This window comes from Cygnus atratus, chromosome 3 (assembly GCF_013377495.2).
Source record: "Cygnus atratus isolate AKBS03 ecotype Queensland, Australia chromosome 3, CAtr_DNAZoo_HiC_assembly, whole genome shotgun sequence".
NCBI classification, from domain to species: Eukaryota; Metazoa; Chordata; class Aves; order Anseriformes; family Anatidae; genus Cygnus; species Cygnus atratus.
In genome coordinates this window covers 109,742,382-110,028,782 of record NC_066364.1, presented here as the reverse complement: position 1 = coordinate 110,028,782, position 286,401 = coordinate 109,742,382, and the positions used below count along the sequence as shown (strand labels likewise).

The 286,401-nt window shown below is 45.3% G+C and overlaps 5 protein-coding genes and 1 long non-coding RNA gene across 16 annotated transcripts; 3 read left to right on the top strand and 3 right to left on the bottom strand.

Moving 5' to 3' along the window:
- Positions 1-850: 850 nt before the first annotated feature.
- On the bottom strand, positions 851-27,468 carry SLC1A4 (solute carrier family 1 member 4). Its single transcript, XM_035552905.2, has 8 exons — positions 26,881-27,468; positions 18,178-18,220; positions 17,366-17,428; positions 11,503-11,669; positions 7,974-8,207; positions 6,720-6,914; positions 4,988-5,122; positions 851-2,506 (listed from the first exon to the last, which is right to left on the bottom strand). The coding sequence occupies exons 1-8, from the start codon at positions 27,408-27,410 to the stop codon at positions 2,272-2,274; spliced, it is 1,602 nt and encodes a 533-aa protein (XP_035408798.1). The 5' UTR covers positions 27,411-27,468; the 3' UTR covers positions 851-2,271.
- Positions 27,035-33,235, top strand: LOC118251114 (uncharacterized). Of its 2 annotated transcripts, none has more exons than XR_004779664.2 (3): positions 27,035-27,179; positions 28,653-28,788; positions 31,348-33,235. It is a non-coding gene; the product is annotated as an uncharacterized LOC118251114 (long non-coding RNA). The 2 variants fall into 2 exon arrangements; XR_004779663.2 differs by having other exon boundaries at positions 28,653-28,795.
- A 38,548-nt stretch (positions 33,236-71,783) lies between these two features.
- SERTAD2 (SERTA domain containing 2) lies at positions 71,784-152,947 on the top strand. 5 transcript variants are annotated; one of them, XR_004779695.2, is made up of 2 exons: positions 71,784-72,111; positions 75,567-75,645. XR_004779695.2 is itself a non-coding variant. In XM_035553080.2 (2 exons), exon 2 carries the CDS (start codon positions 147,602-147,604, stop codon positions 148,550-148,552), a length of 951 nt encoding a protein of 316 aa, XP_035408973.1. In that variant the 5' UTR covers positions 71,944-72,111; positions 147,598-147,601; the 3' UTR covers positions 148,553-152,947. The 5 variants fall into 5 exon arrangements, 4 of the variants coding, with proteins under 4 accessions (XP_035408973.1, XP_050565322.1, XP_035408974.1 ...); XM_035553080.2 differs by lacking the exon at positions 75,567-75,645 and adding an exon at positions 147,598-152,947 and having other exon boundaries at positions 71,944-72,111; XM_050709365.1 differs by lacking the exons at positions 71,784-72,111; positions 75,567-75,645 and adding exons at positions 119,061-119,079; positions 147,598-152,947.
- A 5,847-nt stretch (positions 152,948-158,794) lies between these two features.
- AFTPH (aftiphilin) lies at positions 158,795-217,807 on the bottom strand. Of its 3 annotated transcripts, none has more exons than XR_007707936.1 (11): positions 217,640-217,783; positions 204,194-206,003; positions 193,469-193,620; positions 192,835-192,961; positions 192,453-192,509; positions 190,027-190,149; positions 183,392-183,452; positions 177,508-177,631; positions 171,953-172,088; positions 170,569-170,825; positions 158,795-160,185 (listed from the first exon to the last, which is right to left on the bottom strand). XR_007707936.1 is itself a non-coding variant. In XM_035553082.2 (11 exons), exons 2-11 carry the CDS (start codon positions 205,970-205,972, stop codon positions 170,817-170,819), a joined length of 2,652 nt encoding a protein of 883 aa, XP_035408975.2. In that variant the 5' UTR covers positions 205,973-206,003; positions 217,640-217,807; the 3' UTR covers positions 170,454-170,816. The 3 variants fall into 3 exon arrangements, 1 of the variants encoding a protein (XP_035408975.2); XM_035553082.2 differs by lacking the exon at positions 158,795-160,185 and adding an exon at positions 181,587-181,670 and having other exon boundaries at positions 170,454-170,825; positions 217,640-217,807; XR_004779696.2 differs by lacking the exons at positions 158,795-160,185; positions 170,569-170,825; positions 183,392-183,452 and having other exon boundaries at positions 171,948-172,088.
- A 29-nt stretch (positions 217,808-217,836) lies between these two features.
- Positions 217,837-285,764, top strand: LOC118251193 (uncharacterized). Of its 4 annotated transcripts, none has more exons than XM_050709362.1 (14): positions 217,837-218,059; positions 220,018-220,094; positions 271,240-271,422; positions 273,490-273,559; positions 274,290-274,324; positions 275,583-275,672; positions 275,931-276,051; positions 277,826-277,937; positions 278,595-278,739; positions 279,761-279,874; positions 280,459-280,603; positions 281,889-282,037; positions 282,619-282,758; positions 284,252-285,764. In XM_050709362.1, exons 8-14 carry the CDS (start codon positions 277,832-277,834, stop codon positions 284,371-284,373), a joined length of 921 nt encoding a protein of 306 aa, XP_050565319.1. In that variant the 5' UTR covers positions 217,837-218,059; positions 220,018-220,094; positions 271,240-271,422; positions 273,490-273,559; positions 274,290-274,324; positions 275,583-275,672; positions 275,931-276,051; positions 277,826-277,831; the 3' UTR covers positions 284,374-285,764. The 4 variants fall into 4 exon arrangements, 3 of the variants coding, with proteins under 3 accessions (XP_050565319.1, XP_035408977.1, XP_050565320.1); XM_035553084.2 differs by lacking the exon at positions 274,290-274,324 and adding an exon at positions 270,530-270,759 and having other exon boundaries at positions 284,252-285,632; XM_050709363.1 differs by lacking the exons at positions 220,018-220,094; positions 274,290-274,324 and adding an exon at positions 270,530-270,759 and having other exon boundaries at positions 284,252-285,632.
- Positions 240,281-246,679, bottom strand: LGALSL (galectin like). Its single transcript, XM_035553086.2, has 5 exons — positions 246,486-246,679; positions 246,216-246,287; positions 245,992-246,080; positions 245,398-245,575; positions 240,281-242,661 (listed from the first exon to the last, which is right to left on the bottom strand). Exons 1-5 carry the CDS (start codon positions 246,516-246,518, stop codon positions 242,518-242,520), a joined length of 516 nt encoding a protein of 171 aa, XP_035408979.1. The 5' UTR covers positions 246,519-246,679; the 3' UTR covers positions 240,281-242,517.
- Positions 285,765-286,401: the final 637 nt, after the last annotated feature.

Below are 286,401 nucleotides of genomic sequence, written 5' to 3'. Positions count from 1 at the left end.
TGACTTTCATTGTCAGCTACAAAGCACAGTTTTAGTTTCCTGAGTTGAAAGGAATTGGGATGATTCTAACGGGAGGAAATGCAAAGTTTCAGCAGGTCTTGATCTGCCAAAAATGAAATAATAAATATTGGCCAAAGGATGTCCCTAGAGAATTGTGTTTGTCTTCTTCCATTTTTAAACTGAGCCAACGATTGATCCAATTTTGTGGACATGGCTATAAATAAGCCGCTTAAAAAGAAACTTCACCTGTAGTTTCACAGTGGGCTGACTAATCCTTTCTTACTTTGTTTGCATAGTGCTGCAGCACACAATTAAACAGCCAGTCATGACGCACTCACTGTGTTCTCCCTCAGAGGTGGCCACATCTCATTCTGAGCGTCTTTTTGCAAAATTCATTGTGTCCCTTTACCAGGAAAGATGCTTTGCAAATGAAGGCTGCTGCTGCTATAAAATTGGAGCTGCCTCTTCCTAGTGCCGTGAACATAAACATCAGCAACTGGATATCTTTCCAAGATAGCTTCCTCTGAAGCAAGAGAGGAGAAAGAAAAGGGGAGACTTATCATTATTGTACATCAAAGCTAAGTGTAAATATATATTACTGAGTTAACAGTGTGGAGGACTGACCGCATGCACTCATCTCGCTAAAGCAGCCAAATGAAAGTGTCACAAGTCCAGGCAAATCTTGGCGTATGCACAGCTATCATTTTGTAACTACGTGCTGTCCAAAATGCCAAGAGAAATCAACAGGACTTTTGCAATGTTTGCCGGACTTTGATCAGGTTTGGGGTGCAAAATCAGGAAGTTTGTGGTAAAGGAAAAAAGGTGGAGTCAGAATCCAGAAGCATCTGGATCAGCTTCAAGCAAAGTTTACCATCTGCCATTAAGCATTACCCCAGCCCAGCACCACCCAGAAGTAAATGTAAGCTGCTGCTGCAAGTACATTTGTAGCAGGACCAAACTCCTAGCAGGATCACGTATACAACTGTTCTAACGCTCAGAGATCACTGAACGTTTGTAACAGGACCAAATTCCCAACAGGAAAAGGGATACAACTGTCCCAACATTCAGAGATTACTGAACATTTGTAACAGGACCAAATTCCTAGCAGGAACAGGTATGCAACTGTTCCAGAGATCACTGAGGTTAGAAACTCACCTCCTTTCTTCCCCTTTCAAGCCAACAATCACACCTGCCTGTCGTCAGTTCCCACATGTGTTCAGATTTTTTTCTCCCCTGTTCAATTTTGCCGGAAAAGGGATATGGCTTAATTTGTTTGGACTGACCCATTAAACAAACATGAGCAGGACATGGAGTGCTAGCAAAGGTGCATGTGTGTTTTCATGAAGGGAACTGACTTCTTGCTTTCTTGATGTCACAGGCAAGCCTCTTTTATACATATTTATGCTGGAACAGAATCCACATTTTTTAAGCCCCAGAGGGATTACTTTAACAAAATTTGTGCTTCCTCTGGACTTTTTTCTCAACAACTTGCTAAGAGGGGAGGAGAAAACCAGTTCCTGACCTGCTCTAAGATATCCTTCGTTTGGTTCCAAAGTTTGGGAATTACTCACCAAAAGGCAAGAAAGCTGCTATGAGCTGCAATGCAGTGGGGGAATGGAACAAGGTTTGGACCCCTGTGATTAATTCAGATATGACACTTTAAAAAAAAAAACAAAAACCTACTTTCCAGGTTCTATTTGATGTTTTCAAGTGACTGGAGAACAGGAGAGGAAGCGGAGTGGGAGAAAAATGTTGCTTCATATTGTGTGTATAATTGACAGTAACTGTTTCCAGGCAAGAAACTAAATTAAAGCAACATTCTCACCCACTCTGGAGTTTCTAAACTGTATCTCCATTTGAACAGCAGCACAATAAGCTTACTAATTTCTCCCTACAATAAGCATTTACTGGGATTTGTCTACTTCCCCACCTCCAACTCATAAGGGCCTTTACTAACAGATTTCTTGTAAAAACAGAAGTCTCAAATGGCATTGCTTTCCCCTACATGTATATGTGTGTGTACATGCAACACATATATACATGTATACATGGGAATTATCAAAACACTATTATAAAGCCAGCGTTCTTTCTCGCTGCCCCTTCTCTCCCCAACCCACCTCCCTCCCCTTCCCGTGGTCAGAAAATTTCAAAACAGACTGGAACTTAAAACTTTCAAGAGCCATCCAGCCCTTGTTAGCACTGCAAACGTCTAGGTGCGTTAACAAGTCCCCGGTCCACTTCTAGGACGCGTGTTGACAAACGGCCTCTAGTTCACAATACTGATTCCTTGGATTCAGGGTCTGCTGTACTGGTTGCGTTGGAGACTTGGTTTTTGTGGGTTACCAAAGGCGACGTCTCCTCTTCAGACTTGCTGTTAGCAACTGCTTCTACGCTGACTTCTTTTAGCTCCTGCTCTTTATCTTTCTTGTCTTTTTCATTCAGGTAATTGAGGATACCTGCTCCTAGGGCGTCCCCTTCCACATTGACAACTGTGGTGGTTCGGTCCCTGGTTAAGATTAAAAACAAGAAAACAAAGCAGTGGCCTTTTAGTTTAAGAGAGTTACAACACCGTAAGGAGAGCCAAATTCATCTCCCCAGATCCACTAACATTAATGGAGCTACAGATGGAAGATGTTGTTACCGAAGGTATTTTCCACAGAAATATTATCACCATTTCAGAACTAAAAATGTGCACCAGAGAGAGTTCAAGGCAGGCCCAACTGTTACTATCAATTAGTTCTGGTCCTTCAGCAGGTCGCAGCAATGCTACTGCTGTTTCTCAGAGGTCCTTCTTTTTCCAGACCACCCCCCTCCCCTTCCCTGGGCCAGCATATTTCCAATGCAAGTTCAGAGCAGGAACTTGATTTAGGCTTACTCAGAAAGTGATTCAGAGCACCCAATTCTCTGTTTTTAACTGTAGAAAAACTAGTATCTTAGCCCAAACATGTACATAAGGCGTCCTTCCAAAAGCAAGCAGAATGACTGGGTTCTCTAGACTTCTTGTTAGCAGCACCCGTCCTAATCATCAGTCCTACAGCACAAAACCACTGTGTCTCAGGGTCAAACAGAAGATGTTTATGGCTCAAAGAAAACAATTTCTCCAGTGCCTTTTGAGATTTCCGTTAGTGATTCTGCAGCATTACTTCAGCATGTGCTTAACTTGTAACTGTGGTCTTCTTTGGCAATTAAACAGCTGGCATTAAAATGAGATACAGGGCTCTTCTGTCCCTCCTCCCTGCTTTTGTTACCACAAGGCTGAATTCCTCAACTGGAACAACAGTGTTGACCACAGAGGGATACTACATATTTTGAAACAAAAGCAGCCTGTGTGACACAGGCTAAGGGTAGCCCAGTGAGAAAGGAACAGCAAGTTTTACACTCGTGCCTCCAGGCACTTCCGAGTACAGCTTGTGGAAAGCACAGCTACCACTGTAATCCCTCAGGAGATGAGACACAAAGGGCTAGCCAGTGCTTTGCCTCCCTCTCCTGTCCTTTGGAGGTGGCTGATCCCCAGGTGGTGACAGCAAGAAAGAGTTCAGTAGCCCTAACAAAAATGTAGGAGCAAGATCAAGCTCCATAGATGTGTGTTGGTGTGTGAAAGGAAGGAGGCAATACAGCTGCCTTCTTCCCCAGCCTTGGCAACTCAAGACTGTCTTAAGACATCCTAATTTCCACATCTTCTGTGGAAGTAGGACATCTGTATAGAGAGGCTGGTGTTTCCAAACAGCAATGTGGAAAGACTATGTTCATCTAAACCAGGAACTGCCCCCAAACCTGTTAAGTGGAAAAAATCCTAGCAGGATCCAGATTGCTTTACCTTTACTGGCCAGTGGTTCAGCACTACCCAACTTCAACCAGCTGGCTTGAGAGCAGTTTGTGCTTTTAAATTATCACATTGGGCTTATTGCACTAGTATTTAAAGTGCAGGCATGCTGTAAATCCTAAGTGCTCAGAGATGCCCTTGCAGTTTGATTTTTTCTAGTATTCTAAGAACTCTTGATTTTCTAGTACTTCTAAGGACTGCGGACAGACGAGCTTGTTTGAGAAGAAAAGCTGGGAGACCCTTTTCCAAGAGCTCATTTAAGCAATAAGAAAACATCTGCATGTGGCATTTACTCTTATCATGTGGCTTGTGGATGGGTCCCCAATACTTAAAGCAAATTTTCTAGGCTTTCCTTAATCTAATTTAGGTGGGACAAAAGATAAATGAAGGCTTTAATGAGGACATAACTACATGAGTGGTGAGATAAGCTCTTCCCAACAGAGCTGGGCAAGGAGATAATCTCTCATGTTTCAAGGAGGGAAACCGCTCTTGGAAAGGAGAGAAGGAGCTGAGCAAAGGTCTGACCCCTTAGGTCTTTCCCAGAAGATGGAAGGGAAAGGTGATAATACTGTGTACTAAACTTGTGATTCCCAGCAGCATGTTCCAGCTGTGACACTGCCCACATTTGTGATGAATGTTGCAAGGCCTCTGTGTGCCTGCCCTGCCAATGGACAGCAGCTCTCTGTGATGCCTGTGTTGGTGCTTTGATCAGTCTTGCTTTTATAGTTCAAACAATAGCTGGCAACAGCTTCTGATGAAGACTGCTGCACGCATATGGCTGGGAAAGCTTTCCACCACTGTTCAGATTCAATTTCCTTTTTCCTCCTTCCCTTCCAGTGTCCAACTAATTTCCAGCAGTGTCAATACCTTCTCAAACAAACTTTTAACAATTCTTCTGGAGGGAACTGAAACCAGGAAGAAATATGTTTCATTAAAGGCTCAGTAAAAAAACAGAAGAGGGATTGTAACATTCTAACTGCTTTAACTGAGCAGGGACTGCCTTTTCCATCATTCTCCATCACCTGTCAGGAATTCCCTGTCCTGTAGACAGCTACATCTTGTCAAGTTTTATTTTATACTACTCTACTTTGACTACCCTGAGCCATATTTCCAGCTGAAAACACTGTCATGCAACAGCACGTACACGTGGCCTAAAGTACTTACACAATCCAGTCCACTGCTAGTATCAAGGAGAGATCGTTGGTCGGAAGTCCAATGGCCTCCAAGATAATAGCGATGGTGAGGACTCCCCCGGCTGGGACCCCGGCTGCACCCACGCTGGACGCAGTTGCTGTCACACTGCAAACCAATTTGTGTTTCTCGTTAGCATTACAGCACACATTTCCCCGCTACGGCAATTGTAAACAAAGTCTACAGCAAGGACACGCAGATCATTTGCTTCCCAGGCAAATCCCTTCCTGCTTGTTGATGCGTAGTAATGGGAATAGAGTACAGTTGCTCAGCAGGCATCTGCAGCAGCTACCAAGGTAATGGCTCTGTTTTTAATACTATCATTGCCTTTTTTTGGGGAAAAAAACAAAACCTGAACTATTTCCCACTACCTTACTACTATGTCCATTTCCAAGTCACGTATTGGTCCAAAGATGCTGAATACATTTTATCTTCTGGCCCCAAATGCAAGAAGGTAAACTGTGCCGTGCACTGAAAAGGGTACAGAGGAAGCCAGCTCCACAACAGGGAGCAGCACTGTCGAGCCAGGGCTATGCCGAAGCTAATTAGCTCTGACCAAGACTTCAAAACCCAGCCTGAGTGCTGTGCAGGACTAATGTGCTTTAAGACCTCGTCTCAAAAGTCCAAGTATGCTGTTCATAGACACATGCTAATGACACTATCCCTTCTCTGTGTTTCGCTTGCATCCAAACAGACCTGAAAGCAGTGCATGTGCTAATGGACATGGATCATGCACCTTTTTGTTTGCAGACGTCTATAACTGTATTTTCCTTGGGCTGTTATTGGGTAGTCCTCAGGCCTGTGTTAATGCCTGATTCACTGTGAGTACCTGAAAGGCTAATTTCACCATCTGCAAAGAAAATAATGCCCCAGCCCTGTTTTAAATAGACAAACAATATACTGAGAAATGCAATAAGGAAGGAAATAAAACCTGGCCAGGAAGGGTAAAAAATGCAAGGTCCTAAGAGGCATCTGGTGGATACAGCTTATGGATTCTTGGCACAGTGAGGGGGGGCTAGAAATCCTAGGATACTCACTTCAGGGATTTTGGGGAGCGAATTAAAGAGATTGACACTTCATGGGATATGGGACCTGGGAGGATGTTCCAGGCATGGAGAGGATAGAGTCCCAGAGAAGGAGGCAGGACTGAGGTGGTGGAGGAGATAATGGGGAAAAGCATAACAATCAGGAGGGGGATGATCATTGTCTGACCTGGGAAACCAGTGATGCGGTGTTTGGAAGGGCAGAGGTAAACAAGAACAGAGTCTTCAGTATGACATTGATACATAAGGAACTGAGAAGCTGGCAGGAGGATTTTCTAGGACATTCAGAGGGTAAATATGGGGTAGCTTTCTGCTTAGAGCAGCATGCCACAGTTATTCAGCTTAACGGCAAGTGGAGTTAGGGGAGATCCTTAAAGAAGGAGACGAATTTGATACAAGGAACAGCTTTAAACAGCTCAAAGTCTGTTTCATAATTCAGTTACTCCTCCCAGGTCCCACCTTTTATTAAATAGAGATTCTAGCCTGTCTTCTAAAGCTTGAAAGACTCTGTTCTTTAATGACCCTGTAATTATGTTTCATAGCAGTTTGCTAGCTTGAAGTCAGAGATGTGGAATGCAAACTGCTAGCTATTAACAGGGAGACCACAGGCTTTAATGTGTCTGGGGGCCAGAAGGATGTGGTTACAATAGCAAGCAACTTACAGAATAGTGAAGATTTGCCCAGCGTTGAGGTCAACATTGTTCAGCTGAGCAATGAACACGGCTGCCATGCACTGAAAAATAGCAGCTCCATCCATGTTCACAGTTGCACCGATAGGAAGGATAAACCTGCTGATCCTGTGGTCGACTCCATTGTTTTCCTCAATACACTTAATCATTGATGGAAGAGTGGCTGAACTAGAAACACAGAATAGGAAAAAAAAATCAAACACAAAGCATCAGGGTGCACTGAATGGAAAGCCGCTGCCTCACGACTGTCATGTTTCTAACATGCTGCAGAACAGACTGTCAAGAAGATGATGCCATTTTGTAGTCCCTCTCTGTCATGACAGCAGCATCCCTCCTTGTTGGTCTTCAGTCACAGTATTTCATAATTTGCTTCCATCCAGAAATAGCTGGTAAGGACTCAAACCTCCAAGACGCAAGAACTCACAACCTAACTCAGTATGAGGCATAATAGTGCTGTGGAATGATAAGGTCTCAAAACCTGCTGTACTATTACTTTCTCAAAAGAACAGGCAAATCAAAAAACACTGCTGGACTTACTTCTTGCATTATAAATTGTAAGGTTTCATTCATAAACTCTCTCCTACTTCGTGTTTAACTGGGATCCTGTGACAGTCATGCATCTACTCCTTTTGGAGATAACCTGAAATGATTTTCTTTAGTTATGATCTTTGATCAGGAGCTCGCCCCTTGGGAAAAGTGTAAATGACATGCTCAATAATTTGGCAGTCTTTGGTTATGACAAATAAAAGCTGTTCATGCCAGAGCTTTGACATCAAGAATGCTAAGTCACTTTACACTAGCTAATAAATCTGCTTTACCCCTGCAAAATCAGTCTACAGTTGTTCTAGATCCTGCTGAACTTGGATAACTAAACATCACGGGACAAAGTCCCTCACTACTGATGCTCACTTTACTTAAAATTGAAAGGACAGCTGGCAAGATCTTTTTAAGGCAAATACTTTCACCTTTTCCCCCCAGAATTTCCAACTCAGCATAATGCTACATTCCCAGTATCCTGAGGAATTGTTTTCAACAGCTAATTATCAGTATTTTCTGTGTGATGGGCTGCTGACAACAGTGTGACTCCCTGTGCTCAGTAGCCTCTTTTTGCAATCTCAGGAATAGTATTTTCACCTAAAACTCAACACAATTTGGTGTTAGGATATAACCAGCTTGCAGTCACTAATACAACTGGTCTATAGTCCCAGAAGAAGCACGGAAACCCACCTAGAGCAAGTGGCAAAGGCAGTGGCAAACGGTGTGATGAGTCCTAAGAGAAAACGGTACGGATTTTGACGTGTGGATGCAAAATAAATGAGCGGCAGAATGATTCCTCCATGGATGAAGTGGCCCAGAATAGAGGCGAAGATGTATTTTCCCAGGCTGGTCACCAGAAGTACAATATCTTCCATTTCCACAATCTTGCTCCCAACAAGGAACATAATGCCAATAGGTACATACCTGTGTGAAGAAATATGGCCTGTCATTAAGTACAATAAAATAAAACACCTTGAAAAACATGCTTTTTTCCCCTCTAGAGATAACATTCTTCTAAGAATATGGTGCTCCTACTGAAGAGAAGCACCATACCCCACCACACGCTCAGGTTACTCAAATTTGGTAGGCCTCTTTTACACACTTGCTTGGTGGAAGGCAAACAGTCAAACTGGAAAAGCTCTGTTCACCTAGACACTCAGAGAAATATCCAGGAAAATGCAGAAAGGAAGCCTAGCAAGAAGTAGAAACACTGGCTGAAGCTGAAGACACTGGTGTGATGTTTTAGCGCATCAGGGAGGAAGGCAGGCAAAGACCCTAAGCTAAGGTCACTACTGAAGGGAAGTTAGATGTTCAAAAAGGAGCAGTATCATGTCAATGGAGTGGAGAAAAAATTGGAAGAGTGAGGTGAATTTAGGTCATTAGAATGGTGGACACACTGGGTGCCAACACGTTTAGTGTGGGAAAGAAGCAGCTATGCCCATACCAGTGACCCATACTGCAGAGCTCAGCTAAAAGCTGCTGATGCACTTGCCAAAGAAAGCAATTAACTCTGCTATTTGCCTACCAAAGAAAGACTAAGTCAAACGACCAGGCTTCCAGAGCCTCCCTCTAGTCAGCAGCCACGTATGTACATTCCCACCTCTCCTATCTAGAAATGTCTTCGGACGTCAGCGTTTGTTTGAAGTTTCCTTTGTCAGAAAGGCTTGGAACTGTTCCAGGGGAAGGGCCACATGTGGGACACAGCCACACCTCTGCCCATAATAGTGCAGCTGAGAACAGCCCTGAAAAGACAGAACTGCTCTTACATCTGCAGCACAACAGCTACTAAGCGGACTTTTGGAATCACTTCAGACCCAGCCTCATTTCCTCCGAAGCTGTATTTGGCAAGCCTGTGTCTGAGTACCTCTACCTATTACTGTATCTGAGATTAAAAAAAGACTAAAAGGTCACACGGCTCCCTGAAACGCTGCCCCAGACACACATGACTGCAAAAGATATGCATGCACATCTCAGGAATAAAGGAAGTTTTTATCCCACTCTTGCCTGCAATCCAGTGCTTGTGTTCAGCAACGCTGATCAGTGGAGTCAGCACAGACTTCAAAAGGTTTGGAAACATGTGCAAGCCTTAAGGCTGCCGAGATCAGCTGCTTCTTCCTCATCTGCTGAGGGAGACCTCAGCAGTTGTGCAGCTCCTCTGTTCTGCACCTCCTTATGTCCCAGGTCAATGTGAGCATCCTTTCTCTGGCCTCTACTGGCCAAATCTCTGGAAGGGCGTGTTGAACCTTCCCCACCTAGCCTTTGCCAGACCAGCCAGGTCTATCTGAGCCCCAGTCCTGCAAGAGCTCTGCAAACACAAACGCTGGACTTGGACCTGAGGCTGGATACCTCCCTTTGAAGATGGAGGCTGGAGAGGAAGGAGCTGGGAGTTGAGACTAAAGTGCTGCTAAATACAAGGAAGGCTGATGAATGGGACTGTAAAAGAGCCTTTTCTCTTGGTAACATGATTTGACTCATTCCACAGCGTCCTCTGGGAAGCGCATGCAGCTCAATATATTTCGGATAAATACCGGGATGACACAAGAGCCTTAAGGAAGGAAAGAGAAGAAGTAAGGACTGTGGTGCAATACAATGTTAAGAGTCAGCTGTGGTCCCAATAATCCCAAAGTAAAGGATTACATACCATCTGATTAGCTTGAAGTGTTAGCACTGTAATCAGCTGAACACAAGAACTGCCTCTTATCAGTATTCAGTGTCCAAGGAATTACACTCAGGAGCAAAAGACTTAAGCTGCTTTCAAACTTCAAATTTTTCAATCCCTCAGGACAGCAACTAACAGAGAGATCTGCCTGTGTAAATTCAGGTCTTTTCTTAAAACCTTTCTGCTTCTTAGAGGGAGAAAAATAGTAGGAATCAAAAAATGCAGAAAGAGGGGAGAAAACACCTTTGCTGAGGTAACCTTATAGCTTTTCCAGCATAACTTTAGAAAGGGAGTGAGAAATATCCTACTGTTAATTTGTTAGCTCACTGTCCTTATGAATATTTTTATTTTTGCATGTGAGGTATTATTAGAACCACTGGTTTCACAGGAGGAACTTAGACCCTCCCAGCTGCACAAGAGCAACCATGCTACTGCTCTGAGGCCTAGATTCACACTGCCTGATAGACAAAACCTGGTCAGGAGGCTGCTCCAGAGCTTAGGTTGCCTGAACCTATTGACTTCTCTCTGGACAGAAAGTTCAGTGTACCCTTGTTCCTAACATACAGGCTTTTGCTGGGTGCCAAAAGCTCTGTGAGATCTGTCAGAGCAACATCCACAACATAAATGTGTCTGGACTTCAGGGAATTGAGTGAAGTAATGGATTTGCTCATTAAGAGGCAGGAGACAAACGATCAAACCTTAGGAAACACCTATTCTTCGGCATGGGATAGCAAGAAGCATCCTTGGAGAAGCACAAACAAGAAACAAACTCTCTGCTAGTTACACTGGCTCCTGCTTCACCCAGGAAAATGAATAAAATCTTAGAATATGAACAGAGATTTAAAGATCCGCTATTATCTGCTGATAAAAATAACGGACACTCAATAGCCAGCACTACTGTTTCAGTAGGATGGAGACCATTCCCCTGGAGACTACTTCCCCCTTCTGTGGAAAGGGATGTAGGTTCTGTCACCTTGTGATCCAAGTGGACACACGGGGCTCTGTATTCTTGCACTCAGCAAGGCTCCTCTCAAACCACGTAACAGTGAGCGGAGCTATCTTTTGATCTCCTTGGGTATCTTTCAGGTCAGTACAAGAAACCATCTGACCATCAGAAAAGCCGAGGCATGAAGCTACAAGCATGATTTTGGCACCGCATTTTGCACATTTGCAGGTGCATTCCAAGAACAAACAACCCTGGCTTTTACGTGGCCACGTTCCTCACTTGCTCACACCTCATTTATTCATGCAAAACCGTTGCCTTTAGGCACATGATGGCAGCTAGCCATGGGCTTATGTTGTTTTGAAATAGAGTGTTGTCCTTCCTCTAATTGAAACAGAGTTCTGGAGAGGACTTTTAAGCAGCTATCTATCTCATACCTTAGCTATGCACAACAGGTTGAAGGCAAGAAGAAAATACACTACAGAGTAACATCATGACATTCACTTTTGCTGTGGTGAAGGATCTGGTGTGAAAAAGCTGGAGAGATGGACAGATGGTGGGATTCCTGAACTAAGCATAACGATCTAGTGCGAATGTACCTGCAGTCACACACTTACCACATAATCCAGGTGACCAAGACCATAGTTGCCTCATTGAACGAATTAAAGAAGCGAATGAGATCTTCTCCTTCCCGGCCAAGCTTCTTCAGTGCCACTCCTAAAACCAGAGCAAACAGCACAAGGCCCAGGATATTCATCCCTTCAATCTCATTACCGACAGGGATCTGTAGAGGTAAAATAAGGAGACTTGTTAGATGTGAGACTGATGCAAAACCCAACAAAAGGGTCATCTCGTCTTGTTGCTGTCTGACTGACCTAAAGTCAACATGCAGAACTTATTTTGGGAAGGACAGTACTTTACTTGAGACAGCTCAGCATTGCAGAACGGAAACGCAGTACGCAGTTGAAAGGAACCAAACAAGATCTGGATTTAGTCCTGATAAAAAATTCCTTGGTTCTAGCTAGCGTGGATTTACTGAAGAGGGAAAGGGCCTGCTGCTACCTGCCCTTACACCCTTCAATACACTATAATATCCAAACACACTGTTATTCCCTGACACTTCTGAGAGGAATCTACTTTCAGAAACTGCTAGCTCCATTGCTTTAGTACAATTTTTATACCGAGGTGAAAACCATGAGAAAACATTCAATGTTACAAAGTGGAAAGGAGAAAAAAGGCAGAGTAAAGTAGCAAAGTGGGAAAGCCACTCATTCATGTCTCCACATCAGCCAGGGGAGATGCACAGAGAACAGAAGAAATACGTGTTCTCCTTCTCAGAAATTGTGTGTCTGTGTGGTACAAGTAAGAGGATAAAAACCAGGATCTGTCTATTCACAAAAACTAACCTACTCATAAGTCTGGTCAGCTGCTCCTTCACGATTTGCCTCTCAAGAAGAGCTGGGACTTTTTTGGCAAAGTAGTATTGCATGAACTGAGGGAATGTTCTTGTGGCTTCATAAAAATACAACTGTTTTGACAAATATTTTTTTCCTCCAACTTGGCAGTACAAGCTCTACATGTCAATTTTTTGTTTTATTTGGAAGGGCTTCTAAAACAAATTAGATTTATGGACAAGTTTTGTCCTTTTGGCTAGTTTAAGTAGACACTAGCTCAACACTAGGAAAGAAAAACATATTCTCAGCTAAAAGCTTAAAATGAATATTGACTAAAGAACTCAGGGTACTGATCTCCTACAGATAAAAGCAGCGTGCCTGGGATGATACTTGCTCTGGAAATATACTGCTGAACTGGACTGTCTCTTAGTGACAGGTGGAAAGAAAGAGCTGCACAGAAGGGGATAAAATAAATTATACACAAACCAGTGCGAAGGTTAAACTGCTGTTAACAACAGTGTTTATGAGGACAGACACTGAAGGTTCTGGCTTTTTATTTGATAGCTACTAAATAATTAGATATAGGAGCTGTGATTTTTTTTTTAAGGTAGTTGCTTGTTCAGGGCGAAGTTAGTATTTATTTGATTTCAGACTGAAAGAAGTGAAAACATGGACAGCATATTAGCACTGGGACTCAGTGTATCTCCACAGATGTCTGAAGAAATGTGTTGTTTTCTGCACACACAGCAACTTTTCCATCTGCTAGTTTTGTCTGTATTCTCTTTTGTGTGTCTGAAAACCCTAAACTCTTCTCGGGCTTAGACAAGTTAGACAAAAAAAATGAGACCTTCCTACTAATTCAATAAACGGTCTGTGTACACAGTATGTGCACATTTTTCTACTTTTCACTTCTGTTGGTAAAAATAGGATAGGAAAACGGTTCTAGCAGCCTTATAGTAAATCTTAACTAAGTTTCAGTGACAGTTCATCAGATCAATGTATGAGCGTTGAATTTTATGACAGATTTATTCACAGAAAGTAAATAAATATGCAGTAAAATAATGCTGCTTGACTTTTTTTTTCTTGTAGGCCACATCATTTCATCAAAACAAAGCTTGCTCTGAGAAATGTCAACTCAGGTAAGGTAAGCGTTTTTACGTCAGAAAACAGTTCACACGGAGCAAATGGAATACTTTGCTATTTCGACACAACTTTTCACCTTGGTATTTTAGACTTATTATTCTATTATATAACATCTTATATCAGGTTCATTTGATACAAGGTTAATATGAAAATCCCTGCTTGGAACAAAATTTTACCATAATGGGCCCCAATTTTTTCCACCCCAAAGAATGTTTTTACAAAAACAAACCAACACAAACAAACGAAAACAAAAACAAACCCACAACACTGAATGGTCTTTTTGTTTGTTTCAGTTCTCATTCAGGCAAAAAAAAAATCTGTATCAAACTTTGCTATGCAACACACACAGTGTTTCAAGCTGCTGAAAGTGCCCAGCATCCTGACCTGGATGTTAGCAGGAGGGAATTTCACGACACTACTTACACCAGTGTTTTGCAAAGTATCTCTATCCTTTAAACCCCTTCTGCTGGAGAACTGCTTCTCAACTCATTAATGCAGCAGCGTGAGCCTGAAGCCTAGCAACCCGCTACCGTCTGGGCTTCCCAACGATCTGCTCTCAAGAACGAGGCAGAACTGCGCTGAATCTGCAAGAGGATCACGCAGCTTCCCACCAGCTGTGTAGGGCATCCAGGGACACAGAGCGGGACCCAGAGAGAGCTCCTTGTGCCCAATTTGGAACATCATTTCCCTGATTAGAGTAGGTCAGTGCTCTTCTGGTTCATTCAGACCCCACAAGCATCAGCCACTCCACCTCATTCATAGCAATGGGTGTCAAAGGCTTGCCAAATTTTGCTCCTGGAAAGGTAGGAGGGCAAGACATGCTACTCTCACCTCCAGTTAGCTACAGCCAGGGTACACGCAGCTTCTCACCTTCTGTTAACGTTCACAGTGGCCTACTGTGCATAAACCGGCCAATTCTTCTCAAAGTCCTTCACCCCATCCCTCTCCAGAATGACAATACACGGAGTTTAGTCCTCTTTCGTCCTTGGAGATGTCTCTCTCCACCTTGCTCCCAGCTGCTGCTGTTCTCCAGGTGCTCACACTTCAGAGCCCTTTTAAGCCTAGCTGTTGGAATTTAGAGACCCCTGAGCTCTTGGTGACAAGAGAGAGGACTCTGTGCACAGCCACCGAAAGCTTCTTAGCTGTTTCCCTCTTCGTCATCGTGTCCCCCCTGCCTTCACATCTTGCTCACATTTTCTTCCTTTTCAGCCCATTTCTTTCCAACACACAGCGTTCCCCATCACCTATTATCACTGAGAATTTAGGCAGAAGTTCCCTTGATGTTCAGGGAAGAGTCTGCAGTATTCAGGGAATTTCGTTTCCTTGCAGCAAAATACGGAAAAAGCCCAGCAGTAAATCCTCAGCGGAAGATCCTCTCAATCCCTGCCTCTAAAACTGGCAGATGCTGAACAGCCTTTTTGTACTCTAACAGAAGAGTCCATCATCCCAAAGGAGCTGCCAAGCCAAGCAGCATTGTGGACACCAAACAAAAACAGCTTTAATGAGAGCTTTGTTCCTGGGTAAACTATGGAGCGCGTTATTGTTTGCCTGAAATTATGTCCCCTAATAGAAAGATTCATAGATCTCTTCTGGTCCTTGAAGCCTCTGAAGATCCTATTGTTTTTTAGCTCTTAAAAACAAAACGTGTATTAAGGAAACAACTGCTGACATTGAGCTATCCCAGTAGTAGGTGGCTGAAAAGAAAGTGCAGCCATGTGATGCGAGGAAGAAGAGCAATGAGCAGTTTGTGTATTTTTTCTACAGCCACAGGAGGAACTCAGCATCCCTCACAGCCTCCCGTTGCTGCAGATGGGGAACTAAGATAGTCTGTGCCCCAGGAAGCCTTGCTGCCAAAGAGACAGAGAGGATGTAGCCATAAAAGCTAGGTAAACACGAGGGAGCATGTGAAACAACACAAAGAATGTGGCTGAGCAGACACCTACGTGCCCCACTACTCATATCCACAGCAAGAGAAGACAGGAATTATTAACCAGTGGAAAAAAAATCAACGTAAAATTTTGTTCTACACAGTTTATATGGAAAGAAGAAAGAAAAAATTTCCCGTCTTCAAATATTCTGCTGATGAAAGAAAACATTAGATAGGAATACCATCTTGCTTCCTGCAACCCAGCTTCTATGGCTATGACATTTATACTATGCATTATCCAAAAATCATACTCTTCCTTTCCAAACTTAATTCTCATCTATCCGTAACTAATGTAGTCAGACCGGTACTGAAACTGAGCTAACAACACTGAGATGGTATTTTTTGTTTTTATTATTATTTGGTCCCTTCTTCCCTAGAGACAGTAGGACGTCTTCTGTAATTATAGAAGCTGAGATCTAGTTTCATTCCAAAAACTGAAGAAAGTTTTGGGAAAGTAATAGGGGAAATAACATTTGCATCATAACCACTGGCAAAACCAGACACCAGTGACAAATTCAGAATATTTTTTTGTGATATTACATCAATCTGGAATCTGCTAAGTGAGAAAAAAAGCAAGAAAACTGAAAAATAATCTCACATTTCAAATTGACTAAAGGCGCATTTTTATCTGTTGAAGAAGCACGATGACTTTAAAAAGAATTTTAGAAGTGCTCCGTGTCTGAGCCTACGTCCAATGGGTATGGTTGGCCCCAATCAGTGCTTGGTTGGCAAGAAGCTCCTCCAATCTTATTCGCTGAAGATGAATAAGAGGAGTCTTATCCACCTTCCATTTACTCCTGCTTAAATGAATAACTTCACACTCTGTAAGCAAACACACATGCCTAAGTACATATTGTTACAGCTTTTCATGTTGAAATTGGTTGCAGCAGCACAAGGCTGCACAGGCATGTATTGCCTGAGGATATAATGGCATGAGAAAAGAAAGTGCTCTTTTGGGGTCACATGGCTCTTCTGCAGTCATTCCCACGCACCTGTGTCACATAGGGTGAGCGCAGATCTGGGCTAATGCGATCTTACAGGCACGGGCAGAGCCCGAGCAGATGGGGCTGCCTCCTTCCCCAGTTAAACTGCTCGCTGCAGGATAGAAGGCTTGACTTTTCCCCTGCTCAGCTCTTGTGCCATCGAAGTCACCTGCCGCCCTGCCTCCAGGACTGGTGAAAGTTCAGCCCGTGAGCCCAAAGCAGAGTTTGAAAACACAGCATTCTGCATCGCCTGCTCACATGCCATGCATGGAGAGGAGAAGGTAATGAGGCCAGTACTTCCTGCACTCGGGATTCGCTTCAGAGCATAAACTGCCTTCCACACAGATTGGTGGAACTGGTGGGCAAGCCCCACCTCAGCCCTTTCACAACAAGGTGACAAAGGTCTTGCCCTAGCGAGATATAAATCATACTAAAAACACAGTAGTATATCTGATAATCATTTTAGACAGTCAGGGCAAACCTGAGAAATACAAAAAAAAACCTGAAAGTCATTTCCAGGGTCAGTCCTGTCTCCCCAAAATCCCACAAAAGCACATGGGACATTTCATTTGGAGTGAGGTGAAATGCTGTAGGGTGAGATGCCTGGTCTGTTTTGTAGCATGCTGTCTGTAAGGCAAAGTTAATTACTGCTGGATCTGTAACATGTTGGCTCTGGCCAGTAATGAAGATGTTTGATTTTCTGATTGCTACTTAACTCCAAGGCTACAGAAAATTATTTGGAAATACGAGGTAGAGGGACTAATCAAAACTTAGATCAGGTGAGTCTGGGTCTCAGAAAGCATGTCTTAAAAATAAGGTATCAAGTGTAAGCTTAGTTGAGTCCAACTCTCTTATCCATCATAGCTTTGTTTTGTGACTGTGACTAACTCATCAGGCTTGTGTGTCTAAGTTCCAGACAAAGAGAAGTATCTTGTTTCTTTCCTATGAGTGCTGGGAGGGATTTAAAGACTGTGAGGCAGTCAAATATTATAGCTACCATGGGTGTGTATAAAAACCGAAGAAGTAACCTTACCTTTTCCACCGTGACATTTCCAGAGGTAGTATTTCTGAGCACTGTCTTATACTCTGTTACATACTGCAGGTAAGGAAAAAGAAAGAAAAAAAACAGTTTATGCTGAGCAGATCATCAATGTAACTCTATCACCTAGTATTTCACAAAAAGGAGGCTACTATTAGGAACTTGCTCTGGAGACCATACCATGGAGGAAATGATCCTGCCTTGTGCAGGAAAAGGGGAGCAACAGCACTTGCAGCTCCTTCCCCATGTGGGAACAGAAAGGTGCTATGTGACAACCAAGCTCCCAGGTTTGGGTAGGAGCAGAGGAATTCCCCTCTCCTCTACCCTGCTCTTGCTCATGCACCACACAGTTGCACTGGCTCCTGTGGAAGGCAAGTGGTGCTCGCACTGTTTCACCACTAGAAAACGGTGAGACAGACATTAAAATTGTCAGTAAAGCACCTGAAATCAAGGCCAGCAGTTTACTTTGATAAAGAAGCTCACAAGAGCAGGGCACTTCTTTCGGTCTTACTTCTTCAGATACAGCTTTCATGCTTGCCAATTACCTGTGACAATGGCAGCACAGAGGCAAGGAGGACTTGAGTTCACCCCTGAACATACAGAGCCCTGCAAAATCACACCATTTGCCATGGAATTCGTATGTCTGATTACATCAGGTGCTTTTAGAAATTCCACCTACTGCAAGTTATATGACTTCTTTCTGGCCTTTTTGTTGTTGTTGTTGTTGTTTGGTTTGTTTTTAAATAACAGCAGTCACTTGGTCTCTCTGCAATGCAATTCATGTCCAAAATCCACACATATCTTACCGTTCGGAAAGCTGCAGCAACAAGATTTGCAGGAAACAGGTTTCTGTAAAATACAAACAAGAAAATGAAATATTTCTTTTAGAACTTCTAAAATGAATGCATCAGGATGTTCTGCTCTCAGAAACTAAATTCCTTTTGCAAAGGCAAGCACATTGGCATTAGCGAGGTACGTACTACAGCAGAAAGTCTGGCAGCGTGGAGCAGATGTCTTGCTGCTTCTCCAGAGGTGTGACATCTCCACACCTTCTCCTCTTGCTCATCCAGAAAGCCCCTGCTTGCACCCACAGCTGACCATTTGGGTTGGACATCAGAGGCAATCAGACACGACGCTAGTTAAACACACCAGCCAGTGGCTACACAAACTGGCTTAGCCACGCTGGCTGCAGCAACAGCTTATGGCCTCCAGGGTTCGGCAGATTTTTAACATTACTCATGTGATTACAGTTTGCCCACAGCACGAACTCGAAGGACAATCTAATCAGCACAATCCACCTCAGCGAACAGCTTAAGCCTTCAGCACAACAAGGTCGGCTTTCCTGAACACGAAGCTGAAGCAGAACAATGCCACGGGCCAGAGCTGTCTGCGAGTGCTGGAGCAGTTAAACGGCATGGATGAACGTAGTGGCACATGGTAGGGAAAGCTGCAACACCCGAATTCACAGTGCCTTCACCCAGAAATGCACATTGAGCAGCAGGTCTGTGCAGAGAGGATAGCGTGCAAAGTGACAATCGCTTGCATTGGGCACTCGGTGCATCTATTAAGCAACACAGACAGGCAAAATGATTAACTGGGGCATGTAAGGAAGAAGTTGCTTCTTGTTGCATTTTATAGTTCACCAGTTGTTTTTAATGCCACGCTTCCTTTCTTTCCATACGGTGGGTAAAGAGCATGAGCTTCCTGGGCCAAACAGCAGCTTTTTTTGCTGTGTCAGAACGCAAAACGGGCACAGAAGCAGCTCCTCACCAGGCAGACGACAGGACCCTAGCTGGTGAGGGCAGGGAGGCTGGGGGGATGAACTGGAAACACTGCCAGCTGAACGCTGTACGGAGGGACAGGAATTCTCATGGTAAGAAAACAAAAGACCTTACCCAGAGCCAATTAATTGTGGCAAAAAGAATTGGGGTAGCTTCTCCCCATCCTTTGCTCCTCGCACTGCACAGAAATGGGCTCAAAGAAAGCCGCAGTTCTCTTCAATCTCTGTCCTGTTATCCCCCCCAGTTTTGCTGTACTTATCCTGGCAAACACAATTTTAAATCAGGGTTTTGGTTGCGATCATCCCATGAAAGCTCAAATCCAAACCACAACAAGAAACAGAGCAGCAGAGTCAAATCTTCGAAAGCAAGAGGGAGAGGAGCTCATGAAAGATTAAGATACGGCACAGATAAGGACTTCGGTCTTTTCCATTGCGCAGCTCTGTAACCCTGCCACACGACGAGGATTTTCCCACAGCCTTGACAACAGTGCGAAGCACACAGCCCTTCATCAAACGTGGGGCTGCTGAGAACTGCCTCACCCCCTCCTCCTGTTGCACTACAAGTGTGTCAGGAGGCAGCTGTATAGGACAACCTGTTTTAAGAATAATTGGACTTTCTGAGTCTAAATTCCACCTAGCATGCAATTTTTTCTCCTTTGCCAATATAGCCGTCTGCCTGAAAGCAGGAGACAGCTCTAACCCCACAAAGATGCTTAAGAACTGGTCATGTAGTACATATGGAGCTGCTAAAATGCAGAAATGCTTTCACAGCTGGAACTTTTGGGTGCAGAAAAACCTCCCAAAGTCAAAGCACACTTATTTCTATCTGGAGTAAAATGCCACATGTATGAATGGGCCAGCTCAGTGCACATTCTTAACCAAAAGAAAAAGGAAAACATGCTGTTGGAAAAATCAGACCACATCATTTCAATTTTTCGTATCGGGGTGGTTATTAGAAAAGAATTGACTGGATTTTGAAGGAGCAGAGAGATGAAAAAAGACTGAAAACCACACAGAAATCAAATTTTTTTTTTTTAATCAGCTTTTCCATCCTGACAAAACAAAACCAAAGGAAGCAACCCCAAAGCCCAAACAATATGTTTCTCCAGCGTTTAAATGTGGCCGAGGAACCCAAACCTCCATAATTTACACAGTACGTCAGGCATGGGCCCCAGTAATTAAACACTAACTTAACTACAAGCATATACTTAAAGCACATACTTGAGTGATGTCAGTAGCCCTACTACATGAAGACAAGGGGCAGGTTCTTGCTTCAGACGCAAAGCAGCGCACTAAGCTATTCAAACGCGAGCATACTGCAGCCGCCCTGCTTCACCCCTGCAGCACCAGCCACTGGACTCGTTTCTGAGGACAGAGAAGAGTGTTTTTGACAGTCCACCAAGTGGTAAATTTGGCTCTCACTCAGTTCAGCAGCTCAGGAGGACCCAAAGGTTCCCTTGCATCACGTGTTTTGTTCCGTCCAACTTTTAAGCACACCTGACTAATTCACGGCATGTACAGAAACGTTTTGCTCCTCTTTGTTTCAAATCCTGGTGTTGAAGAAAAGCTCCGAGCTCATAAAAAGCAATCCCCAAATACACAGCTTATCACAGAGACACGAGTTCTGCACAGACCATGCTCATCCCTCACTAAGATCAGTTAGCATGCGAATTAAATTAAGCTTTAATTACACGTGAGTCAGACCGCAGGTTTTCAGCTCCATCACGTAAGATGTCTTTGTGCAAAAACACCACCCCAGTGCCTAAAAAACAGGGGCCAGGATGCCGGGAGCTTCAGGAGGAGACAAAAGCCGCCTCGTGACCTGCCTGGGCACATCTGTGCCCGCAGGCTTCGCTCGGCGTGTGTGGCGAAGCAAAGCTCACCGACCGCAGCAAAGCAGACCCGGGTCTGTCCCCACGAGTCCGCGTCCCCAGGCGAGCCGAGGGGTCGTGCAGGGAAGCGCAAACACCCCTCCTGCCCGGGTGAAGCAGCAAACAGAAAAGCTGGGTAATTGGGCGTGCAAATTAAACGCGGGTGCCTGCCAGCTGGTGCTCCTGCACGGCCCAGATCTGTAGGTTTCTAGCTCTGGATGACATGGATGACATGTCCACACCAGACATGGATAGGGAGCTGAAGGAAATCAGCACGGCTCTGTCACTGGATTGCTGGTTACTGCTGCTCGTTTTGCTGACCCCATCCCTGCCACTGCCGTGCCCTTGCTGAAGAACGTGGTCGGCTTTTCGCAGCGGGTTATCACAAGAGCATGCCCGCGAGCAAACCCTGAGTCTGGGTGATAAGGAGCCTGGCGCAGGGCTCTGGGATCAGGCAGCCTGGGGCCCATGACGCAAAGAGGTGAAACCTTCGTAGTGGTGAAGTATCTGATACAGAGAGACTCTGTGCCCCTCTCGGAGCTGCAGACGGACAAAAAGAACAAAAATCCACAGCTGTCAAGAGTAACAGCTGCACCTTGGGGCCGGAGCGGCAGCTGGGCTGAGCAAGGAAACCCCCACGTACCTGCACATCGCCTGGTGTGAGGAAGCACCAATCTCAAATTCTCTTAAAATAGGAACCAGATACAGCGACAGCACCAGCAGCAGAAGTTTCGGGGTTTGCATACTTTCTGTTTGGCTACTCTAAAGAGGAGTTCCTGTAAAGGCTAAAGAAAGATGTATTTTGCCGTGCCAGAGCTCACACAAAAGGGAAAGGGGGTTGTCGGAGGTGAGGAAGCACAGTATACACCAAGTGTGCAACTGCAGCTCCACGGCAGTGCTCTGGAGGCTGTAGCTCCCACTCTTATCGATTTTGACATTATGGTCAAATTCCTCTCTCCTCCTTACCCTGTGTCTTTCCACCAGTGGGGTAAGGCTGGCACAGGAACTCCTTTGCTGCATGTATAGGGGATTATTATTAATCGCTGTTTCTAAATGATCCTTTTGCTAGAGCTCTGCAAACTGCTTTGCTCTGGCAGCAAAACCATGAAGGGAAATCCAGGCAAGCAGAACAAAACCCTAAAATAACAAGCATTCCTCTTCTATTGCTTCTTACAAAAAGGTTCCACTTCTGAGGCCAAAAGCCTTGCTGTTGGAAAACGTATTTTTCTGAGGACGCCTGGACCAAATGGGTGAACATTAGAAAAAAAATATTCTGTATTGTTATCTCCTGTTTTTCAATGAAGTCTTTTCAATGGTAGCAGTCCACCGACAGCAACTTCATTGCCATCTGAAAATCTGCCAGAACACATCACAGTCTGGATTGCTCTAGTAGCTTTATTTTTCTTTCTGTCTCAGGATTTTCATTCACTATCACACAAGAATTTTTCTGGTCTGCATTTCTGTAGGTATGTGGATGCACAATGCATGTCTTGGATATATAAATTAATTGTGAGTGTGTGCATCTGCTTTAACTCGCAGAAACTTGAAGATGTTATTTACTTATAACAGATATTTGATTTTTTTTTGTCTTAATGGTCCAGTCTGTATTTACTTTGCCTGGGAAATAAAGCATAACTGGGAGGAGTCAGCAGTAAAAGGGAACTAGTTCTGAGAGAAAGGAACACACATGTTCAGAAGCTTTCTACAGATAATTTTAAAAACATATACAGTGCAGGCAGGTGAACAAAACGCTAAGTGCTTACTATAAAACTCAGTCAGCAACCCCTCCGCTTCAAGGGAGGATCCAGGCTGAGAAAATGACACAAGCGAAGGTGGACAGTAACATTTACTATTTCTCCTTTTTCTGAGGGTACCCCAGAGTTAACAGCTAGTCATCCAGCTACAAAACCTCGTGGTTAGCATATCACAGGAACATCTGCATAACTGCAGCTGCTCCCAGCCACCTCTTAAATCTAGTTACCACCACGAAGGTGGCATCTCCCCCTCCTTTCCTAACTGTAAAGTTTTGCTCTCTGTCTCCACATCAGGATTTCAGAGTGGAAAACTAGGGCTTTAAGGAGCAAGTGTTTCTGGGGTGACTGGTGTCTGAACAAGTGCTCTGGAGCCCACCTTCTCCAAGGTCCATCCTGGCCCTCTGCTCCTCAGGCCACCTGGCAAAACGCGGTTGCTGCTTTTCCCTGTGCTCAAACTCACGCCTGCCTTTCCTCCAGCTTCGACGGCGCTTGGAGGTAATTCACGGGCTTGCTCACAGCGCCGTGGGTACTCCCTTTGGCAGCCCAGCTGGTAACCTCTGGCAGTGAGACAGAAAGGAGCAATAAAATTTAAACTGCAGTAGGCTTGTCTGTCGGCCCGAGAAACCCTGACCTTACTGCTTGAGGCAAACACCTGGACCTCTGCGTACCCTTCCTATAAAAAGCTAATGATGCTACCTCCTTCCCACTCACAACTGCTACAGCTACGGCTGGATTAAAAACAAAAACAGAATTCCCGTCCCAAAGCCAACGCCATGGTTTCAAAATATGTTTTCATCCCAAAATAGGGCAAAGAAAACCACCATCTGAGACCTTTTTTCCACTAAAAGTACTGTAAAATACTTTGTTGAAACGTTCCTTTTTGATGAGTGAGATTTTCTACTCAAGTCTTTCATTTATAATTCCAGCAAAACATTGACCTCACTGAAACGAAATGTCAGGACCATCCGCCGTTGGAAATTTCGACTGAATCAATAAGTTCCCGCGAAACTGTTCGATGTTGTTGAATCAACAAATACACATCAGAGCCAAAACAAAACTCTGACCTTATTGAAACATGCAGTCTTGACAATTGCCCATCAGAAGCGTTGACAAATCGATAGATTCTTGCAAAACATTTGATCTTGCTGATTCAACCACCTTCCACCGAGCTACGAGTGGGATGTGTTAGTTGGTGGCTGCTGTCACCTCCTCCTCACCACTCCACCTGTCTCTCCCTGGTCAGGCTCTGTCCTCATCTTCTGCTGCTCTGATGTTTGGCACAACGGAGCTGCTCTCCGCGTCAGATGCTCTGGAGATGTTCACAAGGCCCATCTATAGCTGAGACCAGCAGCCTCTGGTTCACCAGTGAGTCAACATTCATTTATTTCTGAAGCCCAAGATAAATCTCTTTTCCAGAGGCCACGTCTGCATGCATAGATGTGTATTTATGTGGAAGCTTTAGACTGGGAAACAGAAAACCATGACCAAGTATTAAGATGACCTCCAGACATCACTGCGACGACGGAAAGCAGCGTCTTTGGTCATTAATTAATAAACTTCCCAAGCGCAGAAAGGATCTGCATCCTGGGAAAGGACACCCTGTGTCATCCCTGCAGAAGCCATGGTAAATATTTGACTCACAGCCGTGACTTCCTTAGGCCACGTGTTGCATGTTTTCAGTACTGCTGGGGGACTCAGCCTGGTTGCTCCTTTTATCTGAAAATGATAGTGATGGTTTTCACCTTTCATCTGAAAATGACTGAGCAGTAAAGCCTTGAGGGACACAGGGACTCTTGTGACACAACTGAAAAACTGAGTTCTCTTTTGTCTAATGGGAAGTTTCATGAACCAAAAACCAAAAAAGCTCAGAGCTGCGAGACCCACCCATGCTGAAGGCAATGGTTTCGGCCCTCCAGAGCTGAGGCCTCCTTAACTGAAGACAAGGCTGGTCTCCTGGAGCCTTCCACCACAGCAGGGACTGAGACCAATTCTCAAACCAAAATTCCCACGTTTTCAAGAACAGTTAAAAAAAAAAAATAATTAAAAGGGAGAGGTAGGTATTATTTCCAGAGAGTCACACAACTCACTCCATCCCCAGGCCTGTCAGGGATCTATGTTAAGATCAGGAGTTTTAGAGGACAGCACAGTGATGGCTCTGTGTCCAAAATCCTCTCTTTCTGACTAAATTTCGCTGTCATGGCTCTGGCAACTGGACTGCCCGGCGTGGCCACCATAACTCTTGCCTGGAGCTCTGAGAAAAAGTTGAATTCAAAGGGCACCACACATGTGTTGGGGGAAAGCCCCTGGCACCTCACTTCCCGGAGGAAATCAGTCTGCAATCAGCATGCTTCCCCCAAGTCTCGCCATAATGAGCATAACTTTGGAGTGAAGGTCTCAACCCCATCTGCGTTATAACTTGGAAGATGAACTCCCCATCTGCATTTACAGCCCAGAGCAAGAAGCAGCTTTCTGCTCCCAAGTTCACAGACAACATCCACAATCGCAAGCTCACTGGATCATCCCTGTCCCATTTCTCAGCTACATCCTACTCCACGCAGCATGGCGACACAGCAAAAAAAACACCAGCTGCAGCAGCCACGCTAGGATGCACCCCGGGACAGCCACAACAGTCATCTGCTTCCCAGCACCTACTATCGTGCTGACTCCTCCTTTTGTGATTTTCCTTCACGCTGCTTTTATCAGCTCCTTGCCACCTTCACAGCCAGGCCACCTGCTCCCACTGTCCTGTTATTACTTCTCAACACGGTCTGTCAAGAATTGTCAGGGTTGGCCGTAAGAGGTTACGGATATGAAATATATGATGGCCAATGGGCCACTGGACTGGTCCATCTGGAGATGGGGGAGAAAAGGACAAAAACACGGATTTCTAAATATAGATTTTCACTTTAGAAACTCTTTTTATCTTTGCTGTCATGTCTGTTTACCCAGATGCATCAAAAAGTGTCTCAGTTGAAAAACTGAACTCAAAAAGCAAAGATACAAATTAAGAGTCCTCCCCTCTGCTTTGCGATGACCAAGAAACCTGCTAAGCACAGCTCTTTGGCCACTTGGCTGGTACGTTGCAGGTCATCTCCCTTACGCTTCTGTCTACATCTCAGTAAGAAGACCTGCCACCTCCACAGACCTCCATCTTCCAACATTTCCGCGAACTTCCACACTCTGTCCTCCACCACTTCCCGTTACTCCCTCAGCTGCATCTGCCAGGGGAGCCCCAGCGGCAGCTCCCCGGTTTTACCTTATTCCACCACTTCCCTCAGACGCTCGCGGTACTTCCCTGTGACTGCCCTCGGGTATGAAAAAGTGGCAGAATCTGACCCAGGATAACAAGACGCATCAGTCCTTCGCGTCTCGGGTTCTGCACCACAAGTCAGCAGAGCGCGAACGCTGCTGGAAGTCTGGGACTCGAGAAGTTGCCTGGATGTCTGCCTCATTTATGTAATTGTTTCTCTTTTATTTAAAGAGCTGGGCAGATCTTGACAAGACATGGGCTCTGAGAAAAAAGAAAAAAGGTTATGTCTGCAGCTTTTGCCCTTTATGGAGGGTGCTAACATGCCGCGTGATGTTCTGGGTACCTCCTTGATGAAAATACAGGGTTGTGTTTCCACACCTGTACCTAAGGGAGGTGAAGGTGCAACAAGAGGCAAAGACAGGTTGGGATTCCTGTGAAGAGACCGAACAAAGGTTGGAGGGGGGGAAATACAAAAACACAAAAGAAAAAGGTGTGTGTGACAGATGAGAAGAGCTGCCTGGCTCCGGAGATGGCCGACAACAGGCAGCGGGGCAAGAGAAGGTGCCGCGCACCCAGCCATGGGCAAACACTCGCCACCCTCACAACCACCAGGCCAAAAAGATTAGGAGAGAGGGTGGGAGGAAGGTTGAGGGAAGGCAGGCTGAGGGATGGAAGAAGGCTGAGGGAAGGCAGGCTGAGGGAGCGAGGCGGCCAGCCCGCAGGAGGGAGGAGGGAGGAGGAAGGAGGAAGGAGGGGGGTGCCCGAGCGGCAGCGTGCAACATCGCCGGGTCTGTCATCATCCTCCGGGTCGGGAGGGAGGGAGGGAGGGAAGGAGGGAGGGAGGGAGGCCCTACCTGACGAGGTCGAGGAAGGAGTCCACCGTCTTCTTGCTGGGGGGCGCAGCGCCCGGCAGCCCCAAGCCGGGCGTGTTGAGGGCGGATGCCCCGGCGCCGGGGCGGATGATGAAGCCGAGGGCGACGGCGAGGCCGGAGGCCAGCAGCGTGGTGCCTAAGAAGTAGGCGACGGCGATGCCTCCCAGGCGGCCGAGGGAGCGCGTGTCGAGGCTGGCGGCGCCCGACACCAGGCTGCAGACCACCAGCGGCAGGATGACCATGCGCAGCATGCGCAGCAGCAGCTCCCCGGGGAAGGCCAGGTAAGCCACCTGCGCCGGGCTCAGCGCCGCTCCCCGCACCGCGGCGCCCAGCGCCACGCCGGCCACCACCCCCGACACGGTCAGCACCACCAGCGCGTTGCGCCGCAGGAAGCCCCGGCAGCCCCGCAGCCGCCCTCCTCCTCCGCCGCCGCCTTCCTCAGCGCCCTCCGCGTGGCCGTTGCCCGCCTTCTCCCCGCCGTCCCCCTTCTCCATGCTGCCCGCCGGCTCCATGCTGCTGGCGGCTCGCTCCGTGCTCGCTCGCTGCCTGCGTCCCGCTAGCCGCCCGCCTCTCCCTACCCGCCCGCCCCGGAGGAGGGAGGGACCCGGCGGCCGAGGGGCGGTGCTGCCCCGGCGCGGCCCGGAACGGGACGGCGCGGAAGGGAGCGGGTCGGAGCGACCCCAGCCCGCGCCGCCGCAGCCGTTTGCCCGCCGATGCCCGGCCCCTCAGCGCCATGGCTGGCCGAGGGACGCGCACGGCCCCTCCGCGCCCCCCGAGCGGTGTCCCCGCCGCGCGTACGTGGGCCCTCGGTGCCCCAACGGCTCTCACATGGCCCCTCGGTGTCCCCCTTGGGGGCCCCACAGCTCGCATATGTCCCCTCGGTGTCCTCACAGCTCTGAAATGACCCTTCAGTGTCCCCACGGTAATCACAGGTCCCTATAGTGTCCTCCTCAGAGGGCCCCTTAGTGTCCACACAGCTTTCATGTCACCTCTGTGTCCCCCTTGGGGGCCCCACAGCTCACATATGTCCCCTCAGTGTCCCCATGGCTCTCACAAGACCTGTTAATGTCCCCATAGTAGTCACAGGTCCCTTCAGTGTCACCCTGTGTCCCCACAGCTCTCGCATTTCCCCTCTGTGATCCCCTTGGTGGCCCCACAGCTCACATACGTCCCCTTAGTGTCTCCCTTAGAGTGTCTCTCAGTGTCCCCACAGTGCACACACTCCCTTCGTTGTCCCCACAGATCTCACATGTCCCCTTTAGTGTCCCCGTAGAGTGTCCCACAGTGACACCACAGAACACACATCTCCCTTTATTGTCCCCACAGCTCTCACATGTTCCCTCAGTGTCTCCTCAATGTCCCCACAACACACACACGTGCCCCCTCAGTGTCCCCACAGCACACATCTCCCTTCATCATCCCCACAGCTCTCACATGTCCCCTCAGTGTCCTCCTTGGTGTCCCCCTCACTGTCCCCACGGCTCATACCATCCCCTCAGTGTCCCAGGGCTCACACTGGCCTCTCCATGTCTACCCATAGTGCCTCCATAGCACACACTTGCCCCCAGATTTGGAAAGAGGCTTTGTTTCAGTTAATTTCCTTGACATCAGCAAAACACAGCCTAGCAGAAAACGCGCTGTAAAAATAGCCAGCAGCACATTTGCTTTTTGAGTAGCCCAGAGTAATTAAGCAGGCTGACAGGGTGTGATGGGGCCATAATCCTGATTTAATGAGAGTCTTTTCTACTTTCCAGCCTCATGGATAGACCTAAAGATCCTTACCTTGTGGCTGGAGCTCCTGGGAATTGTCACCACAACTGTGTCCACCACCACCTGCCTCAGAGCTCAATGCAGTCTTGACTTGCAGCTTGTTCACACATGTGACTCAAGGTACCAGGTATATTTTTCTTGATTTTCTTTTTTTCCTGATAACTTTTAAGGAACACTTGATTTGTGGAACTATGAGGGAGAATTAAGAGGACTAAACAGGAAAGTAAGCATCTGCAGACACTTTCAAAGACATTCAATTCCACCTATTTCAAAAAGAAGTGAAAAGATACCTAGGTGCTTTAAAACTGTTTTTTTTTTTTAAAGATATAAGCTATTTACTTAAATTTAATTTAAGTAATTTAAATTAAAAATTTAATTTAAATTTTACTTAAATTTATTTAAAGATACAACCTATTTACAGGGCATTGCAAACTGGAAATATGTTTTTGACCTATTCCCATGCAGACCTCAAATATGTACTTGAGGCCCTGAACAGAGAGGTTTAACCTGTCTTTTTGCAAAGGTTGCACTATTTTTTATTATAGAGATAGAAGATTAAGTTTATTAGAGACATATCCAGTCCACTTCCTACCCTAGCAGAAAATTAATTCTCCTTACACCCATCATAACAAATGCTGGTCTCACCTGGTTTTAGACTTCTAGTGATGCAGATGCCACAGACTCTCTAATCCATCCCTTATGGAAACCCCACCATTACTGTTACAAAGCGTTTCTTGATGATTTCCCTCATTGCATTCTAAGCCCACTGTGACTTACTGTACCCACAAGACCACTGAAAATTGTCCTCATGTGCCTACTCCCTGCTGCACTGTAAAGTCCAATGGAAAAAAAACAAAATGTTACTCCTCTTCTGCCCTTGGCTGTGGCGAATATCCTATTGACTTTAATAATACTCATTAATATCATGCATTAATTAATTAGTAATTTTCATGGATTACTTTAATAATACGCAAATGGTGTGTTCCCATATGCAGACTGAAAACCTAGGGGAGAAATTCAGGGATGCACGAGCAAGAAGAACGTATGAAATCGGAAAACTCATTGGTAGCAGCACAGTGTATGAGGCAAGTGCAAGAATTAAAATCGGGCCTTTTCCACATTATCAGTCAATCTCTCCATGGTCGTGCATGGTTGGCTTTGCTCAGAGCAGTGTCAGGAGAACAGCCGGCTGACCCGCAGGAGCACACCCTCAACCCAAAATCCTAGATCCCACTGCATGTTTTTCAACCTGTGCTAAGGCTGGTCAGTCTTCCCTTTGGGAAGAACACCCCAACCTAGGGATGCCTGTGTCAAGCTTCCTCATCATGACCTTATGAGGTTTCGTATTTCCAGTATTCTCTCCATTTTCTTCTCTTCATTTTTTTGATCCAAACACCATTCCAAACAGTTATACTACTCTTAATATTTCTTCTGGTGAACCATATGAATGACCACGATCCCAAAAAAAGTTCTAGGCAGAACTAACTGTTTTTCTGCACCCTGTGAGAGTTCATGGATGGCTGCAGCAATTAACATTGAAGCCTGCTGATTTATTCAGTAGGAAGTGTTGACTGATCTGTTGTGTCATGTTTTCATTTCAGCACTTGTAGATCTTGGTAGCTTTCCAGTGAATGAGCCTGCATGTTTCCAATGTCCACTCCCATGGTGCTTCTAAATTAGGGTTTTTGACTTCCCCTATTGCAACTTTAAGATTTTGGTTTTGTCTTGGCTTTCACCTGCACCAGGCTAGAGTCCTTCCTCCAGAAAACATCAGAGAGATCATAAGCAGGCAAAAACAAACAGATAATCAAACTGTTCCTTTTAAATGAAACCAAATTTCCTTTTGCTTTGAATCAGGAGAGAGCAAACATAGTTTTCACCACTGCCCCAGGAATGAAGAGGTCCTGCTGATTTTCAGTCAAATTCTGTTTGATACCTCTTTTTCATGGTGGGTATTTGAAATTTCAGCCTCAGTGAAGGGAATGAAAAAACCTTGACAACTGTAGTGGAATCAGGTCCTTCCCCTCTATTTTTCAGCACCAAGCAAGCAGAGTACAGGACTTATTTTGAGCCATTTCTCTCCAAAAAAATCCTACTTTTTTTAGGGAAGTTGATACAGAAACTTCCTCAGACAAAAACCTCTGAGGAAAGATTTCCAATTCCTTTTTCCTACTGCTCATCCATTCCCATTATTAATGTTTACCATGATTTTGCTGAAAACCAGTGGGATGGACACTTAGGATGGGAGTTATGTAATTTAACTAATTTACCTAGAAGTTTAATTTCTAATCTAGGCAAATCTTGTTTTTTCCATAGTCAACAGAGATACAGGTAAGGTCACCCCCATCTAAGAGAGGCAGATGAGATGAAATTCCCGTGGGGGTATCAAGCACACTCCACTGCATGTAGAGAAGACCTAGATGATTAGCTTAGGATATCCAGCTTTCAGTTATTTTCTGTCAGGTGAACCCCCAACTCACAATGCAGGTGTCACCATAAAAAAGACTGTACAACAATACTGCAGAAAATCATTATTTACCTCCCGGTGTGACTTCTGTATACATTACACTCATTCCACCTTACACACTCAAGCTATTTTTCCTCAGAGCGGATTTAAGCTGGCTTCTGAACTGCATCCTTTTTTTTTTTTTTTTTCCTGGCCTGGCCTCTAAAATTCAGGTGTACTTTGGGCTCCAAGGACATCCACATCTGGAGCTAGCTCTGAGCTTCATGGTGGCCTCTGTGTAAAATCAAGCCTCTGGAGGGCAAGAGCTGTGTTATCTGCAAAAAGTCACATCTGACTGTTAACGTCACAGTGCTGCACATCTCAGCCATAAATGAAGGTATGAAAGCCAGGTTCTGCTTTGTGATTTTGTTTCTGGGGATGGAAAAAAGTGGAATCCACCCTGCATTTCCATGGATTTAGTACACAGAATCTGTCTGTCCTACTGAATATGTTAGGTGTCATTATATACTACCACAAAGCGCACACACAATGCACTGTATGTAACAGATACTTTTGAAAGAGCAAAGTACATGAAGTGAAGCAGTGATTGCTACACCCCTAGGTTTCCCAGAGAAGAAACTTTTTACCTGAGCAAGGTCAACAAAATGTCTAAAAGAAATCGTATTTGAGTTTCTTTGCTAAGGGAGGAATCAGATGAAAGAAGAAGAAGGGTTGTTTTCAGCTTCTTGAGTCTCACTCTTGATTCATGCCCTCTTGACACAGATTAGGGCAGCCCTTGGACCATATTTCCTACAAAACCTCTTACCAATTGTATACAGCAAACACTAGTCATGCCACCTCTGCTTCCTTCTTTCCTCCTGCTGGTAGGTATCGCCCTTTTCATACAACCAGCAAGTTCTTTTGCAGCTTTCAGGAGCTTCCTTGGGTGAGAGAAATTTTCGTCTGCAGAGATCTGGTTGCTGTTTAGCCTCTGTTCTTCTGAGACCTAACACAAATGTGCCTCTGTAGGTTTAGAAATAGATCATCTGCCCATTTCCTGTGACTGCTTTAATTTGAAGTAGTTCGAAGACTGACGCATGAAAGTCACAGTGGGTGGAGAAAGGAGTGAGATGAAAGGGAAGAGGGCAGGAAGGGTTTGGTTGTATATTTTTGTTTTTCAATTGAAGTTTGAATAAAGGTGCTCCAAAACATCTCAGCTGAGATGTTCTGGGCAGCTTGCAGTGTCCCAAGGGGCCATATTACAGAGTGGCCTTGTTTCCTGAAGAGAAGGCATGAAAAGCATGTGGGAGAGAGCTTGTTTCCCACAAGGCAAAATGAAGTCCTCAGAGGAGCTGCATCACACTGGCTGAGGCAGGAAGGCCTAGAGTACTGCCTCGGTATGCAGACTTTAGCTTGGCAAGAAGACTTTGTTGGGCCTGGGATGCCAAGCGATTTGGACAGACTCCAGCCACATCACAGAAATGCTCCCTGCCAGCCTCTGGCAGGAAGAAGAAGTGTGCTGGAGGTACCACCATCATGCTCACCTCACCGCTGGCCTACTGCAGGGTCCAGCCACCTGCACGAAGCGACCTGTACCATCTGACTAAACCTGATTTTGAGACATCTGAAATCACAGAAACAAGTCCCAAGACTATTCCTCATAGAGATTCCTGGCCAGCACCCGAAATAAGCCAGTCCCAGACATAATCCTATCATACTGTCACATCCGGATTCACCGTCTTTCCAGGCCGTGTATGTTCTCATGCCTGACTGAAAATATTCTGAGTGTGAAAGAAAATAGGCCTTTGTGAGCATATTTTATAATAGCAGAGGCAGGCAGGGAATTTTGCAAATACCACTTGTGTGCCCAAACTCCAACAAAACATAAACTCTGCAGACAGGGATGGTTGATCTGGGGTAAATATTTAACTTTATTCTCCAAAGGCACATGCAGTTTTACCAACAATTAAATAAAAAATATAGAATAATACCCTCCCACACACATGACCTTGTTTACTGTAAGGCTCCTTTGAGTGGCTTTGGAAACAAAGTTGTATTGAACCAGGAATAAATTTAAAACTGTGTGTGTTGCCTACTTCTTCAAAATCAGAATGGTTTCGAGGCCTAAATATAACAGACTGTACAAACATGAAGAAAAATAAATCTCCATGTGCTGAAAAAGAAGTTTCTCAACTCATAATGGCATTTCCTCCTTCGTAGGGTCTCCATCAGGTTGTTTTTTGAGGGTAAAGAGGGAGAAGGGCAGGAAAAAAAGAGCAAGAACAAGCACAGCTGTTCAGGACTTGGACGCGTGACATCCTGTCATAGGAGGGGACGTCACTTCTAGCTCACTGGGAAATGCAGGGTCAAGCTTTTCAAAACAAGCAGGTCTGATCTGAAAACGAGCTGTGTGATCTCTCACAGGGAAGCTTTGCTACTTGAGGAGAAAGGGAAATGATCAGAGGTAGCCTTTCATCTAGGGGAAACGTGGTTGAATGAAGAGCTGGTGAGTGGTGGAAGTGGAAGTGCTGATGGTTTCTCCTGTGCTTGGAGGTAAGAAGCTGGTAGGCTGGGCAGCTGAGGCTTTCCCCAGCATTCAGGATCAAAACACTCCTTGATTTACACCAGCTGTAAGGAATATGCTATAAAAATCTACCCTACGGAAAGAAAAAAAAAAAGAGTAATTTCTGAACACCAGTTGTGATTCAGTTACTCAGAGCAGCACAGGGAATATCTGTTCTTATGTATTTTATCCCTGCTATGGTATGACAGTGAATAGTTTCCCTGATGACGAGTGACAGCAGACCAGGATGACAGTGAATGGGAGCAGTAAAGCTGACACCAGAAGACATGTGCCGCTGTGCAGCTGCCCTTTGCCCACTGGAGAACATCTTCCCATGCACCCAGCTTGCTGTGGGATTGTGACGGTGGCCACACCAAGGGGCTGTTCGTGGTCCAAACAAGTCTCTGAAAAATAACCACAGGCTCAGACTGCACAGCAGAGTAAAGAGCAGCAGAAAAGAAAAATACAAAAGCAAGGCAAGAACATGTGGTATCTTCTAAGAATACTTTCCATGTGTCCAACAACCTGCAGCTCAGGTGTTCCCCATGATGGCGGCTGAGTCATTTGGATTTAAAAGCCTTCCATGCATTGTTCTCCTGTGAATTCATCCACTAGGGTTCTTTGTTTGTTTGTTTTGAACCCTCAGTTGTCTCTTTTCCAGACTAAAGAGAAACCCTACAGAGCTCACTGTGTGCTTTTGTCACCCTCTGCACCTTTCCTGGCTCTTCTGTACTCCTTGAGATGAGAGCACAAGAGCACGGCGCGCATTTACAATCGGTGGAAACTCCTCTCTCCCTGGCCCATTACTGCCGAGGCAGTGGGCAGGAGCTAACGAAGGCAGCCCCTTACAGCCACAGATGTTGTTCCCCTACTTCCAGCTGCACTTCATCAGTAACTCTGCGAGTGCACTGCTGCCAAGCCCCTGACTCAACCACCACCAGTAGCTACAAGGCCCCTGATGGCTATGCATGAATTAAGCAGAAAAGTAACCAGACAAGAGCAAAGAGCAAGTTCTCGGTGCGTGTTGGTGTTGCTGCACTGCTGTAGCAGGAGTAAAAGTGCCGAGGCGAAGCAGGCATTTCCATTTTTCAGACTGCTTTAGCCTAGCACTGCTTTGCCTGAGATTGCCAGAAGTGATGTTGCTATAACAACTACACCCCTTCTTCGTCAGCATCCGAAATAACATTTCTGTCAGGGGTTGGAGTAGAGCCTTCTCGTCCTCCCTGAAAAATTAGGTTTACACCTGGCTGGTATAAAGAAGCAGAGGCTGTTGAAGATAAGTACTTGGTTGTTTATGGCAAGACCCCAGGACTGTATAAATGTCTTTCAAACCAGAGAACAAGAGATGGGGAGCTACCAGGACTGCATCTTACCTACAGATGCAGGCACCTGGCCAGCGATGTGTTCTGGCTTGGTTGATTCACCAGGTGGGTGTATTAACCACCCATGAGAAGTATCAAACCTCGAAATCTTACCATGTTTGCTACAGCCGTGGAATATATATTTAGGAAAATGTTACGGCTTCTTTGCCTCTGTCTTTCAGTCCCCTGGTAAAATTGCTCCCTTTGTAACAAAGGGAGTTTGACACTTAGGCGCAGGAGATGCAATTTTCCAACCCATTTGTGAGGTCCTCCTGCTTGCTTTAGTCCCTGCTGCTCATGTCACCACAGAGCCGTCTTGGTCCCATCAGAACAGGTTCCAGCACCATTCAGGTGCAACATCTTCACCTCCTAGGTGCCACGTCCCTGAGCTGAGGTCCCGGTGTACTTATATCAGCAGAAGTCTGTACCAACAGAACGAAACCCTGCTTTCCTCCCTGTGAGAGTCTGTGGCTATGGCTGCAGAACCCCCCTGTGCACCCTTTAACTGCCTACTAGCAGGGAAACTCAGCCCTGTGTTCTCCAAGTGAGAAGCAAAGAGAGAAGAGAGATGTCAATTTTCCCTTTTACACTGAAAAGATACATAGGAATCAGAGGAAATTTGGGAAGTGACACATGAATAGGGTAAATGGCAAACACATGCTGTTTTCCTGGGCAGCAAAATCAAAAAGCCAAATATAAGAGAAAAAGGAAACACAGCAACTCATGTGATATGACTGCAGGTTAGAGTGAAAATAACTTCAAATGATTGAGAAGTCGCAGCTGTGTGTTGCGTTGCTGCTCTCTCCCTATCCTCCCATCACATTTGCATCATGGGAAATGAGCTTTTTGGTCCTAAAGTCCACAGTGTCAGAAGCGTTTCTTAGCCAGATCTGCACGGGCACCTAATGTGGGTTGTAATTCTCATTGATCTCAAAGTCTTTGAGAATCTGAGCTTATATTATCTATCATTCCATTTTCAAAGCTGTCTAGGATACTGGCTAATATGGGCATCTGGGAGAATTGCTGGGATGTCAAAAGGCTCTTTTACTAACCTGCATTAAAGCAAGTTGGACTCTCTAGTTAAATAGCATCATTATCAAATCCAGAAGAAAAAAAGCCAACAGCAAACCCACGCAGAGTATATTACACACTACTGTGGCTGTTTAAGAGTCGGTCAGTGCGGATTTTAGAGTATCAGCCCTACTGGGACATAGGGAGAGGAAAACAAGGCAGAAGAAGCATATCACCTGCCTTAAATTAGAGCCGAGACTTCCTGCATCAGGGAGTGTGAGTTCAGTCTCTGGCACAGCGCAGGCCCATGCCCCGGGCTGAAGCCCCCTGGTCCTGCTGACTCGTGGGGCATTAGTTGTGCGTCTCGGGGGGGGTGAGGAGGTCCAACCTCTGCCTTGTAACCCCAAGCTTGCAAAGGAGCTTTGAGAAAAATGAATGAGCGGCTCCATTAGCAGCAGAGGATACGTTGAGCAGAGCCACCACATCTTGCTGGTGGACACGGCGAGGCAGTGGGGGCAGCAGCAGGAGCGGGCTGAAAGCTTTTTCCGAGTGCCACAGGAAAAGCAACCATTATGAGAGTGCACTAAAAGCCTATTCATTGCTAAGGAAAGGGCTACTGAAGAATGTGGGACCCATGCCGAAAGCTGCCAGCCAGAGCAACAGGAAGATTATTAAGGCCTTTGCAAAGTGCCCCGTCTCCTTCCTTTGGCAGTGGTGATTCTGGACATGGAGTCATTTCAGACCTACCCATTGAAATCCTGTAAATAGCTGTCTGCAGGGAGGGAGAAGCTGGGTTCCAGCAAAGGGTGTTTCTTCGTGTGGGAACCATAGGTAAAACACCCCTAGCAGGGCCAGATCTGGTCGGGAAGGAGAGCGAATGCACACCCTGGACAAGCTCTTCTTGAGCTTTTGGATGTTAAAGGGAGTGACTTGAACTCCCAGAGGAAGCAAACGTGGCAGTTTTCTGCTGTGCTCCTCAGCAGCAGGCAGTGATGTCCTAATTCATGCTGGCTGCTTGTGTGGGGTCTGTGCACACAGGAGGCTGGGACTGGGAAAGCTTTCCAGTCTTCAGACGGGAATATTTCACCTCGAGTCCGCAGCTACCTGTTCTGACCGATGAGAGAGCCATCTTTTGCTTTCTGCCTTCCTTCTTCTCCCGCTCTTCTATTCCCTTCCTTTTCCCCACCTCCGTTTTCATCTCCTTGGAGCCATTTGGGAAAAGTGCCTGCCAGACAAATCCTAGCCAAGGGGCACCCATCCAAGGAACAAAATCCCCGAGAAATGCCTCCTACAGGCTCTCTCTTTGCTCTCTATGGTGATGCTGATCCTGTGGCCCTTGAAGGAGATTGCTGTGCTCACAACTATTACTAAAAGCAAGGCACAACCTGTAGGGGTAGGTGCTGCACAAACAGCAATGGAGAAAATTCCTGCCTTCAGGAATTTCTGCGGGGTGAGAAGAGAAGTGGAGTCACGGGGAGGTAAAGTGACTTGCCCAAGGTTACCCAGTCCATCCAGCTCTTTGATACGCTTTGTCCCGTGATGTCCTCTCCCTGGGTCTGTACCATGGATGAGGAGGCAATAGCAGAGCTCCAGACTGGAAGCGCCGCTCTCCTGCCACTGGGAACAGCTTGGCAAGGCACCAGCACAGATAAGGAGGTGAAGAGGGGTGGTGATCACCACCCGTGGGGTGGTGATGGTCTGTTGACTACTCTTGACTGCCAGGAGACTCCAACATCACTGCTTTCATAGCCAACTGCTTAAAAGCCATGACTCTGTCCCCTCCAAAACCATGAGACTTTATAGTTTAGAAGCATGGGGTTTAAAAGAAAAAACGTTCTTCATTTACCTTTGGATCTGGAGCCCGTGGGTCGTATTTCTGAGCTTTTTCCCCCACAGCCATAATATTTAGAAACATACCTCTCCTGCCCTTCAGTTAGAAAACACAGAACATCTTCCTTGCCTGCTCATTCACACATATTCACAGACCTGAAGTCTTTTAGCCCTCCAACTCTCTGTCCATCTCCATTAATGTTGGCCAATGGCTTCAAGCTAAGAAAGAAGCAGCAGGTAGAGAGAAAGACATATATGTACCACACACACCACCACTAGAAGCACCTTGCATCCTTAGAAATTGGGACAGAAGAAGAGATGTAAAAGGTTACTGCAAATTTTTTGAAGGATAAAACTGGATCTTGTCAAAGTGGAGGAGAGGAAAGACATGGAAACTTAATGTGTTGGAAAACCAGCCTAGGGTCTGGATCAGGAGTCTCTCTGGAAAGAAGAGAGGACATTCAATAACCAAGCTCAGCTGAAGCAAAACCATAGAAAACAAACAGCCTGTGTCAGGAATTCGGGGAAAGGGCCAGTACTGGGAGAAGGAGAGAAAAGAACACAAAGAAATATTTAGTTCAAGTAAAAACAGAGCAGTACATCTAAAGAACATAACAGGGATGTGCATGTTACAACCAGCCGGGATAAAAAGAATCAAAAAAAGAAAGCAGAAACAAACACAGCTTTAGAAGTAATGAATGAGAAATCAGATTTTCAGGCAGAGCTCAGACATGTCAGCTAAGTGGAGCCTTGTGAGCGCTGCATGATGCTTAATCCGAAAGGAATCCCAAATTCCAGTAACAATATCCACCTCAAGCCAGCAGATGCATGGTCTCACCCACACCCTTGGGGCGCAGAAAAACACTGGTGTTTGGCGGTTTGCCCTTCCCTGCATCCACCCTGAATGCTGGCTTACCTGTGCAGGGGCCAGAGCTCCTAACGAGGCAGGAAAGGAGACGGGCAGCTGGGCCCAGCTAACGAAGGGGTCGGAGATGTGCCTGCAACACCCTCACAGTGCTTTCCTCCCAGCGTGGCCGGGGTATTTGTGGCTGAAGGGGACGGGATTGCAGGTCGCTTTGGTCTCCCTGACTTCTCTCCTCAAACTTAAGTGATTCAGTTCTTATCAGTTCTCCTCCACGGGGCCACGCAGGGAGCACTCAGATACTTCCAGCACTGCAAGAAATGACGGAAGTGGTGGCTGGCTGGTATACCAGAGCATGGTGCCCAATGAGCTGGTACTGAGCAGAAGGAAAGGGGAGCAGCCCCCGGACCTGCAGGGGGACAAACCACGGCCACCAGCCGTGGGAACAGACACTGGCCTTGCCCCCAGCTGGAGACAGAGAGAGGTTCAGGGCAAATTGCAAGACCCAGCCTGTGCTGAAGGCGTGAAGCTGAAGGGGACAGGAGGTCGGTAACATGGGTCTTGCGAGGTAGGAAGTTCCTCTGTGGTGAAACACCGCTGCTTCTGCTCCATCCAAAGTGCAGAGTGGGCACAGCCGTGTCCCACCCTCGGCAGCATGCACATCGCTCTTGTTGATTCAGTTCATTCCCCCTTGGGGCAGGATGGGGCAGGGTTTGGCCCTCGGGAGGCTTGCAAGCAACGAACTGTAAAAAATGAAGAGTCGACAATTAAATGTTCAAAATCTACAAGGACTTTGTCCAGAGTGGGCTAAGCAAACAAGTACTTTGGAGTGACCTATGATCTGCACAGTTAAGGGTGTACTCTACGCTGCTTCATTTGTTTTAATCATATTAATTTACGACCTGGGTTTCTTGCTTAATTAGCCAAATGAAGAATGAAGAGTGAATGCACAGCAGTAGGCCTCGACTTGTTCAGCTGGCTTCTAACCTCCTTTCCTGAGCTGGGAGAGTTGTGGTGCTTTGATGCCTCTGAGGTTGAATGTGCCTGCTCACAAGGTGAAGAAAATGGCCAAGAACCAAACTCAAATGAAGGGACTGAGATGTTCAGTAGTGCTCAACCTCAGGTCCTCTCGGTGAAAACCGAGGCACTGACCACGGGGTGTTCTTGGAGGGATTATTTTGAGTAAAGCAGGATGCAAACCTTCAAGATGCTGCTGCTTGCGGCGCAGCGCCTGACCGCAGACCTGGAGCAAGGCTCCCTTTTCACCCCCAAACGATTGCCCCAGGAGCACGAGGCGGATCACCGGGGCAGGAGAGCACCACCAGCCAGTTCCAGCAGGTTCTGGACACATTTTTCTCCGCGGGACATTGATCACTGTTGATTCCACTCATGTGGAACAAAGCCACACCATCTCCCGTGTGCCTTCAGGTGAATAAAGAGGAGCACATGGAAAATGGCAGAAAATCTTCCCTGGGTCAGCATTTTCAGAAAGAAAGCTGTTTTCGGGGAATGAATTCTGATGATATGGCAGAAATAGTGTTTTTTTTGTATGTTTTTTTTTTTTTTTTTCACAAGGAAAACAATCTTCTTGCTTCAGAGGTTTTTTTTCTCCATACTGTCAAATAGGAAAAATAATCCAAAAAAATCTGTTGCAAATGCCTCAGCTTTCTTTATTTTTCCCCCTCTTCTTTCTGCTACTTTAATTTTTGGACCAGCTCTATTATTGGATAATTATATTGGCTAATCGCATTTAAACAGTTTTAGCAAGATCAGATAATTGCATTCAGAGCAATTGGGCTGAAAACACACAGAATCTGGTAGGAGTATTTCACAAGAAACTGAACTGGATAAACACGCTGGGATGTGTTGGTTAATGTGAGGATACACGCATGCTTAGGGTGCATGGCTCCGACTCTAACCAGGGAAATATTCTGACCCCGAGCCGCTCCCCAGGGCTGGGGCTCTGTGGAAAGCAATTCTTAAGGGCAATAGGGGGATTCCTAAATATATGACTAGAATTTAATTAACACAAGATAAATCAATTTGAAAAGTGAAAAAATAAATAAAAATCTTAGCAGCTTGTCCTGATGCACTTGTCATCACATTAGAAGCAAATGCAACTTTTATTTCTAAATAGTTTCAGTGAAATCCAAGTCTCTAACGAACTGTTGCCATCCGGTGTCTAGCTGTAGTCTTGGTTCTCTTCTAGCCAGCAGGAAGACAGCAGCTGCCTTTTAGCTTTGTGCATATTCAGGAATAATTTTCTGGGAGCTTATAGCCTACTTTGTCAACTAAGTAGCCGGCATGATGGGGAGTGGGACAGTTTTACCAAATTTCTTGTTGCTGGCTCCTTCCTAAGCCCTCTCTGCAGCTGGCTTCTTCATGCAGAGCTTCCTGCAGATGGAAAGGCTAGTGGAAATGTTTCAGATTTTGGTGAAACATTCCTGGACAAACCAGGAGGACCCCCAGATGCAGGTAGAGCCATCACAGCATCCCATACGAGTTACTTGCTCTCATCCTGACTGTCAGGACCCCACAACACACAAGAAATTTCACCTCTCTAGCACTCTGCTTCAGTCCTGGTGAGGAAACGAAGTCCTCTCATTTTCTGCTCCCAGGGAAGGGTTAACTGAAGAGCAGGCATGAGCTGCGTGGCAAAAGACCACTAACAACATCTCCAATTTAACTAAAGCAATTTGCAGAGCCTGGGATGAAACCTGCACCAGGCTGCCTCCTTACCCATCCTTCCTCTATCTCTCTGCCCAATCTGAAAGCAAGGCACAAGGCTGTGAGTCAGAAACAGCCTAATTTGAGAAAAGCCAAAGCCTCTCCTGAGAGCCTCTGGCTTGTGGGCGAGACCTCCAGCCAGTCCCACCGAGGCATCCAGCTCAGAAAAAAACATGTGCCATACAGCCCGGGCAAAGCACTTGTCATTAAATGACCCTGGCAGAAATCATTTAAGGAAGGGCATCTTGAGGATGGTCCTTTGGGCCAGGGCTGTGACTCCTGCATGTTAAACTTAATGTCCACACTTGGCATGAAGAGGGGCGATGGATGGGCAGAAAAGCCAGGTGGATGGATCTGAGCCAAGGGCTTCAGCCTTGGGGATTTCTGAGACTTGCAGCCTGTGTGGGCTCTGGACAGGCACGAGTCTGGGCAAAGCTTGATGTTGTGCAGCTGCAGAGGCAGAATTTAATGTTGCCACCCAAAAGGTGGCAAGTAGGGCATATGGGGAAAGGAACGGTGGGGCAGTGAGCCTGCTGCTCCTGTTAGAGGAAGAAAGATGGGGAGCGGTGAGGCTGATCTTAGGAGAAACCGGCTCCCAAGCTCCAACACATGTGACAGAGCCACAGTTGCCTTGCTTCATTTTCCATAAAACCTCACAGATTTCATCGCAAGGGCAGAGTTTGGCTTTTCTACCAGCAAATATAAAAACCGCACCATTCTGATAGCAAATCCCACGGAAGTGGACGTTGCCACTTGGCACTCCCTTGCTGTTGAGCACCGTTCACCCAAGCAGAGCAGATGCTGTGCAGAAGAGGGTGAAGGTCCAGCCTGCATGGTTTTCATACCCCTGTGCCCCAGGGCCTCCACAGAAGGGAGCACAGAGGCTGATGTTGCAATGCTGGGATGCATAAAAGCAGCGCGTCTCAGGGAAACTGGTGTTTTCTCACACCCAGAAATCTCCCCTGGGACAAGAGCCCCTTGTTGCCCCATCTGGTCCCAGTAAAACGAACCTAGCTGGAGCTACAAGGAGGCATATGGCATCGCTGCCAGCAAGCAGACCGAGCCAGCCCCTAGCTAGCGTGAGCAAACGTGCACCCACTGGTCTCCGAAGCTGGGCGGATTTATGCAGACCAGAGAATATAAAGAGCTGGCATAAAATCCACAGAGTTGTTTGCTTTAAAATAAAGAAGAGCAGGGCAAACACTGGCATGGCCACGTCTTTTGGTCATTCTCCCATAAAATTTTTCCAAACATCTTCTAGAAGAACAAATAGCTCCTGCATCACCCTAGGGTAAACGTGAGGTTTCTGTGGTCCCAGGCACGCTGTATCTGCCAAGGGAAGCCTGGTCCCACGTCACCATTACAGGCAGGGCCACCACAAACCCTTGTTTGCCCAGGCTAGTGCAGACCCCGTCGTGTGACATTGAGCATTTGCAGCTCACAGACTCACTTTGTTTGCTTTCTGTTTCCCAGGCATGACTTACATCCTTGCTGATGGCGGTGTCCACACAGCCAGCGTGCCAGGCTGGGCACAGCCTGTCCCCTGTTTGTGCTCCAGTTTCCTTGCTCAGACCTTTATCTGCCTCAGGGAACCTGAACTGGGCAAGATGTGTCAAAGGGCAGAGGATCCTTGGATAAAAAGCCCTCTAGGGAGATGAGGTATTGTTCTTTTACAACCCCTCCATTACCCTGGCTGCAGCAGGGTCCCACATTATTTGGGGTGCCTGAATAATGTGTGAACACACAGTGTTTTGCTCCTAGCATCATCATTAAGGGTCATTTTCATTGAGGGTAAAAGCAGGACTTGCCCAAATGGCTGTAACCCTGTCCTATTTGAAGAAGCAAACAGAAGTTTAATTCCCCTCCTCGCCTCTATGTGTTTGTGGTTTGCTCCATGGATTTGAAAGCTGGTCCTGTTCCTTAAAGCAGGGACAACTTTCCATTCAACTGAGCACCACTGCAAACCTAAACTGGGTTGCCCGTGAACCCTAAGCAGCTCCTACCTTAAACCTCTCACAAGCACCCAGAGCAGAGGCAGGAGACACTGACACCTCCTGGTGTAATGCACCACTTGGAAATGATTCACCGAAACTGGAAACTGCTCTGGGACATACCCAATACAGCACACTATTTCTGCTCTGGTGCGTGGGCCACCTTGAAACATGTTGATGCTTTGAGATGCCAGGAGATCCTGTATTTTTATTTATTCGTGGTCAGTTCACATTAGCAGAAGTTTTGCAATGGGAGCTAATTAGGGCGAGTCTCCTGTAAGAAAGTCCTACAGCAGATGAAAGGCAGACCCAACTATCTCCCTTGCATCTCTAGTAGAAGAGAAATGCAAAGGAAAATTATTGCAACAGATGTAAATCCAGTTCCATATCTCTTGTTATTAAGATTGAGCCACAACACCGAGCCCCAGGCACTACAGGTATTTTAAAAGTTGTTTGTAGGAGAGAGAGTGTCACAAATTAGTACAGCCCCCAAAAAGTGGACAAGCAATTAGACTGTGTTTTACAAGACAACAGGACAACAAAGTAGGAGCCATCCCAACTTTTTCTAATTGATGCTTCTTGGTCCTTAAAACAAACAAAAGGCTGAGAAGAGCACAACACAAAGCAGGCTCAGCCTCCAGAGCAACTTTACCACTTCTGATTTTCCTAGAAAAACATCCTCGAGACAGCCCGAAGCTGGCTGCGCGAATCCCCGTGCGCTTAACCTTGCTTTCGAGATGAAAAGCGAAGATTGGAGCAGTGGAAGCGGAGCTATTTTGGGGACATAGTGCCACCCACTGTCGGAGGGACAGACAGCACCCTGGCCCTGCTCGGCCATGTGCTACGCTTGCTGTTCGGAGAGCTGTGTCTGCAACATATAATTCAGGTATCAGATATCTAAGGTATCTATAAGGCGGCTATATACATGCAGTGGGATATTTACACGTAGCTATACGTATGCTGATGGCTAAGGCAGCTGTGTTGTCCTACTGGAGATGCTTATGCTCATGAATAATTCCAGTTTGGATGGGGGACAGAAATCCGGTGTGTAGCCAGGGGCTGTGCTCAGCGGAAAAATCTGGAGCAAGTGACAGTGAAAACGTGTCAGGTAGGTGGCAGTCCCCCTCAGTGTTCTCAGACGTGGAAGGGATGGGTGAGAGGCTGGCATGGGGAAGAGGGGTGGAGATATGGAGACACGTGGACACACAGCCCCATGCGTGCATTTTTGCGACACTTGATTTTGTATGGATTTGATGTGCACTTGGATTATTGGTTGCTCGTGTGTGTTGTGATGGGGGGAACTATCTGATGGAAAAAAATGACCCAAAGAACCACACCATGCTTGGGGCTATGCGTATGTCCACGATAAGGAAGATATTTCCACCTGTCTTACGAGGAGCTCAGACCAGAGCATCCCAAGGCATCTCCAAACCAATAAAATGCCGTGTCCTGGGAAAAGATGGAGTGGCATTGCTCCGTACGCCCACCAAAGACAAACCAAGAAGTCTTTTCCAAACCGGAGAGCGGGGCGTGCCCTGGTGCCTTGGTGAGCAGCGAGCTCTCGCAGGATGGTGTGTGCTCCTCCGCAGAGATGCCCTCGGAGAAGAGATCTTTCATTAAGATTGTCATTCACTACGATTTCCATCCCCGCGGAGGCTGCTTCCTCGGCAGGCGCTGTCTCCAGGGGAGGGAGCGGTTGTGAAATATTCATACATCAGAAGAATTGCATTTGTGAGCGTGGACCGCAGAGCCACAACTGGCTGGAGGGGCGTGCGGGGGAAAACAATAGCAGCGAAGGAGGGAATAAAAAAAAGGCAGAATCCAGGATGTGAAAGGTGAGCCTGCCCCTTGTCCAAATGCTCGATGAGCCCCCAACCAGGCTGGTGACAGTGAGGAGCATCCCAGGGTCTGGTTTCTGGTGGCTGCAGAGCTGCTTGAGCCCACTTCAGGGTAGGAGAATTGGCTGGCTCTGAGCATGTGAAGCTAATTGATTTTCTCCTCGTACAGCGATGGCTAAGCAGCTTTTGCGTTCATGCTTCTGCGAGTCTGAGGAATAACCTTAGCAGAGCACGCACGAGAGACCAAATGGCCCCCGAACCAGCTCTGTGTCACAGGCTTGATGCCTGGGGCATCTCTTCAGCGGCTCCCTCCTATAGGCTACCACAGTTTCAAATAACTTTAAGAAAAAAAAAAAAAAAAAAAAAACAGGAAAAAAACACACATTTAGGGATCTATGGTCAACTTGGATTGAATTAAGAGTGACAGGTACACATGCTCACACAGGGCAGCTGTGTATGCATCCTTTCCATGGGATGCTGTTGTAAAGTGTGGCATGGTTAAGGGTCAGACGACCCCCAACAAGCCCTGGGATTTGAGAAAAAGGCCAGCAGTAAAGGCAGCGGAGAACAGTGAGGTGCCACACTCTGGGAGAAAAGCTGAAGCAGACGATTTGGGTTGGAAAGCTGTGCAAGGGCATTTCCATGGGGAAATATACCGGTCCAGCCCTCGGGTATCTCAGCACACAGCTGCAAATCCTTTACATCACGGTGGACCAAGAAGCCCACAAGCATGGTTCAACACCTCCCTGAAAGATGCACGTTGCCTCCTAAACCATCCAATTTCCTTCCAGTGCTCTCCGTGTCTCACGCTGAGGACTCAATTCCTCCTTGGGTTCCACAGGCTATCTCTATAACAGCGAGAATAACAGTAAACCCAAGAATAATAAGGGTTTTTTTAATGCTTTAGAGTGATTATTAGGACCTGCTGCTCTCTGTTGCTTTAATTTGCTGGGATCCTACAGGGAAGCCGTCCCTGCACATGCTTTCTCGAGGGGGTCGTTTTTCCCCCGCGAAGGAAGGATGCTCACAGCCTCCCGACGCCAAGCTGCATCCGACCAGCTCGCTCCTCGCCTCCCTCTCGGGAAGCATACGCACTCTTGCACGCCGCAGGAGCAAGTTTTGACTATTTTAGGGCCTGAAATTTCCTGGTCGGCATGGCAACTTCCGACTCCGCACCTCTGACGGAAGCGGCTTAAAATAGAAAATCCAGAAAAGCAGCAGCAAGCCTGGCTCCAGCACCACCGGCAAGAAGCCCGGGGTGCTGCAGGCAGGATCTGGCCTCTTGGGGTCAATGAGGACAACCCGTGGGGCCGCCACCTCAATGACCACATTTCTTAAAACATCGCCCGAACCTTCTTTTTGGTTGGAAGGTATCCACTCCTGTCACCCCTTCGTTGCTCAGCAAAGCTTTGGTTCCTTATCCACGGCCTATTCATGGCCATCAAACCTCCATGGATGCTGGCTCCATCCCAAATATATTTTCCTGTAGACCTTCCAGGGCTGTCCAGTGTCACGGGACTGCCATTTCGAGGAAGCCTTCCCAACCCCTCGAGGTTCTTTTGTATGGTTCCTTTTGTTCAGTTTGGAAAACCCGTTAATTTTTACAATCGTTTTTCCCCAAACCATTTTTTTCCCGGCTCACATATAAACAATCACAATCGCGCAGGGCGAAGCAGGCATGTGGTGCATCTCCTCTAATCCCCGCTTAACCTAATTCATTTTCCGTCTACAAACCAAACTGCACGAGATTCATTGAAGGAGCCTGGATTATGTCTCTGTCAGCCCACAACGCTCGCGTAGGATTAGTGAATAAAAGACCTAGAAGTTCTCTGCGAGCCACTAAACCTGCAGCAACCAAAACACCTAGAAAATCCCCTTCCAATCACGGAAACATCACCAGCAGTGCAGAGCCCAGTCCTCGGAGCTATTTCATGTCTTTGAGGATCTGGACCTCTCTGTTGTGTTTTGTTTCTGTTGTTTTTTGTTTGTTTGTTTTGTTTTGTTTTCCCCTTTTCTGCTCTTTTTGGCCCAAAGCTTTCTGGAGGGTTCAATGGGCGAGCCTGGATGGGTGTGGGTTTTATTTGGCTTTCTGGTGGGAAATGTAGGTGAGCTGTGATCAGCCAGCTGAAGCTGGAAAAATAAAAACAAACTTCTGCGCAGCGAAGAAGGGCCCATTTTGTGCAAGCACAATCACTGCTGCTTGTTGTTGCTTCTAGGAGAGCTAGCTGACATTTTTTCAATCAAAATGCTTTCCACTTTCCCTTCAGTTGATGCTTTCTTTTTCTTTTTTTCGTCAAGTTTTGGCAGGAAAACATTATTTAATGCATGTTGGTTTTTTAAAACAATTTATGCGCTTTCACTTTGATGTGTTTTTGGAAGTGCAACCAAATGTCCAAACATTTTATTTCTCCTTTACGCCAACGTGCAATGTATTGATATAAAATCAATATTCTTTGATACCCTCTTTGCCCTGGCTGTTTTACTCTTTCCCGTCCCCTTAACAAGGCATCTCAGGCCAGAGCTTGCTGCAAGCTCTTGGCTCCAGGGGGAAGCAGGAGAGAGCGGGTGGAGAAGCCCTTTCCAAGCACAGGAGAGAAGGCTGAGCTTCCCTTGCAGCTGTTTCCAAGTTTTTTAGGGTACACAAACTCCTCTGAAAGCTGCTGGTGGAAATGGGGACCAATGCATCTTACCCAGGGTGGTAAACTCCCAGTGGCAGGGGAGCTGCTGTGGTCTCAAAGAAGACCAAGAGGTGGCTGGAATATCAAGAAAGAGCATTTAATGGGGTGGCCTCCAACCTTTGGAGACAGTGAGGCAATGCTTCCCCAGAAGAGTGAAGCAGGAGAGGAAAGGCAAGTGACAACTGGACCCAGCTATCACTTAATCAAGATTTTATTTCTAATGAAAATTCCCCGGGTAGGTGTTACAGGCTGCTCAAAGCACGCTCCATACCTCAGGGTTAGTCTGATTATTCAAAATCCCCTCTCTCCCCTCCCCAAATACACATCTGATGCTGCGTGCGGGACATCTGCCAGGGAAGGATGATGTGACAAAGGGAGTGAACATAAATCACAGCTGCTCATTGCAAAAGCTGCATGTATCTGTCCTTGCCCTTTTGTGCCTTCACCTTCAGTCCATGGCTTGCCCGTTCGATCCATCTCCCTGTCGTTACTGCTCTTTTCACCTCTCTCCATAGTGCTCCCCTTTCTGCTGCCTGGAAGCACAGCCTCTTCTTCCCCGTCATCAGCCTGGCTTCTTGTGTCTCTGTCCTTGAGCATCTCTGGCCTTCATCTTTGCCATCCTTTTATATTCCTCCTCTTCTCCCTCCAGCATCGCCACCCTCCTTACCTCTGCCTTTGTCTCTATGAACAGACACACATGAAATATTTCACTGTCACCGTGCTTTTCAGATGTAAACTAATTACAGTCCATGAGCCAGCGGGTCAAAGGTATTATCCTCATTTTTGCAGCAGGCAGACTGCAGCTCTCCGTCCCGCTGTGTCAATGCACACACACACAGAAAGGATGACGTGGGGACGTGGGTCAGACCCATCACGCTGAGGACCCACAGCCCAAAGTTTTGTCCCCTTTGCAAGCACGGTCTGCTCGAGAGAAAACCCTCACCAGCTGCAGGTTAACGTCACGAAATATCCTGGAGAGAAAGCTGCCAACCATGGGGTCATCTCCTCAACCCTTAACACATCGACCAGCCCTGTACGTGGCAGCAGATTTTTTTTTGCCATTTCTGGATGGTGGAAAACATCTGGACTGTGGGATCTCGGTGCCAGCAGATCTTGTTAACAAGCTAGTCAAGTGTTCGCATGAAGCACCAGGAGAGTGGGTTACGTGTCTTATTGATCTAATGTCAGCCATCACCTCCAGGAATGGATGTTTTCAATAGAGAAAGCAGATTAGCAATAGGCTCATGGACGTTTGGCCAGTTCAGGAGATGGTAGGGTACAAATGGCTTCCCCTTATGAGATATACCTTACAGGCAAGATCTAGCAGAGGACCCTGCCACTATCAAGGTGCTATGACACAGCCGTGGTTTACTGGATTAAAAAATCACAGTGCTGCCGATCATTACTGTACATTAACACTGAACATTACGATCATGATACTGTCCCTTTGGGGAGGAGCAGTGGAACACCTGGTGAAAGGTAGTGCATGTTGCTGAGTGTCTTTGAAGCTCTGGGCATAGGATTCACTTCCCCTGTACTGAAAATCTTGGCTGATGATGGATCATCCCTGTGGATGGAAACAGCAAGCTAAAAACAGCACCTGGAATAAATACAAGCAATGTGAGACAGAGAGGGCTTCCTCAGCTGAAAAAAAGAAAAAAAAAAAAAAGCCAGAAAGGGTATTGGAGAATCACAGAAAGGTTGAGGTGGGAAGGGACCTCTGGAGGCCATCTGGTCCAGGCCCCTGCTCAGGCAGGGCCACCCAGAGCTGCTGGCCCAGAACCACATCCGGGTGGCTTCTGAAGATCTGCAGAGCTCTCTCCAGTAAGTCCAGGTCTCCCTTGTACTGGGGAGCCCTGGACTGGACCCAGCACTCCAGATGTGGCCTCATCAGTGCTGAGCAGAGGGGAAGGATCAGCTCCCTCCATCCGATGGCAACACTTCCAATGCAGCCCAAGAGACCATTGGCTTTCTTTGGTGCGTTGCTGGGTCATGTTCAATTTGGCGTCCACCAGGATCTCCAGGTTCTTCTCTGCAGAACCATTTTGCAGCCAGCTGGCCTCCAGCACACACGGGTACCTGGGGTTGTTCCTCCCCAGGGGCAGGACCTTGCATTTCCCTGTGCAAAACATCATGAGAGCCCAACTCTCCAGCCTGGCCAGGTCCCTTTGGATGGCAGCCAGGTCCCATCTGGTGTACCAGCCGCTCCTCTCGGTTTTGTATTACCTGCACGTTCATTGTGGATGCACCCTGTGCTGTCATTCAAGTGGCACAAGGGAGATGTTGAGGAGCATTGGCCCCAATACCATCCCCTGGGGCACACCACTTGCCCCCAGGTGGACTTTGTGCCACTGATCACAACCTTCTGGACCACTCAGATGGTTTTCAACCCACCTCACCATCCATTCCTCTAACACGTACTATGTCAGCTTGCCTACGAGGACGTTAGGGGAGACAGAGCCAAAATCCACACCAAAACCAAGGTGAAACAACACCCACTGCTCCCCACTCACCTGCCCAGCCACCTCGCTGCAGAAGGCGATCGGGCTGGGTAAACACGGTTTCCCCTCCATATTTCCCCTTGTGCTGGAATAGCAGCAGAGCACCAGGACATGATATTTTAAGAAAACAATGAGATTAAGAGACAGACACTAAGTGTTCGCAGCGCTTCTGACAGAGATAAACTGCAGTATCGGTTTCTATCAGATTGAGAGCACGCGGCCTGCACTTCAGGGGGGAGGCTTAATGATTTAACAGGGCTTTCCCATCTCTCGCTAGCAAGCTCCAACAGCACAGATAGGCGAGCATCAGGCGGAGACAATTGCAGCTGTAAATAAATAATGAACCCACTGCATGCGGAAGCCCTCACCCAGGAACCAAATCCTGAAGATGCTGCTCGTGCATCTTTCACATGAGACACAAGCCAGGTTTCCCCGTGCCCAGTTATGTTCCACATCTCCTGGAGGAGGGATATTGTTTGTCTCTCTACTTTCTTTCTACCCACCCTGGGGCTACAGCATGTTTTTTTTTTCTTTTTTTTCAGGCTGTTTCACCAGCTCTTAATGTTCATGGGAGGGTACAGTGATCACGCACATGGTGGGAGGGGGCCAAAGAGTAGGGGTTTGGCTTCTGTGTCATTTCTTTCTTCTTTTTATTGCCTGCCTCCTTCCACACCTTTCCCACAGTTTCTGTTTCCCAGCTAAGCTACTTTACGTTACCCTGCTAAGCAAGGACATCCCGCAGTATGTCTCTGTGTTGTCACTGCTCTGTCACCTCCACTCTTACCCTTGGATAGGTAGAAACCTCTGATCTTTGATGAGATGGAAAAGGAAGAAAGACCTGAAACTCCCACATGTTCCCTGTCTGCTGGGGAATAGGGACTTGTAACTCCTGCATCCTCACTCACCTCATCACAGAGGAGGGATGCCTTCTGCAAGCTTCATCCTCACTGCATAATATTGAGTCTTCAGGGCCAGCATTTAATCTTTTAAACATGACAACATATGTGGCTCCAACAAGTCCTACCAAGATTTCTCTGCAAGGAAAAATGAAGCTTACATGGTACCAACTGCTCTATTTCCTCTTAACTCCAGATCGTCGGCAGGTATTAACTATGACAGCTATTAGCTATGACAGGTATTAACTATGACAGCTAATAAACACACGGTTTATCCTGATACAATTAAAGAACAGAAAAGGGGAAGAACGTGACTAAAAATCAAGATCAAATATACAGATCAACAAAGACGAAAAGTCCTGAAAATGCCACAAAATCTACCAGCCTTCCTTATTGCTGCCACTGGGAAAAAAAAAAGATATTTTTAAATACAATGAGAGAGGGCAGCAGATAGACCAAAGAAGGAAAGAAAGGTGTGCTTTCCACAACCCCCCAAGAAATCCTCCTCCTTGCAGCTGTCTATGTGCCCATTCACCTTCCTGATTCTTTTTGAACACCCTGCTTAGACCACCATACCAACGACAAACTCGATTGAGTTACTTCCCTAAAATGAGGATGTCTACACTGATGTGCACCCCAGGAAGATCTGGTCCCAAATTCCACATGAGAGGCTCTGGCATCCGCAAGTTTTCCGTGACTTGTGGGTGCTCAGCATCTCCTGGGCAGGGTTTGTCCTCAAATGACAGAAAGGAGGAAAAAAAAAAAACAACCCTCCTCTCAAAATACAAGTGAAACGTGCTTCTGATGCAAAATTAGCATTTGGCAGAGAAGTGACTCACAGTGACTGAGGGCTTCGTGCATCCCTTCTCTGAAGCATCCAGGATCTTTTTCTGGCTCGTGAATCACCCGAAAATGGCAGCTGAGCGTGTCTTGTCCTAAGTAAAGCTGAGGGTGTTGAGAAGAAGATGAAGGGCTCTGCTCTGCTCTCTGAAACGGCACCGCTGGCAATGTTTGTGATGCCAGGGAGAGGGGAAACAGCATTGCCATGGGTTAAAACATGGAAAGTTTGATTTACAGTGAATACTTGGGCTTTGGAGACTGTGAGCTGAAGGTGGATTCAGCTGTACACAGAGCAGGGTCCTGCGTGGGAGGGACCAGATATTTAAAAACATGCGTGCAAATAGGGATCCTTTTTATGGCTGAAAACATTCCCCTCTGTCAGCAGAGGATTCCCTTTGGATAGTTGCTCACCACAGAATAGTCCCTTCCCAGGCACCCCTCATTACTAAGCACCCTGACCAATATTTCCAGCACCTTCCTGGTGCAAAAACATCACCACACTGTTTTCACGGTTTAACCTAAGCTCATCCTAACGTAGCTCACATTTTGCAGGAAATGTAGGCACAACAGCAAAGAAATACGCAAGGTAAATACCAGAGGTCCTCAGACTTGTAAGGAAGGAGAGAATCACTTCCCACCTGGAAGGAGAGCTGTAGGACATTGCTGATGAAGGAGACTCAAGGAGGAGCCCACAAAGGCTTTCTGCAAGGACAATGTGCAGTAGGATCACCCGCCTGCCCCAAAGTACCTGCAGAACATTTCTGCTGAGCAGTAGAAGAGCAATTTGAGAGCAACATCGGGCTGGTCGCACAAAGCCGCCTGCAGAAAGCTGCCTTAGCAAGACTGCCACATCGGGCTCTTTAGCTCAGCACGGCAACAAAGACAGGCAAGGGGGAAAAAAAAAAGGAGTAAAATTCAAATACTGCCATTGCTTTCACGGTAATCAGCACAGCATTATGCAGAATGATTTGTAATTTTACACTGACGGCTATTATCTTCTGGCAGCCACCATGACTGAAACAAATGTCTGATATTCCAAGGGGCTGGGTTTTTGTGTCTTTGACAAGAACCTCACCACAATAAGGAGACCAAAGAGAGGGAAACGTTGTTCTGCAGTCTCTCTGTCTACCCTGATGTATGAATTGTGGCAGTCCTTCATTGGCGCTCATTATGCTCAGTGCTGACGGCATCGCTTTGATGTCAACCTCACTTGAAATGTCTTTTGCATAGCAATAGAAGAAGCACGCCCCATGGACTTTGCTTGTAACATTCTCCTTTTCCTTCGGGTGGAGAAGTGCTGTGACAGGGCACGCAACAAGAAACTCCCCAGCTTGGCCCAACATGATGTTAGGCAAATTTGAAATATGAATAAGGGATGTCAAAGCAATATCCAGCCTCTCACTTGAGCAGAAACATCTAAAATATATATTTTTTTAAATGCCTTCCAGGTGGACAAAGCATGCAGGGAATCCCTGGGTAATAAGTGATTAAAGAACTTCAGCTGTGCAGGTTCACCCCAAACCTTCTCATCTTCCTTATGGCTCATATCATTAAAGAAGGGAGGTAGGAAGGCAAGAAGAAGGAAAAAATACAGAAAATGAGAAATAACCTATTTTGTCTTGGTTTTTGTCTTGTATTTTTAACCAAAACTCTCAGAAATCTGAATTTGGAACTGCCTGATCCTGGACACTGAATGGGATCAAACACAAAACAGGATGAGGCTCCAGAGCTAGAATTCCCCAGTTTGGGTTCATTCATAATCCGTGATACTCACATTTCTCCTGCCATGAGGTCTTCTTCGTTCATCCTGAGTTGCTCAGGTTCTCCCAGCAACCAGAAGACACTGCCATCCACAGGGATTTCCTATAGTGATATTTTAAGAAAATTTTAGAAATCTGAATCAAAGAAAAGCTGCCTAGGCCAGCAGTTCACCCAGATCAAGCCTGGCTAATTATCAATCAAACTTTTCATTAAATGTTCAAGTTTTGATAGAAAAAGACAGAAAAGGATTTAGTACACTGTCTAGGAAGTTTTTGTAGGGAAAAATTTTGCCTTTCAAGCAAACCAGCTATACTTTGCCCAAAGCCGATCCACACTTACTGAACTTCATTGTTTTATAGGGATATTTCTAGTTTTTGTCTGGCTACATTTGATGGTTTATTTAAGGTGTTGTTGGCATGAACGAACTATTTCTGAGCACTTTTTTAAAGCTTTTAAGGTCTTTGCTTTTATCCTGGAAGTGTTCGTGTGCCCAACAGCTGACAAGCTGTTTCCAGCTCTAGCGTCTTGTCCAATAAAATACATTAACATTCCTTACAGCCTTGATCCATTTCTGGGATGCTCAGAAAAGTAAAGGGCTGCCATTCCCACCTCAAAGCCTCTCACCAAGTAGTCTGCTTGGTATGTAAAAACCCTGCTGTCCTGAGGCACCTGTGGTTTAAAGTGGAGGGAATATGATGTAGTAACTACTTCCCATGGTGCCAAAATTCAAAGCCATCCCCTGGTAGCTTCAGGAGGCTTTGGCACAAAACCAGGGCTCCTTGTGTTCTGTCATTTTGTCCTTTTCTGCATACTTCATCATCTGATTTTGACTGAGCAAGCACATCAGCTGTCCAAAAAGCCATCTTCTTTCACCATGCCTAAGGCACCATAAAGGGGAACAAATTCATAGAGGGGAAACACCCCATCTTGTCCAGAAGCCAAGCCACTTCAGGGAGTCTTGATTATGGCACTACATGGCAGCACACCCCAAGTTATAAGTCAATTTTGTAAATCTTGCCTGACACCACTCAAAGCTCCTTAGCCTAAAAAAGACTTTCTGAAATGTTTTATTTATTTATTTTTTTCCCCTGGCAATTCTTTGTTTTCTTTTCATGAGCTTCCTATTTAGGGAGGGGAGGTGTGAGCATCTCTTTGAAGTGTTGTCTGCTGCTAAATCACAGAACCATAGAATAATTAAGGTTGGAAAAGACATCCAAGATCGTGAAAGTCAGCTTATTGCTGGTCTCCATTTGTGCTCAGATGGGGAAAGTCCAGGCTTCTCTGAGCAGATTCTCTTCTAGGGCGAAGTGTGGCCCAACAGAGCTCATCAGGGCAAAATAAAAGGTGAGGGAGATCCAGCAGAGGCTGCAGAGGTGAGGACATCTTTCCTTCTCCAAAGGCAGAGAATACGGTGTTGCATACAGATGAGCATTAGCGTTTATTTTTTGGAGGAAAACCAATTTGCTGGACAATTAAATGTGGCATCAGTGCACCCAGGTTGCTTCCATCTTACCTGCTAGCTTATCCCACCCAATAATCCATTCTTTTTGTGGGCGAATTCACCAAATGCGTACATCTCCACTCTTTCCCAAGACATTTGCTCATCATAAAGATGCAGATGCAGGGTTTGTCCATGGGGTCACATCTCTGAGCTGCTGTCTCCTGCACGTATTTACCTTCTGCAACGACAAGACTTGCCAGGCTCTCACACCATCGAGGCGAGCAGCTCCTCCTGAGATTTTTTTTTTTTCCAGAGAAAAGTGTCCGTAGCCACTCAGCCCCCTCCTCCCCAAGCCTTTGCTTGGCCCTGGGGTCCTCTAATGTTTGAGATCTTCCTTTTGATCTCAGATTTAGCCTTGAGAAGAGTAAACTGTTCTCCGCCTGGCTGGAGCCGGCCAGAAGCTACTCCCCAGTAAACATCTGGTCCTTTGTTTTTCCCCAGGACTGTTATCTAGGGCATTGTTTTACCTTTCCTGCCTAGCCTAGCTTGCAGCCCCTTTTGGGGCTGTCTCTGCAGCAGGTAATGCCAACGAGCTGAAAAGTGCCCCCTAGTTATATGCCCTAATACCAGTAGCTCCCAGTTTGCAGGATGAACCTTTACTGATCCTTTGTGTAGCCACCTCCTTGGCGCCTGCTTTCAGCATTGTCCTTCATTTGCCCAAATGGGTTTTCTGTAAAAAGACCAGGGTGGGCTGCAGCTCCCTGCCTTGGGGCAGCGGTTATCTGAGAGTCGGGAATAGCCCCTTTCATCTCAGCAAATTAATTCTGCAGGAGAAAGATGGTGACAGATCCGAGAGCAGCTGAGTTTATCACAGCTTTTAATTTAGAAGAAACAACCCGCTAATGTGTGCTCTGAGCAGATGGGTGTCACAGAAGCCAGGGTTTTATGAAGCGTTCCCGAATTTTCCAGACTTCTCTTCTTAAGATCTTCCCATTACTTTTATTTAGTGCCATAGAGACCAACGAGGGATCAATAGTGTGAGATGCTGTGTGAGATGCTGGTGCAGCAGCCACCGGGAAAAGGCTGGAGGACCGCTGGCCCAGGTTGGGAGCCTCCAGGATGCTCTACCTTCTGCCCCGCAAGGATCCGCAAAGGATAACACTCTCCCACGAGCAGAGGATTTGCTTCTGGAGCCATTGCTCCTGTGCTCACTCGACAAACTGCTTTTCTCACCAGGAAAATGCCCTCCTCGAGGGGAGGATGTCACAAAGGTCATAATCTGGTCTTGGCAGATAATGGAGAGGCTGGATTTGCAAAAGCCTCCAAAGTATTTTCTTTTCATTCCTGGAATGAAACATAAGGAATTGCTGGGATTTTGTCTTATATTTCTAGCCCTTTGCTTGTGCTTACATTCATTTCCAAAATATCCAGCCTCGCAGGAGGGTCAGCAGGATCCTGGTGTCCTCCCCTCCGAGTACAAGTAGGTGTGAGTGGGCATGCGGTAACTCATAGCCTGCCTGCCTGGCTGCTCATTTTGGGAGCTGCCTGTTGAGGCACATAGCACCAGGAAAAGGGTTTTATTGCCAAATAATCCTTCATTCCTGAAATCCTCTGCCCCAGCACTCTGAAATACCAAGCGATAAATGCTAATTTCAGCGATTCCCAGAGCCACGTTCACAGAGCTTGTTCACAGCATTTATCTGTAATGCTTCAGCCAAAAATTGTCGCAATACTTTTTTTCTTAGTAATCACTTGAAAAAGCCATTGCAGCGTGCCACCTGCCCCTCCGTGCAATATGCCCGTGCCATTCTTTCACTGGCAGCTACAGAAACCAGATGCTAAGGTGCAGAAGATAATTTCCCCATGGCAGGGCACATCTGGCTCTCTGGCAAACTCCAAAGACCACTGTGCTGAACAACCACTCCAGAGTCACTTTTGGCTCTACAATGAGGTTGCATGTGAGCTGGCACCAAGACCTTGCCCCTCCGGGCACCTTCTGTCTTCAGGTGACTTTTAAATGTAGAGGATTTGTTGCTTTGCCCAAAACACCTGGTTCCTTCAAAGCTTCTCACCTTATCTATTCTGTCCTTGTTTATTCAGATGAACTTTTTTGCTGGCCCCAGACCTAACCAGCCTTCTGCAGCCTCCTCCCTTACAAATGGTTTGTGTTCTCTGCTGCAACAAGATTTGCAGACTTTTTCTCCACACTTCACCTCTGCTTGTATTTGTCCCACCCAGACTTAAGCAGTTACTTGAATGTAAATTAGGAACTTTGTCATCCTGGGTTCTCCCTGCAGTCAATGGCGCGGAAAAAGGAAGAAAAACTCATCCCAACAGGAGTTATAGCTAGGCAGGATCATCCTCTGCAGGGTGTCTCTTTCTGATGAGTCTAGATGAAGCCTTGAGTGACCACGGCCTTATCTTGGACAGCTTAGTGACATGCCATTCGCTAACTCATAATTCACTCCTTCTGTAATGACACCGGGGATGCTTCACCCAGACTTTATGGAGATCTGCTTTGGGGAAGTATCATGGGTGTAAAATTCAACCCAGCTCAGTGAGATGCGTGGGGATCTGTATGAATGCCAATGGCCACACCAAGCGCAATGCAGGGAAGAAAGTCAGCCTCCACTAACAATATTTTTTGGCTGATGAAAAACATGCCTTCTGTATTCTATCAAATGCACTAAAATATAGGGGGTTTAAATTAAATAATTTCCTCCATTTTTTTTAATACCTAGTAGGTTTTTTCATATGTAAACATTTGCTATAGTAGAGTGGTGAATTATTGTGGTAGGACTAAACTGCTGTGGCTTGAAGAATTTTGCGAAAATAGTTGTTTTATATTAGACAAACATGGAGTTTTGGTTAGTCTGAGGTAGCAGCAAATGAGGCAGAAATAAAAAACTTGGAAAGTTAAGAGGCTGCTCTCTCTGTTTGGTTTGTTACCTACGTCAGAGGCATTCTTGATTTTATAAGAAACTTTCTTTAGGCCCCCCCTGAATCTGATGTTGTTCTTTGCCAGGACCTGGACTATCCTTCATTTAACTCCATCAATTATGAGAAATTTACACCTTGAATGTCTACAAGTCTGCTTGAATAGCAATGCTCTCTGTTCAAATTCCCTGTCTGGCAGCCAACTGCTGGCCTCCCCAATTATTTGTTCACAGCCTGCTGAAACAGGGTCCATTTGGGGTGAAATGAAGCATTCTTGTAGTTTCCCCATTGCTATTAATACAGTTGATCACTCTCACAACATCAAAAAATGACACAGAGACAGAGTAAAGACCTAGTCCTTAACAACCTACCCATGAACCCATGGCAAACTCAAGTCCTGAAGGGAAGAAGGAAGAGATTCTCCAGCCATCACCACCACTTGGACCCCAGATTTCTTCTGTGAATCCCTCTGGGATTAACAAACCACCCTGCAGGCATTTTTTGGCACTGGTGTTTCCCCAGTATGGATCAGGAAAACCAGACTGCTTTGAAACCAGGCTTTCCCTGAGCTTTGATGGAAAGAAGGATGCTGGACTTGGTCTACTGGGGCCCACTTCATCTTTCCCATGGGGCACGTCCTGCCCACTCCTCTCGCCTTCAGAGGGAAAGAAGAACACAGAACTCATGGTCTTCACTTGTTTCTCCCAAACCTGCTCTAATAACACTTTGGGGGTCTTACTGCACATCTTATCTAGGCCAAGGTCTGATGCTAGAGGGGCTTCCCTGGCTGTTTTCCAAAACGCCCTGCAGCTGTGTCCAGGCAGGATTTTCTACCTGATTAAATATGCACTCTCTGAGGGAACTTCGTGACCTGAACTATCTCTTTAGGGCAGGTTTCAACTGCACAAAAGACATTGGTAGGAGTACAAGAAAGCTTAGGTAGATTTAGGGGTACAAAACCCTTCAGGGGTCTCCCAAAACCCACTGACATGCTCATGCGTGGGTGTTTCTCATTTGGGGCTTTCTTTTTGGCATCTCTAGCTCGGCAAAAAGAGAGTGACCACCACATCCCTGTCACAGCCATAGGCAAAAGCCCCAGGAGACTAGGTTAGTGCAGAGCTAGGTGTGGAATAGCTGCTCTCACGAAATGGCCGCGGGTTACGTGTCAGAGTGGAAAAACTTTACTAAGAGGTGCATTGTGCTGCCTAAAAATAACTACATCTTCTTTATCCAAACCACATCCCTCTGGAGGACTCCAGTATTTAAGCACATTTGGATGCTTAGAGGAATCCTAATCAGTGAGACATTTTGCTTTGGCCGCGGACCTCTCTGAAGTCACTCAGAAGCATATGCAGAGCTGATCAGAGAATTTGGCCTTCGCCCGTGCCCACGTGCTGCAGCAGCGAGTTTGCTGTTTTAGCGGTTTCCTTTAATCGGAGTGATCACTTCCATGCAGAGGGGCAAATTAAAATCCCCTGAACCAAGCTGTAAAAAGAAGCCCATGGCAAGGTGGGCAGGGCAGGACTCGTTGACATGTAGCAGGAGGCGCCCTTTGTCACCCATCTTCCAACCTGAGGTGGAAAACATCCCCTCCAGACACTGCATTTGCTTTTTTTTCAGGAGTGTTTGCCTGGAGGAAACAGGTTCCCTGGGCTCCAGTGTCTTCCCATGGGCTGTCTGCAGCATGCTTTGGAAGGAGGCCGTGCCACTGAGCTGGTGCCTCCAAGCTTGCTCCTTACCTTGCGCCAGTGCCCGGGGGATGTCCCATCGCACCAGGCTGCCAAACCCAAATCTGCTCCTACCTCTGCCAGCAACTCAGAAACACAAATAAATATCACACTGGACACATTGCTGAGCATGCGAACAAGCCTCATTCTCCTGGGATCTGCCTCACCCCTCGGTAGGACTCCCTGCACCTTCCTCTCAAGCAGGTGGATGGGATTCTGACCTGGAAGGTCAAGGTCCAGTTGAATCCAGCAGCTCCCAAATGCTCCCACTCCTCTCCCACCATCTCCCTTCTGGGACTGACCACCACTCTTCCCTGGCTCCTTCGGTGAGAGCAGACAATTCAAATGTTATTAAAACAAAATTAACAAATTGTCCCATGCCACTTCCAGTTTCTAAAGCGTCCCTTTTTATTCCCTGCAAGTGGTTTTTACTTCTTTAAATTTAAGATGGTGCTGGTCACCTTTGCTCCAAAAATACACAAAGCTGCTGCATAACTATTTTCCAAATAATTAATCTTTCCAGTGGAATAACTTAAAGCCCCACGTTTCCTGTTATGTTATACAGCTGCAATTTGTAACTAGAGATCCTGCGCTGCGCTACGTGGGCAGAGGGCCAAGGACATGGCGCTTTACCTACACAAGAGCTCTACATAAATAATCCTTAACCACAAGTTAAACAGTTAGGCACTGTTCGGTTCAAGAAAAAGGACAGGGAAACAAAAGCCTTTCTTCTGGTCGTCGTTGTTTCACAGTTCAGCGTTAAAATTTAGGTGGATGTTGCTGGTATTTTATTTTGCACGCTCCAGTGGCAGGGCATGCTTCTTTCTCATGTGCAGGCATTCGTGTGGCGGGGAAATGCGTCCTCTGTTCTACCACCAAAAGTGGTTTTATTGATTAATTCACGTTTCACACAAATCTTTTGTCTGTCATAAAGATTACAGCCACCTTCTTAGCTTATCTTCAAGATATGTCAGGCATAAATCCTTGCTTTCCTCCCCAGAAGCGGGGCTAACAAGATCCTACTAACTGGCAGCATGAACTGGGACTGCACCTGGATTTGTGGTGGCACAATGGAAACCAATTCCTCCCTTCTCCTCTGGGCCTTTTCTTTGCAGCCACATGCTGTTCAACCCGTGATCCTGATTAAAACAGCCCGTCAAGGGCTCACCTCCACCTTCCCCATGCAGGCTCTGGAAATCACCAAGTCTTACTCGCCACGTGCGTTTTGTGTGCCTCTGATAACAAAACCATGTGCGTTGGTGGGGTGGGGGAATGCGGAGCTTAGATGCAATAGTGGCAGAATTTATATGCATTAAAATTCATCCGAATCGTGCATACTACTCTTACACCTTCATGTGCTCATGTGTCACGTTCCCAAAGCTATCCCATCCCCGAAGACACAGCAATGCGCCTGGAGGAAGGTTGTGGTGGGATGGTAAGATCCACAAGCACCTAAGCCAGGTCAGCATCTAACTCCCCATGCTGTCAGTGGGATTTTACGTGTCTATTTGCACTTCCCAGCCCCTAAATATACCTGAAGTATCTAACTTGTGGTTAATAGGGGCTAATGCAAGCAGTACGGGATCACAGGTCCCCTGTGGGAGCAGGCATCGTCTGCTTGCCTCCTCTTTTTGGGGAGAAAATGAGGAGCCAGCAGGTGGGATGTGCTGCCCTGGTGCCTGGGGCACTCCACAACCCCATCATTCCCCAAACCAGCCCCTGCCAGCGTGGAAAAACCAAAGTTCCCACCACACCGGTCAGGAGGAGCCCATCAAGAGGGAAATGATCTGAAATGAGGCAAACTTGAACACGGCTTCCGCAAGGCGTGAAAATTATCTTGTTTCATGCTTAGAATAACCCCATTACTGCAATATCCTGAATGAATTATGCCAAACTTGCCATGCGCACACACAAAAAAAAATTTCCCTTTGGGCTACTTAACAACAGCGAGAAATTTCAGAAACGGAAGCTCCTGAAAAGAGGGAATTTGAATAAAAGTGTCCTTTGGAACGTAACTACAAAGTGGGTATCATACGGCTTTGATATTTTTAATGGCACTTCTCCTCCTCATTGTGAAATACAGTTCTTTTGTACCCGAAGACTCTTGAAAAGCTTAATCTTGCACGCATTGTGCTAAGGTATGCATTAGGAAACTCCTCAAATTAAGACCTCTTTGAGGAGCTGATCACTGCAGCGGCTGGGAAGGCCGGAAGAAAAAAGCAGCTCTGAAAAGGAAAATGATTTTCTCCCGGTGAGAGAGGAGTATTTATTGTAAACACAGACGGTGGTGTCTTACACTGCGTTATGAGCAACGGTGCTCGTGTCTTGATTTGTAGTGTCTGAGCACAGAGCTGGTTAATTTGCCACCCCTCAAGGCTGTCGAAGCACTGTTGGGTCAGAGGGAAGAGGAGGCTGTGTGCTCTTCCGTGGGCTGGGGTCCGAGCTCCAATGCCTGCTTTCTTGTGAGGGATCCAAGTGAAGAGTTTGTGTCTGGCTTCTTGGACACTGTAAGGAGCCATCCAGTTCCTGGCTAACTTTTTGGAAGCACTGAAGAGTTCCTGTTTTAGCCAGGATAGACCCAACAAGGACAAGAGCTGAGTTGAAGAGCATTTTTCCTGCCTAAATCTGGTCCATGCATCGTCTGTATAGAGAAAATCCCAACCAAAGAGCACTTAGCATCCTCCTTGTGTATGGGTAAACACATGAAGTTCTTGCTTTCTCCTGAGTCTGTCTTAGAGTTTTCCTCACGTGTGACAAAGCCACGAATGCTCTTTTAAGATCAGACTTATCCCAAAGACTGGGAGTACCACCTGGACACGGCTCCATGTCAGCACAACTCTTGCTAGAGAATCCCTGCTAAGTGTGATGGAAAAAAACTTTGAGCAGCTCTTGCACATCATCAGACACAGAAGAGACACGAATCCAGGCTAAACCTGGCTTTATTTTTTCCACTGCTAACAGAAATACATATTGTTTTGCCATGTTTGGTAGTTTCTCCCCAAAGTCGAAGCGACGGGTGGCCATCTGCTTGTGGCAAATGGGCAGAGAAGGATGGGGCAAGAAATGGCAAGGGCAGGATGAAAGATCACACACCTCTCAGGAAAAGGGGTGATGGACTGGTGAAAAAAAAAAGCAAACCAACCAAAAAGTAAAATAAACTTACAGAAACATGGAGGAGTTCCAGTAAAAGGGGAAAGAGAAACAATCTGGAAGCTGCCCGCGGCGCTGGGGACGGTATATTTAGTTAAGCCACTGGTACTTTCCTCCGTCGGGAAAAGTGACAATTGCAGGGCTTAGGTCTTAATCCAACAAGGGAATTTCGACGTGGGCTTATTTTTAAAGATGTGAGTAATCCTCACGGTTTCAGCTCGGAAAGGTAGACTCCAGTTTGTATCAAGCCTACTGCCGGGACAGACATCACTGTTAGGGGAAAAAAAAAAAGACATTCTGAACCTGTTTTGCTTGAGTCACATGTTTTATTTGTGCCTTCGAAAGTTGTATGTACCCGTACTAAAAACGTGGGTGCTAAAAACATGAAGAGGTGAAGGTCCCTACAACTGTGCCTATATCCAGTGCTGCCTGAGATGGCACCAAACCAAAAAGCCCTTCCAACGCATCCATTGGCATCTCCTCCTCGATATAGGACCTGTCGGGAGCAGGGCAAAGTCTCCATCTCTGAACAGAGAGCCTGGCCAGACGTTTCACAGCAGGAATTTCATTCACTGGACCTTAGGCTGGGGTTCTTTCTGCACCCATCCTTTCGAAATAGTAACAAACACCAAAGTTTTGAAGCTTCAGCTTCGCTTTGGACACTGGGACGTCAGTGATGCTTGGGTGCTTTTGAAGCTCAGCTCGGTAGGGAGTTTTTCCTGGGGGGAGATGATCCTGTTCCCTCTTTTTGGCAATTTTTCACTACTTCAAACACTTCTGACTGCCCTGATGTGGCAGAGACCACCATGTGCTGCTCCTTACGTGCTCTCCAAGGAGAGCCCCAAATCTGGGAGAATTTACTGTGGTCCTTGAAAAGGAGCATATCCCACATGTCAGCCTGGCAGCTTTGCCTTTAGCAGGTCCACTTTCGGACAAGTTGATGCAGACAAGATGCTCATCAGCACATTCCTCTGCTTCTTTCTGATGGATTGATGTAAGCAAATCCTAATAAGAATAAGGGATTGTATCAAAAAATAGAGAAATAAAGCAGAGTCAAGATGCTCAAAAATACCTCAGTGTTGCAAATGAAAAAAAAAAAAAAAAAGGAAAATGACTGGAATACCATTTTGTTTAATAAAAAAAGCCTCCATTTGCATTATATGGCCTTAGACACGGGTTCTTTGCAAGAAGAGCCCCAGCACAGCTTGCAGCACCTGGGGGCTGCTGCTGGGGGCTCACAGAAGAAGCAAGGGGGCCATCTCTGGTAGCGTGTGGCGGAGACAAGGACAGAAACACCAACTCAAAATCCCCTCTGGCACCCCTCCGACCTCTGCCTTTTGCCCCCTGCGAGGGCAACGGGACCTGGAAGGCCCTTTGCAACGCCTGCACGAGGCCAGCAGCATCCTTGGGACGCGTGGTTCATTTTTCCCCCCCTCTCCAAGCTTGGGGCCGGCGAGCAGAGGAAGAGCGGGGAGGGCCGGCATGACGCACCCCATCGGCATTAGAAGACTTCAGCGGCTATTTATAGGCCCCCGCCGACCGCAGAAAGCTCTCGGCCTCGCTTTTTCCTCCCTCCCTCTCCCTCCCTGGCTTCAGCTCAGCGTGCGGGGGGAGCGAAGGAAAGGCTGGAAAGCAGCCGCTGTGCCCGAGTGTGACATTCCCGAGCACGGCGAGGATTTCGGCCCCTCCGCTACTGGAAGCGCCCGGCACATCCAGTCCGAACTAATTAATTTCAGCACACTGGCTTTCTGGCCTGGTGCTCTTTCCTCCAGCTTTTTTTTTAATTTGGATTTCTTTCTCTTTTTTTCTTTTTTTGCTTCTTTTTATTTTTCCCCGCCGTCTTTGCACAGTTTCGCTTCCCAGCTCCTGGCACAGGCTCGTTTATTCCTCGGCACGGCTGGATAAACACCGCGCAGCGCAGAGAAGGGGACCTTGCTATCGGGCAGGGCCAATTTTTCCTTAATTCCTGCCAAGCCCTCCCCATCATATCCCCTTCAATACCTAGCCCGAGCTACATCCCTCACTTTAGCCGTCCTTTACACCTTCGGATACCCTCACAACTGCAGGGGCAGCCTGTAGGGGCTGTGCTCCTCGTGATCTGTTGCCCTTTCCACGCACACATCCCCAGCTCCACGAGGTCCACAAGGGCTGAGCTGAGCTGCGGACGGGAACAGTCCAGCACTGCCCCTGCACCCCTCCTGCACACCTCTTCGTCATGGTGACACAATTTGTCTCCCATCGCTGTCACGGCAGCGCTCACCCTCTTGGCACGCAGGCAGCATTTGGAAGCAGGAATAAAAAATTCGGCACACCTGTGTCTGGGCAGCGAGGCAAAAAGAAGGAGTCCTGTCCGTGACAAAGCTGATGGAGAAGCAAAGCCATTTATAATCACTCCAGCGAAGTGAAAAATCGAGGTCACTGGAGGTGCGCATCCACTCTTTTTTTTTTTTTTTAACAAAACAATGCCGATTTTCACAATATTTATTGCCAGCGTCATTTCTAGCAGAAACACTCCTGTATGAATGCAGGCCCTCGGGTTTACAATGGAGGTAAGGCAAGGCAAGTGGGTGAATTAAATCCGTAGCGAGATGCTCTCTTCTGCTTTCGTGTCGAATTAACCATTGCCCTGCCTGTGAGGCTGTGCTCCTTGCGGCTCCATCAGCGCTGCAGAAAGAACGCAATCGAGGGGCTAGCGTTTTTTGGGGTGCGGAGAGATGAGCCTTATCTTTAAGTAAATCATTTTACCACTCTGTTTTTGTGCCCGCCATATCGATCCAGGCTGTAGCCTTTGGGGTTGTCACCCACTGCCAGGGTATGTACACTCCCCGTGGGCTGTGGGGCTTCCAGCTCTGTCGGTGAACAAGCAGATGTTGAAAAAGGATACAGCTATTTCAAGAGCTATGTCTGAATTTAGGAATGTTGCTTAATTTTTGGCTTCCGAACACGGGAATACTACTTCCTCTACAAGCTCATCCTTCTGAAAACTGGGTTAGGGAAAGAAATTGGTTCTTCTCGACCTGGAGATGTCCCAGCCCTGCCCCGAGAACTGGGCGTTCACCCTTGAAATTTGGGATAAACTGGTAAAATTCCGGGATGCTTCTGGAAGGCTGTTTTCAAATCAGGTCAGAACCAACCGCCTGCACAGGAGAAGTTAGTTTTATTCCTCAGTTTTCGGTTCCTTAGTTTGGGAGGCACTTTCACAAACTCTAAAAGCAAATTATCCCTCCACCAGCACAGATCTAGCCTTGACCTTTCCGTAGTGTAATTAAAATTTTAGAGCGCTTTGCCAGATTGCCATATGTCTAAAATTGTTCCTTTCATTTCTACCCTGCTTTCTGCCAACTCCAACGTGTAAGGAATTGGTGGTCACAGCTCACAATAAATGTCTGCTCATTTTCATGCATTAAAATCCTGATTTTGAGGGACCTGCAGCTCGAGCTGAACAAACATCACATAGGATACGATTTGCTCTCGAATTTAGCATGCTTGTCCACATGCAGCTTACACTTTCTCTGAATTTCTGTGCACGAAATTTTCTCACCGAGTATTTCCTAAAACTCCAGCTTGTCCTCACGGACCACACAAAAGCACCTCTGCTGTAAGTATTTAACGTTTGGCATCCGACGGAGGAGGTGTGCTGAGATCCTTGGTTTTTATTGCATTTATGCCCATGTCCCAGCTTTGCTGCTCCACTCCTAAGCAGGGAAAAAAACAAACAAACAACCACCACCATGTGGCCTCTGCCCCAGACGTGCTGCAGTTGGATGACAACTGAAAGCATTATATCAGAAACATTTGTAAACCAGGCAATGACGCTGTTGGAGGAGAAGTACTTTTATTTATGAAGACAGCTGAACTTTCAGATCACTTGAGACGCTGATGTTTGGCAGTGCTGGGCAGGGCATCAGGCATAGGTGCAGCTTCCAAACACGTGTGTACATGGCATGGTCTAGGGATAAAAACTTCCAGGTTCTTTTCCTCTGCGTAACGGAGGGTCTTCTTTCTTGTAAAGAGAGCTCTGGCACTCCTCTCTTGGTCTTTTCCTAAATGAAGAGCTCAGGAACGTGATGCTAAACTGTGGAGTGTGTGTATCAGCCTGTTTATGTGCCAGCGGTAATGACGTTGAGCTCAAATCTCAGCCTTTCAAAATGCACAATTACACTCCATGTCCTGCAATAAAACTGCTAATTTTCATCCAACTGTTTTGAAAGAGACACCTCTCTTAAGAAAAGCAAGTACTTTCCACTGCTATACCTTTGTTCCCAGTTCTACCTAACACCTACATCAGAGAAAACAGAAAGGAAAAAAAAAAAGTACTAGAAATGCAAAGCAAAATGTTTAAAGCGGCAGTTGACACTGTCTCGGTGCACAGTATTGTTATTTCTTCGCTGAATTCAGATGGTCGCCAAGAATCTGCAATCTTGTTGCAGCTGGACAGTGTTTATAGACATATGGCAGAGGATGGTTTTCAAAGGAATTTAAATATTGCAGGGAGCGGTTTTATATTCCAGGGCCCCAGGTTTGCTTTGTGATAGCGGTTTACTTTCACTGTTGCTCAAGAAAGGAGCTCTCTGTTCAGAGGGAAATGAAGAAGGTGTGAAGTGAACAAATAAAATGTTAAATTTTCCATCCCTGGCATAGCAGAGGAATAGGAAACAGCGTGGCAGCAAAAAAAGACGAGGCCAGAGAGACAGGAGAGATACATGACCTGAACAAATCAAGTCATATAATGCTGTTTTACATTCCCTGAGTCAATGAACATAAATTAACACCCGGTAAGATGACTGTGTTTTTGAGATAAAATTTTGCCTTCCATGAATACCCTCTAAAATGGGCTTAAAAATTCTTTCCATAAACATTTCTAGCCGCTAATCTAATAGACTGGAATGTTTTCAAAAAGCAAACACAGCTGAAGGAAATTTGCTGCTTTTATTCATTTATAAGGGAATATTTGCAGGTTTTTGAAGGTATTCCCCGAGGTCAAGAGTAAGTAAACAAACTTATTTTGTAAACAGCTGTGGTGCAGTAAAAGCGCCAGGGGTTGAGGTCTTTGTGCGAAACGATTGACCAAATGCTCTCAGGTCTATGATGGCCACCAGAAAGGGGTGCAAGAGTCTGAGTAAGCCACAGCACCACGCTCAAGGTACGCCTGGATGCAATCGGGGAGGGATCTGGCCCCTCTCACCCCTGGTTTGGGCTTTGAAACCTCAACTTCAAGGGCTGCAGGGGGAATTACTCCTGGTTTGCAAGGGTGGCAGAGCCGTGTGGGACCTACTCATGCACCTTGAGCAGACCTGCGCAGTCCCTGTGCCCGTGCAGCATTTCCATTCCTCCTTTCAGTTTTGTGGTTTGTTTCTTTCAGTTTAATGACTTCTGTAGAAGCAGCTGTGGAAACCTTAAGGGGAGCTGGAGCCAAAACTCAGACACACTACCTTCCTCCACAGTTTTGCTCCACTTACAAATTATGGAGGGCGAGCTACTGAATTTCCAGGCCAGGGACAAGAATCGTCACTGCCGAGTTGATCCTCGCCTAAACTGCACTGCACTAGTCTAATCGCAAGTGGGTTTGAAGCAGTTTAATGGAAATGGTGTAATTTTAACAGCTAACTTGGTTCAACTCAGGAGTAGCTTGACCAAGCTGAAACAAGCCTGCTCTTAACCTACACACCGACCTAACAAAATCAAACTAAACTGCCTCAAACTGAAACCACCTTCGGCAGCAGGCCGTGTTCTCAGACTTTTCTCTGTAACGGTGAGATTGAGATTTTCAAAGTAAAAGCTGAGATCTTCATATAATTGCTTCCTTGCCTACATTGTCCCTGAAGAAAAAACTGTGCTACGCTGGGAAAGCCGCGTCACCGCGACAATGTGAAATATTACCTTGGTTGCTTTCTATGGAAGCACACTCGCAAAGCCCCCCTAGTAGGTTGTAGCAGCAGAGCAGGATGATTGCTTATAGACTTTCACCCTCTAGAAGCAATCGTGCCCAAATTCACGAGCTGTTTTCTGTCTAAATTCTGCTAAAATATTACCTCTCAAGAACACACAGCTGCAAAAAGACCATCCACCCTGAAACTCCCACCCCTTTCAGTTCTCTGAAGAGGGTACGTGTGTGCATATATATATATGTGTGTGTGCGTACCAGTGAATGCTAAATACTCTGTTCATCATTTTATTTGCTGAATTGCACAGAATCTGATGCAAAACCATGTTTTGTGCTGTGTTCAGAAGTCACTAAGCATGAATCAGGATGTAAGCACTGCTGAAGACTGCAGAACCTTGCAAATATTCTAACCTCTTACTATTATTGCAGGAAAAATTTATAAGACAGGTCTTAAATTCTCTGCTTTTGCTACCAATACAAATATGGGGATCACTTGTGAAAATCCTTCAGTATCCCCAACGATTAGCTGCAGTGAATCCTTTAGTCGAAGTGCCTTGGGTTTCAATGTAAACAGGTCTGCGTAAAGCAAAATACATGTTTGTATTTGTAAATTTTAATGCAAATGGAGAGAAGAGCAAAAAGCAGCATGTGTAAAACAAAACACAATAAAATAACAGTATGGTGGATTTGGTTTATTCTAATCCAAACACAATTAAAGCAAGAGCATTTAGAATAGCACAGCTCAGCAGATTCCAACAGGAATGGAAATATTAGTCAACAAAAAGTTTTATTAAGGTGCAAGCCAGGGTGGGGGCTGGAGAAGCCTTCAGATGCTTTCAAAGCAGACTGATGAAATGGAGAAGTTGGGGTAGTTATTAAACAACATTCCTGTCCTAATTTTATCTCAAACAGAATTCAAAGATTTATGGCTTCATACAGCTGATGAGCTGAGCAGTGCTACAGCCCAAGCAATTCTGCATGTAAGAAATCCTTGGACCACCAGCATGATGAAGATGGTGTCGGGAGAAAACTGAGATGCACAAAGCCAGACGTGTTTCATAGCATCTGTGGGTAAAATTAAAATATACCCATAGTAATAGCTAATTTCTTAAACTTTGATGAGCTGTGTGCCATCGTTAAATGCTCAGGAAAGTGTAAGACCCCAACTTACTGGTCTTAGTTTTCTTTCTGTTTCATACTAGAGAATCTTGAGTGTCATCCATCCCAGATTTCTTGAAGACAGCTAGCAGGATTATGCCATAGATGCTGAGACAACCCTGCATTGTGTTTTTTTTTCTTTTTGTGGGATTCAACATTGCTGCTTCAACTGGGGGACTGTGAAATCTTCCCTCCGGCTTCCCAGCCCTCAATAAAAGCGACCAGGAATAACCTACTATTTCTAAAGTGGAAAACAAGAACAAATTATTGCAGGTTACAGTTTTTTCAGCTCTTCATTTAGCGTGGAGGCTAAAATAAGAAAAAAAGACTGTAAATATAGCAGTCTGTTCAGGGAATAAGTTTTGAAAGCAAAGAAAACAAAGCGTGTATTTTTGCAGCCAGGGAAAACGCCGGAATAGTCCCTGATTCTGATAGACTTATGTGAGGTAACGCAATGATGTGATCAGCTGTTTTACTGGAAAAAAAATAATAAAAGAGTTTAAGAGTTTGTGTGAAGGGGGGAAAGGCAATTTGAGTATCTCGTTTCCTTCACCAAGACTAAACGCCTGGTAGGGCTCCAGCGCTTGTTGGGAACTCCTAGCAGGCACTACTTCCTCGCTCTGCCCAAAATAAATTCCTCCAATATTAATCATTCGCGAAGGCAGCATTGCGCTTTTCTTTCACAGGGCTGATACCGCTCTTATCTGCCGGCTCCTCCCAGCAGCGCAGCAGGAACTGCTCTTTCGCAGCGCAGCCTGTCAAGGCGATCACTTTCAGCATTTTTTTTTTTCCCTTCAAATTTTGACGGAACGCCGGAACCCGCTTTGTTCTCTCAAAACCTGACAAAAAAATATAAATAAAAAAGGGGGTATAAGCAGCGGGACGTGGATCCGAGACACCTTTCGGACCCCAAAAGCCCCGGCTCCCCCCTCATCCCAGCCCCGCCTCGCTGAGATAATTCCCGCCCGCCCGGCGCCCGCCCGCACGCCGCCGGCTGAGGTGACCCCGCCCGGAGCCCGCCCGCCCGCCGCCTCCAGTCACGCTCCCGCCCCCGCCCTGCGTTACCAGCTCTCCCGGCGAGCCCTCCCGATTGGTCCGCGCCGCGCCGTCCATCAAGCCGCCCCGCGATGCTGATTGGAGGAGGCGGCAGGCCAAGCCGCAGCGCCCGCCCCGCGGGGGGTCCCCCCGGCCCTCCCCGGCACTTCGCGCAGTGTCCTCAGAAGACTCATTGGGCCGAGCGGCGCTGGAGGGAGAGGGGGGCGCGCCTCGCTTCCCATTGGCCGGTTGCCGCGTCAATCCACCGAACACCCGCTTCTCATAGGGCAGCGGGGGCGGCGGGGGCGGGGCGGGGCGGTGCCCGGCGGGCCCGCCCTGTGACTAACTCCCGTGTGTGAGTCACGGCGCGGCCCGGCAGCGCCGTTAAATGCCGTGTGCGGGCGGGCGGGCGGCGCTGCCTGGGCTGCCGCCGCCTCCTCCTCCTCTTCCTCCTCCTCCCCCCGCTCCGGTACCCGGCCGGCGGGCCGCGCCTGTCACCCTGTCACATCCCCCCCCGCGGCCCCCAGTCCCCCCGCAGCTCGCCCGCCGCCTGCCGAGCCCCCGCAGCGGCATGGGATAGAGCAGCGCTCCCTCAGCGCCCGGCTGCCAGCTCCTCGCTCCTTTTAACCCCGTTTTTTCTATAAAAAACCCTCATTTCTCCCCCAAACACACACCTCTCTCAAACCTCCTCGCCCTCCCCGTGCCGTGCGGGCGCCCCCCGCCCCGTTGTGCCGCCCTTTTCCCCTCAGCGCACCCCCGTCCTCAACGGTCCCCAACGGTCCTCGCCGCGGAGCCCCCCGGAGCGGGTGAGTGCCGGGCTCGGCGGCTCGGCTCGGGGCCGGGAAGGGGTCGAGGGGGTCAGGGGGAGCCTCAGGGGGAGCCCCCCCGGAGCCTGGAGGTGTTCTGGGGTGCGCAGCGAGGGCTGTGTGGAAGTTTTGTTTTTTTTTTTCGGGGGTTGTGAGGGGCTGCTTAGGGCTGGTTTGGTCGCGAAACTAAAAGAATAAAAAAATAAAAGGGTGAAAATCGCGCCGTGCTGACCGCGACGCGTTTGGTCTCCGTGAGGGGAGCGCTGAGGTGCGAGGAGCAACTGAAAGTTGTTGGGGGTCGGGGGGAGGCTCTGCCCCGGCCCCGTTGCCTGTGCCCTTCCCTGTGGGCAGGGAGAAGTGACCCCAGACACCCCTTTTTTTCCCTTAGGTAGCCCCAATCTTCTCGCCCAGGTGTTTGGGTGTGGGGAAATAAGCGTGTGGTAGCTTCGTGTCGTGGTCCTGAGCAGGGGGAAAGTCCTGCTGGCGGCTGGGGCTGAGGCTGGGGGAGCTCAGTGTGGAGTTGTCATGTCTCTATTTCACTGCCATTGATTTTTCTTGAGGTATTTTTAGAAATGTGAATGTGGTGTACGTTCTTGTGTGGCGTGCAGTCAGGGTAGCTAAAATAAAACAGATACATGGAAAACCCCAGCAAATAGAGCACTCTTTCCACATGCAGAGCTTCTGTAGCTTTAGCGCTCTGTCGGGCTTAGCTGTTAATGTTAGCTGCTTGTATTTTGTAACTCATATCATACGGAAACTGATTGCTGACTTGAAGGCTTACTGGATCTCACAGCACTCCCAAATTGTCTTTCTCAGGCACATGAAAATTAAGGAGACGTGTACTGAACTTCTGTTAAAAGGAAAAGGCCAGCATCTTTCTGAGGGTCTTCCATGTGAAGTCTTTTTTTTTTTTTTTTTAAGGCAAATACTCTTGTAAGGTGAAGTAAAGTATGGCTTCAGTCAGTAGGTGCTTAAGTAACAGGTCAGTAAATTTCTAGAGGAAATGAAGTCTTTAACAAATCTCGGCTTGTATCTATAAAGAGGGGAGGGGAGCAAACAAACAAAAATCCACTCTGAGGTGGTAAGAACCCTAAATACAAAATCAGCCCTTAGCAGTATCCGTGGGAGTAACTTGCCCAGTATATCCTAAACCTTCCTAAATATCTGCCGCTTTCCCCTTTACCGTGGGGTCCTTGAGCTGCGGTCTCTTCAGTCAGTATGAAGCAGGCCTGTCTCTCCTCTGGTACTAGTTTAACACCAGTGTGACTCCATTAACTTCAATGGAGTGGATTTGCATGAATGTGAAAAGTAATGAAGAAACCCGTGTTTTTAGAGAGCCTCCAGAGCAGTGACGTGATGAGCTCTGACTTCCTCTCTCACCAGACCCAGTTCTGCCACCCTTACTCACAGGAGTAGTACTTTACTGCACGAGTCCTCCCTGTGATGATGCTTGTGTGACTGCGTGTGCACCATGGCACCAGCCTGGCTGAATGAGAACAGCAGCTGGTTTTACAGCTTTTTTTTCTCCCCCTGAAATGGGAATGCATTAGCTGACTTTTTCTTGGGTTGGGAAGAAAATTTCAGAGGTCTTTAGGTAAAGCTGCTCTCTCAAGTGACCATACCAAAAGTAACCATTGAAGACCTCTGTGCTTCTGGTAAAACAAGCAAGTTCTACGTTTTCTGTGTGTTTAGCTTTCTCTTGTTGCTATGGAAAGTAGAAAAATGATTGTCGCAGAAGTCGTTATCTTGTCCTGAAATTCCTCTGTGCCTGAGGGAATCCATACCTACATGCAGTGTTCAAGCTGTGGTGTTTTTTTGTCTCCCAAAAAAAAAACCAACCCAAATTCATGTTCTGTTGTTTAAATGTTTGCTCTTGAAATCATTGGTGGCAGGATCAGGCCCTCAGTTTTTTTTCTTTAAAGCAGTTGGTGGTGGCTTGTATGTGATGTTGTAGAGAGATAGTGGAGATAGTATTATCTGGAGTGTCCACAGCTCAGCTCCACTGCCCTGTTACAATCTCAGAAGAAAGCGCTGTGCTAACCCGCCTGTAAAGAAAATAGTTCTAACAAACCAGGGCTCTCTTCTGCCTTTACTCTCTTATTTATAAATATCTCTTGAAAGATCTGTTGATACTCTTTCAGAACAAGACACAATTCTTTCGTGTTTGTTTCATGTTTTCATTTCCTTGTGTGACTGTGTTCATTGCTAAGCTTTTGTGTCACTGATTGAGATGTTATTGTAATTAACATTAATTATGCAAACTAGATTGTTTTTAGAGGCTCTTCAACTCCGTATTGATACTGTCAACTTGTTTGTTTGTTAAACAAAAATCCACACATTTCACCGTTCTCAGAGGAAATTGATCAGCTGTTTCCAAATTAATGTGCACATGGGAAACGATGGCAATATTAAGCTGCTTTATTTAAAACGTCACACTGAATCTTGAGAGAGGTGGTGAATACATTACAGTTGGGTCTGAAATATCAAGGCAGGCTAACCAGGGGGAGCAAGAAAGGGGACCTAGGTACAGCCGTTTGGGGAGGGTGTTTACACCACAGAGTCCCACCACATTCTTTCCACAGAGATGGTACTGGATTAATTGGGCCAAATTCTGCAGTCCCTAATTAAGCAAAACTCTCACCGAAGTATCCTGGAGCTGTCTGCTTGGTTATGGACTGCTGAATTTGTACAAGAAATGGAGAAAAACGGCAGAGTTTACTTCATTAATTATTTAGGACATTTTGGATTTTAGGCTTGGAGTAGATATCTTCTCTTATTTCTTTTAATTTAGAAAGTGTTTGAGTTTTTTGTAAAGAAAAACCTGTTTTTAAAAAAAAAAAAAAAAACACTTTGAATTATATCCACTAATAAAATATTCCCTGTAGCAATGGTAATGTTTTAAAAATAATTTTTTCTATGTTAATTATAGTGACATTCACAAGAGTCTTTGTCTGATTCTGAATCACCCCTTTGAAACACTTCTGAGCTGAGAAGAACTGTAAAATCTCTCCCTAGAAATCATAATTGTTCCAATATTTATATGTTGTATTGTTGTCTGCTCTCAGGAAGAAAAAAGAATGAGGGGTGGGGAGAAGAGTTTAAATGAGAACTTGTCGTCACGATATCAAGTCTGAAAATATATGCAGACTGGCAGATTATTCCCTGTCTTAAAAATTAAGTCTCTCTAATTTCCCATTTAAATAAGCAAAATTTGGTTTGCAGTTTGCTTTGGGTAATGAAAGAGGGTGGTTTTTTTTTGTTTCTACTTTTGGTGCAGTGGTCCTCTGGAAAGTTAGAAACAGTGCCCTGGGGCTCAGCGAAGTGGAGGGTTTATAATTATATGGGAAGGCTCCATAGTATCAGTGAATTAGCATTAGCAGCTGAGTGAGTTTGTTAAGCTGTAGAGATGGTATTATGGAAATCAATAAAATGCTGATTTCTTTTTCTTATTGCAGATTCCAAGCGAAAAGGAAAAGATGCTGTTTGTTTGTCTGCCTTTCGTGTAGGCTTGCCAAACCATTAGCTGATTTGGAAAGGCAGGTTTTTCAGTTTAGACAATAAGTAGCAGATATATATAATATATATAACTTCTTTAAATCTTGATTTATTAGATTGTCTTGTAGAAATCACATTAACATCCTGGCCTGCAAGTGCCTTCAAGTGTGTCTGTCGGCAGAAGCAATCGTGAAGGTCACTTATTTTTCTTATGACATGCTAGTGTGACATTGTTGTAGCCGAAATGCTATGTGTTCCTTATGTTTCTGTTTCTGCTGTAAGTTAACTCAGGTGTTGGGAGGGTTCTGGTGAGATACACTGTAATCCATGGTGAAAATAAAAGAGAAATAGTGACCTTAACTGTTTTCAGAGATGTGAGTCAGGAGGGCTGATATTAATCACTGTAAGATCTGTAATATGCATTGGCCTTTATTTCTTTGTCTCAAAGCTTCTCCTGCTTTTATTCTAGAAAGACAAGTAACCAGATCATTCATCACACTAAGCACTTACAGAGAGAGAAATGACAGATCAACAGCCTTATGTCGAGCACTTGGTAACATGTATGATGCGTTAAGTTCTGGTGATCTATATAAAACACTTTAATTGGGAGGAACAGTAAATGGAGGAGCAGCCCTAGTCCAAGGGCTTTATGGCTTGTTTTTTTCTTCCTGATGAAAATTAAATCTAAGTTCATAATCAAATTATTTTATTAAATATCTGTATGCTGTGACCTTTAAAATAGTCTGAAATGGTTTATTTGTAGTAAGATGCACTGTGGGCTTTGGGGGAACCTGGGAAAGCTGGCTGCCGTAGCGGTGGATAGCATGACTGATGGTAACCGTGGGCTTCGTGGACCTAAGAAGGTCCAACTCAGCAGCTTCTTCGGGAACACAACAGTGAGAATCTGTTTTGTGACATGTGAGTAGCATATGTACAGAGTTGAGGCATTTTGAGGCGTGCAAAGCATGTTCTCGTATGAACAGAAACAGTTCAAAATGCCAGATTTATGAGGCAAGCAACAGTAAAGGTCAGCAACTTGAAAAATTAATGCTATGCTCCGTATTGACATTTCAGAGGGAATTCTGATGGGGGTGTGGTTCCAGCGAATGCAAACTTGTGGGTCCGGCCATACAGATAAAATAGACAGCCTCCCCCTTATCTCTTTGCCAGCCCAAACCTTGTTTTACTGACAAACTGGCAAAATTATGTTTATAGCCTCCCTGTGCTTTACTGTTTCTGCTAATCTCTAACCAAATGGAGCCAGTGAGGGCCAGCACAGGGCTCGTGGTGCTCAGGTACAGTTTAGAAATGGCACTCTGCTTCCTGGTGACTATGAGCAGGTGAAGTCACAGGAGGGCTGAGGGAGCTGGACTAACACAGTATGCAAGTAAATTCCTGATTCCCTAAAATGTTTGCCTGGGTTGTGATCTGCAGTGCTTCCTGCCCTTGACATCGCTATGGGTGCCCGCTTAAGGACAGCTTAAGAACACAGAAATGAAAAAATGGGGATGGATCTTGGGAGAACCTGAATCATACCTTCTTAGCTCCTACCATGCAAAATAGGGATCCCAAGAAATACCAAGGATACTGCTTTTTATAACCGCAAAACTGCAGTAGTAACAATGACTCCAAAAGTAGCTTCTAGATAGAGCAGGAATTGTAGTCACTTTGTCTTTTCATAAGCTGTTGCTAATGCAGTTAAAGCATTACTTCTGAGAACAAGTGTGTTGAGAACTCCAATTCATCCTCTTTAAAATTTAAATTTCTATATTCATATATTTGCTCTGAGGGAAAAATAAAACATGGGTTGCTTGGTTATCCAAATTCAACATTCTCATAAAAAATGCACGCGGTGTTTTTTGTTGATTTAAAGTCAGATATTCGTGTTGATGGCTTTTTCACTTTTGGTTATCTTTTCTGGTTTCATTTTTTTTAAATACCTTCAAGTGCTTTCCTTCTGTGTCCTGTCAAATTACTTTTCCATTGTTTTTGATTCTCTGCTTCTTTCTAGCCATTTTTTCCCAGTTGTCATTCTTTTTGCACGGTACTGCTGTTTGCTTATAGAACAACATTAGCAGCTCTGAATAACACCGCTCTGTGCAGATTACAAATAAATAGCAACAGTTCCTTCTTTAAAAAGCTTATGGTGGGAATGTGAAATCTGGGGGACTGGCTCTTATTTTTTGCATCCCACACTTCTTGATTTTTGGTGTGGAGAGTTGTTGCACCACTGTCATGCAGCATTAAGGTGTGTGTTGAAGTGTGGGACACCAGTAATGTTTCGTGTCCTCTGCCCTTGGCAAGGAAAAGATTCGCTGCTGCTGAACCGTGGCCAGAAAGGAAAATGCGAAGGGAGAGCCTGCTGAAGGTGTGACACGAGTTGGTGCAGTCGGCCAGAAGGAATCAGGACCAGAGCCAGGAATAATACCAAGGTGTCATCAACTGCAGCCATGTGTCCTGTGCTGTACCAAAGCAGGTTTTTTGCTTCTATGCTTCGTGGAGCTCAGTTGTATTTATCTTTTGGTCATTCTGCTTATATTTAGTTGGCAGCCTTCTCTGCTGTAGTCTCTTCTCATCTTTAATATGTTATGGATACTACAGACCTCTCAGACTGCACGTCAGGGATGTTATTAAGCATCAGTGGGTTTTCTCTCACGTCACACTGGAATATTTGGCTCTTGCCAAAGGAATTGAGGTCAGAATCGTGGCCTCTTGAGTATCACGCACCAAAAAATATGTATGTGTTGGAGGTAGCAAAGTACTCCTAGAACAAACAAACAAACAAGACTTGTGAAGTTAAAGGTAATATTTGGTTTGTGATGCAATGTGAGAACTAGGTTATAAAGCGGGGTAGGTTTTTTGTGATGGTGTAAAGGTAAAAGGTGAAGCCTTTTCAAAAGAACCTTTAAACCCTTATATCTTTTTAAAGGACTGCACCAATCTTCTGCCGAACCTGCTGACTCGAAGGTTTTGGAAGGCACTCTTTCCTGTGAGAGGGAACATCCTTGACAGTAAAGTTTCTAATCAGGGCTGAAGCCTCTAGGGCCTGATGGTGATAGTGGTTGTTGTCTGATATCAAGAGACATGACGGAAGAGGTAGCAGCCAGACGTGCGATGGGAAGATGCCCAGTAATAAGGCATCCTTCCAGCATTTAGCCAAAACTAGGAGGTTGTCTAAACTTTACTTTTTGAATATTTTGAATTCATTACCTGTTTTCAGATATTTCAGTATGAATTCTAGGGAAAGGCAGTGCCTGTCTTTTCAGACTTGCAGATTTTTATGGGTTTCCTACCTTGGAAAGTTAAGAAGGAGAAAACATCTCTGTGGGTATAGTCATCTTCTCTGCCCCTACCATGTTCAGAATGAATCTTCCCTTGTTCAGAATAAAAGCTGTGATAATTCATTTCCTTTGCTATGACCATCCATTGCCCAAATGTCCTGCTAGTATAATTTGATCGTGGCGCTTAGACAGCTATCATATCACTCTTATAAAACAACAGCATTTGAAATCTTATAATCCAAGAAATCCAAAGCTAAAGTGCTTAGAGCAGTGACTAATTGCATGCTAGTGCATATTAGTGTATCCTCTTGAGTTATGTCCCTCATTGGCTGAGACAGACTTGCAGATGAGCTCTTAACATATTATTTAACAAGATGGTAGCATTCTGAGTTTAAATTACTTGTTGCTTTTTTTCTGGTTTTGTTTACCTTCTCCAGCCCCAGTTTAGGGTTCGGACCTCCCCGTTTGTTTTATGGGAAAGCCACAGTCCCCATTTCCTTCTAGAGCTGTTGCAGCATGAATGAGCAAAGTGTGTAGGGCTTCTTTCAGGGGCTACAAAAGTAGCCTGTGTTCTTTACACAAGAAAAGTTAAGAACGCTTATCTGTTTTCTTCGTTTTGTTTCACTTCCTTTTTCTCTTTTCTTCCCCACTTGTACTCCACTTCTAAAGGTCCTGGAGCAATTGCTCAGTCTATTTTGCATCTCCCCATTCAGGAAAAGGGAGAAAGTCTGCACTGGACTACACGTGTTCTCTCTAGCCCCTTGTCATCCCCAAGTCAAATTTCTTCAAGCTGCAACAGCAGAGGAAAAAAATCCTGTTTGAACACTTTTTTTCCTGGCTTTAATGAGAGATTAGGGAACAATTCTTCTTTTACAAAGAAGTAGCGTAGGTGAAGTAGTGTATCTTTAGGAAAGGGTCACCGCCACAGGAGAGCTGTTCAGAAAGGTTGTCAGATCCTCCCAGCCTCTGCACCAGTCTGTCATCAAAGGCCCCTGTGAAATGAAGGTGGCTATACGCTCTGCGAGTGTGTGTGTATTTTTGATGGTTGTGCTGGATTTCTGCCATGCCACAAAACTGATTAGAATAATTTATAATAAAAAGGGGGCATGGATTTCAGAAATGGATAACTGAGAGGGGAAGGAGGGAAGTGGAGGCAGGCAGGCCGAATCTGTTTTTTTTCCTGGTTTATGGATGTACCCCTGAAGTGTAGATTTTCTACCTCTGTCTGTTGGAAGCAGCTACCACCTTCACTTATGTTGTCAGAGATGACTGCTATGTGCTCGGCTTAATGTATTGTGTGCTTATGCCTTGCTGTTTATTTACTTGCAGCAGGACTTAGGATATTCCAGGTACTTTCCAGATGCTGATGGATAATCTCTGCTCCAAGGACTTCACAAAGCAGAGCCAGGCCAGAGGAAGATGTATAGGTGGGGATTTACAGATTGCTGCTGAGAAACAGAACAAGATTCACATGAGGACCTTTGAGAGGAGTGTGAGTGTGTGGTAAAGGTGTTGTGCAGATGAAGTGAGGAGCGGAGTACGTGCAGGGGGCTACAGGAAAGAAAGGGGCACCATGCAAACAAGCGCTCTGACCACTGAGCTTTCAGCCTAGTCTGCATTTATCAGCCACCCGGGTCTAGTAAATGTGTGCGTTTGGTCCCTGGTGTGTCTGGAAAGAAGAGAGATCCTTTGCTTTGCTTCTGCATTACAAGTCAGTCCCTGGTCAGTTCAGAACTCCTGACACCTGATCCGTCTCTTGGATGCTTTCCCCTGTATTTGTCGATGCGCAGTGTGGCAGCCGTGTAAGCGGAGTTATCCTGTCGTGTTCTGCATGGAGAAATGCTGAGAAAATGAGAAAAGGGACTGAGGCGTGAGGTGCGTGTGCAATGTGAGGCTCGACAAGCCAGAGAGAAGCAGCATTGGGGTTTTGTGCCTGCATTCCTTGGGGCTGGAGGTGTTGTCCATTAAGGCCCCTGAACATGTCTGTAATGCAAAACAGAAAACAAAAAGAAAATGTTTTCTCTTCAGTCGTCATTCTAGCATCGCTTATGTGCGTATGAATCATTCCTCCTCCATCTGGAAGGATGAGATGCAGAGCTCTTTTCTAAGGAGGTATCTAACATACATCCTCATAGCAGCCAGCAATTGGCATGACAAAAGGGTTACAGCTAGTGGCTGGCACTCTTCCCATCCATCTTGCCACTGGAAACATAATGCTTTTGCAATGTGCTTGTTCTTCAGGCGCCGCCATGCAGAGCCAGTCCCTGGGACATGTAACAGAGCAGTTGCATGTCTCTTGCTTTTGTTTGTGGTGCCTCCTTAGCGGCACAAGGGCTGGGAAGTGGGAGTAAAAGCGATGGATTGTTTTTCTTTAGTGTGACACAGAGTGGATGGGAGCAGTGAGGTACTTGGGGAACATCCCCAGGTGAGGGAAGGTGAGCAGCAAAGCATCTAGCATGGTCAGCGTAACATCAAATGTGGCGGAAGAGCTTGTTTTGCTTCCTACCCTCTATGCTTGGTGCAGGGCAAGGTGAAGTTTAGTAGTATGGAGTGCATCTGGATTAAAGAAGCGTTCTTGTACGGGGAAAAAAAGTTACAGACTTTGTCCATGTAAACTGACCACATCGTACATGTTCTGTTTTCCACTTGATTTGCAAGAAGACCAAGGCCCTGACTTAGTTAACTTAGTTTCTAGTGTTCTTGCAGTGTCAAGAAATAATTTTATTGCCCACCTTTTTGTAGATAGGTGTATAACGTGGTGTCAGAACGAGCGGGAGAAAAAAGATCCCCTTAATCTCAGCCCTTTGCTCTAACAAAGCTCTTGTTATCTTTCGCTTTTGCTGAGCCTGACTGGAAATGACCTCAGCTTACAGCAGTGACCAGCTTCAAGATGCAGTTCAAATCGCCGCGTAAAAGCTGGATGTTTTCTTGCTGAAGCTCCTTGAGGCGCTCCTGCAACACACCAAAATGTGCCCATGGGAGTGGATGCGTATTCATTGCTTCCTCCTTTTGAAGGATGGTTGGAGATGAGAGAGAGAGAGAGTCCAGGATACGCTGCCTGCCCCTGGGGCCTCTGGTGCATTTAATGGGCTGGTGTTTGGACCACTTGCTCTCAGAGCTGAGACTGGTGCCTGTTCCTCCCCAGGAGCTGTGTGAACAGGGGGAGCCCCTGCTTCCCTTCCCCGCTCTGCTTTTTAACCGGTGTCTGCTCCTTCTTTCTGCGTAACGAATCTGATTCTTTTCTGTGAGGTAGGCAGAATTCTGCTGCAGGAGCTGATAGGCATCTTGCATGGGATGGTGTGGGGGTTTAGGGCATTGCTCTTGCAGAAACTTCATCCTCATTGGGATGGGGTGGGAATGGCAGGGAGGAAGTCACTGGTCTGCCTCACCTGAGGCAGCTAAGTCCTGGTCTGCTGCGTGGTGGGTGCAGACCTGTGGTCGCTGCTGCAACTGCCTTGGATACAAAGTGAGGAGGAACTTTCTCTTCTTGTGAGGTGGGTTCCTATCTTAGCATGTGGATGGTGGCACTTCCTTTGGGTGGGTGTTCCTGCTGACTCTGGGCAGTGACACATTGAGCTCAGAGGGGTACTGGCTTGTTCCCCACCATATTTTAGGTGGGGGGGAGAAGGGAGATGGTGGCTGGGACCTGCAGGCTTTCTGTGGCGGAGTTCCTGCTCTGTGCTGAGGACTGCAGTGTCCGTTTCCATCAGAGCTGTTGTGACAACTCAGCAGGGACTGCAGCTCTCAGATAATGTCTGCTTCCTCCCAAAGTGCTTTTGGGAGAACACTCTGGAGCTGGGGTGTGAAACAGCGCCCTGGAAATCCACTCTGCCCTGGAGAGTGGAACACTCCTGCATGCTGTGCTCTTTTAGACTTGGTGTTTGTGGAGAGCTTTTCTCTTGCCATGTCCCCAGCTTCTGCTTTTGTCTTTCCCCGATACATTATAGCCTGCAGAAGACCCTTCAGGCAGAGATGCTTTGTTACTTTCTTTAGCTTCATGATTGCTGTTTATACTACGGTGTAATAAACACAATTAGCATTTCTGGCTTATTTCAGGGTGTGTGCTTGTGTGTGAAAAAGATTTGGATACATTAATTCTGCTGCCTTTCTTACCTGTGTCTGAGATACTATCTGCTTACTATCTTTCCTCATACACAACAGCTATGGAAAGGAAATAACACTCTCTGGGCTCTTGGAAACATTTCAGTAGCTTGGCTTTGGTAAGCAGTACTTCAGTAAGAGGGATGGAGAGGGTATAATACTGTGTCTTTGAGAACTGGTTTCCAGATCCTCAGAGCAGAGTCAGAAGGTGAAGGCTGCTCCTGCTGCACACTTCACATGCAGTGTCTGATTGCAGCATGCTTGTGTATGTAGATTTGACTCTGAGACAAGCCCAGACCCAAAACCTGGGGATCTCCAAGGCAGAAGAATTGGTTTTGCTGTGTGTATACACTGAGCAGGTATATATATATTTTTTTCTTCTGGGTTGTGCTCAGAGTTTTAGTCTGAGTCAGCTGTGGGTATTGCCACTTGCTGAGAGGCTGAAGAGCAGATTCTCATGGCCTAAATTCCTCCTAAGGCTCTGTGCTTGAAGGCCAGGAGTCAGCTGGAAGGGGGAAAAAAAAAAAAGATACAGGGCCTTGGATGCAATTTAGGGTGTGTGACTCTGGCTCCTCCTCTCCTGTGATACCAGCATGCCATAAACATCTGATGTTGGAAGCTAGTTTTGTTGTTTTTTTGTTGTTTCTTTTGTTATCCTCCTTTAAAGTTTGAGAGCTTGCACTGCAACCATGGCCTGGAAGGACTGGGCAACGCTCCGCCACCCGTCAGCAGCACACACGGCGGGTGTTGGATGAGGGAGGTGCCTGAGCTCTGAGGGTGCTTTGCAGTGTTCCCAGCACGCTCAGCTGTGCAGGAACAGAGCCCTTTGGGGCTTGCTTATGGCCATGAAGAGTCTGATCCCTCGCTGTGTTGGCCCTGCTAATATCTGACTATCAATCATCCTCTCCCCGTTTGGAAGAACTTTTGACTTAATAATAATGAGAGATACATCAGCTTGAGTAATTTGTTTGAAGATATTAAGCTGTGTGAATACTGAAGAATATTATATCCTAAGCTTTTGAGGAGGGCCAACCATAATGCAGTGCCACTCTTGGAATGATTTGTTTTAACTATAGGGCCAGTTTAAATAGAGCTATTTAAGTATATGTTGCTGTTCCTCATACATCAAAAAGTGAAGTTCAGTGAATAATGAGTTATCATGGGGCACTGCAGTGAGATAAGGACTCATCATAGCATTGCAAGAAATGGCAATGTCATTAAAGGAAAAAAGACTTTTTGTCTATAAGCTTAATTGGAAAAGCCAGAAATCTTGAGTGGAGATTTCTAGCATCCTGGCCAACTGGAGTATATCATAATAAGAAAAAATTTCTTTGTGCAGAGGGTGTCCAAGACTTTGATTGCTGCATGAGCCACATAGCTGTGGGATATTTTCCTCTGTGTGTCTTTTATTCAGATAAGTGATGGTACCTGATTTCTGGTCCTGGAGGGGAAACTAAAGCCTTACTATTGAACAGCTTTCCAAGGCACGGCAGCTGTCATTAAGTCAACAGTGGACAAGGGAGCTGCGTGTGGCAGGCATTAACTTTTTTCTGCTTTTAATGGAAATGACTTGCAGTTATGTCATAATTTTTAAACTGTGCGAGGCGGTGTGACTCGTTTACTCTCACTCAGGTTGTTAACATGCACGCAGAAGCAGCTGCTTGCTGAGATGGCTGATCCTGTGGGTTAGGTGTGGGGATGGCCAGTCTCGGTCACAGGGCTATCGGGCACTCGCTCTTTCACAGAGCTCTGTAACAAAGCCACTACGCTCAAGTTTCCCTGTCCCCTGAATTTTGGTCCATCCTGCATTATGTAAAGAGTTTTAAGAGGAATGACGTGCAAGATTGACACTGCTTTCCCTTCCTTTGTGGTGTTTAACTTATTGCTTTTAGCAAGTATAATCACTGTACTGCTGTGGTCTTGGGGATAGTTAGCAGGACACCACGATCTGCCCATCTGCAGCAGCTCTGATGGAAAGGTCTAGTCTGCAGGAGCCCTTGTTTGCTCTTTAGGATAAAATGCAATTGAGCATCTGGAGAAATCTGTTCTATAGTGGAAATGAACTATAAATATATAACGGGAGATTTTTTTAGTCATTACACCTAAATTGGTTATTTTCTACCAGTTGTAGGACTCCTTTTTTTTAAAAAAGCTGCTTTTTCTACCTCCACAAGAAAAATACCAGTTCAGTGGACAAATGATGTGCTATGGGTAAGATGCAAAGCAATAATGCAGGACGAGCAGTGTGAGGAAAAAGACAGCTTCCTGCTCTGTGGTGTTTCTGATTTATTTGTTGCTTTTTTTCTTCCTAATTATATGGAGTTGGAAGAATGAGCTGGTAGGATATGAGTGTTGCTGTCTTGTTAATAGGAGTTGTGGTCATGGATGGCATGCAAGCAAGAGGCTGTAAGGGCCTGGGATGTGTCTGAAGGAAAGGCTAGCAATGATCCAGGCCAGCACATGGCTTTCTCAGGTAGAAGGTAAACTGAGGGAATGTCTGCAAAGCCAGTGCCCAAAGCTGGAATTCTGCTTCTTTTTCCAGTTAAACCAATACCTAAACCAGTTCACTTGAGGCTCCCATTAATTTGGACTACTTACCTTTCCAGTTTTTCCAGCTTGTGATTTGGGCAGGATGAGCCAGCAGGGAAAATGACGTTCTGGAACTGGCTTGACTTGTCTCTGTGTCTCCCCAGAAAGCCAGCGTCGTCTTTACCACCAAAACAGTGACCGGCTCCACTGCTATTGTCTGAGACACCTGAGACTCCACAGCAAAATCATCTGCCACTGCTTAGAAAAGGGACAATGAAGGAAAACTTGCAATTCTTTGCCAGCTTTCTGTGCTTCCCTACCCAGTAAGGCTTTTCTGCACCATACAAATGGTGTAGCAGCTGTGGCTCGAAAATCACTGGGGCTTTTCCCTCGCCATGGGGCATTTAACTGCATCCAGCCCTGGCACCTTTACAAGCACAGACAGCAGAAGCTGTGTATGGGGCCAGCATCACGTAGGTGCCAAGCACACTGCTTCTGACAGCCATGCTCTCCATGTCCCCTTCTGAGGTGACCAGAGTGCACAAAGTGGGCTGGCCCTCTGAAAGCCAAGCTGTGCTGCTCTTCTGGCTCGGTCTTGAGCATCTCGTCCCTGAAGATACCAGGGAGCAGCGTGAATAAAAGCCTTTCTTTTTAATGGAGAACTGAACACCTGGATTACTGGGGGATCTATGGGACAGGTTGGATTGGGGTTTCCTACTCTGTGTGTTTGAGAAGGGGGCACAGTAAGGAGAAGGAGGCTGGGTACTTAGTGCAGCATTTAATTTGATTGTGTAACTCCACCGCAGTGAGCTTCTGACGTGTGTTTCTGACTTAACCAAGAACCACTGAAGGTGCAAAGCCCCTTCGTGTCCTCCCTGTTCCAGGAAGCCCTGACAGGCCTCTGGCTAAACAGTCAACAAGTCCGCGGAGTCACTGGTGTTTTGATGCCTGTGGAAAGAGAAGTTGGCAGTGGGAGTCATTTTCTGGCTTGTGTCGCTAACTGTGCCAAAAAAAAAAAAAATCAGCTTTCTTGACCTGAAACAACACTGAGGCTGCATGCAGGCTGCAGAGTGCAGCAGGGCAGTGGTCTTTCCCTCGTGCCTCAGGACTTTCAAAAGAGATTTCCTTGACATCAGAGTAGACCCTTGTCTTTCCTCAGATTTGGTTGAATTCAGAGGGCCATAGCTGAGGTCTGAGGCCTGCCTCTTCCTCTGGTTTACTTTGCTATCAATTTTTTTCTCTCTGCTCAGGGCAGTAGTAAAGCCTTCGTGTTATGTTCTCACCCACCACTAAGGGCTCCATGCTTTTGTCTGCTGACTGTATTGGTGGATACAGCTGGTATGCTCGCCCACCAAAAGGGTTTTTGTTTCACTGGTATTGCCAGAAGCCATTGTCAAGTGTGTTCTGCCAGACAAAATAAAAGGAAACCTTTGAGTCTCAAGAACTTGTGAAGAAGCCCAAGGAGGGAAATTGTATCTCTGGCAGCCCCTAGGCCCTCTGACACAAAGATCAGTGATCCATGTCTCCCGAGACTTTGGGGATCAGGGGCTGGATTTCTCTTCTTACACCAAAGGTTGCCTGCCTCTGATGACAAAATAGGAAAAATGCAAGTTGGTTTCACTGGAAAAAGAAAACAGACCATGCTGAAAACCTGTAACTGAACTGACTTGATCTTATGATTGAAACTCTTGCAATAGTTGGCTCTGAGCTACTGTAACATCCACGCACTGTAACAAGGCAGGCTTCTCGTTTGCTGCTGGCTTTCTTTTTAGTTTTGTCTGCACAAAGAGGAGGGAATAGCATCAGGTGACGAGGCAGGAAACACTCGTGCATCAAAGTGATTGACCGTTCAGTGCCTGGAGTTGGGAGTAAGCCACATCTTAGACCAGGAAAAAATAAACTGAGCAAATGGAGCTGCTCGAGTTCTTCAGCATGGAACAGAGCCTGGCAGAAGAGATGCTGGCTGCAGCGCTGCACATCTTCCTGGTCTGAGCGATGCTGCACCAGGGAACTGGAGAGGCTGAAATCCCGTGACAGTTCTGCATCTGGCAAACTTGGTAACAAAGATTTACTCTGGGCTCCAGTGGGAGAAACGGAGAGGACTGGAGACTCCCAGAAAGTTTGGATCCTGTGCATGCTCACATGAGGGAAAAGGGTATTCCTCCTTTAGAAGGTACTAGAGATCAGCTGAGGCCATTTGATACAGCATTACACAGTTGTGTAAAACTTAGTCATGGGGTTTTTATTTTTGAATAGTTAGCAAACTGGGCAGTAATGATATAAGTGATTAGAGCCGTGATTATCTGTGTTGCTTTTGATTTTGTGGCTGAACCAGAAATGTGGGTTGGCTTGAACTGAAACCAGAAAAATATCTCTTGTTAACATGAAGAAAATAAGGTTTCAGGTAATCCTAAAAGCAAAGTGTTTTTTTGGATTGTTTCAACTCCTTTAGGTTAAATAGTAAGATTGAAAGCAAATTTTAGTTTTAGAGAAACTGGAATTTTAAAGGGCTGTTGGAGTTCAAATTTTTTCTGGTCTCCTTGAACCCACAGTCTGAATGTTACATGGGATGGATTCACCTGCAGAGCAGAAGGGAGCTCCAGTCCCCCACTACCTGCTTTAGCAACTAGAAATTCACCTCTCTCGTGGGGGTGTAATCACGACTGTGTTCAGCTCCTTATTCAGAGCAGTGCTGAGTGCACCACTGACATAATTCTCCAGACCAAAAACTTCCCGGCATCTCTAACAGACAGATAAAACTGAAAGTCATTCAGAGTGAGAAATAGAGCTGTTTATTCCACAGAGCAGTGTGTAAGTGCAGGGTGAGTGAAAATGATTCCCTAATGAAAAAGCAGTAAAAGAGCTGAAGAGCGCAGCAAAACAAAGGTCAAACTGTGTAGTCGGAATGCAGACAGAGGCTAAACTTATTTGCAATATATACAGAGGCCAGTTCAGTGTAAAATGAAGGCGGCCAGCCCAAGGAATATTACCATGCATAGAATATATATTTGCATTATGTATATATGCGCACACATAAATAAAATGTAGATAATCTGTGGTCATACATTCTGAAAGCCTGTCATCAGAACAAATTGCGAAGTGCAGAACATACAGAGGTTCAAAAAGCTGCAGTTGGAGAGTGTAACACCAAGGTGACCACAGAACGGCGCTCCTTAGGGGTCGCTTTGTTTAAAGCCACCTGTTAAGGCTCTGCAACACACTGACAAGTGAATTTCCAAATAGGTGCTCGAAAGGATTGGTGCCAGCCTTATAAAAGCAAACACTCCCCCTCAGATTCACCTGTCCATGTGGCAAAGTCCCCATTGGCACACCAATGTGAAGTTTGATGCTATTCACCCTAACTTTAGTGGACCAAAGTCTCACGAGCCTGACTGGAAATCCTCTGCTAATGCAGTTTTACAGATATACCATGTACAGAGCAGGGCTTTCACAGAATACTGGGAGGCACTCCAAGGAAGAGGGGATTACAGAAGTCATATGAGATGCTGATGCGGGTCCTTGTGTACCAACAGTGTGTGTGATCTGTGCTGTGCCCCTTTATCCCTGAGATGTGAAGCAAAAGGTGAAAGCGTTAAAAATAAGCGTTGCTGATTCAATGCAGCTATCAACCAAGTTATTAGCGTATGGTTCCTGCTTTAAAGATATAAATACTATTTTGAACTATTGTCTGCGTACAGAAGGTCTAAATGAGGCCACCTTGAGAACTATTTACCACAGTGTGGTTACATGAGGAAGGTACAGAGATGAGAAGACTTCCAAAAGAGGAAATCACGTCTAGACTTCAAAATGCCAGTTCTCAGTTTTGTTTTAGGTGGTCGTGACCTGTCTGGTATCTTTGAGCCAGCATGGAGGAGAAATTGACCGAGAGGAGGAAACAGTACCATAAGGAGACAACACATTGTTTCAGAATACAGGTTCCCAAACCCCTGCATTGAATATTATCACCAGCCCTCAAAATTCATCACACATTAGGAAGGCAGTGTGCATTTTGTCTGATAGAGTATCAGTTTAATACCACTTGCCAACTTTTTTAGGTGTCTTCATAAACTTAAACATAGAACGTTGGACCTGAGGAGAAGAAAAGTTCACCATTTTGCTAGTTCAAACCAAGTTCCCCCAGTTTTACATATTTTCTGCGTCCCCTGTGCTGCTGATGTTGGAGGGGAGATCTTAAACTTGATACTTCCCTAAACAAGAAGGAAAACAATTATTTGTGTTGTCTGTGGTTAACCTACAGAGCAGTATTAATGGTCTGTGAAACCTCTTCGGATAGATGGCTCAATAGAAACTTCTGAGAAGCTCTCTAGATGTGAAAGAGGGGTTCCATGCGGAGATGGACAAGACGGTTAAAGTTGTCAGGAGAATGAGTTGATGTGCATCTGAGGACGCTTTTGTGATCCACTTGTGGGAAGTAAAAAAGCAGTCGAGTGTGTATTTTGGTGCTGAGGGGAGAAGTCATCAAGTGGGGCCAAAAGTCTTCAGCGCAGTGACTTCTTTCACTCAGGGTACAGTGGTTGTCAGGGCTTGGATGTCAATACTGGAACTTCCCTTGAGGTGCAAATAATTGTATTTAGTGTTCAAATACACTGGAGTCTTTTTCCCAGCAGAGTTGATAGTGGAACTCTTCACTTCAAACAGATCCTTGCAGCTATTGAGATGATTGTGATGTATGAAAGTTGTGCTTGAAAATAGAACTTGATGTTGGCTTGCATCTTCTGTCCCTTCCCCTCTACACCACTTGTTCACAAATAGTTTGGTCCCTTGCAGGGACTAACATACATGAACAAGCATTATGGAAAACGTCAAACTTCATTGGAATTTTTTTTCCTTCGTGCATCTCTAATATATTCTAGTGTCTTTTTGTTTAGCAAACTTTAATTATGTAATTTTACTTAACCCAGAGCTGGGGCTTTCCGAGTCCTAGAAGAGGAAGGCAATGCAGTTACTCTGAAAACATAAATAGTCCTAGTAAAACGTACCCATTTCATCTATTGTAAAGTACTCGAGTTTTCACCTCAGTCCTTTTCTTGACAGGCATCTTTTTAATTCTGTAAGTTTTTTTAGGGATTTTGTGGGTATCCCAAGCCTCCTGTCACTCCATTGTGTTTTCATGATTTTCTCCATACACTGATATCTCTTAGAACAAAACAGGCAGCGTTTTCTTTTCTCTCCTTTGCTGTTTCTCAGAAGACTATTGCTTTTTTTGTTGCTGTTTTACTTCTGGTATCAGACTGGAAAACAAAAGTAGCTTTCTCCCCCACGTCTGTGAGTGTCTGCAAAAAGACACACATGCACTCTCTCCCCCCAGCATGTGCACATGCATGCAAACACACACAAGGAGTTTGTTCTTGCTTGTGCACAGCCAAAAGAGGCCGGACACTGCTGTCTTCAGCTCAGTGGAAATTGGCACTGACCCATCTCCAGCAAACAACAGCCTGACGTCAGCTCACGCAGTGGTGATAGCAGTATAACTTGAGAGATTTTTCAACTGGCCAAGCTGTTGAAAGGCTATCACTGGGTTTGATAATCTCTGGCTGCACTTGAGAGGAAGTGGCGCGAAGGTGGGGGGAGGAATGGCTGGTTAATGACAGAAATAATAGAGCAATTCCTGATAACTTCCCCGAGGTGGAGAGGTGATTTTTAAGACTTACACCGAAGGGTATTCTGATTCCCATCTTGGCAGCTGCAGTCCTTCTCCCCATTGTTATTTCCAGCTCCTGAAATCCTGAGTGCTCGGTAGCGTTCGTGTTTGCGCTGTATTGGAAGTTGGAGAACAATTAAAGTGCCGTGTAACAGTCAATCAAGCAGATGATGAAATTTGACTTTCCTATTGTGTTGAATAAAGCACTTTCATTATGATTTTAATTCCCGATGTTTGCTTTATTTGGTGTAGATATAGTTCAAAGAACTGGGCCTGGTGATACTGAGCTTTTCACTAGGTTCCGTACCTTTCGGTTTCTTTTGCTAGGATATAAGCACATAAATCGTTGAGGCCCCAAATCTTGACCACAGCACCCAGAAAAGGTTTACTTTAAAAGTGTTTAGTTCTTCTTTGTTATTAAATAAGGCTGGAATGAAGACACCATTTTGTGGTGCTGGTTTCAGATAACGTCTTTAGCAAAGTAGCTGTTTTCCTGTAATGCTACAGATGTGTTGACTGCAAAGTTAGCGAAGCCTCCATTGCGTTTCTGAAACAGAGCCACTGTGACTTAAATTTAATAACAGATGGTTCTCCTCATAACCCAACAGTTGAAAGAGACTTTTCTATTGTTCAGCACTACCACTGAAAACACATTTCCATTATGAACTTACAGTACTCCTATGCCAAAACCAACAGTTAAAAATGAATGGTTTGCTCTGGTAACAGGACAAAACAAACATGAAAATCATTGTGTTGTGTGACAGAAAATCGGAATATTAAAGTAACAAAGTTGATAACCCAACCAGAAAAAACTATTTGATGGGCTATTCTGGAATCAAGGACGCTTCTAAGCAAATATTTCAAATCTATGAAGAACAGTGCATCAGTTTGTTTCTTGTACTGCTGCAGAGATAGCAAAAAGTTCATATTCCATCTAGGTCCCGTCACGAGGGATTTACAGAGTTTGTGAAATCCTGGAAGAGAATGTGAATAACTGCCAATATTAACATTTTCTAATGTACAAACTTTTACATCTGCTTTTAGGGTATATCCAGCCTAGGTTAATAACAAAATCCCTCAAAGTAGGGAGGGACGAGAATGAGAGAGAGAAAGAAAAATTGGCCCTTTTCCAGTATGGGGTTTGTCCCGCTTGTAGCTTGTGAGCAATGCGACGGCAATGCACAAGTCTCGAAGATTGCAACTTCTTTGAAAGCGGGCAGGACAGCAAGGATCCATGTGAGCCCACACTTCTCAGAGGATTCAAGGAGATCCAAAGCAAGTGTGGAAGAGATCTGTGCATCTTGTTTGAAAAGAGCGGTACAACTGGGACTGCTGATCTTGCAGCGGGGAAGGAAAGGGTGAATAGCTGCTGCTCTTTCAAAACCCGGGAAGTCCTGACTTGCTGTGAGCCTGACAGTCCTTGGAGGCTGGTGTGGCTGCTTGACATCCTGCTCCCCAGAGGGGCTGGCATGTGGCAGGGCCTGACCGTTTGTGATTTATGAGGAAAGCTCTGGGCTGTTCTAGAGGACACCAGGAGCCAAGCCTTCGGATACTTTGCATTTGAGAACTTGCGGTAGCACAAGGGTTGCCTGCTCAGGTAAGGAATTTGATCGAGAGGAATTGGTTAAAGCGAAACTTGCCTAAATCTCAGGCTAAATAGCCACGTTTCTTAGGCTTGAGGGCCAGCAGGCAACTCAAGCATCACGGCTGCGGCCCCGTGCGGATGTGACCTTGCCAGTGTGCAGGAGAAAGGCTGCTTAGATTGTCCCCACCGGGGGTGGGCAGCATCACCTGCATACAGTGCTTGGAGCAGGCTGCCCTAGGTCTGTTTATTGCCCTTTGCTTGCTTCTGTGGCTGCACGGCAGGCTGCTAGCACCTTCCCTACAGCGTGCTTCCTTTCTGGGGCCAGGCTTGTGCCCGTGGAGGGTGAAATTGTGACTTGTAGGACTGCGGCGCTTAGAGCAGGCTTAGCTGAGCAAGGAGCTCCTCCTGGGTTACTCCAGCAGCACTCTGTTGCATGGGGCTTGCCACAACCCCCGGCGGAACTTCCCCTTCCAAAAACTGCATCAGCAACTAGCGAAGACGGTTAATCTCTCAGCTGCAGCCCCGCTGGAGATCTGTTATGCCATGAGTGGGAGGAGACGCAGGAGGAAAACTCTATTATGTTTGGTTTTTTTGCCATCCTTTACTGTGTCTCATCCAACCAGCCTGCTACTGCTCAAAGTAGGGAGGTGAGCTGGTGGGAAAGGCCTGTGTGTTTTGCTTCTACCTCCAAGTGCGTAACCACTGGCAGCAAATGCCAGTTAAGAGTTAGCCAGAAAGGTTTGTGCTAGCCTTTACCTAAACCACAAGTCAGAGGCATTGCAGCATGTTTTCTCTTGCTGGGGACCCGCAGAATGGCCCTTTGGATAGCGAGTGCTCCTCTGCTCTTTTCTGCGTGTAACAAAGCTTACTGGATGGCTGTGAAGGATACAGTTCAGTTTGTGTCAAGCAGCATCTTAAGTTTTGCTTTAATGTGGCCGGAGGTCCAATAATATGGAAACAAAACCAGTTGTGGGGGAAAGAAAAAAATCTTGAATTTGCTTTTGGTTTTATAAAGACAGTTCTAAAAAGGTTCATAAATAAGCTGGTCTGTTATCAGGGTGCAGTTTTGGTATGATTTAGTGTTGCACCTTAATTATTCTCCCTCAAAGATTCAGAAAAGTCTTCTGGTCAGTCCCTTCAAGGTAGTGTTGCAAGACTTCTGATGAAATGCTGCTGGATAGTTCTGTTTGTACTCTAATTACTTTTTAGATCCTCGCTGGTTGGTATTTTTCAAGATTTCCGTGTAACAAAGGGGTTTAAAAAAAAAAAAAAGAAAAAACCAACAACAAAACAACCAACCAAACAAGAGTGAAGCTGCAGTTCTTATTTAATAACTTGGCTCTGGGAGTACCCACAGAAAAGCCACTTTTCCCCTCTCCACAAATCCTGCATGAATCCCGGTGAAGTCTGGGTAAGTGACACTGTTGCTTGCTCCTGCCTTTGCGCCCTTGGGTGCTTCTAAAATGGTTACCACTTTCTTGAATAGCAAAGCATCATCATAAGAATGGCCTCTCCCCATACTTGATAGCAAGGCGAGATGGGAGCAGGCTGCACAAACAGCTCTGGGCAAGGCTGAGAGCTGAAGGAAGATGTCTTACCCGCTGTTACCCCAGGAGCTTTGCTGCTTTAGAAGGCAGGAGCTGCTCCCTGACCTGTTTGGTGTCTGCTACAGCAGGAACATCAGCGAGTTTAATGAGGTGGAGGACAGTCCCCCGTAGCTGTTGGGGACTTTTTGTTTGTGCTGAGGTGCTCCTGTGAAGGGAAGGAGCAGAATAACAACTATGCAACTCGCATCAGCTCCATCTAAACTTAAAAACCCAAGCACGCTTCGCAGGTCTGGTTTCACACTTGGCTGGGTGCTCACGGCTTTTGGCATGAAGGTGGGATTCCAGCTGAAGGAAACCAGCACGATCAAAAAGGAAGGGAGCCACAGTGCTCCTCTCTGTTTCAGAGCCACCATAGCCTGCTCCTTTCTTGTTTTTATTATTTCTCCCCAGTGGGCTCAGCATTCTGTGGAGCATGTGATACCTGTGTGTCTGCTCCCTTTCTCGTGTCTCACCCAACAGGGGGGCTCGTTCCAGAGTTCCCTGTGGCCTTTTTCTCAGCCTGGAAAGCCTCTCTTTGTTTCTTTGTTCCACCTTGTTTCTCCTCGTTTCATGTTAAGGATAACATTAACTACAGGGAACTTACTGATTTCCCATAGTTGGCAATGTCATGGAAGCCCAATAGGGAGGAAGAAATCAAGCAAACCGGAGAGTGGGGGAAACTCATGAGCAGGAAGAAGCAGACTTATCTACACAGGTCCTACACAGAGCAAAACGGGTTTCTGAGCTATTTTGACAATCTAGTAAAAAAAAAAAAAAAAAAAAACAAAAAACTCAGCCCTCCGTTCAACTGAGGGTAAAGCTGCTACCTGTCGAGGCCCCCTGGTTTTACCCTTACAAATACCTTGTTGATTTTTTTCACCCTGCTTAAAACAGTACGGTTAAAAGCAAACAAAAAACGTCTTGCAACTGAACTGCCTGTTTCTACCGCTAAAAATTGACTTAATTTTCTCAGTAACACAATAGAGTGTTGAATTAAAATGGCTGGAAACCTTCTTTAATTATGCTGATTTTATTTCTCTTTTTGGTAGCAGTAACTCTCAAGCAGTGGCAAAACAAAGACCGCTTTGAATGAGTAGCAGTTCCGAGGGGTGCCATCCCGCTCCCTTCCCCCAGCCCCATCTCCCAATTCTTGACGAAGAAAACAAGTTGCTGCCTCTTCAAGATTTTTCTCGGCCTTTCTGCTGGTGACAGGAGTAAGTGTTAGTAACATCTGCTGGCCCAGGCTTGCTTCCTCCAGCAGCACTGGTCTCTGGCAGGGCTGCGTGGAGGAGCCAGGAGCCGCTGGCGCCCCGTGCCAAGCACCCGGTGCGGCTTCGCCAACCAAAGCTCTCAGCAGAGCTGTAGCTGCAATAGCAGCGGCAGCACGGGCTTGACACGACTGTTAGGGTTCTCCTTATCTCTTAGTAGTGTCTTAGGCCCTAGCTCTCACTAGCAGCAGTTTTTTTTTTGTTAGTTTGTATTTGTTTTCTCTTTTTGAATAATGAATGTTATTTTAAACAAAACAGCCAGGGGGGATAAACAGATCAACATGTGGGTCTGAAAACATTTTCTATTAGCTTTAGCTTAGAAAGTTACTATAAATGACAGATGTTACAGAGAGCACTTCTCTTTCACAGTCCGTTCTCCTTTCTGCATTTCGACAACACTTTGAGCCACAAGATATTTTTTTCCTTTGCTCTGACAGGTTTCCTTGACGGTGGCAGTAACTGGGAGAGAAAGCGTATCGTATATATTTTGATAGGGACATGGCATCTGTAAAATCACACAAAAATAAATAAATAGTATGTACAGGCTTATGCAAACCCTGCTTTATTTTGCACTTGTTTGCTCCAGAATTGGTAGGCTTCCCTTTGGATGGAAGAGACAAAAAGCATTTTTTTTTGCTTTATTGAAGTAAGGCATAGGTTTCTCAGCTGTCTCCTAAGGCTGGTTTGCTGTTTACTTTTTTCATCAAATAAAAGAAAAAATGGAGATGCAGAGACTTTCTGTCATGTCACACGTGAATTTGACAGAAAAGCTGATGTGCACCTCAGTAAAAATTTACTTAAGTAAAATTGTAGGAGTGATCTTGCTGCTTGCTCTCAGGTTGTACAGTGCCTATGATGTACTGAGGAAAAATAAGCGGTAATGCAATGCTGTGCTGCAGATTCAGGTTTTTTTTTTGGAAGGGGTAGGAGGAGTTCCTGGTTATTTTACGTGCGATTTCCTGATGTGAGAAAATTTAAAGACTCTTGTGGCAATTTATCTGGAGTTTTTCTTCTATTAACATCAAGAGACAGCCTGAAATTGTACTACCCTGTACTTCACTCAAACCAGCCTTATACAATAATCCAGTTGTTTCTTCCTTCTAAATACACAGTGTGTGTAGGGATGGTTCTGGAGTCTGCAGGCAGCCACAACAGAAAAGGACTTTTCGTGGTTTGCTTTTGCTTTCTCTTCCTGTCCCCTCCATTTTTCATATAAGGTTTTTAGCAGGCTGAGTTTCTGATGGACTGCTCATTGCAAGATCAGTGGAAAGTGAAACTAGAGTGTTTTGGGACTTCTGTAAATTCTTTTGGTTTTCATATAGCACTCTTATTGCAGGCACTGTTCTTAAAAACAACTCAGTGGACTGAGAAATTAAAAATGTCAATTGATAAGTTGATAAAATGAAAATCTGAACTTTATCCGCAGGAAATATTAATGAAAGAGAAGTTGAGTGTGTCCCTCCCTGCCCCCAGCAGAATGCCAAACGCAGTTGCTTTGTGTCATTTTTAGGAGTAACTCTAAATACCTCTAGGTAGCTGAAAGTGAAAAGTTCAGAAATCAAGCTGCTAATACAGTTTCTCCTCAAATGCTTCTTCTGAATGTTTAATACTGTGTCCCTGAGGAAGTCCCATTATTAAAGCTGTGTGACTATGAAATCATTTCGGCTCTGAAGAGTAGATATTTGAGAGTTCTGGGGATTTTCCTCATCTGACTCTTACAGCTTTCTCTCTGTGGTCTCCATTGCAATGATTACAAAGTTCTTGCAAACGACGTCCCTCGGAGTTGATGCCATCTCCGGTCAGGGCCAATTTACAGTGACGGCAGGAGCTACACTTACCGTATACACTCTGTAGGCATGCAAACCCAATCATGTTACTAGCTGACACCAAAGGTTCCTGTAAACCTTTTTAGAAAAGGGTTTTAGAGCTTGCTCACAAATAAATGCTGAAGTGTCCTACCACATTGTGAATTGCATTCATAATGCTAACAAAAACTAACTCAGCAGGTCATATTCCTAAGGGTTAATCACAAAAGATCCTAATGCACTTTGCAAACAATATGCACTTGCATGCAGGAACTGTTCCTCTCTCCTGGTACGCAGCCTGGCACTGGGTGGAATGCAGCAACTGCTTGACAGCAGGATAGTGGAACAGGAAGGGGGAGAATCTATGGGATACAGTGGCAAACCGAAGAATTTAAGGTAACCAAAATGGAAGCTGATCAGGGTTTTAACAGCTGGCTGATTGAGATATTTTATTTCTCTGCAAAGAGCTTGCTTTCTTTCCTGGGGTACGAAAACCTGCTCGTTCCTTAAAACCTACTCGTTCCTTGGTTTGCCCTTACTGGCTCCAGGCTTGCTTAGAGGGCAGTGAGCCGAGGTGTGGGCTGTGCAAGGCAATGTGTCTGAGGTGCTCTGCCTTAACCTCTCCTCAATGGATAGCGCAGTATCTGGTTTGAAAGGGGCCTTATCTGTGTTGCGTAAGGGCATCTCTCCTTCGATATCTACGCAGGGAGCTGTTAGGCTGCAAGATACGGGGCCGCACATCGGCAGCTGGGTAACCATATAGCAGCGTCCCTGCGGGTAGGCAAGCCCTGAGAGAGAAGAGCAGCGCTGCCACATCACTACCAGTTCTGGTATCTGCAGCACTTGGATTTTTCCTCGGGGGCCTCTCCTTTGCCTGTTGACCCAACCTGACCCTGCTTGGCTCGCAGGAGCTGCCGAGATCACAGCTAAAGGTGGTATGGCTAGAGGCACGAAAGGGCAAGGTCTGACACTGATCCTATCAATGAGCAGGAAAGCTTGTACTGCTCTGTGCGCTTAATGAGTGCTGAAGCCAAAACACTCATGCATTTCTCTTTTCATCTATTATCAGTGAAGCATATTTAACAGATGTCTGGAAAACTAACCATGATAAGAAAAAAAAAAAGGCCAACCACCGCCCCCCCCCCGTAATTAAACAGTTTCCAAAGCAGTCTCCTTATTCAGGATGGGCATGATCATGGGCAGAATACCCTCATGGTTTTCTGACAGTGTCATTCAACCTTAAATTGAAGTGACCTCATTCTGGCAGGATGCAAGGGGCTCAGTCTCTGAATTTGTTCTTGCCATGGTGATTTTTATGCTGCTAGCAAAACTGCTGGTGAATGATGCACCAAAAAGCTTGCAGGGACAAAATTATCCACAAACTCACCAAAGAGAGAAACTGGGAGCGTGCATTGGCTCTGAGGGTAGAGAATTTCTTTAGATTTTGGTTATTTCAGTTTGGGCTTTGGTGTAAGTTCAGTCTGGTCCCTTGACCTGCCACTCTGACAATGAGTTAACGTTGCAGCTTTTTTCAGTTTATTTGACTTTGCATAACAGCTCATTTTTTTCCTTAGTTATCATCAGACAATGCTGTTTTTTGGGTGTAATTCAAGGTATAATGTGGTCCTTTGTGTGCAGGTATACATGAGCACAGAAATATTTTTAGTGACATTTGTTCCCACTTGAAGTGCATGTTCTTCTTACAGCATTGGTTTTGTGTCATTGTATATTAAAAAAAAAAAAAAAGTACTCGAGAACACATTCTGTTCCAGAAACTGGACAAGATCTTTTTGACTTCAGGTTTCCTTTTTCATAAATTTTCCTTAACATTTCCTGGGGCAAACTGGGTAAAGTTTGGCAGCAATTTACACAAGCCTGGAATAGAAGTTGGGTATAAACGCCACTAAATTCAGTATCCATGCAAGGTTTCAAAACTAAACAAAACAAAACTGGAGAAGCTTTGTTTTCAGATCTGGAGACGTATCAAATTGATGCAAAGCAAACATAATAATAATAAATTAAGTCGTATTTTCAATGCTATTAAAGTGAGCGCTGCTCTTGAAGCTGCTGGCCATTAAAACATGCTTATTACCCTGGTGAGATGATGGTGTTTTGGGAAGTGAACCAAACAGTTGGTGTGAAGCTCAGGCCCTGGAAAGTCAGCTGTGACTGGCTGTAATGGGGTCAGTGTCACCTGCAGACCCTTTTTTAAAGGGTTTGGACTCTGTGTGAAGGGGACAGAAAGTGCTTTCCTTCACATAGCTGGAGATACAGGTGTGTGACTGTATGAGTTGCCACTGCCCAGAGGCAGAGACCTGAGGTAATTAAGCAGGAGCACAGACACCTAAAGAGAATTACCAATAACTAGACACACAAAATTAAAACAAACTGGTGATTCTGGTTTCGGGTAGTGACTCTACTGGTTTTGCATGGCAGAGGGTGTATGCAGGGAGTGCTATGTTACAGTGCCAGCAATAGCTTTCCAAGCACCACTCAGACAGCCACAATTGATTGATTTTGCTCCTCTAATTTTGACTCCTTTTGATCAGTGGGAAAAAGAGATTCCTCTAGGCCAAGGGACCAAACCCCACTATCTCACAGTCGCGGCTAAAGCCTGCTTCTCCCCAAACTGCATTGCGCGCTGTTGTATCATGTGTGACTCATGGCCTAATTAAACAGTCTTAAAGAACACGATCCCGATGGTAGCTGTGTTCTTACGCAGCATATCCTAGTGTTTTCTGTCTCTTGGAAAGTCAGAGAAGTGGTGTTAAATCATCAGCCTTCCTGACATCAGATTGCCAAAAGCTAAGCGATATCTACCATGAGCGTGCACAAGTGGGCTGTCCTGCGAGCGTGCTGGCCAGCTGCCGAGCACAGCCGCCTTGCAAGCGGAGACTTCTCGGCCTTATCAACAAGTACCCACAGCTAAGTGTTAATTGGGCCCTTGCTGCTTAGATGTGTGTGTGTGAGAGTCTACGAGGAAAAACATGCACGGAAAGTAAAGCTTTCAATTCTCAGCGCAAGTATAGCGGAGGAAGGAAGCAGCAAAATGTATTTAGTGCAGGAGAATAAAGCACGGAGGCTCAACCCTGCCTTCTCTGTGAACAATTACTTAGTAGTAAAATGAAGGAATGAAAAATGTTCATTTTTCAAGGGTACTGCGCATGTGAAGTGCAACATTTTGGCACACGGAGCAGGGTGCTCCAAGGGATGTGTAGTCTCCATGCTTTTTCTGGTGAAAAGCCAGACCTACTAGTTAAACCCTCTGCCTGTGATTCTCTTGCTTCTAACCTGGTTGAGCTCTTATATCTGCTAACTTGCAGCTTTGGGTTTCTGTGGTGCAGAGCTGTTTGTGTGTCTTGCATTCCTGCTTGCTCATCAAAAAGCAGTCGGTGCCAACAGAAATATCTTTCCAGGCTGAGGCGCTCTTAAATGAAACACCTAATTTTTTATTGCTTTGGTACCTGATGTTTTACTGCTATGGACTGTTGTGAGGCTATCGATGACTTCAGAGACTTCCATCCCTTTGAATTATCCTCTTTGCAGATGTCTTCACTTTAACTCTCTCCATGTTGTGCATACTTGTAGCTTTTCTCTGCTGTCCCAAATTTGTCATTAATATGCTATGCTAATACATTTTTTGGCTTTCAAAGCTGGCTTGTGTTGTTTTTTTATTTGGGTTTCATGGTTTCTTTGGAGAGAGATTTTCTTGGTTAATGCTCAAACTATCCAGGAGTGTAGGTGCTTTGCAGAATAATTTTCCAAAAAATCCTCCAAAACAGGTGTCTGCCTGGGGGAACTCCTAATCCCCGGGCTGGAAAAAGGGGGAGGAGAGCAGGGGATGTGCAGGATGGGGCGGCAGAACTCAGGAGGGCTGAGCTCTGAGCCCAGCCCTTAAACGTTCCCTTTGCTGTAGGGTATTTGTGATCCCCATTGCTCTGTTGAGTTCCTGATGTTAATATTTCCTTTTCCCATCCCTCCAACATAACTCTTTAGCTTCTGTGGTCTGCGGCACAGAACTGTGCGTCCAGACACGGATGTATGCGCGGCAGGACCCAGCAAATCTCCCAGCTCGGGGAGAGGACAGCAGTGACAGCGTAACCATCCTGCGGCTGCTGCAATCTTATTCCCATCTTGGGAGCTCCTGTGTTCAAGGTTGCTCGTCACTAGGTAACTCCTCAGCGTAGGAACAAGCAAACCACACTCCTGCCAGTTGCGGCAGCGCATACATCCAGGGCAATCCTAACGCGGCCATTGGAGTTACCCGGGAGCCCCAAACTCCATTAACCAGACCCACAGGGGTGACTCTGCTGTTGCCCCTTTTCTGGGAAGGTTGTAGGAATTTGCTGCTCTGTCTGCAGGCGTGAAAACATTTTGCTACTTCACTTCTGTCTTGACAGGTTTCCCCCTGAAAGCAGTGTAGCGCTGCAGCTGCATCTGGCTAAGGGTGGCGTCGCCTAATCTGCTTGCTGCCGTGAAGCCTCCTGGTTTTATTCTGTTCTGGGAAAACTGCCTCCCTAACAACAGTCCAACTTACAGATGCAGGATGCTGCTGCTTTCTTCCTGCTGCATCCTTCTTACCTTTCTTAAGCAAACAGCCAGTAGGTGCTTTTTGCAGTTGGTGTTTCCCTCCCCTGTTCCCTCGCTATCAAGCGCGCATCGCATGATAGCAGGCCTCACCCAGGCCCAAGCGGCTGCCTATCACAGTTGTAGTCAGCTGGCACCGCTCCCAATTCTCCAGAGCTGGCAACTGTCCTCTTTTCTTTGAGCTCCGATAACGGGAACAGATTAACGTTGGGAGCAGCCCGAGCACTGCTTTATGGGGCTTCACTCCTGTATACCTCCGGTTTTCCACAAATCTTGCCAAGTGAGTTTCCTGATCATGGGCTATGTCATTTGCTATTCTCCCCTTCCCTGCCCCCACCCATTTCCTGACATCACTTTTATTTTAAATTCTTCTCTAGCAGTGGTCCAGTTCTTCTGGAGCACTCCACCCAGTACTTCCGAATGCAGTAAATCTTGCTGATTGGGGGATTTATATGGTGTACGGAGTTAGGAAAACTACAAAGCTTTGTCATACTTAGAAGAGAAATCCTGATACAATGATGAAGAATATCAAACTTTTTTTTCCCTTCCCATACTGTGCAAACTTAATTTGGTGAGGCTGCTCCTCACTAAAGAGAAACAAAAATCTTAGTTTATCTTCCACAATCTCCTGCAGTGACTTTTTTTTATGAATAATCTGGTATAAAGGAGTAGATAAACCACATTCTTGTTGCTTTAGGTGGTCCACTTGCTGTTAGACAACCATCATCATCTTCAGCTGCCACGGACAGTGTTCAGTTTGATGCCATCTGACCTCAGATGTAGGAGCTGGTTATTGTGGGGCTGAAACTGCCCAAGACTGGGTTTGTGGTGCTGGTGATTACGATAATCTCTTGGCAATCTTGTTGGCATATACCGTGCCCTCTGCTGAGCTTTCTTACTCCTAAAGAAAAGGCTGGGGTCCCCACTGGTGTGTTAGGAGCAGCTACTTTGCTGCTGGAGGTCCCAATGAGCCAGTGACCTTTGGATCTCCTTACTTTTCTGGCACTTGAGCTTGTACCATATGCCTACTGATTTAAGTCCCAGGGGTAGGCACAGGCTGGGTTTTGGGTTTTTGCTTTGCTGTTAAGCATAGACACTGGGAATAAGGGAAAACTGCAAATTTTGAGCACTGTTTTTCCCAGCATAAAAGCAAAGTCTTTCCAGCTGCGTAACTGGGGGAGGGATCGGATGAATTTTAGTCAATGTGTTTATAACCAGTCCTAGCATGCTCCTCCTCTTAAGAAAACTAATTTATTTAAACAGTGGGCAACTGATGGAATTTATAGCCCAGTACCACGTGGGACAGGTTTAATAAACATTGCCCCATAGGACACCTACAATTTGCTGCCCTGAAACCCTGCTTGGGATCAAAGAGCCCTTCTGCCATATTGCCCACAAGCTATGGATGGTGACCAGGCACTGTTGCAGCCCAGGGCATGTTTGCTGCTCCTTCACAGGGGAAAGGAGGCTGAGGGGGGGAACTTGTATGTGAAATGCCTTCAGGGCCTTCCAGCTCAGTTGTCTGAGGGAAACGTAGGCAAAACACTGGCTACCTCTGCCTCCTTGTCTTCAGCCACAGCGTAACTTTGCTTGCCTTGTGCCTGGCTGGGGATACCTGCCATCACAGTGCAGCTTCAAATTTCTGGAGGGAAAGGGTCTGATGGAAAAGGTGTCTCATGTGGGGTTAGCTGGCTTTGCTGATTGCTGCCGAAGGAGCGATGCCTGCTGGAAAGAAGGTGAAAGCTTTGAGGATGTGGGATCCTGCGGAAGGGAGGCAGGAGATACCACCATGGTTCTTCTGGATGCTCCGCCACTGTGATCAGGCAAATGCTCCTTTATGTTTGTGTCTTGCTGAGGCTTTTGCACTTTTTTTATCAGATGTGGTTATCTCCCTCACAGCACTTGATCTGAATTATTTTTATTATGTGCCTTGGTGGAACACCGCGGTCCATCGTGAGCAGAGCCTGTTTGTACGATACCCTCCCCACTCTCACCGCTACGCTGCCTTTTAGCTGTTGGTTACTTCCAGGGGGAATTCCAGGCACTGGCTGCCGTGGGGCAGTGTCACGAGTGCACCAGCACCGCTCTGTCCACAGCAGTCAGTTCCTGCATGTCCTCCCCAGAAGGGACACTGGGGATTTTTCTGCTACACGTGCTAATTGCACTTGCAAATTGTACAGATGTGGGAGGGGTTTTGAGCTTTCTGGAGAACAGAGTTAAGGTTTAAGATGCTCTTGACAAATTGGAAGAGGTACCTGGAAAAAAATAAGTGGTTCAGGAAAGGATGAGAACGAAGTTATCCACTTAAGTGAGAAGAATGGACAGCCAAGGTACAAAACAGTAGCTGGCCAGCTGAGCAGCAGCCCTGCAGAAAGGGAACGGAGCTGGTGGTGGATTCCAGGCTGAACATGAGTCACCGGGCTCGTACAGTTGTGAAGAAGGCAAGCAGGGGTTTGTGAGCAGGAGGGTGCAGCGTGGTGAGGTCTCAGCTGGAGCCCTGAACCAGTTTTCTGCTCACAGCCTTCAAGACCAGCAAAACTCGCACAGGCCAGCTGAGGAAAAAAAGCCTAGGGGAAAATAGCAATCGGTGATTTGGCAGACATGACCTGTGAGGAGAAAATGAAGGTACTGGCGTTGTTTAGTCCCAAGAAGAGAAAACTGAGGAGATGGATGGACGTGATCACACCTGCAAACCATAGGATGGAGTATGTTGAGTCCTCTTCCTAAGGAACATGCTACACATTTATTGCCCCCTGGGAGCTGAGTGCGGGGCAGTCCCGGTGGCAAACTTCCACCAGAAATCCCCAGGAGCCCCTACCTTTTTAGCTGGTGTATTTCCTTCCGTGGTCATGTCCCTTCTTTCTCCCCCATTTCGCAGCAGCCTGCCCGAGAAGCGTGCAGCACAAGGGGACTCTGCGCTGCCCGTGGCAGCAGAGCCGCCGCTCACCCTGCAGGCCAAGGAGAGGCAGCCGCAGAGCTGCCCCGAGCCTTTGGTCAACATGTCTGGTAGCAAAGCACGCCCGTGCTTTTGTGCTGAGAAGGCGGGGGATTAGTATCCAGGCGTGGCTCCGCAAATGCTTGGTCAGAGGTATGCTCTGACATCAGGTGAGCAGATTTTTGGCTCCCGATTCGGGGAAGTTTAGTGTTCAGGCTCGGCTTGCGCAAGAAGGCCAGTCGGTTTTCTGCAGGAGGCGACCGGGCTGAAAGCAGGAATGCTGCTTTAGGCTCGGTGGCAAGAGCGCACAGATAACAAGCTGTCGGGATATGACAGATGTGTCCTGACAGCTGGCCCTGCAGCACCGGCAGTCAAAAGGTGGTGGTCGCGTTGCTGCAGGGGGTTGTCCCCACGTCCTAGGGAGACTTTTGTCTTGGGGACAGGCTCCTTCTCCTCGTCATGTGGCAGCTACCGCAGCAAAGCAATATTAGGAAGTAACATTTTAGCTGTCTTCCACGTGATTAGTCCTGCTTGAGGGAGGGGGAAGGGCCTTGCACTCTCTATTAATCATTTCTTCTTCCCTCCTCCCATCTGCTCACTGATTCTCTTGCTCTTGAATACACCGCTAATATTTGATCACCTTATTTTTCTCTCTTCCTCTCTCCCCCTCCTTGTTGGTTCTTTGAGTCTCGGCCCTCTGCACTCCCAGCTTCTTGCAGAGATGCTGCTCAATGTCCTGATTTGCTCCCCTAACTCCCTTTAATCAAAAAAAAAGGGGGGGGGATGGGTGGAACAACAACCCTAAAACCATCCTGTGCCTTATTCCCTCTCCCGGTACATTATGCTTTTTCTTAGTGGTCAGCACCTTCAGCCAAAGTTGTGGAGCACACGTGGGCAGTGCCTGGTTTCCCTCTCCTCCTCTTCGTGCCCTCCCCAGAGACAGCGAGCCTGACTCCTCCTCCACCTCCTTCTCTTCCAGCTGCTTTCACTAGCCTCCTAGCTCTTCTTGGCAATGAGGAGCCCGGACATCTGTAGAAGCAGCTGGAAGCAAGATGGAGAGCCAATATCCTGCAGCTCACCAGATCTCAACAAACCTCAGCTCAGGAACCAGCAGCCTAATGTAGAGTAATGCTTAATTCAGTGTGTTTTTACACTGCTTAGTTTGCACTGCACACTGCTTGTTTCTTAATGTCCTGAAAAAGGGATGCCTTCGTTGATATGTGTCACCTCAGAGTGATAGCATGTTGATTTAGAGGTCTTGTAGCTGGTCTGTAAAATAAAATAAAATGAGTGCTCTTATGCTCTAGTGGAAGAAGGCCAAGTTAAGCTTTGTTTCCACCTGTATCTTCAAAGTTACCTGTCAGTATCGCTGGATGGCTCAAAGGACAGGATTATATCCTGCCTTAACTAAAAATGGGCCTCTCTCAAACGATCAGTGGCACTACAAACTCGTATCCCTCAGAATGGAGCAGAAGTCTTTCTGCTGATTCCTTGTCTTGCATCAAAACCTTTGTGGGTGAACGAGCTGGGTGATGCTCTGAAAGGTGGTAGTTACCTTTCTCGGCGTTACGCCGAGCTCGGCAGGGCAGACCCCCTTACCCGAGGAGCACAGGAGGTGCGGGATCCCTGCTGCTGCTTGCACAGAGGTGGGGAAATGCATGGGTGTCAGGAGGTGCAGCGTGCTGCAGCGGGGCTTTGGGGAATGGGCCCCCGAAGGGAAGCTTGCGAGTCGTGCTGCCATGAAAAGCCTCGCAGCATGTTATATGATGCAAGCTACTTGGCAAATGCTGTAATTGTGTCACTGAAATGGCTGAGACATCGCTGGGCGAGGAGGTTCTGCCTTGCGAGCATGCTGCAGCCTTCGCTGGTGTGCGAGGGCAGCCTGGGACCACTGGTTATGCTGCCAACTGCCACGAGTGTTGTGTTTGTATGCAATTTGGGGATTCAAAGTTTGCTTGTTGTATGGCAGAGAGCATGTAACAAGATAAATAGCAAGGGGGATGCTTGAAAAATATTTTTCAAGGGACTTGGAAGATACGCCTGATGATTAGGGACCATGTTTTCATGAAGGCTTCAGTTCAGCATCCTGTCTTATTCTTGCAACGAACTGCAGTTCTGCAGAAAGCAGCTATTGGCGTTTCTAGTGTCTCATTCCTTCTGCAGCTAGTGGAAGCTGTTTCCTTTTCAATGTCACTATTTGCACCCGCAGCAGCCGGAGCTGCGAGGTACAAAATCAAGGCTTTAAAATCCAGGCTTCGGGCCCGATTCAGGTTCAGGCTTCCAACTCCCAGCTCTGACAAGTCTGAGCAGTGCTGTGTAGCACAGGAGTGGGAATGTGTGCGTACACAGAGCCTGCATGTGCTGTTCCTGTCAGGTGTTAAAGTCCAGCGTAAAGCAAATACCATTTGCAAGTAGCCCAGAGCTGTCGTTTTTTTTTGTGTGTGTGTGTGTGTGTTTAAACCTTTGCTGTGAAACAGAGCTCTCATATTTTCCATTCCTAATTCAAGAGCTGGAGGGATCGCTAAAGCCAGGTATCAAGTTACAAGAGAAAGAGTGAAGACATTTGGTTGCAGCTTCATCTGCTTGCACACTGCACCCATGCAACCCTTCTCATCAGCCCCCAAGTCAGTGTTAAAATGATGTAAGGAAATCGTTCATCTTTTCTACAGTGCTGTCCTTGGGAAGCACGGCATCTGCAAGGAAAGCTCTCACCAATAGAGGTGTGTGAGGGCTGGGAAGAGGAGGAAGGAAAAACCCTGTAATGTTCTAAAAAGCATCTCATCCATAAAGCAGGAAATGTTGTTCCTACTCATCTGAGCTCCTAAAAAAAAAAAGCTTCAACAATAACAATTTTCAAATGAAATCCTTTGAATGGGTAATGTGTGTAGCCTAAAATGAAGATGTGACTCAGCCAGGAATTGTTACTATTACTGGTACTGTTTTAGCTTTCAGACGGAGTCAACTTCAGATATTTGGTGTGTCCTTGGTTCTGAGAGAAGGCTGGCTGGAGGTGGTGGCAGAATATCCTTTGCTGGGTCGCTAATTCAAACTGGGATATTTCTGCTGAAATTGAGATTTGACTCTTCGTGAGGTTAGACGTGAACGTGAGTGAGGATTTTAATGTGTAAAAGCAGGCCAAAACCCTGTGTCCTATTCCTGTAGTCTGTTTTGTCCCTTCTCATTGCTCCCCCACACCTCCCATTATTCGTTTTTTGTTGGTATTTTCCAGGCCACGGTTCTTCCTCAGACAAAGCCTGTTCTCTTCTGTATTTAGACTCTTTCTTCAACCATTTTGATTTCTTTTTGGTTCTTAACCTGGAATATGCATTTGGCTGTTTCCTTCATAGCCTGTCCCACGAAAATACGGAGCCTTCCCAAGGAGCTTCATCCTGTAGGCTTAGATCACCCATCTTCTCTTGTCTTCTGCGTTTTCTTTGTCTTTCCCCTGCTCACTGTTGTTTCTTCCCCTGCTCTCCATGTGTTGCTCGTTCCTGAGCTGCGCTTGCCTGGGTGGAAGAGGTCTGCGGCCAGCTTCTCTGCCACTTCCCCCCATGCCTTTCCTCCCCTAGAGCTGATGGGAAATGCCGTATTTCCCTCTTCTCTCCTCCCACCGCCGCCTTCCTCTCCTGCTCCCTCTTGTAAAGCTCCGTGCAAAATACCCGATGGAGAGGACTTTGAGAGAGGAGGAGAGCAGGCTCCGGTTATTTCCCTGTGTGCATTTCCTACCAGTTGCCTGTTCCTACAAGCAGGCGCTCTGCCTCTGGAGCTGGCTGTTCTTGGGACTCAGTAGGGAGATCCGTTTTGGAAAGGGCAGTAGTGGACTGACATTTGATTTCCTTATTTAAGTGTGACTGTTACCCAGATGGTGGGGACCACGTGTGACTTACGACTCCCTCTCTCTCTGCGCTTCCTCGCTTTTTCTGCCCTTCAGTTCACAGTTGGGCATTCACTATCCTCATCATGGAAAGAGGTAGAAATCATTCCCTTTCGCATTGGAAACTCGGGTTAACAGTAAAACACTTAAAGCTGCAGAAGCTCTGGGGCTCATCTCCTACAGCCCCAAAGGCCTCCTTCTACCCAACTCAGGGGCTTTTCAGAGAGCCGAAAAGGGGAATTTTAGCGTAGTACATAAGCTTTTGGCTTCCTGCAGCTCATGTGGCAGTTGTGAGGGTGTCCCTAAACAGTAGTAGTCATCAGTGCATGATTGCTATATTGAGATACCGTGAACTACATGAACCCTAAATGTGAACCAAATATATAAAAGCACACAGGGAGGAGTGGGGGAAACGTAAACGAATCTGCGTATTTTTTGGCTTATCTGTTTATATTTCTCCCAGTGTAGCAGACAGTGATTTGTTGTGTGTGCTGGTTGTGCACTACGTAACGCGAACAAAGAGCATCCATGCAATATTAAAGACACAAATTAAAACTGTTGAGATCTTCCCCTCCTCCTGTCTCTTTTCTAGGCCAGTTTTTTTTTTTCCTGTGTGGGCTGTGTTGCTTGCGTGCTTCCAGGGCTCAACGAAACATGCAGCACTTCTGGATAACAGACAAAACAGAATTAGGTGCTTTGTTGTTACCCATATGCCCAAGACTAGGGATAAGAAAAGCCTTGTTATCTCTTCCTTCCCTCCTCTCCGCAGACCTTCAGTGCAAGGAGTCAGTTTGAAGAAGCCAAGTGAAAACCTCAAAGGGAGTCCAGGTTCTTCCTCTGTCTGTGCAATTCTTGGTGGGAGCGACACGATGTAACGCTGAGCAGAGGCATGGTGCTTGGGTAACTTTGGGCCTGAGCAAAAGGAAGAAAGGCTGTGAGACAGCTTCTTGTTGGGAGCTTTTCCCTGCAGCCCGCCAGGCTGGCTGTATTCCTGAAAGACAGGTCATATCCTGCCAGACACGAGGCACTGAGTGAGGTTGTGCAGCCTGTGCTCCGCAGACCACATAGGCCCTTTTTGAGCCTTTGCCTGTGAATACAGGAAGGACAGGCTGCGAAAGGTCCTTTATACAGGTGCCTTCAGGTAGGTGGAGAAGAGAGAAGCCTGAGTAACCTATTCTTCCATCTTGCCCTACAAATGCCTCCCACAGTTGTTGGCTCTTTCCTGGGAAGCACAAGGCTCTTCACTTCAAGGGGATGTGGATTGGAGGAGGGAGTGCTCATGCTAGGGCAGCCCAAAGAGCCAGCTCGCCTTTGCGGACAAGAGGAGGAGATATGGACAACACCAGTGCACCCTGGTGCTTACGGAAGGGTATTTCTAGAGCTCTAGCAAAGTTCAGATGAACAACTGCAGACGCCAAACAAGCTGTCCAGCTCTCTGAGCCACCCCTTACCACAGGAGGTGTCAAAAGCAACATGCATCTGCACCTTCTGCAGTTGCAAACGTAGCTCTAAACTCTGAGCTGCTGGTTCAGCTGCTGTGCCAGATGCACGGTGTGAGACACAAGCATGTCTTCTGTCAGTGTGGAAAGCTCCTGTTGCGAGGTAGAAAGGATGCTTGGGGGGAGACATCTGAAAAAGCCTCAGAGCAGAGCTCGTCTACCTACTTTACTGCATTGAGGGCAGCAAAGCTGTGCGTGAATTTCCGTCTAGCTGCTGCCGCTCACGCCAACCCTAGGTACGTGAGGTTTGCCTCATAACAGCCAAAAGGGAATAGCACCATCGGATTTCCTCCGTGCTACCTCTTGATTTCCGCACCAGCAGCGCTTGGCTTACGAGCTGAAAGCCTGATCCGAACTTCTCGAGTGTCAGCCGCCGTGCGCAGCCACCAGCTGCCGAAGCAGAGCTGCGTCTTTCCCTCACCCGCAGCCTGGCTCCTGGCCCTCGGCAGCCCCAGCGGGGCAGGCTCTGCAGCCAGTTCTTGCTCTCCCTCTGCCCCAGTGCCTCGGGAAAGGGAAAAAACGGCGCTGAGGAGACTGATGAGCAGTGCTGGAGATGGCGTGAGGGTAGGTAGGGCACAGCCCTGGCAGGCTGAACGCCCCTGGTCCCACAAAGATCACTGGTGGCAGTGTGGCCATCGGGCAGCACGCACGGAGCAGCCACCTCGTACTTTAAAACACAAGGGAGGGATGGGCAGGAGCAGTCAAGAGCAAAACTGCATTTTAAGCCTCCTGAGCATTATGTGCATTGTTGGGATGTTTGCAGAGTGATTTGCACTTCCAGACCCCGACCGAACTGCCGCGGTGGGGTCCTGATCATTTATTTTCCTGCACACATTGACAGCTGGTCAGAAGGGCCTACCAAACACGGGGACTGCTTGAGGGCAGTGATCTGAGCAAGTTGTTGGGATTGTCTGATGCTTCACTTTTTTTCTGTCTTTCAGTGCGCATGTGTGCAGAGTGTTTAAAACTTCTAGACAATAGTTTGCTGGGTAGCAGGGAACGAAACCCCTAATGAATAGCCCATTGTTTACATCCATTTCAGCCTGTTTAGTTGCTGAATTAGTGCCCTGAAACATAGCTTGCAACTCTGTTGTTTTTAGCTCCCCTCTCCTTACCCATCCCCCTTGCCATTCCTTATGGTTGCTAAATCCTGCTGTTATCTTCTCCACGCAAGCTTCCCAATTTCCTTCTCTCCCCTTGATTTCCCTCTGTAGAAACCTCTTGTCCAAACTGGATCATCTCTTGCCTCTGGTTTAGCCAACATTCCCAGCCTTGACTTACCGGACTCCAACCTCAGTCCTCGATATTTTTATTCAGACGAATGGGCAGGGGGGAGTCCAAACGCAGTTTCCTGCTGCCACAGCCAGCTCTAAATCCCCGTTTTCCCTTTACCTTTTTGTCCACACATCCTTGCTTTGGAGCTCTTCCTGCACCAGTGTGCATTGTGCGTGTATATTTGTATTTCACCTCCTATTTGCCTGCCAGCCCCCTGCCCACTCTCCAGCCCTTGTTTCCCTCTCCGTTCTGGCCTGTTTGTCTTGGGTAGTGTCTGCTGGGGGGTGGGAGCCTTCCCCCCCCCACTCCCCGTGTAAACAAATGAGCGTGGCTGCTTGGCAGAGCTGTAACCTTTCCTCCGTGCTCGGTTTGTAGATGGCCCTTTGCTTTGTGAATCGGGGCTGTGTAGCTGTTTACCTGCAGGACGTGCTTGAGCAACTGCTGGGACTGATGCATACCATACTCCGGGACTGTTTCTTCTCTCTCCAGCCCTGATTTATAGATAGCTGGAGAAGGGAATTCTTGGCTGCCCTGTTTTGAAAACCATTACGCTGTGCTAAAACTGGTGAAACAAACACAACACTCGATACAAAACCAGCTCCATTCAGTTTTCCCCAACAAGGGGCAGAAAGAAAAGCTTCCCTTACTTATTTAAACAATAATTCCCCTTAACTCATACTGCAAGGGACACAGGTATGGAGGCTTGCTCCCTTTTCCAGGAGTTCCTGGAAATTCAGACTGAGATTTCCACAATTAACAGAGGGAATGGGATATTTTGGAGAGGGTTATTTTTTAAATATTTCTTTCTGGATAGGCAGCGTGTACATGTCGTATAGCACAAACTAGCTGCAGCTCTGCAGGGCTTCTGTGTACAGACTGGAGCGCCAGAACAGTGTGTCCTTGGGGATCTGCAGAGATGTCCCTATGGCTGGAGAGATCAGTAGGTTGGGAGCAACTGAAGACCCCAAAGATTTCAAGGAAGCACATGAAATCAGCTGAGAGTTGCCTTTAATTAAAGGAGTGCTGTGTCTCGTGCATATCAACAACTTCTGCTTTCCTTTCCTTTACACCTCTGTGGAATGCCCCCTGGATTTTGACTTGAGGGCGATGGTGTAAATTTTGAAATAACATTTGTATGTGTTAGGACAGTGCTGGCCTCCTTTTGGGATGGAGGAGTTACTCTAAAATATGGCAAAATCATCAAATGACAAGAAACCCAAGGATGTGTCAGCCCATGCCAAAGAAAATCCTGCAAGAGGGAGAGTCAGCTGTGAAAATTTACCCTGTTGCTACGGAGCTCGTTTTGTTGCGTGTATCATGTGCAAGAGGAATAATTAAAGAAATACTCCACCTGGCAAATGAACAGACAATCTATTTGTCCCAGTTACAGGACAGTTACACGTGCACTAAACCTGAGACACCTGGCAGCAGTGCTTAGCAGGTACAGGCTGTTAATGGCCAGGTGGGGAAGCAGATTTTTTGTTAGAGGAATGAATGGGTTCTTGGAAGGCAGGGGAGGAGGGGAAATTCCTATTTGTCTTTAAAGTATTTCTCCTGTGCTGTTAAGGAAACCAGATTTGGAGAGCGTTCGCTCTGTAAGCAGCAAAGCTTTCCATTTCCCACTGCGGGGATGCTTTCTCTTTATTTCCACTACAGGTCGGTGGCAAGGTCCTGAGGCCGTGCCAGGAGCCTGGCTGAGCTCGCGCCTCCTCCTCCCTGCACACAGGGGTGATGCGTTGTGGCAGGGGAAGAGCTAGTGGGACATCACCATCCCAAATTGGCTTCAGACTGATTTGAGGGTGCAGTAGTGAGGTGGCTGTGTACCCCAATGTGGTGCGTTTTCACACCTGTATTTCTAAGTGGGGAGGTTTCTTCTGTTATTTGGGCTTTGTCATATTTAATCCCATGACGAGTTTAGGCTATGCATCTTGAATTTATACTCCTTTCTTTGCGACTTACACAGCTGATCTTTGGCCCTCTGTTGCATTTGCGTCTCCTTTTTCCTCATCCAGCTTTGCAAATTCCCTATTTACATTCTTCTACGTGCTCGAGGCACCCGAGGACCCCAAAGCAGAGCCACCGTGCTGTTGTTTTGGCCTCTTATTGCCCTCTGAAAACACGGAGCCAGTAATTCGGATTAATTCCTGACTTTCTTATAATGATTCGCTCCTCCTCCCTCTATCACTAGATAGCACATTCCTCACAAACCAAACCCCTGTAGCCCAAAAATAGGTCTCACACCACCACCTGCACCCACTCCCTGGACAACAGGCATCGCCGGTGGCATCTGTTGGCGTGACTTCTGGTGAAACCTGCAGCGTGCTGTGCGAGCGTTCGGGTAGAGCCAGTACGCCTCTCGTCATACCTGCCTTATAGAGGACAGGGAAAACTCTTCATAAAGGGGAAAAAAAAGGGGTGGGAAAAAAAATAAAGTTGTACGCTATCTCTATCAGCGTGCAGGTTTTTCTGCTGGCTGGTTTGGGTGATTTATAATGGTGTGCGGAGCTTTGTCACCTTTATGCTGACTCGTTCCGATGCTGCCCAGAGGTCGGCCTGCTGGCCTGTAAAAAATGAGTTGTTGATATAGGTTGCTTTTCCTAGCAGCCACGCTACCAGGGCTGCCCTCCCTGCTCTCAGTCTTGTTGCAGGGCTCACCCGTGGGCTGAAGGGGCCCACCTGGGACATTCCCTCAGCCTCTCTGCCCTGCTTATTTCATTTTAGAGATCCTCATAACGTGACCCTACGCAGGCCATAAACACATCTCTTTCACTTAGCGGGTAGAAGAGCAGCAACACCAGCAGCCAGACTTGTAGCCTTTGCACGAGGATGGGATTCCTCATCTACGTGGTTGCTTTGGGAAGCTTGCAGGAGAGGAGCATGCTTCCATTATTATTATTTTTTTTTAACGGGGTTAGCATAGAGCATGGAAAAACAGGGCTGGCTGCTGAAACAGTTGCGCTGCAAAGGGGATGGACACAAGGGGTTTAACAGCTGAGACAGAGGTGTCTGAGTGTGTGACCTACATTAGGACACGCACGTTGTGTTTTCTCCTTCCCAATAAGTGCTGAGAACAAATTGTCATGGAAATGTAAAATACATTCGGTCTGTTTTGGGCTGAGGCAAGCAACGAGGGCCCTACAGCCTTGAGAGCCATTTATGAGCCTGCTTGGGGAAAAGGCCCTGTAATGAGATGGGGTGCCAGATCCTGTTTCTCCGGCTCCTTCCATAGTGCTCAAGGTATGTCTAGGAACCACCTCCTGTTTGCACCCAGCAGTGCCCTCGTGTTAGGCCTGGCACACGCCCCAATCATCCTCCATGCGGTGGGTGGGCAGCGCTGAGCCCATGCTCTGCACACCCCAGCTTCTTGAAGACATCCTTCAGGAGCGGATCTCATCTCTCCTGGCCAGGCCCCGTGCGTGCCAGGGCTGTGCCCACGCTGGGGCCGGGTTCCTTCCTCTCGCCTGGCGACGCTTGCAGTGTTGCTGTGTTGAGCAGCGCTTCTCTGAAAGCTGCTAAATAGACACGCTAAGCTCTGCCTTGACAATACACCCTTTTCTTGAGAGAAATGAGAAGTTTCAATTTCAGTCACTAGCCTGTTTTTCATTAACCTGTTTTAGTCAGCAAGTCATAGCTTTACTGTGCCACTCGCTCCAGCAGCCACTTGTCAGCCTAACGAGATGGTGGAGCAAAACTCCTGTCCTCTGCAGAAAATGCAAAGAGAGAAGAGGCAGCTCTACCCCAAACGTTAGAGGAGACTCGGTCAAATTAACACTCCAATAAACGTCAAATATTTTAAATTTACAGGGCACTTTAAGCCCCAAGTAGGGAGCGAGGGGGGAAGGGATTGGAGTGAAGTTAATAAAACCTTTTACAACTTTTGACTTAATCTTTTATTCAGTGTTTGTATAACTCAGTTATCTGCTAGTTAATACCAGTATTTTTGATACCTCTCCAGAGCCAATACACTGCAAACCTTCAGCCCTGTTGGGTATTTGTGCTACAGCATATTTAATAGCCATGACAACAATTCAACAATTGTATAGCAGCCTCCCCTCCCTGTCTGAATGTTGCAGGCACCAGAGTGTCTCCATTGGAAAACCCCTAAACATACTGTTTCAGCCAAAACTGGTTTAATGATAGTCTACTGTGAGCTTGACAGGCTTTAAAAAAAAAAAAAAGGAAAAAAAAAAGACACTTTTTTTCTTCTCACCCCCCGCCCCCAATTTTTTCTCAACTTCTTCGCTTCTTTTGAAAAAGCTGCCACTGTAAAATACAAGGCAAATTAAAAAAATAAATTGCTTTAAATTGCTTAACAGGCTTGATGAGACAAAGACTGGTGTGTTGGAGTGGCTGCAGGGAGCTCTGCGGCTGCTTTTGTATGATTTCAGAGGTGAATTTAGATGGCTGGAAGATAGATGGGTGCCAGATGCAGTTTGACACAGATTCCGGCAGCTGCTCCTGCGTGAGGTTTCATTAGCGGCGAGTTAGCCAGCAGCAGAGCACCGGCGAGGCCCCGAATGCTGAAACGACAGCGAGAACAGTGAAACAATACAATATTCGCTAAGTGATTTTAATCTAGGAGATTAAATGACACCCAGACGGCTTCCCGACTTAAAAAGCCACCGTGGTATAAAGCTGGTAATGGCACTCGCTCTCTCTAGGCCCTTGTTGTGTGTATTTACATTGTGTGTGCTTCCCCGCCCCCCCAAAATGGGAAGAGAAGGGTAGATTTTGTGTTGCAGTCATATTTTTCCATTGGAGCTGTATAATGTGTTTTTAACTGCAACAGGAAACATTGGCCTCGCTTCGACAAATGCTTACATTGGATTGAAGTGCTCGCGTGCTCCCGCTACGCACAGGCGTAGCCGTTTGAGAGCTTCGGGCCATGGTCTGTAAAGTAAATGGCTTCCTTTTTAATAGAAGGGCACGTCCCCAAATCAGGAAGTCACTGGTATTTACAGGCTTGGGGAATTTGGCTTGTTTTTAAGTAAACCAGTGTGCTAGGATGGACAACTCGATAGAAATGGTGGCGAGCTGCTGTTCCCCGGGCAGCTGGAGGTTTGTTCTGGGTGAGGACAGGCTAAAGTTTGGAGTTTTGTGAAGGGAAAGAAAATGGGGTCACACTTATTTGCAGTGCTATCCAAGCTGACTGGGGTAAGAGGTGCTCGGGGGGCTGACTGGCTGCCTTTGGGGACCCCTGGCTGCGTCAGGGCTGGCATTTACAGTGCGGTTACTGAGGCCTTGTATAAAACAGCTTGGTGTGCTTCTGGTGCTCCAGCAGGCGTACCCCTGACAAGAGGAGGAGGTCTTCCCTCTGTTAGTAGGGGGAAAGCATATAAAGCAACAAGGAAACAAAAAATTTCTTCTTTCCTTCCTTACGTGCCACCTGAATAGCGCCGTTACGTATTTAACTGCTGGTATCAAACTACTGCAATCACTTGGAATCATTTGCTATCCTCACGGCAAGCAAACAAAACATTTTTTTTCCAATTAATATGCAAGTTGGATGCATGCAGGTTGCCTTTCACTCTCCACCGCTGTTTGTTCGTGAACGTTACAATTCTGTGTCTAGATGCCTTTGGTAAGTACCCCATGCATGGCTTCAATTAAGCTTTCTATATTGAGAAAGTATGCCTTAATTTAGCAGGTTAAAGATATCTCTGTTACATCAGTTTGTTCACAGTGTGTTGTGACCTAATCAACTAGGGATGTAAGCCATTTCATGAGGAGTAATTACTCAACAACAAAAAATGTCTCTTTCCTAATAGCTGGGAGTGAGTTGGCTAATTGGAATCCATTTTGGTAGCGGCAGGTCAGCAAGCAGGAGGTGACTTTCCTGGCTGGCTCCTAGGTGGGAGGGAGAGGCCGTCAGAAGCTGAAAGGCAGAACCACAGCTTCCTGAGCCCGTCGTGAGAGCACTGCGGCCATTCGGGAGCGTGGCGGCCGCTCGTAGCGCTGGCTCACGCGGCGCCCTGGTGCTCTCCTTCACCAGCGATGCCGTCGACACAGTTTGGCCAAAACCCATTCCTGGATGTTTTTGAGGGAAGGAATTTGAGTGGGTTGGAAATGCCAGACCTGCTCTGGAGCATTGCGAAATAGCTCTGATTTTTTTATTATTACTGGAGGCGGGGGGCATGCAACGATGGCTTTGTCATGTGACGAGTCTTCTGCATTGCCTGGTTAGGCCATGGTCAGGAGACGGTGCGAAGTTGAGAGATGCTGCTTATTCTGTCTCTACTAGGAATAGCTTATGACAGTGACGGAACGATTTTTGCTTTCAGTGCTTCGTCGCTTAGGAGCGTGGACTGCTAATTCTGCCCCAGAGGTGCCACGTTGAGGCAGCTTTTAGGTGACCCCACTGCTCGCTGTCCTGCTTTTCCGTTTTACCACCAGAAGCATCGTTGAGGTGCATCCTGATTTGATTCCCCCCACCCACCCTGGCTTCAAATTTTGCTGAGAGGGAGGTGGAGAGGAAAATCCTCATGAATTAACATTATTTCCCTGGTGGGCTTTGCTGCCATTTTATCTAATTATGCCTGCTGTTTTCCAGATCACATTGTAAGCATTTGCATGAAGGGGCTTTCACTTACCTCCTCAAGTAAATTAAATAACAGCCCTTAGGCTGGGCTGACAGCATAATGCATTTTCATGTGGGAGATCAACAGCTCCCATACCTTGAGGTGGGAAATGCTGAAATGACAGGGAAGCTCTGTGCTTTCGTCTTGAATTAGGGCAACTAGACTGAGTTGGGGCTACTTTGCAAGTGCCTGCTCCCAACTTGTGCAGTGTGCAGGCTCAGCTGGGAAGAGGGGGACACACGGGAACCCACAGCAAGGCCCACGGGGAGGAGACCGTGCTTTTCAGCTCGCTCAGATCCATGGGCTACGTGTAAGATGTGCTGGAAAGCCAGGGAAAGCAAGCCCGTTGTCAGCAGATTTAAATGCACGGCCCTATTGGAGAGCGTGAAGGGATCTGCAAACCAGGAAAGATTGAAAGCCACAGACGTAAAGCAAATGAGAGGTGCAGGCCCTGCCCTGAGGACGTTTACAGTGTGACTCGTGGATGGAGGAGGCTGGACTTGTCTTGAGCGCTCTGGAAATCAAAACACATGGGTTTGACTTTCATTTCCACAATAAGCTTCTACTAGCCATCCAGTAGTTTCCCCGTGCTTCATTTCTTCAATTTGCCAAATGAGGCAGTGGCCTGTCTGCCGAAATGACAGCCCGCCGCTCGCTTTGCCCGACCGTTACTCGCAGCGAGTGGCCAGCCCCAGGGCTGCCCTGCCCTTCTCCTCCTGTCTCAGGGCTCCCAGAGCCCTCCGAGCAGCAGCCCCCCAGATGATCCCCTTCCTCTCCCATCCTGTACGGCGTACAGACCAACCCAGTGAGCATTTGGTGAATGAGGGGGCGATGGGCCCCTACAGCAGGCAGGGAATTGAATCCCTGCTCCGGCTTGCTCTTGTGGGTCATAAGAGCGGGTCAGCAAGGTGAGTCTGCTTAGCGGGTGGTTCCCCGTGTGCTGGGGAGCCTCGTACACGTGTTTCACCTAAACAGAGAAGGGCTGAACGTGTCCTCTCAGTTTGCTGCGCCTCTGCGGTGACAGCGACCCTATCGGTAATTGTATCTCTGATGCTGAAGTGCCTTCTAGCTTTTGCTGCTAATTCTTCTTTCCTGGTGTCATTGGTGAGGGATTAAGGAAGTCATGCAGATCACCAAGATCTGCTTGAAGGAGTCGGCAGTGACTCACTTCTGTCTGGGGACTTCTGCTAAAGAAACTCAGTTGACTTGTTTTTCGTTTGAAAATCAAGATTTCTGTTCCATCAAAACATAGTTCCAAGCTGAAGGTGGGGGAGAACTAGAAAAGTTAGCGTGATGGGGGTGTGAGCGCTTTTAACTTACATGTTAAAGCATCTTGGCTCTTGTAAGTAACTGGAGAACTACTCTTGTAATGCATTGCGGTGTCTGAGATGAATTTTGAATGCCAGTGAGATAATGAGGTTTATCAAAAAACAAGCCCGTCTTTCACTTTGTTCAAGTTTGGCCTCGTGCCTCACATACATGGAGTTTAGCTCAGAAGCAGCTTGTCGTTTGTATCCCCAAACCACCGTGTGCAGTTCTGATGGATGGCGGCCGCTGGGCGCGAGAGCTTCAGAGCTGGGACATGACAGAGGCTCCCCCAACCTTTCTGCTTGCTCCGAGACCCTGCAGCAGGACGCGGGGTAAGCGAGTGGTCACCACGAGGCTGCTGTGGGAGAGGCTGAGGAGGCGTTTGCCTTTACGAATCACCGACTGCAATTTAACACGTCAATCATTTCTTTAGCATGAACGTGCGTGATGTTCACGATGTAAGACACACGGCTGCTTTTAACAGGTTAGGTGAGATGATTCAGGACTGATCCAGCTCCCTGGGTGATCAGGTAGTATACAGCCCATGGTGGTTATTATTCACTCCTTGTTGATGTTAGAAAGCTTTCTAACAATTCATGGTATCTCTCAAGGTCTCATCCTCTTCTCTCTTTTTGTTTTAATTTAATTTTATTATTATTATTATTATTATTCAGACTCCTGCTGTATGCATCCCCCAAGCAGGTGGGAGGGCGAGTTGGTGGGAGATGACTTGGCTTTGTTGGAACTTCACTTAATGCAGGGTGGGGGCAGAGAAAATGAAGCTAAATTACGCAGATCCTGAAGGCACAGCGAGTGTGCTACATCACTTGTGAGCATGACTAGAACTGAAAATGAATCACAGCCTTGTTAGACACTGTATGTGTCAGTGCATGTGGGCAGAAATATCATTCAGTGAGAGAGAGAAAAAGACAGAGAGAAAGGGACTGAATCTTTTAAAGCGTGCTGGTCCCACTGAAGCAGTTGTAGTATTTAATCTAATGGGTGAGAGCGGGGAAACAAGGGGGCAGCTTCTGTAGGATACTTCGCTACGTTGGTTTATCTTCCTTTCTGAAGATTCAAGAGGAGGCTGGACCTCTCAGCAGTGACATCTGAAGACTTCTAAACCAGAAAAGGCTGTAATTGCAAGTTCAGGTTTGAACCCACTTTCGAGGAGTTTATAATACAACCACCAAGAATTATTTTGGGTGAGATTTGAATGTGGAGTCGCTTCAGCCTGCGTGTTCATTTTGCATTAGGAAGCAAATTTGATTTGCTCTTCCTGTAGCCTTTTGATGGTGCACACTCACACGAACGCAGTGGCACGCCCATGTGCACACCAAGCTCGTTTCCTACATTCCAGTTACAAAAAGCCAGTCTGGAGCTGTAACCTCGATGCTTGCAGCTGTGTAATTTGAACAGGGCTCATCTCTAACCTGGAAATTGGTTTTGCAGTTAGGTTTGGATGGGACACAGCCATGGCAGGTGATTTGATGGAGAGTTGCTCGAATAAACTGGCCTCTAGAATCTGGTATGTATGTGTTCTTACTCCAGAAGACACCACAAATGATAGCAGTGTTCCTCAAGAAGCTCTTCCACCTTCTGCAGGAGCCAGTCCATGCCAGCTAGCAAACAGCAACCATCTTAAAATCCCCCATCCCGCCACCCAAATACCACAGTTTTTTTGAAGCCAGATGGAGTAAAGCGGTGTGTTCTGTCCCACGTTTCGTTTGTGCATTTCTGTACGTTGTGCTTAGTCGTGCAGTCTTCATTTGCTTTCACTAGCCCTCTTACTTCTCCAGGAAGCAAGTGGACTATAGATCAGATTGCCAGGTGCTTCTGTCTTGGGTCTGATGTTGCTAGTTCTGTATGGACAGTCTCCTCCCGTTTCTGCTGTTTTTGAAGTGTGTCTGGTGAGCACTCATACAGGTGGCAGAATCTGGCCCCAGTCTGCAGTAAGCATTATGCATGTTTTGGAGCTGTACTCCTCTGCCAAGGGGACAATCTTATCTTTTCAAGAAGCATTGCAGTTCACATTTCTTGCAGGACGGAGAGGGGAATTCATCCCCCTTCGTGAAGCCTGAGATCATCTTTGCTCAGCGTAAACTGGAAGCCATGGGAGGAGTGCGATGTGTTCCCAAATGACACCTAATGGAAGAGCTTGGCTGTTGACAGCACCAGACCACAAATGAAAACTTTTAAGGAATTAAAAAAAATAAAAATCAACCAACAGATTGTTAAAGCTGGTTTCCCTGAGTACTCTATCACAAGAAAATAGAGCTGTTTGTGTAGGTATTGTGGGCACTGCAAGCTAGGCAGGCTCCTCTAAGAGCAGCTTGAGATACTACTTCATAGCCTGAAGTTTAACCAGAACAAACTCGTGTTGCTTTTTTTTTTTCCCCTTCTTCTCCTGTGTATGTTTGCTTAGTTTCTCATCCATCCAGTGCTAGTATGGCTAAGTCTCTTGTTGCTTCTTGGAGGTTTACGTTCTCTTCCAGGTTTTTGTCCCCAACCTGCTTTCCAGTATCTCCTCAAAGCTTTTCATCCTAGTCACCCTTCTGCCCGAACCCATCCTGGATAGGGTTTCAGTGGGAAAGCTGTTGTCCTAGCGTGTGCAGTGAAGGCAGCTGTAACCCGTCAGCCCAGGTGGGTTAATCTGGTGTAGAAAATCCAGAAATCCTGGGGTCGTGTTTGAAAATGCTTCCTCCACAAAGCGCAGCCTGTGCTTCCTGCATGTTGCCGCCTGTGGCTCTTGTTTTACAGCAGGCTCAGACCCTGGTGCCAGGCTCTTCTGCTGAATTTGGGAAGGCTGCGTGCAGGAGGAGGCAGGTGGTCGTTGCTGGTAGTGTCTGCAGGCACTGGCCCATGACATCTTGTGTAATTTAAAAGCTGATGATTCTAGACACTGGCTTGAGTTTTAAAAAAGCAGCTAGAGCTGTGTGGCTTCTTCTTTATCCCCCTCCCCACAGACCAGGTGCTCTGTAGTTTCTGAACACAGTGGTTTCTGAACGTTAAGAAGCATGTAAACTGTCTCCAGCTGAGGACACAGCGCTGCACCTCCCCCCTGCACCAAAAAAAAAAAAAAAAAAGGGAAAAAACCAGAAAAAAACCACCATCAGTAACTTTTGAAAATCCTGGTCATTGTGTGGCTTTCCTAGAACGTCCTTCTTTAATGAAATGGGAATAGCTTGTGATTTTCTGACTCTTAGATGTGACCCTTCTAGGAGAAAGACAAGGAAGGGATCCATACTTGCAACAAGAACAAGCTTTTAATTACTTAGAGCAAGAACATGTTCTGAAAAGTAAAGATTTTAGACTTAATGTGCAAGGAACAAAAGGCCGTTGTGAGCTATGTACAAGAGTTGCTGAGAGTTTGTATTCTGCCCTTTTTTTTTTCTGTGGGAGTTATTTCCTGTTGTTGACTAGAGTTCTTTATTTAGAACCACCTAGCTACTGAATGACGGCTAGCTCGCGAAAAGAAAAAGTGTGATTAAAACTTGCTAAGGCATATTTCAAGATCTCCTCGCTTCCATTAATTTAAGGTGAATCTTTGCTAAATAGAAGAAGAAGTTCAAAACAACAAATGCATTTTCTCCTCATTACTTCGCCCACATCAGCCGTGACAGCTAGCAAAAAATATGCTGGGAGTCTGAGGTCTTTCACCTGAACATCTCATGGAAGACAATGTTTTGTTAACAAATGTGGCTTGTTTTAGATTGTCCTGGTTTTAAAACCCAAACAATGCCTGGTCTCGTTTCTTCCAGGTAAGAGTAATGCAGCGGCATTTTGTGGGGACCACTCTTTTTGATGGACCCCACAACCAGGGTAGGAGTGCAGCACTTGCACTTTCCCAGCTGCTCAGATGAGAAAGGGTTTCCTTTGAAGAGTGCTGCCAGCAAAAAGAGGTTTCTGGCTGCTGACCTGCATGGGAATAGTATTTGTGTACATGTGTTGAGTCAAATTATCAGCGCTTTGACATATGCTTAACTTCTTTTGCTCTTCTGGCATGGGCTGAACATCCAGCTGAGGAAAGTTAGCAGAAGAGGTCGAAAAAAAAAAAAAGACTTCACCTGAAGCTTACCAATACTGGATTATAAGTGTAGGTAGGCAAGCAAAGGAACTGAGGTTACTGACTTTTTCTTAGCAGGAATCACGCTAGGAATGTCCCCTGGGTGTGGATGATTAGTAGCAAATGCCCTGGGGCATGAGAGCAGATGGACATTCATCCCTCCTGGACCTGGCTGCTCACAAAGTCTCTCACAAAGGGTGGCAATTTCTGCTCAGCTCTTGCAACGAGGCTAGGCTGGCCCCTTTCCGCGAAGTGCCTGCCCGCCGCCCGCTCTTGTGGGCAGGCTGTGGGACAAGAGCGATGGCTGGCCTGCGCCCTGACAGCAGTTCACATCTTTCCTTCTGCAAACAGAACTGCTAGAGGCTGGTGTGTAAAGCTGGGTGCCTGCAGGGAATCGCTCTGTAAGGGAGAGAGGTTTGGGAGCCTTCTGCCCATCCCTGCGTGCTGGGAAAGTCCCTGGTTGGGCGAAGAAGCAGGGAGAGCCTCACTGATATTCCTAGCGGTATTTTCTGTCCAGAAGTGAGACCAGAGAACAGTCTGGGCTGGGCAGCATCAGCACGGACGGGGATGCAGCTCTTCCCCTGGTTTCTTGGGCCTGCTTGTTTCCCTTAGCAATTTCCCCCATTATACCTCTGCTTTGATCCCCCCCCCCCCAGGGCTAAACCATGAAAAGGCAGAATTATTGCTGTTTGAGAGAGCTGCTTATGGCTGGCTCAGACACTGTGGGCTTCAGGGAGCAGTATGCCACATGCAACACTTGCTTTTCTAGCTCCGTGCCACCCTGCCCACAGCATATCCCATTTTTTTCCTGCAAACACCGTGGTAGGAGAGACATTGGGGTGACCAGACAGGAGAGCTGCCTCACCCCTCTAAAATCAGAGCCAGATTTTAAGGACATTACCTCCCTGAAGTCACTGTGGGAGGGAGAGAGAGGTGTGAAAGGGTGGGCAAGGTGGTCCATGGTGATAAATTGTGGATCCTCAGCTTCTTTCTCTGTCCTGGTGGTAGATCCTAAATGCTGGGTGGGTTTGCAAGGCTTTAATGTAGCTTTGTTTGGGAATACTAATTAGGTGTAAACCTCTTTTAGCCTTTGTCTAATGGCCACTGTAAACGATCAGCTTCCTTCAAAGTGAGAGCATAAAAAAGGTTAGGGGAGAATGTAAATGAACATGTACAGTTCCCTTTTTCTTCGGTAAGCCAAAATACATTTCTCACCGTTATAGGGGTGGTTTTAGGGTAAGGCTGAGAAATGAGTGCTTCACCCACGGTCTGTTTACCTGCACAATCAGTACGGGCTTTTGCTGACTCTTAGCCGTGCTAGCACGAGGGAATGTAGAGAGGGAAAATGAATCATTACCACAGTCGTCAGCAGTAAAAGCATCCGATATGCTCATTCACTCTTTTTTTAATCCTTTCTTTGCACATAATTAACGAATTCACACATTTTGTGAAGGGTTAAAACTGAAAGACTTGTACGTACGTTCACTGCACTGACTCAATGAGTTCAGTTCTATATGATCTTCATTTATTTGTAGTGGAACAGAACGGCAGTGGGAGTTTATGCTACATTTGATGTTCTTGTGCTAGGTTTTTTTTGTCAGCTCCTCTCTTTCTCTTCTAAATTTGGCCCTGCAGATTCAACTTCTGTTTTATTGGGGCTTGGGGTTTTTTCTTAAAGAAGTTGTGCAGGTCACTCACTGATTGCCTAAAATTAGACCCCCAGCAAACAGTCTGCCTGAAAGGACTTCAGATTAACATCGTCTGTAAAGAGTTTTGCACCTGGGATGGCTGGAGGAAGGATTTACTGTCGCAAGTTTGGATTACCTCAAGAATCCCTTCGTCTCACTTGGTAGAGGTATTGCCTGAATCTAGTGGCTCTAAGAAGCTGCAGAAACTAGTCTGAAACGAACCGCCCGAGCCCCCTGAATGGTGTAGGAGCTTAATATGCTGCACAGGTTGTATTCTTGCCAGCAGAAGCAGCTAGAGGTGGGTGCATTCATTTGGATGTCAGAGTACTAACTCATGTTTTCATGTAAATAAGGGCTGAAATAGTTTATTTTCCCCCAGTAACGCATCTGAGCATGAACATACCATACTACGGTGACATAGTTTTAAGTGCTATGTAACATTGCAATCCTACATCAACACCGTAGCCACGACACCATTTTGTGTGTGCCATCCCAGCCTCAAACACCCCAATACTGCTGTACAATTCTTTAACGCCACACATCTGAGAAGGAACCTCCACGCCTCCAAGCTGCTCGTCACCCTGCTGGCGGCCCCGTTTAGTCTATCAAGCCTTCGGCATTTCAGCAGGCTCGAGCGGTGCTAAACATATTCCAATGCGCCTATGCAGACAGGCTTCTTCCAGGTTTCAGATGTAGTTAAGAAGAGAGCGGTGTGCATCTGCAATCCAGAAACGCACAGCTCCACGCAGAGCTCTGTTGGAGCAGCTCGGCTTCGGAAAAGGGCCGCGGCGTGCAGCACGTGCGCTGGGCCAGGTCGGTGGAGTTGCGCTCCTCTGGTGAGTGGGGAGCAGGTTGTCCGTCGGTGGAAGCGAGACGGTGGCAACCTTTGTTTTGAAGCGCGCGTGTGGCTCTCATCTTCGACAGCCGCATCTCGTTAAGATTTTCAGGATCAGGTCGGGATTGTGCTGGAGACTAGTGGGTGGCCTGAGACTTCTGGCTTGATTGCAGTGACATCTGTTTACACCAGTGGTTAATTAGGCCTGAGGACTGGCTCTCTCTCTGTATTTTTCCCCACTGTTTCTTCATTTTTTTTTCCTTTATTTAAAGTATTCCCTTCTCGGTTGTAAAACAGAGCCTTCAGTTCTCTCGGCAGATTTTTTTCTCTTAACACACTGGCCCCAGTATTAGAGGAGCACCAGAATATCAGCGTAGCCTCTCTTCAGAAAAAGTAACCAAGTGTTCCAGAAAAGAATGGCTTGTGCTTTTGATAGAGGCTGCAGAGCGAGCACTAAAAGGGAAAGAAAAGTAAATGCAGCATTTTGCAGCCGCGAATTGTTTAAAACTTAACTCAATGTGAAGCACAGACCACTGTGTCTTGAGAAGAATGAGTGAAAAGCCGAGCCTGCGTTAGGAGCCTTTGTGCAGCACAGCCAGCTTTGGTGTGAACAGTCTGGCCTGGGTCAAAAACGAAGCACATCTCGCAGGTGATGCAGCCTGAATGGGATTTGGGAAGGAACGAGGATGTTTATGAAAAGCAGAAAGATGTGCGTGGACCCAGCAACGGTAGGCAGCGTGAACTTCCGTCAGAGGACAGCGTGTTTCAGCTGGAGCGAGGATGATGCACACCAGCAGTCTCCAGAGCACTGGGAGTGCACAGGGAATTACAGAGGGAGGGAGTCATCTCAGTGCATGAGGAATGCAGCAAAACCTCCTCTGACTAAGCCAGCTAATGCACGCTGTGTTTTTTTTCTTTCCTGATAATCCTGTTCCATAATATTTCCTTAATAATTTAATATGTGAAGAGTAGCCCTTCTGAAAAGCATCTAAATCACCAAGTCTCACTTTCAGATGAAACCTTGCCACCCTTGTCCTTGACACACATGGGGGATTTCTACCAGGTATAACTACCTCAGTTAAGTTTTTTTTTTTTTTTTTTTTTAATTATTGCTTAACGAATTTACCATGTGGCACAACCCTTGGCACTGCCAAGCAACAGCTGTATGTTACTGGATTCCGTGGGCCTGATCCTGCAGCACTTGAAGCCAAAAAGCGTATTTGGGAACAGACATTGGCATCGAAGTCTGCAGAAAGGCTCAGAATAAGTATACGAAGGAGGTTAGTTGCACTCAGAATATTGATTCACAAGCTCCATGGTTTTTGCATCTCTGCTCATTTTACCTAAGTAAGACCAACTGCCCAATTGGACATATAATATATGATACTGCATTAGAACTAAGGCTGCATTTGGTCATACTCATTAATTAAACTGATTTCCCCTGTAGTTTTTTTTTTTTCCTAGAGAACTAACGGAGAATGATAATTAAGCATATTATGCATTCTAGGGAACGACGTTTCTCCTACTGCCACAGAAACATTAGAGATGAAATACATGAACTAAAGCAGAAAAATAATAAAAAAAAGAAAAGAAAAGCTAAAATGGGAGTGAGAAGGGGGAGCGTTCCTTCCTTCTGTTTCAGCTGATTCCTCTGTGCCTTGGGATGTGCATGGCAGCCTCGTCACAGCGGATGAGTTGCGCCAGCAGGAAAAAATAAAAGCCAATTGAAATCTAAAGCAGGGCAGCCCAGCTTTTCACAGGTGCAGCTCCCTGGTAATGCACAGATGCAGGCTGCAGTAATGCAGCACCCCAAATTTTGTGGGTTTGTTTTTTTTGAGGTGCTTGCTTTTATTTGTAGCTGAACCTTGCCTGAGGAAACTGGTGGTGCTTCGGTCGAGGGGCTGCTGCTGAGCGTCACTCCCTGCTGCTCCGGGGCTGTTGCTGTTGCCATCGCCTGCCCACAGCCCCTTCCAGAAGGCCAGTATTGACCCTTGAGCTGCCTGAAGGGAGATGTCTTGAGGCTTAGTGGCGTTTAATCACATTTAATTCGTGCCTTTGCTTGTGGCATGCTTGCTTCTTACCTGTGAGACCTGCGTCGCTTGGTGGGGAGTGCTGCTCTGGTAGGATGAGCATCCTTGTGGCTACAGGCAGGCCCTTGGGTTAGCTTTTCCCAGGTTATTGGTGCTGGCAGGGTCTGACTTTGCAAAAAGTTGTCTGCTCTCAGGGCAATATTACATGTTTGTCTGTCAGCTCCTGTGTGTGCTATTGCAAAGATATCCAGGGAGAGAACGAAGAAGGTGTTTTGTTCTTACATTTACCTGGTGAAGTCTCAGCATTAACATTTATTGCAATTAAAATGGCCAAGGATGTGCTTAGAAACAGAGGAAACAATTCACTGTGTGTTTTTTTGGCAAAATTTGAGGGGTGCTGATGTTTCAGCACACCAAAGGTTGCCACTGTTTCCCAACTGGCACAGATGTTGATAGCCAGAGATTACCTGGCAGTCTGTAATATTTCTAATGAATTGCCCTAAGAAGCCTAGTGTCTGTTTCCCCCTCCAATCTTTGATTTCTGTTTGTTAATGGATTTCTTTTTAATACAGGAGGGTTTTTGAATGTTCTAAAGGAGGCCTGGCCTCGTTCAGGCAAACTTTGTCCATCCTTGCTCAAAGACGGCTGAGTTTAGACTGTGCCTGTGGCCCGCTTCAGGTCAGTAACTCTATCGAAAAACACAGTTCCTTCCCTTCTAGCGTGTCATCCTCTTGTGCGAGCAGCTCAATGGCCTGCTCCTCACGAGCACAGAGACTTTTCCCCCTGCTTCTGTGGTTTCTGGAAGCCTCTGCCAACTCACTTTCCTGCCCAGCATTCGTGGCTCGGTCGTGGGCTGTTTCTGCGCTTACCAACGTGTTTGGGCAAACTGCGCTGGGGCCTCGCAGACACCTTCTGGTCAGATTGCTCTGGGGCTGCGGAGCTGAGCTTCCTGGCCAGCAAGGCCTCATTAAATCACACTCCAGGCAACGTGAGACGTGATTGGCAGCGGGATCGTTCGCTCTGTGTTGCCTAACCTCGTCCTGGCATGGCAGGGCCTGAGCAGTGCAAAGTATGGGCAGGAACTCCACTCGTATCGATTCATGTCATGACCTATGCTCATCTGAGAGTGTTTCTGAGTGTGGATGCAGGCTGTGCTCGTTGTGTTCAGAGGAACAATCTGAGTTACAGCGTGACTATAAACTCCTGCCAAGAAAGGCCCAGGGGAGTTACAGTAGGAAACAGGAGGGGCAGTGAGTTTTCTCTTATGCTAGTGTAAAATTGGAGCAACCTAACAAAGTCAGGAGCGGTCAAAACTCATACACCAGAGGCTCAGGCCTTTTGCTGCCGAATTTAAAAAGGCAAGACTGGGGCCTTGGATATCAGAGTGGAGCCCAGCTCTCATTTAGCAAATGTTTGTGGTTATGCCTATACTCCTGGCGATAGCGTGCACACACCCAGGAACAGGGACTGTAAGCCTGCCGTGGACTTTGAGCTCCAGAAGGCAGGCACTGCTTGGCTGGATGCATCCCCGGCGCGATTACACACGGCCAGATCCTGCCATGCTACAAGTCCAGAGCAACCCTCCTGAAGCAAAGGTGGAGCTAAGCCATTAGCCAAAGCACTGGTGGAGCTAAGAAATTGGGCCGCCAGAACTGCTCCAAAATAATATAAATACTTATATGTATGCAGCCTGTTTCAGAACTTGCTGTGCCTGCATGAAAGGAATTGCCCACTGGCTGCTGGAGGGGTGACAGCAGCTGTTGTGTGACCTGCTGGCGACACGCGTCGTGGCCTTCTTGAATGTAAGGGTGGAGAAGAAAAATCTGTGTTTCAATTAGTAAGCAAAGGGGTGGGGATTTACAGTGCTGTAGCTACAGGAGGCTTTATTCTGCTCTTGAATATGCTGGGGGAGACTCAGACATCACTGGAGTTGTCCCCCTTCTGCACCAGTGTAAAGGAGGGAAGAATGTGGCTCTGAAATCTGGTGGATTTGGCTTTTAAAAACCAACAAAGTTGAAAATGTCCAAATATTCTGGCTGGCTTTTGAGAAGACTGAAGCTCACCAGACAGGTACCAGTCAGGCCCTAAAGCAAATGAAGCTTTTCCTTTCATTTACTGATTTTTATTATGACGGCTGTAATTTCAAGAAGAGCCTTGTTTTCCTGAGCTCGAGCACCAAATTTTCCCTGTCTGCAAGAAAGCATCCAGCCAGGGGAGATTCAGGTTTTAATTTCTGCCGCCTGGCGATCCGTTCACAAGTCACTTATCAGTGACAAAATTCAGTAAACGGCTCGGGAATGGCTTCGCAAACCTGCCTCAGGGCTACCTCTGCACGGCACTCAGAGGATGACAGCACTTGGATTTCCTCAAACGGAGGGCTGAAGGTGCTTCTCAATCTGATGCTTTCCTCCCCTTCTAATGGCTTCAGCAGAGCGAAATACCAGTCTTGGTGTTTTAAGCCCCAATTAGATGGGTGGCTTTTCAGGTCTAATTTTAAGAATCTGTAAAATCACCCTTCTGTTTTGGCAGGTTCACTCCATTATTTTTTTTTCCTGTCCTTTGTGGGTTTTCAACATATGATTTCCAGGTACCATTCTTCTTTTCGGTTTTCAGGTTGGAAAGGGAACTTGATTTCCAAGCAGACCGTCAGCCTGATTGATCACAAATCATTACAGGACGTTCTGAGCGTAATACCTATACACGTCGTGCTCTTAATGACTAATAATCACCTTTATGGCTGCTCTTAAAGCTTTATTGGACCCAGGTACAGGCGCCGCAGTGGGACGCAACCGCCCGAGATGGCGCCGGGACCCTGAGGCGTTGGAGCTGCGGTTCCTGGGATCTCGAGCCCTTGGGGGAGCCCACCCAAATTTGAGGGAACACACACAAATTTGGGGAGCCCACACAAATTTGAGGGAACCAACACAAATCTGAGGGAACCAGACAACCACCGACCCCTCTCTGAGGGCCCAGCTCCCATCTTTCCCTCAGGGGAGCGCCCCGCCAGCCCCTCACAGCCCAATTGCGGCCCCGGCGAGGGGGAACACCGCCGTGTCCCTCAGGTAAAGCCCCCGGCTGAGGCAGGGGGGACGGGGGCGGCCAGGCAGCGGCCCCCCCGGGGCCACCCGGGATATTTGGCATTCTTGCGGTCGGCGCTTGGCGACCGCCTTTGTCCCGGAGCGGGGCCCGCTGCCGCCCGGGGCCGCCGGGCCGGGAGAGGAGGAGGAGGAGGAGGAAGGGGGAGGAAGGCCGGACCGAGGCGGGGCTTTGCCGCGGGCCGGAGGGCGAGGAGCTCGCCAGAGCCGCCCCTGGCGTCAGTGCTGGCGGCAAGTGCTGGAGCCGGGGCTGCTCCCGCCTCCTCCTCCTCCTCCTCCTCCATTGTATAATGCTGCGTGAGCGCAGCCGCCGGGCCGGAGCGGAGGCTTAAATCCTCACACTGCCTCCTCCTCCTCCTCCTCCTCCTCCTCCTCCTCCTCCTCCTCCTCCTCCTCCTCCTCCTCCCAGCCGGCGCGGGAGCGACAGATGGAGCTGCTCTGAGGGCGAGAGGTGCCGACCCCCCCAGGCTTTGGTTCCCAGGGGGAGCTGCATGTGGTGAGTGGGGCCGGGGGGGGGGCTCGGGGCGCTGGGCTGGTCAAATCGCCCTGTTCCCCCTGCTGGGGGCCCCACGGCCGGGGGGGGGGGCGGGGGGAGGCAGGTGAGCCCAAAAGGGCTGGAGTTGTCCTTAAAACCTGCCTCCCACCCCTTTTCCCTGGGCGATGCGCGGCACCCCCAGCCCAAGCAGGTGCTGGTGGAGGGCTTACTTTGGGTCGGGGCTGGCCCCCCAAAAGTCCCCACAGTGGAGGAAACCCCACTGTGAGCACTGGGGGAGCCGTTTGAGCCATCAGGACCCAGCCGCCCTCCGATTTCCTGAGAAGAGAGAGGGGTTTTGGGGTTCCCCCGAAGTTGGCGGCATAGTGGCAAGGCGAGCTGAAGGGCCTGGGGGGGATTTTGGGTGCGCAGGAGGAGGGCTGACATATGGCTGGGCACGGCTGGCCCGCTGGCTGGACCCCTCCCGGGGCTGGTGTTAGGGCTGGGGATTAGTGGGGCTTCTCCTTGAGCCAGGGAGGAGAAATTGGGGGCTGTGGGGGGGGGACTTCAGCAGGCAGGGGTTGTTTGTCTTTGGGAAACGGTGGTGGAAACGCTGCGCCTCGAGTGGGACTCCAGCCCTGGGAAGCAAATCTTCTTTTTTAGTGCCCCTCTCTCTCGTTCAGGGCATTCGCTGCCTTGCTCGTGTCGGTGCATCAGGAGCCGGGAAGATGTGTCAGGATCTGGGGAGATAAGCTTTCTTTAAGCATGAAAATTGGAGTGCAGTTACCCGCTGTCATGTCTTGCACTAAGTCAAGCACAGCTGGAAAACCCTGGGACACTTTAGTTGGAAACCTATGGAGAGGTTCGTGTGCCATCCCTCTGGGACCTTCGGTGGCGAACTCACAGTTGCCGGTCAGCCGCGTGCATAAAATTAAACAAATCTGCCCATTTCACCTCCGTCTCGGGGGGCTGCTAACCCCTTTGCCGGCCGGCAGCGCAGCACGTCAGAGCTGTCTCGTGCGGCAGCCTGCATTCAGGCAAGCCCAAAGCTCTCGGGATCAGGGAAGTCCAGGCTTTTTCAGCTGGTGCCCGGTGAAGTCAGCAGGGTGGCTCTCACTGCTGTCAGTGGGTGCTGGATTTGGCCGCCGTGGAACGTGTTATTGCTCAAACAATGGTGGGAGAGGGCTTGGCTGCCCCCTAACATCAGTTTTATGCCTGTGTGTCTCAAGCGTGGCACACGGTTTCTGCCCGTGTGAGCTGAAGAGGCAGCTCCTGCCTTTTTATTCAGGTTTGTAGGGATTCACCTGCGTAAAATGCTCTATCCAGATGTGTTGGTGCTAAGTCTCGTGGGCTTCTCACAGCGTACTAAATTTTTTTTTGAAGGCTCCTCAGTTTCTTCTGAAGTGCATGGGAAGCTGTCACATGGTAAAGCAAACTGTAGAAACGAATTGTGAAGTTGCTGTAGCTTATACACATATTGCCTTAGAAATTAAGCAGTTGATTAGGCAGGGTAAGTTTGAAGGAACCTTTCCTGCCTGAAGTTAAAACGCACACTTTTTTTTTTTTTTTTTTTAAGGTGGTATCCTTTGAATGTGATTTAACATAGCAAGCCAGTGGTGGTGGTGGAGATAGCAGGAGGCTATCACTTTGTGCTGCCAGGCAGGTATATGAGAGCTGGTCCTAGGGGACACTTCCATTGTCCAGGCACACACTGCAGCACCTAACAGCACAGCTGTAGGTTTTCCTCCTTTCGTGACTGATCCTACTTCCATTTAAGTTGGTAGCAAAAACCGCCCACTCCTTTTCGGCAGGAACTGGATTGGACTGCTAACGAATGAAGCTAGACTTTGTGCATATTAAAACAGCACTTTGATTTTTTGTGTCGAGCTGATTTCTTTCTCTCTGAAGCTGATTAAAAACAAACAAAAAGAAACTTGCTAGCCGTAGGTACTTCAGGTTTTGTCTGTAGATGAAGCAGTCTTTAAGAACATTAAATACATCTGTAGGTGCTGATTTATTAAGAAATGTAATTGTATTCCTTTGTACACCTGCTATTTTTTTTAATGGGAAAGCTGAAGTAATGCCACTGTTTCTCTCAGTGTTTTGGTAGAAATAATGATATAAATAATCCAGGCATTTGAATTGTCTGCCTGAGAGGCATCAAGGAGTTTGAGATAATGTACTACTATCAAGAAAACCCTCAAATTTCATATTCCAATTTTTTTTTAGCTTCCATGAAGTACAACAGATCTTATGCGGTATCTAGTTTGGAGGATTTTGCCATCATTTACACAAGCTGCTTTTATTTTTCCAATAAATAATTCATAGGGAAAAAAAAATCCTTTCAGGAACTCTGACTTTTTTCACACTGATGTAAAACACTCCTGGCACAGTTCATCTCCAAGAGCGCTAACGCCAGACAGGTGATCCAAAATACTTGTGACCATTTTTGCTTTTATGTAACATCTTAAAGTGTAATCTGTCAAGCGGGGAGAACGCAGTGCTCTGAAAGTGTAAGTAGTTTTCTGGTAATCTACTTTTTATAAGGTCTGGATAGCAGGGATACACCTTCTTATGAGCCAGCTCTCTACGTGCGAGCGGCGCAGGAGGAGGCAGCTCCAGTTGCAGCAGCGCCGGAGCAGGCGCACATGCACAAATCAGTGCCAGAAACGGCAGCTCTCAGCTACCGAGTCCAAAGATCACGAGTGTACCCGAGGAGGGAGCAAGGTCCAGTTTAAATGGAAGCAGGTTGGCAGTGCACACGGGCCTCGAGTGTGGATGAATCTCTTGCTAATTAATAGTTTGAAGGAAGTTGAATTTGCCAATCCCAGAACGGTGCCGACTTTCTCTGGGGGCCCAGCATTGCATGTTTTCTGCCGCTTGTTTTATGTCCAAACTTCTGCCAGTCAGAAACACTGTGCTGTCATGAAGAAGTGCCTGCTTTCTGTAAGTGGAGAGAGACCCTCCAACATGTGTTAGTTCTTTAATTCTTTTATAAACAAAGTCAATTTTTGTGTTTGCTATAGCGGAGGCTTCAGGTTTTTCGGTTTGTTCAGCATTACCAGTGCAAACACTCAAAAAAAAAATAAAATAACAATGCTGACTGTTTAACACAAGCAGGGAAAGGCAGCCCTGTAAATGCAGCGCTAACTTTGCCGTTGGGTGCACTGAAGTCGAGCAAAAACAAAGTTCAAAGCAAACATGTGGCTGGGAGATTGCAGCGGCTTTGTGGAAGATATAAGCCTGCACGTCCCGCATTGGTGCCGCACCGAGCGCGGCGGGGTCCCTGCCCTCCCTTCTAACCAGGCGGGGACGAGACGGTGTGTCACCGTGCAGAATAGAAACCGCGCGGCGCCGTTCGCCTGGCCGAGTGTGTCAGATGCTCTGTGTCAGCGCACAGCGACCGGGAGGAGCCGTGAAGGCTCCCGTGCTCGACCAGCGGCCGGGAGATTCCTTCAGCTCGAAGGGGAATTCCTGGCCGGGGAAGAGTTGCTTCGAGCGGCGTTCCCAAGGGAGAGCCGGGACCATCTCTGGGGACACAGAGCAGCGTGAGGGTACGGCACCGACAGGCTTCAGAAAAGGCGTCAAGTTGTGGCGAGGAGCAAGGTAGCTGGAAAAGACTTACAGAGCCAGAGAGCCACCAGAGAGCAAGTTTTAGCCTTTCATGCCTTCGCTTCATTGAGGACCAGGCCTCATCTGGGGCAAGTGAGACAGCGGCCACTGCCACATCAGAGGGGCCAGGCTGCTGCTGTGTGTCACAGCCATGCTCAGTGTCCCCTGTGTGCAAGTTTGAGCCATCGCTTGTCCAAACGCAGGGCCGGATTTGGTCCTCTGCCCTGCATGGTACATAACTGTAGGGTTGCCCTACAACACCCCAAGTTCCCAGTCTGTATGACCTGGTCGGTGTTTTGATGAGCAGTGTGCTTAACGAGAAACTTCTCGTTAATAACACATTGGAACTGAGTTTTAAGTGGCATTGAATGACATGAATCTCAGTCCGTGTAATTACTGGGAGCCAAAGCTTGTTTCCCTTGCTTTCACACCAGTAAGACACATTTGATTTCATCTGGCAGCTTCTGCTTCCAGGGAAGTTTGAATAAAATTGTATTCTATGTTATGAACACAAAAGAGAAAAGTGCAAAAGTGGGTTGTTTTCTTTAATGTTATTTTTAAAACTGGGCGGTATATGGAAGTAGCAGAAGAAAGAAGTTCCTTTTTCAAAGGAACCCTGAGTTGGTGGAAAGATCTAAACTCACCCGAAAACTTGCTCGGATGATCTGTAATGAAAAAAACTCTTCTCTCGATCCCAGATCTTCGACCTCCCCAGAACCCCCTGAGCTGTTTGAGCCACGCTCGCCTTCAGTGGAAACGTGACAATTACCAACTCCTCCCTTTGCAGTTTGCAAGCTTTTTCATACTGAGGCCTGTAACATCAGTCTTTGAAAAGCTCCTGGCGTGTCAGGCAGGCAATAAGGCTGAGCGAACTGTGCTATAGAAAGAACCACCCATGATCGGAGGCAAACTATGCGGATATATGTTGGGGTGGAGGTTGAAAGGAGCGTGGAGGGCATATTTGAAGCAGACTGTGCAACTGCTACAGCAGGTCTGACTAGTTTCAGACGCCTAAAGGCAGCTTTGTCTTAACTTCAGGTAGCTGCAAAATGAAGTTTTAAAACCTAATTCAGAAATACATCGTCATCTTCCGGTGCCTCCACAAACCCTTCACTTTTCATGTGTTTTTACAGGCAGCCTTTCACCCTTGGAAGAAGTGGTTAATAGGTACACGTGCATGCATAGGATTTGCATATTTTTAAAATACACACTTCATCAAGATAGGAGACCGGCGTTCGTGCGCAAACCACGGCGTTTTTACAGCTAGTGGTAACATTTTGCTTTCTTATCTCTGTGCGTGAGCGTACGTGTGTGCCTGTGAGGGAGCCCTCTCCATTTGTGCCTTTTCTCGGAGCATGATTTGTTGCCGGCCGGTTCGTGCACCCGTCCCCGTGCAGGAGGAATGACTTACACTTTATTATGCTCTGCTGCCGTTGGAGGGGTTTTGACCGGGGTGACTTCAGTGCCAGCTGTCCCAGGGGGGCAATAACTTGCTTAGGTTACCCTCTGGTGATCGAGCACACGGCCTAGGCTCTCTTACCCTCCTTCTCCATCTGTTTGGCAAAACCGGCCCTTCGAAGCAACCCTTCCCCTTTCCTCCCCTAACTAAAGTATTACACAAACGCCTTGCGAGTGAGAAGTGAGATCATATTTTCTGTATGCGTGTAGCATACAGCAGAAAGCTTCCTGTTGCTGCCGTGCTTCTCGTAGCTGTCAGCGGAACGTACATTGCACATATGTGCTGTCAGAAGGGTTGCTGGCTTTTTATTTTTTCCTTTTTGTTTGTTTTTGCTTTTCGTTTAATTGTGGGGAAAACTAGCGTAATAACGTCCTGGGTGAGGTGAATGGCTTGTGTCTGACCGAAAACAAAATGAGGTTTAGGATGTTTAGTTTCAGTTTCCCAGTCTCTTCTCCGTCTGTATTTTCCACTCCTAATTCCCAGAGACTTACTTTATGATCGAGTTTTTGTTCCATGTTAATTGACCAGTAGTAAGCGTGCTTCCAAGTACGTATTGAATACGTGGATTGTTAAAATATGCTGTTAAAAGGGTGTCCCCATATAAGTCAAAGTGGTTTATTTGAGAATGTTTAAACTACTACACATAAAATTTACGTGGATCGTACGGTGATTATTTCAAAGGGGACTGCTTCGGTGTAGTAGTTTTATTGTGCAATCAAACAGGTGCTAGGAAAAATTAAATCTCTTTCCTCTCTGACTTGTAGCTGGTAATAGCTGAGAGTAGTTCAAGGCTGGCCAAAGTTCCCTTTATCAGCTTTCCGAAGGCTCCTTCGCTGGATGTGGAAACACATGCTGTATTTCTACAAATGTGAGAGCTTTAGAGCAGCGGGCTGAAAGGCCAACAGTTATCGTGTTGTCTAACATCACTTAACACCGTCTTAGCAAACTTTCATGTCAAACTTTAACTACCATTTTTCTGGGGGGTTCTCATTGGTGGAGAAATGCCCAACAGCTTTTCCACATCTTTAAAAGAAACACGAGGGTGGGTGGGTGCTTTTTTCACAGAGTATTCTTGCTTGCAGGGCTGTGTTCATTTTATTTAAGTAAAGATGTTGAGAACAACCCATGTGCAGTGTAACTCCTTTAAAAAGTGCCAGGGAAATGCCTTCTGTTATAATCTTTGTTTTTCTCCTCTTTTAACTTTCAATAGCAAGAAACTGGTTAACAAATAAAACCTGCAGGCCAGAAACTAAAATGACTTGTCATTGCTGGGATGTATTTTGCATTTTGCAGTATACGTTTCTTTGGAGTTTTTTCTCTTCCCCTCCCTTCCCCCCCCAGTTTGCTGCTTTTCAGTTTGACTGTGATAATTTATTCAGCACTGTTTTCAGAGCAATAACCTACTTTTTGGCAAACCATTCAGTTCTTTCCACAGCAGTGTGGGTATTTTTTTCCCCCAAGTGTTTATTAAGGGTCTGCAACGAGGGGGAAAAACAAGCTATCTTTAGGGAAAAAGCACTACGATCCGCTTGCAAGCAAGGACTCTAACCAAGTAATTATAAATACGTGAGAAAAACTCTCTCTTATTACCCACAAAGGGGTCTGGTCCCTCTCGGATGCACACAACACCCTCATTAACCTTTATAGGAATTGCACACATCCCGTAAAGCTAGGTCTACGACGCTCAGTCCCTGCGTACACTAAAAATATCAGCTAGATCGTGACATACATGCGCCTGTCGAGTTGTCTTGTGCGCTGAAACGCAACGCTGCCGTAATCTATTGTTTGGAGCAGCGTTGCAGGGGAGGAAGGATGTACAGCCAGCCTTGCTGTTTCGTCACCCTCCCTTAGAGACTGACCAGTAGCATCTTGGTGTTGCAGGCGTGTCATTTTAGCAGTCAGTTTCTTGTGGCTGCACCAGCCCTTTCAGATCGCCTCGAATGTAATTTCCAAGTAAGGAGCCTCCTCTCAGCCAGTGCTTTCGCTCTGCCGGTGCCTGCAGGCTCTGAAGTGGGAAGAAAAGGAAGGCGGTCGGCTCTTGGCTGAATTGGGCCCTGAAGCGGTACACGGCCATCTTAATTGCTGCTGCTCCACTGCTGGAAGAGATGCTGGCCCTGCTTCTCCCTGCGCGGAGCCCTCGTCGTGCCCCGGTCCTGCTGGCAGGGCTGGCGGCTGCTGGGCGAGGAGGCCCTCGGTGCCAGAAAAGAAACGGCAGCGCGGAGCAGGCGGAGCTGCTTGGCTGGTCCCGGGGAGACTTGTGCGTAGAAGCCCTCGCATGTTTTTCAGGTGACAACAAGCAGAGCCTACTGAATCATCAGCTAATCGTGTAGTAAAGTCTGAGGAGCTGGCCTAGCGCAGCGCCTGGTTTTATTTACTGCAGCTCCGGTTTCCTACTGCTGATGCCCAGGTGCGTAATGCAGATCCTGGTCCTTGAGCTTTTGATATTGGCAGCAGAGCCGTCCCAGCCCGTGTGCACGCAGCGCGGTATAATTTGATTCACGCTTGGCAGGCCTGGCAGCTTCCTTAATGCTGCCACGTGGAGGCTGAATTTGAGAATAACCTTGGCCCAGCTCATCGGGGTGGCTCTTCAAAGCACGGGGGGAGCCTCGGCAAAGCCTGCTCCCAGTGGGGAGGCTCCTCAGAGCCCCGGCATGGTGGCATGGATGTGGTTTTAAGTAGCTGGCGCGTGCAGCCACGCTGGGGGAGGACATAAAGAGGGGTCTGCCTAGATATGGCACAAGGAGGAGGCGGCTTTGCCCCGTGACCACCCCGAGTACCGCAGTTACTAGCGGTAGTCATCCGCCAAGGTCTGTGTCGAAGCTGGTGTTCGTGGTGAGATGGCGTTAGCAGCCGTGGGAAGGGTGTTTCGTGAAGTTTCCAGTTAGGGACGAGACCAAAAAAGGGCAGGCCGGGGTCTTTGTGGCACCTGGTGGACGCCGCTGTAAGGATGCTGATGGGAGGCTGTGTGTGAGGCTGAACACGTGAGAATTGCCATTTTGAGACCTTTGGAGAGAGAAATTTCTTCTGCCGGGCAATCCAAACCTGCTCTTTTTCCAGTAAACATGACTGCCTTCCTGTACGCGAATAAAGCCTGGTTTGACTAAACGTTTTCTGGCCTCGGCATGCTCTCCAGCTATGCCCTCTCCTCCTCTGTACTGACAAAAGTTGCTCGTACTCGGGGCGTTTGCCTGGACGGCAGCCCCTTCCTTCGCAGCGCGCCTCGCGAGCTTTCCCTGCGCCGAACCTGTGTAGTCTTGTTCACCTCCTAATTCTGCCAGGGTAGTTTTTAATGGCTTAACGAGCTAACAAGTGCTCGTCTGATTTAAACTTGTATTAAGGTCTGCTACCCTGATAGAATTCCTAATATTATAAACACCCTTAATAACATGGCTATAATCTAGAAAACCTGCTCTCCTTTTCCCAAACAATTACTTAATGAGGCAGTAATTTATCCTAAGCTATATTTATTGGAGCCCATTCCAGCTTTATCAGACATACTCTGTTTGGTGTGTGCAGTTAGTCAAAAACATTAAAACTGCTCCGCTTCTTCCAAGAGAACGTGTTACATTTAGCAAACTGACAGCATTAGAAACTGTTTCCAATTTAATAGAAGCATATGTTTCCTGCAAGACTTAACACACTGCAGAGTCGGAGATTGCCTTAGACTGCGGCTTTGCCTTTTTTTAGCCTGGTAGAAAGGAGCTGGAAACTGAAGACAGAAGTGGAGTTCCTAAGTCGTGTTTCTGGTTGTTTTGCTGCCTTTTGTTTTTCACAGAGCCTTCTAATAGGGCTTCGGCGGGCTGCGAGTTGAAGAAACTATCAAGAAAGTAGTGTGGGCGGCGCGCGGAGAGCTCTCGCTCGAAACGCAGTTTCTGATCATTAACAAACAGCAAGAGCTTGCTTTGCCCTCTGGGCCTCAAATAGTACAGTATGCAACAAGGGAGAGCAGGCAAGGCACGAGGATGGAAACAGTAGGATCAAATTACAGTTTCAAAATATCGCTGGAACACGTTGGCTGGCGTTACGCTATTGACTGGCTTTATAATTGCATTGCTTATTTGCTAGGGAAGGCTTCACCTTACTTGCTGATTCGCACGGACGCGCCTTCAGGGACGGGGGGGCTCCAGGCTGCGAGCACCAAAATCAAACCCCACGGGAGCGACGGTGCTTCGGGCGCTCCAAAAATGCGGGTGGCCGAGCTTCTCGTCTCCCCTTTGCCAGGGGGTTTCCTCGCACCAACCCTAGCTAAATCCTTCTTAGATCAGCCTCCGAAAGTCACCCGCTGTGGCTTCCCTTCTTATTTCGACACTAGCGCGAGCTGGAAAAGACCACTCTCACTCCCCCTGCTACCTGCCAGAGCTCTGCCACAGCCTTCAGTGGTGGGTGCCAACAGCGGGGAGCTGCCTCGCTCGCTGAATTTGGCTGCGGGGCGCTTCCAGCCTGAGCACCAAGCGGCTCTGCCTGCCTCTCCGCAGCTTCCGCGAGAGCCGAGGTGCACCCATCCGCCGCGGGAGATGGGAAGAGTCTGCCCCTACAAAACGTACATGCGAAATACCTGCCGCTTATGGTTGCTGCTGGCGACGACAGCCTCACAGTGAAGGCTTGCAAACAGAAAAAACAATTCCCTGTGCTCTCTGGAAGCACAGAGCTACCCAGGAGGCCAATTTTTTGATAGAGCTCTAAAGGAGAGTTTTGTAAGTGCTTATTAAACCTCACTTTTTTTTTTTTTCCTCTTAAAAAAAAAGGCAAAACAAAAAAGCAGCCAGCATTAAGATAAAGTGCGAGTGTCAGGGAAAACAAACCTTGTAAATAGGAGGGCATGGTTCTGGAGAGGACAGAAAGCCCAGCACGGTTCTGTTCTCCGGCTCCACGTCTGGTATTGGGTTTTTGTTTTTTGCTGCCCTCTGCCATTAGACCAAATTCTTACCCATCAGCGCTTGTCAGGAGCCCTCCCTCTAGCCAGGCAGCATGGACGCATTAAACTTGACCGAGTAAAATCTGCATCAGATCCTGAGAAGCAGCCTTGCAAAAAAAAAAAAAAAAAGAAAGAAAGAAAAAGAAAAAACCCAGCCCTGTCAGTGTACAAATTGCAAGCCAGCTGCAGCATATTGAACGTAGCCGTGCATTACTGCGTGGTACATGCTGTACTAGCTCCCAGGGATGCTGCTGTGCCAGGATTTAAAGACCCCGGTGTCAACAGATGAAAGTTTCGAGGAGGGCCGATTTTCATGGCGTGGTGGCCCTCACCTCTCCAAGTCCGCGCTGCTCGCTCGCTCCAGCCCTGCCGTTAAACCTCGACACCTGGGCTTGCTCTGTTGTTTTTAGCGAGGCTGGGAGAGGGTGCCAGATTTCTACTGGCGTTCCCCTCCGCTCTTTCCCTTCCTTTCCAGCTCTGAAAAGGCGCTGGGAGGAGGATGCCTCCACTCTGGTTGTAAGCTCAGGTGGTCCCTCGGGCTGGATCCGGCAGCGCGCCGACGCCTCTAAGCGGCGCACGCCTCTGTTAGCTCGGAGGACCTGGCCCTCGCCTTGCCAGTTGAACCCAGTTGGCACAAAAGACCTTTTTATTTTGGTCCTGCAGCTATCAGTGCCAAATCCTGATCCTGCTGAAGTCAGTAACAAAACACTCATTGACTACCGTTGGGCCAGGATACAGCCAAGGCAACCCTCAAGGATGAGGAGCGAGGAGGGATGGAGGAGAGGAAAATAATGTTTCATGTTCCAGAAGTGACACAGAAAGCGCTTGCGTAATTTACTGGATAGAGTCTCCGAGAAGCCCTGGTGAGGTTCATCTGTACCTGAGATTTGGGAAACTTAGTTTTGGGAGTTCAGTGTGCATGTTTTCAACTTTCTGTGCAGTTTCAAGGACTTCTGTGTTTTCCTCCATGGGCGTGAAGTGTTGCTTTTTTTTAAATCCCCCTGAAATGCCTTTTTTTTTCTTTTTTTTTTTCCTCTCTTTTTCTGCATTTACCTTTCTCAGCAACATTCTAACAGTGAGCCTCACTGCATTGACCTGTTCATCCTCTAGCCTGGCTGATAGGGTGGCACAAATTTGAGAGTGGAGAGGTGACTTGTGAAAGATGCCCTTCCACCATCCCTCTCGGCATTCAGTTCCCCTTTCTTTCTCTTCCTTCCTGCCTGCCTCTGAGCAGGGGGCACTCAGGGGTTGTGGAACTGGCTTCCAAGAAAAGCCCTCAGCCTTGAGAGGCATTTTAAGCTAAACTGTTAAAAGCTTTTGCGAGTTAACATTAAAGGGTGTTTTTATTACTGCTGAGATAACTAAATCACTTTTCCCCTCCATTTTTTACATATCCACTGCTTCCCGATGCCAAATTCCCAATTAATAAAGACTTCAGAAATAGCCCAGCAGTGACAAGGTGTAACACCGTACGCACAATTGATGCGTGCAGCACTTCTCTCACGCTGGGCACATGCCTCTCTCTCTGCTCTGCAGAGCGAAGGAGTCGTCGCTAAGTAGGCTCGGAGACACAGCCAGGCATTGCACAAGCTTTTTGTGTGTAATCGATTATGGTTGACTCCAGAGCACCACCCGCTCCAGGCTGATTATCTCTTCTGCTGAGTCCCAACTGCATTTTTTTTTCCAGCTCCGGCTGAAGAGCATGCAGCACCAATAAAAGGAGGCTAATTGACATGCAAATGAAAAAAATATATATTACTTTTGTTTTTCAATTAAGAGAAGCCAACTCCCAAACAATGCTAGCATTTCTCTGGCTCTGAGGCGCATGCAATCACCCTAAATGGGCAAAAAAGCAAGCTGAAGCCTTCTCAACAGCAATGGTTCAACTTTTGGGTCTGGGTCTTCCAGCTTTGGAGCCAACTGGTGGGGAATAGCGGGGAAAATCTCTGAGTAATTCCCCACCCCCAATTGCCTGGATAAGTTCAGTTTTTCCACGGCCTTTCTTCAACTCTCTAATTCCACATACCTAAGAAACGCTGAAAACTAACTTGCATACCAAAACCCTGCAACACCCCTTATTAAAACAACAACAACAAAGCGACATCCCGTCTCAACTCGAGCGCTTGGACACAGAATGACAGCTGCTGGCAGCCCGCTGGAAGCGCAGCAGAACAACTTCTGGCCGGGATCGCCGCTCAGCCAAAACAGATGCACGAAAACCCTGCCGCGGGCACGACCCCTTGTCGCTGCCCGGCTGGTTTGGGTGGGTTGCTGTCGGTCCGTCCCCATTGCAGCCCTATGACTCAGTAGGCCAGCTCTGACTTCCTGCGCTCGGGAGGGTGCGAGTGTATCTCATCCCCTGCTAATCTTTGCCCAACCAGATCTGTAAGTTTGGCGTCTTCGTCCTCCCAGCAGGAGCTTTGGCTGCGAAGGAGAGCAGCGAGGCTTTTGTTTGAGATGTTTGAGCTTGCAATTTGGTTTTGTGTTGTTCGCTACCTTGAGACGTACAAAACCAATCTCCTAATGTAGGTGTGAAGCTGCTGGTTGGAGGAGATGGTGTGAAGGGTAAAGGATAAGCAGGCAACATTGTCTTCAGCTGTGGCGGTCAGAAACTATGCGATTAGTTTAGGGAGATGCAGAGGAAGGCTTGCAGGCATGTGTGCTTTTACCCACTGTATCAGCTGGTCCTAAAAGATACCGCCTCCTTGCTTAGAATGAGTGAAGTGATTTATGGAAACTGGAGGAAAATGTTTTTACAATTCCCATTTGCATGTCAGAGGAGAAGGGAATAAAATAAAACTCTGTGAAGCTGGGAGTCTCGCGGTGTTCATTCCAGCTTCCTGTCTGGGGGAATAACCCCCCTGCTTAGGCTGCAGCCCTGCTTTGTAGCTTTAATAGTTAAATGCTTTCAGAGAGCATTTCTGGGGAAAAGAAAACCGAAAGCTGCGCTGAAAAGCTAAGAGGAGAAATTGTGAGTTTCCTGATCTGTTTTGTCCTTTAAAAGGACTGGCTCTGAACCGAGCTACATGAAGATCGAGTGAGATGTGAAAGCTTGACAGTCGTACATACAGGAAACCTTGAATCATTTCTGTGCTTCCTGGAAAACGACGCAGAGAGCTTATCATTGTGTTTACTAATGATGATCCCATAGCTCTTACTGGCCAGCTTAGAAAATGTCCAGCTACCAGCACCTCGATCTCGGATGCAAATGAGAGAAACCAGCTCAATTGGGTTCATTAGAAATGCGCGCCGACGTCCCCTGACAATAATAATTAATAATCAAGCGCGGGGAGCTGAGCACAGCCACCCCAGTGGTGTTTTCTTTATCACGGGGAAAAAGGTTGGCTTTGTGCAGTGAATATTTTTATACATTCCTTGCAGAGCCTGACAAACTTCAAAACTCTCCTAGTCCCCGAGCCATTTAAAAATTTCTCCTTTAAATAGAGCATTGCGGAAGGAGTGTTGGTATGTCTTTAGGACAGAGTCTGTCTTTTTTCAGGGGGAGGAGAGAGTCAGAAGGGGCGGAAAGCTGCTCGCTCTCCTCCTAACCCACAGCTTCTTTAACATGCGCTGAACTCAGGTAGGATTTTTGATTCCTGCTAGCCTCGAGCTCCCGTTCTCGCTGTAGGTGCTTGAAGTCGAAGGAAGCGTGTCGGTCGTCAACATTTAAACAGAAAAGCCCCACCACCACCCCGAGCCCACGTGCGCAGCTCTGGAGTAGCCCATGGAAGTGACACCAGGGAGCAGAGAAAAACCAGACTTCAGCGGCAGTGCTAAATTTCAGAGGTTTTGCTCACCCGAGATTCCAGGCGCGGGGATCGCTGGTAGCTGGCCAAGGAGCTTGGATCGCAGCCTGCCCGTTCCTCGGCTCCTCTTAGCTCGCTCCCTCCCCCCCCGCCTTTCTTTTTTTAATTGCATAATATGCTAGAAAATGATCTGGATTTGGGACTTATTTTTAACCAGAAAAGGCTCACTTCACCCAATCTGATTTGGGATTTAACATCCAGTAAATGCCTTCTGAACCTCGTTCCTTTTTTTTTTTAATCGAAACCCCAACGACATCGCAAGGGCTCTTTGCTTTTGAATGTTTCGCAGACGTTCCTGGGGGTGTTTGCAGGCCCTTAGCTATGTTGTCTGTCTGCGACTGGCATACAGCGATCAGATTGTCTTGGACCTGCCTGGCGCAGTCATTTCGCAGGCGGGGATCCCATCCGGGGAGCTGGGGATTGTACTCAAGTAAGGAAGGCAAGTTTTGTCTCCTGCACGATAGCCAGGAGCCAGCTGCATAATGAAGCTCGTATGGGAGAAGTCACGTTTGGGTTAAAAATGGGTTTATACATAAATCTGTTGCAACTTCATTCCATGCAGGTAGTGAGGGAGAGAGCTGGAGGGAACCTGCTGTTGTGTGAGCCCCGAAGGAGGTGCTGGCATGGGCACCACGCTGTCTGATCCCGCAGCCACTGACATTTCGGCAAACCCAGCCCTGGCTGCTCCCCGAAGATAGGTGGTGGCAGAGGTCTTCTGGCCCTCAAGCCCTCCCCGCTCGGAGGCACAACATAAGGTGTTGTGTCCGTTGCAGCACGGCGGTGCCTTTGTTCCTTTGCATCTGGGGGGATCTTTAGGTCACAAAAATAACGGGGACAAAATGAGCCTGGGACTAGGCTGTGTAGAGGAGCGTTTGCAGGCTTTTCTCGGTGCTCTGAAACATCCTGGAAGAGACAGCAGCGAGGACTGAAGTGCCCTACTTACTCTTAGCTCAGCAATGATTTGCGATGCTGGGGAGATTTGGTAAAATTGCCTTAGTTACCTTCTTCAAAATCTGCTATCTGACCAGGAGAAAAGCACATGCACTTATGCTGATTTTTGTTCTCTTAAAAAGCCCTAAGGCGTTCTTTTGTTCTCAGTGAACCTCAAAGGAAACTTGACATGGATGTAGTCCTGGGCAAGGAACACGCTCTGATTTGGGGGAAGCAGAGACAAATGGTTCGTCTGGAGCGGTGCATTCCTGCTCTGTTGCAAGAGCTCGTCTGTCCGCGGCTAGGGAGCTGCCTCGCGTGCCGAAAGCCTCGCTGGAGGTGGCAGAGGCTGCTGGCGCTGCCTTAGCCAAGGAGAAGCTGAGGAAAGGATTTCAGCTGCCACCCCCACCATGTGCCAGCGTTTCCTGCCCCCAGAAGAGCAAAGCTCCTGTGCAGCAGGCAGGTGGTGCCCGCCTGGGGGCCCACGGCTGGCTGGCGTGTGTGACGAGGTGCCACGCAGAAGCCTTGAAGGCTCTCTGGTGGCCGTGTCCCCAAAACCGTCCCCAAAGCCAGGGCCCGTCGCTAGCGGGAGTCGAGGCCCCCCCCGTTGCGGCAGCAGAATGTCGTGCAGAGAATAATCTCAGCGATCAGGCTAAATGACCTGGCGGGTCTTCTTTGTCTGTAATTCATCTAATTCTGCGATGAGATGAGTGTAATAACTGCATTTCCTGCTCCAGTAGTTTAGTCCATATGCAATCAGTTAAATAAACCCACGAGGTCAGATCCGTGCATAGCCTAAGAGCTGACACTCCAGACTTCTCCGTGAAGGTTTCTCTCGGTATAGGATTGCTGAGCCTCGCTCCCCTTCCCCCCGCAAACGTACTTTCAAATAAAAAGGGAAATTCGTTGTAAGAACCTCGGTGTGCTAGGTTTGTATTCTCAGCCATGGTACTGCATTGGCCAGGAAGCTCGAAAGAGAATTTAATGCAGGATCTGGAGCTTGTCCACTCTGTGCAGATAGGTGGGACCGTATGCTTAACACGTGCCCGAGGGAAATGTGCTGTTGAGCGCGCGTGTGGCGGCTGGGGTAAGCAAGGAGGGGACGGGGTGGCCAGTCTGCCCACGGTGCCTGGCCAGGGAGGGGGCTGGGGGAGCGAAGAGCAGACTTTGAGCTTTGCTGGCTTCATCAGTGCCTTCTCCTTTCTTTCAGATATATGTTGGGGAAAGGAGGAAAGCGGAAGTTTGACGAGCATGAAGATGGGTTGGAAGGCAAAGTGGTGTCTCCTACTGATGGTCCCTCTAAGGTGTCTTACACCTTACAGCGTCAGACTATCTTCAACATTTCCCTTATGAAACTTTATAACCACAGGCCATTAACCGAGCCGAGCTTGCAAAAGACAGTTTTAATTAACAACATGTTGAGGCGAATCCAGGAAGAACTCAAACAAGAAGGCAGCTTGAGGCCTGTGTTTGTGACTGCTTCGCAGCCCACCGACCCTCTCAGCGACAACTTCCGCGAGGCCCAGCCGGCGTTCAGCCATCTCGCCTCCCAGCCCCTGCTCCCCACTGACTTCGTAAGCACTACGCCCCTGGAGTCTTGCCTCACCCCGGCCTCTTTGCTCGAGGACGACACTTTTTGCACTTCCCCGACTGTCCAGCATGATGGTCCGACGAAACTACCACCTCCTGCTCTCCAACCAGTCAAGGACAGCTTCTCCTCAGCCTTGGACGAAATCGAGGAGCTTTGTCCCGCACCTACCTCCGCAGAGGCAGTAGCAGTAGCAGCTGACACAGCCGCCGCCGACTCTAAAGACCACCCCAGCGAGTCCAGCGTTCAAAAGCCCGAGGGCGTCGCGGAGAGCAGAACGGCCGAATCCAAACTCATGGACTCGCTGCCCGGCAACTTCGAGATCACGACTTCCACAGGTTTCCTCACAGACTTGACCCTGGACGACATTCTGTTCGCTGACATTGACACGTCCATGTATGATTTTGACCCCTGCACGTCTGCCACGGGGGCTGCCTCCAAAATGGCTCCCGTCTCAGCAGATGAGCTCCTAAAAACGCTCGCGCCATACAGCAGTCAACCAGTAACTCCAAATCAGCCTTTCAAAATGGACCTCACAGAACTGGATCACATCATGGAGGTGCTTGTTGGGTCTTAAAATATAGAAATATAGCAACTCTCTCTCTCTCTTCTTCTTTTTTTTTTTTTTTAAATTTTAATTTTAAGTACCAGTATATACACTTGGTAGTATTTCCATAGTCCCTCCCGCCCCCGATTCACAGCACTGTGCATGCGTCCTTGCTTGCCTTTTTTGAAAAGAAAAGGATCACACTAGTTTTTGCTTCAAGCAGAGTTGGAGTGCCTTCATCCATGTATGACCACTTCTAATGTATTTTTTTAAAGTGGTTCCTCAAGGAAGACCGAATATCCTGGTATAGGAAAGAATATGTATTGTAGACAATGTTATGTTATTACAAAAAAAAAATTGTAAAAGCTAAGCACAAGGATTATGTTTGGGAAAGCTGTAAATTGCATGTGCATATTTGTCTATTTTTTCTATAAGTTTTATTGCAAGAGGTAAAAAAATTTATTATTTAGATAATCTCAATACCATTTTAGCCCTGTATAGGTTGACTTAGCAATTCAGCCTTTTGGAGGCATTAACCTGCTCCTCTTTAAGTGTTGCATTTACATGGCTGTTTAGAAACTGCTGCCCAAATTTATTTTATATTTTTGTACAGATTCTGCAGTTTATGATATTGTTTTTTCTAAAAACAAATGCTGTTTATACACACAAAAAATAGCTATTTTGATAGGATTTGCTCACATAGTTCCTGCATAATTCAGATGTACAAGAACCACTTGTACTTTTATACAGAGTTGTAATGTTTTATATGTGTATGGTGCAAAGAGAAAATTGGATCAAATAAGCCTGCAGTTGGTTTCCCTGAATGCAAACAAACAAACAAACAAAAAGTGCTTTAAGAAAGGGCTGGGAGCTGCTCCTGTAGGAGTTTCACAAGTGTTTGCTCCCTGCTGTACCCACTGCGCACTACTGTGATTCCCGAAACTCAGAGCCATGTCCTTTTCCAACACGTACGCGAAGCAGTCGGCAGGAAACAGTTGTGGAACTCCAGCCTGGAGGAGCTGAACGCGGTGGCGGTGCAGCCCCTCCTCGCCTGCAGCCCCGGGAGCAATTTCAAGGGGGACCATGCCTGCTGCTCGCCAGGAGCATCCCTCCCACGGCCATCGTCCTGACCGGCGGGCAGAAGACTGGCGTCGAAGCGTCCACGTGCCCTTTCTTGGAGCATTTCTCCTCCCCGCGCCCCACCTCACTGTGCTAAGTGCTGAAAAAGGCAACTTCAGTATTACTGCAGTGAAGCTCATCTCTTACCTGCACTGGATGGACTTGCTTTAATATCCATTGCTGGTGAAACTGGAGCCAGTCGCGTTACATCACTTGGCATCTCGTTTAGGGTTGGTTTCTTGTATCAACTGTGTTACCTGCTTTACACTTTATAGACCTGTTTTACAACGAATATACAGACACAGCTTTCTATGCATGGTCCCGTTCCCCGTAACACCTGAGAAGTCTTCTCATTACTGCACCAATAGCATTTTTTAAGTTCATTGTGGTGTACATTTAATTTAAAAACAAAATGTTTGCAATGTATCATGCCTATTGCTGAAGTTGCTATGGCATTTTAGTTTTTCAATGGTACTTTAGCTGTTGAGCGCCGGTTACAACCTATATTGTTGACATGCCTATGGCTTCTTTAGGAATAACTTTTATATTTATTTAAGAAATTTTAAATTATGTTTTACGTCATTTGGCAATATTCAGTCAATTCTGCTCCCTTCTTGTCATGGATGAAATTGGGTCTTGTCTGCCTTTTAAGGAGGCAGCTTTTTATAAATTGGCACTTTAAAACAGGCCATATATATTTATTAGTGTATAGATAGATAGATATAACATAGATATGCACACAGACAGAGTATAAAAGCAAATGCATTTTGCAATGAAGGAACTCCTAATTGAAACGAAACGCGTCGCGTACAATTATGAAACACTTCTGGAGCCCAACTCCTCTGCCAGGGTGAGGCGTGGGGCTGGGGGACAACTGGGCACGGGGGTGGGTTTTCTTTCTTTTCCAAGCCAAACTCAGTGATGCTGATGGAGCTGCAGTCATTTCCTTACACGGGCTAAAAAATAAGTTATCACTTCCAACAGAAACCCTTTGACCGAGCACAGTGCAGGGCCCAGGGGTGGGGATGCCCCCGCACCGCACATGGTAGCGGCTGGACCTCGCTTGGCCACGGGCCTGTAGGGAAGCAGCCCTGCTGGGCTCTACACCGCTTGTAACTGGAGAAACTGGGAAAACATTGGCCATGCGGCGCGGGGTCTGTTTGCACAAAGCTGTAGGCATGCAGTAGCACCGACGATTTCACGCGGTAACTTGGTAAGCACTGCGCATTATCATGGTTAAAAAACGATTTACAGTACGCTGGAGCTGCCCTTTTTATTTTTTTGGAGGGGAGGGTTATTTATGCAGTCAAACAACTACCACGTTAGGCTAAAGTTCACATAAATGCCATTTTTAGAGCCACGTGCTGTTGTTGAAGCGTGGCTAGGTGCAGTTGGTGTAGCCGCAGGAGAGACGAGATGAGCTCTAAGTCCATTTACCACTCAGAAGACAATGTCTGTGTATCCTTGGTGCTGAAGCGCAGGCCCTGCCGCGGGGGCCTGGCGGCGATCCGGTGGGACACCTACACAGCTGACGCGTGGGGCTAGGGAGAGGTTCTGGTCCTGCTGGCAGCCACGGCAGGCCACAGAGGGAAAAAGGTCTCAGCGGTGCCGCTCACCCCGTGGTCCTCACCGCAGCCACACACGGGGCTTCTCCGAGACCTACACCAGGGATGGATTTCAACATTAATGTGCAATGAAGTGACAAGATGGGAGCAGAATAAAAGAGCTTTGGATTTGAAGTGATTTTTTTTTTGTTTTTCATAAATTATTTATTCTTTTTTTTCCTTCTGTAAATATATTTATTTTATTGTGAAGCTAACAACATCTGGATTGTAACATGTACAGAATGTATGGTAGGAATGTATTCTCTTGTAGGAATGTAAATCTGTATGAAAAAGGGTATGGGAGCCAGATTCAGAGAAAATGAATTGAGTTCCAGTCAGGATATGCATGGTTCACATGACATTTTTTCCCCACCACCACCACTCTTTTTCTAATATGGGTCTGGTTGTTTGAAATATGCAAAAGGAGTACGGGTGGGGGACAGTTTTATGTTCAAAACGAGTCCCAGTCAGCCTCCTACCCTGTCAGCCTCTCGGTCTGTGAGGGGAGCCAGCAGCAAGCGCAATCACCTCCAGCGTGCTGGTCCGGAAAATGTTCGCAGAGGCAGCGTTCAGCACATCCCCGCTGGGTGACAGAGGCTGCGGGACGTTACCTCTAGCCCCAGAAGATGCAGCCAAGCAGACCGAGCCTCTTGCCAGAAGGTAAGGACAGCGAAGACACGCGGCTGAGTCCAGCTGCCCACAGTGCTGCGCCCCAGCCAGCCGGTCCTGGCGGACTGGTCCCAGTTCAGGGCCGCAGCAGCACTGGTCCCCAGCCAGCCCCCATAGGACGGGGCAGCCCGAGAGGCAAGAAAACGTGGTTGAGCAGCGTAACGCTTAAACTAAAAGCATCAATCCGGCACCTTCCCTGCAGCCACCTAGAGAAGCAAGACCAGCTGAAGCAATCACTGTAAGAATAAATTTGGACTTTGCGAGAGGTAACGTGTGGGGTTTTTTTCCCCCCCCCCCCCCTCACTGCTGTGGTAATAGCCTGGATTGTTTCAAACCAATGTTATGAATCCAAAGTTTACACTTTTATCACAATTGAATTGAGTAAATTGTAATGGGTCCTGTCTGACAAACGGTTTAATCAACTCCGGCGTATTGTGAACTTTGCGTTGTTGTTACAGGGTTTATTTGGTTGTTTTGTTTTTCCCCACCCCTCAGGTTTCAATATCCTGCTTCTGTGCAAGTTGCTTTCAGTGCTTCTATTAATTAATGAGACTGAACATTTTTCAAGAAATTAGTTCTTTTTAAGCACTTTTTCTTTTCCTGAAAATAAGCCTAATGCAAGTTCTGGAACCTCTTTAAAAATACAAATTGCAGACAAAAATCCCAACCTCAACTCCGATCTAGTTCTGAGCGTAATCCATACTAGCGCCTGTAAAGGCCAAAATTCCGGAAAAGGTGTAAATAGTGTGACATGTTCAGTGCATGGTTGTTTGAACAGGGCTTGTTATTGTCAAAAAAAAAAAAAAAAAAAAAAGAAAAAAAAAGAAAAAAGGCTGTATTTCCCCTTCCCCCTCCCACAGACCTTAGAGCTGTGCCTTTTCTATGCAATATTACAGACATATACATCTGAAACCAGATTACTGTATTCACATGTAGGTATGGGCTGTAATCAAAACCAATTGGACAAATGTACATGGAAATGAGCAGTCTTACTTTTGTAGTTTTATATTATACAATAAACGATTAAAATAAATTCCGGCTTCGTTCTTTCCCTCCGTGAACAGGGCAGGGTGTGGGGGAGAGGGGAGGTGACGGGGGACACGGGAGGGACCGGCCCTGTGCCCCCTTCCAGGACTGGACAAAAGACACCGTGTGCGACAGCGTGCAGCGAGGGAGCAGGATCAGGCCACTTTTAATACACACAATGCACTTTCGTTCAGAGCATTAAACCCCAGCAGGAAGCATCCGATACCTTCAGTGCTTCTTCGCCAGTGGTGCCCTCTTCCCCCTGCCGAGCCCCGCAGGTGCTGGTATTTGGTTCCAGGGGCGGCAGCAGCAGCAGCGGGGAGGCCTGGCCCTGGCTTTGGCTCAGGCATTTTGAGGCAACGAAGCAGCGAGCGCAGCCCAGGAGCAGGGTTGGGGCTGGCCCAAGCGCGCAGCGAGTGAGTCACCCCCACCCGCCCCCGCTGCACGCACCGCGCGGCCTCCACCACCCACGGAAAACGTTACTGCTCCATTTTGGATGGCACAGAGAACCAAAACCAGACAGAAAAGCAGCAAGTTTCCCCCGGCCCGACGTGCCGCACATAGCAGCTCAGCTGCAGCGAACTGGCTCACGTTACCGGGGCGGCCGCCAGCAGCGGCAGCACGGGGCACACGCAGCCACCGCGCTGCGCACCAGCTGCTGCTCGGGGACAAATGGCTGCGGGGACACGGGGCACGTGAAATGCACAGAAAGGAGAAGTGTAGGAATGAAAGCCAGCCCGGGGATTGAATTTCTGCCTGCTCAGCAAGCACCGTGCTCGAAGGGGTGCAATACACCCAAGGCTAGAGCACAAACGTGTTCCCCAGCGTCCCCGCTCCTGTCCAGGCTACACAGTGCCTTCCCTTGCACCGACGGGTTATTGTCTGCCACCGCAACACGTGCGGCTATCAGCCTGGCGCAGGACATGCGGGGATGCCCCCATTGCATTCCCAAAGCTGCTCCGGGTTTGTTGCCACCTACCTTCCCAGAGCTACCGCCCTGCCTTGCTCCCGCGTGGCTGCTTTAGCAGAGCGAGGAGATGCCTCCAGCACAAAAGACCAAGGCCGCGTGCAGCCCCCCTTACCCCTTCCTTATCGCGTGGTTTCCCACCTGCCCCACACCATAAAGCTTCCAGCTCGGCAAGGGGAAGCTCTGGGCTTTTCAGGTGGGTTACACGGTGAGGAGCAGGTGACCTGCGCCTCCCTCTAGTGTCTGCCCCTGGCCGAGAAGACCCCAGTGCAGCCACCACAGAACTCCCCGCAGCCCAAGGACAGGAGAAAGCAGGACCAGGGTTTGGCACACCGACACGCGGTGTCTGCTGGCCACATTCAGGTTCCTTCACCCACGTGCCTCTGCCTCAGGAGCAGGGTTTCCAGGCGGAGGACCCACAACGGCACCTCCTCGTAGGCCTGCACTGTGTATGAACCTCCAAGAGCGATGGCCTGGAGCTGCTCAGACCAGGAGCTGCAGCTGCCCAGGCCCATGCTCAGCTCCGTGCTGCTCAGTAACTCTGCGAGCCCACAGATACCTGATGGCAGCAGATGAGCCCCTCTCTGGGCCCAAATAACTGGAAGATCGGAGAGCTGTAGCCAGGCTCCCACGAGCCTCGCCCAGGTATGCACCACAGGGGGCAGAAACACCTTCAGCAGCGCGGCACCAAGAGGCCCCCATGTCCCACCAGGATCCTGGGGCCTGCACCAGGAGGGATAACGCTCCTGCCTCTAACCCCGGGCCTGGAGGGAAGCACAGCCTGGACCGCGCGCAGCTCGTACTCACCAGAGAAACCACAGAGGGGAAAAGCCACTGGGGAAAAAAACCCTCAGCCACGGGCACGCTTCGGTGAGCTCCTCTGCCTCCATCGCTGGTGGTTGCGGGTTCCTCTCCGCCTCGTCCTCGTGTGCGTCGTCTGCCTCCTCTCCAGGCAGCCCCCTCCTTCCCAGCTCCTCTCCCTTTTGAAGAAACTGCCTTAGCAACTGGCAGCAGGCCAGCAGGAGCATGGGTTTTCCCTCCTGCTCCCACCCTCCTCCAAATAACTGCGTGGCCGAGGAGGGGGAAGGAGCTGTGAGACCTCCAGGCTGCGGCCTCAGCGGGCTGGGCACAGCGGCCCACTTCCAAACCCCATCCTCGGGGACTAATGCTAGGGTACACCAGGTGCTCAGGGTTACGGGCAGCGAGGATTTTTTCTGCTTGCCCCAACACACACACGTCCCCAAAACCCCACCGATTCCTCCCCAGACACCTCCAGTCTGCAGCATCTGCCAGGGGAAGGCGCATCACGAATTGCAGCAGGAAGAACAGCTTTCAGATCGCCCATTTCTACAAGGATTTCCTTCCATTCTTCCCTGCCACCATGGTGCTGCTCTGTCCACCTCACGCTGCTCTCCCCTGACCATTTCCAGCCCCCCCCCGGTGTTTCCTCTCTCCCCACACTCACCGGGCTTCCTCCCCTCCCTGTGCTCCTCCCCTCGCTTCTCTCCCTTCCACTGCTTGGCCTTCAGCTGCCGGTACTTGCTGCCTTCACGTCTCCCTTCCCAGCGCGAGCTGGGATTACATGGATTTTGTGCCTGTGCCAAGCCCTGCATTTATTAGGGGAGGAAAAAAAAAGACACGAAACCCTGGAAGTTCGCTAGAGGACAATACCCATTTCCAGACGGCCGTTTTTAAGCACAGCCCTCGGCGGGGCTGGGAGTGAGGCAGGAGAAGGCCAGTGGAGGCTGCCAGGAGGTCTCACTGGTGAGGGTGGTGGCATCGGCCCACACAAGGAAGCTGCTTCTGCTGCTCTGAATGGGATTACAGGTCACTTCAGTCACTGGCTGCCTCCAGCTAACAAAGACGGACAAACTAAAGCTCTGATTTCAGGGCTGAGGACCACCTTTTCTCAGGAACAGGACGTGTGCCCTGTAGTTCCATCCCTGAAGCAGGAGGCCACCCGGTGTGCACGCAGCAGAACATCTTCCTTTCCCCAGGCAAACCAGGCCACAAACTTCTGCGAAGGAGGCTGCAAGGACGCGGCTTTGGGCTGTGCCAGGGCTTGAGGGAGGTCAAGTGAGCCGAGCTGCCAGGCCTCAGCTTTTACAGGATGAAAGCAAGAGAGTGGGGTTTGGACCCAGATCCACGTCCCCAAAGATGCACGCAGACGGAAGCAGCAGCAATTCCCAACAAACACCCAGCAGCCCTGAGATAACCCAGCTCTGGCAGCAAGACTTGGTACCAACCATGGAGCTTCCATCCAAGGAGACTTGGGCGTTAGCACCACAGCTCCAGGACCACAAACCCCTTCTGGGGTTACCTGTTGGTCCTGGTGGCCTCCACAACCAGGAGCTGCTCTCCTGCACCCTGAGGCTTTCAAACCATGCGAAGATGAAGCCCATGGTACAACGTCACTGCACCTTGCAGAGAAAAAGGGAAGCACCAGGGCAGGGGGGCAGGGGAAGAGCAGAGTTTGCAGTCTGCTCTTTTGGACATCTCAGATGCGAGAAACAGCTCTGCCAGGAGCAATGCCAGCAGCGAGGCCACCCCTGTTTGGATGAGCCCCCACCTCCCGTGGGGCTGTGAGCAGAGCTCAGCACACCACCTCCACTCAGCCAGCGCTGCAGGTGACTCCCCAGACACTGCCTGGCCTCACCAGTCTCTCTGCTTATAACTAGAAACCTAATTCTGACTGGCTACATTTGCCCAATCTTAAAGAATAACTAAAGCAACCAAAAAAAAAAAGAAATAAATTCACCTCTGCCACTCAAATTGGGTTATTGAAAAGACTCGACTCAATGGCTCAGGGGTCACCAGGACACCCAGAATTACTGGCAGAAAGGAGCGTGATCACAACTTGTCCAACCCTGCTGCATGACTGGGCAGTGCCTGCTACCTCGCAGGGGCTCCTGGAACAGCGGCAATGCAGAACAACAACTTGCACATCTGTAAAAAAAATTGCAAGCTGCTGACAGACGCTGCAAGAACAAAGCAGGGGCCAGAATATGTCCAGTGAATCACCTGCTGTGGGTTGGTTCAACCAGTTTCAATCCCACACCCAAGAGCAGAGCCACCCCAGGACTGTGTAATCCCAGGCGAAGGGGTGGGGGAGAAAGGGAGAGAAACGTGCCAGGCAGGAGGGACGGCTCTCTGGCGTGGCCCTTGGGATGAGCTCGGAGAGGCAGCAAGTCCCAGCTCGCTGCCAGAAACTTATTCCTGCCTCCCCTCCCACGCCCCGTGCTCCTGCTGTGACCTCCCTGTCGGCACGGCTGCCTGGCAGCTGCTCCCTCCAGGCAGGAACTGGCACCCATGGACCTGAGGGAGCCTCAAAAACAGGTCCCTGCAGGGCGTGGAGGCACAGGGGGTGAAGGGAGAGAGAGCAGGGGAGGAGAAGGGCTCAAGGGGAGTAGGACTTGCTGAACTAATGTGTCCTTGGGGAGGAAAAACTGACCTGTCTACAGTCCATGGGCTGCTCCATGGGGGGTGGCGAGTCTGCATGGCTCTGACTGACTCCACTGCACGCCTCGACCTAAGACAGGGTCAGTGCAGGGATAAAAAAATACTAACAGTAAGGAGAAATGTCCCTCTGCAGTCAGGGTGAGCCCAGAGACATCCTGGTTGCTGCTCGCATGCAGTGAAGGCTTTGTCATGGCAGCTGGGCATGGAAACGCACCCCGGTACGCACCGGGTGGGACAGCGGTATGGAGGGAAAGCTGCAGCCTCAGGAGCATTTAGCACCCTGAGCTCGTTTTGTGGAGCTTGTTGTGCTGCTCTAAATGCTGAAGGCCTTCACCTGAGGTGCAGAAAGATTTAAGTCAATGAACAGCAGGAACAAACCTATTGGTGCAACTCTCTCCTCTCCGGCAGGACTCGCAGTCTGTACCAGGCAAGTCAGACCGACAATTTTGGTTACTGGGTGTCTCTGTTGTGCAGGAACTGATCTAAGGTTGCGTTTTTTTACCCTATCAGCTTCAGTAAAAGCAGTCAACATGGCCCGGTCATTCCAGAATGCCCTGTGCCACCTGCAGACATTTTTCTATACAAGGAAAACATGCCCTGCTGAAAAGGGTTAAAACAATCTGTTTAAATAGCTTCATGTTATATACAATTTATCACCCGGAGTAACCATAGGAAAAGCACATTTTCAAGTGTGGTTTCTGACTGTGGTTAACCCTGAAATTGAGGACTTTATCTTTTCTTGATTACTATGCCAATCTTTCGAAACAAAGCTGAGCTGCGACCCGCTCCTTCAATGCGACTCCTGACATGACGCCTTTTCCTAGTGCACCATCGTCTCCAAAGAGCTTAACGTGTGCCTTCTGCAAACACAGGTCCTGCACGGCAGCCAGCAGAGTTAATACCTGCCATGCAACGAGAAGAAAAAGTTAGAAACACATTTTGTAAAGCGTTGCCTCCTCGTTAACCCACGGGAGAAAAACCAGGCGGTTACTGATGGTTTACTATCTCACGCAACCCTGAGAAGCATAATAATTTCCCAACATCTAAATGGGGGCCTCAGCAGCAGCTGCACTATGTAAACAGTCACTGGGGTGCTCTGAAGTTGCTGTTGGTATATGGTATATAAAGCTGGGCGAATAACTGATTTTTCGGTTCGCTGGCAATCCTGAAAAAAAGTTGGAAGAAAAAAATTCATTTAGGGTTGACTGAAACAAATGGTTCGGCTTTGACTTCAGCCCTTTACAAAAAGTTTGCTCAGAAGATCATTCAAAATGAAGAATTGCTTCAAAGGGAAAAATCTCAAAGCCTTTCGTTTTGAAAATGCTGAAAGAAAATATTTTTTTTTCTTTTCCCTCCAGAAGAAAAGCTTGTCAAATCAAAACAATTCATAAAATGTTTTACTTTTGCCAAAATTTGTCTTTTTTTTTTTTTTTTTTTTTACTAGAAAAACGCCAGCCGGAGATTTTACCCAGCTCCAGTACAACCAATTTACACCTATAATAACTTAAACAGAGACATCAGTAATTCTGATGAAATGCAGGCTTAAAAAAATAAAAATAAAATAAAATGTCACAGCCATTGCACGAATGTCCTGAAACTGAAACCCAGAAGAAGAAAGTAAGCTAAAAACCGCTAAGCTTTTCTTGGCTCGGCAGGAGAATCTTATTAAGTCTCTGAATCGTATAGCCACAGATTTGGGACGTTGTAAAAGTTAAATTAGTCTTACTTCTTATTAGCAAGGCAAGAATGGAACCAGGAGATTATGATACAGCAACTGCTATTGTGAGCCAATTTTTCAGCATGTTTCTGCTTTTCTCGTGTAAACCAACAATTAGCAGGCATTCTCGCTGCTCTCATAAAAGCGGTGTTATTTTTAATCTCTGGATGTAGGTTTCTGACTTTCTAATGCAATTCACAGGTTTAATGCCACACCACGGTGCGATTTTCTTTTTGTTTCCCGATTTGTTTTGTTTTAAGCCCCTGCTCATTTGTCACTTGGTGCTCTGCAGTCGCATCCACCTCTGCGGCAGGCGTGTGCAAGAGCCAGGGCAGCAAGGAGTTAAGCCCCTGGGTCTGAGGATGCAAAGAAAAGGCATCCATACGCACTTCCAGAAAGCCTCACCCCCCTCCAGCCTTGCCTGGGCTGTTGTTGGGAGGTTAATACAGGCTGCTGGATGCTCGGAGCCCTTCAATGGGGACACGGGCTGGCCTGCTGGGACAGGGAGCAGTGCTCTTCGTTTAGGCCCAGGGAAATAGATTGGATTTAGCCATGGCTTTGTTCTCGCCCCGTGTTTTCATTCAAAATATGATTGCTCTGCATGCCAGGGAAGAAGGGAGAGTAAGGCCACGCGTTTTTCGAACTGCTGTATTTTTAAATGAACCCAGGCTTTAGCACAGCCTACCTAATTCGCAGCTCCCAGGCATCCCACCAAACTCCTCAGGAGACAGGGCAGAAAGCAAAGAGCAGGTATTTCAAACGTCAAACCCAATCCAGGTTTGAAAACAGTTTAAAAAAAAATAAAATAGAAGTGTTTTTTCCTATTTTATAAACGCACAAGGATGGGCAGCAGCAGTTTGCTGGAAACTGTTTTAACAGCTTGCTACTGCTCTGAACCCAGAGGTGTGCCTTGCACTTAGCTGCACAGGAGAATGTGTGGTGCTGTCCTGCTGGCTGTGGCCTCTCCCCAGAGCTCAGGGTCCCCTCAGAGGGGCACGGGGGCAGGCAGTCCCCATGCGTCTTGCTGAGTACCTCCGTAGATGAAAACCCCAGGTGGACAACGGCGAAGACTGCTAAGGAAAAACGATGCCATGGCCTCAGCCTGAGGGAAATAAAATGGGAGAGAAGGAGAGAAATCCTTGGAAGAAAAAAAAAAAAAAAACAAAACACACAGCGGAACTTGGAATATCTCAAATCACAGCTACGCTATGAAACCATACCCTCCAAAGTAATATTTAATGAGCCAGTACCTTCATTTATCATGAGAGAATGGGTTCGTCTGAGTCCCTAAATAACACTGCTAGCAGTTCTTTTTTATTATTATTATTTAAATAGCAACTTTAATCCCCAAACAGTTGGCTACCAGCCTATAGAGGCACAGCAGGGTTAGAGGCAGGTAGCTGGGCTGCAGGGCACCTCTGGCCTGTTAGGGAAAACGAGGTGCTTCCAGCAGGTGAGGTTCGAAGGGCTGCCCTGGCTTGTCAGCCCTCAGCCCTCCTGCAGAACAGCTCTCTCGCACCGGGGAGAAACGAGCTGTCTCCAACCACGCCTCTAAGTCTAATGCTGCTGCTGCTCTGCATGAAAGGAGCTGGAAATCCCTCCGTGGCGGGGTGCCGCTTTTAACCCTGAACATCCAGGGTGGAAACCCAGGGAGCTCAGAGGGGAAGCTCCAGGTCTGGGTAACCACAGCTACCACCAGCCTGCCCCTCGGATGGAGGAGGCAGGATCTCATCCCTGCCCCTGTTAGCTTACAGTGCCCACATGATATTTGGGGTCTGCACAATGCCTTGCTAGCTCGAGTTAAACAAAAGAATAAAAAAGCTGGGTTCTGCACAGAGGGATCCTGCACACCAGGATCTCTGCAGGCCTCGGGCCATGTTCCAGGAGGAGGGAGAGGCTGCTGGGGCTCCCAGCACGCTCGCTCCTGCCCCTCCAGAGAGGCTTGCACTTTAAGAGAAGCTCAGTTATTTCTTGGAGAACTCCAGGCCTTGGGAGTAACAGCTGCTGAACCCCAATGGGTGAAACCTACAGGAAACGTGATGTGGTGTCACTGGTTTTCCTCTCGGTAGAGGACAAAGGCCTGAGGATCTGTGAGTGCCCCAAACCACATCTCAGCACAGGAGAGACCCATCTCCCACGTGCTGCAAAACCCTGAGCAGGGCACATATGAGATGCCTTCATACTAGACTCCAACACCAACCTAAGAGCACCTGGTACCTTGCAGAACCCCAGCAGTGCTAATCATAGATATCGCTCTCTGTGCCTATCATTTTGTGTCTGCCTATAATCGTATATAACTATACATGATCATTACAGAAAAAAACAAAACAGCTCCTCACAGCAAACTCTAGACAGGGAAGATGGTCTGGGAAGCATAAATTATACAAACAAAAGCAAATGCAAAAGCCCCATTTAGACACTTAAGTTGAAGTGTTTAGCTAGAAAACCCAGTCTTGAATTTATCAGCCTCTTCTTTGCGCTGCCCTGAAGAAGCAGGAAACAATCACATGGTGGCTGCAGCATTTCTTTCTTGACCATGGCATTTGAGACACCTCTCCTCGCAGGGAAAGGGCAGCTGTAGTCTGTGAGCTGCACTTCTGCAGCTACAATAGCAGCAGCAGCAGGAGCGTCTTTTCCTCCCCGCTCTCTAGTTAATTAGGATTTTCCATGTGTGAGTTTGTTTTACAGGAGAAAAGGCCTACCTCTGCCTTGTTTTCCTCTTTTCCAGCGGCAGCTGTATTTTGGGGAGCCTACAGCAGCAGTGGGGTCTTCGGGGCTCTGTCAGGCAGGAGAGCACAGCACGCTGTATTGAAAGTAGAGCACGAACTCCCTTGTGATCCTGCCAGAGTTCCCTTGTCCGCCTCTACCTGTTTGGGTTGCTGAGAAGAAACTAGAGCCTATTATCAGGCCTGCTTCTTTGTCAGGTGCTTCTTTGATGTAAATTCAACCGTGATCAAAAATGCTGATCACAGCAAAGCGCCAAGGAGTAACAAACATGCAAGCTGCACGGTGACCTGCAGAGATTAGAGCAGCCAGGGCTGTAGACAAATCGGGAAGATTAAACGCAAATGAGCTAAGAAGTGTTGGGAGAAGTACCCGGGGAGACAAAAATACGCAACGCAGACAGAAAATTAGAGAATGAGGCAGACCAAAGACTGAGCAGACCCTACTAGTACATAAATCAAAGTCCTCTTCGCCCCCTGCCCCCCAACACTCCAACTTTATCCTAATGCTTCTGCTCCCAAAGTCACTGCTAGGCTTGCTGTAAGGAAACAGAGAGAGCAAAACCTCTTGGTGCATCTTATTGCACTACGTTCTGCAGTGACAATTGCAGAACCAAATCAGCAGAGAAAAACAGGCTTTTTTTCTTTTATTTTAAAGAGGGAAAAAAAAACCTTCTGGAGAGCTGCAAACAGGAGTTCCTTGCAATCAGAACTGCCCTGCTAATCTCAGCATCTGCACAGCTCACCTGTGCAGCTTCCCCCCGCCTTACACTGGGAGCACACGGGCTAAGGAAATGTTTTGGGTTCCTCGCGTGCCTGATGCTGTTCTAACACCCTGCAAATACGTCCCTGCCCGCAGCACAGCAGCACTTTGAGAGAGTTCTTTGAAATTCAGAGAGTGGGGCTACTCTTTTGAAGATGGAAATATCTAACTTGGGGCAGCGTAGGAGAGCATGACATTACTTCATCCTTCACCTATTGCCACTGGTGATGGCATCACCCTGCAAGCTCTCAGATTTGAGCACCGATGCTGATTTAGCATACTTACCAGCATGCCTGGTTACAGATGAGTATTAGACACCATTCTACTAACCAACCTTTCTGCAGCTAAATGAGATCTGCTGCCTTACTGGCAACATATTTATCTTTCACATCCCATGGCTGCAGACAATACTTGCTGTATCCCTCAAAAATATTCTCTGGCAGCAACATTGGGAAATGTGTAAAATTCTTCCTGCAAACACGCTCAAATCCTCCTTGCCACTGCGCACCACTGCCCTTTCACTGCCACTTGTAAACCTGGGCAGTGACATTGTGTTCACACTTGCAAAACAAGAATACATTTTTAACCCTTCTGATCAGAAGTAGCAGAATAAGATCAAGATGCCAGAGAGGCAGATTTCTGCACACAAGCCCTATTATTTGCTAATGAGATTTCAGCTGTGATGCTCCCCACTCACGTCTTTGAGATCAAAACATATTTCAGAGATCAGACCACTCCAAAACAGGTCGACAACAATTCCCAAACCATCTCCCCATGTGCTGTAAGTGCCATTAGGCTGGCGTGAGCCACGCTAAATGGCACCCAGTAGTAGCTGGTGCTAGGGAGAGTCTAGTTTAAGTATGCCTCAGCCCAGCTCTGATCTGTTTTATCCTGTGGGTAAACACAGTAGCTTAACAGAGCCACCGCCAAACGAAGTTTACAGAAAAACTTCTGGTCCCTACACGCAGGACCAGAGCCATGAAGCACTGCCCATGCAGGTCAAGTCAGCTGTGGTCCTAATAGCACCTGAGGAGATGTTTAGCACCCATCCTGCTCATCATCTTAAAACCTGTTTAACTCTGAGGTTTAACCCGAGAAGGGCTCAAATAGAAAATCCAGATCTCCTTCCCACATCCACTCCGATCTTAGGTGGAGGTGGCTTTCATGAAGAGGAGGGAATTCAAGCACACCCACTGCAAAATGTTGCTAGTTTCCTGCGAGAGGATAACCTCCTGAGCCAGCAGGGTCCTCCCACGGGCAGCATGAATGAAACACTAGGAAGAGAAGGAGCCCGTGCCAGCTGCAGTGGTCCTACAAGCTGGAAAGGCCTGAACTCCCTACCTCTTCGGTCCTGGACTGGGGAGAATTGGCTCAGGCTGCCTCCTGAATGAAAGAGCAGCTTTCCTAATGACTGAGCTCACACTGCCAGCCTGCTAAGGAGCTGCATTGATTTGAAACCTAAAGGACAGTTGTTTGTTCCTCCCTTTCCACCCTGCTTCCTCCTCTTTGGCCAAAAGAGAAGGAAAGTTGCCAGAACAGGCTTCATATAGGTGGATAAGGCAAGAGAGAGGGTAAAAAAAAACAAAAACAAAAAACCAACACATGCACAAAACAACCCACAGCAGAAAAGAAGGGAAAATTGTACCCTTAAAAGCACAAAGCATCCATACAACTGCTCACTTTGCCATTGTCAGAGCAAGGCAGCTTTGTCCAAGAGAAAGCGGAGTAACCTGCAATAGTCCTAACAGCTGCAAAACACCCGCTGCCAGCTGCATGTTGATTTTCAACTCGCTTCAGCATTAACGAAGTGACAAAAGGCTTTAGTGCTCCTAATGAAAACTCAGTCCCAGCACTCAGTAAAGCAACACAGCCATAAAAAAAGCCCTTCTTGCTAGAACTCTTGTGCAAACAGGTCTCAAGGCCAAGTCGCTGAGATTTGGACAAAATGTTTGATGAGATTTGGGGCTGGGGAGGGTGACGAAAGGGAGAGTTTGAAGGTGCACGTTGGGGATACTTCATGTCTTTCAATCCATCTCCAAAACAGACAAGCTTTTATATTTGTGGTATGATTCCTTGGGTTTAAGAACCAAAACGTGATTAGAAAATGCCTTACAGAACCCTGAGCCAACCTTTACATTTTTTGAAGGAGTCTGTTAGATACTTTCCACTCCACTCGACTCCTGTGTAATCTCCCAGCACTCTTCTCCAAGACTGCTGTGAAGAGCTGAAAGGCCTTCGGAAGAGATCCAGCAAAACTTGTTGACTCATTTTCTGTGAACTCCTTGGACTGATGCACATACAGGAGTAAGAAAATTGTCAGTCCAGCTACCTGGGGAGTGTCTGCGTACCACTGTCAGTGCTCACTTGCTCTTTCCAGGGCAGTCTCCTCCCACCCTTCTTTTCTCCAGCTAAAAGGGACCTGAAAAACCAGCTCCAACCACAGCAAAACTTACAATTCAGTCAGTATCCAAGCTCCGCAGACTTGAGCGATGGCCAGAGGAGAAACTAGAATAGACACTAGACAGAACAACTCTGCAGTGCCCAGGCACGTGTCTTCCGTAGGTCCCACTGTCCATCAGCCTGCCCCTCTGGCCATACAGCTGCCCACTGGCTTTGGAAAGGCAAGCTAGAATGAATTTGGGTGGCCGGCACAGCAGGACTGCCTTCCCTGTCCCCAGATCACCATGGTCAAGAGATGTTGCTATCCCAAGCAATAGTAGGGCAGATCCTAACATTTTTTATTTTTTTTTTTGGAGATTTATACAAACAGACCACAGTTACCAATTAGAAACATCACTGGGACTAGCGCTGGAGAAGCCCATTTGCCTGTTTACCAATAGAGCTGGCCCCTGTTACAGGCAAATCCCTCAAAGAAGGCACTGTAACGATGCCACCAAGAGTGGTCGAGGTGTGGAGGGTCCTGCTCTCACCAAGACAGAGTCCACAAAGCTTACTGCTCTGCAGAGCTAAGCCAGCTCTGATGGCGCAGTTCTTTAGGATAGAGCTGAACACCACAGTGGTCTTTGGGGTTTGCACCACAGCAAGGTTTGCGGTGCTCTCTGCCTCACAAGACAACAGTTACCTGAGGTATGCTGGACAAGTCCTTCTCCTACAAGGCATCCTCCTGAAGGCCAGTCAGCAGAGTAAGGTCTGATCCAAAGCACTTGCTTTTCTCCCCTTGTGTAAGGCTGGTCTGAAGACCAGCTCAGATGAGACAACACTTCCTGCCATTTATAAGATTAAGGCTGTCTTGAAAACCACACCTGGCTTCAGTAGCTGCGCTCGCTGCAGTTCTCCACTCTCTGAAGGAAACAAACAGTGAGTGTTTTATCGCTTAAAGATTTAGAAACAATGGAGACACATTTCACTGGAAAAGCTGAGACAAAGGCAGGGCTGAAACCACCCCTCTGCGCTCCTCCTTCCCCATTTAATAACCTCAGTGCTTTCAGTTCAGGAGGCAAGGCTCATGCGACGACAACAATCCCAGGAGGAAGCCTACATGTGTATTCTGAGGGGGTTTGCTTGCTAGACCTGGAGCAAACCAAGCAAACGCTTGCAGCACGGAACTGTGCATGTGTACTCACAAACCCCTGCTGGTCCAGCCCTCGAGGGTAAGTAAGGCTCAGACACCGCAGCTGAACTGCCAGCATCAGCACAGGTGGAGCAGGTTAGCAGCAAAATTGCCCCCTTTGTCACAAATAGGAAGGACACAGGTGGCAGCCCGGCAGAGCACCTTAAGGCACACAGGCCAAAAGGGCCAGCTTCCTTTTCGTGCCTCAAGTTTGGTTTTCCACGTGTACGTACTCTGAACATACAGAACTTTGCCAAAAGGATCATTAAGCTCGTGGGAAAACATGCCAAAAGGATCACTCAGTCTGTTTAACCAAACATTCAAAAATATCCATGGTACCTTAATTTGACTCTACTTTGAATCAGTCTCATTATTTTGTTTTCTACAAGACCACGGCCTCTGCCATTTGAAAGAGAAGTATTTTTTTCATCCCCTTCACATTCTACAAGTAGTCCCAAGCCTTATTTAAGGCACACAACCCAATTCCTACATGAAGTACAGTATTAGGAACCTCTAGGAGTACTTGCCTTAACATTAGGTGAGCAGGGTCCTCACAACATCAGTGGATCCGCAGAAGAAGATTCACAGCCCCTAATCTAGGAAAATACCTCTTGTCGGTGACCATGCAGCAAATCCAGCTGCAAGACAATGAGCCTTTGAGGTACTTCTGACACCTTCATCAGCCAAGTGCTTCCCAGACATCCCCGGCACACTACAAAGATGAGCGTGGCATATCAAACAGAGCTGATCTCTATAGCCCTGCTGTAAAGCAGGGATAACATCTGACAAGTTTGGGAACAGGACGACAAGATTAAAATAAGAGCTCCAGCAGTTTCAGGTACTTAGCACATGCACCTAACTCCTGATGTCGCAGAGCCCTTAACGTATATAAAACGACCAAAGATAACTGCTTCAGCTACATCCAGGAGCAATTAACATTTCTGCACAGCCCAATCAGGCAACTCATGCTGGGCACCAAATGACAGAAACGTTTAAGTGAAAAAAAAAGGAAAAAAACAAAACTCCTGCAAAAACCAGCTGGCATGGGCAGCCTCTTCAAGCCGGGAGAGCATTGCCACTCCACCGTGCCTGCTCCATAGTTTCCACACAACGCCATCCTTCCTCTTAAGCTACACGAAGCAGGGGCCCTGCAGAGGAGAGTTTCACTACACTGATTCAGAAAATAAATCTGCGCAGGGCACGAGGCAAGAACCCAGTGAGGACAGTACAATATGCCAGCAGTGACAGTCACGTTACAGGTGCGTGACAGGACAGAAGCTGCAGCTCCAAATCACAGCAGCTGAGCTCAAGTTTTTGGAGGATGAGATTTTATACCTACGGTGCAGATTTATAATGTACTTCCTTTTTTAAAAGGAATTTCTAAAAGAAGGTCTTCTAACATCTGGACTTATATCAGTGTTAAAACACGCATAAGCAGCTGCATTTAAACCCTCATGTCTGCAGGCCAGCTCTCTACAAAAAATAATTAATAGCAACAGCAGGCTGTTGCAACGCATGTAACTTACACTCACCCAGTGGGTTTGACACATTTGCTCTGCAGTGTAGCAGTAATACAGAGACTTGGGCCTCTGAGGCTCAATTCCAGATTTTGGAGAAAAGCAGCCAGTGGGCACAGTGTGTGTGCCTGTAATCCATCCCAGGCTTTCTCTCCTCTCCAAATGCCCCTGCTCCTCATGCTTGTATCCAGCTTTCTCCACCACCTGCTCTTCCTATAGCCATCTCAGCTGCCTACATCGAGCTTCACCTTCTGATTTCCCCTACTCAGAGATTCTCTCAAGCCTTATGTTTTCTTCCAGCTCCTCCTCAACCTGCCTCCAGCCCTCTGAATTTGAATGAGGTGCTTCTCCCCCTCTCCTTTCACGCTCCTGGTTCACCTAAGGGAGCACACCAGGCTGCTCGCTGCCTTTAACATCTGTGCTCTTCAGCACAGAAGCCAGATTATGAAAAACACCTCTGCTTTTGTAGCAGACACTCCTAGAAACTGCTACACAATTACTAGATGCCGTATACTATCATAAATTATACTCAAGAGTATTTTGCAACTATCCTGTTTGAAGATTGCTGAAATACATACAGAAGGGCAGAACTGGAGCAGAAGAGTTGCACCTGGAGGGAAGCAGTCGGGCCTAGGCCGATTCAACTTTTATACACACAGAGCTAAGTCTCCCTCGCATCCTGCAAAAATCACTGGATGTTCAGCTGAAGTGCAGCAGTCCTGCAGTCCAACAAAAAACCAGCAGTCACACAGGGATACCACGTAAAATTACGCCCAACGATCCAACGTGATGAAGGGTTAACTTCTGCGCACACTAATTGCATTTGAGGGCATCTCTGCGCGTTACTTGGCAGCTTTATTTTGGGGCTCTCAAAATGAATCTGTCAGGCTAATGGTATTCTGAGGAGGGCTTAACATTTCAAGTGCTGCGGGAAGCACGACACTGCTAACACCTGCAGCAGGTGGTAGCACTCCCAATAAGTCAGCGCCGAACCAGCGAGTGTCAGAGCGCAGTCTTTTGGCTAACACAAGCAGAGCTCAGCTCTTCTTAGCAGTCATTCAGGCTCCCGCGGCTCGCTTCACAGTGGGAGCTTTGGACTTTGCTTTATGGCCACGTTCCAGCCCTGGCCGTTGCATCCCAACCAAATGTCCTTTGCTGCTCCTGTTGGACGAGCACAGAAGCGCCTCGCTCTTAAACGACGCCGTTTCTCAAGCGGATGAGATGCTCACTGACACGTCCGATGACAACGCACAGCACCACGTATCTGCAAAAAGGACCAATTACCGCCGTGCCCATAAACGTGCTGGCAAGATTTAACCAGATAAAGCACGCTGCGTCAGTGGGAACAGCGTGGAAGGGCACCCCCACGTAGCTGGATCCGCTAGACAAAACTTTCTGCGTAAGAACAAAGCCGCCCTTACAGGACAGGAGAGAGGCAGAAGCATCTTGTCTGTCCATCCCATAATCGACAAGGAAGGAGGGGGACTGGAGACAAAAATCAACACTACCTTTTTTCAGGCAAGCAGCATCCATCTCGGACGGCTGAATTTAGATGGAAGATCGATGTCTTTCAGCAGAGGGAAGGTCTGTGGGACGTAGCTTTTTATTTTTCATTTTTGGCAGAAAACAATATAAAAACCCCATAAACATACTCTAGGCAGTGCCAGGCTTCACACAGCGTCAGATCGGTCCATCAGTCACAACCGAAATCGCCTCTTCCCCCTGCCATTCCTTCCCCCTCCCCCAGTTACGGCGGACCACCAGTACAGCACTCGGAGACTAGGAAGACAAATGGGCAGCTGCCTCTAGAAGCAATTGTGAGGAGACTAAAGATCAACTTGCAGCTGGCACTTCCACCCCCACCTCTCCTTAATACTTCAGTCCACTCCCTGCCAGACAGGGATCATGAGTCAGCTCCTAACCATATTCTCCTGGAAACAATGGCTCTAGCTCCATAGTGCTGCAGCTACACCACTGCTCCGGCTCTGAGGGACGCACGGCAGCTCTGAAAACAAAAGGGCCGATTTTAACCTACAGCGGCTGAGCACCAGAACTGAACGATATAATAAGCATGCACTAGAGAATACGATGCTAAAACCCAGGAGATTAGCAAAGCAAATTTCGAGGTGAAACAAGCATGAAGTCAGTGCTGTAATAAAAATTTGCTGAAGCAAATGCCCTTTTTTGGAGGGGGGGTGGGGATATGAGGTAAGACGGCTGGCTTTTGCATAAACCTTTTCAACTATAAAAGGGTGTAGTTTTATACAAGAGCATTGTACACCGCATCACTAATTGGAGGGCAAAGGAACTGGTTTAGCCCTTACAAATTAACTTTATCACAAGCAAAGGAGCTACTCTCTAAGCTCTGAGTGGCCACCACTCACTGAGACTCACTCCTGCTTTCACACAGGTGGCACTCCATCCTGCACTAACCTCCTGAGGACACTGGAGAGGGCTCCCTAGAAGGAAAAAGTTTGCAAGAACTTTGGTCCTTACAAAGTTTTCAGCTTCTCAGCCACTATTATCAAACTCAGACTAACTTTTCTGCCCCAAGGGCTGTCAGACAATAAAGAACTCAAAGAAAAGGTAAGAAATGCAGTGGAGATTTCTCAGAACTAGATGTCAGCTGAGGAACTGGTGGTGATTAGGGAACATTTCAAGAGCTGAATACATACAGAAGGTTGGATACATCAATAGAGTCTATACCCACACAAAGAGCCCTCAAGGAGCGTCAGCACCCAGACCATGCCTTACCTGCAGACTTTCTACTCTGAATAGTCCAGGATATCCTCTGACGAGAAGTTGCTGAAAGAGCTACAGGGCAAGCTAACATGTTAGGAAACTTGCTACATTTACATTTTTTAATTCTAGCTAAGAAATACGTAAAACCAACTGGCCCTTCGCACCTCACCTGACTTCGTGTTTCTTATGCATCAGTATTGCCCGTTACTTTGAAGAAGTCTCTAACCCAAAACACGAACACGTCTTGAGCCACAGTGCCCTGTAAGTTGGAGGCCAAACCAGAAGACTGCACCATAACATATTCAAGGAGACAGGACAATAAAGAGAAGTCTGCTTCTCCTTCTGCAGGACCCTGACAGGTGTGTCTTGTGAGACTGCGCGGCACAGATTAGAAGGTTCTACTGTTACTGCAGTGCATCAATTTTGCTGTCAACAGAAATATGAATAATTTATACATCCCATATAAAAAGATAGCAGACTATATACATATATATCTTTTAAATTATTTTATTTTGTGTAAGCTAAAAGGAAATTTACACACTTAAATCTCAAAAGACCTTGGGCATGCACATTGACCTTTTTAGAGGTTCTTCTACATAGCTCTCTTTTTTCCATAGGAATTTCCCCAAACATTTACAACCCATAGTTTTTACTGTATATACAGCCTAAAACCATAGCAATCTATGATTATGTCATTTTACACTGTGCAAAATCAAACAGAGGAATAGTGGTACAACAAAACATAAAAATTTTTAACAGATAAATTTCATTGTAAAGACATTCATATAGTTTTGGTCCTTCTTTTCCAAATCAAACCGATTAAAAGCAGATGACCTTCTAATGACCCCCAAATCAAGTGTTTAGACAGTGATCCATAACTGGAACAAGAAGTTACTGACAGCATACCTTTCAAAAGGCTATATAGTGACAGAGCCATACTATAGAAGTTTAAGAACATAAAAATTGATCAACCAACCAATCAACCAGGGGGAGGGGAGAAGGGAGAAGGAAAGAAAAAACACATCTTAAGCTTGTTAAAACAGAAAAGAAATTATTGGGTTTTAAAAAACAATAACTGAAAACCCACAATGTAACTTTTTTTTTTTCCAGCAAAAAGTATTTTAATATATGCAGGAAAGAAAAAGACGCTCAATGCAATCTGAAAACCTTTAAAGGGGACTTCACATATTGTGAAAATTGATGTCTTCGTTATGTGTTTCTAGGATTTTTTTTAAACTTTTTAAAGTTTTGTAAGAAGGACACCACCAGTGTATTTCACAAAGACATAAATGTATACACCCCAGCACAACAAAAAGAATAGATCTTCAAAAAGATTTACCCCCAATTATTTACATTTTTCTCTAATATAAATTTAGGACTCCGGTATGTAAATAAATATACATAACTATGTATACCTTTCTAGTGCTGCTTACCAACAAATCATCTGAACTTGATTTTTTTTTTTTAATTAAAGCAAGATTGCTTTTTATGACCCCCAGAGGGAAGGAAAAAAAATCAATAGAAAACGTCCAATTCACATCACTTTAGTCTACCTTTTCTTGGCAGCTTGTCGAAGGTGTTAATGTGGCTGGGAACATCAACACCTTGGCATGCATGAAAGTTAAGTCAGGAAGGCTAGAAATCACCTTGGCAGCCTCTTCACTAAGATGTTCTTCCTTTTTAGGCTTCCTGTTGAGAAGAAAAGAAAAAAGTGCATTAATCCAGTACCTGATATCCCTTGGATCACTGAAAGAATCACTGATTGAAGCAGTGTTCTGTCACTTTGTCTCCCACTGACAAGCACTTCTGTAAGCTATTTGAAGCTAGTCTAATGTTATAATACCTACCTGCCTAACAACAAAATGTTAACACGGGAAGTCAGCAAAACGTTCCTGAATATTGTTACAATAAGGAAAAAAAATTTCTGTTCAGATGCTAATTTACCACAGGGTGGGGAGCAAGTTCCAGTGTGCCATTCTGGGACTATTCACTTGAAGAAACAACCAGACTCCAGACTCATATTTTAGGGTTAAGACAATAGAAACATTTCTTTTAAGCTACCTAAGTTCAGCTTAATCTTTCAATATAAAATTGAAATATTTTGAAAGGACATTAAGAAGTTCCTAACTTACTCCTTTAATAAATAAATATGGGTACTTATGCTGTATTTCTGACACAACTACACTCAGATTATATACCATACTACTCTACATCATGATCCACAAGCTCCTTTCCCCCTCCAAGGTCTCATCATCATCAGAAGGTAGTTCACTGTTGGCAGCTAACTTGCTTTGAAGTGAACGAGGTTGTGTAGCCATAATGATGCACACAGCAGTTTGGGAACCACAGGTATTTACTTTGCCTTTTGCATTATTCACAAGAATTACTGAGCACAAATGAATACAGAGGTCTGAATCCCACGTTGCTTGGTTCTCACTGTTATGCAAGAAACTCACATTTCCTAAGCAAAATGAAGGCTGGCTCAGACTGCTACAGAAGTTCCTCTCTCCTGCCTCCTCGGTGCTTTATCTTGAAGAATCCTGGCTATTACTAGAGAAAACGAATACTCCATCAAATGTTATTCCAGCTCCAAAAAGGCACCTGCTGCACCCTGCAATAACATTAGAAATCCTAGCTAAATAAGCACTCCCATTATGGGGCAAAACACTGAGACAAAAGGCTAGAAACAAACGGCTTTTCCATACAGCATTTCAGAAATTTTCTTTTTACACCTTATCTTAGGTATAAACTTTAAACTGTACCCATGAGAGGGCAACCACCACTTCAATCACGACGCAGCATATATTTATATGTCTTTTTCGTCAGCACACATCAGGTTTGTTCCCTGAGCTAATGAGAGACCAGGAAAAAGCAAGGAGCTACATGTTTGCTTCAGCAGCAGTCTCAGAATTTCTTGGCTAAGGGGGACAAAAAAACGCCGAGTTAAACTCATCCTTGACATCAGTGATCATTGCGTTGACACTGAGCTATCAGTTTTGTTTGCTACTTGAAATCCCCACTTGATGAAAGATCTCTAGATGAGGCAGTATAGATACTAAATCTGACTTTCCCTTGCTAGAATAGCAATATTTTCTTTTCTCTGCTGCACTGGAATTTCATGAGCCACTGACTAGGCACATTACCAAATTCTGGAGGATAAACAAAGCTGTGTGCTGGATTTACTGAAGGAAGAAGCAGAGAGCCAATATGTGCCTCCCTCTCTAACAGCTTCACAGTCACCACTGTGTGCACTTGAAGGACTATCTCTGAGCTGTTGAAATGTGGTTGTCACCCACCACTGTGTTATCAGTATCTGGTGCACTATTAGTAATCACTTACCACAAGCCTCTTACGGTACAAACTCCTGGTGATCAAGGACTTATAGCTAACAAAGGAGTATTTGACAGAGGAAGCCAAAGGAAGAGGGCTGACTCAGAGATCTGCATTAAAAGGAGTTCCTGCAATTGTAATCAGGCACCAAGATGGAGCTCACACACTCCTTGCTATTTATATGCTTCTTCCTCCTCTGCTCAACTGTGTCATGCGGAGAAATGGCACTGCTGGGTCCCAGAGGCAGCACTGCACTTTATTTGGTGTTCATATGGAGGACCTTTATCACAGGGCAATGCTCTTGCTGTCCTAACCAGTGTCTGCAACATCGCCGCAGAATATGCATGCCAGTGAGCACAGTCAGATGTGAATCTCGCTCGATTACTGAATGCTCCCCTCCTGGTTGGAGGCCCTTCGCAGTAATTTATCTACTTCACGTGCTCTGCAAAAAGTACCAATGAAGGACAGGCTAACACACTTACATAGCAAACATTATTTAACTATGACCAAGTCACAGCTATGGATCCAACCACTTGCCAAAGCTCAAAACTTTTTTTTTTTCTCCTTTAAATCGTCTTAGTGCAGAGAGAGGAGGAGATTGGCTAAAGTCTCCACTCCTCAACAGAAAGGGGTAGGCTTATCCAAAAAATAATAAAACTGGACGCTTCAAGTACCCCTTCTGGATAACAGAGCAGTCAACACCTTCAGTAGCAAACATCACCAGGGCAACCCTGAACACTTACTCATTAGCTCTCTATAAACTTAAAAGACAAAGTATCATCATCATCACTGCAGACTGGTTTTGCATCAACTTCTTTCAGGTTTTAAGACTACTTTCTACAAAACACTTTACCCCCATCCACCTCTTCTCTTACACTAGGTTACATTTCCTCCCAAGATAGAACAGAGGGAATACCTTTCCCCAAGCAATTATGCCAGTCCTTCTACCTGTTGGCATGATGTTTCCTTTTTAAAGGCACATTAACACTAAGCTGCAAGAAATTAGCCAAACTGACAGGCAGGAAAGATGCTGGAAGAAGATTTAGCAAGAAATAGGGAATGCTTTGTAGATGTGTCGCTCACACCTAACTGTTCTGGTTTACATTCCAACCCCTTCCTGAAGCATTCAGCCTTTCAGGACTTCAGTGACCTCTCATGTTTGCAACAGTTTTTGAGGGTAACACCAAAAAGGCCAGGCTCTAACAGAAACAGTGATTAGAGAAATGCGCTTTAAAAATTACTCTGTAATTAAGAGTTAGCCTGCTCCATCCAACGCTGCCCACAAGGAGTATTTCCAGTTTAAACGAGGGTTTCAGCCAGTTCTTGGAACAGTATCGGTGCTCTGCTTTTCTTCAGAAAGACAGCAGATAAACTTTTTATCTCTGCCAATTCTACAGAATTGGGCAAGGCTGCAGAGTGTCAGTGGAATGCTGCACTGGAGCACTGGCTTTCCATACTGCTACCTTCAAGGTCTCAGATTCGAGCTGGGAAGTTTCCCCTCCTCTGTTTGCAAGCAAAAGATGGAGGTATTTCAAACTGAGATGACTCTTCACATGGCTTTCCTACAGCTGAATAATGGTACTTTCCCTCTAAACTCTACCCTCAAAGCTCCTGAGTTCAGACAAGTTACAGACAGATATGGGGTAGTTTTAGCACAACTGAAGTAGCCATCAAAGTGGTGTTAAGCCACTGGCCACATCTTCTCCTGCCCATTTGTCAGGAATGGTTAAGTCTGTTTCCAAGCTACAGCATGCAGGTCATCTTTGCTGAGCTGCCTGTACCCAGCCAGTCATATTTTAAAGATTTCAGTTCATTACAAATAATTTCAAAAGAAAAACAATTTTATTAGGAAAAAGCTAAGACACTGCAACATATTTAGTATACTGTTGAGACAAGACCTTATCTCTTTGAAGGTTTCTGTCTTGAAAAACTGAAAAGCAGACTGCTTTTATTTCATAGAGCACAAAATCAGAATAGATGAAAAACTTAATATAAAAAAAATCAGATCTGTTTTAAAACAGCTAATCTGTGTGCATGTCTGAACTTAACTGGTAAGTCTGAGGTCTCCAGCCTCTCCCTACAGGCAGCTATATTCCTACAGCAGAGATATAGAAACTCTTCATATCACTAAAAAATACTCTCCAGAAGTGGGGAAGAACTTTGACATCTAAAGAGCTCCAACAGAGCAAATAAAAGTTTCAAGTGTGCTGTGGAAGCATTTAAAAAAACAACCAAACAAAAAATCCCCACCCACACATCAAGAAAACAATACAGAAAATGAAGGTCAACATTCATTTAAGCAAAGCAGACTTCCCTGCTCATTTGTAAAGAAAAAGCAAGCTAAGACATCTTAAAGGTCTGGCAAGCAAGGAGGCAGAAAGCTAAGAATGGAGATAAAGAAAATAATAAATATACATTTGGAGTTTGGATGCCCTGCTGCAAATTTGCAGTTACTTTTAAACTAGACTTGGAATACATGACAAAGTTATTTCAACTGTTGCTAAGTTTTCTATTTAGCTAGTAAAACTAACTTTTCTTTCCCACTAGCTTATCTTCAGAAGCATATATCCTCCATGGATAGAAAAACAGGCAATCCAAAAGCAGAGGAAAAAAAATCAGCACCGAGGTGTGGAGTTCCCTCTACTGGTTCTCTCTTGAAATTTCATTGAGTGTTGAGCTTTTTTTAATTCAGTGTTCACTTTGAACATTTTCACTGCAAGAAAACTAACACAATAGTTTTCTTAATGAAAGAACACACTTTAAAAGAGCTATTTTTACTTATTTTAAGAAATCCTGTTGTCTTCAATCATTACAAATCCCTACATATGATGCAATTCTTGTGTGTGTGTTTTAAGCGCTATGATGCACGGAAACCCATTTATTTAGCTATTAAGTTAAGAATAAACCCTGAAGCTCGCTCAGAGTGAGGACATCTTACTGTTTATTAGCTGCAAAGTAACTACATTTATAAATATCTACAAAATAGGCATGTACTTCCTCAATGATAGGAGCACTTCACCCTGTGAGAATCGCTCAGCGATTCTTTAATGGGCACAACCACTAATTTCATGTTAAGACAGTCCAGAATCCTACTGTTAAGATGAACGTTCAGAAAATAAACACAAAGAATAAAAGCATAAACAGGGAAAGAATATTCTGTACCCAATTCAACAGGTCTGATTTCAAGGAAGACATTTGACGACTAAAGCCTTTTATATAGACTCCCTATAGAACAAAATGCAGAAGAACCTTGCATGAGATCCACAAAGCAGAAAGGACATCCTAAACAAGCTACATTTTACCTCCTTAAAAAGTAACTTGCAATAGCAAAATGAATCTGATATTTGGTCACTGAAGTTTTGATGGATGTTAGAACTATATCCACATCTATGAATTATGTAGAGGACCTACAAGTGCCTTCTGTCAAAGTCCTAACAGTTTGAATTATGAGGTTCAGCTTACCCTTCCATTCTTAGAAATCAGTTCTGTTCTTCAGAACATCTTATCTTTCAATCAAGTATTTGACTCCTGCTTTTAAAGTGACTTTTTTCTGTCAGCTGAAAAAACGTTTCCCATCTTACTTTAGAGTTTTGTGATCAAAATATGAACTATGGTAGTAAGAATTTTGTATTTGTAACATGCAACTTTCAGTTACATCTTAAATGTAAGCCTTTTGCTCATTTAAGAGCTTCCGACCTGAAATGGCGCACACACTCATTCCTCTCATTTTGCCTCGCCTTTGATAGGAAGGTGGGTAAAAGCACAAAACTTTATTTACCTTGTGGACGTGCTTGCCTTCTCTACTGTGGACATGAGTCTTGCAAATGCATCGGTCACTCTGTTGCTTGCGTTGGAAGTTTCCAGTTTTGAGGTTGTCAATTCATACAACTCAGGATCCACACCTTATAGTATAAAATGATAATCAGTGATCGTTGGAGACAAGTACAGCCATAATTAGCCACAGACCAACTTGCTAGAGACTGTTTTCTGTAAACATCTGAATCATTTAAAGTTTCAAGATACATGAAAAGAACATGACAGAACACGTCCGTGTTTCTAAAACAGCGTCCTCTCTCCCCACCCTTTTCAGTAGCTTTTTAGTTGTATTACAAAGCGCACACACCTTGGATCAAGTCTGGCATACAAGGTCTCAGAGTAAACAAATAATTTGATTTTACCTTTTAGAGCAAAATACTTGTAAAAAGGTCAGTTTGGTTAAAGCGGATTGTTTCAATTGCTTCAGCTCAACTGTTTCTATTAAAAGAGTGCTGATGGTTGACAGCAGCCAACTCTGAGATTATACACGACATTGGCATGCGTTATAGCAAGTGTAGTATCTTGCTTTTCACAAGAGGTTCATACAAGTAGAATAGCACTAAAAAAAAGTTACACAATCATATTTATAATGCTACCAAAATCTTCCGTCTGTGCTTCCTTTTCTATCTCATTCATCTACAAAGCATCAAGTATCTGGAGGTTTTGGCCTTGATTTCAAAGCTTTAGATGTCTTAGGTCAGATACTGAATTCTGACATTACATATGTTGCAAATCGATCTCAAGTTTTATCAGCAGAGGTCATTCTGAAAACAATGGAAACTTGCCTGACCCCTGCCCTCCCTAGATAGAGGCGAAATTCTAACTCTTTAATATCGAGCATCGTATCTCAGTAGGGATACGTATCTCAGTAAGGATACTAGCTCTAAAACTTCCAGATAGCAAACACTTTAAGAAGTGTCTAGAAATCAGAATTATTAAAATATACCAAGACTAATATAGCACATTTTGGTGCTCATAAGCATTTTAAATTGGTGATATTCCTTCAGTTACATTTTCATCTATTTTATGCTTCATGTTTTTAAAATGAAGTGTACATATATGCATCATCCACAGTTATAACTAACTTTCAAAAATAGTGTAGAATTTGGGCAGAAACATCTTGTTTTTTTAGACATCTGCATTCTAAAAAAGTGTAACGCTGATGTCAGCTGGTTTGGACAACACAGAAACATTTTGTACACCACTGCAGAACAACCTCTGCAAACACTTGGACACAACAGTCCCCTGTAGCTACCTAGCATAAAAACAGTATTTGTAGCCTTGTATGTTGATGATTGTACTCAGTCTACTTGCTTGGATTCAAGGCATTTTTAGAAGTACTCCTGAGGTATGAAGCGGTAACTAAACTGGAAAAATTCCTGTGCTTACTGTCCTTCCTTTTCCAACCAGTATTTGTAGTACCGTGCACACAAAGAGATGAGGCTAATAATCCTTGTGATTGCTTTGCATGAGCTCTTCTCAAGTAGTGTCTTGACCACTTGTTATTTCTGCAAAAGTTAAATACTCCTTCATTGTTAAGAAGCTAAGTCAACCAAAAAGTAAAATTAAGAAAATAATCTGGTTAAGCTGTGGGGGCAGAGGGGAGGATTTCCTCCATTTAATATGGAGCTTATTAGAAATTAATCAGCTCTCCTTTCAACCTACACGTTTTAGTAGATTTAGATTAAGTAGATTTAGTAGATTTAGATTTTTTAGATTTTCAAAACAAATTTCAGCCAGTTTCATGCAAAACATCAAAATATGTACTGTACTGAGACCAGTATACCATGACTTTAAGTACTGTCAGATGTTTACAGAACTTGGAAACAGGAAAACGCCCAACTATTCCATAAAATATCCACTTTCAAACAGGGAGAAGACGACTCGAAGAAATACACTTTGACTTGCAGAAGCCCGCGAAATCCCATTAAGGTACAAATTGTAAGACTAAATGAAACAAGGAGTTCTTTGACGTGCAACTCTGCAACAGGCATTAAATGCAACCTTGTAAATTACATCATTCAGATATTCATATTTATGGTCCTGAATTCGTTTTCATTGTAACGTGATGTCACTGCTCAGTTTACTGTTCTGTTAGACACCTTTTACTCAGCTACATTTATGTTAAGCTACCAACATGAAAAATAAAACAGAGTAAATCTGTGGGAACATACTAGAAATGAGTAACTCCCTGTTCATGATGTGGAGGGTAAATTTTTATAAGTTATTTTGGCTACTGATTAGATCATACTGAGAAGAATGAACCATAGACCTACAGTAAGTAAAGCTAAGGTCTTCAGGGAAAGAACAAACTTCTACTACTAATAGAAAGGTTTATTTTTAAGCCAAAAGATTTAACAATTGGTCTTTTTTTTTTTTCCCCTTTTCCATTTTAAATAAGAGTTGCATATTCTCCATTTTATTCAAATTATCAGAGAATAGCTAAGGAAAGCACTGCAAAACCTTAATGAGATATTAAGGGAAAGTTAGCCAACCAAACCCCACACAAAGCTCCTAAACACACACACACAAACACATGAGCTGCAAGCCAAGAAACAAATGACTTTCCCAGAAACAAGTCAGGAGGAAAGAAAAGCAAAAACTTAAAACAGGCACTACAGGGGTTATGAGGGGAAGGTGATGATACCTGTACTTGATGAAACAACAACAGGAGAAAAAAAAAGAAAAAGGAAGTGCAATAAAAGGCTAACAGAGTATCCCTCCAGTAACCACGTCAAGTGTGAAAAGCAGCAGGATAAAGGAACGTACCCGACTGCACAAGCAGCACGTGTACTGGGCACTGGTGCCAATATGTTAATAGATTTTCACGTACTTCTCAAAGAATCTCTAAGACTTGAGAATCTTGAATTTGCTACCTGTCGCTTTCATTACAAATCTGCTATCCTTCACCTATATAAGGATATTTCTCAAGATTGGGGAAAAAAACACATTTGTATTGGGATGACATAAAATTGCCTTCAATGATCATTGCAAAACTGAAAAAGCAGGTTTTTAAAAACAACAAAAAGATACAACTCTAATTGTAAGCACTTCTTTAAAATACAGGAAAGCCCCAAATCTTTTAAAAATTGGTTTCTTAAATTAAAGTAGTTAAGATACAAAGAGACCATTCTTATGAAGAAAGTGATTATCGTGGCTTCCCAACTGCTGCCAGGCATTGTATTGAAAGAATATTTGCCTTATCTGCTTAGACAATGGACTGGGATAAATCCCCAAAGTGTTCCCTCAAGTTCCTGAAGAAATTTATTCGAAGTGTAGGTTTTCACAAGCTCCCACAAAATACTCAAAGCATGTCAAAACCATATGATAAATGAATTCAATTACTTTCACATTTTTTTCAAAGGAGAAAGTGGTATTTTCATCTCCTTTTAAAGTTGCAGATAAAATGCTTTAGTTCTATAATTAACATTCATGAACTAACGCCCCCCAAACATGCAACTATCCTCATTTTCTATGATGAATGCCGTTAAAACACTTTTTTCACCTTATCATTAATATTCACACAAAGAAAAAACTTACATTCTACTGGTAGAAGAAAATACCAGCTGGGTTGTGATACGTTAAGGCCCATAGCTTTACATTGACACACCTTCCAAATAACATTCACAATCGTATAATGTGGAGACACTCATTTAAAAGAGAGGGAATAAGCCTGATATTTTATTTTATTTTTATTTTGGGGGGAATAGTCACATCTGCAGCTTTTTCAGTTAAGTGCTTAGAAAAGTTAACTTTCAATATCTCCCATCTGAAAAAAGTGTTTTAACATCTTAATTGCAAGAGCAAAAGAGCCATTCCTTAAACATGACAATACCAAGCTGACAGTACCTTTTAAATACTTCGCACTTGATACAAAACATCAGAATACAGAATACAGATTAAAGGAAAAGTGCAGTAGAAAGACATCTTAGAGAAACACAATGTAAAACTTCTCCTTGTTTATAGGAAAGTCAAGTGATGTGCTCATGCTTTTAGTAAGTTGTTATAATACTACAGTTGTGGTTTTAACACTCTGCTGACCTGGGATTGTGGTGGTGCTGCTAGAGCTACTGTCATCCACGGGCCCAAAGAAATCAAGGTTCAGAAGAGTGGAACCTCCACTAGCTTGAAATTCAGTGACCGTGTTGGTAGGCAGCCATATAGAAGGTAAGCCAAGGGAGGGGTTTATGTGTAAAAAGGGGTAAGACACACACTTGAACATGCAAGTTATAATTAGTACTCAGTACACAATTTAAAAATCGACATGAAAACATTGCTTACAGTATTAATTTGTACCTTCTAAAATGTTAACAACTTAATTCAGTGCACATTTCCTCATGTACAATGCAGCAAGGAAATCAACACTAGTAACTTCAAAATAGAAATATTTATTTCAATCTAAAAATGAAAGAGAACCAGCAAGACCCAGAGAGAAAGATGTAATCAATTAAAGGGAAACAATATATATGTCAATTGATAATTAGAATATAGTGGGCTTTTTCTCCCCTCAATGAAATGGAAAGTCATTATTTCGTCATGAAGACTTAGCAGGTCCCCAGATAGCAAAGAATCCCCCTTCCTCCCCCCCCACCCCCCAAAAAAAAAAGAATAACAAAAAACACCGTTGAAGTTTCATATATTAGCTTTAAGCAATTGATTATCATTATCTTAAAACAATGTGAACACGTGGTAACAGACGCCACTCTTATATCCAGTTCCTCACTGGTAAATTATACTGTTCCCCTTTAGTACTAAAACAGAAATCAAACCAAGATACATTTTAAAGAAGTTGCTTGTTAAAAAGAAAGCACGATGATTTGACTGAAGTAATAAGACACCAGACAACAGCAAGAGAGTCCATCCAGGCTTTCCTTCAACACCATAATATCACTATCCAAACTGTTATATCCTACATGTTCTGAAACAACACCATGAGGCAACACCAAAGCAGTAGGAGATGCAGATTCTTTTAGCCTGCTTTTGAACAACTTACGCATTAATTGTTAGCAGGCTCCTCTTAAAGGTATAATTTTCTTTACAGGTCTCTAGCCTGTCATTCAAACAAGTTTCCAAAACTTGTTTTATTTCCTTTGAATAAACTTACATTTCTGAGACTGGAGGTGATGGAACAACTCTTTGCTATTAAAATAGACTTAGGTGAAGGGTCTTTTAAGTGATAACTATATACATTTTTAAGTGATGACTATATACATTTGCAGATACAAATAACTTTGTAGCTACCTCTTCAATAAATTAGCTCTAATTAACTACTATTGAGTGTAAGCAAAAGTGGTAACAGATGACGTCACATTTTTGAAATATAAAATTATCTGTAAATCTGAAAACTTCCAGGTCAAGAAGTACATCTTTTGCAAACAGTTTGTGGTTAAAATATTGTGCTTTGAAGTAGCCACTATACACAAGTTTTTCATTCAAAGGATGTCTAAAGAGACACTTCATTGGTGAAAAATACTTTTACAAAGTATAACTCGTCACTCTAAAACGTTCATTTATTCAGAGTTTCATTATAACCTGCAGTTATTTATAATGAAGTGCTAATATTGCCACTGTGTCATTAGAATATGGCATGACTCTAAAATAATACTTAACTTGGTATTTTTCAGACATGATATTTCACGTAGAGGTACAGTTAATCAGAAAGAAAGCCTGAATTTCCAAAGTTAGGAGTAAGAAATAAATATTATATATATTTATATATGTATATATATGTATGTGTGTGTGTATATATATATTTAAAAAAATAAATCAGCAGATAGATGTTTGTCTGAACTTTGTAGCTTTCTTATCTCTAGCTCTGGTGCTAGAGGCTCTACGGAGAGACGTACCATCTAAAGGGTTAGTAAGGCCACTGCTACTCCAGTCAAACTGGACAGGTGGTAGAGATTCCTAGAGTTGAAAAGTCAGAAATCAGATTTTATAGTCAGTACAGGTTACAACAATGCAAAGCAGTTCAAACAACAGATTCTTTAGCATCTAAATACTAAAAAGACAAATGAATGAGCAAGCCTCAACTTTTGCAAGGGGCATATTTTTTGTAATACGTACTAACAATCTGAAGGAGATTTGTTTTACTACTAAATTCTGAACAGTACAGATTAGGTAACTCAAAAAGGATTTGCAAATTAACTAAAACATATTAATTGGATAAAACCATTAAGGCATAGTTGAAAAGTAATATTAGTTTCACGGAAGATGAGGCATTTTGCATAAAAAGTTGTGTATATGTGATTTAGAGGGCAATTTTAGAACAGAGTTATTAGTGAAAGCCATCTATACATCCATGCTTTGACCTGATTATATACAAAGCCAGTTATTTACCATAAAAATACCCCATGATTCTTTTTTTTTTCTTTTATTGGAGGGGTTTTAAGAGACAGAATCCCTACACATGAACGACAAACTATTCAAAAATAAATTCTCATATAAAAAAAAAATCCTGTGATTTATTATCCTGTAATGATTAAATCGAGTATCTAAACAAACCACTGGTAAGATGAACAAGAGGAATATGGAAACACTGACTCCTTCTGGGAGTCCATCCTTTTCATTTCCTCTTGTTCAGTCTTCTGCACGCATGCACACACACACATGTGAATCAAACAAGCAGCAGAGACCATGTTTTACAAGGAATGTCTGTTCAGGGGTAGCATAACTTGCAAGTGCTGTCCTCCTGTATTCTCAGAAGATAAACCAATAGGACAGTATCAGAAATGTCTGAGATAAGCAGTAATAATGCACTTAAGTGCAAAAAAGGTTGAAAAAGATGCACCTTCAATTTCACAAGTTTGATACAACTAAAAAATATATATATACTTGTGGAAGAAAAGCAACTGAAGTTCTCCACAACATTATTTAAAACGCATCACTAGTTGTTGAGCTTTCAGTGGCTGAGACATACCTTATGTTTGCTTTTGGAGAAAGCTGGGTTATTTATTTTACTTTTAAAACCTAAAAGCATGAAATAATATTCAGATTCATGAATCAAGACTGTAACAACCTGAGCTAGCTTTGTACAATTAAGCTAACTGTAAAAGGCTTTTGTTAGGGGATTGATATTCACAGAAAGAAAAATAAAGTGAGCTGAAGACTTCTGTATTTACTTATAGTAAAAGCCTTGCCTAGAAAAATCTTTCCTACTTAATGACTTGGAATTATTTCCAGTACCAAGGAACACAACTAGAACAGTATTCACTCGGTGGAGCTTAAGGAGCTGATGCTACATTTTTTACTTTGCTTTGGTAATGAAATTACTGGCACTGAGATGACTTGGATGGAAAAATTATGTTACCAGCGTGAAAGCTAAACCTGATGAAGTAATGATCACTATGATCAGCAGCTTGTTTAAAGTTTGGCACACTAAAGATATATTAACATTAAAAGGAGTTAAAAAAAAAATAAAAGGGAAAAATGGAAGCTAGTACGATAGTCTAGAAGTTTTCTGCAGGGAACAAAATGAAATCAGAGGGAAACAAAGTTCCTCCCTACCAACCCTCAGTTACTGGGGAACACCCACTTCATTTTGTGTCAAAAGATGAGTCAGGACTGATGAGTCCTGGTGAGGCTGAGACAAAGTAGTATGCAAAAGGTGGTACCAATGGCTGGCTAGGCTTTTCCCTTTAACGATTACATGATTCTCAGACTTGCTGAGGAGAGGGCAAAGGATGCAATGAATTCTTCCTAAAATGTTGGGGGGAAAAAAAAAAAGAAAAAGATATCTGACTCTAAATCAGCAGCTATACTACATACATCATTCTGTTCCGTGGGATGAGGCTATTCTTCTGACTTCAACTGCTTGTAAAAAAGGGGGGTGGCAAGGAAATCAGACCTCATCCATACAGGATGTTGGCACGCCCTGGTCCTTTCATCAGCAAGCAAAGTGAAAGGGAAGGGCAGAAACAAAAGCCAATTAAACAGAAAGGAAAAGTTTTCGGTTCCTAATGTCCTTGGCCCTAAGAAAACTACCTATACTGGGACACCTGAACACAGCACTGAAATCTCAGATAATGGAAACATGCCCTGCAAATGGGAATATACTGTTTTGTCTTTCGGAGACTGCAAGGTTGCTAGACTACTGCACTTACAACCGTTATTTTAACAATATGTTTTAAAGAAAAGCACCCAATCTAGAAGAATATTAAGATTCAAGGCAATCTGCTCTCACTCCTCCCTCCATATTATATTACGGGACATGGTACAGAAATGAAAAAGTATACTCAACTGCCAGAGTATTAGTCTGAATGTTAAGGAAATAAGAAAAGAGAATACTAAAAAGCCTGCTGGCTTTACTGCATCGTATTTCACTTGATGAAAGCAAGAGACGTTTTTCACATGGCAGTTTTAGAATGGTATTATGCAAGATTTTTTTCTAATTCAAAAGATTAAAATGTAAGCGTTCGCCCCCATGCCAATTGTTATCCAGGAAAACTAATTTCTACTCCCCTCCAAAAAAGGGAAGTATTTTGCTGTTTTAAAGCTAAGGGAAAAAATAGGAAGGCTTGTAATACACATATAACACAAATGTTTAAATAGATCCCACAAATGAGCACCATAAACATGACTTTCAGAAAAAGGTTTACACAGATGTAACTCATACATTTCATTGTGTGTAGACATTGGCAAAATTACAAGAGCTCTAAAATTCACTTTTCCTCAGACACCACCTTTAAGTGACTTTGTTGCAACTAACAGAATAGTATGTCCTATAATATCTCTTACCTGCAGGTTTCTCTCTCTGTCAAAACTATATATATTCTTGGATCTTTCTCATATGTATAACTGGAGAGCAGTTCCATGATGGAGCCTTTGGCTGGTGGCCAATAACATGGTAGTTTGCATCTGTCATTGTTAGGAGTCCTGATGGTCCCTTACGTAATTAAAAGTGTTTTTAAAGACTGTCACCCCATGGGGTTTAATTAAGGTTCAGTCCCTAATACCCAGCAAGTGTAAGATGCATATTCTGTTATAACATGATCTGTAATTCAGGAGCTTACATGTGTGCAGATGTACTGTAATAGGCACCTGCAGAAAAGAATTGCTGGTAATTCTCTTCTGGAAAGGTCTGGGTTACTGCAGTTTTCTATTCCAATATTAAGCTTAAGCAAAACTAAACAGATAACTGCAGGATAACTAAAGGATAACTGCAAAGTTATCCTGTGTGCTGAGACAAAATTACCACTAGGCTCTATCAGAGTCCCAAACAGGGAGAAGAGGATGCTTAGAAGCAATAGCAAAAAAGCAGAAACACCTAGACAACTTTTTGCTAGAAAGTCAACGAGAAGATAAATAAACTTCAACACTACATTAACCATAAAGCAGTATCAAATTAAGAGAAATCAGGCAACATTAAGCCCAGACAGCAACCTTTTTGACAAACATCAGAATATATTTTAGTTGCACTGCCTGAAGACAGTCATGGCCCACTACAGCACATGCTGTAAAACAGAAGAGAAGGGTACCTGTCTCTGGGGTTTCACAATCAATGGTTGCCTATTGGAGCAGCCATTCTTACTCCTCATGCGTCTTGATAAAGCCATGCTCTTACGTAAAGGTAAAAGTAATTGGGGGATTATTTCATATTCTGTTCGCTGCCTTAGAGTTATGAGCACAGGCAGAGAAATAAAAATCTCCAATTGTCAAGATAAACAAGAGATCAAACAAAAAATTAAGACACTAACTTCAAATACAAAACCCAGTAAGTCTGCAAGTCACCTTTATACAAAAGAAGGTGATAGATCAGTCAGTACCTTAACTTCACTGAGAGGAGAAATCATTTCCAAAATACAAAACGTTGTCCTTGCAACTTAAATTGCCCAGACAGGAATTTGTCCGCTGTATTTCCTTAATCTACCCAACCCAATAAGATTCTCTGCAGGGAATGAATCCAAAACATACAGGATTTATATAATAATAACTATGAGAGATTATTGCAGCTGATTTGCTTTTTTCCCCTCAATCTTTTGATTTATAATGTTCTCCATTTCAAATCTCTCCATGCTTTCCTCCATTCGCCTACAAACCAAATCTAAGAAGGTATTTCTGTGCTTCTACAAATGCTCTTCCCGCTCCCACTTCTGCATCATGACAATCTTTCTTCCAAAATCTTATTCCATCAGAAGAAGTCATACACACAGCCACTGATCTGTATACAAGTCCCATAAGTGCCAGGCTTTCAACAAAGGAGAACTCTTCTCCTTTCCTAGGCAAAGCATAGGAATGTTTTAACCAGGGCCTCTCCTTCCAGCAAGGCAGCCAATATTATAAAATTTCTGAATACAAGAAGGACCCATCATCATTCCTCCACCAAAAATGAAGGAATTTGGAAGTTTCACCCAATTGATGTGTGATTATTTTGTTAAGCTTAAAGATACATACAGTTGCACCTAAATTACCTGTGTTTAGAATAAGAAGTTTCAGGGTCCACTAAAACTGCCTATTATATTTCCATTGCACATTAATGTTTAAAGCACAATTTGTAATGAAATGTTCAGGAAAGTGAGGGCATATCTTCTCAATACCGCTAAAATCCAGGATATTCCTAAGAGGCAGTCTGCACAATGTAAAGCAAAGCTGATTTTCCCAAAAGCAAGCAGAAGCCACCAAGCATTAACAGAAGATAATGCCAAGAAAGAAAAAAGGTCTCCAAGGCATACAGTTGATTGTCCATGCCCAGAAACTTAATGTCACTTAACTGCGGCCTCTTAGAGCTCTAACCTTTAAGAATGCTAATTCATCAACCACCACCCCCTTTTTTTTTTTTTTTTTTTTAGTATTTGTCTTTTTGGGAAAAAATATAAATCCAAGCGAGCAATGCAGACAGCTATCATGGAAGCTTCTTACACATATTCACGGGGCTGCAACTACTGAACTGAGATGGCCTTGTCAGAACAGCAAGCTAGGGGACCAGATAATCAAAGTGTGACAAGGAATTGGATAGTCTGCTACAGGAGTACCCAGAAGTACAAAATACTCATAACTAGAGGGGATGAAAAAAAAAAAAAAGAGACTTTGATAAGTAGGGGGTCTTATTTTCAGCACTCATCACTAGGACTGCCAGGCAACTGAGAAAATAGCATATGTCAGAGATGCTGCTAGCTTAGGCTCTTGCAGCTCTCTACAACACAAGATTTAATACGTCTCCTGATGTAGGAAGACAGAACCTTGAACTCTGCAGAAAGCCAGTGAAATTTTCCTACTCTATTCACATACAGAAGTTACACAACGATTTCTTCAGCTCAGACTGGTTGCAGTAATCATTGTTACCTTTTCTAATACCCAGTTCAGCAGCTCAGTTCCACTACAGGATTTGTGAGAGGCAGTATATATAGGAAGTGTCACCAAACATGTACATCACTATATAAAACAGCCTCAGTTCTGAGCCTACTGACATACTGCTCTTCCACAATGGAAAAAAAAGCTTGGATACAAGCATGTCAGTTAGAGCTCTGCACTATAGCAGAGCAAATAGTGCAAGGTAATTGCTATACTCAGAAGTACCCAGCATTTATGTTAGGTATAGCAAGCACAATGATAATTCATTCTGGAATGCCTTCAGTCAGAAGTACAGACAGTTACCAAATGCTGGGCAAATTAAACAAGACCTGTGCTAAGGAGGGACACAGCTGACTGAATACATGCCAAGTACCATGCTAGTGACACTGAAAATTAAATGCTTCTGCATATCCTCCTAGCTAGCTGCCAACCAGACACACTGCAACACACATGACATATAAATGGTCTTCTAACACCAGAAAAACAAAAACAACAAAACAGAATTCAGAGAATTCAAAAGCTCACTTCTAAGCTACTCTGAACACACTTTATATCAGGCTTAGAAGACAGAAGCCAGAGAAGCAACTTAGAGCTGTTCAATGGATAATCATTCACGAAAATCTGGCATGAAAGGCCAGCAGAACTCAGAAAATCAAAAAATCAGTTATTTATGCTTGCAATGATTGTACCCAGAATCTCTTTCCAGGCAATTGGGCTGCTTTTTGTATTACTCAAAGAAAAAGTAAAGGGAAAATGAAAAAGAACATGAACAGTATACCTGTAAATATAATAGTTTAAAACAACAACAACAACAAAAAAACACCTGAAAACCCAAAACCAAACAAGCACTGCCAAACAGGTAGAATGACTTCCTACAATAAGCTTCAGAAAAAGCAAACTTAAAAAACCTTTAGTGTAGAAGTCCTTCCTCTGACTAGTTGCTATGTACCAGTACATATCATCAGGACTCTTAAATGCTGGCCACCAACCGCTACAGTCTTATCATGAGGACTCCCTTCCAGTCACACATGAAGAGTAGATCCAACAACAAGACTTCAATCTGACAAAAGGAACACCTGCCCTTTACATACAGGTGCCGCTGAATACAGATATTCAAAAAATGAAGGAAGAAGCAAGGCATCCCATTATCTCCCTCATTCATTCTTTCTCTCTCTCCCTCTGTAATTTTTACCTGGAACTGATCGGATGTACACGTGTTCATCTCCGGTGATACAAGAGGTGTCTGTCCTATGGAAGCTATTTTTTCTGCTGCAGATATCGGTTTCAGAGGTTCCTTGGTAGGTTCTAACATACCCTAAAAAATAATAATGAATAATAATAAAATGAATAATGAATAATAATAAAATCAAATGCATGCATGTACAAACACATGTATATATATTCCAAGACGTGCATACACCAGAAGAGAGTAAACACAGTACTAGGTAGTGCTATCCTCAGCTAGGGCCTTGAGGGTAACCATACACCACTGGAATATTTTCAGTGAGGGGTCAGAAAGAGGTGGGGCAGGGGAAGAGAGAATTAGCCTAGAAATACCCTAGTTCCTTAGGTTTTCATAGAGCCTAAAAAATGTTTGAGCCAATAACTGAAACCCAAGTGCCTAGCTTTCAACTTTCAATAAAGCAGTTTCAGCTGGAAGGAACGGTTACTTGCTAAGGTGGTGTCTTCTCCCCATCGTGTACAGACTATTCCAGAAACATCAAATGGCCCATTGGAAAGGTGCAAATGCATTCAATCCATTTCATCAATTAAGTAATTCAGAAGAAACATGTCAAATTACCAGTTTGTAGAATACCACAAACAGTAATTACTGACATGAAAATAATGCATTAAGAAGTATTAAGAAAATAATTAAAACAACATTTTTCATTTTAAACGAACTGTTCAAAGCTAAAATAGTGCTACAAAAGATGTCAGAAATCTCTGATGTCCCTGAACGAAATGAAGGGTGAATAAAGATCTACAGATAGATAAAAGTTTGCCCTAAGATAGGCAAACCAGCCCTGAACAATGAGGTATGAGAAAATAAAATTCCCAAATAAAACCACTGGATTTGTTATCAGAATATTTTAAAAACAATTTCAGGAAGTCAGCTAGCAAGATCAGCTGTCCCACAAGCGTTTCCGTACCACGTTAGGGGAGCTTGGAATTTAACCACCAATTAAATCAATTCTTTCAGACAGCAGAGAAACACTTGAAGCAGTGTGGCAACAGAAAGCATCAAGCCACTTTACTTGTAACATCATCTCTATCCAGCTTATTGTGTGCTTAAGCATACAGACAATTTAGGAGATAATTAATCAGCAGCAACAATCTGTTGCAAAAAAAGAATTGCACGTCACATACAAACACAGTCACAAATACCTTACAGGAAGAAAACAGCAGTTGCTATGAGATGTGTTATTTCCCTGTTTATCAGAATACCATGCCTAAATCCAAAGAAGTGCATGAGCTGACCTGGATACATCAGAAAACAACTGCTCTAGAAACTGACTACAGAAGTCACCCTATGAAATTAACCTACAGATTACATTACATTAAGCCAAAGAAAACTGTAAGCCTTTTATTTTAAATTTGTGAATGACTGTATTAAAAAGTATGTGTGTGTGTATATAATCATATATGCTCTTTTCTGGGAATATAATATATTCCAGAAATTATACATTATATAGGCTGTTCTGCTCAGACTAGCAAAAAAAAAAGGCAAATCTTACCTTCTGAATATTTTTACTACTATAGATATTGCACAAACTGAAATGCCATGCAGGAATTGCAGCATATTGACTTAGGTGAAAATGGTTATCTTACTACACTAGGTTATTTGGCTTTCCTTTACAGTCTACACAAATCTAAACTATGCTTGCTATTTTTATTTAGCTCTTGGGACAATAAAACAATACCATCTATAAAATACTTTTTGTATGCATAAACAGCCTAGCGGCTTGGGGGCAGGGTGGGGAGGCAGGCAGGGAATAGAAAAGGGAAGGAGTGGAGCAGGTAGAAAAGGACAAAGGGAAAAACCTTATTTTAGAGGAATTGGAGTTCTCAGGGACAACAGACTTCACCCCTGCAGAACTTTGTTGTCTATGCATACATGTGTATACACACACAGAACCAAACATACGCATACACGGGTCATTTATTAACACGCCAGTAACAGTGCAAAGCATGACTAAGCTTCTCTTTTGATCTAGGGATATTGAGATGCAATCAAGTAAGTAATTAATATACAGTCTGTCAGAGAAACAGCTGCATGGAGAGGAATGCTCCACAGATCTGAGAAAACTTCCTACATGCAAGTTATAGAATAGTATAGCTACCTAGCTGTTCTTAACCTTCCTTCGAAGAATCTGGTCTTAGAGCCAGGGTCTCCCACTGTTGCTATGAATTGATGTTTTGATTCATTTTGACGTTCCTTCATCATTTCTGACAACTAGATAATGTATTTCATGATTCTTTTGTGCAGTATCAACTCATGCCTAAACTTTAGCTGAACTTAGAAAGATGTATTTCATTATACTTGGTGCTTAATGCCATTTCATATATTTCATTATACGATGTTATGGGAACCATAATAAAAAAAATAACAAAGCTTACCAGTCCTGCTGCATACATGGGTACTATAACAGGCTGTTTCTTGTTGCCTGTAAAGAGCTGATAAAACAACAAAAACATTTACTTAAGAGGTTCTGTCATACTGTTTCAGTGATGATAATATAATATCAATGTTATAAAACTTTTGTAAGATTAGTGTCAAAGAATAACTACTACGTTAAACACAACAGTTAAAAATAATATAACTTTTAATATTAACACGGCCTATAAAAATGTTAAGTTGTAAGACAGTATGTCACAAAAAAACATGTTTAGTGCAGCTATGCAATTAAGAGAGAAGCATTCATACAAAAACACTTCAACCTAATTCTATATTCAAAGCAGCTCCATTATTTAGAAAAGTGAGTTTTATTGACAGACTCACAATATTTCTGGTGTCAATTCCCAAGGAGCACAAAAGCTTTTTGTTGCTGTGGGAGCCACCCCACTGGTATCGCAGTCCATACGCATCGTGGATATCCTGCAGCTCTGTCCACACGTCCATCAGTTCCCTATACAACCCATCATAAATCAAGTCATCAGCAGGAATAACAACTTAGCAGCTTTGAACTTTTATTCTAATTTTTAATACAAGCATCTTATTATACATTCCAATTAAACTTACACCCGAGCACGACACTCAGGGGAACCAAAATTGCACAGCGTTCTCAGAACAATTATACTTCAGACTTCTAATAGGAAAATGATGTCCACAGCAGGCAGAACAAGGCCTACTTAGACTTCACGCCATCACACGAATAAATATAGCTATTTCCAGCAAGTGTAACTAATAAGCCATATTCTGATTAACTAACTCAGACATCACTTAGAAGATGAGATGCTGCTGACTAAGTGAAATACCCCTGGTGCATGTAGTCATTGAAAACAACCATTTGGCTAGATAGCTAACTTTTACTTGATAGCTTTTTGAAATACTTGACGCAAACAACTCCTCTTAACTTCCCAAAGAAGACATGTTTCTATCTCATTTCAAGTTAGTTGCGTTAGTGGTTTCTTACCCAGTATTTGCTACGGTCTCCTCAGTTGTCATCTGCTTTTCACCTGCTTCCAGCAAATGATTCAAGGAAATTATTTCTTCTTCAATTTCAAGAACAGGCATGGAAGGAAAACAGACTTCAAATATTCGTTCCAGACGACCTAGTAATGTTGTCTATGTCAAAGAGAAAGATATTTACATCAAGTTTTCTTAACTGTTCTAAAGAAAGTGAGTCTAAAATTACAAAATTAAGATGGAAAGCAATAGGTAGTTGATACAAAGCTTCACTTACCTCAAGATATAGAGCTGTCAGAGGATCGCAAAACTTTTTATAAGCACCAAATACAGGCTGTTAGTTACTGAGAAAGAGTAAGGATCTTACCTTCTGCAAACTGAGTTCTTACAGAAGTTCTTAACATTTCTTAGAGTCACTCTTTGTTACATATTAGCATAAAAGATATGCAAGAAGGGTTAAGCTGTATTTACTTAAGATATGCTAAAGGCTCCAGTTCTACACATCCTAAGGGTTTTACTGAACACATTTTTGCTACTAAATGTTATCTGAAGTACAAACTGAAAACAGTTTTCATTCCACTTAATAATGTACTTCAATCCAACCTTGATACAAAATGTTGATTCAGAAGACAGCTTCACTTGTAAGATGTACACAGTTGAAGGCCTCAGAAAAACTCTGCCTGATGTGCAACAGGCTCACGTAGTGATCGTGACTTTGAAAATACTACATAAAAACATTTATAGTCCAAAGACTGAACGCTTCCTAAAAGAAAATACAAGCATCAGTAACTATGATGCGGAAAAACTGCAATCCTCTGTTTGGTATAACGGTCAGGTATAACACAGAAGAGCTAAGAATAACACATTTGAACAGTGTCACAAAGCATTTTTAAGATTTGTTTGGTTCACAACAGAGATAAATTCTCAAGAAAAGGAAAAAAAATTACTTGATACCTTAATTTCTTGCCCCCAAACCTATTGATGTGTTTCTACACATTTGAAGCTGTTTAATATAATAAGAAGAATCGCTTTCCTCCCAGCAGTTTGCCCTTCACATTCACAGCTCAGACAGTTGATGCTGGATGCTGTGACCATGCAGGGCTTAAAAGCCAGCCTTGGGAATGTTTCTATCCTATCCAAATAACTTACAACAACAAAAAGCCCACTGAGTTTTATTTTAGTTGAGTAAGAAGCCTGCCAGATAGCAGCACAGTTTGCACAACCACAACTTTATCATAGATTCTCTCATCTGACCTTCTTCCTGCTATCTTATGTTATAAACTGACGATGAGTACACAAAATATCCAGCACAAATACTCTGGAGTTTTGTGGAAGGGCTACAGATCTACGTTCCAGGGTTTTGAGAGACTAGGCAGGTTTTCCTGCTTGTCAAAGTAGTCGCAACCAAGTCTCGATGTCACCATCACTTCGGCATCCCTTTGGCAAGAGGGAGCGTCAGGATCTAGAAAGGCAGAACCGTTTCCAATGCAGGAATTGTTTTTCCTGCTTTTCTCTCCACCAGCACCACGACCACCACAATTTGGTAGGATATGGTCTCAGCATTATACAAAGCATGAATTGGTACTAGTGATGTGCAAACATTTTAATTCCACAGCATGCAGTGGAGAATGCTCAAATTCATGACACTCTGGGTTTTGGCAGCTGGATTTAACATTAAGAATAAAAAAACAACATCCCACCTACACAGAAAAACAAAACAAAACACACCTTTTCTGGCAAGCATAGTATGCTTTTTTCCCTTTCACAATCTTCCCTTAAGTTTCCCTCTCCTCTCAGCTGCTTTCCCATACATCCACAGAATTTCAGCTTCACTACAGCTCTATGAACTGTCTCAGACAACAGATGTAGCACTCAAATGGAACACGTTTTTTCCACCCCAGTTCAACCAGTTAAAAACAGGTAACCAGCAATGTCTTATTTATTAAAAACAAGCCAATTGCAAGGTATGCTCTTAAGACTGAAACTAAACAATAAGTACATTAAAGAAGAGACTTAACAGAAGGACCTTAACCTCTCTTCTTGCTAGGATGCAAGCTTGGCACAAAAGGAGGTTTCTCTCTCTAGTTTGGACTTCCTCAACAGGCACTTTTCCGATAATCTGCTGCCCTGCACACTGGGCAGCACCCAGCAGCTCCAATACCTGCTTTTCTACGGGGGAAAACGAAGAGAAACCGAGTAGGTGAAAATCCCGTGAGCATCCCACAACATGTGCTAGTATAGCTGTGCCAGCAGAGCCCTCTTGTGGAGATCCAGCATATTTCAGCAACAACGCTAAATGTACAAACCCAAACCTCAGGCTGAGGTTTTGTGTTACAGCTGAAATGATTTAAGGTTCAGAGAAGCGAGGCTTGTGGGAGGAGGTTGTGTGTTTTAACTAGACCAACCGATACTGTTGGGACACACATTTAGGCACATGAAATATCTGTTTCACAGTAATCATCTACAACATTTCTCATTAGAATCGTTTGAAAGTTTGCTTCATCTCCTGTCTCAATCAGGCAAGCCACTGACCATGTACAGCAGCAAACATAACACAAGGCAAATGCCAAATAATCAGGATATTGTGATTCTTTGTGCTGGAGCCAAGGTGAGGAGTAAGGAGCCTGCTCTCCCTGTTCAGCTACTAACTGCAGAAAGCAGGAAAGTTACTTGCTTACAGTGCCTGCTCATCCGTTCTCCTACCTGAAAAATAAAAAAGAAAGCCTGGCATACAGGGACAGGCACCCGGTTCAGTTATATGGCATTTGCAAGGCATTACATCCAAATGCCATTTATTAATATATTATCCAACGATCTGAATTACACAACATACCTGATTCATTTCCCTCCCCCTCTCTGCCCCCTTCATTACCTTACTGGTATGTTCTGACTGTAATGAGTCACATTCCGTAGTGTATCATTTTCCCCTTAAGTTTAATCATCTCTTGATGGCCAACCACTTTGGCCAGACAGTACGAGGTACATTACCTGTTATGATACCTGTAGACTGTTTTGTGCTCGTTGATTAAAACTAAGACTAACTGATATTTTTAGGAAGTAAAACTAAAGAGCATTCTGGATTCTACCCTAATGCTTCTAAGTTTTAAAAGTTAACTCTGTCTACAATGCGTCAGCTGCTATTATGGTACATGAATGGGTTAATCTTACCTCACTGCTTTAATACAGCACAAAATACATCTTCCCTGTGACAGGGAAGAGGCAGAAGAAAGGCATTGTGTCATGACAATAGCAAGGCATCAGGTTTCTTGAAAAGGATGAACATTTGAGAATATACTAGTGACTAAGAATACACTTAGGTAATGAAAGAATTAAGAGACAACCTCTATGAGCCAAGCAGCACCTCAGCACCCAATTTCAAATTTGAGCTAAGAATTGTGCCAAAATTTCAGAACGGTTTAATTATAGCATTCTTTGCACTTCCTTTCATCTTCTCTAAATCTCCAGAAGTGCTTAGCCCTTACTTATATATAGGAGAGAAGAACAGTTTCCATAGCAAACCAGAATAATTAATTCTACGTGTGCAAATGGACACAGGGAGGAACGTGCACACACACATCTCTCAGGCGGTGCCAATGGCCCTAAAGGAAGCAGATGAAGTTTTCTTCTGACTGGTACTATGCTCACAGCTCCCAAGTACAAAGGGGGATTACCAAGATTCTGAAATTAATTACAAGTCCAACTTCCAGAAACATCAGTCTATTGTTTGTACAAAACAGCCTAAGAAACTACTACTTCTGTCATACACCATAGCAGCAAGTCTTTCAGGAAGAAAAATCCTGTAAGAATTCAATGCATTTTGGGGATACTTCTAACTTCCAGTACCCACACCCCACCCAATAACTCCTAAAATATGCCTTACCCGCTGTGGAAAGAGCATTCTTCCTAGGTTTATGTAACTGTACTCTTAAAAAAAAAAAAAAAAAAAAAAAAAAAAAAAGCACAAGAAGAACCACAAGAACTTTCCTCCATTTTGAGGCATTGAAATATTTGACAGCTGGGTATTCTGCACTGCAGTTTGACAAGACTAATGCTCACAGACACTTACTGGAGATGTGAATGAAGGCCAGAGCTGCCATTCTAGCACTTTACTGTGATTCTCCAAACAGTGACAAATTCAAAATCCCGTAGTTTCTGTGACCACTCAAAAGTTCTTGATAAATATGTAAGAGATTTGGTAACCATCACGTGAGGCAATCAAAAAGCACACACACAACAGACTTCCAAAGGAGAATTACAGCCACAGGATTAGAATATATCTCCTGGGCTGTACGAATGGGGGACAAGATCAGCCCTCTGAGCTGAAAGGCCAAAGTTCTCGGTTTATAAAATTTGTTTTTCCTCTTATTCTTCATCACAAGACTACAGAATCACTGCATTCCTTCAGCAACACTATCCTGGACTCTACTGGCCACACTAAATCCACCCCAGCTGTCTGCACATGAACTCAGCAGAGACAGGTCACTGTCGCTCTTCAGAGCTGTGAAAAAAAGAGGTGCTGAAGCTTGCCATAAAGACAATATATTTGGGCTACACTACAGAAATGGCCCATATGAATTGAAGCTTTCACCACTGAACTACTATAATGCTTCCCTGGGTGAAGTTTCAGGGAACTCTGTGTGCAGGGGGTAAAAAAAAAAGATGTCTTGCTTCTGTCTGTGGTGCCAGTCACACATCAGCACACGACAGCTCATCCAGCGAGCGACCCCCATGCTGTAAGCTACGCAGCGTGGCGCTTTGTGCCTCCTGCCTCCCCTCTCTCCACTGGAGGAGGCAGCCCCATTTCTCAGCACAACCCCTCATTTACCCCACCTGGTTCTTGCTCGCAGCCCAGGGCAGCCTGCTGTCCCCTGAAGGGGGAGAGTGAGAAGTGGAGCATCCCTTCAGCCCCCGTCTCCTGCTACAGGGGAAAAGAGGATACAGAGGAAGAAACTCTCAGGCTCTGGGCTGTTTGTGTCTACTGAACGCACAACCAGGAGACCTAAGAATAAATAAAAAGTGTAAAAGTTGCAGTACATTAGTCAGAAAAATGAGATATTCCACATTTATCTGGCAGAAGAACATAAGAAAGGAGACAGAAATGGGCATTTGAAGGAATGCTAGAAGTATAATTTACAGATGGACTGAAGTGATAGAGGCATGACCAGCCTCCAGAATGCAGAAGTTCAGTGAAGGCTCTCAAAAAAAAAAAAAAAAAAAAAAAGGCAGATCAAAGATCAGGGGCCAGAAGCCAAGAAAAGAAACTGATTAACCAGAGAGATCTTATTTGATATTACACACCCACTGTTCTGAGAGGGCCTCTTACAAGAATTTACGGCCATTTCAATATTATGTAGACATTTAGTGAGAAACTCCCTTTGCTGTGTTTTGTAATACCCAAACAATATTTTCACCAACACATTCGCCGCTGTGTAACAAACTCACTGTATACTTCCGTAACTTCATCAACTTTTTAAGAGCTAACCTACAGGACCACACAGTTAAAATCCATTTTTTAGCTCCACCATGTTAGCAGCTACAAATCACCAAGGGATCCAAACCCACCAACTTCAAAGGGTCTCGAGGTCTTCTGGGCTCAAGCACTAAGAAACAGACATGAACAGTTAACTAAGCACACAAACAACCAAACCACTAAGTTCCCAGTTAAATAGGGGCAGTTTTTTAATTTGGAAAAGTTTATTTCTCCAATGTGCAGGCTGTGCTTAGCAAACAGAGCACCTTCGCCAAGCAATGGGAGAAGCGCTGCAGGCACAACAACCGAGCCAAGAGGAGAAGCAAAGCTCGCGCAGAACACCAGCTTCACTTCTCACGATCCCAGCGTGTTTCTTCTCCCCATTCTCCTCTTAAAAAGCAGTTCATTTTAACACAGCGCCATAAATTTCTTAGAGGTTGGGGAATAAAAAAAAGTGTTTCATTCTTATTTATCCGCATTTATTTCTGCGGATATCTTATAATGGAAACAATGGTCCTAAACCAAGAGTTACAAGGCAGCAAGAAGATGCTATTTAGTTATGCAATCAAGTGGTGTCTTTTATTGCTTGATGCAAGAGAGTTATAAACCACAGGCAAGTTAAGTGTGGAAATGTGAAGCTGTCTCCCTTCTTTGGCTGGAAGGCTCATCCATTTATTCTCCCTCAGCTGGAGAGTATCAAATCTTGTGTCTTCCATGCAGGTAAAATGAAGTTTAATAGTTACCTCACTAGACCACATAAAACTTACTTCCCATTTCAGTCACGCTATTATTATCTAGTGGTGGTGTACTGATTTTTCAGCCAGGCTCTGAGAGGAAGTATGGTAGACAAAACTTACGTGTACAAGATGGAAAATAACTTTTAAAAGACTGTGGCATATGAACAGAAATGCTACACCAATTCTTCCTCCCAAGCTATTTTCTGTTGTAAGATCCCCTTAGCCAGCCTGTTCTGAATTACAGCAATTATGAGATACTTTTAATGGTCTGTTTTGGACTGTTATTCAGCTGAACATCCTTAAAAACTATGCTATGAACATAAAAAAGCCTTTCCAGACAGATAAGTTTATACTGCAAGTTGTTACCCAACTGTCTGAACTTAATTTAGCCAACAGTACCCTAATTTATCTTAGTGAACAGGGAGTCTGAAGTCTTTATGGCCGTAGCTACTTTTTTCCAAGAGGATGACTATTCATTCATTGCCCAAGAAGTGCTCTCAACATGACAGTGATGCAGGGTTTTCTTTGTCTTGATGCACACTTGCAGCTCAGGAGCTGTACATCACCCACTCCGATTAATCTGAAGAGGTCGAGCTTCGGCACACAGGCTCTCTGATAAGCAGAGGATCTGAAAAGCTGCTTGAAGGGTTGTTTATATTTCCCTTTCTCCCGTTCCCAGATTTGTTAAGTCTCAGCTAAACCAGGGAAGAGTTTTGGCCTTCCAACCAAACCACTGCTCATCTTCGCCTCCTCTAGAGATGCTTATACTCCCTGAACACGGCTAGGCACGGCTGTACCACCCACCTCCATGCCTACGGTAAGTAAAAACTGCTCTTGTGCTTTGCTAAATCCTCTCCATATTGTTAACACACACTGCTGCAGAGTAACCCCCTCAGCTGACTAATGTTCAGCACTATCTCATGGAAACACCTGCACTGTGAGCTTTATATTCCTTACAAACACGTGCTGTGTGGTCACATAAAGGGGATTAATGCACAAGGTACGGTACAGGTTTGCTCAGAACTTGTTAGATGAAGCAATTCACCTGATACTACATCCTAAATCAGTTTTGCTGAACACAAAGGCACATCTATATCAAATGCAAGCCTGCAGTTATACCGAAACAAACGACTCCACATTTTCAGCTGAAGGAAAACATTACATGATTGAGGTACACAGTAGTACTGAAATGCGTTCAAACAATAGCTGTGTATCTTCCAGCTTCAAAGGCTGAAGAACACACTCTTTCTAATGGGTTACATATTCTTTCAGTGATTTTAACTGAAAACTGAATACCATTCCCTTTTTCCCCCCTCTGCCCAACACTACTGAAGAGAAGAGGTCAGCGAGAGGTTTCTGTTACAAATGCCACATTTCAAACCATGTGCAGCAGTCTGAGCACCTAAGACCAAAGGCAAAGGAGAAAATACAAAACGGTCTTTTTGCTACTACATGAGGTTGGTTTTATGACCTTTTCCCCTTACTTTCACCTTCTATATTCTATATTTTGTAAAACTTTTTAATTGCTTGAATTCAAGCAAGGTCTAATTTTATTAAACACTAAACCAAACAGGTTTTAAAGTAGCTTGCCTGACACATACGTTTTCAAGACCGCATTCAGAAAACACAATGTTTTGCTGTCTCCTTCATATCCAGAAAAACAGCAACAGCTAAACAGAAAGGAAACCTGAACTACCAGTAAATAACTTTCCTGTCGTGCCACATTCTGGAAGGATGAAAGTTGTTGTACACATCATTTCCACATTGAAACAGCAATGCTGCTGGCGAAGTATACTTTTTCAGTTTTCTGCTTTTGTAAAGAATTGTGTTAGGGACATTCTGCTTACACACCATCCAAAATTATTATACTACCACACCACGGTGACTCTTGTAGCCTCAACATTACAGATCAAGTGTACACTGTATCTTGTAAACGATCCCAGTTCACCTTTAGCCCACACCGAAGTTTCAGTTATCACATCTATCTCAGGTGTCTAGCACATGCAGCAGCGCTCTCTCTCAGCAAATACCTTAACATGCTGTATTTTGTGGCTTGACCTCAATGGCATCTCTTAATTGAAAGTAAGAAAAGTGATGAAAATCAGTTCAATTTCTCTAATATTCTGCACTCCAAGTACTGGGGCTGTTTGCAGGCTGGTGCTGACTTGACTAATCTCAACGTCTAGAACATACAAGATGGTGTTTTTAGTTGCAAATACTAAACTGTGGATCCCCGGATTCAAAACAGAGTTACTAAAGATTAAAACAAAGCATTTTTAAATATAGAAAGATATTAGATAGAAATACAGGTTTGGAAAAGTCTTTTGAAAACTTAAAGAGTGCTTGCAGAACACAAAATAAGTTTTCAGGATGTGTAACTGTTGCTTTTAAGAGTTAATTGAAAAAAAAAAAAAAATGTAGCAACTACCATTTCTTGCAAGACTGAGGAACTGTTGCAAAACAGACCTTCGCCAGCTCAACTTCCTCTGCAGCTTGTTGGTGCAGAACAACAAGCTCGGGGTTGTACTTCCTCACTCTCAGGAAAGGCAGAAAATCACTCTGCATGCAGTCACAGCTGACTGTAGTTTAAAGAGAAGGAATGAAAAAAAATCTTTAGGTTTTACAGCTTGGCTTACAATCCAAGCAATCTATTGCACGACCTTCCCACAGGACACCCGGGAACTTCTATTGTAATTGAGCTCATCTTTACCTAACACAGACTTGGGGAGGGGGAGAAAATGTTGCTGAACCTCTGAAGATTCTGCTTTTATCAACATCAACATTCAGAAAGTGTTTTCAGTAGAATTTTCCATATTTTTTGATAAAATTTCGAAGTAAAAAAAAAAACGTTTGGCACTTTCTGAGCGCCCTCAAAAACATGATTTAATGGAAAACTGGATGATTTAACTCGAATCATCTCCCCACCCTATTTCTTTGTCAGATTCTGGACAACCTCTTTTGAGGGGAAACAGAAACAATTTAGAGTAATTGCACTAATGACCTAGGTACTCTCCAATTTCACAGGTGGATGGACAAGAGAACAGGTAACAAGAGATTTGTGCTTTTGTCTTGAGAAACGGACCCGCACAGTCAGATAATCCCCAGCAAACGAGTACGGTTTTGCATAGGCAGAGAAATCCATCTGCAGGTTCACTTGAGATCTTTTTTTGGTCTCACAAAGTCAATTTGAAATTTGGGGTGTTAGTCACTGAACAAAACAGGATGCAGGAAGCATCAGGAGCTGAGGCTCACACCTTTTAATGTGACAAGAAGTCAATGCTAAGCCTCAAAAGCTCCCTCCTACTGGCTGGTGCTTGCGAAGCTCTGACTGGCACAACCTTCTTCTGGAAACCCATTTCATCTGCCTCTGGTAGGAAATGGAAAGAGGCATGGCTGTCACCAAGTCTGCATCAGGTCCTGGAAGAAAGGGCTTACCTCATTTCCTTTTATTGCCAGAGAAAAGCCAAAGCTTTTAACTACATATCACCACTAACGCCCTTAGCATACTCTAACCGACTCACACAGAATGACATGATTGAAAAGAAGCATTGAAGGGAATTTTAAAGCCAAATTGCTGTGAGTTTTGTAAGAGTAGTACTGAATAGTTATTAAAAAAAATGTATCTATGTATGAACAGGAACAGATCTCACAGATGACTAGTGAAAAGACCTAGGAAGAAATTATTTAGGAATTAATACATACTTAGCAACTACAGCAGAAAACCGAGGGAGTGAGAAATGATCTTATCTTCTTTACCCTCCAGAAAACTCCCATTTAGATACAGCAGCAGCTGCAAGAAATCATCAGTCCAGTATTTGCGACACTGCTATAACGTGGAGCTTGCCATAACTGATGTTTAACAGAGACTTATTTTTAAATAACCAGGAGTTAGAATAGGAGGGACAGAGCTACAGAGGCCATATTTTATGATAAGGTCAGTGACAGTTTTGAAACAAACTGCAACAGTGCCTGCTTGCAATGTCAGACATCTCCCGATTGCACTCGAAGTGAATGAGTGCAGCTATTTACAAACTAAGTCACCATTTGTAATCAGATTTTTGATAACACTGTAGAGAATGGTGCTGAAAAATGTGGGGAACCAGTAGCTCCAGCTTCCAGTCACCTACCTTATGCCTATTTAATGAAAAGGCAATATCAGAGTGCCCCCCAAAAGGCTGTAAACTATGAAGCAAAGGAAGAACCATCACAGGCTCTGAAATGCTTATGATTGCTTATTCCTTTGATCAGTTTATGTAAAGTACCACATATCATTTTCAGACCAAATGCACACAAATTCCCACATACCCTGCTCATTTGTCTGCAGGAAATAACAGCGCAAAAGAGAAAAGATGCAAATACAGCACACTATTTCATACCAGCCTTTCTCACCCACCAAATTAAATCTCTCCCACAAGTCAAACAAGGACTGTCCAAACATCTGTTGTACGCAGAAACAGGAACCAGGAAGAGCTGCATGCACAAGAGCAGAACAACGCTGAGCAAGCAAAATCAAGAACACCTTTACCTGAACTGAAGGTGCTGGCTCTTGAGATTGCTTACTGGTAGATCCTTGGAAAGATGCTAAAGCAAAACTGTCAGTCTTGTGTAATACTGGGCCATCAATCCTCACAGATGCATCTGTCCTATGTGACTGCCATGTCTCTTTTCTGTGATGAGATTCACCAGCCTGCTCCTCTCCAAAGGCAGCCCAAGAACAGCTGTCTTTTTGTTCATCTTCAAAAGCATTCCACTCAGTAGCCTGGTTACAACCTGCTGAACTGAAGTCCGCAAAGTCATCAGAGTCCTGAAAAGCAACGCTCTCATCTTGAGGTTTTGGCACTGAATCAAAGTCTCCAAACTCGCTATCATCACCATTTTCTACCTCAACAGTATGCTGGAAGTCTAAGCCAGAAATTTTACTGGTAGCATTACATTCTAAAGTGTCAGCAGTCTGATTTAGTTCAGCTTGATCCAACGTTGCTGGCAGCTGAGAAACAGTACTTGTGTCCCTGAATTCACCAAATGCATCATTAGGTTTGCTAATATTTGCAGGCTGTTCAGAAGTTCCTTCTAAAGCCTGAGCGTTTATTGATTCTTGAGCATTAACGGAAGTGGAAGATGCACTGCTGACTGAACCAAAATCACCAAAGTCGTCGTCATGTGTGTCACGGCAAGCTACAACTTCAGTACTACTTCCACCATTCTTAACATCCTCAGAATCACCCACGTCTTCTCCTGCAAGATCACTGCTTAGGCTTTGGATCTCATCAACTTTGACGTCCTCTGATCCTGAAAAGTCATCGGGCTGAGAAAAACCTTTGCCATTCTCTGTATCATGTAGGTTTCCTCTCCCATTGTTTTCTCTGTTTTCAATAGTGCATATTGAACTTCCAGTTGTTTGAGACGTACTAAAAATTGTGAATTCATTATCTTCCAGTGCTGAGGAACCCTGTTCACAGCTAGCTTCTGCAACGCAAGTCTCTTCTGCAGTATGAGTTACTCTGTTTATTCTATTGTTTTCCTGAATGCTCAGAGAGTCTCTTTCATTAAGAACACTGCATATTGTAGGCCCTGTTGCCTCTAAATGGATTGTTTTTTTGTTTGAAAATGTAGCAAAATCTGCAAAGCCTTCACCCGAGCTAGGCATTGAGTTCAAACTTAGCTCAGTACTATGGGTGCTAACAGTTTTTAGTCCCTTTGCGTCACCGATGCTGTCTAGATCTTCTGTTCCCTGAGGATTTACAGAGTCCGATGCTGCAAATCCGTTTGTTAGAATCTCTAGACATGGAAGTTTCTCACCATTGCAAGCATCTATTTGCTCATCCTGGCTTTCAACCGCTGTATCAGTTCTAATGACATCAGAAGAAAAACTCTCTGATTTCCCAGTGTTCTCTCTTCGTTCCCCTCTTTTGTTTATATCTTCTAAACTTACATCAAAAGCAGGACCTGAAGTTCTAAACTTAGATTTTTCTTTGCTGGTACTAGTAGCTGACATATCAGAAAGTTCCTTAGTAGGAGTAGGAAGCTCTGCAATGCAGTCTTTAACATTTTTAACGGATGTGAAAGTTGCAATGCTAGCTACATTGTCAGAATAATCATGAAGGGGGATAAAATGATTTGTGGGTATAAACTCCTCCTTCGGATGACTGTAGTCTGGAGTATCAAAATCCGCAAAAGCTACGCCAGCAGTGCTTACGCCAGAAAAGCCTCCAAATTCCCCAAATTCATCTTCATCATCATCATCAGCTCCATTGTCTAGTGGTGGAGGGGATGAGGAATACATTCGAATGATGTCTGGTTCCATTGTTTAGTTCCACTTCAAAGTTACTATATTTCTATAAAGGCAAAAAAGAGAAGTATATTATAATTTGGCTACCTTGTCTTCCTTCACATTTTATTTTTCACTCTTCCACATTTTAGAAGTGGACGTATAGGTCAATGTCAATATTAGATGAAAAAGAAACATGAAACACCACTACATAAAATGTCTGCAGAATGTTTACCCATAACTTTCAATACTCTGAAATACTGTCTTCTTTCTCTACCACGAAGCCAGGCAAGGTTTACATCAGAAGCTTGGCAAAAAACAAACAAAAAAACCACACAACGGCACTCTCAGCTAAAGCCCGTGACAAGTAAATTTAAGCAGCAGTTCCATTGGATGTAGCACACAGGGCAGATTATAAAGGCAGCACCAAGAATTTCCCAGACCCATTTTCTAACCAATTCTTCTGTTTCAGAGGTCTCAATCTACTGGGGACAGTTCAAGTCTCTTGTCAAGTACTCCACGACCACATTTCTCAGCAGACGGTGCTGAAATACCAGAACACAAAACACAATTGTCTTGAGCTGTCGTGCAACACACCGACGCAACTAAATTGAGTTTTAACCCACCAGTTCCCAGCGTCCTGTCACCAGGAATTCATCAAATAGCCAGTTACCCTTACAAATAGCCAGGTCTACCTTGTCCCACACTCAGCTGTGCCCTTCACCTCACTGTGCCACAGAAATTAAGCCACTTGATGGACAGTCAGTTGCGTACTTAAAACAGCAGCTCCAAAAATTTGTAAAGATGCTTCCTTACGCTTTGAAATGGTGAAGGAGTGGTGGAAGAAGCTACCGTTATAATTGCTACCTGTGACCTGCTGTCCTACAATTTAAGTCTCCACCAATTTGTGGGTTTCTGTCCCATCTCCCTGTTCTTTGGATTTCCAAACTCCAAGCCAAAGCATGCTGTCTCCCCAGCTGCTGCTGCCAGCCTGCTTTTGGCCTGCAAACCTCCAGCTGGGAAATGGCATGATAAGCACCTTCAAAGCCTAGAAGCAAAACAAACTTCTCTGTCACAGCTTATTCTCAAAAGCAGAACGGAGAAAGATTATCCATAAAATATTTAAACACAAATCACTACATCACAGGGAAAAAAAAAAGTATGAAAGTGCTCCCATGGCCTAGATAGAAACAGATTAAGGACACCATCTTAACATTGCAAACTATTAAAGCAATAATCAAGGTATGGATTGAGAATTCCCACCAACACCAGAAATGGTCTATTTTTTTTCCACTATTGCGTGTGATTAATGAACCACTAGCTAATATTATTTATATATTCACAACTATACACATCACCTAACCAGTTTGTACATTAGAGTCCTTAAAGGGAGAGCTACAACTGGGCTCTTTCCATTTGAAATGTCATTCTTCTACCAATAACCTGTAACAAACTATTACCTGCAGAAAAAGAGAAAATTGGAAACCTCCTATATGTATTAGCAAATAATTGAATTTCTAATTACTACATAAGAGCAGACTTTCTGGGTTTTGAAACAAAAACAAAACAAGGATCCTTAACTCCAAAGCACTTGGCAAAGGCCTTGGTACATGAACCTAAACAACATCACACAGAGGGTACAACAACAACAAATGAAGCTCTCTTTTCAAGCACAACATACCACAGCTCTTGAGCCAAACAACTCATCGTATTTACCAGGAAAGTCTGGTATCTTTAAGGTGACTAACATATCTCCAACTTTTTTAAAGGGTATATTTTGCAGTTATAAAAGAATAGGCTGCTTATCAAAATGAAACCAAGAAGTAATTTATAACATCACATGAAAACTGAAGACTGCAGAGAAATGTTGTTTAGAATGAAGTTGTCAACAAGCTCCCACATAGGCTTACTCAGCACCAGCTGCTTAGCAAGGTATTTCAGAGAGCAGCTTCACTCTCCTGCCTCAGAGGCTTCAGCGACCAAAAGCACTCTCCCCATTTTACATCAAGGTCTAGCAACTGCTGTTTAATGTCATCCATGAACATAAAGATCCCTTCTGAGATGTCTGTGGAGTATGACTTTGAGCTCACATTGACATTTCGCCAACCTGTTTACTTTCCAAGCTTCTGGGTTTCCAATCCACTAACTACGATAACAGCATTTCTTCTTTGTGACTATCAGAGCAGTCGTGCTGGTTGTTCTTTTGTAGGAAAAAAAAATAAAAAAAGACTGGTTAGGTAGATAGATGTTTATCTGGTATATATTAGCTGTGCTCATCCCAAGGCACCATACCCTGGGGAAAGCACTCTTCAAAGCTAGAGGGGAGCTGGTTAAACCCTACAGCCCTGTGTCGGGACTTCACGACTCCCAGAGTCACGAACCTGTAGCTCTTCAGTAACACACTGACACTAATGGGAAAGGATAGAGAAAACAGCATCCTTTGAAATGGGATTCACCCCCCACAATTCCTGCTACTGGCCCTGGAAATGGGAAAGGACTTCTTGGATTACTCCCCCCCTTTTTTTTAAACTAAAAAAGTAATTTATTTGGTTATTAAAAAAAAATAATAACTCTTTGTAACTAAATCTGAGTCCATGAATTTCCAGTTTAATCTCAGTAGGCAACAGCACAAATTTGTTATTAAACCTCCTGGAATTTAACAAGAGTGTTTACACCTCTTTGGAAAATTCAGTTGACACGGTATTTATTATCTTACCCCATGTGACAAAAGCTGAAGAGACTGTAAAGGCAAGAAACCATTTTTTGGAACAAAAAAGCCCACCCTCAACACTATTTCAAGGATGGCACAGGCTAGATATAAACCAAAAGAAAAAGGAGCTTGAAGAGAAGCTATGAAATGGCTGGAAAGGAGGAAGGTAAAGACAAGAGTCCTACCAAAAACCAGCCAAACAAACAGGAAAAAAAGCTAATAAAGCTAGAGGGTGGGATAAGCAGCTCCATCACCAAGACCAAACACTATCATTAAAGCCACTGCAGCCTCAACACTACATTTTATCATGTCATTAGATGTTTTCTTCTTTATTTGGCAGAGATGCACTCCAAAAGACATCTCTAAAGCTATTTTTAAGACAGAAATGATTTTAAAATAGAAAATGAGTGTTCTGCAGCCTGGAAAGTAAAAAAGTATGCAACTAATTCCATAAAAATTTGAAGCAGAAACCCAAATAAAATCCCTAAGTATTTCAACTACTCTCAAACAGGTAGCCCAGAAAACATTAAATGCTTAAGAAAGTAAAATGCTTGTACACTGACACAAGTTAAATCTAGGAAGCTAACACATTTGATTGCGAAACACCTGTTTCTGAAGTCCACAAGATGCAGTCTTGAAGTTCTCAATGCAACATGAGTAATAAAGACCAAGGTTAACACAGAAGTAACATATATATTAAAAACTCCAAATGAATACATATCAGGTTTTTCTTCTTTTGAAGCAGTTTTAGAATAATCACGTCATGAAAGCAAATATATTCAAGTAAAAAGGAGATAAATCTAGACAGACCAGCATCCTCTATCCCAAGAGCCTTATTTTTACTGATGAGAAGTCATGAGAAGGGAAGGAGAAAGCGCACAACAAAAGCAACCTCAAATTTGCTTCCATCTAGCAAATACATGAACTTATGGCTCTGCACTTAGACTATGACATCAGAATTAATGATTTCCCAAATCTCAGCAGGTACTTTGGTCAACTGCATCTCTTGCACTTGGCGAACAAGCATCATGAGCTCGGTTCCCCACCTGCATTACTGGGGCTTTCCGGATCACAATTAGGGAGAATGCTGAGGAACCTGCTAAATTATGCAGGATACAGACCAATATTATTTAAATTAAGAAGTCAGACTAAACAATGAGGCCTGAACTAATAACAGAAGTTTAATTTCTTTTTTTTTTTAATCTGTACCTCATAGATGTGTCCTAACACTATGAATCAGAGGCCTCGAAGAAGTCCTTCTGCACTTTCCCATTAAAAAGGAAGTTTGTCTGAAGTTGTTTCACCACAAGCATGCTTTTTTAAAGAAAAATCTTTTTACATTTCTAGGCATGTAGAAGCTGTTTCTCACTTGAGTTATTTGAAAAAAATCACATTCAACTCTGCATTAGTTACTGCTCCGCCACCTGACATCACAAGATCTCATGCGAAAAATGCCCACGAAAATTATTTCTTAGCCTGCACTGGATGTACTTCCACAAGTTATCTATCATAACAAAAATAATACAGTAAATGATAAAGAAACAAACAAAAGGCTATAGTTAGCTTAATGTCACCCAGAAATAAAACAGAGTTCAGAAGCTTCTTAGGGGCAGGGTGATCTAAAAAAATTAAATAATACGCAGCACTCAGAAAACAAAATGAGTAACATGGGGGCAGCAAGCATCATTGTTGAAGGGAATTTACCTCCAAGACTGTTTTCCCCTTAGTTAACATAAAAAAAGGTAGGCGAGGAAGAACAGAACAAAGGTGACTTGGGGCTGAACCAGACTGCCAAAACCCAATCAAATTTGCACGAAGATTTCCGATCATCTAAACATTTTCTCCCCTGTAACTTCTGCTGTATGGAAGAAACTTCCTTCAATTTTTTATTTCAAAGCACTTTTAAAACATCACAGGGATCATTTACACAACAGCAGTCCCACAGCACAATGCTTTGCTCCAGATACGTTTCAGGAACAGTTGCCAAAACTGCCAGATCTGCGAGGAACATTAATTGTAGTTAACTATCAAAGCTGTGACCAGATTTTCAAATCCTCATCTTGAATTAGTTTAATCAGTTTAGCCCATATGATCTAATCGCATAATCACTTGTATGGGCTCGTTTATCAATGTTTTTTTTGAACGTCATCTATTTCCAATGATGGAAATGCATCACTGCATTTTACAAGCCCACATTACAGACAGATGCATTTTAAAAGTCCATGTTAAAGAACTCCAAAATGTATGAAATTGTACTGTATATATGTTAATATACTTTAATTGTTGTTTACAGAACTCAGAAGACCATCATACTAAATGGTTATCGGAAGGAAATTGTTTAAATGTTTATCAGTCTTTCCCCGCCCTTGGACTAATCATTGATAAATTTTTAACAGGGGGCATACTCCCAATTCACCTTGAAACATAAAAAAGCATGAGGATTTTTATCCTTAATGCACTTTCCTTCAGAAAGGATTTCATTATGAACCCCTTTCTTGACTTTCAAAAGCGTTCCACCTGCCAACCACAAACTATTGAACCCAATTCATTATCCTTCACTGGAACATTAACTTGGTGAAAAGCCACCGGGCTAACAGAACAACAACTTTGTTCATTAATTCCTTTAGTTAATCCCTGCTTTGTCTGGCATCTCAAACGGGGCCTATGAGCTGGAACTGCGGCTTCATCTTTTGTAGTGCAGAACTCTCCACCCAGCTCAGACATACCCTGCCAGTCATGCTGTGAGGCTCTATCATCTTGTAAACCCATATTTCAAGTGGTTAACCCCTTCATTTGTAAAATGTGATTTTACTCAGGAAGCAGAATTTGAAGAAAATCCATGACTGAGATGCACGTTACTTATCTTCCTCGTATTTAAGAGGGAATTGGCTCCCAAATTTAAAATCTTGCTAAGAGGTTAAAATGTACTTTACCACCTATCTGCTCATTTAAAGGTTCTGGAAAAAATGTAAAACACCAATTTTTCAGCATGCTATGTAGTCAGGATTCTTCTTTGAGGGAAGTTATAACAGTTTTTACCTGCACATAATAGAGCAGCTATGTTTCTATGGTTTGTAATAGCCCAGATTTCTGACAGCAGAGCTTGAAGTGAAGAACCAAGAGTGCATTTCAGTGTTCCTGTTTAGGCTGGATTAATTTATTCCCAATTACAGATTTATGTTGACAAGTGTCAGCAAGTTTTTCTGAATCATAATAAAGATAGTTTATATTATTAGAGTGATAATGGATTGCCATCAATTTGTCATGACATGCAGTTTGCCCAACATTTTTCAGAAAAATGTATCACAGAATTGTTTTCTCTTTCAGATGCAATTTTCTGCAACCGTTTACTTGGTATTAAAAAAAGAAAAAAACACAGCTGATAAAGGCACTGGTTCTTGCTTCCGTCTGTTTCTTTATATCCATATTTTGATATTCATTATGAAGGAATTTCACAGACAAATTTCACTATAGTAGACATAAGACCACTGTTAAAGCTGCACCATAAATGTAATTCATCAATACACTTATGGTGCATATCGCCATTTTATTTTAAAGAAAAAAATGATGCTGATTAATTTGGTCAGATTCAATCCTATTACAGCAGTTCGTAGTTTTAAATCTTTTTTTTTCCTCTAATGCCACAAGCATTTAAGCACGTAACAAGTTAATTTGAAATACGCAACAGAAGAGAAAAAGGAAGTCTGTAATGATGGAAAAGATTAGAGTAGTAGTTGATTCAAGTTTTGATAGTGCAAGGATTCAGGACAAAATTCATACCCTATCACATTTGGAAATTCATACCCTACTTTTACGTCAAGTCACTAATTAGGTTTCTAAAACACTGACTATCAAACCAGGGTATCTCATTATTTGCTTGTAGTAAATAGGGAACAGCATCTGCTTTCCTCATACATGGACCACATCTTGGTTCATTACCTTTTTGCAGAGCAATAGCAAATCTAACAAAGACACAGCAGCAAAGAGGAGAATGTAATTACGACAAGCAAAAGCAGGTGTACACAGTTCCTTGTATGCGCTTTTTCTAAGGCAAAACTTAAAATAGCATGTTTGGTTCTTATATAAGACCTAAAACACTGGGAAGCCACCAGTAATACTGCTAAGTAAAGAAATAACTGAGATACATAAACAAACAAACAAAAACCCAAACAAAATGTTACAGCTTAGAATGTTTCCTTTAAGGAGAACATTAGCAAAACAATGAATAACTTCTCAATAACAGATTATTCTGAAAGCAAAGCTGAGTTAAGCAACCTATCACCACCCATAAAGAAACTTAAACTAACTAGGGATGGCATGATCAAGATCTCCACGATAGAAACTACAAGGTTACTGAAATGCCTTGCAGCAAAAAGCTTGCAATGGCAAGGAGGTGGATTCAAGTCATTAGCTGCTAGTATCTGTTCTTTCCAAGAACATTCAGCTCTTCACTGCAAGGGAATTCCTCAAACTAGTATCAAAAATGTCTTAGTAAGGACCAGATTTAGACTCCTTGTTACAGCAAAATGTTGGCTTCCAGTAAGAAAAGCTGTCTCCCATTATAACTTTGCCTTTCCATTGGCCTATTAACAATGGAAAATGGATTTATGGTCTTTCTGTACTGCACCTGAAAACTCATTTCTAGAAGGGCCGTTGTAGATGTGAGAAGTCTGTCTGTTAAAACAATATTCCTACAACTAAAATCCAATCCAAAAAGAGTCATTGTCCAAGCTGCAGTCAATATGTTCCTAAATTGGGTTATTAAGTTTACTTTTCCTTTTGGAATAACTTACCAGCAAACAAAATACAGAAAGAAAATGTTTACTTCATAAAGCCTCCAGAAATCAATGCTTTCGATTTTGAATCTAATGCTGTTACGGCCAGAAGGTCCATTACACAAAGCAGGAGTTTCAGGACACTGTTTTTGTTTTCCTCAAGTTATGTACATCCAAGCAATGTTCTCCACCTCCGATACGGCCAGTGTGTCTAAATATAAGCCTTATTTCTCATTACCCAACATTTGGCATTAATCAATACAATTGTACATTATCGCGGTTTCAACAAACACCGAATACGCCAGACACCTTCTATTAGGAAGTATTGTATGTAAAAGGAACTTTAAAGTAACAAAACTCAGGAGGCTTCCTTCCATCAGGACTCAGGCACTTATCTCAGCAGCAGCTCAGGCTTCCTGTCCTCCCCAAGCTGGCAGTAAACACAAGGCATCCTCAGACGATTCACCCTATATAAGATCCAAACCTCTTTGCCACTGCTTCTCTCCCTCTCATCGCATACAAGAAGACTAAGTTAGGTGGCACAAATGTGAAATGTAAATAGCTCTGTGATATCTTCCTTTAAATCTTACTTGTCAGATTATACAGAAGCAGTCAAATACATGCTTTCACTAGCTGTGCTGTTTTGCTTCTCCATATTCCATTTATGCTCAGCTGTGGAATCCAAGGAACATTTGAAACATACGAACCTGAATGTTGTGTTTGTTCATGACTCTCCTCTTAACCGAGAATAGCATCACTTCCCCAAAACAAAAAGACCAGGTTATTTTTACAAAATTACTACAAGCAAAAGAAATATAATGTTTTCACTGCAAATCAACTGACTGGCTTCAACAGCTGCAGAAAAAGACACTATCTAAATCTGTGAACAGACATTGGGGAAGATGTTATAAGAACAAGCATGTTTTTAAACTCATGTAGGCAAACATGCTCGGCTGGGAAAGTCAATCAGGTTTAATATCTGGCTCTGTGGGAACACTGCATTTGTGCGTAACCTACTGTACACATCCAAACAATGTATGAAGTGAGAGATTACGTAAGGAATGCATAACCGGGATGCTTTCATTCTTAACATTTCTTAAATTCATTTTACAGCAGTGTTCAACTCTGCGAGAAAATGTATTTCTGGATGTTACCCTGAAACATGTTATTTGGGAACCTGTTCTAAATTAAGATGAAAAGGTGCTGGATTAGAAAGTATTAGAACTAAGTTACCTAAGGTCAACTCTTCTTAGAGGTTTATTTACAGAGCAATATGTTCTCCAGTACACTCAAACCTCACGTACACTAAAGTAAAGAGCAGACTACAACTGCCTCGAGGTGCATTCTTAAAGGAAAGGGTCTCACAAAGCTCGACAGGAAATATGCTAGCACAAGCAAAACAACTGTAGTTTTTCCCTCCATTACTGCAAATTCTCGCTTGCTTTTAAGTGAACTAATATTTTCTTCAACATGCAAAGAACAAGTAGGTGAAAAAAACAAAGCAAAAACGTACCTGACTGAAGCAAGTTAAACACACTTATCAAGAACTGACTTACATTATTCAGCATTTATCCCACCCACAGACATTGCCATACTAAGAATATTAAGAAACATTCACAATAAACAAGGGACACCTAATACTCCAAAGAATAAGATCTATTTTCCATCATCTTTCAACAGACATATGATCTTGAGGTTTCATGTTTCCTTTCCCCAGTACCTACTTTCAAACATACTAAAGGTAGGGGAAGATTTCCCTTCCTTGGGGTTCTTCCAAATGACTCTTGGATTTAAAAAAAAGAAAACGAACACAAATTACTTCCCTTACAGAAACAGACTCATTAACTCACCTTGCAACTTGTGCCCATACAGAAACATACCTTGCAGTGTCAATCCAAAACTTTAATTGCTACAGACATTAGCACAGAACAAAGTCTACTGAAAATGAGACTGTCAGTTTTCAAACAAGGCACATTTCAAGACTTTTGTGTGTGTGTGTACATAGGAGCAGCTTGAAGTAAAAATCTGTGAAACCTACCAACAAGTAGGATCTGAGAAAGGCACTCTTCCAAAGAGGACTATCCAGAAAAATCATAAATGAGTATTTTGAATCCCCATGAAAAGGTTAGCATGTCATTACAGTAAAACATTCACAAAGACATAGTTTAAGTTGTCAGACACTACAATAGCACAGAAAGGAATGAACAGTTTGTAGAAAAAGATAATGAGTATCTGAAAGATGATTATGCTGCTGAGTATCGTGAAAATAACCAGATCTAGCATAGGTTTCTTTACCACTGGTTTTCCAACTGATACCAGTACATTTCTGCAAGGAGGGCTCTATGAATATTTCAAGAGGAAAGGGCAAAGAGTTGACTGAAGTCTGTCTAAGCTGGTTTATTATTTCCACTGTGAAAGACAAGTCTTCTGAAAGTGCTTAAGAGTTTTGGTGGTTTTTCATGCAACTAGGGTGTTAAAATACTCGCATTAACTTAAGCTAGTAAAGCATTTCTTGATGGTTACTTACAAACATGAAATCATCACATGCTGCCTTAATCAAAATAAATATGTAACAAATACAATTGACTGCAAATAAGTCTAAATTTTATAGATCTACGAAATCCTGTGCTAAATGAAACCATGATCATGGCAAAAAAAAATAAACAGAAGAACTGGATAGCACAAATTGCTATATTCAGGCTGAGATCCTTCAATTGTTTACTTATAAACAAATTAAGGAAGTCAAAAGAAGAGGTCATGCTTTCACATGACCTTAGAAGGTCACACAACATGTATTTTATTCAAAACATCATGTGGAAAGGAAACATCACAACATATTACTTTTTCTGAAGTCTCTTTTCTATGCAGCTAATTCCTACTTAAGTTTAAATTCTCATATCCTCAAGTTTATGCTATTAATTTTCACCTATGTGAAAGGGAGATTTCCTGAAAAAAATAAAAAATAAAAAAAACTTATCAGTCACGGGTACTTCAGCCCTTCCCCTGGCTCTCCCAATTAACACGATATTCCTCCAGATACATCTCCAACTGCATTAGGCATATGAGCGTGCATACAGACTTCTGTCTGCGCTGACAATACAACCTAATGTTTTTAGGCTTAAAGTAGGCTAATTGGTTTTCCAAGTCTAGTTCATATGTCCAGAGAATAAAACAAGAAGGAAATACTTTTAATTATGTTCAACCTCTAAGGACGAGCCCAGTTAAAAAACCAACTTCCATCAAACTCACTTTGCCATGAACTCAGCAGCTGAAGAAATCAGCTCTAACGAAGCACACCATGCTGTAAACCACACATGAGAACAAAACTTATGTGACCAACGTGGTACAGCTCTTGTTAATGAAGTTTTTTCTGTGCATTTATGAGCAGATGTTTACTTCAAATGGAACAGCAAACTTCCCAAAGTTTCGATTTCTGTGCAGAGCACTGAAGCTGGACGAAAGGGGCTGCCACCACCAAGAAACCAACTCAGTGACACTCTGAAGGAATGCTATGGCTTAACCCTTCATTTAAGAAACTGTTCTTCCCTAAGAAAAATATTTTGGTTCGTCAGGTCACCACGTACAACAACAAACTGAAGCGTCAGTGCTTAGCATGTGTTTCAGCACTTAAAATGCGTTTCAGCATTTCTGCTGAATTTTAGAACAGCGTTACATTGAAGAAAAACACCCGACCCACCGCATAACTTTTTTTTTGAGTGTCATCTTCAGCTGAACATAGCTCCTGACCCCCTGAGGGGAAGCAAAGCAGCAGAAAGCAAGCCCCCCGGGCCAGCCCCACTGGTGGTACCGCACCACACGCACCGAGCCCCCCTCTCCCAGGGCGGACCCAGCCCTCGGCCCTCAGCCGCCACCTCACGATCGTGCCTGATCCTTGGGACCCGGGTGTCCCCACACCCCCGGGGGGCTCTCCAAGGGACAAAGCCGCCGGCTGAGGTCCGACCCCTGGCCGCTGCGGGGATTTTCACCTCACCCTCCGCCGGGCGCGGCTGGAGGGAGGGAGGGAGGGAGGAAGGGCGGAGAGGAGATTCCCTCGCAGGGCCCGGACGAGGCAGGACAAGCCCCGGGGATCCCCCGCTCGCTGCCGTGGGGTATGGGGTGCCCTTCCCCGGCCGAGGCCCGGAGGAAACCGGCCGCCCCCAGCTCGGCGACCCGCCGGGGCGAGGGGATTGCGGCTGCGGCGGCGGCACCGCCTCTTACCTGAGGGCTGCGCGGGGGGCGGCGGGGCCCGGGCGGGCATGGCTGCGGTGGGGAAGGGGAGAGGGGACGCGGCCGGTTATCTGAGGCCTCCCGCGGCAGCCGCCATCGAGGGGGAACCCATGTCACGGCGACAGGAACCGCGTCGCGGCAGCCCGGCCCCCTCCCGGCGGCCACCGCCTCCTGCCCCGCTGCCACCGCCCACTTGGCCCCGCACAGCCACCGCCCCCGTCGCTCCCAGCAGCGGCCGGAGAGGCGGGCAGCGCCAGGGCGGGCAAGGCGAATGAATAAATGAACGAGCGAGCAACGCTGCGGCGGCGGCGGCTGCCCCGCTAAGGGAAACGGCGGCGCTGCTGCGCGGCCGCCATCTTGAGTGCTGGCAAGCCTCCCCTACCGCGGCAGGGCGGCCATCTTGGACGAGGGGTGAGGCGGGGGAGCGGCTGGCAGGGAGGTGAAGCCGTGGCGGACATGTTGAGTGAGGGCAGCGGGTTTTTTTCTTTCTTCTTTTTTTTAATTATTATTATTATTTTTTTTTTTTTTTACCTGGCGGCCGTTATCTCCGCGTAACGGCTCCCAGAGTCGGTCGGGCAACTTCCGCGGCCCCCCGGGTCCCCCCGAGTCCGCACAGCCCCTCTGGTGCCTCAGGGAGCGGGCTGGAGTCTGCTGCTGCGAGCAGATGGACAGCCCCGGCTTGCGGTGCTTTCCGCGCTCTCACCTAGTGAATATGAGGGATTTAAGTCTTATTTTTTTAAGAGGTGCCCTGTGGCTACGCAAGGCGGAGCCTGAGGGAGGCCGCTCGGGTGCGGAGCCGGGAATCCTGTCAGGAGCTGTGCCCTTCCCTCACGGCTGCTGCGGTGAGGGGGCTCGGGGCCGTGAGGGAGTTTCTCCGCGGAGAGGTTCGGCAAACCGGTGGGAACATAAAAAGAATCCCCAAAATAGAGATGAGGAATCGGGGAGAATCTGTCAGAGTGTTCAGCGGGGAAAGTGGCAGGAGGAGAGCTGAGAAAGGACAGTGCTTCGTAGGTAGGAGCAGCGCTGCAGAGGATGGATACCCCTGGTGTGAGGACTCGGTGAGGGCTTAGAGCATCTCTTCTCAAAATCTCTAACGAGATTTTGGTTTTGCCTGTGTTACGATATGGCTTTATTTCTAATTCTTGAGGGTTAGGATAGCATTTCTGCATAGGAAATTGTTGATTGCAAAGTTTTGCCCCTTTGAAGTTTAGGGGGAAGTAGTCTGATCCCATGTATATGATCCCACAATCCTGTTTCCAAATCCACCTCTGGAACAGACAGCAGGATCACTATTCCACCTTTTATGTCTCTGTGTGACCAGGGAGCAAACTTCTTGAACTTCAGAGTTTACAAACCACTTAATCCTAGTTGAGTCCCCGAGGGCCTGTCTGTGTCGAGCTGAAACCTCAGTTCATAAACACTGGGGGCTGCCAGAGTTGCCTCCTTCAAAGAGTAGCTTGGTACAAATTTGTTTCTGGAATATGAGATTCATAAGTGTCTCCATTTCATAGAGAAGGTGTGTGTATAGGCTAGTTTCAAGTGCGACACTGGTCAAATCTTCCTTTAGTTGAACTGGGTTTGTCAAGGTTGTATTTTTATGGTTTAGTTCATTTGTTTACTGTGCAAATTCAGTCAAAAGGGGTAGAAAGACTGTCAAGAAACCACACAGGGAGATACTGTGGTTTTTATATTTTTTTATGTGCCCTTTTCCCCAAGGAGCACAAGCAGACAATGATTTGACCTCACAGATGAAAGAACATTAACAGCAAAACTACTAATAAAAATCATGAGAAATAACACATGCATACTTCTGTTCTTTAAATGCTTTTTTCCTCCCTAATGCCTGTTTACACTGTATTGGTAAGTATTGTCAAACCTGCAAACACCAAGTATTTTAAAATGTGTAACAAGGTTTTAAATAATGTACGAAGCCTGCTGTACATCCTTTGACAGTAGCAAACTGAACACTACAGCAGTTACAACATGCTGACAAATTACAATAATAAAATAGCAATCAAAGTGTAATAATAAAGCTTTGTTCCTATGGAGGCTTAAGCAAATATTTAGACACAGTAATTTTTCTGAGGAAGGCTTAAAACAGGGTTGTACGTACGACTCTTCGTGTTTGAGATAGGTTTGTGAATAAAAATGCCTCAAATGCTTTTTTAAGAGTAATTATAATTAATCTACCAATTTAATAAGACATATAAGGCCTCTGGGAAGCATGCGAAAATTATATTGTTAATACAATATTTCAATTACATTAGGAATCCTGTTACAATAGCTTAAGATAATCATAAGTGACTATTAACGAGGCTGTGTGAGTGTTACATTTCGCCACCTGGTGGCTGTTTTCTTTTTTTTTTCAGCTTAGTGTGAGGAAATGCAGTGTAAAGCTTGTGCTGACCTGGCAGGACAGGAGGAGAAGCAATGAGGGGACTGGAAGGTAGGCAATTTAGCCGTCAAAGATCTTTGAGCTTCACCCAGTGTAAAACGTTGTGGTTTACAATTGTATGGGTGAAGACAAAAATATGTAAAAGAAGTGAAATACTTGGTCGTAAAGCAACAGACAAATTAGGTAACTTCTTCCCGTATCTGGCAACAGCCATTAAGTTCCAAGGGCCCAAAGTATACTTCAGAGTGTGCTGTTAGTCTGTGGAGAATCTTTTCCCATACCAGCCGTGTTTATATAATGGTCATTGGCTGTGTGTGTTACCCACCCCTATGGCAACATCATAAATAACATAATTAGAGGAACTAATTTGATAATTATCTTCTACAACTGATACATCAATGATGTGAATGAACATATTGGATAAACACACTGTCTTCTAAACAACCCAGGCAGCAACCTGAGCCCCAGCACCCTAAAACAAATGCAAAGCTCTTGTGTGGAAAAGCCACGAGCCCAACCATGTACCACAGGAAGAGAGCCAGAAAGATTGGCAGCGTCAGTAATTAGGTCCTAGAATAGAAGGAAAATGGTTGAGTAAAATTCCCGGATGATTTGAGGAAGTGAGTCATATCCTAAGTTACAAAGAAAGGCAGAAAATCCTTCCAAATAGTCCCTGCCAGTTTGACCAGAGGGAAATTTCCTTCTCTTGGTGGTATTCAGTAGTTCCTAGGATCAGAAGCTTTAATCAGTGTGCAGTTGTGAGTCTGTAAAATTTATTTAACTTTAATGCAGGATCAGATGAGAGGTAAGTGTCCTACATGAAAAAGTGAAGGTGATCTTCACTTAGGCATAGAGTGAATGATTGACAAGATGTGTGGGATTTTTTTTTTAGTCATTCCTGCGTGAGCTTTGCCGATTGAAGGGGATTACGTTTGCTTACGAAGGCAGACTGACTCTTTATAATAGCATTAGCTGTGTTATGTATTTGTTCTATGAAGTGGAATCCATGAGTTACAATCCTAATTTCAAGGTTGAATTTTCAACACATGAAAGTTTCCTTCGCAGAATTGCATGGATTAGAGGCACTGTGTTATTTGAAGATTGTTCTAGAGTGGTGTTCTAAAAATCTTCAAACATTTTAAAGTTGTTTCCTTTTTTTTGTCTTATACTTCCACATTATTTCTTTTCTGACAACATGGTGAAGAAACGCTGTAATTTTGAGATATTCATCTCAATGTGAAGCCCCTTTTATATAGTGCAGTAAAGGTTTTAATTGAGGTGGGACTGTTCTTGGTAACTCCAAGGTCCAAGCTGGTTAGCCGCAGCAAAACAGCTTTATCAGTCACTACTGCTAAGTCCTAAACTGTCAGGAGAGGGCGCAGCCTTCTTAGAAGTCTTAGTTGGAAAAAGGTAGCATGGTGTGTCAAGATGATTCAGAAAGGCTGTCTCAAAAACCCACAAGGTCTGCAGGCTCACTCCTCCTGGTTTAGGAACTGAGCACTTGTTATGATCTGCATCCATGTCCTTCATAAACTCAGTTATTCATAATTCTCAAGAAAATGGAGTATTTATAGGGAAAACATTAAGCTTTTTATTTCTCATTTTGGAGTTTACAATATGGTTCCTGATTGTAGCTTTGGGTTATACTATAAGCTGTACCACTATTGCATGGTATAATGCAGAATATCTTCTGAAATGCATTGGATGCTAACAGTGTAGTTTTTCTTTTAAAACAAATAAACAACAGCAACAACAAAACTTATTGTTACTTATTTATTTGCAAAATATGTACAGTACAACATGTCTTCTGGCAGTGCAAGCTTTGTATACAGAGTAAACTTACTCTAATCAAAAGATAGATAAGTTTTTATACTTCAGGCAGTTTGCTTCCCTCTCTGCTGAGTCTGGCAGTGCTGCAGATCAGAAGCTAGACATCCTGTTTCCTGAGAAATTGTGGTGCTTGATTTTATTTTTTTAAATTCAAAATTGAATCAAACAGTTGAAGATTTGAAATTATCCATAGAATGAGTTTAAAATGTTCTTTGGGCCTACCAGATCATTTCATTTCACTAATGCCAGAGCCTTTCATTTGTGCTATTGTCAATGCAATGCTAACTAATTTAAATTTTTTCCATGAAAATGAAATATAAAAGTAGAAAATCAAGCAAATTGGAAACAGGAAGTCAAGCTCTTGCATTTTATCTTCACAGAACGTTTTGATTTTTTCCCATCCTGACATGAAACTGAATTGGCACATTTCTGTGAAATGCTTTTAATTTAGTAAAACTGCATTTATCTTAAACCATTATAGCTGAAATAACCCCTGCTACTGCGTTATCAAGCAGAAAGAGCTTGTCTGACTGAATTCACCAATCAGCCTCAAAAGCTTTACATGAAAATTGTTTGTGGCTGTGGTTTCAAAAGGTGGGCATTATCAAAGCTGGCTGAATGGATAATACGCCCTTTCCTCTGCCTTCTAAATACGCAAGAGTTAGTGAAAGAAAAAATGTGCAGTTACTGTTACCTAAGTTAAACAAAGCTTTGTGTGAGAAGAGGATAAGCTAAGTGGCCTGTTACTGAACTGCGCTGCTGATGTGTCTTTAAGCATCGGAAGATGCTAAAAGACCTGTAGCAGTCATTGTTTTTTTCTTTATGCAGTGGTTGGTGCCCTGAGCTCCATCCCGAATCAATGCAGACTGCCTGGGTCTTCCACAGGCAGTGCAAGGCTCTTGTCTGAGTTAGAGATCAGGGAGCTGGGAGTGCCTCTTGGTCCCCAGGCATCCTCCAGCCACACTGGGGACCCCCTTGAGAAGAGACCAGCAGCTTTACCCCATCTGTGTCTGTGAGCTGGCTGTGCAGCAAGGATGCCAAGCCTCCATGTCTCCCGCTGTTCAGAGAGCGTCTTAATTCCTGCTCCATGTCGTCTTTACTCTGCTGACAGTGAAAGGAACTTGCTGAGCCTGGCCTCCCCACGGTTGCTGTTAGCTGTTATGGCCACTCCTGTGTGGTGATCCGTGTTTCCTCCCGGGGCTGTAGTGCCTTTCAAAGCTATTCAGAGGTACTGAGGTACTCTTCTGAACGTCTTGGCTGCTCACATCTTCTGTATCACTGCGAAGTCCATTAGCATTGACCTTTGGGCAAGGCAAATCACCAGGCAATGGGTTCTCTTGTTATGGGTGTCCCACAGAAGTTTTCCAGTTCTTCAAGGGATTGCCTCCATCTATTCTAGTTGTAATGGCATAAAATACGTAACATTAGCATATGCTTTATATGCAGCATATAAAGCCTCTGTTTGGAGTGCAAGCACGTTACTATTTCATACAAATCTCCCTAGCTATCTTTACTGGAGTCATAGTTACAAAAACTATAAGGCATTACTACATCAGCAGCCCAATCTCTTGTGACCTGCAAGCCATTAAAAATCCCAGTTGTCTTTACACAATCTAAATGCATTAACTACAAAGAAAACTATGTAGTTCCAGAAAAAAAGATGAAATGGCAATTATTTTAGGCAGGCCTTAGAAATCTCCTACATCCAAATGGTTCTTTGATTTTTGGCTCGGGCTTATTTGGGCAGGGATAGGATTGCTGCCACTCAGTACCATGTGTTTGGGAGGGGGGTTTGTTTTTGTTTTCTTCCAAGGAACTCCATTCTGAGTCTCAACCGTGTTTGGAGCCTCTAATGAACATGCAGGCTTACATTCTTGGCATATGAAGGCTACCTAGTGGATTAACCAGCTCATGAATGTCAAAACAGCCTCGTTTTTCCTGCCATGACTTAGACCACATCCTCAAAGTGGCAGAAGTTAATGACATCAGTGAGGTAACGCTACCCATATACCTGGCCTCTCCATACTTACATACGTAACTCATCAGCAGCACGTGCAAAATGTGTTTTAGTGTATACATTTTAACAAAGGCAAGGTTTTTGAGAGGGGGCAATAGTCAAACTGTATCTGACAAAAGCTGGTGAGCTGTTAGTGATGCTGGCTCTTCCTTGGGTGTGAAGGGCACATAAATTTTAAGGCAAGTGTGGGCTGAAAGCAGTCTGACTTTAGCCACAATTTAACTGTGTTACTCAGGCAAGCTGAGAGGAGAAAACAGCTGACACAGGTAGCAACCCAGCAAGTTATGGACAGCCAAAGTGATGTATAGAAAACGCACTTTGTTTCCTCCCAGGTCTGACAATGCTTCCATCTCCTAGAAGATGTGTCGTGTGAGTACATCAGCTGTCAGCAGGAAAGCAAGATTTCTAGCTCTCTGTGGCAGAGTAAAGCTTGTGAGCGTGGCTATTTTTTCAATATGAAAAAATACAAGATTTTTCAATATTGTCTTTCAAGCCCAAGGCTGATGCCTCTTCTCATGTTAATTTCATCCTCCATCATGTTTTTCTGCAGTGAGTTTGCTTTTTTGATCTCTGTTCATTGAGACCCAAAGCATCTGGGAGGTAGGCACACATCAGGGGTAGATCTCAGAAGAACAGGATTGTTTTTTGGAAAGCTCTTATATGAGAGGTATGTGAGATTTGCCAAATCTGGTTATAAGTTACTTGACAGAGTTGTTGTCGTAGGTAAATTATGAACGGCAAGACAAAATGTAATCAGAATATACCATGCTCCAAACAGCCAAACTGGTTTTGAGTGCTAACAGAAAGACTGTGTGTCCCAGTTGCACTGGAGTTCTGAAAGCAAGGCACCACGAAGGCTGCACCAGCAGTTGTAGTGAGACCCGGGCTCTGAGGCTGAGACCCCAGCATGTGCACACTCCAATGCAGAATCTCACGTGTTTGCAGAAAGCCATCTTTGCTGGTGCTTTAAACTAACATGTCAAGGTGTGGAAGTGGCCAGTGTTCCTTTCAGCTACACGCCTTGTTCCAGAACAAGTAGCCTTTGGCAGCAAGGGTCAAGCAGTTCCTTAAATTGCATAGCAAGGTTCACCACAGGGATGTGTTGGCCTCTGTGTGGTCCCCGGCCATTGCCTCACAAGCAGAAAGAAGCAAAACTGAACCCCAGACGTTTATACCAAGAACAGGGCACAAACAGGCTTGTTGGAGGCAGAATGTGGGAAGGAGCAAGCAGAGGGGAGTGTGGAGAGCTGGGGGGTGAGGGGGACAGCAGGGCAACAAAGGCAAGCACAAAACCAGCAGGGAGGTGAGAAATCAAACCCCCAGAGACTTCAATATACAGGATCACATGGAGGTCTCTTGAAAGTGGCTGGACCAGCGTGCTGCAAGGAGAGCTAGGGCAGATGAAAATAGGTAAATCCAGGTGCCTGAGAAATCTGTTTAAATGCACCGGGCTCTAAGGAGGAGCACTCTCTCTAAATCGTGGTTAACTCTGTTTCTGTGCTGGGAAAAGGGTGCTATCTCTGAGCCAGCTCCTTGGGTCTAGTAAACAAATACAATCCCAGCAGGCTTAAATGGTGTCACTGATGTGCTCTGCAGGAGCCCTTGCCAGGGACAGTCAAAGTGCAGACTATCACACAGTCTAAGCACAGCCTGTGTTATTTCAGAGGAATATGTGCATCTTAGAGCAAGGAGCTGCAGCCACCCCTTCTCTAACCTTATTGGTCAAGGGGTGTGTGTTAGTGGTCAGTTTGGCTCATGGTTTTCCTTTTTTAAGCACTGAAGTGAAAAAAGTTTTACAATACAGTAAGACTATCAATTTATATGGCCTAACCATTGTTGGAAGGAGTTTAGATTCCTATTATAGCCGAGAGAGGGCTATTTTCAGAGCACCACATAGGGCTCCGTACCTTCATCTGGCCAAACTGGGACCTGACAGATCCAACCTAGGTGTTGAACTCTCATGCCTCTGTTTTGCATACACAGTGCTAGTGAGTTGGAAACAGCTCCAAACAGCACCAAACCAGCCAGGAAATGTCTTCCCAACAGGAGCTGATTGTGAGATGTTTCAAAGAGGCGAATTTGTCTCAATTTCTCTGCATGTATGGAATTGTTTATAATGTAGGCCACAGTGTTTGCTGTCCGCTCAGTCAGATGCAAGTCAACAGTTTGGTGGATTTAAAAGAGAGACTGATGGCGACTCACAATCAGTTTGCATGCCAATGGCATTGGTCCAATTGTCCAGTTGTGGAATGTTATTTGAGCAGCAGAGATATAATTATATCCAAATTTGGCTAAAATCCATATTTTATCCGTATTTATCCATATTTTGCTGCAAAGGGGCTTGTCTCCTCCGGCAAGAAATCCCCTGGGCAGAGACCATATCTCGGTTACTCACTGTTTACTCCATATTGGGTGGAATTTCCAACAAATCCTTCTCTGCGGAGGAGCCAAGACGCAGGACCCTTGCTAGCGATGCAGGTATCTCCAAAAATCAAACCTGTGTCTGCTAGCAGCCCATCTCACTTAGGAAACCTTTCATCCTATGAGATGATTCACGCTTCTCTGAGCAGCTGCTAATTCCTGATGGAAAACCTGTTGGCAATAGCCCAGATTTTTTGAGGAGCAGAGACTCCTGTGTGTACCGTCACGTGGTAGAGCTGGAGGGAGTTTCAGGAGCACAGCAGAGTTCTCCTGCTAGTCAGATGCTTGTTCTGCCTGTTCAAAGAGATGGTGGGATGTGAACCAGCTTTCGTTCAAAATTAACGTAGGCATTTTAGCACATGACTTTTCCGCATGTAAATGTCTTCAGATGCAGTTTGACAGCAGGTTACACTGAGAAGATTTTTCCACTCCATAGTTCCATCAGGACGCTTAAATTACCCTATAGGCTGTGAATTCAGAGCCCCATGTTACTTACACATCTCTGGGCTTGGCTGACTGTTTATATGCAGCTACTAGCTAGGCCACCCCTCTGGAGAGGCCCCCTTCCTCAGTCTGACAGAGAGATGAGGACAGACAGAGCTACAACTTTGTGCTACCTAGCCAACTCAGGACTCTCACCCTCTGCAAAGCATGACAAGGAGTCACTGCGCTCACGTTTGCCTTAGGGCTGGTTTGCTTTTACAGAGCTGGGCCAGTGTCTTCTGAGTCAGATTCTGTTATGTGCAAGCTACTGTAGTGCCTTTAATTCAGTTAGGAGTGGATCAGATAGGTCTCTTCTCCCTTCACAATTATTACCTTATTGCTCTGTTTGTTAATGTGCATTATGGTAGCATTGCGCAGCTACAAGCGTGCCCCAGGGCCCAGCGCAGTGTCTGTGGTGCGTTTTTCTCTCCTGATTGTGTACAAGGAGCCATCACAGCATTATAAACTTATCTCTAGAGTTTCTCGAGACTCATTCTGCCTGTGGGAAAGCTTCACATGTGAAAAGTGTCAGGCCTGGGTTTTTCAGGGATAGGCTGGACCGTTACATCCTGAGCTGAAAAGACCTTTTCTTTTCCTGCACAGAACTGATATGAGGGGGTGCCTGTAGGCCAGCGCTGTGTTGGACCCCAGTCTAGTGCTGCCCTAGATCAGGCTCCACATCAGCCTCCAAGTTTCCCTTGGGAGTCATAGTTTCGTTAGAGTGAGTATCGGCGGTGAATGTGAGTCCCGTGACGGAGAGGAAACGATCTCTGCAGTTGTAGCAGTTAGTGCTGGTGTATGGAAAATACGCAGCATTTGTGTGAGTCTTTGAGTGCCGGTTTTATTCCCCTCATTCCTTCTGGCTGATCTAATACCTTGATGTTGAGTTCAACCATTTCACATCCTGGAAAGCAAACATCACCATGACCACCACGTGCCCTTCTCCAGTGCACAAAGGCACCATTTGCGTTTTCCATTGCTCAAGTATGGGAAAAAAAAACAGAACCACTGTTTTACCAAGGCACTGGTTGCTAGAAGAGAGGGATCTCCCCAGAGAGTATAAGGGGGTAAGTTGCTCTACTGGCAGAATGGTAGAAAACACTAGAGATAGCTACCTAACATGCATAGGTAGGCTCCCGACTCATTAGCATTTAAAACATTTTGAAGGTCAGGAATAGAGCTGTGTGCATCTGCCTGCATGTATTTACACTTTCCTTGCAAAGGACAAAAAACCTGAGTGTGATGCTTGCTTTTTTGGGGATTAATATTGTCTGCATGAAGATAGTGTTTTCATTTTTTTCTTCTGAGGCTTTGGTGTGTGATCTTTTAAAGCTAATGGGCTGCTCCTGTGTAAAAGCCCTTCACAGGATACTCCACAGGAGCCAACTGCAATTAAAACCCAGAAAACTGTGTCTCTGTGCTTCTTTGACATCTCCTTTGGCTTGCTTTTTCTTTAAACTATGTTCATAGTGCTGTCAGTCTGTCAGAGTAAGACCACAGTTGCCTAAATCTTTGCCTGCAGAAGGTTTATCCTAGTCCTAACAAAGTTAGGAATCTGAGTGTTTTCCCTTAATTTCCATGGAGAGTATCAAAAGGGACTATCCTGATAAGTTCAAAATGGGCAGGAGTGAGAAAAGATTCAGGCTCTGAATCGCTAAGCTCCGAAAACTTCACCATCCTGGACCCCACAGTCAATGAAATATGTGTGTACGTGCAGTCTTGTATCTCTGAAGTCTTCAGGTTTAACAAAATAAAATAGATGAGTGCAGCACTGCCTGTCTATTCCTGCAGTCCATCAGTGCCTTTCACCCCAAATCTTTGTTCAGTCTTTAGCTGGACAGAGTAGACAAGGAATTTGAAGAGAGTAAGAACACATCAGGACTCCTGAGTTTGCCTAAGACTGCATATAAAAATAATATTGTCTTAGAAAATGAAAAGCCTGTGTCCTGCACCTGCTGAGCAAGGGTTTTCATGCCCATGTTTTTTCCCTGGGTGCTGGCAGATTCACAGGATGGGATGCAGTCTGACTGAGGCTAAATAAGCAGCTGGAGGGCTGTTATCTCTGTGCAAAGAGACGGGCCCGTTCCCTTTCTGTTTTCAGACAGTCTGCCCGTTGCCTCTCCTTTGTAGAGGCTGCAGCCTTACAGGAGGGTGAGCACGTTCACATACATCATAGCACCGGTGCTAGCTGAGGCTGAGCCCAGCAAATTATTTCTGTCTCCTTCCCCCAGAGGGAGGCGGTCACTCAATAATTAATACCTGGTATTTATACCTTTTGGTAAAGCACTCTGAAACGCCTGCCTGGCTGACTTGTAAATCTGTGTGGCCATTGATCATTCACACAGCTCTGGCGTTCATCCATTTTGCAGGGATAGAATTGAAGCTATGTATAAAACCAGGGACCCTACACAGCTCAGGTCAGAGTTGCCTGCTACTGTAACCTCCTTGACATCAGTGAAATACCAGCAAAGATGAACCTGGATCTCTACATTTTTTTCTCTGTGTTCAGGAGTAGGAAACCACCAATGAATGAAGGCTGAATGCTGCAACATTACTAGCATTCCTGGTGCTGTTTGCAACCCGCCAGCCAAGAGCTGTTCAGTCGCTCGGTTTCTGAAGAGGTGCTGTTCTGTCTTCTTTCACATGCAGGTGCTAAACAGTTCAAAAACAACTGGGATAAAAAAAATTGCCCTGTTCACTCTGAGCAAAAAGATTAATCTGCTCTTTTCAAATATAATTCTGCTTTATCTGGTTTTACTTTTTGTGTAAAGGGAGGCACGCTGTTTTCCTTTTGCTGCCTATTTCTGGCAACCCAGGAAGCGTCTGGTTGAAAGCCACTGAAGGCGCCTGTAACCAATAATTACTTTGGATCTGGCTAGTAGGAAGCTCGGCTCTAAGCAATAGGGAAAGTTATTAAAATAAATAAGGGTCACATGTTTGTAGAGCCTTTTTCACATTATTTAGCATTCCTAGTTGATAAGTGTATTGTGTTTCATACTCCTACATGGAGAAGCTGCTTGCATCACCTGTGGGATGCTGAAGAGGGATGTTGTACAGGTGCACATCCACTCCTTCCAGGGCTTTTTATTCAGAGCTCCTACCAAGCCTGGCAGGACAGGTGAACCCCTGTGGAAGCAGAATTGCAAGTGTCTTCTTTGTTGTGTGAGTGATGCATAACCCTCTGCCTTCAGCACTGAAAGCCTTTGTTGTTCTTCGCTCTCTTAGGGTGGTAGTTTCCTTCCTATTAGCAGGTGCTTAAGGAAATGTCTGAAGTCACGTATCTGTGGTTGTTTCCAGCTCTTTTTTTTTCCCTAAACTTTCAAACACAGGGTTGTGTGTGCGTGTGAAGGGGACATCAGGCATCTATCTACATTTGGCTGTTCCGTTGAAGGTGAACATCCTCAAGGACCCTTTTTAGACTTGGAGCTAGGGCCTCTGGAAGGCCATTCAGGGCATCAAAACTGTCTGTGATAAATCATCCTCTGGAGGAGCGTCTCTCTTTCCACTGCCTATATGGGGAACCCACAGAGACCAGACTCAATTACCGCAGCTGAAATTAGATGCTGCAGAAGGTGGCGTGAATACCCCCCCAGTTTCAGCTACTACTCACCCATGACAAGGCTTCCCATTTTCCCACTAATGTAGCCACTCAGCTGGCATAAGCAAAAAAGCAGTCTTTGTGGAAAATTGTGTATTAAGCATCAGTCTTTATTACACCAAATAACTCTTTTAAATCCTCACCCTGGGAAGCTGTTGACACATGTTTGAGTCACTCTACCACCTTCTCCCAATAAATGCATGTGTAATTGTGTTTGTGTATACTAGTTACATGTTGCTGTGGAAGTTTTGGCATGCTGATACGTATCTGTGTGCCAACCATCACAGCCCGTGGCTTCATGGCCGTATATGGAAGTTCACCTGTGAAGATACTCACAGTTTCCCTCTGGAGCTGCTTGAGGTCTAAACCAAGCAGCTCAGAAGAGGACAAGTGGAGCTCGTATGTGCAGGAGATGGGTGACAGTCTCTGGCAGTGAAAACCATTTGAAACCTGGCTCACATCGCCCCAAAAGCCATGAAGGACATTTCTTCCTGCCGTGCCCTCCCTAGAACAAGGCGTTCCTTGTGGTGCGGTATGCTCTTAGAAGCCAAATCTGGCTACTCCCTTCCAGCACTGCAGGTAGAATAAGACAGCTCAAACACGGAGGAAGCAACAAAATTTATTTGGAGGCTGGCCAGAGGCATGGGAACAAGCTGAGGAGATGGAGTACCGTTTGGTTTCGTGCCGTGGCTGTACAGATTGAGTGTCTAAAATCCCTTGCGGGGAGCGAGTGACAGAGGGAGTCACTGGCTGCAGTTAACTGAGGGGTTTCCTGAAGGCCAGGTGTAGGAAAGCTTGAAAGCACACATTTCAGCATAATTAAAGGCTTTTCTGAAATGAAGATAAAACTTGATCTGCAAAGTCTGTACGGCTGGATTTTATGTTGCGCTACACCCCCTGGAGTCGGCCTTTATCTTACATTTACATCAGGATGTTAGGCAATATGCCACCACCTACAATTTACTTTGACTGTGGTGACTGTTAATTCTTACCGTGTAGGTTGAAGCAATGTGGTAAAACATTAGAAAAGTTTCCTGTCTGGTATTTGGTCATTAGGTTGAAAAGGACGGTGTACCTTGAAGAAGGTGATAATAAACATGATGAAAGTGTATAGAAAGCTAAATGATACTGAGAAGATAGCTTAGGGTCTTCTCTTTACTCGTCCACCTATTAGAGGATAAAAGGGCATACGAAACAGAAGAATGGTACATTGAAGGTGGACCGAGAGTTTCCTTTGCACACAATTCATAAAATCAGCATGCATGAACTTAACAGGATTCTGAAAAAGACCGGGCATCTAATAGCCTCTGACACCAAGCTGTCCTATTGCAACAACAAATATGTAAAATTCAAGAGTACTGACTAGGTTTCAGACCAACTGTACTTAAAGAGAATTAAAAGAAAAATCTCTCTGGGGAAAGTAATGCTCTCTGCATCCCTTGTGCTGTCCTCCAAACTGAATTCCAGTCAGCACAGCCAAAGACTCTGAACTATTTGGGCTGCCAGCTTTATCAAGTGTGACAGTCACTGGATGGTCTGGATGTTCCTGCGATGGTCTGTGATCATCAGTTTATTTATGTTGAATACAGCAACAGTCACTGGCCTGACCACAGGCACAGGTCCACGATGTGGCTGAAAATGAAAGGGAGATAAAGGAATGGAGAAGCAGAAGATTTGGGGCATTCTGTCACTTACCTGTATTGGATGCTGAGTGCTTCAAGTGTGCATTAGTGAGTTCTTCTACAAGTGAACCCAAATTGTGCTCTACTTAGAGACACTTGGGTTGGCTTTTACTGGAAATGTTCCGACCTTCATCAGTGCTGTACAACTCCTGTCTAAACCAGTCCAATGACAGGACTGTTAACCTGGCTAATATTATTTCCAGACAGTCTGAAGCACTCTTCTGTTTTATGAGACTTATAAATGCTTTACAAGACACGTAAGTTCCCATCAGATGTTGTTGCACATCTGCTTCGCACAGGCAGCTCCTGGCTACCTTCCAGCTGACTTTGCTTAGAGGCAGCTCAGCCCTACCAGCTGCGTGCCCACATCTGCACAGCCTTACACTTCTGCAGTCTTGCTGAGGTTTAGTGAGCACCCACCAGCAGCGGAGACCCAGGACTGAATCCTTGAAGGCTGTCTGTAGATGGCTGTCAGTTCTCTTTACTGACAGAGATGTAATTCCGTGCCTTATGGGACCAAGTAAGGCAGGAGAGAGATGCACGCTTGGACCTGCAAATGCATCATCTCTTCAACCTGGAAAGTGTGATTTTGCTTCTTACCAGCTTCACTTCCACACTGGCCAGTGTGAGCCACACAGCTCCCAGGATACTCTTAGAGGCACAAACGCTGTCCTTGTCAGTTGCTGAACTTCTGAGCTGTTCATTCGTGCCCTTTCCTCCTGCCCCAGACAGTGAAAGGATTGCTGGCACTGTCCAGTAATTCATCTGCTGGCATTTTAATGTGCATAGGTATGATCGTCCAATTGCTACCATTACTCTGTGGGAATCTGTTTCTAAAAATAAGCCAATCTCTGCTGCCCTCCAACGCACGCATGAGATAACATATCATGCTCCCTGGCTGCTGGTGACACACAGGATGAAGGTAATCAATACAGTTGGTAATACAGAAAGACAACAACGCTCATAATTACCACTGATTTCTCTTTCACTTGAAAGCATCATCTTCCAGCCTGCGTTATCACAGCTTCAGCTGTACAGTGCATTAAAACGGTCATGCGCTTTCCCTGCATGCGCTAATTAGAATCCTGTTATTTTTCCTGAGAGCATCTTTTGAAGAGGACATGTTTATTATGGGCACCCTAATCCAGTTCATGCTTTAGCAGGTGCTCAGTTGCTATCAATCAATGTACTTCCACTGAAATTGATAGAGATCTACCTGCTTGCATCACTCAGGATACGATGCTGTGTTTTGTCTAGGGACCATCTTTTGAGTGCAAGGTGCAGCAAACAACTCCCTGCTAAGAAACCTGATCTTCCATGTTGCAGCTTCTCCTCTGCATTATTTAAATTGCAGGCAAAAGCACTGTGAGGCAGTGGAGGCTGCAAAAGATAATATAATGCCATTCAATTTTCACCATTTAAAAAATCATATTTTGTAAGGATTTTGCATTGTGAATAGTCCATCTTATCTCAGAGGATGTGCATGGCATTACTCAACCTTACTGTCGGATATTCTGGCCCAAATAATGTCTGCCTGATGAGTGAAGGGGGGACCTGGAAGCCTGAACTTCCCTGTTGTAGCCAAAAGCCATAGCAATGTGACATTAGGTGTGTGCAAATCAGTGCATTCCAAGTTACAGCAGTGATTGCTGAGAAACTCTTGTTATGTCTCTGGGCTTCCCTCTCTGCCCAAAGAATGAGAGCAGTAATACTAGAGAAGGCAAGGAGCATTCGGGAATTAACATGAATTGTAAAGTTTGTCAGTGCTTTGAAGTTCTTCAGTGAGTGGTGCTAAATAGAGTATCCCTTGGTTGGTGTCTGTAAAGGACACGTAATGCTCTAAAGCCAGTATCCACAGCTCCATCCTCTGGCTGTGGGGTTTCCAGTAATATTTCTTTCTCATGGAGAGGACCCACCACCTCTGAGAAAAGGCAGTGGAAATGACTGGGAATGGATGTGAAAGCTCTGTTCTGTATCCATTCAATAATACAGAGTTACTCACAGCTTTGCCTCTCAGAGTCTGTATTTTAGCTGTTGAAGCTCTTCGGATCTCTCTTATGAAGCTGGGGTGGCCTCGATGTGGCCGTTGTACTTCTAAATTCAAATATTTTGTTTTCCTTTGCAGATTGCAATTAATCTATCACTTTCTCAATAATGTTTCTTATAGCAATGGTCCTATTCTGTCCTTAGTTCTGGTCTGGATCTCTTCTGGACAGTGATTATCTTTCCCATTACACAGAAAATTTCTTAGAGAGCAGCTAGGAAAGAATCCTCTTTGCCTCTTGGAGCATGCGGTGCCAGAGCTGCTACTGTAGCTTGTCATACATTACAATAATGTCAGCATTGGCTTTTCTCCCTGCACAAGGGACCAGACAAAAGCACTGCCATTGAGCATGTCTTGAAAACCTCCAGCATCTCCACCAGTACTCGGTGACAGCTTGTTCTACTGCACAGAGCTTTGCCTCAGCTCAGCCAGAGCAACACCTGCCCACAGCCCCTGGGCATCAAGGGAGCATCTCTTTGCTGCTAATATCAGCTTGTCTAGTACTAAAATCCTCCTCTTTTCTCAGCCACTGAAATTCACTGTCCAGCTTCTAATTTACCAGGCTTTTGTTCCTATCCTTGAGAGTCATGAGGAAGCCCTTTTCTGCAAGCCCCAGGAGTCAGCGTAGCTCTGTTTCACCATCACTTCTGAGTGCCAGGAGTGACTTGCACATCTCCTTCAGCTGGCTGCGCAGAGAGCTGCTCAAAGACGCCTCCTTCTCAGGGTCTTTCACAGAATGACCCCCCAGCATAACAGCCCTGGTCTCGCAAGGCACCAGTGTGGAAACTGAAGCCTCAGGATGAGAAATGCGTAACCCTTGGAGAATGCAGGAGCCGACGTGATGTTTCAGAGCCAGCCTCTATTCTTAGAAGAGTGGTGAAAGTCATCGTTTAAAAATAAGATCCACTGCAGTGCTAGCAAAGAGTCGTATTTGTGGTATTCCTGTGAGTAAATCCCTCAGCACGAATTGGCTTGACTTCAAGATCAGAAACACTTCACCAAACTAAGGCCCAGTTGTGACGTGTGCCTACTGCTGATCTGAATGGGAGAGAAGTGCACATGGCACTTGTTACATAGGTGCCCAAAACTCACCCCTGTGGTTTCCTTGGTATTACAGGTCAAGAGGAGAGCTTTTCAGGGGCCTCTGTAAGAGTTAGTCAATGCCAGCAATGAAATTGGGTGTATGTATTCCCTGTTTTGAAAATCCCCACAGGCACTTAGCTGCTCCTGTTCTGCTGTCAGGCAGGAACTAGGTGCTGCCTTTACACAAGGCGGATGCTCTGCCAAGATATAGCCAGTCTTTGAATCTTGCGCAGAGGCCTTTCTAACATGCCCTTGCCTGAAGACATCAAATGGGTGTGAACTGATGCAGTGAGGGAGGTTTGGGGCTCACATTCAACATATCTAGGTATACCAGAGCCCTTTGAGACATGCCTCATAAGGGAAACTTGCATTGGATCTCTTCTGAAACAGGATAAAATTCAGAGTATTTCTGAAAGGGCATATAATGTTATATGTCTTCCAGCTCAAACCGAGTGCCAAATGTAAAAATCCAACCCTCAGAAACAGCAACCAAGATTTATTCTAAGGAGGACTGCACCCCTCAGGGAACGGATGGTTTGTGTGCAGCCATACATGCAACTTCCTTGTCCATGGTGAGTGTAACACACATGAATTTTACCAGAGAGTTTTTTTGCCAGCTGGAGGCAATATCAAAAGACCATAGTGGATCAGGTTTTCTCCTGTTCAGCTGGAAGTTGTGTGCAGAAAGAAAATTCAGAGCACTCGTGGGGTCACAGAGCACAGATCCTGCCAAAGCTCCGGACACAAGGGAAGGCAAGGTGAATTTGCACCTCTGCAGCCTCGCTACCTCCACTCCTGTGAAGGAGTTATTAAGACTGAGTCAACTGTATGCATAGTGGAAAGGCTCCTTCCTTGAGAGGCTGTACTTGGCTCCTCTGCCCAGACTGTGCTGGGGCAACTGGAAGCACCTGCAAATGTGGAGTCTCATCTAAAGTCCATCATGGTTACTGGGAAACTCCCACTGGCTCAGAACCAAGTTGGTGTTTCCATTTGATGCGATACAAATTTCTGGCTGTTGCGTGCATTCCTATCTGTCCTCCCTATTTCTGGTTTGTATTGACATTACCTAATACTGTTTTTATCTTGGAATCTCTAGAAGTCTTAACATATCCCCTTTTGGGATTGTGTGTAGTAAGCAAAGGGCCAAATATCAGACTGGCTGTGAGCAGGGATGGCCACAGATCCATGCTTGTGGGGAGCACCTGATTCTTGTTCATTTTATTGGGAGAAAAAAGGCAGAGCTGGCTATAGTCAAATCCTGTTCATCTGCTACTTCAGTGCTGTTTGGATTTTGAGGTTTCACTCAGAAACCTTGCTCATGTCTTGCAGCCACAACTGGATGGGGAACACAATCTTTTCCCGTTAGGGTCATACAGAATTTTTCCAATAGCTTTGACTGGAAGAAGCTGAGACCTTGAAGCTTCATCTTTCACTTACTCAGGTCAACGCAAACTTTAGCTAGGATCATGCCAACAGGTAAAACATTGGATCCCATAATATCATGTCTCTGGAGCTGATCTCGTGGTTTCCCTTACCACATAACCACTACCCACGAACCCAGTCCCACCAGAGTGAACTGTTTTATCCTATGCAAAAGTCACCAACCGTCTGCGTCTCCTGTCCCGGCTGTAAGGTCTGAGTCGTGCCTGTAAACTCTTGAGGTTTACACTGCCCAGTGATGTCAGTGGGAGTCTTGCATGAGCAAGCAAGTTATTCTTTCCTCTAAAAAGTTGACTGTTCAGTTCTGCATAGAGCATTTCAGTTTACAAGGAGTTTTACACAAGCTGCTATCTGTGATACATTTTTCATTCTAAAATTTCACACTACAGTTTTATGAGGGAAAGAGTTAGCTATGTCTGAAAAACAGAAGAAAGAAGCCAAAAATTAAGTAAATAGGGTGCATAATGAGCATTAAGAATTAATATAAAAGACAAAAAGAACACGGTGCAGATTTCACATTTTATTGTTATTAAAAGTTAATTATGAAATTGGCACAACACATAAAAATAGATCTGCGGTGAATGATACACGTTACTATTATTGCCAGGTCATTTTGTGCACACCCTCACTTTTTAAAATCAGACAGTAATAAATATAAAACATTTCATCAGCTGTGAAATCAGTGTTACTGCAGCAGGGAGAGACTGTGCTTTCTGTTGACTCTACTCAAACAGATAATGCAGGCAGAAATAGTCCTCTATTCATACTTAAAAATAAATTAAGGAGAATGAAAAGAACAGATTTTTAGAGTATGCCCAAGCTGAAAATAACCCTTTCTTACAGACCTTTCTGCATGAAAATCAAAAGGCATTTTGCCACGGACTTTAAAAGGCAGCAGGATTTAGCTATTTGTTGACAGACAGATGGAAAGACGTAGCAACAGAATCTAGGGAGGACCTGTGGCAAAATGTGAGTTTATTATTTTGATCTTGCACATGCTACTGAATCTCCTCGTTGTAGTAATTGTGCATGTTCGTAACAGCAGTGATTGCTGGGAGGAGTTGGGAGGGTGTATCAAAGCCAGATAAAAGCGTCAGCAGCTCATTTTTTCTCCCCATTTGGGTTGGCCTTCCTTCTAACCCCACACACCATTCATTGCAAAGCAACTTTTTACCTGCACACTTCCTGGTCCCTGTGAGAAAATCAGAACAAAACCCGGCAAAAAATCTCACCAGGTCACTAACTGTTCCTAGACTTGTGTGGCCATATAAAACGCTCACAGTGAGCATTTAGGGCTGCTCTCTGTCTGACTCTTGTTCCTCTCAGTTCCAGGGGTGCTAGAAAGTTGCTTAGAGCTGCCACTAAGTGGCTCAGCAGATTGCTGTTCTGCAGGTTTCTTCAGAAAAAGGTCACGGTAAGCAGCTTCAGTGTGGAAAGCAGCATACTGGGTTTTTGTGGGGAGCACTGGGTGGGAGGCAAGACAAGCCCCACGTCAGATACACTGCTTGAGTTTTTGTGGGGGAAAATATCTTTGTGGCATGGCTACCCCAAAGTTTCCCTGTTACTTATTTAGGAGCTGCTTTCAAAGAAGGCGGGTAGGGACATGAGCCAGTTCCTGCCTTCCAAACTTGTAAGCAATGCTGATTTTTGCTGTGTGTCCTTCTTTGGGGTTGCAGAAGGTGGTGGCTAACAATGTGTCAAATAGCCATCCTTGGGAAACCCTCACACAGCTCCACAGCTCCTCTTGTCTGGCTCTGGAGTGCCCATGACCTCCCCCTAAACTTGTGCTCCATTAGGACTACAGCACATCACACTACCACAACCCTACTAGCAAACTTGGGAGCGCTGTGGCTGCTCTGTTCTCATTTCCTCCACAGTAATGTTTTTAAATCCCGGCAGATAAAATCTCAGTGCTGCTCTCGAACAGGAAAATCTCAGGGCTTCAGTCTCAGCCTCACTTCAGGAGAGTGACAAGGGTGGAAAGCTGGCACAGCAAAAAGGTGAATCAGGCTCTCTCTTTGGTTTTCAGGCTGTTTACTCAAAACAGCCCTTGAGAAAGATGCTATGCCTCGAGCAGGTGTTACATTCAACCGGTTTAGCAATATTACGCCTATTTTTTCCCAAGCTAGGCAAGGAGGGGAAGGAGATTATAATATATGCTAGTGCAAGTTCACATAGACAACACATGAATATTTAGTACAAAATGTTCTTTCAAGGTGGGGCAAACATTTCTAGTTGTGACACAAAAAGAAGGTATTTTGTAACATTTTTAACAACTTGGCTGTGAAAAAGCATATAAGTGAAATATGCTTAGACACAGACTACCTCACATCACCCTGAAGTATTCAAGGCTCTTTCTGAGTAGGCAATAAGCTCAATATTTCTTAAAAAAATACGACATCAGTTTAATCACAGCCAATTACAGACATAACTAAGTAATTTGGTGGTTTTTAAAGCTATGCTAAATTGAAGGATTTTACTCCACACAGTTTTTACCTATTCAAGACTTCTTTCATTTCAGAAATGATTTCCTTATTCAGAGGAAAACATGGAAATATTCAACTAATAAATTCTAACATTAGATTTTCAAAAGTTGGTTTTACTCCTGAAGAATCACAGCTTCCAAGAAGCTCACAGACTACTTGTGTCTACTGAAAAACATTTTGAAAACCTGTCCCAGTGTGGAAACAGTCTGATTTCAGGTCTGGTAGGGGTTATGTGCAAAATGAAAATCTGAATAATCCCTAAATTCTGGAGACAGAAGACTTCAGATACAAATTTTGCAGCACCCATCTTAGACATTTTGATGTGGCTTAAAGTCTAACTGAACAGAAAGATTTAAGGCCCCGGTTTTCTCTGACTTACACTGCACACAGAAGTGTTCAGCAGTAGCTTCTGAATGCAGTTAGCCAGCGTAAACCAAGCAGGCATGGAAGGGCCCTTGGCTTCATGGACATCATCCTTCCTTCACCTGCCATAGCCTGGTACTGCCCAAGCGTGAAAGAAAAAGGCTTCAAAAATTCTGTTAAGCAGACAAATAGATATGGAAACTGTAACTGTGACTTTCTGCCCTTTTCCGGTCCTGGCACAAGACCAAAGGGGTGTGCCCAGGACAGCAGGTGGGAACTCAGGCATGGTGGTATCACCAGGCCCTTGCTGCTGACAGGGACCCGTGTAGAGTTCATCCCAGCATCCCTGGCCTGTGCTTTGTCCTGAGCCAACCCCGTGCAGGACAAGAGAAGTCTGAGGGCTGCACTAACCTACCACAGCTACCAGGAATCCTGAGTGGCTGAAAGTTCAAGTCTGCCGAACCCCTTATTCTGGGCTACAGTAAAGGCATGGAGGCAGAATCTCTATTGGCTTTGTGCTGTCAGGGAGATCTCTTTTGGTTTTGTGCTACAGCAGGGTCATGGTGCAAATCTCTCCAGCCTCTTACTTTTTGGCCCTCTGAACTAGCAGGACAGCCTCAGGCAACACCACTGCATCAGGAAACCTGGCTTTACCTATACAGCTGGAGACAGCAATAGGCGCGGTCGGCACTAAACATCTCTCCAAACAGAATTCATCTTCTGCCTGCATCTGCTTTGGAACTGCAAACCATGTCAAAGCTAGAGAAAAATCCAAACAGCTCATGTAGAAGCACCTTTCCCTTGGATTTTTATTATCATCATTTTTAAGAATATATTTTGTACCAAAACACTGTCAGCATTCTTTATACAATGGAAAATGACACAGTCATCATGAATCATGTAAAAGAGTAAAAACAGAGCAAGACAGGAACATTTCATATCAAGGTTCAATCTGGAGTACAAACAGAATCTGATGCACAACTTAAAAGTCACACACCAGATAAAAAGATCATCTGGAAAACAATAGGTTCTCGCTTAATTTGGAAAAAAAGTCAGGAGACTTCAATGTTAAGGCTAAAATTTCAATTTTTAACTCTTGTTTTGTAGGTGGCAGCCTGATTCTTAACTCATTCACACCAGCAATGTCCCCCTGGCTTTACAAAGAGATTTGCACTCGCATGAAGTAAGAATCAGGCTTCTATGCCTTTGTGCTCGGAGGACTCTGATTGACCTCAACAGGCTTTGGACTAGAGCCACAGTTGGAATTTCAGCTTGCAGTCTAAGGCTTCTTAACTGCAGGCCAAATTAGCGCAAAATGAGGCTTTGCAACTGGCATTCTACCCTTCACTTTGGATATTCCAGTTCTGGTTGCCTTAAAACCCTTCTTTATTGCAAGTTTCATATAGTTCTGTTTGTGAGATTTTTCTCTCTTTTTTTTTTTAAATACAGTGCTACAAAGGATGTTTTTGTATTCTGTGTCCCTATATTACATGTTTTCAAAATTGCCTAAATATATGTTTATATCATGATTATAACTACTCAGAAAGACCTGCTATAGTCTACTGTGAGCAGCCAAGGAAAAAGTGTATTTAGTCCTAAAGACGTCAAGAAAAGTGGTTGTGTTCATTTATAGTGTAGCGCAATGACTGTGTTTATACAGCTATACCTATTATTTAAAAAGCTACTTGAAAAGTTATTATTCATGTGCAGTAGCTGATTTTCAAGCATTAATAACTTGGCTGTCTAGACAAGTTTTAATTGTCATATCAAAGGCCGAATATGTTCTTAAACGAGTGCAAAAAAATCTCCCATCTCCCCTGGAAAGAGGCTGGTTCTCTTGCTGAACTAAGAGACTGCCAAATGTAACTTCTTCTCAAGTTATAAAAGCACAGCTAAAACTACAAATCGGTTGTTTAAATTTTAAAAACAGATCGACTTTAACTCAAACCTATCCTGTGCAGCAAAGTTAGTAAGCCCTGAAAAACAGTTCTTAGTGAATATGCAGAGCTCCCCCCACCAACTACCATGCCCGCATTTTCCCAGGGCCTAGAGGGCTCCATTAAAATGTAACTAAACGTTCAATAGGAAACACGATTTTTCAAGAATAATACGTAGAGTTTGCCCAAAGAACCTAAGACATTTTGTACATTCAAAATGTTTACATTTTGCTGTTCTTAATGATCAGTAAGATTGTTCATTTTTACCAATACATACAATGATTATAAATAAATAAACTACAGATAAGCTTTAAAAATTGTATTAACAGTACATTGTGCAAAAACTTGTAACAATCTACATTCTATGCAAATACCCTGACTAAAATATACAGGCTTGTGTCCTGACACCCTCATTCAGTTTTTGCACAGTCCTTGGACCAAATCAGCAGCTGGCAGCAATCAGCAGAATTCCATCCCAGGCCATGGAGGTTAGCTGATTAACACCAGCAGAAGATCTCACCCCCAGGTGTGTGCAAAAATCCCACAGAAATCAATGGGAGTTGTGCTTGACTAAGGACTAAGCAGTTTGATTGTACCCCAGTAAAGTGAATAGGAGATCTGCCATTGATTTCCGTGGAACCAGGCTCAAGCCCTGGGTAAGGATGTCAGCATGTGGCCCTGCGTTGTGCTACACTACTCCACTTCAGTGCAGAAACAATATTTGCAAAAGAAAAACTTTTCGTCGTTGTTGTCACTGCTGTTCAGTAACCGGTTTTAGTACAGCGTTTCAGAAATTGCCTTTCTGTGAGATTTGAAACGAGACTGCAAGTCTTTCTGAATCCATTCCAATTTGATTATCCAGCACAGGTGGGCTATTTTGATCCAAGAAAAAATGTCTCAATGTCTATTAACCAACAGTGTTCTTCGTTAGGATAAACAACAGCCCAGTTCGTCAGCACAGGAGTGAAGAACCGCACATGGAAAAGGAACGGGGCAGCCTTCCTACTATAGTTGTGTCCAGAGCCGGCTGTCACTTCTCCAAATGGACGATGGCACCTGAGCCGGTTTGGAATCTACAGTTCTAACAAGTTCAGCCAAGTTTTGTAAGCTGAAGATCTCCATTTATCTTTATTGTGTCAATTGCTGACAGTGTTTCAATACGGTGGTAAAAATCAAAGAGCTGATGTCCATCCACAAATATCCTAAAACGGGGATGCTCACAAAGTATCTCAACCTGAAAAAAATAAAACAATGAACCATGTTCACAACGTAACTGGGAAGTTATTTCACAGGACACAAAAAGCTCGGGATTAGCCTTTAAGTAGTGTTGGTATGGTTACATATCTTGCTACTTACATGCTGTGCAATGAGAGGCCTGAGACCAACTTGCCCCCCTGACCCCAGTCACGCTACCATGGATCTGCTCATACTTCACAGGAGTGTTAATCCAGTCTCACAGTGTCCCGGAGGGGAGGACCCTGGAACCCAGTCCCACCGCTCTGCAGATTACAGTCCCGTTGGCATCATGGAGGTTTTGCCTCTTAGAAGAATGCCGGAAACAGATCCAAACTGCTAATTACAGGGGGAAGAAACTGTATTTCCAACCCAAATCTTGCAATCCTTGCTACAGAATATTTTTTTTCCTACAGAATGAGGGGGAAGTTCCCTCTGCAATGCCTTCCACACTTCCGTTAATTCACTGGAAGGGAGCGAACATGAGAGGAGGGATAAGTTTGCCCTCCCCTCCCACACGCTAGAACTGCACATACTCACACAGCTGCTGCGCAACTAAAAAGCCTTCACCATGGTGGCTGCACACAGCCTAGGACTGCCTGTTGGACTAGGGGCTGCAATGAGGGAGACACACGATGGCTTGAATTCTGCCAGACAGTTCACACAAGGCACAAACCAGACCAGGGAAGGACACAGCTCTCCTCCTACAGCCCTGGAGAAATGCTCTGGAAAAGCCACAAAGACTGGTGCTGGACCACCCATTTCGGACAGATCCGGAGATTCCTGATATTGGGGGCGGCTTGAGAGGATGTCTTACAGTTAAGCTTTGGTGGAGCTGCCTGCCAGGAGGCTGAGATGTGAAGGCATAAAATGTGCATTTGTTGTACAGGCCCTTGGAGACCTCCAGCTCTGGACAGGCCTAAGGGAAGAAAATCTGCAGGGAAGTCATGTGTAAATCCTCAGTCCTTTCTAGAGGCTGGTAGTCTGGAATGAAGTGCAACTTTCAGGCAGAAATATTACAACAAATAAAAATGAGAACGGGGGCCAATGATAAACTGACCAAGCCTGATTAGCCCGACTGACTGAGGGCAAATCACGCTGGAAGAAGTGGCAGTGGACTGTCCAAAAAAACACTGCCCCATGGGGACCTGGTAGCGCACCACGTAACAGGGAAGAGCCCATGCTGCTGCGTAGCTCTTGTGTCACTGCAGCAGGTGCATCCAGCCTTAGGCCTTGTTATGTAAAAGATATGGTTAGCCTCAACACCGCTTACGATCCATTTTTACAGATCACCCTGGGCCACGCCAGAACGATAATTGAACTGGATCACAAGTAATTGTCAAGAACACTTAATAGTCCTGTTTAATTTATTCATTGAGAGGGAGACCATCAAAGGTGCAAAGTCATCTGGGAGTCTAAATTCTGTTTATGCATTTGGGAAAAAAAGAAAAAAAAAAAGAACAACTCCCCTCCTGCAGTATCTCACACTAAACGTGCAATATCGCTGTCCTCTGATGTTAGCTGTCATTAGTGGGACAGCCACAAAACATGCTCTGGATAATTTGTCTTGCTTGTTGGAGGGCCCAGCCACCACCCATGGCAGCAGGTAGCGTAACCCTCGCAGCCAGAGCAAGACCAAGCCTCCATGCCCTTTCAAGTGCATTTCCCACGTGCGCCAAAGGGTGTTGCCAGTTCAGACAGGAGAGTTTGCAGAAGCAAGTAGAACGCAACCCATCCACAGCAAAGCCAGTCATCAACACCCTCTCGAAGCCCAAGCATCTGGGGAGACTGAGCTTTTGGGGTTGGGGGAGATTATCTTGGGGGCAAGATGGATTAAGAGAGTTTGGCAGCTGGTCAGAGCGCTGGCATTTAGCAGAGGGGCGGCAAGGTTTCATAAGAGGGGCGGGGAGGAGGAGGGCTTTTCTGGGTCAGCCGCATGGAGAAGGCATGCAGCCTTTTTTCTCAATGTAGCCAAACCGCTGCGAGGGAAGAAGCCCTCTGCAGCTGCATACTTTGTTAGTCCTGATTAGCAAAGACAGCTTCACATAACCATAAACACTACAGATGGGAATCTGCTTCTAGGTCAACCCAGTCCATCCCTCGCACCGCAGGATTTCCACATACACCGTTTTCAAGTGACTACCAGCTTAAATTTGCCAGGAGATTTAATCCCAAGGTTCAGAAAAGAATACCTCCATTGCTTAGCTATTTAATCTGCTAACACAAAGGGCTACAGCCAACCTCAGTGTAACATCCCCGGAGAAAAAGGATGAACATGATCCTCATTAGCTGCGCTAAACTGCAAACACTACGTCCATTATAGAAACCATCAAAACACACGGCAGTCCCACAGAGTATTTACATTCTCCAGTAATAACCTGAAATGCAGTAATAACATAGAGGTACTTTTTAATTTATAGCTATAAAACTAAGCTCAGGAAGTGCACTTCATCACACGGCATTACAACCTCCGACTTGTCATAACACCCCGTGATGTGTTTATAGCCCCATCGGAACTGCCTGCAGATGCAAGCGGCTGCAGAAGCGGGCTCTGCACAACTCCTGATCAATATGAGCAACCCGGCCAGCGGCGTCTCAGCCAGAGGCAAGCGAGATTACAAAGACAAGCCAAAGACTACCCTGAGATTTCACGAGAGGCAAGTCGCGTCCTGCTGCAATGCCGCTCAAATTACGCTTTATCAGAGACGGTGCGTGCCGCTGCGATCGTAGTACTCACCCTAAAAGGCTGGTCCGGTATAAAGGGAAAGTAGGGAATAGATGACTGCTCTTCCCCCCATTCTCCAGCCACGCACGAGTTTCTGACAAACTGTCTGTCTGTGAATACAGCTTTCAGTTCGATGGCTACATCCGCAGGAGGATCTTCCGACTCCCCACAAGTCAGGCTGATGCCAAAGCTGCAAGACAAACAGAACTGCTCTCATTCAGCCAGAAAACAAGCAGATAAACCCCAAATGCAGCCGGGCTGATTTCTCAGCTTATCAAAACCATCAGCAGCATAGCAGCATGGGGGGCTGACAGCTCAGCTCATCCGGGGAATGCCTCAAAAGCTCAGCAGGGACAAGGACATGGATATGGCACACATATAGGTGCGTGTGTTGCATAGATAAGCGTATATATGATCCGAGGCGAGTCCTCCTTTACTCCAAGTGAAATCGTGGGAAACAGGATCCCGTACAGAAATGCCCCCTCTATGGGTCAAAGGAGAAACCAGCACGCTATATTTAAGATGATAAAAATAATTCCTCTGTAGAAAAGGGGGGGACTGGGGGGGTCCCTCCTCGCCCCCTGCCCGGGCTCACAGGGTTTTTACCTTTCAGGGTTGAGGTCCACTATGCCCATGACCAAGATCTTCTTTCCCGGCCTCATTCCTCCTTTGATGTGTCCACAGAAGGGGACGATCTGGAAAGGACAGGGGCGGCGGGGGTCACTCGGCATCGGCCCCGGTTGTACAGCCGGGGGGATTGGGGGGGGCGGGGGGGGATGCGAAGAAGGGTAAAAATCAGAACAAATCTAAACCGAAAAAAGGCGATTTACCAGGCGAGGGAAGTACACATCAGCTTGCACCGGGGATCCCAGGGAGTTGTTTAAATGCCCGTCCTCTATTTTCTGCAGGTAGAAACGAGAGCGCTGAGGCCCCTCCCGGCCGCAGGTGCTCACCCCCGGCGGCAGCAGCAGCAGCAGGGGCAGCAGCGGGCGGCCCCCCCCGGGGCTCCCCGCCGCAGGTGGCGGCCGTGAGGGGCTGTGGCTCCCCCCCGGCTCCCCCCTGAGCCCCGTCCCGTCCCCCCAAGCCCCGTTGGCACTCACCAGCGCGTCCCGCTCGGCCACGGTCCCCGCCATCTTGTGCGAGCGGCGGCGGCGGCGCTGGGGACGGGGACGGGGAGGGGGCAGCGGGGCAGGGCGGCTCTATGGGGCGGGGGGGATCGGGGTATCCGCAGCCCCGGCGGGTCGGGGGGGCAGCGGCAGAGCCGGAGAGGAGCCGGTGACAGAAGTAGGAAGGCAAGGAGGAGGAGGAGGAGGAGGAGGAGGAGGAGGAGGAGGAAGAGCAGAAGGGGAGGTGGCCGGCGCTGCCTCGCCCGGCGGGGAGCGAGGAGAGCCCAGCCCCTGGCCTGGGGGGAGCCGGGCAGGGCGGGGGCTGCGGCGGCTTCTTCGGCTCCGCAGCTCTGCCCCGGGCGCCCCCCGGCAGCCGGGGGACGCGGGGACCCCGGCCCTGGGGGGGCTTGGCCCCCCCGAGGAGGCAGGGAGGGGATGGGGTCCCCGGGGAAGGGGGCGGTGGGGCTGGGAGAAGGGCTGGGGGAGGCTGAGGGGGCCCTGTGTTTTGGCGAGCACAATTATTTGTATTTTCCTTGAGCTCAGAACCCGAGTACCCCCACCAGGAGGCTGGAGCAGGCGATTTGAGTAACTGTCCGTCGTGAGATGGACGAGGCCGAGTCCCAGGAGAAGTACATTGTTGGTGGGGCTGTTCTGGGTGGCAGCGTGGCCCGTGGCATCAGGCAGCAAGGCTGTGTTTAGCGCTGCGTGTTGTTGGACGAATTGCAGCCTCTCGGCCAAGTCATGCGGCGGCTGCTTTGAAATCCTCACCACAAACTTCTTAATGACATAAGCTAATTGTATAAGTCGGCCGGCTATCGATTGCTCATTACGGAGGGGGAGCTCCTATTGACATGCACATCCCGTGGTTGCACAACGTGACCGCGTACAGGGATGTCCCTGCTCCCAGTTGTGTGAGCAGGGGGCTCCCAAGGACTCCCCAAATCCTCATGGAGGGACCTACAAAGCTGCCTCGGCCTGAGGCCACCAGCTCTGCTTGGGATGCCAGGAATCCCCTGCCTTTACCATAGCACAAGTGACCTGTCCCAGCAAGCATGCTGTAATGATGCTGTTGATGAATTTAGGGTCCAGGGGGAAGGGGGGGGATTTGGAGAGTTGTCACTTCCTCACAACTACGATGTGGTGGCATAAACATCCCTCCAGCAACGTGACACGGGACCTTGCACGTGTCACCTGGCTTCCCTGTGCCTCCACTTAACCCATGCATTGGGCTGGGTGGATGAACGTCGCTGTCCTTCCTCTGCCACGGCGCTGTGAGGATTAATTACTCATGCTGTGTAAAGTGGTATGGAAGAAGCTAAGTCATTGCAATGTTTAGGGTTTCAATATGACGGTGCACATCTGTTGGGAAACGCTTCCAATCACTAGGTGATGCCATTCAAGAAATCAAGAGCTACTGAGAGTAAGTAAAGATTGTGCAAGTGTTTAGATGCTTGGTTACTTTTTCAGTAGCGTCCACTAATTTGGGGATGTTTTCATCTTTGGATGCCCAGTGGAGATGGCTCATCAAAGCTCATGTTAGTGCATATGGCTCTGCTAGAAGTCACGTACAGAAGCCATGTCTTCAGCTTTACCAGCACAATTAGGCACGAAGGCAGTGGGGATCACTGTGGCCCAGGTCTTGGTCTTGAAAAACCACCGGACCATTTTCATCATGCCAAAACATTGGGTGTCAGCCCTCACCACATGGAAAAGCACCTTCCTCGAATACTGCCAGGAGACTGAATTCATAAACAGCTCAGTAACATGAAACCATCGCACACTGGAAGTGGTCGGCTTTCGAGCGGTGAGACAAGTGCCCTCACAAGTTCACCACAAAGAGGATCTGGAGGTAGTCTGATGGTTCGTTCAGCTCTGGTGCGCTGCTCACCTCTGCCCTCACCAATGCTGATGCCAGATGCATTGTGCTTTTTTGTGCTGGCCTAAGAGAGAAGAGAAATCACACTAAAGTTTTGCATTTTTATTTGGTGGTACAGTGCTACATGATGCCCAGAGAGCTCTTTTCATACACATCATCTTTTCTTCTGTTGCACGGGGAGCTGCTTTATTGAATAAGATTAAATTTATTGGACATAAAATCAGGCCAGCTAGTACTTTGTGCCAAAGCTTGAGTTCCTGTGAGGAGAGAGGTCATTATTATGTTTCTGTTTTGTAGCTGTTTTTAATTGAACTTTCTCATTTTGGAATAATTAAATAGCAAGACTTGGCCATTTGGCCAGCTGCTTTGCCTTGTGTTTGTCTTCTTTGGCGTGTTTTCCAAAAACTAGCACAAATGCAACGTTTGTTCTGTTGGCCTTGGAAGGAGTGGCTGGAACGACCTGTGGTATGAAGCTGTGATGGGGGAGGATGTTCCCATGTTTTTAGGACTGGTCTATGCATTTCTGCTTCTATGCAATGTTCTCTTCTCACCCTATACCAGCCCAGGAAGACACTGAAAATCCTGTTTGCACCACAGACAAGGCGAGGCAGCCAGAGCAGCTTTGCCCCCTTGTGCCACTGTCCTGCCTATGTGATGGCTGCTCCTGTGGTTTCTTCTAGGGAGGTGTTCTCCAGCAGAAGAGAACTGCCTACCTCTGCATAGATCAGCGGTCAGGGTGTAGGGCTACATTTCTGGGCAGCACTGTGCCTCCCATCCATGGGGGAGCTTCCTTGAAACCCACTTTACCCACAGGTTTTCCTCTGCAAAGGGCCGTGGGGTGTGTGCCGCCATCTAAGCTACTGCACTCATTCTTCTCAAAAAGGAGAGGTCTGAGCCAAATCGGTTCCCTCACCCATGCAGTCCTGTTAAATCATCTGCACAGAATGGGCTCTATTTAATATTTGCACCAACCTTCTCAGTGGGGAAAGTCTTGAGGTTTCATGCTTGAGGGCCTGAGCTTGTAGGTCTGGTGGTGGAAGCTGGTGCAACATGATAAATATTTGCGCTCCACTGAAATGATGCCAACATCTAAGTCTCTGAACTTGATTGGTTGGCCAAGTACAAAACCCCTTGTGGATAGGTACTGCCATCCAATTCTGGGTTTCTACAGCTGTTTGCTTGGTGGAGCCTGGGACTCCTGAAATACTGAGAATTGTATAAAGATTAAAAAGAAGTGGCACGGTGTGAACACCGTTTGGGAACAGTTAATGATGTGCCCATCCCAGCCACCAAAGCCATTGCTGAGAACTGGCAAACCCAGAACTTCATCTTAATCCCAGCACCTTGTATCTTGCAGCCACTCCCTTTGATGATTTAAAGAGGTGTATCTAATTCTTAGCTGGCCTTCACCGAGAAGGAATGCAGCACGATCGCAATTTTGGTGTGGTATAATTACCCTGCCTTTCTTGCCCCATTACCACTGACACTGCTCTCCTCACGCCTGGGTTTATAGGCTGACTTGTACAACCTCTCTGGTTTGTTTTGCTTTTTTAATGACGTTGGTGAGAAGATGGGAGGTGTTTGCTGGTTTCATGGAAGCTTCCTTTGGTTTCTGGGAGGTATGGCACTGAAGTCCTCGTTCTTGTAAGACTGAAAGAGTTGAATAATATGATAAAGTGTGGCAATAAGTTTGATTCAGTGGCTGGAGCCAAGTGCAAAATAGTTCGGAGGAGTTTCTCCTTTCAGAATTATTGCAGTGCTGATAGACAGCCGCCTTATTTTCTTAGACCTTGGTGGCTTTGCCGCTGCAAATCATTGGACAAAGGTCTAGGAGAGCAGACCCGACCTCATGTAAATTTGCCCTGCACAGGGGCCCAAGGCAGAGGTTTGGAGAGGGTAGTGCTGGCGTCGTGTAGGGCTTCGTGGGAGTCAGCAATGGGCTGAAGAACCAAGTCAGAGACGTGGACTTCTCTTGCCAGGTGGCTTCAAAGAGCCCCAAGAAGAAGATTCCCTTGGCACTGTGTACCAAGACTAAAGTGCAAGGTACCACGTACCTGCAGAAATATGCACGGTCCTGCCCTCCCACACCCACCCACGGGAAATAGAGATGACAGTTAGCAGTACGGACAGTGCAGGGAGGGTGTTTAACGTGCCTGTGCGTTTTCACAAGTTAATGCTGTTGCATCCTCATCGATGGAGGAGGGAACCCAGGACCAGGAGCGGCACCCCCTCTTCCAAAGGCTTTCTGTAGTGTCTGACGTTTATACAGATCATTTCACAGCTTCAAGTTCAAACTTGACATTTATTTAAAGTGGCTTCCTTGCATCTTGTTGCTTCCTGATTTAGTCTGGTCTGTCTTGCCCTAAGGGTTTCAAGACTCTTACAGTGCACGAGTCCGGTGGGGAACTCATTTTTCTGGGGCTCTCAGTAACAGATCGAGTAGACCGGTGTTTAAGGAGATTGGCCTGAGTGAGTCATTTGATCTCACACAACTGCTGCACGCCCGGTGCAGAGCGTGCGTCTATCAGCAATATTTGTCTTGCAGGTTGTTTACTGGAGTCTGCACTGGGAACCAAGGGTATGTACATAAAACTATGTCAGATAAGACATTGGTTGCGGGTTGAAGGTTGTTCGTGTTCAGGATTTTTCATCTCTTCCTGTCCCTTCCACAGGGAATAAATGTCCAAATGCACGGCACAAACTGCAAAGTTGTGGCAGGAGCTGGAGGAATCCCCAGGGGCAGACTGTGTTTTTATGGCTTGGAGGCTCATCTTCCCTACTGTGTCTTATTTGGGGCTTCCTTTGTATTATCAGTGGACAACAATTTTATCAGGAATCTCATGACGTTGGCTCTTTTTTTCTTTTAGTTTCAGTTTTGAGTTCTTTGTCATTTCACAAATGTTTTGTATTATTCATGCATTTCTTTTTTTTTTAAGAGGCAATTTATAGCTTTTGAACATGGAGAGCAATTTGAGAATGTGGCTACTTTCTGAAGAGCTGAAACCGAGTGGGAAAAAGGACTGTTATATACGTATTCAAAAATGTTGTGATTTTCAGGCCAACTTCATGAATTTAAATGGGAGGGGGTTCATGGTCATGATGCATTATACATCATGTGTGCATCACATCTGCCAGAGGATGCAGAATAAGAGTGCTAAAGGGCTTTTACCCATAAGTATCAGCATGTCAAGAGGTCTTTCTACGTATATTTTAAAAGTTTAGTGACTGCTCTATCTAGAATAGGCTTCCTGTTATTTTGCATGGTCTGCAGGACAGGGTGGGGACTGTTTGCTATTTTTAGAAGCTCCCCAGAAAATATTCTTCATTTATAAGTTAAAAGACCCATCTTCTTATTCCTGTTTTTACGATGCTTTCTGCAAATGAAACCTGGAATGCGAGAATCACATCTTTACATTTTAACTGCCAGCCCCAGCAGCTGAAATGTTAAGCAAAGCAAATCCGGCACTCAGTTACATTGGGCAATGCAGTGCCCCCATGGATTTGCTGGGTATAACTGCGTGGTCCAAACCAGGGTACTGGTTTTGGCACATTAGGAGCAGTTAGCACCTGAGTCCTACATCTGAAGCGCTGAATGAATACGTACACAAGACTGATGACTGTCCATCCAACAGTGCCTTTGAACAACCCCGGTTCAGCTGACACATCTGCCCAGGCAGGAAACGAGGTTACAAGGACATGGAGGTGCTCGAGAGAGTCCAGAGAAGGGCAATGAAGCTGGTGAGGGGTCTGGAGAACAAGTCTTACGAGGAGCTGCTGAGGGAGCTGGGGTTGTTCAGCCTGGAGAAGAGGAGGCTCGGAGGCGACCTTATTGCTCTCTATAGGTACCTTAAAGGAGGCTGTAGTGAGGTAGGGGTTGGTCTGTTCTCCCACGTGCCTGGTCTTCCAACCTAGATGATTATGTGATTGTGATTCTGTGAGGCCGTTCCTGTGGAGGCACGGACAGACGGACACTCTGCTTTGGAGCAGCGCCGCTTTGCAGTGTCTCTGGGTGGCCGATCGAGTAAGGGTTTCGCTGCCTTTGCACATCAGCTTCAGGAGCTGTGTTCTCACCAAGGCATTGTTGCGGTCTGAACTCATCTTCCCTTTTGGATCATGTGAGGTATCCTCCATTAGTAACACTTTGCTCTGACAGGCGTCCTGCTGTGCATTGCAGCAGTTAGAAGCTAAATAATTTATTTTGGAAGCAAGTTTCTTACATGACTTAGAAAATGGAAGAGAACAAGGAATATTGCAACAGCGAACTGCAGGGTGGATTTCAGTGGTAGCCTTGGACAAATACACCATGCTCTGTAGTTTCTAAGCGTTGCATTTTGCCATCCATTGTTTCAAAATTGCTTTCTCTCCCATAATTATCTTCACAAGAGGAGGCTGATCCAAAGTGTTGTGTTTTTTTTTTTTTCAGGGTAGTTCATTGATTTCCATTTTTAATAATAAAGGTGAATAAACAAAAGAAGAAAAAAAAAAGCATGACAATATATTACCTGGCATTTAAAATAGAGAGAAGACGTATGTGTGCCACAGAGCACTTAATCTGTGGACATCAAAGTGCCTTACAGAGGTCATAATTCTCATTTCAAAGATGAGGAAGCAGAGGTGCTGAGAGGGAAAGTGGCTGGCTTAGCAGGTCAGTGGCAAAGCGGGGCGAGAGTCTCCCGAGCCTGTACTGCAGGCAGAGAGGAGGGCATACAGGAGAACAAACCTGTCCTCGCTTAATCAGGACGGCTCAGGTCCCAGGTGCAATGAAGGCACAGTGACACTGCAGGGAGAGCAGCAAATCATGCCACAAGCCGTGGAGCCAGTGAAGCCTGGTTTCCTGCTGTTCTGTGTCTTAAGAGTAGGCCGGGGGTTCTCTGATGTTGCCCTTTGATGGTGCAATCATGAGGTGCCACTGTGGCCTTTCCATCACCAAGGGCACCGATGGAGTCTGGCTTCCCAGCTTGGTTGTCTGTTTTCCCAAAAGTTTTAGGTACTTCAGAATTTTTGTGCCTTTCTGTCAGGCATGATCACCGTGAGCCAGTGAGTCACAACTAACACGTGTTTGCATGCACACACCCACGCACGGGCACACAGGCATATATCTGGGCATTGCAGTGTAGGGGACATTTTACCTTATGGAACTGTGTGATCAGTCAGCATTTTTATGTGGTAGATCTATGGTTTTAAATATGTTTTCTCTAAAGAGTTCTGAAAGATAAAAGGTGGTAGAGCGAGGATGTTCGTTATGTTGATTCAGTAGCCACTGTTGTTCCATCTTACTAGAAAATGCTTTTCAAGGGAAGAAACAAAATGCCTCCAAATTGGACTTCCAACTCGAGACGCATCTTCTTCGAGCCCTCAGAGGCTCTCTGTGAAGTCAGACTCATTTAAGTCATTCATCTGATGAATCCTACCTCCTGGTGAGAAGACTTCTTTTATGCCTGCAGCCATGCTGCCTCGAGGCACGGTCCTGTCACATCTCGTAACCCAGAGAGGGAGAGGTTGAATGAGCATTTTGGTGGGAAATTCTGAAGTAGTGACTTTCAAGCCTTCCTGACTTGTGAGCTCTGAAAACACTTTAGGTGGCTTCTCATCTCCCTTGTCAGTAAATTGAAGCCTACTGATATGAGATTGGTTTTCTCAGTTTTGATGGATCCATTACAAGTAGGACATGGATGCCGCTGGTCTTCTGTGCATGGAGCTTCATGGAGCGATGTGGCCAACAGTTAACTGAAGATCTTGCGGTGTTTTTCACAGAGGGGTCTGCGTATGAAAGGTAGACATAATTTGAGGGATTATCCATCTCTAAGCAGTTCATGATAACTGCTTTGAGATGGCTTGCAGTGTAACCTTCTGATTAACAGTGCACCCCTGTCTGCTTTCTGCTTCTTCAGATGACTGCTACAAAAGATGGGTAGTAGGGGGAGGTTGTCTAGCTTTGTCATTCACCCTCTTTGACCTTCAACTCCTTTTTTCTTGATGAAGTCCAAGTTACCCATCAATTAAAGAGAGGCTGCGTTGTGTTCTTAGCCCACAGGAGTGTTGTGAGAGTTTTAATAATAAACTTTTCAAGACTGTCAAGTGAAATGTGCTATATAAATGCAGATTAATGTTACTAGAAAGCCTGCAGGTTCTTTACTTTATGTGTCTCCTCTGTGGTGTCTACCGGCAGACCTGAATACATTTGCGGCTCAGATTACTAATCTCAGATGTAATACATCAATTGAACAGACTTTCTTTCTTTATATTTTAAATATCACGGCACACTGTATCATGCAACCTATGATAATACTGTTTAGCATCTCTGTTATTAGAACATCTCTTCATATTTTTGTTGTTACAGGGCCCAGAGGCATTGTTTATGGGTACACCTCAAAGACCTGGTAGTACTTCAGTTTTCCAGATAGGAAAACCGAGGCCCATTTTCCAAGCAAAAAACTCTGAGCCAGTGGTGTAGAAACTGGGTCTCCTACCTCTCACATGCCATCTCTCCAAGCACTGGGAAACTGTTTTCAAAAGAGCCAAAGACTGTAAATTACAGGACCTCAACACAGAGTTTGCAAGTGAAAGTAAGTTTGCTAAACAGATTTTTTTTCTCCTCCTGTGTGCTACGAGTGACACTTCCACTAAGCACTGCAGTGGGTGCATTCCCTATGTGTCTGGTTACTCCTGAAGAGGTGTTTTAACCGGAGGAGAAAACCCTCACTCATTAGCAATGACTTCTGTTGTAGTGATTGGCTACTTAAGGTTTTACAACCCCAAGTGCCTCGCTAATATTCTTCTCTTAACACCGAGTCTTTTTGCAGGTTACCAGTATGTTCCTCAGACTTGCAAGGCTTTATAGACCGTTGTTCAAAACCAGCTATTTTGAAAAAATACACAAATACTAGAATCGCGGAATGATCATCACAAACGGCGGTGGAGAAGGGACAACTGCTTGAAGGTCCCTCTTCTTCACTCTTTACCAGGAGAATATCCTTCTACTGGGCTATGTACTCATGGTGCCACATCTTTTCTGATTCGTGGACTTCACATTCCTTGCTGCCCAGTGGCCTGGTGTCAAGACGAGTTGAGGAATACTTCCCTCTCTCCAGCCGATGTGGGTGCTTTGAAAGGAGACGCTGTCTTGATATCTGTTAGGCTGAAGATGGCACTTCCATTTCTCCTTTGCCTTTGATGTGTGTCCTTGTCCCCTTGGCTGATGCACCAAACCAAATTTTTTGAGTGACTGCTTCTGCCAGTGGCTCATATTGGAGGTGTAGATGGGGTTTGGGAATTCCACTTCTGGAGCCAGGCACCTTGTAGGGACATGTGGGAGTTGCTGTTACCACACCTGAGCCCTTTGCCAATCTGGGGCTTGAGCGTCAAAGGTGAGTAATTGTTATTGATGGAGGAGCTGCTTTGTTTGTCCACTGAATAAATAAAGCAGACTTTCCAGCTGTTACCTCCTCCAAGTCTCTTCCAGCTCCTTCCAGCTTCCCCACATCACTCCCTTTTCCTAATCTCCCCATCTTTTCTCTGTGGCTTCCTCCTGCAGTTTCAGTTCTGGCGGGCAGCTCCCAGCATTATGTTCAACTGAAGAGGGCTTTCCATGAGCAACTTGAATGTCCCGAGAAGTACAACATTCTTCCCAGAGCCATCCGTGTCAAAAAGTGATGTTTTCGCCCTGTTTTGTGAATTAAATAGTTAGTTAATTTTTTATTTGCGATTTAATTTTTTATATGCGATTTGATAGTTAAATATCGAGGTCGCCAGCCACTCCTTACTGGCATGCCCCATTCCTAAGGAAACACTGTGCCTTTTAACCTAGCTGTGCTGGAGGGCAAGGGCATTTACTGACCAAACCTTCTGCTGGAGAGCTGATCTTTCCATTTCCCCTTCAAAGCCAAGGTTGCCACATTTTCCCAGAGTCTGTGACCTAAATAGCAAGTTGGTGTCCTGTGAGAGTGTCTGGTCCTGGAATGGCCCTGTTTCCTTTCCCTTGTTTCAGTGGCTGCAGTGATATCAGCATCCTTGCGAAAAAACAATTCAGTCAATCCATCAGGGCCTTCCAAAGGCAGAAATGCCCCATGATGTGACACACCAAAACCTGTTTTGAAAGCAGCAGACTAGTTAAATGGACTGACCCCGTGGACACTGGGTCAATATACAATAACAGTGGTGGTGCACTAAGCTTTTTTTTCCATCAGAGCAGCTCTATCACATTGATCTGCTCAGTGTTGTGCCAGAGAATAGCTGGATAGCTTTTTTTTTTTTTTTTAATGTGTAAATCCACTTCCTAACCTGGCAGGCTTTCTACAGCATGAAAGTGTCAGCAAAATATTGGTGCGTGTTTCTTCCATGTGGTCTGATAGGGATGTATATCTTGTCCTGTTTGCCTAGGGTGCAGCTCCTTTGGAAATGCTTTGTAGAACAGTGCTACATAGGGAAAGAGTTATCTTTAATGACACTTCTGTGATGTTTACATGTTAAAGTCCTTGCATAGCAGAGGTATATGTGGTTATACTGGCATAAAAATGCTTGTGTTTGTGTGGTTCTGGGAACCAGTATAAATTATGCTAAAAAGAGCATGTTTTTTCTTTATATGTTGGGAAAGCTGGTGCTGTAATTGAATATAACTGTAAATAAAACCACCCTGGCACTGTTTTTCATTCACAGGCCCCCAGTTCAAATGTATTGTTACCATTGCCATACCGACGCAGAAATAGCAGCTGTAAGGGGTCAAGTGAATCAGAGTCAGACTCATCTCAAGATATCTCATCTCATCTGTCCAGCTCAGGCACCAACAGGTCGATAGTGGAGACTCCCTTCATAAAGGTAGAAATTGCTACAAAGTCAAGAACCTCGGGTATTTTCAACACCTATTTAGGAGGGGATGAGAACCATGCACTGGAAAAATCTGTTTCTGCTGAGTGTAAAAGGAGCACTGGGGAGGAGCTCTGTCACAGTATAAACTTCCAGTATAGGTTAGATAAATTCCCCATTTGACCCCTGAGATCCTCAGGATGTCTCCAGACTGCCAGTCTCACCTCCCACTCACCTGGGCACAGTGCCCACTGGAGGTATAAGGCACCAGTCCCTGCTCAGCCTGTCTTAATTAAAAACAACTTTATTGTTTGATAGATACCAACAGAATGCACAATATAACCGGCAACACAGAAGGCTTCTGCCCTGAAGACATTTTCCTGTAAACAGATGGCAAGCAGAAAATGTGCCAGGAAAGCCAGAAAAACTCTGTCTTGGTAGGTATGTGATTCCTTTCCCCTTTGGACAAAGCATCAGTGTGGGCTGATGTGGGCTCCAGTTACAGAAGATGTCTTCAAGGCTAAGGCAGTGTGGAAAATACGAGGGAAAAACATGAAACCAAGGGAGGGAAAAAAAAACACAAACCAACACAATCAATTAGCATTCTCTAGTGGGGATTTTATTTCAGCCCGTCCCTCTCCCTCTGTGCTTAGCACTGTACATACACATATGGTAGGAGAGCAGCTCTGCCCAGGGAGGCGTAGAGTCCACATAGGCAGGAAAAGGGGTGGGGGACAGGAAGCACTCGGCTTAATTTTACAGCCTTGAAACAGATCTACCAGCTGACATCATGACTTGAACGAGGTTGCCCAGGATGTCAGCAGCAGAGCCGGTATTTAAACCCCTGGCATCCCAGCCAGAGGCACTGGCATGTCCTGCTTCATCTGAAGCTGGTCTGACACAGCAGAGTCTTATGTAACTCAGCCAGAGTTTTGGTTTTGTTGCAACAGTTTCAGAAGAACTCAAGCACAGGATTTTTGCTATTTTTAAGTTCGAGAACGAGTGTATTTCTGTCTCATGCTTCACCAGGTTGCATCCAGGGTCAGGGAAAGAGGGTTCATCTTCCAGCTAGCTACGCAAGGCTTTCATTTGCATTCCCTCTTTGTTTTGTCTTGGGATAGCAGAGGTTTGCACTGACATGCAAGATATTTTCTTACTGGTCATCGACAACCGCAGTTGCATTTCAGAAGCGTTTTGGCACCTTGCCCCTCTGGCAGCCAACGATCTTAGTAGCAACTTTTCAGGCTGAAATGTTTTTCTTGAAATGCATTAGCCCATGTCTATTATTGCACACACTTTTCCTTTTCCCCTCGTCTGTTTTGGCCATATCTGAAGCTGTGAACTCTTTTCAAAGAATCTTTCATCTCTGTCAACATTTGGAGTGGGTCTGAATAAAAACTTGTTAGAGAAAATCTGAGTGATTTAATGTGCTTCTTGGCTTATTATTCTGGCTGACAATCTTTTACAGAGCCAGTATTGCAATAGCAGTAGGAAAGTAGAAAATCAGGATTGCTTTTAGTAGGAAGAATCACTCTGACATGCTGAGCAATGCCCTGATATGTTCATTGCCTGTCCTGTGAGTGTGCTTGTCTTGTAGACACACTTGCAATGTGGTTTCCGGGAAAACAGAGGCTTAAAACTGATAGGCATTTTCTGTCACCACCTGAATAACACTTAGAACTGTGGGATAATTAAGATCAAGTGCTTTAATCCATTGGTTACCTTCTCAGGTAAAGCTATTCATTCAGCCATGGTAAGGACAATAGTGTTTATCAGCTGTAAATCTAGGGTGTAAAGTAAAATAAACAAGTCATAAATTTTCTGCCCTGCTTCTTCCCACCTATTCTTCAGGCTATTCATCTATTTTGGAAAGCTTACTAGTTCAAGACTTCAAAATCACTGTCTACAAATGAGGAGCAAATATGACATTCTGTGATCTTTTGCACACAGAGGAGATTGAGGTCTTGATAAGAAGCAGGGGTGGGAAAGGAGATGTTAGTGTCCTTGGTGAGGAATGAAGTGAACTGGAAAGTAAGCTGGGGGGAAACTGTTTGGGAATCGCTGCCCAAGTTCAAAGTCCTTACGCAGGTACTTGCCTCTAATTATGTATTTAAACCTAGACCCAAAGCAGTTAAATACCTGCAAAAAAAGTAAAACACAGAGTCACTTAAATATGTACCTCTGTGCTTTCTTGAGTTAGAGTCTGCACAACTAAATGGGTTCTGGCAAGAATATTTCTGGTCTCTAGGCTTAAACTGACTGAAGCCATCAGGTCGGAGCTAAAGTATTTTGTAACAACTCAGCTACGAATGTCAAAGTCTGTAGAGGTGCAGCTTCTGCAAATGGTTCCAATTAACATCTTTAATCTTATTATCTCGAGTCTTTTATCTTCAAATTTTCTTGGCTGTTTGTTTGTTTTCTTTACATTTGTTTACGTATACAGAACTGAAAGTTTTTCTGGAAATGCTGGTATGGCTTTTAACTGTAAGAATGATTCACTGAGAATAATTAATTCAAAGATCTTGGCATCTCTTTTCCTTGTAATCTGGTGGTGGATATTCTGTGATTTTCTTGGAAGGTTTTTTCCCCTGCATGTGCATGTGTACACTCACACCCACAGAGACTCACACACATCATTTGCAAATGCAGACACTTCCCTCTTCTTCCTTCGGAGCTTTTAAGTTGCTCCCTGTTTCTGGAGCAAGACACATCTGACCTGTACCTTTAACCCTTTCTGCTATGTATCTCCTTTACTTGTGTCCAAAAACACAACAGAGCTTTTGAGGTCTGCAGGACCCATCCTGTTGCCCCAGTGTTTTTGTCTGTTTGTTTGTTTTTTGTCCATGCTGCAAACCTCCCTAAGCTTTCAACACAGAGCAGGGACATGCAATACTCTGAGAAAGGCCTGTGCTCAGTACTAACTCCTACAGTTTGCCAAGGCTTGGCCTTGGAGACTGCTGGCTGGCCTGGGCCAAACCAGACCAGGCACTTCTACTGAATAAAACAGTACAGTTCTGTTCCTAGGGGCCAGGATTGTTCCCCAGCATTGTTTAATTTATTAGTGTAGGTGCAAGTATTGTTGTTGATACAGAGGTTATAGCTTGCTCACATTTTAATATCTATTAGCAGCAAAAGCAGTGAGTTCTGCCTCAAACTTTAAGCCCTCAGGACCATTACTTACATAGAAAATTAAGCATGGTCCTTGCAGTCTGTGAAACAAGCTCATACATAGTGTAAGGGGTAAAATTTCCCTACTGGCCCTGTAAGTGAAGTCTGTCATGAAACTTAGAGTGGCTCATCACCGTAAACATCAGTATTACTTGAACTATTTGCTTTGTAGAGCTCTCACTTGAAATTTATGCACCTAGGGAGAAATCAGGGGGGCTGAACACCTTTGAAGAGCAGTATGTTATGTTTTTTTCCTTGTTCTGAAAAACATCATTTATGCAATGCCAGAATTCCCTGTAACTTAGTACTTTGCACTGTTATTTCAGAAATTAAAAGCTATTCTGGTGCTTTTTAATCACAGCACACTGTGACAAAAACATAGTTGCTTTGCAGTGACACTCATATCATTGCAATACCGACAGCTCCCTTAGAACCTGAGCAAAGGAACTAGGAGGCTGTAGGTGAGCTGGGTTTACCTAAATAAATGCAATGCTAGAAGCCTGCAGCAGAGTATGGAGTCACTCCGTAATTACCCTCCTGGTTTTTCTGCCTTGTCTATGAAACAGTCACTGGAACAGGACAACTTGTATAAATTCAGGGAGGGCCATGATTTTTATTATAACTAACTATAACAACACTTGGCTCTTTGAGGGCTTTTATCCAAATGTCTCCAAGCCCTTGTTCTTCACAAAGAGAGATAAATGTAATTATCACAGTTCTAAAGTGGGGAAAGCTTAGGCATACTGAACTTAATTAACTGCTCATGGATATACAGCAAATCAGTAGCAGAGATGGGAACACAAACCAGTTTTCCCAACTCCTCTTTGTACCCTAGTCACTGGATCCTGGTGCCATCTCTGTTAGGTAGCAACCGCGGTGGGATTAACGAGACAAAAAGTCCCAGTGGGGCAAAGCTCGGTTAGCCCTAAAAATACTGAGACAGCCCCATGCCCAGCTGAGGTGGCTCTGAGATACACCTATAGCCTTTTGTCTAGCATTTAATGAGCCTGGACTGGCACTGGGAACTCGCACACTGTATGTGCTAGACACCAGTTTGTTCCTCATACTTTGTCCTTGTGTTAACGCTGCAGTTTGCTTGCAGGAAAGGACTGCTGGCACAGTACCGCCTGTCCAGCTGCTCTGTAGCACTTTGGCTCCGCCGCTCCTTCTCGGTCACGCTCTGCCCCTGCTCCACCGTGCTCTGCAGCGTGAAACCCCGCTCCACCGTGGTACGCCACGGGCAGCAGGGGGACAGCCTGCTTCTCCACGGGCCTCACCACAGGCCGCAGGGGACTTCTGCTCCGGCGCCTGGAGCACCTCTCCCCCTCCTTCTTCACTGACCTTGGCGTCCGCAAGGCTGTTTCTCACTCCTCTCTCTCTCCCAGCTGCTGTTCCGCAGCAGGTTTTTTGTTTTGCCTTTCTTCGGTCTGCTCTCACAGAGGCGCAAACAACATCGCTTATTGGCCCAGCTCTGGCCAGCGGCAAGGCCCTTCCCTAACATGGGGCAGCTTCTGGATTCTTCTCGCAGAACCCACCCCGATGGCCCCCTGGCTACCAAAACCTTGCCATGTAAACCCACTACACAGCACTTGCGGCCCCCGAGACCTGCACAGAGTGATTCCTCATTCCTGGAAGCAGCGCCACGCGCCTGAAAGAAGAGGCTGTAGAAAGAGGTGCAGAGATGAGATAAGCAAGGTACTGATTCTTCAAAGGCAGCATTTAGCTGTTGTTCTCTCAAAAGGCTGACAACAGAGAAGGATGGCCTTCACATGTTCTGTTCTGAATAAATGGTGTCAAGGCAGAGGAAAAGATATTTTTTTCATCCCTCTCACTGACTCCGGGCCAGGTATATTCAAACTGTGTTTTCTCAGTGCCTACACAGCCTGGGTGCAGAGCTACACTGACCTGTTTCCTTCCTATGCACTACCAGCTAACATAAAAGCTCTGGAAATCAAGGTGCTCCTGGCATCTCCACAGGCTCTCTGGAGGTCTCTCCACCCATCTTACTTACCATCTTTTTTTTTGTACGGTTGTGATAGAAATTGTCTCAGCAAATCAGGAGAATTCATTGCCGCATAAGTGACATCCTTTTCCTGTTTGGGGTCAAAATGTAACCTTGAGCTTTTGCAGCAGATAGACTCCTCTCCCTGTGTTTCCCTGAGTGCAGTAGCATATGTCTGCAGTCATTTATCTACCTCTAGGAAGCAAATCAAGTTAAAATTCTCAGGATGAGATTTTTCTAGCGTTTACTGACGGCTCATCACGTTGCAGCAAAGTGAGGCTTTCAAAACAGGAAGGTATTTCTACCCCTGGCTGAAATAACATGTTTTAGCACAGTCAGCAGGTAGTTTGCTGCTCACACCCTGGTCAGTACCTGCTTTTGCTGAGAATGAAGTAGTTACAACTGTGGTAAGGGGTGACTGATGGCAGAGTAAATATCAACCGTAGGTTTTGTTTCCAGACACAAGCTGATGACCAGTTTATCATTTGCTCAGCTCACTGTAGGACAATGTAGTCATCTTTTTTACCCCACTAAAGCTTAAGGGCAAGTGAGGATGGGGCTCCAGTGTGCCCGGCACTGTTCTGTGGAAGGAGCAGGGAGCCTCTGCCCCAAAGGCTTCCATGGGAGAAACACAGGATGGGAGAAAGGGACTGGCAGGAGCACAATAACACAAGGGCATAAAATACGCATGTGCTGTCATGGAGGACAGGCAGATGTCCTTAGGAGACATGATATAAAAAAGGGGAATTGGCTGTCTGTAGCAAGTTAGAAAAAAAGACAGAGGAGGTCTGGAGCTGAGACCCAGGTTAGAAAGAAATTTCTCTGAGACCACATTTTTACTGGTAAGTTAATCACACCTGGGACCCTTCTTTGGTGCTGATGCCAGCTGGCAGAGAAGAGCTTGTGTGCAGAATATTAAACTCTTCTGCTGTCAAAAGGTGGTGGCTGCCTCCACACTGCCTCCTGGAAGCTCTCTCTGGCTTCTGCTACTTCCCAGACCATACCCAGAAACCTGCCAGGGATAGTCCTAATGACTGAATTCCAGTGCCCAGGTCTGGTGTTGGCCCTGCTTGCACAGCCACAGTCTTTACTTGGGCTGTGCTGTGGCTTCCCTTGCTTTGATCTGATTAACTCCTTCCTGCGGGCTGCTGCCAGCCCCTCTGAGCCACGTGCATGGGGAGGTGCGCCACGTGGATACCTGTCCCAGGAGACGTGCACGTGGAGACTCTGGCTCCTTGTTGCAGTGGTAGCCTGATCCAACCCCAGCTACCTTCTATCAAGGAGAAATCTCAAAAGGGAGGTGCTTTAGGAATAACGTCCAGTAAAGGTGCTTATTTGTGAAAAAGCGTCTGGAAACAGCCTGAAGACTGGAGGGAAGCAGCAGCTGTAAATGGAGATGCTGCCACAGCTTCCTCATGTCCACATCCACCATGCAGAGCAGATGCCAGCAGCTGTACAGAGCACTCCTTGGTGCAGCACAGGTTTCACTGGCACTGCAGAATCCAGAAGCTATTCTTGGACACCACCTACTGGCATTTTCCTTATTAACTCTTCTCAGGATGAGCAGTTTGGCAGGGTGTCGAGGGCATCCCAAGCCTGGAAGTGAAGACACAAACTTGACCTTCCCAGTCCTTTTCAGTGAATGTCCTGCTTGGTTTTTTGTTTGTTTGTTTTTGTTTTGTTTTGTTTTGTTTTTCTGAGAGGGAAGCTGCCTTGAAGCTCTGTGAAAAACCCCATTATGTAAGGGAGGGATTTTTCCTTGCTGTTGGGAAAGGGGATACCAAAAGAAGTGCTGTGAAAGGGAGGCGGGTGAAAGAAAGAAGAGGGAAAAAAAAAATAAAAGGAGAAAACATCTTCAGGCACTGGTGAGGAATAAGCTGGAGGTTTTCCCTACTGCAGCTCAGGCAGAAAAGGCATTTTATACCCATCAAGCACCACTTTAAACAGCCTTTCAAGAGACAGAGCATTTAAGTCCATGATTTCTTCTTTTTCAGTATGCACCGAGCTCTACGTGGCATAAAGAAAAAAAAACTCTCCTTTTTGGATGCAGCATTTTAAATCAGAAGGGAGGAGGAGGCACAGCTTCCAAATGCTTTGCCTTTTGGCACCGACACCAAAAACTGTAGTACTGATGTTTATAACTCCTGACAGTCGCGACAGACAGAAAAAAAAAGAACAAAGGAGCAGTCAGTTGTCCTCACTGACACAGCTCAGGCACCAAGAGAAGACAGCAAGGGCCACGCTTGACCTCTGTGTAGCCTTGCTGTTTGTAATGAGAAGAAACCTCCCAGTTACAACAGCTTAAAGAATACAACCCAGCCCATCCTCCAGCATCTCGGTTTGGGCCTGCTGCAGCTCTGGTGTTTCAGCAGAAAACCCACCAAGAGGCTCCCAGCACACCCATGGGCCCTAATTGCTCTGAGCAGCCTCACCCGGGGCCTCCACCCACACCTCCTGCCCAGCAGCCCTATTTAAGCTCAGCCTTGCGCTACCTCATGGGTGGCTTTGTCTTTAGTTTTGTTGCCTGGATTGGCCCTTTGGGTAGATGTTGTTCATTTATACCCCCCTTGCTTTACTGATTGTAGCTCCTGAATGAACTTTGGGCTTGGTCAACCCATTTGGAGAGCTGGGCGATCACCAACCGCATGAAGTTTAACAAAGGCAAGTGCCGGGTCCTGCACCTGGGACGGGGCAACCCTGGCTATACGTACAGACTGGGCGATGAGATGCTGGGGAGCAGCCCCGCAGAGAGGGATCCGGGGGTTGTGGTTGACAGCAAGTTGAATATGAGCCAGCAGTGTGCCCTGGCTGCCAGGAGGGCCAACCGTATCCTGGGATGCATCAAGCACGGCATCGCTAGTCGGTCAAGGGAGATGACTGTCCCGCTCTACTCTGCGCTGGTGCGGCCTCACCTCGAGTACTGTGTGCAGTTCTGGGCACCACAGTACAAAAAGGACATTAAACTGTTGGAGAGTGTCCAGAGGAGGGCGACGAAGATGGTGAAGGGCCTAGAGGGGAAGACGTATGAGGAGCGGCTGAGGTCACTTGGCTTGTTCAGCCTGGAGAAGAGGAGGCTGAGGGGGGACCTCATCGCGGTCTACAGCTTCCTCGCGAGGGGGAGTGGAGAGGCAGGGGACCTATTCACTGTAAACACCAGTGATAGGACCCACGGGAACGGTGTTAAGCTGAGGCAGGGGAAGTTTAGGCAGGACATCAGGAAGAGGTTCTTCACTGAGAGGGTGGTCGCACACTGGAACAGGCTACCCAGGGACGTAGTCACTGCACCAAGCCTGTCTGCATTTAAAAAGCGTTTGGACTGTGCACTTAGTCACATGGTCTAAACTTTTGGGCAGACCTGTGCGGTGCCAAGAGTTGGACTAGATGATCCTTATGGGTCCCTTCCAACTCGGGATATTCTATGATTCTATGATTTGCTGTGTCTGGGGCTGCTGGTGAGCTCTGCTACCAGCACCCAGCTCTGCTCAGGTTCTGTGGGATTGTGCCTGTGGTTGAAGGTGCTGCTTGTGCTGGGGTCTCCCTTGCTATCTGAGGTAGGCAAAAGTTCTTGCTGCTCTTCCAGTTCTCGTCCCTCAGGTAACTATCTCCTCCAGGGTTTTCCAACAGAGGGTCCTCCAGTCATATGTATATACATCTTTTTCATGCATGTATTTGTCTCTGAAGCAACCTCATTTAATATTTTTCTCTGAGGAACAAGTCTAGATTTAAGCTTATAAACTGATTTATGTTCTCCTAAGAAGAAGATAGAGACATCTATCATTCCACCATCTGTCTGAGGCCTGTTGAGACTCCCTATGGCTTACAACAGGGTTCCTATGGTAGTTCCAATCTTCACTGTCTGTTAGTACAACTCCTTTCAGTCAGCTGAGGAATATCAAGACAATGGGTTTTTAATGCCTGTATTCCTATTCTGTTCTCAGAAATAGTTTTCAAGTCTTTTTTTTTTTTTTTTTGGAGTTCTCTGAATGAGATAAAATTCACAGAGATGTTTCAGAGAAGCTATCAATTGATGATGAAATCTTGCTGTTCATGACTGTCATGATTTATTTTTTTTTAGTGACAAACTCTATCTCTGTCCAAGGTACGAAGATCCTTCAGTCTTACAGCTGGAGGACCTTAGCTTAGCACTCATCCTTATGGTATAACCTGAGTTCTTCTCCAAGCTCTTTCTTTTACAAGGCTAGTGCCATTTTGAGCATAGACTTGACTTCCATTCATAGTTGAGAGGATAGAAATGTAACAGGGCTATTTTTGTGCTGTGTATCCAGGAGTCTACATACTGTAGGATCTCAGCAAGCCATCAGTATCTTCAAAGGTATGCTGGCATCTCTGGCTGTTCTCCTGCTGGTGGTCAGGACAGCATAGGTAGTAGTGTTCTGCTGGAGTTTTGAGGGATTATGTTTGTGTTTAAATATTAACTTCCTTTTCTGTTGGCTGACTGTAGAGTTTGAGGGATAAAAGATGTATCTGGCAGGTGAACAGCCTTTGGAAATGGAGCTTGTTCAGTTTGGTGTACGTAGGGTGTGAACCCATAATGTAATGACTCTTAATATTGAGGGTTTTGTGAAACAATCATAATTAGAGAGGCCTATTCCTCCAGCAAAACTGAAATTCTCTTCCTTCAAACGCTTCCATTTTCTCATGTACAGTATGTTGCAAAAGAAGGTTTTCATTACCGTGCCATATCACCCAGGGCTCTCCTTTCATATGAATCCTGCCAAGTGGAGAAATGTGTTCTTGGAAAATGCTTACATGGCTCAAGAGCGTTGCTCTGGCTCAATAGCTTTCTCTGACTGGGCAAGCTCTCTCTTTATGGTGACTAAAATCAGAGGTGATTTATAGCCTACATTGATATAGTGTAATCCAGCCATGATAGACATACCTTTCATCACAATGAATGATGAATGTAGTTGTTACTACTTCGTTTTATTACTGTAGCAGCTAATTCTGATCTGTATTTACTGCAAAGGATGAATACGGTAAGCTGGAAAGAAAGCACTGGCCTTGTAATGGTTCAAAGCCACTTAAGAAGAAAGAAAAGCTGTCCTGCACGTCAGGTGCAGACTATTTTACACTGCAGGAGAAAAAACTGTTGGCTTTACACTTTTCAGTGTGCATTTCCTAAATTTAAAGGTGGAAAGTCATGTGTTCTCCTTCTCACATTGTTGGTGAGATCTCTTAGAGACAGCATCTGTGGTCAGAGCAACTCCTTTTCATAATTAATACTAACCCTGATTCTGTTCTCTACGATTCTCAATTGCTTGCTGGTAGTTTTCAAAGTGGGTTTTAGATCTGCTGGTGTTTTTACATGGGAGTTTTGCGGGGCCACGTGGTACGCTGACAGATTATGCAGCCTGTAAATAAACTTTTGCAGTAATAACCTTTCTGTCTGTGTTTAATATATAATAGGTGAGAATGATCCCATGTAGGTCGACAGGACTTGACTCCATCATTTCCACAGGCTTTGAAACAAAATAAGTCATGATATGCCTAAACTTGTATGGAAGTCTGAGCTCCTAAAGCTGATGAAAGAGGTGCCAGGACTGAATGGCCAGCCTGTATGATACATGGCCTGTATTACAAGCCAGTGTTATGGCTTAGGCTGTGAGACTACCAAAGCCGTGTGCTGATGGCATGTTGAGCTAGAAGGTGTTTGGAAGCTGTAACGAAGGAAGAAAAGGACGTTGTTGTATTATCCAGGGAGCTGGCAGCTCAGCTGGCTTCCCAGGTGTGAGAGCAAGCTTGCAGTGATGGCACTGTGGAGTTTGACTGTAGACAAGCCTCAACAAAATAAACGAGGCCTGATCAAAACTGCTAACACCATAAGTTTCACTAAAAAATTAATTAGTAGGGAGGAAGAAAAGGAGGAAGGGCAGGCACTGCTTTGAAGATTGAGTTGCAAAAAGTAACATCACGGTAACCCTAAAGGGTATTTGGACAAAGACAACATAGATTTGGTCTTCAGTGCAAAAGTATAGAGAGAAGCTGATGTTGCAGGCTTGCTGCTGCCTTGCCAGGTTGCAGAGTGCTTAACGAGCAAGTGACTTGTGTTTTCTGACACCATGGGAGCTCAGTCGTCATCAGTCTGTTATGAGTTTTCAAAAGATCGCTGGTCTTGCTGCAGTCCGTTCTGGAGCCTGTTCTTTAGACATTCTCCAGCGTTACTGAGGAGGAAATCCGAGTCCCTCTGAAGGACAAGCCTATTGTAAGGCATCTCTCCTCCAAAACGGAGGTACTCCAAATCAGTACCTCATCTCTGCCTGCAGGAGCGGGCAGGTATCAAGTGATGTGTGGTGGGGCCGGGGACCTTTGCAGGCTGAAAAACCTTCTGTGAGAAGCTGGATTTCACCTCCCCTGAGATGTAGAGCCCCTGTGTACAGCTGGCTTTCCATGGGCAAGCTTGATCTCGAATTTGAATGAGAAAAACAGGCTATTGTGTGACCCTGGAAAGGCTGCAAAGTGCTCTCTGAGGACATAGATATGTGTGTGTGCATATATGTGTCTTCATTAATAAATTCATTAACTGTAGGCAAAAATAACAATGTTCTCTTTAGTTAAGGCTGCCCTGCGCTTCCTGCTAGAGCTCTGTTTCTTCACTTCTGACTTACCCAAACTTTCTTCTTTGATTGCAGTTTTCCCTTGTTGCTGCCATTTTCCATCGTTGCTTGTTCACCTCAGGCTCAGTTCTTTTTCTGAGAAGCAATAGTACAAAAGGTCTGGTTTTGACAAAGTTTAGGGGGAAACCGATGTGTTAAATTTCTGACTGAAATAGCTGCTTTATTATTTTAACACTTTCATGTTCTAAAACGCAGCCTGGAAATTTGGCTCGGAGATCAACCTGGAGCAAAGGGTGTGTTCTTCTTTTTGCCTTTGTGAAAAGCTGCTGGATAATTCTGTGAAGTTACAAGCTGTGAAAGTCCCCATTCACATTCTTGTTGTGGGAGAGGAGAGGGTAGAGGCTGGTAGAAACAGACTTAGGAAATGGTGTTTTCCTTAAGAGGAAAGGAATGGGATTGTGTGGAATGATAAGTGAGATGGGGGAGTGGATGCACAAGCAAGGATGAGGGATGTGAGAAGGATGGATTGAAATTGCATGATAGCATGTAAATAAGAAAACTGTTCAGAGGGACTGCTGTCTAAAATTTGCTACAGTATGCAGAATTTTTCTCCCTCCATAATTCTGTACGGCCAGCGAAAAGCTGTTATTTGTGGACAAGGCTTTTATCTCCTGTCCTGATAAACAGGAAATGAACAGCTTTCAACTTGCCTTAGCTCTGCTAGGATCTCACATGGTTAATACCTGCCTCACGTAAAGTTTTTTTTTAACAAAAATACTAATAGGGGTGTGAATAGATATGCATGAGTGAAGAAAAACAGCAGATGAAGGATTAGAGGAGTGGCATGTATTAATCGCTACAGAGCACCCCATTTGTGTTTTACACAAATAACCAGACGACAAAGGACAAACTGAAGCCTTAGAGGTAAGGTGAAAAAAGTGAGGAGGAGCAATGCTGGAGCCATAAAATACCCAGATAAGGATAACACCACCCAAGAACTTTACCTGAAACCGTAGAAGAGTGAGGCGAGTTGGTGTGGCTCAAGATCACAGTATCCACTGTTGAAAGGCTCAAAAGATGCATCAAAAATAAGTTTGTAGTTACCAGTCAGAAGATCGAGAAATGCGGCGAGGGCACAAATGTGTTGCCCCGTATGCTTCTTGCTGCACACAAGTGATCCTGTCCAGACCTCTTAGGTGCACACAGCTCAGTGCAAGTGAGTATGTTGATGGAAAGGTGGGATTGGCTAGAAACAACTTACTGGTTTTATTTACTTTTTGTAAATAAAAATTGCCTTTCCTGTCTGTAAGGTCTTTCAATGAATTTTTATTACATTAATTTCCTGTGGTGGTGGAACTAAATGTTCCAGTTCTGCTAATGATTCACGTAGGAGGTGGTATATATCCATGTGATGGAATTTTATATATATATTTCAGTTGCCTTTTAAAAAAAATCTAGATAATTAGTTTGCAAAATTGCTATTTGAAAGGAATATTAATGCCAAAGTCAGACACTCAACTGCTGCAATTTGAGGTTGTCTGTTTAAGCTTCACGCTGCCCTCTTGTAAGGAAAACTGCTTCAATCAAAATGTTTGCTGTGCTCCTCATTTTCTAGATGCTCAGCTTAAGATGCCTGTTGCCTGATTGGGAGATGCATTGAAAGCTGCTGATTATCGTTGACACTACAGAGTTGAAGCATATAAAGTGCCACAAAAATGCTATAAGAAAAATCAGGCCACCAGAGTGACAAAGCAGGCTTTCCAAATGAGAGGTTCTTGATGACCTGGATGCTGCAGCTATAAAACGAAGGCAGAGAAGTTTAAACAACACAAAACTGCAGTCCGGGTGTGTTTTCTCTCTTACTATCCCATCCCTCCTTGCTCCTGACCATGCTGGGATAGCAAATGGGCTCTGCAGTGCCTGTAAGCCATCACTGGGTATATATTTGTTGTGCTGCTGCTAGTGCAAAGGACTTGCTTCATGGGTGCCTTATGCTCTTTGTCATGGAGCTGTGGAAAAAAGGAATAATTAAATGCTTGTGAAGCATTCAGTTAAGGCAGTGGTGAAGGCAGAGCTAACCAGGAGGCTAACATGTCTGCATTTTGTTCTTAAAATCAGCAAGGGGTCCAGAAGTGATGCTGGCCAAGCAAAATATTGAATGGTTGGTTGCATGTGTGTGACATAGAGGACATGGGGGTGGCGGATCCAGGGAGCAGCCATGTGATTGAACGAAATAAAAAAGTTCATAAAAGGAAGATATCCAACATTATAAGTGTGTCCTTGTTCATCCCTGCTTTATTTTGCTGTTTTTTATTCTCTTCACAGCTGGACTGTTTCAAGAGGAGCATCACACTGGCAAATTTCTCATACCTGTGCTCTGCCTGCCAGCTCCAGAAAGTGCTGCATGCTGCTGCACTCCCAGTCTGATGCTGTAGACACTGCCTGCCAGACGCTGCTGCAGACTCTTGGGCTGGCCTTGAAGTAGGCAAACTTACCAACATTTAGCCAGTAAGTGAAAACATCTGGGGAAAATATTTTCTGTTGTTTGTCTCATGAAGTTTAGCTTAAAGACAGTAGCGCATCATTTTTTCTTCTCTCACAAGAATGGGTCAGGGGTTAGTTTTGAGTTACTTGAATATTTACAGCAACATTCTTAAACTGGAGTTCAAGCAAAAGATTTGATGGAGGTCAGACAATGAATTTTAGCGTGGCATCTGTCTTAAAATCTGTTTGAAAATAAGTAGACAGTGGATTCCTGTTACTGTTCTTACTCCCTCAAGCCTACTGAGATCCCCTGCTGCCAAAGGGTGGATCTGTTTTGTTCTGCAACAATAAAAAGCAGATGATTTTCCTTCTTAAAATACCCAAAGGGGATTGCTAACACAGATCCTCTTCGCTGTGTGCCCATCCTACTGCACCCAGTCAAATCCCATCCCTTCTAGCAGTACAGAAAGGCTAATCCCTGGCACTGAAGACACCCAGATTAACCCACTGCAGGATTAGGATGCTTGAGCTGTTGTAGGAATATTAGTATATTTGGTTCTCAATATTTGCTGAACTTTTCCTGAAAATGATTTCCAACAAGGTCACTGACTCTGGGGTCAGCATGGCAGTTTAGGAAAGTCTGGGTTTAAAGCAAGAAGCTGTAAAGATTAAACTGGAGTGGGGAGTGCACAGAATGCGTTTTGGATTTAAGCTCATCACTGCTGATAGAGCCAAAAGGCTTTGGCAGTGCAGTGCTACCGAGCTGCTGCCTTGCTGCGGAGGTGTTCGGGGTAGCAGTGGCAGCTGTCTTGTGATTTAACAGGGGATGGGGGAAGGAGATTTTCTGACTCGACCCAGAGGTATCTTCTGGTGGCATTGAGACACTGACCTGTATGTCATCTCTCATACCTGCATTTGGAAATCAATGCACAGAGCTGCTTTGCAGGCCAACTCTTTCTTGTCCATGTGCCTCTTCTGTGTGAGCTTCTCCTTTTCATAGGCTAGACAACTTTGAGTTGCTTGGCTGGAATCAAATATAACTGCTCCCTTGGCACTATTTTTGTTGGACCGTTGTGCTGGTCTCTAGATAAGAGATGAATATCACTATCCTAAATGATAGTCATCCATGGTGAGGAAAAGTGACTCTTAAATTGACTTTCAGGTGCTTTGCTTTCTGGAGCTCCCTGCTAATGACACTGTGTACCATTAAGCGGCTGAGCTGCCCACAAATGAACTTGTCCCAGTTCCTGCACAATGCAATATGAGTTTATTTTGAGGGCAGGGCCTCCACAGTGGTACCCTCAGTTAGAAAATGCTTGGCTTCCACTTTCTGTGCTCTGCAGTGGGACTCAGACTGTCTGTGCTCATAATGTCTTATTTCAGCTACTAGCAAGAGGATTCATGTTTAAAAAAGGATCTTTCTCTTGTCAGCAGGTATTAGTTCAAATGCAAAGTCTGCTCATGCTAGCTCAGCACCCTGTAAATGCTCACACCACTTCCTGGTCCTGGTGCATGGGGGACTGACAGCTGAGCTGTGGTCCCAGTATTCCCTGTGAACTGACATCTGAGGTGCACTGACACTGGTGCAATACACCATGGTGCTGCATGGGGCAAGGACGGGCATGATAGATCCCCTTCCTTCTTAAGAAGCACATTTTTTTTCCTTATTTTTTTCTCCAGGAAGCTACAGAGGAAGGATCTTAGAGATGGTTCATTTTTTTAAAAAGATTTTTGGTAATATAGGAAGAGTATGTATATTTTTTTGTCTTTCAGGGGAAAACTGCTGTGATAGTACAATAACTGTTAGCTTGGAAACAGCTTTCCTCTGTTGTGATCCAAGTAAATGCAAACTTAAGTCTGCTTCAGAATAGTTTGTGTTGAAAAGTACCGAGCAGTAGCTGTGTCCTGGGTTTGGTTCCGGTGACTTTATTCTGCATTGTTGCTGACTATCTTTATTTCCAGACATTCTCTTATAAATACATTGGTTGTATCGTGCTTTCATTTGTCTGTGAATGTGAACATGAGCAACTATTTCTTAGCTGAAATGTGTGTAACTGTCGTTCATCTGGCAATATCATTCTTCCTCAACAGGATTCATCAATTGAAACCCCTGTGGATGATGGAAATGTAACACTTCTTGCAGTGAAGATACACCAGAAAGGTAGGGCCTTTCCATGAAGGCTTCCTTTCAGTTTGATAGTGGGGTATCTTAGAGCTGTAGCTGTATTGAGAATTCCCACTTCTGGGAATGCTGTGCAGCCCAGTGAAGCAAGAGTTGTTCAGTTTTAACACATGCATTTATAAGCACTAAGCACATTCCTCTGCACTTTAAAAACATACTTTGGGGGATGGCTGTAGAGCTGCATGCTAAAGTAACTCTGAATATTTTGTCAAAGGCCTATGTTGCAATTTCTCCTGAAGAAATAACACTTTGAAACCCAGAATGCAGGTCTAAAACTTGTCCTCTTGCCCCAGTAAGCTAGGCACAAGGCCACTGCTATGATGGCATCACTTCCAGTTGTCACTAAAACACAATAGATGTATTATGTTCTTGCTGGTGATTACATGGGACAGCAAATTTTGTTGGTTCTCCTGATTGGCTGACGTTTTCTGCACGTGGAAGTTGCCCTGGATTTATATTAATAGGGATTTGGCTGACCAGCTGTGCCTTACAGGCACATGTAAGTAAGTTGTCTGTATGAAGTAAAGAACTTCAGATCACCTGTCCACTGGAAGAAAGTGGAGTGTCTAAAATTGTGCTGGGGTAGTTTGGACTATATGAGGAGTAAAAGTGCACATGTATATGTATAAATGTTTTTTCTGATCCAGTGTGTAGAGCATAATGTATTCTCTGACATGAATCATAATTAAGCCACTGGTTTCCCCATCAGAATACCTTCCAAGGGTGGACCTCAGACCTATGCTGGTAAGTTAGGGAACATCAGTGCTGGCTGGATGCCCTGCCCTTCCCCACAGCTGGCTCAATGCAAATCCATGTTCATGCATTTATTTTTATTTTCCTCTGCCATCTAAAAAGCCAAGGAATCCCAAACAGAATTCATTCCCAACCCCCTGGTGTTGCTTCTATTGGGTAGGAATGTGTCCTTTGATCACAGGTTTATTTACTGCCCTTATTAGTTGGCACTGGGGAGCCCGCAGGTAGACTGCCTGCCTGGTAGATACTGTAGCTGCACAAGAGTAATGATATTTCAATGCTGAGGCACCTTTTCAATCGACAATACTAGTTTAAATTTGAGGAAAATAAGTGGATGCGAGGTGCCTGCAGTCCTATAGAAGGTGGAGCCCAACCAACAGGGCTTGCTCTGATTCTGTGGGAATGACTTATAGTGGGAGCCTTTTCTATATTTGCAAACAAATTTACAAGTGGAGTATACTTGAAACCAATCTCTTAAAAAAAAAAATCTTGAAAAAGCCCATTTAGGACTTCAGGTTTTGGACATTTCCTTTCTTTCTGTTTCTGACATTGGGAAGGCTCTTCCAGGAGTTTCCAGAGAACATGATATCTGGGAATTACTCCACAAAAAGACCAATATCAAGGCCCATTTTAGGGATTTTCCTACAGTCTGTGTAGGAATGCTTTGTGAGGAATAGATGTTAAGTATAAAAATACAGGACTACTACACACGTGCTTGCTGTACTAGAAAAGTTATTCATACTTACACAATGTTTAATGCTATAAAATGCTCCCAGAGTGCCAAGTCCTGACAGGAGCTCAACTTTCAGCTCCAGGATCTAGAGCTTGCTGCATGTCCAGCTTTCCAAAGCCAAAATCCAGGCTAATTTGTCTTTCCTTTTTTTTCAGCCACCCCTGAAAATATCCCTTCTCCCACCCAGGAGTGCTGCCTTGGCTGTGATTTTTTGACCTATGATATTCTTATTCCCTCCTGGTGGCAGAGGGATGGAAATACAAAGCAGGAGGGAGCCCGAGAGCAGGCACTCATTAGCTTTTGTCTGTCAGCAAGTTGGGAACGTGCATTGCTCGGGCTGTTACAAAAGGCCCTTGTTAAGTAATCATATTTCTCTTGCATAAGTGTTTGCTTTTGGGAGGCTTTGACCAATCAGAGGTTGCAGCTCACGGACAGAAAGCATTTCTAACTACAGTGATTTGTTTTTAAATAATGCATGAGTATTAATCTGCTGAAAGTTCTGTAAAATCTCTATAGATAAGCCTGAGCAGCGGAGACGTCAGCACCGATGGTAGCTGAACTACAGCTGTAAGACTGCCAAAAAAACTCTGAACTGTGCGGATCGTTGTGAGTAATATTTCTGATCCTTCTAAAGGGTGTATGTGGCTGATTACTGCAGGCAGGGAAATATTGCAGACTCTCATTGCTAGCAATAAATTAGAGGGAGACCAGAGGTGAGAGACAGGCAGTGAAACTATTGACTGGCCTTAAAATAATGCTTTCCTCCTAGACTTCCGTAAGCAAGTATGCATTTCTCTGAAGCTGGGTCATCAAATCTATTCCAAATATGCTAATAAAAAAGTGTGGTATTGAATTCAATTACAGGACTGTCAGGACAACGTAGATTTGGCCAGACAAGTGAGATCAAAGGACCATCTGGCTCAGAGTGTATACTGGCTCAGAGTGGCCTACAGTCTATATTCAAGGAAAAAAATAAAAGACTAAGGTAAGCATACAGTGATATTTCTTCTACTATATTTTCGTGGTTTTCAGAATTCTGCAGAACGGTCTTTTTCTGGAGTCAGAAAATATATTTTTAGTAGTACTTGTGGATTTTTCTTTTCAGAATTTGCTAGCTCAGTATATCTCTGAGGACAGTAAGTTTTTTGGGGATTGACTGACATTTCTCATCAGGAAATCTCATCAGGATTTGATATCTTGAGTTAATTGAGTTTTACGTAAGATTTTCATGAAAATAAATGGATAGCTTTCTGTTTAAATGGAACTGAAAAGGAAAGGTTTGCATGAATTTAGCACAAAAGTTTCCTATCCCACTTCCTTGTGATCCTTGTGATGTATCTGGATGCAGCTAAACCCATGAACAAAGCCCGGAACTGTAAAACTATGCACTGAAGTGGGAACTGGACTTTACTAGTTAAATGCTGAGCAGCTTGGAACAACTGCTATTGTTCCTGCTGACCCTAGAAGACATTGAAGTGTCTCTGTATAGAAAAGACAGTTCAAGTGCTGGGCTGTGAGGGGAAATAGTTATTGCCCATAGGGTGGATGCATGTATGCTTACTTCTACAGATGGAACAGAACTTTTTCTTGATATAGCAATGATTTACTAGTGGAGGTCATGTGTAGAGCTCAAGTGACTACTTAGAAACCTCAAAAAATGTAGTATATAGATTTTTACAGTCCATGAAGTTTATAAGACATGCTAAAGCATTTAAATCGTATTTTCAGTCAGTAGGAGGAGGTAATATCCCCATGAAAGGAAGTGATTATTTTGTAGTAGTTATGGGATTACAGAGGTAAATGTGAAAAGCTATCCTGAACTAAAAGGCATTCAGTTGCAAAGCCAGATTTTAATATCTCATATTTCTTTTCAAAAGTGGAGGAAATGCTAGGCCTGTTGGCTTCGGTATAAATGCAGCAGTGCTATAACATAAGCTGGAACCCATCTTTTACACTTGCTTGCTAACTATTTAGACTGCAACCCCTCTGCAATACATCTACAGGCAAATTTGAGTTATAGCATTTGCCCTGCACTATACCAGGAAGGGATGGGTGGTGACAGTGGACTAATTGCTGGGCACTCATGGATTGCTATTTGGTTTCTTAAATCTAGCAAGGGTTTTTTGCTTTTGTGGTTCAGGTTTGTCCAGAAACAAGGCAGCCTTCCCAAGTGTTTGTAGCACCTGCTCTCCATCTGAAACTTGTATGGGGTCTCTAGCCATTACAGTTTGCGGGGTGGCAGAGAGAGTTAACAGCCTGTCATGGACATTGTGAGACAGCTTTTTCACCAGACCATTGGATCAATTTATGGATCTAGAGTTTGTTTTTTAAAAACTCATGAGAGACTATTTAAGATGCAAGTATTAGAAGTCTCTGAGCTGTTGGGTGAGTGTTCTGGGAAAGTATCACTTGTTTGCCCTGTTTTGGACTGTTCTCTGGGCTGCTGATACTGACTGCTGTCAGAGGATGCTGGCTCAAACATCCACCTAGTCAATGAAAGGCCTCTCGTTCTTAAGTACATATGGGATTCTTTCCTCTCCTTTTCATCTTTAAGTTTTGAAGCTTTCCTCTTCAATCAGAAAGGTTAACAGATTCATCAAAAAAAAAAAAAACACAAAAACAAAAAACTGAAAATTCAATTAATAGCAGCTAAAACTGGGGAATTTACAACATTATTTTTTTCTAAAATGGTCTCTGGGATGTGAAACAAAACTAGGCATACATTAGGATAGCCAAACAATATTTCTAATTTGTTGCAGGATAAAATGGACTCTATATACAAGCTGAAGATTTTTGTGATGTTTTTATCTCAAGCTACTTTCACAGTCATGGTGATACTGAATGCTGGAAACGCCACTGGACTATTCAAAGGTAATGCAAGCAAATAGTCATTGTTTAGTAGTCATTGTTTAGAGAGGTAGATCTCGTGCATAATAGCACTTTATGGTATAATGGTGCCTTAGGTGAGATCTATTTCACTTCTCCAAATACACCCTTATCAGAGCAAGGAGGAGGCAGCTAGTGGATCCTCCAGATGTTACAGACAGGTGCCTGAGCCCTTTCCAGTCCTTTTAAATTAAAGTGGTCTTGTCCCTGGTGAACCTGGATCTAGCTGTGGGTGAAAAGCAATTTTTACATATATTGCACTTATACCCCTGGCTGAAGCTGTTCAGGCCTTGTTTATAGAGGGCAGTAGAGCTTGGTTTGAACGCTATCCAGCTGAGTCTGTCAGAAGTGGATGCTGTGCTTCTCTCTGGCTTTTACATGTAACTGGCTTTTCTGGTTCTGTGCAAGAGGAAGCTGCTCAGGGTTCCCCATAAGGGATAGTGATCCCATAATGGGTTTTTAAAGGCAAGCCAATTGCAGCATGTGGTTTGTTTTCAACAAGGGCATCCTCTCATCTCCCTCAGATCTATTGAGGTGTGGACTAAGCCCACGAGGAAGATTGCAGGGTGAGAAAACCAGCAGTCTTTCCCCATCCTCAGTATGTAGTAACACATTAGTCTGCAATAACATTCACCACTGTAGGTCTGTTCAGGACAACCCCTGGAAACATCTCGGATAAGTACAACACTGACTTCACACCAGCTGGCTGGACTTTCCTCATCTGGAATGTCATCTATGCCTGGCAGCTTGCCTGGCTCCTGTACGCCTTGTCAGGGATCTGTCGAAGGTATTTTCCACGCTCATGGTGCAAATGATGGGGGGTGGCTCTTCCCTGCTGTAGCTTGGCCTGTTACCCCACTTTTCTGGGGTAAAAGGCAGAGTAAAATCATTGCCATTCCTTTTGACTTGAGATGCTGAAGCTCTGGAGCTTCTTTGAGGCTCCACATCCAAAGCTGGAAAGCAGTTTGAAGGTGTATGCTCTAATATGTGAGCATGTAAACTGTTCTGTGATGCCTGGCTTCTGCTGATTCATGTGATCTGATACAGCTGCTCAGTCACTACTAGATACTGAAAATCCACAGGGGCAAAATTTCTGAATTACAAAGCTAATCCTTTTGAGTTTACTCTCTGGCAGGGGTCAGAGAATCAACACTGACAAGTCTCCCGGGTCATTGAATTGGATTTGAAGCTTTTCCTGGGGCTATGAGTTCAATAATTGCCTCATGAGTTATCTGTAATATTATATATTTCCTGTGGGATAGATTTTCAAGGGGGACCATGGACTACTTAGCTTGAATCTTGTGTATTTGCTGTTTTTACATGGCATATAAGAAGTCTCTTAGTTGACACTGGCCAATGCTGAAGGAAAAATTGTGTTTAAGATTGAGTCCATGTATGTATGTACACACATAGACAAATATACATTCACACTATGATCATGTAAGCCTTTTTTCCCCCAGGAACTGGACTAAAATCCTCATAACCTTAGCTGCCACCACCAATAGCATAAACTTTGGAGCATCTGTGGAGCAGTCAGTCCCTAGCACCCACTGTATCTGTGATACTGCAGTGGTGGTGCAGAGACCAGCAAGAAGTTCTGTATCACAAGACATTGTTTTGATGGGGAAAACCACAGGGATTGTATTTTATCTCTGAAAAGGATGTAGAAGTAAAACAGTCTGATTTGAGCTGAAGTGCCCAACTCAAACATGCTTTTCCTGTTAGCATGAGGAAAATGGGGTCAGGAATGCTTGGTTGTTCAATGCAGGCATTGTTTTTCTTTCTCCATACCCACTTTTTCCTGACAGGAATGAACTTGGATGTGTATACATAAAGCCAGACTTGTTGCCAATACCTTTTTATGTGGCATGGATTCTAAATAATGGACTCAACGTTGGATGGCTATTTCTGTGGGACAGAGAGTAAGTCATTTCTTCTGTACATGCTTTCTAACCCTCATGATGGGACTGCCCCAGTGCTTAGTTTTAACCATTTTCTCCTGCATGTGAATGCTTAATCACACCTGCGTGAAACACTGTGGCAGGTCTTGGTGAAAAGTAGCATTCATAAAAAAAAGTTAAGGGTTTTACACAATTTTTTCATCTTGTCCATGAGGTGGATTGGTTGTTGAAGTCTAACATCTCCTCAAAGCTGCAGTTCTTCAGTGTTTTATCCCACAGATAAGACAAGAGCTATGACACCTTTCATAAATGCAGTTAAGCTCCTTGCCTTGGATTGTTTTCATAATCACGCTCACATGAAGGGCTTATAATAGCACCACTGTCAAGAGGTGAAGAAATCAGCTGCAGTCAGGAGAATAATAACTTAATGATTAAGAGTAAAACAGTGTGTCAAAATGAGGGCTACACATAGTGATTACCTTTAATAAAGGCTTGATTAACTTAAAGTCAGTAAAGGCCAAACAGTAAAACTATGAATTAAGGTATTGTGACACCACTAAAAAATGCACTGTATGCCATGTGTATGTGTGTATTCTTTGTCCTAGATACCTCCTCCCAGCCCTGGTGCTCCTGGTAGCCCTCACTCTTGCCACGTGTGCTGCTCTCTTCATCTCACACAGAGCCTTGAGTATCCATTCCTCGTGGTTTGTGAAGGGTCACAAAGCTGAACTCTGGCTCATCCGGATCCTAGTAGGTGGCATGTAGGAAATTGCAGTGTTAGTAAGTGCTCAAAACAAACAAACAGGAAAAAACAACCCACACCTCTGTATAGTGCTAAATGTATTGAGAATGAAAGATTCAAGGGCAGGAGATAGGTAAGGGGAGATTTCTGCCCTGACTTTAACTTGCAGGTGCACATAGGCTCTAATTGTAGCTCAGTTTCGGATCAGATGACATGGGAATGGATGAGAGCCAGTTATATCCCCCTCACTTCTCCAGCTGCCGCAGAATGAAGTTTTCAGTGAAGCATTTTAGCGCAGATCTTTGTGTGGTGGGGAGAGGAGTACTTCTTGCAGAGGAAATGGGGGAATCGCCATTCCTAAGGGTGACTTCTGTTGTTGTGGCTGATAGAGATGTCCTCAGCATCTGACTAGTAAAAATTGTATTATATAAGGGGGTTAGGGTTTCAACCTTCCTGAGTTTTGCCGAATTCTGGAGGAAAATGACTTTTCTGCTGTCTCTGAAGAGAGTGGGTGTATATATTCAGCAAACTGCACAGAAAAATAAAATAAATGTATACCATCACTCCTTGATCCCTCCCTGTGCCCTCCTCAGATCTGCTACCCCAAACCCTTCCTTCCCCACCTAGGGGGAGGCCCTCACACTGCAGATCTTCCCCTGGCTGCTGTGTGTGCTTTAACTGCCTTTGGTTCCTTCGCTTGACGTTGGTGTTGCTCAGTGAGAAACTGGGTCAGCTGAAAAAGCACATCCAAGGAGCCAGGGGGGTTGTCAGCAGAGGGGGAGTCTCCAAAGCTGGGAGTCCATACGTAAAGGTTCCTACCCACCCTGCTGGAAATGTCTCTAAGTCTCTTGGCACAAAGTGGGAGTGGGCATTGTTTTGTATACCCTTGCATTTTGGTTCCTGAGACACAAGAGTAAAACAGGGAGTTGGGAGTAGCTGGGCTCCCTGTCCTTGCTCCAGAGTGACTCCAGCTTTCAATATTGCCTGCGGCAGGTTGCACATAGCAAATGTGCTTGCTGGGAGGTTTTTGAGATTCAAAACCTGTTTTCTCCCTGCCAGTTAAGGCAGCCTGCAACAACTGGGCTGAGCAGCCAGGCAGACTGTGTACTTTGGGGTGTGTGTGAGATGTACCCACTGCAGCTGCGGGGCTTCATATGGGGAATCCTACAGATGCCACTGGGGTGGATCTTGTGGGCATTTTGGGGACTCCAAAGCCTCAGCAAAACAAGAAAGAAATGACACTAGTAATTGCTGTTTTATCCCTGCTTGTCTCCTTGCTGTGCTGTGTGGCAGGTTCAGAATGGGCTGGCGCTGTATGCCACGTGGACCACCATTGCCTCTCTGCTGAATTTTGCTATTGTGTTGATCTACAAGTGGAATGTGTCCAACGAGATAGCAACAACTACCTCTTTGAGCATCCTTACTCTCCTCCTAGTAATATGGTAAGTGACCTCCTGGGTTCCTGCCTGACTTGAAGGAGCCCTTCTACCTCTGATATCACAAACAGATTGGATCATCTGCCCCAATTCATTAATAAGATCTGTCCCTGTACCAACACTGAGTACAGTGGCTTCTGTTGCAATTCATAGCTCACTTCATTAATTTTCTTCCCCTCTCAGTGAATGAAAACCTCCACTCAAAAGCAATTTTGTCACCTCACCATAATACACCCCATGAGGTTTTACATCAGGCAATAAGCATCCATTCTCCATGGTGCTGCCCCTACTTTGAAAGAAACAAGAAGGTTTTTTTGTGTTGAATTTAACCTTCTCCTTTACAACCCTCCACTTGTGGAAAATTTGTATCAAACATGGCTTTATTTTTTCCCTAAACTTACCTTTGATAACTTTTTGTTAAATCTTATCAATTTTAGTAAATGAAAGATTTTGGAACATTGTTCCACATTGACCTGTAGCAAAACATTCAAAGTCTGACTCTTTCCTTAAGTTTTATATAGGAAAAAATAGATATCTTGGTCACTTTTCTTCACAGGTTTTATCAAGGTCACTTTTTTTCTTTACAGGTTTTATCAAGAAAACTTCTTTCTTGACAAGTACGTCCGTTATAACCTCACTATCTACCCAGTGGTCATAGTGGCTCTGACTGGAAGTGCGTGCAAGAACTTCTCACTTTCATCCCCAACCACCAACGGCATTTTTATAGGTGAATCTTTTTGGACTGTTTCCAGTTCTTATAAAAGAAGGCCAGTAAACAGTTCCACATCTCTCCCGTGTATTAGGAGCAGAAAGACTTTCTTTTTGAAAAATTTCTTTTAAAAATGAAAAATAGAGCTAGATTTGTTAGAAGGCATTTCATTTTGCAAACTAAAGAGTGGAGCAGAGTGTTTCCCTTTGCAATGGAAATTATTGCCCATGAGCCCTTGGGCTTGGAATCAAACCTTGCGTTGTGTCCAATTCACTTCCAGGTGCAATAAATTTGCCCTACAATTGTCCACCTGTGCCGTTTCAGAGAAGCTTGCCAGTTCTGCGAGCTTTTGGGTCTTCTGCTGGTAGCTCCGTGCCCTCTGACCCAGGGCAGGCCAACAGAAGAGCAGGGCTGGGATGGAGACTGGACTTTGTATGCCTTGTACCACTTGGGATACAGGGCAGTGCTTTAATTTCTCACCCAAGGAGAAGCTGTATCTGAATTCCACAATGCAAAGCCCTGCACATGTTCCCCTCCTACATAGAGCCCAGGCTAGCCTTGACAAGTTTTGCCAGGATTATTTGGTTGCTGCAGGCCACTGTAGCTGAGCTGGATGTAGTCATGCACTGTAAAAGGGCTTAAGCTGTATAAATACTGTACAGTCAACAGCCTGGTAAAAGCTATGCCACCATGAGTAGTTTTATGCTGGCATGAAAGGGACTGAGACGCACAAAGTCTCAATCCTGCTGTAGCAATTTGGGATTCCTATTCCCACCACAGGATCAGCAGAAGGGAGTGTAGTGCCACCCTACAGCCTTCCCAGTGCCACATACCAGTGGTTAAAGCCCATTCCTGGACTTGCACCACTACCATCATCAAAGCCACTTCAATACATGTTCTCCTTCTGCTGTAAGGGCAGGGTGGGCAGCTGGGAGCCAGATATTGCCTAAAAGCAGCCAGCAGGATTTAGCAGAGCTTGTCTGCTAAAGCCATGAGGCCACAGGTGGCTCCTGTCCTAATGGTTATGGCCATCAGGAATGTGAAGGTGTGTAATCTCTAGCAGACAGCTGTGTTCCTGCAGGAGGTGCTTCTACTGCTTTTATACCAGCAAAACTTCATTCTCAGTGGTTCAGCTCGTTTGGCTGGTAGGACAAGAATGTGCTTTTCCCAAACTAGTGCATGTTTCTTTATATAGTTCAACTATTCTTGGATTGTTTTGTTCATGTAATGCATTTTTATGCCCGCATCCATAAGATCTACCCCTTTTACATATGCCTTGACTGGGAAGCGTTGGGCTAGCTCTACTGGACAGCAGTGAAGCTTTGAAATCTGTGCCTTGCCCCACAGCAACTCCCTGATAGACATTTCTGATGGGGGGCATTGGCTCCTCTATAGCATTCTTTGTTTTTGTCCTAAGCACTTTCCTGAATGCCTGCCGTAATGGGAGCTAGAACGTGACAGGAAGCACTGACTTTCTCTCACATGCTAATGTATTTGTGTTTCTCTTCCAGTTATACTGCTGGCAGTGACTTGTCTTATCTTTGCTGTTCGCCTGGGATTAGTCATATGGAGGCACTGTAAGAGACCACTAGAAGCACCAAGAACCCCACATCCATCAGGCACAGTGGCCTGAGACCTCTGACATGGTGATGATGTGGCAAATACTTCAGAGGGAGAAATGAGAATTGGGCATCCTGTATCCACTGCTCCTTCCTTCCAGTATCAATTGTCTTGTGTTTTTTTTTTCCTGTTTCTCTTTGTGTTCTGAATTAGTATGGTTCGTGTCTGCAAGTCTGCTCTCCTCCCATATTCTCTCAGATCAGCTAGTCACAGCCCCACCTTGAATCTGCACCGTCCTTCGTTTGACTCTGCATCAATGGAGGAAGAGGTCCTGCAGATGAGCAGCTCTGAAAACCTTCCTGATGGCTAAGCTGGGGCTCTGCTCCTTCCAGTGTGAGGAAGGCTGTCAAGAGATGCCTGGCAGGCTTGCACAGACAGTTGCCCACATTCTTTCCCTGAGATTTTGTTCTTACGTTAAAGTGCATCTCTGGGTGAACCATCCCTGGGAGCTATGGTGGGCAGCGGGAGGCTTCATTCCTTACTGACTTTGGCCAGTGGCCGCCCAGTGCTGGGCATCTGCAAGCCTCAGCGCTCCCTTTCCTGCTTCTATTTGTCACAATGAGAACAGAAGCTGCAAATCTAGAGATTGACTTTTGTGGTGTTAATTCTAATGTTTGATGTCCAAGAGCAGGGTGGAGGGATAGCACAACTGCAAGTCTTCAACCTATTTCAGGTTATTGTAGCTCTGATGACTCTAAAAATTGAAGATGCATTCACTTTTCAGCATACATTATGGTCTCTAGGCCTCTGCCTTGTTTTTTGCTGACTTTCTCAGTTAAGTTTGTTACTGTGTCAGTGACTCCATCTGCGGACCTGCAATAACAGGGGATCTGTGCCTCTCCTGCTCCACCTGTAAGACAAAGGAGATCTGGGTCAGGTGGGAGCAGTGGGTGGCTTTTCCCTGAGCTGTGCAGTGCACAACTTGTGCTGGCTGCCTGCCTCCTGCTGGAGGATGGCTTGTAGCTGCTCTGGCGGGAGGTCAGACATAACGACGAGATGATACCTGATCTGAGTTGAAGCCTGATTCTTCAAAGGGTGCCCATTTTAAAATTTAACTTTTTTTTTTTTGACTAGGTAGAGTGAGTTCATCCTGGCTGAGTGCTTTGTCATGGGGCTCCACCACTGTGGACTTGGTATTAGGAAGCCTGAGAACAAATTGATTGAATTGTCAGATCGCTGCCTCTATTTCCTGTGCCTACTGGAATTGATGGTGCCTGGGTGGTGTCGGGAAAGTTTTTCCGAATTGCTGCTGCTTTCAAATGCTGAATATCTTGCAGTGTTATTACAAAGGTGAATTCTCTTAAAATATGCTATTTTTTACATTTAACAAAGAACACAACCTGTGTTATGCAATTATTGTCCCTCTCTTGCATTTTATTTCTAAATAAAGTCGCTAATGCCAGTATTCTGTGTTAATATGCAAGTAAATCACTTCTGTAAACCTCACACATGCCTGAAACAGAGGTCCTGGCTCCTACCTTGCTTGTGCCCTGTCTTCTGCAGGGACCCCTGGGTCTTGCTGGAGCTGCCCCTCCTTGTGGGGCTGTGCAGGGGTGTAGCTGCTCGTAATCCCATCCTCACCACCCCAGAACAAGCTGCAAAGAGCTCCTCAAAGGCCTGCTTCTGAGTGCTGCTGAAGAGCTGCAGCAGCGCCACGTTCATCTTGTGCAGACCTCCCCACAAGAAATCCCCTGGCAATGGCCCCAAAATGCTAGGGCTTGGTGAGGTCCCTACCCTGGCCGCCCACAAATAAGCTTCTGGCCCCCAGACCTCCTTCCAGCCACGTTTCCCCAGAGCTGGGGTAGGCAGACGTTCCCACAGCAGTCCTGCCACAGCAAGCCCCTGCCAGCTCTGGGAAAAGCAGCTTTCCTTGCATCAGTGGCAGGAACAGGAGCCTAAAAATATCAGCAACCCCCCCCCCCCTTTCCTTTTAGCTGGGGGGAAAACAGGGTTGAAAACTAACAGTGTGAACCTTCCCCTTCTAGTTCGCAATGTGCTATTTTTAAAGGCCGTTTCTTCTGAAATGCCTTGTTTCCACTTG

Excerpts from the sequence above, each read along its gene's own strand:
- SLC1A4 (XM_035552905.2), bottom strand. The coding sequence starts at position 27,410 with ATGGAGCCGGCGGGCAGCATGGAGAAGGGGGACGGCGGGGAGAAGGCG. Across the intron at positions 18,221-26,880 it reads TCCTTCCTCGACCTCGTCAG|AAACCTGTTTCCTGCAAATC; the intron begins GTAGGGCCTCCC and ends TGTATTTTACAG. Across the intron at positions 17,429-18,177 it reads TTGCTGCAGCTTTCCGAACG|TATGTAACAGAGTATAAGAC; the intron begins GTAAGATATGTG and ends CCTTACCTGCAG.
- AFTPH (XM_035553082.2), bottom strand. The coding sequence starts at position 205,972 with ATGGAACCAGACATCATTCGAATGTATTCCTCATCCCCTCCACCACTA. Across the intron at positions 192,962-193,468 it reads GAGACCGTAGCAAATACTGG|GGAACTGATGGACGTGTGGA; the intron begins GTAAGAAACCAC and ends TGGGTTGTATAG. Across the intron at positions 177,632-181,586 it reads CAGCACCACCACAATCCCAG|GTGTGGATCCTGAGTTGTAT; the intron begins GTCAGCAGAGTG and ends TTATACTATAAG.
- LGALSL (XM_035553086.2), bottom strand. The coding sequence starts at position 246,518 with ATGGCGGGGACCGTGGCCGAGCGGGACGCGCTG. Across the intron at positions 246,288-246,485 it reads TGGCCGAGCGGGACGCGCTG|AAAATAGAGGACGGGCATTT; the intron begins GTGAGTGCCAAC and ends TTCTACCTGCAG. Across the intron at positions 242,662-245,397 it reads TACCGGACCAGCCTTTTAGG|GTTGAGATACTTTGTGAGCA; the intron begins GTGAGTACTACG and ends TATTTTTTTCAG.
- LOC118251193 (XM_050709362.1), top strand. The coding sequence starts at position 277,832 with ATGGACTCTATATACAAGCTGAAGATTTTTGTGATGTTTTTATCTCAA. Across the intron at positions 277,938-278,594 it reads CGCCACTGGACTATTCAAAG|GTCTGTTCAGGACAACCCCT; the intron begins GTAATGCAAGCA and ends TCACCACTGTAG. Across the intron at positions 280,604-281,888 it reads TCTGGCTCATCCGGATCCTA|GTTCAGAATGGGCTGGCGCT; the intron begins GTAGGTGGCATG and ends GCTGTGTGGCAG.